Here is a 288358-nt window from a genome sequence, read left to right on the forward strand (position 1 = left end):
TATAACTTTTCTGTTGGAAGCTATTGGATATATATTACGCAATAGAAATGTTTGAAACCGTACAACCAAAAACTTCACAAAAAAGAAATTCTAAAGTTGTGCCAAATCCTCTAGTTTGCTGCCTAAACAGTCGTTTACTCTACCAAGAGTTCGTACAAGTAAAAATACAAAACATAACGACCCTAGAAGAAGAGTCTATTGCCTTTTATTACAGAAAATGTAATTAAAATTATTTATTTTTAAAGGGACAAAAAATGTTGAAATGGAGCTGCCGGGTTGCAACCCTGACTGGTTTCTCAGCTCCTCTTCACCGCACAGCACGCAACTCTCGACATTTTGGGCCGGACGAAACGCACGATTGTTTGCCTTGAGCGGAATGTCTACCGCAGGTAGACGCAGAAATTTTTTTTCGTATAGATATTTATAGGAAAGGACTTGTTTCTACTTCCGTGGCTTTCCAATCGCTGCAATTGCAACCATCGTCTGCTACGGAGGAGTCTCTTGTGATCTGATACACGTTGTCTTATCTGTGGTTTTTTTATCGCTGGCGGAGGAGCAATTACACCAGAAGGTCAGCTGTTTCACACTGCAATTTGTCCCTCTTGTCGATGTCAGCACACACATAACCAACACAATAGAAGCCCCGTGAGTAGGCGATATGAAAACGACCTGAACTATTTGGCGTTGAAGAGATCACAGCAGCACCATATGTTCTTGGTCATGCGGCAGTCGAAGGTTCACGCCCCTTTTGTTTATTCTGGCGATGTAATATTTATTATTATTGTTTTTTTTTAAATATAAGACAACAGTCTTAAAATACAAGTTTAAAGCTCAAACTTTCTGTGTCTCTGAATAGGACGTAAATCCAGCACGTAGCGTTAAAGGTGATGCTGGCTTGAAGTGATGAAAACTGCTTGTCCCTTTGGTTTGGGGGGGGGGGGGGGGGGGGAGAGGGGACACGGACCGTCGAGCTGAATCATGAAGTTAGTCCGGTTCGCTTTTCTTCTGCTTTGTAACCCAGAGAATTGCAATAGTACCTCCACTGTTATTTTTAGCCCAGGTGATCAGCTGATATGGCGTCATAAGTTGATCCTGAAAAAAACTTTGAAAACTGGCCCTTGCTGCCAAACGCTTCACTGCTTTCCTACTACGTCATAAGCAACCTTCCCGTTGGATGTAGCAAAACAAATTCCACTCAGCGAAAATTCCGTAATCTTTGACACTGAACTGAGCCGATGAAACATTAGGATCAATAAACACAAGACAACTAGCATCCTAGTATAAAAATAAATAATAAGAATGTCCTACTTACATTCATCAGCATCCGCACGAACCGCAGAATGACTTGTCTGTGCCGATTCACCTGCTACATCCATCGTTATAGTACCAAAGTCTGACGAAAAATAAAGTTTTTTGTTGGGAAGATTCCTGGTCGCACTAGTCTATAGGAAGGTCGTTCGAAACAAATGCCCCTCGTGTTTCTGCCCTTTCTTACAGTTGGTCACCAGACTGTTTCAAATAACGATGTATGGCAGCGGACGCTTGGCGTCACTGTAGCCATTCCAATGTCGTGTTAGTTTCACGTGACCTTTGAGAGTGGCGTAGCGACGCGCGGGGCGCGGGTGATGTAATACGTGCACAACGCTGGAATGGCTGAAACTGTTCGTAGTGACCACTGCCGTCCGTGTTTAGGTGAAACGGAAAGTGGCAATCTCGCTCTATTGTCATCACGCTTCCCGAACAGAAGCCCCAGTCAGGAGATGCCGAGGCCGATTAGGCGTGAAGTTTGGGACTGAGAGGAACTGACATAGGGTACAAAGGGCGCAACGAGCCCGCTATGCATTTGTGGCATGTACAACGATCACACGATAACCGCCTTTGTTTACCTTACAGCATAAAAGGACGAGTGGAAGCGGGCGTGGCAGAGCGTGGCGCTTTTTTAGCTGTAAAAAGTGACTGTATACGTAAGCCCCATGCGAGTCAGGAATGCGCATACGCAGCTCCCTCTGCGGAAGTCACATTCCCGACCAGGAATTTCCTTCCGTGCGCGCAAAGTTTGTCAGCTCTCGTGTCAGGAGGCGTGCTGTGCGGTTAAGAGGCGCTAAGAAACAATGCCGGGTTGGGACGTGGTATCTCAACAGCAATATATTTTCTGGTTTTAGTCAAAAAAGTTCTTGGTGAGATTTTTATAACTTATAGATAATAAATTATTCTTATAATGTCGTCATGTCTCGTATTTTTATCTGGACCACCTCAGGGTAAAATAGATGACTGTTTGGGCAGCGAAACAGTTTTTTTTTTTCAGCTTTATACTTTGTTTTGGCTGTGAAATATTTTGCTATACAGCATCAAACATTTTTCATACGTAATACAATACGGGGCTGCCAAAAAAAAAAAAAAAAAAAAGCAGTTTCATTTTCGAGGCGCAAAGCAATAATTAAATTTTAAAAAATGGAGACAGTGCTTATTTGTCTGCCATTTTTTGAATTTTTATGGGAAATATTTTAATAATAAATACTGAATATTTATCAGAACATAGCAAGCTAAAAGGCATTCAAATTTTATAGAACAAATTGTGAAGTGTTCCGAAGAAAATTTAATTTTACTCAAATATTGATGGATGCCTAGTTTTACGCTTATTTCAGAAGTTAAAACTTTAAGGTAAGAAGTCTTGGGGTACGGCCTTGAGGTAAGAGGCCATGAATTTTATTATAAAAATGAAAAATGGTCGTGTAAATTATCTTGGACGTTCGTGGTGGACTGACAATATTTTGCTTTTCTGGTAGGGGGGGGGGGGGTACATATATAGCCACGGCAATGAATTCGCAGATGACAAGATATTTGTTTTCTTACATTACACTAATGTTCTCTTAATCGGTCATTAATGCACTGTCCGGTCTGTTTGATGTAGAACCTGTCACACAACACAGGAATAGAACACACGACGCATTCTCGACTGTTAACAAAAAGCTGTCGGTTCTTCTTTGTGCACTGCTTCTTTTCTTTCCAATCTTGTTCACATTCCGGCACAGGGCAGGCAAACACTCTGGCGCAGAAGAAACACCAGCTTCTGCCCTTTTTTTCTATTTTTTTTTAAATTGAAGGAAATTGTGCTCACGTAGGGAATGACGGACACTTTTTTTGCTATGGGTGCTTTGGAATTCATCACTTGATGGACGCTTTTTCAAGTTTTTCAGGAATCTTTTGGTACCGAAGTTAATACCTTCTGTGGGTAGCCGGCATTTGAAAGTCGTTCCACTTGTTTTAAGAAAATATTTGACATGCGGTATTACATAATTTAGAAAGGGCGGAATTAGTCTGAATTAACAATACCTGCCTTCACAATATACTGCTTTTAAAAATCGTGCGACAAGTGCATGTCGAAAAGCATCTTAAAACCAGTGGACAGACTTACGAATGCCGGCCACCCACAGAAGATTCAAATTTGAGTGGCCAAAAGATTGCTGAAAATTTGAAAACGCGTCCGACAAGCGACAAACGCCCAAGAACCGGTCGCAAAAAAAGGAAGAAAAAAAAATGCCTCTCACTCCGTACTTGCACAATATTTCCTACAATGTAAATATAATAAAAAAAACGCAAAAAAAATCTTTTTTTTTTTTTTTTTTTGCAGAGCGTTTGTCTGCCTTGTGCCGAAACGTGGACAAGATCGGACAAAAGAAAAGACACGTTGAAAACACACAGACACACAAAAAAGAGAACCGACAGCTTTATAGTTTTTTCAGTGGGGAATTGTAGTAGACCGGTTCCGCAGCCCGCTAAGACCCCGGATAGCGCTCCGTAATCCGCCATGAGACCGTGAACTATGCAGACAAGGCTGGCAGTGCGCATGCGCAGCTGCGGCATTTTCTTCACGGATACCGTAGCGGAGGAGAAAAACGGTCTACTACAATTCCCTATTGTCTCCGAGGCAGATTTGTGCTCGTTACTTGAAAAATGTAACGGATCACAGCTACAAATTACCGAGCCCTAAATGTAATGAATTACTGTTACAAATTACTTTCGCTGAAAAGTAACGGACCAATTTGCTCATTACGTTACAAATTAGTTTCACGTTACTTTTTCCGTACACTTATCAGAAAAACAAAAGAAATAGTTTTGATATTTTTCATAAATGTACTGCAGCACTACTTTCCGTTTCTCATACGCCCGTATTGTGTTACTCCTGGTAAAATTAAAATATTGTATTTAAGAGGAAGAATGTTGGTGCACTCCGTTCACCTGTAAGCTGACAAGGCACCGAAAGCTGCGACCACACCCGCCATCCCGCTAGCTTACAGCCTCCGGAAGTTATCCTGAAGTTGTGCAGACAAAGCTAGCGGTGTGCATGCTCAGTAGCAGCGTATCTACGAAATCTTTCTTTTGATTCGGGTGTTCCGCCTGTTATTCACAAGAAAAGAAAATCTTGGTTATGATGTTACAATGTATAGCCAAAGCAGAATGCAGGTGTCCCAGCTTACCTTAACGTCTTCTCGTAGATTAGAGTTTGTTGTTCTTGCTGATGACGATATCTGTGTTTTTGGCAAGCGATGTATGCACTGAAACTCTAGGTTTCCGTTCTCCTTAATGCACTGCTTTTTAAAAATCTCATTACAAGATGGCCATGGAGACGACAGACAATCCAGGACTGAAAACGCGACAATTGGGAGAACATGTGGCGGCTCTGGGTCATCGATCGTTAATCGGTTCTCACTTTCATACCAATATTCGCCGAGGCCAGGAGAGGGTAGGGCATAGAGATCGAGAGAAGCGGTGGCCATCGGTCTCATAAAACAATAGAGGACCACACCACTTTTACGCGTTCTCTTTCTCTTTCTCTGCCAGCACTCCTTAGATAGCCTAACACACAATGCCCATTCGGTTTATTCAAATTTACAGAAGCCAAGTTAATGTGGCGTCAACAAAAAGCGATCAATGACACTAATAATGATGCATATTGAGATTTTTTTCTCACAAAATTGATATATCACTGCCCCTTCCATACTACCCGCTCCTCGGTTATTGGTACCATCAGGAAAATATATTAGTTCTGAATAGAAGATGCAATTGCAGCTTCTTACTTTAAAAGTTTGAGCAGCCACTAATTGAATAATCAAGAGGTTAAATGAACGCAAAGTGTTTAATCAAAAGTAAATAATAATTTAAAATGCATATGAAAAAAAAAGCGGACTCTAAGTGAAAAAGTTGGAACTCTAATCTAGACTAGGCCAGCGAAGCTATGGTATCATCTGCAACGATTTTCCATTGTACTATGAACCCTTCTGATGGCAAATGCCACCAGGCGGTACTCCGGTCTTAGACGTTCAAGAGAACCTTTGACTCATAAAAATAATGAACGAAGCCCAACCTAACACCAGTGCTTGAAATGTGGATGAAACGTTTAACCACCTCTTTTCCAGGTGAGCTTCAAAAAAAAAAACAAAAAAAACGAAGAAGCGCGAGATCTGTTAAAATTTTCGAATATTCTTGTAAACCATCTTGCCTCCTCCAAGATATAATATTGTGTAGCCGAAGGCCGTCGTTAAATCTCAAACTTTATTGCCTGTGTAGCATTTGCTTTCTAGCACTGGTGACATAAGCAAGATTGACAGGCTAGCAAAGACGGAGCGATCGGAAGTCGCTTGGGACGGAGGAGGCAGTTCATACTTGTAAACAACAAAAATGCCTGTATTAAATGACTGACGAAAGAAAAGTAAATGATTGTACCAAAACTTTTTTATATGTGAAAGGCTGGTGACGTCACTCCCCACGTGGCAAGCTGCCGTCGCCGCGGCAGCCTGCACAACAGTAATCTTCACCGGGAAACGCATGCGGTAATTTCTACATGCTATGCATTCTTTTCAGGAGCGCTGTACCATCAAGTAGGTGGTTAGGTGCTTGTTTTTTTTCTTGTTCCTTATTGAAACGAATGCTGTGATGTGTTTTATGCGTGAAATGCACTTTCGCCTCAATCGCTTAATTTTTTTTTCTTTTTCTTTTTTTTTTTGAGAGAGGACTATGAAAAGAAGTAATGAGAGGAATTCGACCTGCGAGTCATATACAACTTCGCTGTAAAAGCTTGTGTAATGCTTACTCGGAGACAGCAGTGAAGGCAGGTTCCGCACCTGCATTATTTTGTTAATCCGTTATATATAATGCATATCTGATAAGATATTGTGGGCGCAGCACTTCAGAAGTTTCAACTGAGAAAACTGACTCGTTTCTACTACGAAAAAAAATTAGGCGGGGAGAAATATGAATTAGTTCCAATACAAGGCAACACTATGTTGCAACATCATGCACCATGAAGCAGAAACAAAGAAAAAGTCATGTTTGCATTTTTTTTCTGAGGAACAAGTCTTGCAGCAGAGCGGTGATGACATAACGCAATTTCGGTGGAACCGGAGTACCTTCGATTGGCAACAGTCCCGAGTTTGTCTCATTCTTTCTGTTGCAAGTCAATGTTACCAACACGCTCTTCGGTTAATGTGAGTATACCGTCGTTTTTGTTTTCTTGCAGTTCAGACGAATCCTGCGGCAAGTAAGAAGTGGAAGCCGGTAGACTATTGGCCTATAGGCTATGTTAATGTGTATTACGGCTACGACCACATCCTTTACTGAGTTCTGGAATATTCCCTGGTGGGTGCTATCGCAAATTGCGATAACACTGGCAATTATAGGGGTGTAAAAATTGGCTGTCTGGTAAGTATTTAAATTATTTGAAAGTCATTGGTAGAACATTTGTATAAGCACCGTGATCAATGAATTTTGTGCACGTTCCTCTGTATTTATATGTTGTACATACATTATTTCTTAAATTTTTTTTATATGCTCGGAATAAACGTTCGGGAGCAGCTTCGAGCTTTTTTTTATTTTGCAGGGGATCGGCGACCGAGTGGGCTAGCGCACACCAGCTCGGAGCACGCGGAGCTAAAGCTTGCGCTGCAGAACCCAGGGATCTTGAATTTGATCTCCACAAGTGCGCGTTTCAATCTGGAAGAGTATCGTACCGGCGTGCGGTCGTGTATCACTACTGAGTGGTGCATGTTAAAGACCACAGGCTAGTGGTTGTACTGCACTGACTAAATTGCTCATCTACAGCTGAGAGACAAGTCACCCGTTGAGTCAGACTAACTTCAGGCTGTATAGACATACACCCAACACAATACTTCTTATTTGCCTTTTTGGTATATTGAACGCTTTTTCTTGAATAATTTGAAGCGTTCTTGCTACCTTGCGGTCCTTGAACAATATATTAGCTCATGCCATATGACATACTACTAGTCAGAGCTGCGGCTCTTTGGGCTCTGGTGAAATATAAATTGACAGTATGACGGTATTCACAGTGACAGGTACTAAGGAACCGGCCTCGAAGTGTTACAAAATGCTTAAATGTGCCTGTCTCTACGTCCATTAGTGTTCCATGTTTATAGGACGCTCTATATGCTTCCAAAGAATAAATCGTTCTATTTATTTAACAATAATTATTTATCTAAATAAATGAAACCAGGCATTGAGGTACAACTTTGTTTCATATGTTTAGTAAACTTTTTTTATATTGTTCATAAATCCATTCAAACCCATGCCTTGAATCCGTTAAAACCGCTCAGCCCGTTTTATTCTGTCAAACTATCACCGCACAGCCAGCGTCACTACAATGAAAAACACGGAAGGTTTACCACCCTTATTCATCGCCGTAAAAGATTTCGTTTGTGGCGTTTCATAAAATATTCCACCTAAATGCTGTTCTTCGTCAAAAACTTATTAACCCACCATCCTTTAAAAGCTTGCAGAACGGGTACACTTCAGGTCACAGGCACTTATTTTCTGCGAGAATTTAGGCAGAGGGCTCCACAAATAATTCGAAAGGAAGCAGCGCATGGTTATTGACAAAGGAACACATATTAAAAAAAAAATAAATAGGATTCAGCAAGCGGATGAAGATAAAACTAACGCCTACAGCTGGGATTTTAGGACATAAACGTTTTATGCATTATTGTTTCTCGAATAAGTCGCGCTCCCACGAGTAAAAGCAAAGAAAGCGATTCGATCTCAATTTCGGCACAGTTTGTGACGGGACAAAAGTGGGAGGGTAATTGCGTAAACCCCAAATGCATATGCCAGTTCGTTTTTGTACGGGGGAATTCGGAAGCGGATACCTGCTTTTTCTCTCTTTTTGGTTTTTCTAGAAGGCTTTCACGGCCAGGAGAAGTTTCTTTTGGCGAAATGGTATTGGTGGCGTCAGTGATGACGAAAGAACGTTTCCTAAAAATGGAAAATTCACACAACTGAAGAAAAGGCGTAGTAAAGCTTCATATTCCAGACCGTGAAACAAGAAGAGATAGAATAACGTCGTCTTGTCCGGTATTTTATTTTTTCTTGTCTCAGTGCTTAGATTATGATATTTTCTAACCAGCACGCCTGCAGAATTTCGCTCCTTGCTGTAGTAAGGCTCACTCGTTTCGAGTGACCCTTACTGCTAGTTCTAAATATGTTCAAATTTGATATTAAGTCCGCGGGTTCATTATCATTAATTTATTGACCTGGTATTTTTTTTTTCGAACAAAGAAGTTTTTTCGTTTTTTGTTTTTTAGACTCTGAAACAGATATTTAGCTACAAAGCGGGCGTTAATATTTATCGTGAAAAATTCTTTTGAACCTTTTTTTATACCTTGCTTGGCTACCAAAAACAACACAAATCACAATATTAGAACATAGGCGAGCGGGTAAATTGTAGACATCTAAAAGAGGAGCGGTAACTAGGACAAACTAACTGCCACTCTGCGGTGTCGTTCCAGGCACGTTCAATCTACCAATTACGTGACGTCAAATAAAATGAACGCTGTCTCCAATCGTTTTAACAAAAGTTTGTTTAGTCTGAATAGTGATTCAGGCGGTACCTCGCGTCAAACAAACCCCTTGGTGTTTTCCCAACGAGTGTCTTTTTTAAGTTAACTGGAAACAAGTTCTACTTATCGTGCCAAATATGGATTTCTTGTGAATGTAGCAAACATTTGCCTTCTTTTTTTTTGCAATACAGTCATTTTCGTCTTTAACCCCAGACAAAGTGCCTGGGAAAATGAAGCTCCGGCATAAACATGAAAAAAATGCATACACAATTGTTACCAAAAGTTGAAATACAAAGTTCGTGGCAAGTCCCAGACATCTTATCATCGCCCCGTTGCCAATCACATTGCGACATTAGCCGATAAACGCCGAAAAAGGTAAAGAAAAACATGTTAATATAAACAACGTTGCCTTTAATGAGTTGTCAATGACTTGGGTTGTGTTTTGCGCAACAATATTAACTATGTTTTAGATGTAAGATAACAATGCCGGTGCGTCTGTTTTCCCGCAAAAAACTTGGGAAGCTGCAGCTAATCATTCTGACCTAGGGAGCGACTTCGGCAAAATAATTTTTGAATTTTACTATTAAATCGACTATTCGCATAGTCTAACATCACTACAACCTGCTAGGTTCTACAGTTTCAATACATACAAGCGAGACCGTTTGATTATAATATTATATAAGAATAGAATGAACTGAACAGAACAAAACTTGCAAAATCGGTATCAGTAAAGGAAGCACATGTCGCTCACATTCTGTAATGTAACACTTATATAGACTTTTTTCATACTCTAGCATTGCTATGATGTGCTAGCTTCTTCTGTTTCAATACTTAATCGCGAGATTGCTTGATTAAGTATTTATTTAAGAACTGAATAAAATAAACAAAACAAAAATAAAGATGCGATATCGGTAAAGGAAGCACACGCTGTTCAAATATCGAAATAGCACACGTTAAATGCTCAGTTCGTACCCGAAAAGTTATGCAACACTGTGTTTCTTACTGCTTGCACCTATGCTACCGGTAGATCCGCTGCACTACTGGACGCTGCAAAGGGCTGTGTCATCTGGTTGGATAGGTCGTTTGATTTTCTGAATCCCTGCGAAGGCGGGGCCGCTGAACAGGTGGGCTTTGGGTTCCCGTGCGTGACGTGACAGGACGAACCCGAATGGAAGTAGACAAACGGGAGGAGGTTTTCATTCCCGGTGTTGAAAAGGAGGGACGAACCCAGATGGGAATTATGGGCCCTTGACTTCCCGGTCTAGGAAAGCCGAGACGGACGCAGAGGGTGGTAGGCCAGCGGATGAACCCTGGCGTTCCGTCTCATTCTGCGATTCTCTACGGCCTTTCGCCTTCTTGTCCGACTTCTTTCTTTTTTCGCCTCCTTTCCCGCACGTGTACCTGCCCCGGTCGTCGACGGTTCTTCTTGAGACACGCGGACCCATGCCATAGCGCGAAAATCGAAAGACCGAGCATGCTCCCTAGCCGCTCACATAACAAGCATTTATTAATCCGTTTTATATCGCAGACTTGATCTTAAGCTTGAAGTGCTTATTACGCTCATGAATTGCCTTAGCACCATCCTTCAAACGCGGTTAGGCGCACTCCGAGTGTTCTGACGAAGCGAAGGCACACTGGCACTTCTCTAGAGCACCTGGCCCAAGTTCCTATTAATTAATGTGCCTTTTTTTTGGGTGGGGAGGAGAAACGAACCTTACAATATAATGCCTATTTTCAAAATCACTCTTCTGATTATTGTAAGGCCTTGTTATGAACAGCTAGTAAAATATTATTCAATGTGGTCTTGAGATAGGGGAAATAACTAAATATACTAAATAAATAAATAGATGAAAATATAAAAGAAATAAATACATAACTTTATGGGAAAATAAATAAACACCGATATCTTGTTCCCAAAAATAATCAGAAGCTAATTGCCTACATGTTAATTAAACTGCGAGCTCACTCCGTTCAACAAACTCACCTCATTCTTCGTGAGCCCTGACATCCTATGGAAAAGCACTCTAAGATTACTTAGAACGTTAACCGGCACTAGAGTAAAGCTCTAGATATTCTTAAAAAACGTATTAGAGGCGAATTCTAGAGTATTTTTTATCCCGTGAATTTGAATATTGTCACGGGTGGTGAGTCGTGACCAATAAACAAGAAATAAACAGAAATAAATAAACGTTTAATGTGGCGAACTTGTGCCAAAAATAAAGAAGGAAACAGAAGAAAGCAGAGCGTCGCGGGCGTCGAAGTCGGCGTGTCAGCAGAATCGAGCGCTGGGGCGAGACTGAGACTGACTCGACAAGGTCGCGGGCAGTTGCTTATCTACCGTGCGTCACTATCTCGAAAGTTCGGCAAGGAAGGTTCGAGCGTCGCGCTCTCGGGGCGAGGATGAACTGGCACTTTCGAGAATAACAAAGCAGAGGGAAAGTTACGTCTGCTGCGAGAATGACCGGGAATCTTCTAGAAGACCGTGACCGAGCGTTGCCTTCTCGGCTCTGCGGGTGGCATTATCCCCCCTTTAAAAGTGCATCGCCCCGATTGGTGTAATGAGGTGTCCTCCGGCGGTTCTTATTCGTGGTCCATCCCACGGCGTCATGACTTTTCGAAGGCGGCGGGAGAGCCTCCCACTCAAGACTGAGTAGTCTGCTCCGGTGTCCACGAGTGCGGATGCGTCGTGGCCGTCGATGACGACGTTTAGGGTATTGGACACCACTGCAGCGGCGTTGTTTTGGTCTCTGGTGGCGTTCGAGTGGGGGCCCCCCGACGTTCGTGGAGGATCTTGGCGTCGGTCGTCTTCGGCAACTCCACCTCCAGGGGTTGCCGCGCCTAGTTTCCCCGGCGAGGAGCGAGGGGGGACAGGCTTTCACGTTGCGGTCGGTGCATCGGCGAAGCTGGACGTCGCGGTGACGGCGACCGGAACTCTCGGGGGGACGCAGGCTCGGGGGACTGAGGTGGTCGCAGGTACTCGTCGATCTCGATAGGGCGTTCACCATGACGGGGGCGCGGGTCGTTCGGGTGGAACCCGCGTAGCCCGAGTCGTCGGTATGGGCATCGGCGGTAGGTGTGGTCCGCTTCCCCGCAATGGAAGCACAGAGGGCGTCGGTCGGGCGTTCGCCACAGGTCAGTCTTGCGGGGTGCGCGAGGCTCCGGGCAGGCGTACTGGACCTGGTCGTCGTGGCGTCGGTCGTGCTGCGGCGCAGGAGACTGACGTCGGGGCGGCGTGACATAGGTGCGGCGAGGAGGCGGTGGCCGTCGGGCCACTGCGGCGTAGGTCAGGGCGGGCTCTTCGGGTGGTGCTACGCAGGCAGGAGCCTCCGGTTGAATTGCCCGCTGGACTTCTTCGCGCACCACTTCGGCGATCGACAGCTCAGCCGGCTGGTTGGCAGCAGGCAGCAGCTTCCGGAGCTCCTCCCGGACGATGTCGCGGACGATTTCCCGAAGGCCGTCGACACCGGTGGCGTTCAGGTCTAGTCGGCAAGATGCGGCGGTTCGAGGAGCAGGCACGCCGGCGAGTCGATGGTAATGGCTTGCTCGGGCCGACAGCGCTCGCTCGATGTTAGTGGCTTCAGCCACAAAACCGTCGACGGTTGTCGGGGGATGGCGGACAAGGCCCCCAAAAATTTCAGCCTTCACGCCACGCATGAGGACGCGGAGCTTCTTCTCATCGGCTGCCTCCGGATCGGCTCGGGCACATAGGCGCATGACATCCTCTACGAAGCTGGTCACGCTTTCGTTGGGGCCCTGCACCCTTGTTTGGAGAAGGTCCTCCGCTCGCTGCCGACGGTGGTGGTTGAGGAACGTTCGCTTCAACTCCGCGGCGCAGGACTCCCACGTAGTGAAGGACGCTTCGTGGTTTTCAAACCAATGCCTCGCAGTTCCTTCAAGCGCGAAATAGAGATTGTGGAGGTATTGTTCAGTCGTCCATCCGTTGTGGCGGGCTACACGTTCGTAGTGTTGCAGCCAGTCTTCAACGTCCTCGTGGACGTCTCCGTGGAAAGGCGTTGGAGTCCTGGGTGCGATCGGCAGGTACACAACGGCAGAAGCGGCCGGGGTCTGCGGCTGGTTGGCCATCGTCGTCTTCGGCTTGGTCGTGGGTGGCAGAAGTCCGTGTTCCGGGGGTAGACCTCGGATGCGGCGACTTGACCGGGTCTCGATCTGGTCTTCGTCGGGTCCTCCGGAGCTGGGGTTTGGACTTGTACTGCGGGAACTCGGAGGGCTGCGCTGCACGGACATGCGGTACCCCGCACCTCCACCAGAAATGTCACGAATTAAGGCGACGAGAAAGAAAAGAGTAAACTGAAAATAAAGGTTTAATGGGCGAACTTGTGCCAAACAAAAAGAAGTAACGGAAGAGCGTCGAGGCAGCAGAAAAGCGGGCGGCGATTCGGCGGCACTACAGAGCGCTAGCGAGACTGAGACTGACTCGACAAGGTCGCGGGCAGTTGCTTATCTACCGTGCGTCACTATCTCGAAAGTTCGGCAAGGAAGGTCCGAGCGTCGCGCTCTCGGGGCGAGGATGAACTGGCACTTTCGAGAATAACAAAGCAGAGGGAAAGTTACGTCTGCTGCGAGAATGACCGGGAATCTTCTAGAAGACCGTGACCGAGCGTTGCCTTCTCGGCTCTGCGGGTGGCAATATCACGTTCATTTTTCCCGAACACGTGACTAAATGCGAGAAAACACGAAAAACCTCTGAATAGTCGTTACGTCATCCAAGATGTTTCGGCCGCCAAGAACATGTCGCTCGTGTCAGCTACGCGTGCAAATGTAAGCTTGCCGGGTGTATACCCCCCGCATTGACACCAGTCGGGACCGTCTTTTTCCGACCTTTTTGAAAGTAGCATGTGTACGCGTGCATAGCTTTGACAGGCGCTGAAGATGAGCAAGAGTGGAGATTCTGATAACTCATATTATGACGTAACGCTCCGGGAAGGTGGGGCTCAGCGGTACTTTGAAAATGATTTTCTGTAGCCTGTTGGCACCGAATTCAAGATTAATCTTGATATCCATGATCCCGGAGTCCAAATGAAGACGATTTAAGTCGACTACAAAACCGCTTTAGTTTCCCTTTAAAACGATATATAATTTTACCTTTATTGTTCAAATAACGCTGTGTTTAGCTGCTGCTACGGGCAAGAGAGTCAGACATACTTTTCAATTTCTTTTGAAGTTTTTTTAACTAAAAAATATAATGTTTCACCTTGCATCACAAACTTTCTTGGCTGGTCATGACGGGATGATAAAGTGGTAGAGTTATGCTGCGGCAAAAGTAATCCAAGCCCTAGTTAGGTCGACGTCATCACAAGTGGGATATCAATATCTCGTTTGATCAGCCAATCAAAAACGATCAAGCAAGCTCCAGCCTATTACTTAAATGTTGAAAGCACAGTGAATCAAACCGATTTTACTGCCATTGCGAACTTCTTAGAAACACCCATCTAGCCCTTGGTAAGCAAGAAAAGAAAAAGCCTGATTTCATACTAATAGTCCAGCGCAAACTCGGGACGAAAGATGCTTACTCCGATGTGTTCAGGATTGAAGAAGTTTCTCGTATTTTACAGTTCAAAACCAGACGGCATCAAAACTTGTGAACAAAAAAAAAATAAAAAAAAAAAATAAACAGAGATACAATACGAGTTTGTGTGATAACCGGCATTATGAATCCCAAGTTGGAAGAACGTCACTTATTCTGAATTTATGATCTTGCCATGAATTGGCTGCGTCTCCATACAATCGATCATTAGCAGTTCGATGAGGATTCACAGATAATCAACTCAAAACTATCTGTGTTGATATGAAATATTTTATGTCTAAAATGTATATCAGGTGGTCGCCTGCCCCCGCACACAAAGCAGAATGCTGCTTTTGTGGGCCAGCCCTTTATTTTATATGACTTGATCTGAAAATAAATATTGAAATAAAAAAAAATTAAATTGAATATACAAATTTTTGTGGCAATCTGATATCCTTGAAGCGATGCGCAATACTCAGCCCCGGGAGGCACTTGGGAAATGTGCAATGTCGAGTTCCGTTGTTGTGTCACTAGCTGTATTTCGTTACGTTATATGGCTAGAACACCTCCGTTTGTTCTTAACCAGATATACCCAGTCCTTCGTTCAGCAGACAACACATTATTTATTTTAGTTGCTCAATCTTTTCCAGCTTTCTTCTCGAGAGGAGGCCACTTATCCGAAATCAAAGCTACATACCGACTATATTGCCTATTTCGTAAGCCAGTGTCATCTTCTTCATCTAGGAAAAAAAAAAAAAAAGTATTACTTGGAAGCTATCGGGCTATTGGACATTTTCTCAGATTACACAAAACCTCGCCGCGAAAAATAGGCGGCACCACAGTAATAGAAAACTTCCTTGCGGTGCAAGCGTTCTTGATGAAATCGGATAGCTAAGATAGGTTTCTTCGGTGACTCTGTGATGCACTCCCTAAAACGGTCTGCAAACTTCTTTTCCTGCAGTACACAAAGACAGCCAATCACAGAAAAAAGTGGAAAGATTCCAGCGAAAGGCGAAGCTCATAATACTATTATGTCTTAAGAAACAGTGATGTGCTGATGGAGAATGAACAACTAAAACGTTATGCTCCCCGATTCCCATCGCCTGTTTCGCTCTAATCGTCTTCTGAGAGCCGCCATTTTTTTCAGATACTGGTATCATGTGCTGTGAGTTTTTGCCTTGTGTTTTGCAAAAACGTTAACTCAGAAATCTTTTTTTTTAAGCGACAGTACTTAAGAATGATTATACCACAGATTATAATGATGACATTATGAAGGCAATTCACCTAAACAGAAGGCATACATAAAATAAAAATAATATGAAGTAGGCAGTTCACGCAAACAGCAGGAAACACTAAACTGAAAAATCGCCTGGTACGGAAAAAAAGTAAGGATACCATGATCATATCGGATAAATTTGGAGGTACCCCTGAATCCCTGAATGTGTTGCGAAAAACCTGGGAACTTGATGTGTGAGTGTGTGCGGCAACACAAGACGTCATGGCGTCTTGATGTCATTGGACACCGACTTCGCATAACATGCGAAATTGACGTAAATTTAGCTACGCAACGTCACGGTGCCGCGGAGTGTATTGTTTCTCGTGACATCTGGGTGTTACCTGACGTCAGCGGGTCAGGTGACATTCTGGCGTCAATGTCATATATCTTTCACCTGTATGTCGGTCTAGAGCAACGCTTAAGGGTTAGGTATGTGTCTTTCTTGTCATTAAACCAAGCCTATTTACACATTTTGTTGTAAACATACAAGGTGCTATCTACGAAGAACACATGCGCAAAGTACCTCACCATGTGCAATGTGGACACAAAACATATATCGGAGAGCGTTCGTCAACACAGAAACAAGTACGCATGTTTGATCTTAAGCGCAGAGTACTCGCCGGACCACAACGAGGTCCTCCACCAAATCCTCTCTACTCTGAGAGCGTGTGCTTGATTGACACTGAGCCTAACAAACGGTAGAGGCTTTCAGTAGAGTCCTTCTACATCGGAACTACGCCGGGGAACATATACAGGTCCCCGTACGCCTTGTCTTTTGTTTACGACAGCGGCCAACGTTACGTGAGGAAGACACACAGCAAAAGATTGCCATTGTAAGAGGATTGCAGCTGCGCCGGTACGGATACAATTTGGTCATTTCTGAGGAATAACCTAAATAGATTTCAAAATGTCGGGACTTTTTTTTTTTTTATTTGGCTGATGTTCTTTTTTGTCTATAGCTTTTCTGGATCAATCATATTACAGTGAATAATGTTTACACAGAAGGTATTTTGTAGATGTTTGAATTGTTCAGCGAATGTTTTACTCATAGAATTTATAATGAAGATATACACTCCGTGCGGGAACTATAGGGGGCGCTTTGAAAAACGCGCGCAGCGCCGCTAGCGGAGGAGCTGGCGTTCGACCGTGAGGCGCGTTCAGCAGCCTGCGGCGCCTTTCCGCGTGCGAAGCTGTGGCGGCGGAAGCGCGCACGGACGAAACTTCTGCTTTTTGAGCCGATACGTTGAGGGTGACGTTGCATGAATGCTGGGGCAGACCTAAGAAGGGCATTTAGCTGTTCTCCTCTTCTTATATATTGAGTTTTAGTTGTTATTAGGGGTAATTTCTCTAGTTGCGGCCAAAAAAGGAGTTGGAGCAATTTTATGAAAAGCAAGACGGCCGCCACCATAATTGCTTTGAGTGGGAAATTTATTTCGCTCGTCGCTGTAAACGTAGGACTTCTGGAACGATGATATTGGAGGCGAGTGAGATGTACACTAAGTTTCTGCACGAAATGTGCCAAGTTTCATTAAGACGGCAGGTGTGAAAGTTGTTTCTAACGAATAAAGAAATAAAGCTGTACGGTATATCCAATATTGGACCCAAAATGTTGTGTTATAGCGGGCTGTGCAAAGTGCAGATTTGGGCACGCAGGTGCTTGGACTTGACAGTAACATGACACAGCACTTATTATAAAAAAAAAGGGTGGCATAGGGAAACCAGGTGAAAATTTGGTTTGGGCGGCGTAACTCAATGGGAACCGGTTTTGACCATGAAAAGGCTGTCAAGAGAATACCACTGGTCGGGGGAGGTGGAGAATTTAGAGGTAGGAAAGGACTAGTGGACTTTACTTCCAATTGAAACAACTTTACGAAAGGTGGTTCCAAAGCCGAGAAAACAAAGTTGTCAGCCAACACACGGTTTGGCCGCCAAGGACTTTTGCGGTCAGCTGTTGTGTAATAACCTGTTGTGCGAGGTGCTGATTTTCGGCCCGCAGGTACTTTGACATGACCGTCACTTGGCACAACACTTATTATAAAAAAATAGTTGGCATAGCGAAATCAGGTGGAAATTTAGTTTGGGCGGCGTAACTAAATGGGAACTGGCTTTGACCGTCAAAGGCTGTCAGAAAATACCACTCATCGTGGGAGGTGCACACTTTACAGGTAGGAAGGGACCAGTGGACGGTACTTTCAGTTCGAACGACTTTGCGATAGGTGGCTCTAAAGCCGAGAAAAAAAATTGTTGTCTACAGAACTCGGGGTGTCAGTGTTTCCACATCCAAAAGGAGGCTGATCAAGAAAGAAAGCACACCACATAAACTTCCATACTCAAACGCCGATTCTCCAGTGATTCCGAGTTTCATGGTTGTTTTCTTTAGAATTATATTTGTCACTTTTTTTACCCTTCGAATCTTTCTTCATAAAGTACAGATTGCGTGCCATATTTGTCCGGAATTATCATCGACTCGTACGATGGGGACGAAACTTCTTTGGAGGGCATTCCTCCAACGAAATTGGCACTGCATACCCGCGAGTGTGGGATGGCATTTCAGTTCGTCCCATCGGCGCTGACCCATGCAGGCGTTACTGGTACGAAAACAAACGCAGAGCGCAAAGCGGCAGTGTAGAATATGTCAGCCGTGTCGACACAGTGGCAGACATGATCGGGACATCAAATTTCTCGCGTCGTATGGCACGGCTCCATCGTTGTCGCTGTCCCACAAAACATCGGCGAGGTGAAAAACTGTGAAACTTTGTCTCCACGAGATACGACGCATAACTATTGAAGCACTTAATGACGCAGCATAGGCTGCGTCATTAAGCTGTGAACCCAGCGCTGAAAAGCGCAACAGCACCACTCCGGCTTCAACGCGTACCAACGTACGCGGCGTGGTTTCGGTTTCGTTTTCTCTGGGGTGCTCACTGCCTACCTTCGGTACCGGCCGCGCGGCGGCGCGCCAGTCGCGTTGCACGGAGTGTATACGTCCTAAGCAAAAAAAAAAAAAAAGATGAAATTTGATTGAGGTGCTTTTATGTTTTGCTTTGCAGTCATTTTTTTTTACTTTCTAAAAAGCACGATTTTGCAACTTTCGACACTGTTTAAAAGAAGAGACAACAAATGCAAAACATGGCGAGCTGTAATAACATTTCATCTTCCAAATTAATTACTGCCAGTATTCCACAAGGAAGTGTTTCAGGACCGTCCCTTTTCAATGGTATATTAATTATGTGCTTCAGCAGGATAGTAACGCAGTCTATGTTATCTATCCGGATAACATGAGCCTGTTTATTTCCGGATGGAATACAAATGAAATAATTTTAAAAGCTGAAAGGGAACTTTCCAAGCAGGCACTGGTCTAACGAGAACGGTCCAAAAATAAATATATATAAATCGAAGGCTATTTTATCCAAAACTACACATAAGCAGACACAAATAACACACAATTTATTACTCGGTGACACTTCTATTGAAATAGTTAAAAGACGAACAATGCTTGGAGTTATATTTTCAGACAATATGACGTGGACAGATCACATTGAAGATTTATATAAGTCCTTAGGATCGGCGACAGGAGCTTTGTCACGATATCAACACATCCTTCCATGTAATGCGAAACTTGAAATTTATCATGCCCTATTCACTTCACACATAAATTACTGCGCGCCCGTATGGCGCACGACCACAGCAGGAAACATACACGCCATCCTTGTTCTTCAAAAGGAAGCTCTTCGATATGGTGCTAGTGTGCCAAGCTTACAAACAACCGCACAATTGTACACACATTATGGTATAATAAGCGTAAAACATATTTATGCATTTTGTTTATTGCATTTTTTATTCGTGTCAAAAGAAAGTTTCAGAGCATTTTTAAAAAGGACACCTGACATATCGAAACAAAGAAGGGACCCTCGCACCCGCAACTGTGACAGGTGGTTAGTGCCGCGCCGGTGCACTTTATGCTTCTCGCAGTCGCTGACATATAACTTACCTTTTATTTTAAACATGTATCTAGAACAAAATATTAGCTTTGATACATTTACTAGTAACAAATGCGAGAATTTTTCGGAGACAATGAATGATAATACATTAGTCTCTATCTTGCATGCGGAAGTTTTGGTGTTCAAACCTCTATTGTACTTTTTCCTACAAAATAAGCCATCTGGGAAAATTTGATCAATGTCATTTATCATTCCATCAACTGTTAATAATCCTTATATAGTGTATGACATGTGCCATATATAATTGTATACATTCACATGGTGTTTATGTGTACTCATGATCTTAGGCGTCATATTTGTTGTGCTTTTTCACAAAACGTTGCAGTCTGTATAGGCCCCCAGGCACTCTCAAGCTGTCAACGACAGCTTTTTCGCCCGGGGACCCCCAACACTGTTTTGGAAAATAAAATTGAATTCAATTGAACGTGGACAAGACACCTTCAACTAAAATTACGGGAATCTCTAAAGAATTTATAAGCTGGCCTGGTGTCCCTTTGTCGTCTTCGATTAAATACACTTTGGAAATAGTGGTAAACATTTTCAGTATTTACTTAATCTCGGTCTCAAAATTCTCAGCCACTTTAATTTTTGTTAACACTTTCTTATTTGATTCTTTTAATGCCAAAATGTCTGTGGGTCGCTTTTAATAAACTCAGGAAGCGTGATATTAAACTAACGTGTTTTTTTCTTTCTAAATTTACCATAGCCACGAGCTTTTGATAAGTTCCTCGAAATACTCTGTTGCAGCACTATGTTGCCTTCTACGCCGCTTCTATTTACGCTTAACCTGAATAATGTATCGGCTAATCCAGGGGCTTTCGAGTTTATTACGTACTTCCTTCGAAGGGACAAAGGGCTCGATGGAAAATTTTATAGCTTCTTTAAATGTTTCTACAAGCCGGAAACACTTTCCTCGGAGTCAGTATTTAAATTATCGATTATGTCTACATCGTTAGCTCGGTCATAGTCTTTAATATTTAGAACAGAACGATTCCGCGTACTTCTCACGTGTCTAGCAGTTCAACAAAAAAATAAACGATGATCTCAGATACCAAGTTAAACACTAAGCACTCCATTCAGAAATATTTTACTAACATGTAAAATAAAATAGGTTTACCTCTAAATTCCTCGCAAAGTATGAGTTTTCATGTTTGAGCAGTGCTAAAGGCACGTTTCCTTCTATGTATTTGCAGGCGGAAATGAGGAATAACCTCAATAGATTTCAAAATGTCGGGACATTTTTTTTTTTTAATTTGGCTGATGTCTTTCTTGTCTATAGCTTTTCTGGATCAATCATATTTCTGTGAATAATGTTTACACAGAAGGTATTGTATAAATGTTTGAATTGTTTAGTGAATGTTTTATTAAGAATTTATATTGAAGATATATGTCCTAAAAAATGATTAAATTAAATTAAAGCTGCTTTAATGTTTTGCTTTGCACTCATTTTTCAGTTTCTCAGAAGCGCGGTTTTGTAACTTTCGACACTGGCTAAAAGAAGAAACAAGAAATGCAAACATGGCGAGTTGCAATTTTTCAAAATGCTCTAAAACCCAGCGCCTTAACCATGTTGGAGGCCACTGTCCATTGATTTTGAGAATGCATTTTTTGTACTATGGAATTTAGCCTTTTTGTTTCTTTTTATTTTTATTTCACTGATTGTGAAATGCTTTTTTTTTAATTTAAATTATCTTCGCTTCTGCTCACATCTATTCTGGTATTAGAAGATACAGGTATTATAAGAATATTTAAACCATATTCCGATTCAAAAATTGCGAATCCGCATAATTAAGACTTTAGTTAGATTTAGCTGGTTCATGATGATTTAAAAGGTTAAAAGCGCCAAATTTTAATGTTTCAAATAATTCAGATTACGTTCGCGACGAAGATGATCCTGCCAAAAAACTAGCAACTACAAAAAAGCTGTCGCAGATGGATAGGTTAAATAGAAATACGCTTCTTTAGCAAAACAAAACACATTTCTTTGACGGCTAAAATTGTATTATAAATTACCGCAAGTCCTGTTGCATTTCAGAGAGAAGATTTTTAGTTTTTCTTTAAAAATCTCGATTTTGGGACCGCTATTAACCATAAAATATTTAGCTGTGAAACAATAACGAATTCCTTTCTTCGCAACCAAATAGAGTAGCTAACACGCCTCAACGACGAAAATTCCACTTTCCTATCAAATACCCGGGCTTTCTCAAGGGATCTCGAAATACGTAAGTCGAGGTTCTGTATAAAATTTTTGCGATCCAACGTTGCATTTGAGGGACTCAAAAGCGTAGATTAAACACCTGTCTGCGCAATGGGAATAAGCGAAACGTTTCAATCACTTGCACTTTCTTCACTAATCAAATTATATATCCAGCCAAATAACTTTTTTAGGGGGCCAAGTACTGGTAACACACAGGAACTGTACCTGTACATTGTTGTGACTGACGCTCGGCAAAGTCTGAGAAAAATTAGACACTGATGTATTTATTACCGTGTTAATTTCACGGCCGTATTCAATTGTTTTATAGGAATCTTTTTTTAAATAAATTTATATCGAAAGTGACAGGGCAAAACATATAAGCATTCACCAATAAGCTCTCTAATCAGTTAATAAAAATACCCTTATGTGTACTTGAACAGCTCTTCTGGACATCTGATCACTGCGTCGTTGCTATAAGGTATACCTTTAATTGACGTCTTGATCAGGCCTTCGTATAATGTAAGCGTTTATACTCATTAACATGAAACACGGACGAGACCAGAAGGATGCATACTCAACGTTATGGCTTCGTCCGGTCGAATGGGTCCCATGTCTCCAGTTCCCCGGCCTTTCACGACCGAACTCGCCCGCTCAGATTTCTGGAGGGCCGTAGTAAGTTCCTACTCCAAATAAAAAAAAAAAAAAAAAAGAAACTAATTTTTTTGTTGTTGTTTTTGTTTCCGGCAGCGTACTCTTGGGATACTCTCGGCAGTCGTTCAGAGATGGTGTAACCACGAAGCAGCACATCACATCGGGCAATAGTCCTTCTCTGAAATGGCGTAGGTCACAGTAAAAAAAAAAAAAAAAAAAAAGCAGAATGTTGCATTTGAGATTGCCTAGGAGTCACGGCGTAGTTCGTATCTCCAATCTCATATACTGCCGTGCCTGCTTTTTATTTTATTTTTATTTTTTATTGGGCTGACACCGAACTCTCCTCGGAGAATACAAGGAGCCCTTATGCAAACAAAACATCGAATGCATCGTCGGACACAGTTACCTAGCGAATCTGCGTGAATTCTACTAAAATAACGCTCCTGGCCTTTCTCTGGACGTGCCTCTAATCACAGACGCGCTTATTATCTCTACAAAAAAGTAGTTCATGCACATCTTAGGAGACCAAAAAAGAATTATTTAATTCAATGCTTTTAAATGTCTCCAACGCAAATAGCAATAAAAATATCGTAACGTAGGGGTGAAGTAATGAAGACACAACTAAGATATAGCGTCGTTTAATTTGTTACTTTTGAACACTTTACATACGGAAAACAATCAATTGCACTTTCCGAGTATTCCCAAGCGATGTAAATTCATTGGAATGGGTGGTGCAGCATACATTTCAATTAATGGGTACAGTGAGATTAGCTTACTCTGCTGCTCTTTATTTACGATGGGAAATTTGACACATATGTTATGAACGAAGATGGATATCAAACCAAATAAAGGTAAAATATTTCTAGGGGAACTTTGTTGCCAATTCTGTTTTGGGAGATAAATAATTACGGATACCTATTTCTGCTGGAGGCCAATACAGTAATACGTCATTTCTTGTAATACCGAAGACCACCGAGATTGGGGTAATATAAGAGACAGCAGAAAAACGACCTCACAAATTCTTGTTAATCCTTTTCTGTTTTTTTTTTAATCAGCTCGTTTGCGCCATTACTACTGATTCAAAACGTTTATCAGTATCAGTACATGAATACTAAGTTCAAACCTGAACGCCCTTAATTATGTTTGACGTGAAAGCATAAAGGAACACCTCGAACAATGCAAATAATATATTTTTAGCGTTTTCAGGATGTAGTGAAAGCTATGAGAATATTGTCCGCCTTTCGTACCGTTTGAGTTTATTCATTACGTTTGCACATTAACGTGCAGATGCGTACAGTGGTGATCACACACTTGTATATATTACGTAGGAATGTGCGGCTATCTCCGGCGGGCACTAGACTTCTGGCATTCGCGGCTAGTAATCTCCTCCTGTGTGAAAACATGAAACGACCCTCTCCAGGCATATCCTTCCTGCTCTACAGACTGCTGCTAAACTCAAAAGCTGCTCGTACTCTCTTCATTAACGTCAAATAGCCTTAGCAAAATAAAATAAAACTAAATGTTGAGATCATATCAAATATGTTATCATAAAAAATAAGATTACAATGCGTTTTTTAAAGTCCTTCCACGCATCTCTTTGAAGCAAGCACATTTTATTACGATAAATAAAAATATAAAATGGCGCATATAACTGCACCTTAAGGGTCATGCAGTACACCCTTCGAACGGACCATTATATGCTGACCTAGGGTGCCTACATGTTTCCGCCGCTCCTCTGTTTAGGGTGGCGACAACGTTTGTGATACCTGTTGCCGACAAACCAGTGTTGCCTACCTCGTTACCATGGCAGCCTCCGCTGTTTCGTCGACCATTTTGTCACACTCGCCAGTCGTCCGCTCGCGCTACTCCGCCAATCCTCGTTAGGGCTAGGGAGCGCCCACCGCTCTCGTTCCGACGGCGAGGTTTCGGCGTGCGATGCCGGTCTGTTGCGTTCCATTTTGTCGAGGGAACTCACTTTTAGATAAATGCAACGCATACTTCCTGCTCGCAACTTCAAAGTATGAAACACCCGAATAAAGAGAGCGACAGCCACGACGACCGCCATCCCGCTGAGCCTCCGACTCGTCCGACTCCTCTTATGAACGGAAACGGAAGTGGCCTCACAGTGTTGCCGGTGTGTCGAAACTACGAAAACTCAACGTTGTGTACGTTTAGCGAAATAAGAAGTGGGTCAAAATGGCGGTGGGAGAGGATCTGGGAAAGGGTAACAAGAAGTTGGCGCCACCCTAAGGAGCGGAAACATGTAGGCACCCTATGCTGACCGCTTAACAAGTTTACTTGTAATGATTGTAACCAGTCTGGCGTTCACCGGAGAAAGTCACTTGCCTCCGCTTTATAGCAAACTGTGGTTAACACTGCACTTAGGAACATGTCCTAAGGGGTTTGATTTATAAGGGAATTACGACTCGCCACTGAGCCATGTATATTACCACTAGGGATGCCGCGAACAACCCTAAGTTCGAATTCGAAAGGTTTTGATATTTACGACCGTGCGGAAATTCAGATTAGAAAAAATTAGCAACTTTTGAAAATCGTTGAGTTTCGAATTCTTATAAGTTCAAAGCTTTCACGGTTTCTAAAAGTTCGGGTTTGATTATTTCGAATATTTTTTTTACTTGAGGTTCGAGAAATTCGAAGATTTCGACCTTTCCTAACTTGAAATTTGAGAGATTAGAATGTTTCAAGTTCCTTTGGATCTGAAATTAAAAAAAATTCGAACGTTTCGAATTCTTATAGACATAAAGTTCTATGAATTTGAAGATTCCGGATTTCTTTCTACATAAAGTTCGCAAAGTTCGAAGGTTTCGATTCTCTTTTATTGCTAAACTCGAAAAAAAACAAAAAAAACTTTGAGGGTTAGGAATTTCTTTTAAGTCCAAGTGCTCGAATTTTGTAGTCCGGTTTTCATGTTCCGCCACAGTTTCAGTTCCAAATACTGTTTTCACGCCTCACTGGTTTTCACAAGATCAGGTTTAGAAAAGTTCGGGTGTGATATTTAGACTGCGCGAAATTGGTCAGGCAATTAAATGAGACGTGTCACACGCTGTAGATGAGCAATTTAGCCAGTGCAGTACAACCGCTAGCCCGGGGTCTTTAACGTGCACCACGCAGTAGTGATACACGACCGCACGCCGGTACGATGCTCATCCAGGTCGAAACGGGCAGGGCTGGGGCTCGAACCCAGGATCCCTGGGTTCTGCAGCGCGAGCTCTCGCTTCACGTGCGTCGAGCTGGGTGTGCGTTTTAGCCCACTCGGCCACCGATCCCCTCTGTCCAGTGTAAACATTTCCACATCTTAATGGAATCTCGTATACAACATTGGTCGCACATTCAGTGTATTGTACAGTGTGCTTCTCAGAGCAGAGTGTTTTTTTCTGCCGTGTAAGCATGGAACAGATTTTTGAGAGCTTGCAAGGGGCTGAAAAAACAACATTTAAATCGTGTCTACTAGCTATCCTTTTAATGTTGTGAGACACTTTATGCCAAAAAGGAATTACATGTACACGTTTTTTAAATTTATTTGTCTGGCTGCCCCCTTGTAAGATAGTTAATTTTATTTTTTGAAATAGGCTCTCACAGCAGCTCGAAATTAGGTTAGGTGGGGAGCCTACGTATTCTAACCTTATTACGTGCTCAGCAAAACTGATGTCCATCTGATGTTTGCAACTTTTTGCAAGAGCTGCTTTAAGATAAGGTAACGCGATACATCTCTTGACCAGTTTGGAATGTGCAATTTTGTAAGAAACAAGGCTTTCTTAGAACGCGGGCTATACTTCCAACAATTTGTGTCTAAAATTAAAAGACAATCGTCAACATACCTGAAGACTTTAACTACATGCAAATCAGGTAGGCATTACAAAATGCGTCTGTCCAATGACGCTAAACATATATTACATAAAATGGCCATGGTTCGACGAGTGGCCGACCGTGCCGGTGAATAGCACAAAGAGCGTGCGATTGGCGTTGGTGTGGACTTCTTCAAGGACACTGAGTCACCTTCCTAGGACGAAGCCTACTTTTGAAAAAAGTTGGGGGCTTTTTAAAACAAAATGATCTATATCTTGTCCAGGTTGATAAGGTGGGCAGTTTCGTTGTTTTGCCGAAAGGTTTGTTCCAAGAGAGAGATCGTTGAGAACAGTAGCTAAGAATTTCAGGGAAATCAAGTTCCATTCGAAGTTGCAAAAAACTCAGGCTCTTAATATGCTAAAAGTTTTGAATTTGGAAAGTTTGAGGAAAGCAGCCGAAAAAGCGGAAAGTAATTTTTTTGGAATTGTTCTTCACAGCAAAAACAGATAAGCCTGATTGTCCCTTCCGGGCCAATGTGCCTGAAAGGAACACGTGGCAGTTTACGGTTAGCCGTTATCTATAACGTCACCTGGCAACCTTGGCTTTGGAGAACCCTTTCCTTGTACGAAACTCAGATGAAGTGATTGACGTGTTTAGAGAGGTGTGTAAAAATGCCCTCTCGGCTTTCAAAGGAGATGTTCAGGACCTCTATTATTCTGTGCTTCACGACTGGTTACTCCGAGCTGTTCGGGATAAAATAGACGAGTCGGGAGAGGTCAACTTTCAAAGTTCTGCGGGCGTTAGTAGCGAACATGGTTTTAGAGATGCTGGTCTTTTACCTTCAGTCCGCTGCCGTCAGCTGCAATAAGCGTTTCTTTGTACAGAAATCTGGTGTTTGTATTGGCTTGTCGGTTGCCCCTGTTTTATGTAATATATTTTTAGCGTCAATGGACAGACACATTTTGGAATGCCTACCTGATTTGCATGTAGTTAAAGTCTTCAGGTATGTTGTCGATTATCTTTTAATTTAGACACAAATTCGGGTTTCGATATGAAGTTGTTCCGGGGATCGTTGATATTTTTAAAGAAGCGTCAGGTGGACTTAGGTTCACATGGGAGATGCCCGTGCTGAACTGCATTCGGCTTTTGGACCTTATGGTCATGTTTTCCGACGACCATGTTTGTTAGAAGTATAGCCCGCGTTCTAAGAAACGCCCTGTTTTTTTACAAACGTGCGCATTCCAAACTGGTCAAGAGAGGTATCGCGTTAACATGTCTTCAGGCAGCTTTTGCAAAAAGTTGTAAACATCAGATGGACATCAGTTTTGCTCAACAAGTAAAAAGGTTAGAATACGTAGGAGACCCACCGAACCTAATTTCGAGCTGCTGTGAGAGCCTACTTCAAAAAATAAAAAGAACTAACTTACAAGGGGGCAGCCAGACAAATAAAGTTAAAAGACGTGTACATGTGATTCCCTTTTGGCATAAAGTGTCTCAGAGCATTAAAACAATAGCTAGTAGATGCGATGCAAATGTTGTTTTTTCAGCCCCTTGAAAGCTCTCAAAAATCTGTTCGATGCTTACACGGCATAAAAAAAGCACTCTGCGCTAAGAAGCACGCTGTCCAATACACTGAACGTGTGACCAATGTTGTCTACGAGATTCCATTAAGCTGTGGAAAAATTTACATTGGACAAACCGGCCGCTGTTTTAACGATAGGGCATGTGAGCATAATCTTTATGTGCGCAACAACGCGGGGGGACACCTGGCAGACCACTGCAGGCGATGTGGTTACTGTAAGCCTGTTTTGGCTGAAACAAAGTTTTTAAAGAAATCAAAAGACCGAGAGAGAGATTATAGAGGCGTTTTATATCAAATGGAAGGATGACAAATGCGTTAGCATGTCTCCTCGCTTTTGCTCCAGAAAGAAGTAATGTTCCTACATAGCTGACTGTGAGACTGATGATTGGTTGCAGTGTGGGTTTGGGCATACGATCTTGTGTATAAAGGTAACAGTTTTTTCTAATAAAATCAATTGTGAGTTAGCGCCCGTCCTGTCTTCTTTCTGTCTTTCTTGTCCTTGTTTTGTTGCGCTTTTTAACCTTTTAAATCAGTCTAAATTCGAGTTTCCGTGACGTCGGTTCGCTCTTAAGTGGTTGCCCTCACCACCATGAGGATCGCCCGTAGTCTCTCGGGGCAGACGCTCGGCGTGGGTTCTTTGAGCTGCTGCTGCGACTCGTGCCTTGTGGGGGAGTGGCAGGCGATGGCCGTGCGGCCGGTCTAGGAGCGCGCGGCGTTGGTTTAGAACAACCCTATGTGCCCCTCCAACCCGCCGACTTCAGCCAAGTGGATCGAGGCCTGGGTAACCCACCGTCCCGGTGCGTCGTGCCCTTGGTTTCTGGGTATTGGTTTGGAGACGACTACCGCCTTCTTCTCCCACGGAGGCGGAGGTGTCGGCATCAGTGGTCCTCCGGTGCGACGGGCGCACCTGCTCTTGGTTCGGATAATTCTTCATTGTGGGGTCCTGGACAGGCGCAGGGCTTCGCTAATGCGAATTTCGTCCACGATCTCTCGAATGGTGTTCACTGACGGGTCTCGCCCCATGAAGAGAAGCGGCCCCGTGTGACCGCTTCTCTTCACGGGTCTCGCCCCCGTGAAGAGGCGAGACCCGTGACGATCCTCATCGCCGCTCGATTCATGGCGACGAGTGTGTTTCTTGTGTCCAAGAGAAGCGGAGGAAGTTCAGGGCGTACACCACCTTAGAGACAAGAAGAGTGCGCAAGAGGTTGCGTGCTAGGTCTTTTTGAGCCCCCTAAGCTTTTCTGGCAATTGCACTAAGGAAGTGCAGGCCGTCTTTTCATTGTTTCTTTACTTACGTAATCTTCGTGGATGCCTTTCTATCGTTATTGAATGGGACGAACTGAATTTTATATTATCCGTTTGTGTGTTGGGGCGCCTTCTACGCAAAGCTGGATATCGGTACGGTAACTCTTGTGTTGGGCGGGGATGACCGTATAAAAGGTATTGTCTTTGGTAAGCCCGAATACGGTTTTGCAGGTGAACTTGGTGACGAATCTCGTTGCATGTGCCGCTACTGGTCGGTCGTACTCCCGCGCGTTGTCCACAAGGTAACGTCAAGCGTATAGATGGCACAGCAGGCCTGCGGGACGGCCTCCAGGGCTTGTGCGAGGTCGGTCATGGTGAGGTTGAAGAGAAGCGGTCACAAGACCCCCTCTGAGGTACGCCACTGTTGTTGAGTGCAGAGTGGAGTGCGGGATGGAGTCGAACGCTTTCTGCATGTCGATGACAACGAGCGTTTGAGACTGACTCTTGAAGACGCAGCGCCCGTAGACGTCTTCGTAGATCATTACTAGGCCTTCCTGCGTCGACATCTGTGGTCGGGAGCCCGTCTACTGGGGTGATGGGCCCCGCAAGTCTCAAGGATCCATTGCAGGCGCGCAGTGACCATGCACTCCAGAACCTTGGGTTGCTTGGATGTCCGGAATGTTTGTCTGACTAGAATGGAAAGTTGGGCGAGTTGGTATGAATCCATTTTGAAAAACAGCGCGAATAAGACACGGACAAGAAGGAGAAAACACACAGGACGAGGCGCACACAGGACAGCGCCTCGTCCTGTGTGTGCTCTCCTTGTCAGTGTGTTATTCGCGCTGTTTTTCAAAATGTTTGTCTAAATTCGGCAATGGCATTTTGGGACTTGCCGGGCTGGGGGATCGGAATAACTGTTGATCGCTTCCATTCTGCTAATAGTTCGCCTTTCATTGAAACCTCGTTGAAAGTGTCGAGTTCCTTCATAGCCTCACTTGAAAGGTTCCCGGGCGTGGTTATGGTGGCTTGGTTTGGGCCAGGTGCCAATTTCGCCCTCGCCGAGCTGAGTACGTCGATGAGCTTTGGCAGGGTGAACGACGTGTCCTCCGGTTGCTCTTGTAGGATAGGCATCCGGCTGAAGACTTCGGGCGGTGGTGGCATTGGTTGCTGAAGAAAGAAGTGTTCCCCAGCCTCTTCCGCCAGTTGTTCCTCTGTGATATTGAGATGGAGAGCAAGGTTGCTCCCCCAGTTGCGGGTTTTTGTCTTTCCGGCCAGTCCGCTGTAAAGGATTAAGAGTTTAGTACAGTCCGTCTTGTCGTTGAAGGACTTGCGCAGCCCCTCCAAGTGGTGCAGCAAAGCTCGATGGTGTATTTTTTAGCCTCGGCTGTGGCGTGGTTCAAAGGATTTTGTTCCCGAGGGATCTCCTGGTCCTATAACGAAGAAGAACCGCGAGGTATCTGTCCAATAGTTGACTAGGTAAAGGTCAGGTGGTGGCGTGTCTCCCTCCACCTGGTAATCAATGCGGCTTTCCTTGAGTGCGGACTGCATACGCTACTCGAAAGGCGCGTTGTCCTGGCGGCTCATCGTTGCGCGGTAGGTGTCCCACTTGGTAAAGTTAGCTCGCCGTCTCTGAGAGGTGCTGATACGGAGTTTGATGACGATGGGCGGGTGGTCGCTGTCTCCTGGATTCGACTGCATGTGCCATTAGACTGGCAATCCAGGGGAGAGACCCCGTCAAAACTGGAGGCTTGTCATTCTTTTTGGTGGGCTGCGCCAGTCGGGTGGGTGTGTCAGGGTTGTTGCAGAGCTGGAGATGTGTTGCAACCCAGGATTCCTTTATGTTCTCTCCCCGAACGTTCTTGTTCGAATACCCACAAGGCGTTTGTCGGGCGCTGAGGTCTCCCGTCAAGGCAGTATACCTTCCTTGGAACAGTCGGCGTCGTTTAGACCCACAGTTGGCTGATCGTAGGTTTGTCAATTGTAGGTGTGTCCGAGCTTGATTTGTGTCGAGACGACTTTGCGCTAGTCTGAACACGCCAGCTGAGATTCTGTATGTGTGTGTGTGGATGTTTTCTCTTTATTAAACTAGCCACGACACCGTAGTTATTATACTTTCTTTGAATGCTAGGGTGTAGGTATGTGTTATAACCCCGTATCTTAATTTCGCTGATGAAAACCTATTGGAGCAGCATAACATTGGGTGCATGATCTTTAAGGTTTAATACCCGAAATTTGAATGCGGGGTGTTTCTGCAGTAACCTAACACAGTTCCACTGAAGGATCGATGGTATTGGGCTAGAGCACTTGTTATCATTGCGTGCGGGTGTGACCCCCGAAGTGTTCGTGACCCTACTGAAAAAAAAAACATTTGAAATTCAAACAGGTGGCAAACTGGTAAATCAAACGTGTGCAAACTTGTCGACCCGTTTGGATCAAACGTGATTATGGGATACGGGTAGCTGTTTAAAACGGTACCCGCTCGAAACGGTATCCATTTGATACAGGTGCCCGTTTGATACGGGTGCCCGTTTGATACGGGTGCCCGTTTGATACGGGTGCCCGTTTGATACGGGTGCCCGTTTGATACAGGTGCCCGTTCGACCTTGCACGTGACCACACGTTTGAACGTGCCATTCGAATCGGGAAATTACGCGCTAGCCCTAAACAGGGATCGTCTAGTGGGTTGGTTATTTTAAACTTATTGAAGACGTTCCGAAACTCATAAACCTATTTATAGCATGGAGGAAACACGTAGAACAAATGTGCTCACGTAGGTGCTTGCAAATGGACAGGAAAACAGACACAAAAGATTGCTTTTAATTCTCCTCAAAGTTTACTACGTCTTCTGTAGACAAGTGCAAACGTGCAAGCGACCTGTGAAATGTGAGAGGCACTGTAAGCTTTTATACAACTGAAAAGATAGCAAACCAAACAAGAACCGAGGTAATTCTAGACTATGAAGGTAGACTTTCGGGAAATTATTCGCCCGGCTGCCGCGAGAATAGTGGCTGCATAATTGTATAGATAATCTGGAAGAGTACAAGCAGAAGAACGGTCAATCGTTGCCAAGAAGTAGGTTGCAGTGCACTTACCATAAAAATAGCGGACTTGAAGGATGTAATCCGTGATATTTGTCGACATGGTCAAAGCAGGACAACCACACAAACACAAATGAGAGGGAACGGCTTCTTGGAAGTTTCAACACGATGTAGTGCACAAGCTGTCAGTTGCCGAACCCAACCAAACCGTAAGAATTCCTGACTTATTTGAAGAATCGCTTGTTGCCGATATAGACGTAGGACTTCTCGAACACTGATAGCTTTGGTGCACATTCAATACGTTGTCGAGAGTCATCCTAATAAGACCGCAGGGTTAGGCGACATATCGAAGCAGGTGGACGCGCGAAGTTCGAGCTGGAACTGACAACAAGCAGACAAAAAAAAAAAAAAGCGGCTGCTATATTCCGCGACAACTTTTCTTGGCAATGCAGTGGAAGGTACAGGCCCGCGTCCCCTCACCCATTTTGAGTGCACGAAGGCTCTCCTCCTCTTCCATTTCTGGGAAGAGGATGAGAGCCCGCGCACACTCAAAATGGGAGAGGGGACGCAGGCCTGTACCTTCCACTGCATTGCCAAGAAAAGTTGTCGCGGAGTATAGACCATTCCATTTAGCGCTCTCTGGGCGGCACCATTTTGTTCTACCACAGCGCCCTCTCCACACATCCGGGAAGTTCAGCGGGTTCGGCGGTGTAAAACGAGAGTGAGGGCACGCGCCCGACTCCGCTAGCAGACGACAAACCGGGAGGTTGCCGTTCTCCATCTTTGGGCTGTATCGGCGGGCTCTACCGAACATGGAACTCTCGCTCGTGGCTGCAGTTGTGAAGTGGTTCGCGTTCTTAAAATAGTTGTTGCTACTCCAAAATCAGCCTATAGCTCTCTGTTGTTCTATTTTGCTAAATGGTCAACTAGCATATATTTTTTCCGTTACTTAAATAGCAGTTGAGTCAGCCGACAGTACTACCCTCAACTACTGCTTGTATTGCGGCAGGAGAGCACGTTTTATTTATTATTTCAGACTTCACTCATGGTCACTAAAGGCCTACACCAGTAAAAAAGGTACAGCAACCGGATTTACTTTTCGCCAAAGAGACCGGCCAATCTGGCACAGTTTTCCCTCTTTTTTTTTTTTTTTATTTGCGCGCAGGTAACAGCACAATTGAGCCCTGTGAGTCTTTTTATCTAGCATAGTATTACACGACAACTGGCATACCAAAATCTGCGCATCTGCGCTTGAAAGTTCCAAAATAACGCGATTTTAAACAGAGTTTGCACGCCAGCCGGACGCTAGCTACAGCCCACTCGGCGGAGCGGACGAGATGCGGGGTGAGAGGGGGAGTGCATTTTTTTCTCTTTTACCCTCTTTGCTGTGACCCTAATGAAACGGTCTATAGACGCAGCCTTCCGGATCTCGATGCTTATCAGCGTGTAGCTTGCGCGCGGCTGCAGGTCACGTGACGGGTGACAAGAGAGGAGGGAGGGGGCGAGGACCACAGGTACAGCCCGGCCTTCTCCCTCTCCCCAGGCATTCCAGTAAGATGTGCTTTTGTAACCTCAAAAAAAAAAAATAAAAAAAAAAATAAACGCGCGCGCGCGCGCGCGCGCGTGCATTTTGGCACGTTTGAACCTTGGAAATGGCGGCGGGGCGGCCAGAAGCTCGGCTTGCGCCCGAGCGAAGAAAGTACTCAGCGCGAGCTCGTAGTTTGACTACTGCAACGGCGGGCGTGCTCTCGCAATGCTCGATGTTCTTGCAGCCGCGTGTACGCGTGCTACCTTCGCTGCGTCTTGAATTAAAGTGAGACGGAGTCTAGACGTAGATTCTTTCACGCGGTCGCGCCTTCTGCGAGAGAGATAGAAGCTGAATAAGTAAATTGAGGCAACAAAGATGGACAAAGTTTTACAGTTCTGTCAAAAATATCAGCTCACCAACGTCGCGGGTTTACGTAAAACAACAACAAAAAAAAAGGTGTTAGTTTTAGTTGCAGTATAAGCGAACATCAGAGCAATTGAAATATAAATCTAATTACTTGCATTACGCGGACGATCTGAAATCGATGAACCGGCGCTCCCAGCCTTCCGGAAACATTGGCTGCCACGGCTGAAACGCTAGGCGTGCCCACGACGCCGATCTGTACGTTCAGTATCAAACAGGCTCCGGAGAGCCGTTTGATTAAACCGGTACAGTTTGCAACATGGTCACCGGTTTGAGCAAACGTGCGACAACTTTGCCCAAACGAGTCGCCCATTTTCCCAGACGAGCGACCGATTTGCCCGGACGAGCGACCCGTTTGCCAAAGGAGTGACCTGTTTGTCCAAATAGGTGACCGTTATGGCTCACACGGGGGACCCCTTTGAGCCGTACGGGCGATCCCTTTGACAAACTGGTGACCGGTATGGTTAAACTGTTACCGGTATGGACCCGCTTATTTTCATATAGGCGCCAAATGGGTTTTTTTTCAGTAGGGGAGTGTTTCTTTTTTCAGGATGTAAAGTCAAGTGCCTGTAGAATCTTATTTAGCGCCTATGTGATACGCGCCAGTCACGTCTCCACTCGCGTGAACCTCTCGTCGAGGGATCGGATATTGTGCATGATCGCCTCCGGCTCTAGGGACATAAACGTCGGTACGACGGTGGGTTTTTGAGTTCTCCTCGCCGCTGTCGCGTAGGACATTCTGGTACTCAGTTGTGTCTACTCTGCTTTGTTGAACTCTGGCTCCTGCCACCGCTGTTGTGAGAACTCTGCCCGCTTCGCCGGTTTGCGGGGTGCTATAGCCCTCTGCGGACAGTCGTTGCTGTTAGCCACATGGCCTCCCCCACGATTGACGCATTTAGGTGTTTGAAAACATTCTTCCACGCCGTCGTGGACGAATCCCCCGAGCCACAGCCTGTGATGCTTTTCGGGCAAACGGTTTTTTATACCCGAGTCCATAGCATTGGAAGCATGCCAATGGTGCCGGGGGTAGTCGTTTACGTTCAGAACCTCATTCCTGCAGCTTACTTTTCTTGGGAGGGTATTGTTTTAGATCATTACCAAGATGGTGTTTTCTTTTCGTCAGAGGGGCCTGGCTGCTACGATGGTGTTGGCTCTGCTGCAAATGTCCCTTACAAGCGATTCTGGAGCGACGTCGTTTCCCTCTCGTTTCAAGAAGATATTCCACCGGCACTGATTTCCGGACAAGGCCTTGTACGGTTGCAATGGGTGCTCCTCATTTCCTTTGCGAATCTTTGTGAGCTTGAGGAGTTTGTCCAGGCAGAAATTTTTTTGTCATGATGTTGATGCGTTGGCCTTTTTATTTCGGCGGGTGGTTTACTGATCCGTTGTTTGAAGGCCGGCGTTCGATGGCCTTTTTGATATTTTTTCAAGTGTTGGTGCCAAATTCTTTTTTGCTTACCGATCTCAAAACGACGGTCTGCTTTCGTGGTTGCGGAAGCTGCACGAGCTCCATTTGTTTGTAGCGGCCCGATGTCTCGAAGCCATGTCTGCGTTTCCTTCCGGACGACGGAAGCGACCACTCGGTAACGTCGGCCTCCATCGCTGACGACGGCGACAGGGCTGCGCGCGCCAGGTTTGGAATAATCTCAACGGTCTGCGCCCGTTCGAATTTTGTGAGTGGCACGCCGCCATCTCGCACCGGCGTGTCGCCATCCTCCGTCTCTGGGTACTTCCACGAGTTGCTCGCCTATGCGGCTCCTTTCTGAGAGTAAGCAGTTTCTTTGGTTTGCATATTTTTACCGCGCGACGGTAGTTCTTCTTGTCTGTTGCCTGGTTGAGGTTGCGTGCCGTTAGGGAACGGCGGTAGGTTGTGAATTGGGCAAGGAAGCCGTACAGTTCCCCGAAGAATTGGGAGTTTCGTTCAATTATGGAAGCAACCAAGCTCAAAGCATGCGTGGGCGGTGATGGCGGCGTGCCTTCCGGTCAGCTATCCGTCGGGCTTACTTGAGTTGTGGAGTCCCCGTTGCTTCTTCTTTGGAAACTGGCCCACTGCGGAAGTGATAGTTGACGAGGTTTGGTTCCTTCAATACTGATGCGTTCCAACGCTGTTGAAGCGGTCAGACCAGCCCGCCAGGGGTGATCTTCGGTCAAAATAAGCTATACTTCAAGTCAGGTGTATCTAATGTTGCCGGAACTAAGAAAAAGCACGCCCGTCACGGTGCATCAAAAACTCCCGACCAACTCCTCAAAACTCCCAAACTAAATTCACTATTTCCGTTTCCGCTCAAAATCACTCGTTGGTCTATTCCCAGGATTGGCTCTCACTCAACGATGCCCCGTCCGGTTAGGGGTTAAGCCAGCTTGTTCGACATCCTTGCCGTCCGATCAGGGCCCTGCAAACATTCAATTGGTCCCATGTGCCAATACACGCTAAGCGAATCACTTTGGAGATCGCTGCCCCTACGTGGGGTGAGAAAAACTATTTTCTTGGTTAAAAATTCCAGAACCCGAACCCGTGTTTTGTTATCTTTAAATGCTGCAGAAAATATGCAGGTTCTCTAAAATCGCGGGAACGTGCCTCGCCGTGTGGCTTCATTACGCCACGAAGTGTGGGTGGATGCGGAGAAGCAAAAATCAAAAGCGGGCCAGACGTACACGAAACTTCAGTGTACGTGTCCCGACGTATGCCTCAGGGTGAAATTTCCGACAAACCACTTAGACTGCAGTTTATGGACCGACATGGCAGTCGCTGACAAGTACAATCCGGTATACCACAGAAAGTACACACGCGCGAACCACGGCAAGAACCATCAAGACATGTCGACCGGTGCGCGTTTATGCGACCAAAAAGCAGATCCAGAAACTGAACAGAAAGAAACGCACGCCAGGCATGTACAATAGTATTGTGCCTGGTTTGCGGGCGTCACGGGAGAGGTACGATTCAAAGAGCCAGAGGAACCTCCTCTGCTGCTCAGCGAAAGTCCTAGCGTCCATCGACGTGCTTGTCTCTCGACCCCGGGTTCCTCGGTGAATTTACGTTTGACCCTGTACTTCAGGGTCAACGACCAGACGCTCGCAGCCCTGGGTACAACGGCCTCGAAAACCGAGGCTTGACATGTTGGGGGCAAGAAATCGCGCCCACGAACTATAAGCAACATGCCCCCAAACAATTCGCATAAGCAGAGAGTCTGCCTCGTACTCCCGAGGGAACACTCTCAAGTCGGGAAACTCGACAATCGGTCTCCGAAAACGCTTCCCGGGACCCGGCCGAAGAGCCGACAGACACATAAACAACACAGAGAGCAGGATTGTCTCCTGACTATTTTAAAAACAATAAGAGAAACAACCATCTAAGCACGTACCTTTTACCCATCAGCTCCTCTACAGCGTTGGATCTGCTAAATTTGAAAGAATGGAAGGCTTTGTGCGGGAAGTTTATTCTGTTATTCATAAAAATAACCTTCTTTAAACCACAGTTTTCTTTTTTTTTTTTTTTTTTGACTGGTGGATCATGCTATAGGGGGTTTTATATTTAGAGTTTGAAGCACCTTGCACCAAACAGCTATTTTTATCTAGTAATTTTATCGTAAAAACGGCAAAAAATGTAATGAGATACCTAAGTCTGGCAATGCATTGCGATACAAACGATACATTGTAAATCTTTTTAACTGCTGAGATAGAAATACATTTTTCAGATGTATCTCGAAACAGAGACACAGATATTTCAATGTAACTCCCTCACGAAACATTTGTATCACGATACTGCCCAGCACTCATTAACACAAACCTCGCACACCTTAGTAAAATCCATGTGTCTTCACATAATGATTGTAGTAGCGTTTTACACAAAATAAATCTGTTTTAGAGCTGTTAAAAGTCAGCCGAAACCGACGCGGACGTTCGTACTCTTACATGAACGTTTCTTGCCACGCTTTAAATATCAATAGGTTCATGCAAATACCTGACGGCGATGGGCGTAAGCAATGCCAACGCAATTTCGTCATTCCGAGTCCACATGACGCCAGCAAACTAAGTAACTCCAGGACCGTTCCCGTTGGCCAATACTCTGATTTCTTCTTTCCAAATGTGGAAGCCCTCAGGTGCCAAGGCACCGGAAATGCGCGAATTCTAAGCGTGAGTTCCTCCGGAAGAGGCGCCTGGAGGATACGGTCAATAAAAGACGCACGAAAGTAGCGCTCTCGCTGTCGGTAGTTTTTGCGGGAACTTTCTCTTGCTTTTTTTTTATTTTCTTAATGTTGTGACCCTTTGTACAACGCAAATTTTTGCGGGAAGTCAGTTGTTTCTTCGCGATATATAAGAAGAGATACAAGAAATCGAGAAGAGCGCCATGCGTTCCATTCATTGCGCTCTCGCTCGGCCCTTTCGAATTATGCAGGGCAGTCAGGCATTTTACATGAGGTTTAGAATTTCACTCCACTGAAATATTCATTACTTTATTTTTGCTTTTAGCTTTATCGAAAACCTCTTCGAGACAACGGTCATGTAATGCTTTACAGGAGAAAACAGATTGACTATCTATTTTTGCCTGGAAAAAAGATAAAGATAAAATTAAACAAGCATTGTTGCATTGCGAATGACGGAACGAATCACCTATACGGCCATCACTCCTGACAATTTCTCTAAATTTTTTCGTCGCTATTCTCACCTATGCCGATTTGTTTTTGTTTTTAAACAACAGGTACTGAAGAGCCTTTCAAAGTAGTTTTATGTCTAATATGCATATTACGAGACGCCTGGTACCCCTACAGTTAAATTTGGGAAAATATGACGAAGTATGAATACGGAAGATATAATCAGAAGAAAACTGCGCACCTGAAGTCTAGCTCGTCGCTAGAGCATCATATATCTCCTTAGTCTTAACGACACGGTGATAAAAGCTTAGAAAAAGCTTTTATCGCCGTGTCGTTAATTTATTACGATGAAAAGAAAAAGGCGCCTAACAAAGAGCAATGGTCAGTTTTTGCCATGCGAAGGCGGAAATTTCTCAAGTAAAGCGAATGAAATACTAAGCGCTTCAGTTGCTTGTACGATGTTACATAGAAAAGTTTCCGGGATGTGATGAACCACGTTCAAGACGATCAAAAACAGCTACCACACCAGAAATTGTGAATAACATCCATTACTTGATTTGGGAAGCCCGACTCATGGAAGTTCGTGAAATTTAGGAAGCAGTAAGAATCTCTTCTGAACGAGTTGTTTATATTTTACACAGTGAATTGGGATTAAAAAAAAGCTTTATGCAATGTGGGTGCCGCGCTTCCTCAATCGGGAGCAAAAACGCATTCGACCCTGACTGTCAGCCGACAGTTTGCAAGTGTTTCAGGCAAATCCTACAGGTTTAAAGCGACGATTTGTAACTGTGGGCGAGAACTTGGCCCACCACTACACGCCAGAAACAAAAATTAAATCGAAACTATGCACTGAGTCCGGTGAATCGGCCCCGAAGAAGGTAAAAACCATCCAGTCAACCGGCAATGTGATGGCATCATTTTTTTTTTTAAAGGACAAAAAAATATTGGTCTTTAATTATTTTCAAAATAGAAAAACTGCTCCCGACCGATACTACATACAGCTTCGGGACAAGGTTAAACAATTAATTCAAGAAAAACGCACGGGAATGTCCAAGAAGCAGGTGTTGTTTCACCGCGACAAGGCACTCGCCCATTCAAGTGCAGTCGTACAGCAAAAGCTAACAAAACTGAAGTCCCAAATCCTTCAGGATCTACCGTACTCACCTTATTTGGCTTGCTAGGACTTCCACCTATTACCGAAGCTCAAGACCTTCCTGGCTGGATAGATATTTCTGTCGAAAGAAGAGGTGATATACCAGCTGTGAACAGTTGTTTTAGGGATATCGAGGAAAGTCACTTCTAAGTTCCGGTAGGGAATCGAAAAGGCTGAGAAACGCTGGACCAAGTGTGTTGAGCTTCGGGGGAATTATGTTGAAATATAAAATATAGCTTAGATCAGATTTGCATTGCTTTTATTTTGATTCCGGAAACGTTTCAATCTACCCTCGTATGTAGTGTTTAGTTCCTGTCTCTGGGAATTGTTTTTCTCCACGCTCAAGAGGTTTAGCGTCCGTAAATATGCGTCTCTTTTCGCAAATACTTTTAGTTGCTTTGATGCGACGGACAAATAGGTTCTGTATTCTTTATTTGAAGAATGTCAAATGCGTCTTATATCTTCAAGTATGGATCGCAATCAACACCATAATATGAAATATAAGTTGCAGCTCCAATGGCGTGCATTTACTCCCCTTTCCTGCGGTTAAGATTTCGACAGCCAGGCCGCTTCGATTTTCGCCTCACACATGAATAAACGGTATCTACCTTCTTTTCTTCTTTATATGGTTTCCACTGGTTGGTGTCGCTTCCTCTGAACATTCGAATATTGCAAGGGCAGCCGTTATTTGATATCCGAATAATTATCCTGCTTCGTAATGAGGCCTTTGACCGGACCAATTCAACTGAGACTTCGAACATTTCATTTCAGTTTTACGCAGTCTATGGGTAAACCCATTACCTAAAATTCTAAGATTTATGCACATAAAATAACGTGTAATTTCAAGTTCATTGGTTGCGATCCCAGATTGGTGATGAGTATCGCTTCAGCTTTTTACTGGAGTTCGGGGGAAAAATGCGCCTACCAGCTCTCGGCGTCGGGCTTTGGCTGCTGAATTAAAGCAGCATTCCTTGGATCAGGCACGTAGCCAGGGTTTTGTTTCGGGGGGGGGGGGGGGGGGGGGGGGGGGGCTCTCATGACAACATGCTGTATGAGGGGGAGGGGGGAGAGGAGGTCCCAGCAAAATCGAAGAGTTCGGGGGGGGGGGGGGGGGGGTTGGGGTCGGGCCTTATGGGCCGCCCCCCTGCCTACGTGCCTTACTCGGATGCCTTTTTTGCAAAATAGATGCGGAAACTTTTTGATTAGCGTAGGTGAAGCGGAGTAAACGGAATGTTAGACTTGACTGGCTTTACCACACCAAAACATATAATACAAAGTTCAACAAGGACAAAAAAAAACTAATCTTATGTAGTTGTCACTATTCCGCCTCAACCTAATTCGATATTGGAACGTTACAATATCCAGCAATCAAAAGAAAAATTTTCTTCAAACGGGCTCTGTGTGAGTTCAGCATTACCATGTAAAGGGTGGAGTTTGTTTAGACCTTTTTTGTTTCTTCTGAATGTTGACTTAACTGTAGGAATAGCGTGCCTGCTTCACCGCTAGCGTCTACACGTTTTTAATTTCTATGCAGTCAATATGGCTCGAAATAAGGGCGAATGTATAATATGTTACATCCTAAATTGAAGGCTTCACACCTTTAGAAATGTTTACTCGGCTACACCTGGGAGGCCTGTGGTCCTACTTTTATAGAAAGAACGAGAAGAGCCAATCGCAGTCACCTGGGATTACGGTGATTTGGGCAGTCAGAAACTTATTGGGTCCTAGAAATAAAGTCTTCGCGGTTACTCTGAACGTGAGGTAACCCTGTGATACGAAATGTGCAGCATCATATATCCAAACGAACGTTTACACTGAAAAGTTTTCCAGTTTACTTATTTTTTCGTTAAATCCCTATCTTCCGTTTTTGATTGCAGCGATATTCCCTTCCTGCAATGTGCGGAAAAACCTACTCGTAGACACTTATTGAGTGTGTGCTTCCTTGAAAACAGGATGTGAAGAACTATAGTAAATAAATAAATAAATAAATAAATAAAACCGCAAGGCTGAATTGAATTAAGAAACAGCGAAAAACCAACCCGATGCGCGCGTGAACTTTATATGTTCTCACGTTACTGGACATACCGTTTTTTTTGCTCCGTATCCCACAGCATTTTTACAAGATGTTACCGTTTTTGTACTTCCTTATTTGCCGGGCTTTCTACATTGGTCGCACTCATTTGATTGCTGTGTGTTTGTCTTTAAAGAGGTCGCACAAACGTTGTTTTTTTTTAGTGATCCCACCCTATTTTAGTCGAGAAGCTTTGTTTTCTTGAGTTCTGTACGGCTATGTATATTGATATAAATGGATACCGCATCTGTCGCCACCCCAAACATCGCTCACTTCCTTAACAGTGAACCCACAATTTGAGAGTTACGTTTATGCTCAGACCTAGTTTCTACATCACATGCGACCATAAGTTCTGCTTTTGTTGCTCATGGGTGGTACAGATCAAGGACGCATGGTATGCAGGCAGAAATGTAAGCAAGCAGCTGTGGGCATAGTAGTGCCTTTTAGGTTTTTCGCTTGTTGTTGGTTTCCGTGTCCTTTTGATATGCAGCCACCTTGAGGTTTTAATCTGTTTAATTTTTGAAGTCCTAAAGTGTTTCTTTAATACTTTCACTGCGGAACATGAGGTATTAAACGCTGGTGCGAGTCCACTTCAAAACCTTAGCAAAAGCGTTAATTAAGGGCCTTGATGCGTACCAGACGCGATAAACAATAAAGAGGTTAAAAAATGTGGTAGTCAGAAAGTAAGAAAGTGCCTACGACCTGAGAGTCTGTTTTATGTTCTTGCAAAGAAGAAGCAAGGGAAAGAAATTTACTTCGTGCATTTCCTCCCCCACTGTAGGGAGTCCAAGGTGTCATACGAGACACATATGTTGCTTTCTTCTTTCTTGTATTTTTTTTTCTTGCAAATCAGGAACACGCGGTAACCAGACATTGGGATCGCAACGAACATGACTTTTACATTAGGGGTCTGCCTTCTCCGATTCCAAAAAAGAATTCGACTTTTGGATCACTTATGGCAGAGACCGTCCTCTCCCTGTCGACTGATATAATTCGGGTGCCCGAGTATACGATTGATACTTCATATGAGTGAATTTCAGCACAGCACAGGGTCAACATATTTTCGGTGGAAGGCTGATATTTATGAAGAGTGATTGTGTTATTTATTCATTCGGAAGCAAAAAAAGGGCGGCAAAGAGACAAGAGAAGTAGTTCACTTAACTCAACTAAAGGCAGGCAGCTAAAAAATGTATCTGAAGAATAGCAGTATTTGTTTTCTAGCTATTGATTAAAGCAAAGGGACACTTTGAGAAGAAAGAAAAAAGAATGATTTGCAGTCACGACAATTGACTCCTTCTAGAGTAAAAACTACTTCTTATAAACAGGAGCGCAAGTCACCCCTATCAATTATTCTCTCTGTATTCTTTCCCAGTTTGTAGAGCGCAGCACTTAGGCGCCGTTTCTGCGTTTCACGGCGTCGGCGTCGGAGTAACCGCGCTAAATTTAGACGGAAAGTTGACATTACATGACCTCAACACCAATTCAATTCCCCGCAAAATTTACCGGGGAAATTCAGTTTCTGCGCTAGATTTAGCGGACAAATTCAGGCTCTCCGCAAGATCTAGCGGGCAAATTGACGTCCCGTGACCTCAACTGCAATTTAATTTCCCGCAAAATTTGCTGGGGAAATTCAGTTTCTGCGCTAGATTTAGCGGACAAATTCAGGTTCTCCGCTAGATCTAGCGGGAAAATTGACGTCACGTGACCTCAACTCTAATTTAATTTCCCACTACGTGACCTCAGCACCAATTCAATTACCCGCAAAAATTTACCGGGGAAATTCAGTTTCTCCGCTAGATTTAGCGTGGATATCAACGCCACGTGACTTCAACGCCAATTTATTTCCCGGCTAGTGAGAAACTGAATTTGTTCATAGGTGCAGGCACGTAGCCAGGATTTTGTTTCGGGAGGGGCCCGCCCATGACAAAATGCTGCATGAGGGGGAGGGGAGAGAAGAGGCCCCAGCAAAATGGAAGACTTCGGAGGGGGCCCGGGCCCCATGGGCCTCCCCCCTGGATACGTGCCTGCATAGGTGACGTGACACCAAGTCATGTCGCGTCATTTGCCCCGCTGAATTTAGCGGGGAAAGTGAATTTGAGGATGAAGGGAGAGGGGAGAATGGAGGAGGAGGAGGAGGAGGAAAGGAGGAGAGGGTACGGAGGAGGAGGAAGAGGGGCATACCCTGCCTCGGTACCCTCCTCTCCTCCTCCTCAAGAGCTACGTTCTAATCTCGCTTTTCAGAGATTTGTAAACGTCTTTTATTTTTTAAAAATTCTATTATGCCTCTCCTTCTCCAAAAAGTGCAATCTCATGTAGAGGCAATATCCAGTTTATTTTCTTTAAATATTAAAATGGGTATGAATAAAGCATGAAACTGTATATAAATTGAGAGGAAGTGTCTTTAAATGTTTGCAGCCTACAAGATTTCTCTATCTTCCCCGAAGAAACTTGGGATCCACCAAAATAATGTTTATCGATATTGCATTAGTGTTACATGTCAGGCAGGAGACACGTCTTCCGTCGTGAAAAACCCAGAGGATTCATCGAATTTGATATTTCGGGCCAAGGTCTTAGAAAAACGTTTCCCCACCAAATAAAATTTTAGTCAATTAGACTTTACTGTCCTCTATAAGTTTGAAATTTATTTGGGTTTAACAATATAATCGTGGATGTTAACTTCTCGGGGTTCCTTATTGTGTTCTTAATTTAGGCTGCTACTTTTCGAAAAACAAAACAGTGGCAGATATCTGGTCATTGTGTCACTGTTTTCGTGTCCTAAAACGCTCTTTTTTCACACATACGCGTTATACTTTTGCGCCGATCGAACTAATCAGAGGTTTAAGTGTGTCTCTCGTGTCATTGAGAAGAACTAATGAGAAATTTGCTCAAACAAAGACATTTCTTTGCAACAATTAGGCGCGCCTGACGTCTGCATTGTTTAAGGAATCAAAGACAAATCCATTATCCTCGAGAAGAACTGAGTGGGTCGCACGAAGCAAGCTATGCATTTAAATGAGCTCAAAACCTTTGAGCGCTGTCTAGATGGGCTGGACAGTAAATAATTATTTAAGAATTGGATCCTTTGTCGTTCGCACAGTACTCAGATTAGTCATTTTTTTATATACAAATCTCTGCTATAATTTTTATCATGTCTAGTTATTTTACGAATTTGCAATTCAAGGATTTTTTATTTTAGGATCATACTGGCATCGACTGGGTGATAGAATAGGCCTGGTCAATTTATTTTTCTATTGACTATGGTTGCGTGTCCGGGAGATACATAATGCTCTCATTATACGAAAAAGTATTAAATATCGAAGGATTATAAGTTTCTCATATTGATATTTTAATAGCATGAGTTTCAAATGGATAACATAATGCACCTGGTGCCGAAATCAAGTGTACGTAAAAAGTTCATTGAGTCGATTATGCATAAAACGCTCCACTTTGTCTGCAACTACAGTAAGTGTACGAGCAAAATGATGATAGAAAGTGTTCAATAACTTTTCACTCAGATATTTTATTATAGTTACATTGGCTGTTAAGCATATTTGAATATAGGAGACGTTTGAAATGATACTTTGAATTGAGGAGGACGTGAGCGAGATCAATATATTTTGTATACATTTCTTTATGAACTAATCCATTGCCCTCAACTTATGTCATCTATTCATAATCACGCTGCAATGCGAGTTTTACAAGTTTCTCCTGCCTTTTTGTTTCGCTAATCAAATCATCTAAATCATCCCCGGGATCCGCATACAACACGTGTTTATCATACTTCGTGCAGCAGATATTAATTAACGTTTTTAACTAAATTGTTTAGCCTTTAAATTTTTTCGGGCTCATTTGTAACTTCACTGAAGGAATGAATGAATGAATTTGAGGTGAGGAAGATATTCTTGATATAACGAAAATTGTTGCACTTCATGTTAACTTCTTCAGAATACGTATGTCTGAGAATTATTACGGCAGACATCACGGGTGGCACAATTGTTATTGAAATGCAGCTTGTTCCATTTTGAGATATATCTCAAATTTCTTTTGTAAGCACGTTTAAATGACGTTTACTTTTAAAATTCTACATTGTTTTGGTTTTCGGCCGATATCATGACGTGAAGCTTATCAGTGCATGTTAAACGAAAGAAAAGACGTCCTATACCGAATAGCAATTTTAAAATAATGGCAGCGTTCATTTCTTTTATTAGCTAAGGATTGGTGCAAAATATTCGCAGACACCAGTACTTTTTAACGACTATGTATGGGGAACTATTGCTTGTTAACTAAACGTTGTCACATTCTACTTAAAAGTGAACGACAAAAAAATGTGAATGTCTGTCGCCATTCACTTCAAAGTGGAAGGACTTGTGTTTCCGTAGTTACTTTAGTAAGTGTGGCCGGACTATGGAATCACGCTGTGGGCAATGAAAAAGTAACCAAGGAGAGCTGGATTTTTGTACATCTTAAGCTAGATCCTTATCTATTGAGCTAAGAAATAATTAATAACCATCTTTAGCCAAAAGAATGCCCAGCACATTCATAGGGTGGAACGATGGATAGGGCTATCCGTGATTATCTCTTTGCAATCAAAACGTCTTAATGCTGATGCTGCATCAACTTTTAAACGGGATGAGACCAAAATTGAGTAAAGAAAAGACAGGAAACTCGTCCCATGGTTACATAATTTGGAATCCATGTTGATTTCTAATGCTGCCCATTATGGCTGACCACAGCATGAGTATTTTTTTTCAAAATATCAAATTTTTTACGTAGTTTTTATGCGCAAAAGGCAAATAATTAATAAACTGACCGAGATTTTCAAGCAACTCGATAAACGGTCATTCCCAACTGCAATTTAAGCAGTCATCAAAAAGGCGCCAACGAGCTTTTATAAGAACCAATAAATTGAATCAGGGAACTCGCTAAAAAAGAAAAAAAAAAAAGCATGCGACGTGGAGAGAATACTTTCTCGATGTTGGCCTCCACTGCGAGCCAGGCTTTGAGGAGCTCCGCACTAGTTCGGAGAGGTCTCAACAGAGGGAGCTGGCTTCGCCACTCATCGCTCCCTCAAGGAGGAGTTTGCGAGGGCGAGAGGGAATGCGCGCTTAGTTGTGTCCCGCGCGTTCTCGCGCGCCAGTCAGTCGTCGGTCCCAGACGGACACGTGCCCCAGCCTAGCTGCTTCGTGGCCCAGACAAGCGCTGGATAACGGCAAGGACGTCGACGACGAAGAGCTCGCTACGTCAGTTCCGGTCGCCTATTTATTTGTATTCCTACCAACCTTCACTCACCTTTGCACACAAAAACAGTTTTGCGTTCTTGTTAGTTTTTTTGTTTTTTTTTCTCCTTTCGTCCGACACGTCCTTCTTGTTGAGTGATTTGGCCGCTTTGTCTGCGCTGGGTGACACCGGAGAGACGGCAGGTAAAGCTGGGACAGTCCCTTGCTCTTAAGTCTTAGCTCTCAGAAGCCCGTATCACGGAGCGAGGGATAGTTTTCCTGGTAAACAGGTATCCTTAGCTTAACTGGACTTCTTTCGCTGGTCAAATTTCGACAAGGATTACAATATAACGCTCCTGTCTTCATGTATGCAATTTTAAGCTCGTCCCAGACAAATGGACATGGATTCCAGATAATATGAGATAAGACCGGTTGCTCTGCTTGCAAGCCTGTGTTTTTGTTTAGTTTTTGCTTCACAGGTAAAGTTCCTGACGCTAGAGAGAATGATAGCTATATTTTACGCTTAGGAAGCTTACAAAACGCAGTCAAATCTAAAAACTAAGGAGCGAGCTTTTTTTTTTTTCCTTTTTCTTAGGCAACCACGTTGGGCAATTCGTTGTTTTCTCAAAGAAAATACTTCATCCGAGGATAAGGGACGTTCCCAACGGCACCGATTAATCTGTGAGTGGTGTTGCTAAGATATTTCAGCACTAGTTCTCAGGGTACGTGTAAGTGTCTTTAATTTTTTTATCACCAGGCCACAAGGCAGAACTTGTACCCTTCTTAGTATAGGACTGGAGTCAGTTCCATACCCGACATCTTTCAAATATATCACTCACGCACCATAGCGAACGTCAAGAGACAGTGGCAGCCATCTGCAACTTTGTCAACGGACACGGAGTACCAGCTCTAGCTATGGCGATCCTTTGGCCCTGACACAAGCTGTCACTGCCATGATGCGTACCAGACCGCCGGCGATGCTGGGGTCAAGCCTGCTGAACGCCGACAACGTCACGCTACGTTGGGGAGACACCCAGACCGACGACACGTCCCAGTCAGAGACCGCGAATGCGGTGCAAGACAATGGGTCCTGGAACGCGAGCGATTACGATCTCTACTCGATTCCGTCAGACCTCTGGATGCGCTACTCGCCGGGCATCGTGGCTGTGTTCTGCCTCGCCTACTCGGTGGTGTTTGTGATGGGTTTGCTGGGAAACAGCTTTGTCGTGGCGGTGGTGGCCAGGTCGCCACGGATGAGAACGGTGACCAACTACTTCATCGTTAACCTGGCCATGGCCGACATTCTCGTGGTGGTGTTCTGCATACCGGCCACGCTCGTCAGCAACATATTCGTTCGTGAGTATTCTATGCACCTCTCTCTCTCTCTCTCTCTCTCTCTTGATGCGTGTGTTCCTATACTTCATTTCACCTTAAGTTCAGACGCAGCCAACTCTACGATGTAAGGGGACCATCGAGAAGCATCAAAAGCGCAAGTCACCGCGCCTTTTCTGTTTATGTCTGGTTCGGCGATACTAAAAATCTCGAGAAAAATGACGAGAGCCATATGATTGTGCGCTTTTGACGCTGTCTGATTGGTCCCAGCCACTCGTAGCATCGGTTGTGTCTGTACTTTTAGTGAACCGATGTACAGCGATACCCTTTAAGGTAATTCGGTGAGTGAAGACCACACGGAGTTTGTTCTGCTCAGATCAGCGTGAAATATTGAGATGGTAAGGCGCGAAAGTTGACGTTTGATGTAAAGCAGTTCTTGTAACAACTGTTTTGAGAAAATATTTTGAACTTGTGAGCAAAATGACGCGTGCACGGATAACCAGAATTTCACATGCAGCAAAGGAGATACGTTTGCTCTCATAGGGTTTTTTTGATTACTGCATAAAGCGTGGCGTATGCTTAAATCTGTGCCTGAATGCGTGTGCTGAAATGTGAGCGAGAAAATTCATTAAATATTTTAACAGTCTTGAGTATACATATAACTGTTCCGGCCCTGACACGATACCTTCCTCTGTAATAAAACTATGCAAGGATTGAGAGTGAGTTGATTGCCATTCTGTGAGTGGTTTGTATTTTTAACGGTGAAATATTTTGAATTTGTTGCGCTTATATGGTTGGGTACGCGGTTTCGTGTAAGCGATTTATTAGATTATTATTGTACGTCGCCTTTCGGGTACCCCATTTTCATCTTCACCTAGCGTGCCAAAAACTGTTTCATTCGAGACAGGATTGAAAAATCAAATATCCTGTCGGTGGGCTGCATGCAGATTAGTTAGGGTGCAACGTCAGTAAACCTTGTGTACGCAAAAAAGAAACAAAACATTGAGCCAGACCAGTACTGGTCTTTTTCCTCTCCATATCGAAACTCCAAGTTATCAGCGTCTATAAAACCGATGCCGTTTCTAACTGAATAAACTACACTCTGTTTAAGCAGGCGATCTACTTGAGCGTTATGTTTCCATCAGAATTCGCGTATTGCCAGTCATTACGCTCTGCGTAATGTGTATAGAGAAAACTGCGGGTAAATAGTTTCCTTGAGCAAGTTTCATAATATATGTGGCATATCCATAAAATCTAGCTAAACTCACAATGGTCTGAGAGATAGTCTCAGGACCTCATTACAGTAAGCACAAGACCTGTATGTACGCCTAACGTGTAAGACGTCAGATGGGAGCGTGTGTGCTGTTCGAAAGCTGTAATCAGTTCATTTGAGTAAGAATTTGTAGTGGTGGATCTGTTTTAGTACAAAATGTTTTTTGACTGTCGTAAAATAGTAAATTTAAACTATATTTAATTTCGGTCACATCGCCTTGTTTATGAAGGCGATGTGACCGAAATTACTTGCTTTATGAAGCGGTATTTTTATGAAATGTATGTGCGGTCAATATTGGTGCCCTGTTATATTTCCAACCACGCTTTTTTACGGGGATTATTTCCAATTCTCCAGCTTCTCAAATTATGCGAATATGAACAAATTCATGGAGGTCCTCGGGAGAGCAGAAATATAGTTTATTGCGTGGTATAAATAATCGATTAGAAATAAAGGGACATTAAGGTGTTTGAAACCAAGAGTCGCCTGATATCAGAATTGTTATTCTTGCAGAGCAGAGATTTTCTTGTGGAAGAGCAATCGTAAACTTTGACTTGTCATAAGTCTTTAGAAGACTTGAAATTCGATCAAATATGTTTTTTTTCCCGCAAAGCACGCGTATATAAATACATATTTGTATTTAAAAAAATCTCAAAAATGGCAAATCACAACCAGTATTTACTAAGGAAATCAGTACAATATGTTCAATTCTAGACACCCTAAGTTCTACAGTAAATGTAGCGGCAGATACCCTGCTTTTTACTTGAAAACAATGTAGCTTGAGAAAGTCATTACGTTGTTGGACTATATCCCTGCACAGCTGCAATCCGGAAGTGTTGATTAGCGTTTTTAAGTAAACGCTGCATTTCTCTTTATCACGCACACGATATAATGCTGAAACAGGCGATCCTCATCGCTGTGATAAATGCGCTCAATGTCTGCTGTTGTTGTTTTGTTGCTATTGTTGTTCTTTTTGTGTGTGTGTTTGGTAAAAAAAAGGAGGGGAGGGAACGCGAGGGCATAAACATTCACTAATAGCCTTTCTCACTACAAAATTTAGTCATTTCAATAAATCACGCCTTTCAAAGGGCGTCTTTTACGCGCCTCATGCACGTAAGTCCTAACGAGCTTTCCTTTGAAATCTGCCAAGATGATAACCGATTAAAGATTCCTGGTTTTTGCGGATCATATTAGTGTTATCGGAGATGAATGTATCACAGATATGTATAACAGTCACGGTATACGCCACCCAACGTAGACATTAAGCAGCCGGTACATTCCAATCAAGCTTTAGGTGCCATCTGCGGCACTCCAATTAGCGAAGTGACCGCGAACGACGGTCAGTGGCGCCTGCCAATTCACATCTGCATTTCCGAACACTCGGAGTGCCGCATGCTGATCAGCCTTGATTGCTATGTGTGCACACGTTCTCTTAACGCTCCGTTGGAAACGAAGGATGCGCGGACCAGCTACTCGCACTGAGCGAGCAATTTGTACACTAGATAAGCCGCCGAAACTTTGGAAGCCCGTCCTGAAGCCCTCTCCTGCTGCCCGTGTTTGTGGCGAAACGTCTATTGCGCCTTCGGAGCAAGGCATGCATGAAAGTGTCCATGACAGTTGAGAATTTGTTGTTCTATGCTTGCTCTATTTAAACGGCATTCAATTCAGTAACAAAACATACACGTGTATCACTGTTTATTCTGCATGGAGGTTACTCCAGCATATAGACAAAATATATCGACTAAAATGACGTCCATCAGCAAACAGCGGGGCGATGAAGCGAAGGGAAGTGCAACTGTTTTCGTGCAAATCAGGTGTATGTGTGTGTTGTTGTCTGTTGAATTATCGCGGTTGGTTGTAAAACATAAATATTTTTCGGCGTGATATTTATTCGCTAGGTTATTGCGCAAAAGCGTCATGCCAACAGATCACTGGATCAGTAGTTCGTGATCTGACCAGATTTGTGATCTTCGAACTAGCGAATTTGGGGACACATGTAAAAGTGATCCTAGAACGTCTCGTAATTCCAGAGTTTCAGCTGGGTTTCGCCTCCAAGGAAAGTAGATTTTTGGAGGGAAATCGGGTTTAAAGAGCTTTTTATAAAACTTATTCTTGGATCAAAAATAAAAAAAAAATATTGGGTTTTACCCGAAAACAAAGGACCCTAGGTATGATTTGCGGTCTTTCTGCCTCTATTCTACTGTCCTATTATTTAAGAGCTATCTTGGGGTACAGCTATCATTAAAAATAGTTCATTATTCACCGTAGCTTAGAAAAAAAAAAACAAGGAACAAGCGCTGTAATATGATTTTTATGTTTTCTGGTTCGCGTCAGCAAAGTGTACAACATAAACCGATGCGCGATTGGATATGTGCAAGCCACGTATATATATATGGCTTTCTGCATAGGAAGTCTGCCATGTTGGTGTCAGAAGCCTGCCGGTAACGCAGTGGAAGGTGCGGTGTCACGCTTCCACGAGCCTCTCATGCTTTATAATAATACACTGCACGCTACGGTGTCACGCGCCAAGGCCACGTTTCAAAATGGAGTGTAGTATTTCGACTGTAGTTTCCTATTAACCCATATATCTAAACGCAAATAACAAACATTGCTCACTAAAAGTGCTGAAAGGGTCTCAATTGTGCGTTAGTTTTATCATTATGTTGAGGTCGTTTTATATTGACGATAATGGAATTAATGCAAAGGTGCAAGCGAGCTTGACAACAACGACGATACGCATATCTTCAGTCGCGCACCAGTCACCTAGCTTTGTTTGGAGATTTCTGTTTCTCCTTTTCCCCCCTTGTTCCCCATCTCGAGGGATTAATATCGTCATTATTGTCCAGCTCGCATGCGCGTTTGCATTAATCTCATTATCATCATAATCCTAAAATGCAGACCGTTCACCCTTGTTGCTGTTAGGCTGGTGGCAGCTGACAGAGCACGTTTGCTCTACTGACATCTAATTCCCCGTTAGCTCAGTTGATAGAGCGCTGCACTGGAAATGGAGAGGTCTCTGGTTCGACACCAGGACCAGGCGAATTGTTTCGGTCGCACGCAGATTTGTGTTTGTCTTTTAACCCTTTTGTTCCTTTGCTCCAGAGATTATCATCGTTCTATAGGATGGAAACTCGACAAATGCAGCAGTAAGCAACACTATTATACAGCATGAAGCATTTAGAAGTAATCTCAGTGATGCGCTTCTCACACTCAGAAGTGGTTTCCTCCCAGCACAGCACACCTCGTTCCCTTTCTTTAAAAAAAGCAAAGTGGTCGGCGCGGTTTAAACACCATAGTTATGCTGTGCCTTTCCGCGTGAAGGCTTGCAGTCCGACTTTTTAAACTAAGACACTGCTATAGATATTTTATGCGGCACCTGTTTTGTTATTTATACAGCTGTGGAGCGTTGTTTATCGACAGGCTCAGAATATTCCGAGCGGTGCGATCTCCTCCCTATGAAGGAGCTACACTACTTGGCGATGTTTCGGTTTACCTCGCATACGTCGCCATGTTCATAAACATGTCTCCACCCTGGTCATGCCTAATTGCTTTCTCAACAAGTTCAGGAATTACGTGCTTGCGTTTCGTCGTTATTGTACCTCTTGACGGTAGAACACAGCTGATCATACCTCGTGCAGTCAACACGAAGGCATTGAGCATAGCTTCTGGGCGTAACCAATGTACGAGGATCGCAGATACGCATTAATGGATACCTTTTGCAAGGTTGACATCAACGATAAGACGACGCAAATACACATGATCCCGAGAATTATACATGCGCCATTCGGTCGGCGGCACTCTAAGCGGTGTTGGACATGATGGGTGCGGCAGGACTATGTTCTGGAATTTGAAAAAGAAAATGACAATTTAATCCGTGCATATCGCGAGATGAATAACGTCCGCCCTTCTTGCTCTATGCGTCCTGCCTGAGAAACTAAGCACAGCCTTCCCACTCTTTCTTTTAACTCCTGCACTTATAGATATCTACCCCCTTTCTTCTTCCCTCAAAATAGAAAAGTTCACATCGCTTCCGGTACACTAAGATTTAGTCTTACCTCTTCGAGTAATTTGCGTTTTATTGAATTTAATTAGGTTTTATTTCACGAGAAACAACAACCGCAAGCCAGCACTTAAGAAAAGGATTTCCTTGAAACAATTTCATCTTCTGATTCGGCTAAACAAAAGGTTTTTTTTTTTGTTTTTTTTTTTTTTTTTGCGCACGGCAGAACGTACAAGAACGCTGATGACGCCTTTGTCACAAATAGTTCTGAGGGTGACTGCTGGAATTAAATTCTCATGAGGCCAAGTGAGCAGGACACGCGATCTCAGAACTATTTCATTTTTTCGCTTTTTTCGTAACCGCAAAGTCATGCTCATCGCCTTTGCTGGATTGTTCATAAAGGACGACAACTGCAGGACCAGGGATTTTCAGTTTTGAAGTAGTCATACCGGTGTCGTTTTCATCGCTACTTTCATCGCCTGTTCCCTCTTTGCTCTGTACAAAATAGCGAGCCGGGACTATCTTTCAGGTTATCCTTCTCGTCATTGTTGCCCCAACTCTGTTTTTTTTTTTTTTTTTTTCATACTCGCACTATAGTCTTCGAAAGACGTCACACGCGTATGCCTGACTCAATAGGTAAGAAGTACAAGTAGAACAAAACAAGCTTAAAACTTGGAGGACGCATAAACTTCGCCTTTGAGAGTGGAACGCGATAGCGATATGCGGGCCCCGTTCGCATTGCCTTCCCATTCACCGTGCAAGCGTGCCTTGCGTGGCCTAGTCAGGAGGGCGTCTGGCTCACAACCGAAGGGCCGTGGGCTTGCATCCAGCCTCAAATTCTTCAAATTTGTTTTAAGGCAAATAAATTACTTTATTAAAGGTAATTGTTTGACATATGCGGCGCCATTTAATTCTAATTCAATCTCATATTTATTCATCACTTTCATACATGCGTGACGTCACGTTTTACGTGAGCGTTGTGGGTTGTTTGAAATTTCCGCGCGAGGTCATGTGGCTGTGACGTCATGACCTATCGAATAGTCAGGATTTTTGCGTTACGCCACCGACGCCGACTTTTCTGCCAGGCCTCCGAGGCCGGCGCGACACGAGCTCCGTAATGGTTACGCGTTCAAATGTATATATTATTCACGGACAGCTTTCTGCTTACCAATTTCTAGCACTTACCATGTAGCAATCACTGGGATGGCATATCAGTAGCACGCACACTGCAAATGTTGGGCCTGTTGATAACGCTCTACGCGATAGTAGTTTTTTTTATTTTTTTTTTTTATTTGATATCGCCAAGTTGCGCAAAAGAAACGAGCGTTCTACACATAGGGACAATAGGTATACACCCAAAGCATCAGTATTTCTATGTCTCTTTTTAATATGACAATGCTATGAGGGACTCACGAAGGATACTAATTTGAAGTGAGCATCTTAATTATTTTGCCAGTTAACTTATTTCTGGAACAGTACTGGGCAATTAAGCGCATTCCGAAATTTCAGGCAGGTCAAATGTAGAGCAAAGCTCTCACAAACTTACATCTGGCCAAAAAGGGGCCAGGCAAACACTGTATTTTATTTATTATTTCAATTTTATAGCTACCAGAGTTCCTTGCTAGACATAAAAAAAAATTCATTCCTGACAAAAAATATTTCTGCAAAATTCAAACTTTGATTTGCTGTATTTTGGAATCTTACTCTAAATAAATGAATGTAGAAAAATATACATAGTTAGTTGTTATGTAAAACAATATGTTGGCATTTTCTGTTATTCATGAGAGCTTCTGAAATTTCTGTAAATATGAGATTTGTAGATAATATATAAAATTTATTGGTATGTCTTTGTGCTTCACTAGTGCCCTATGGGGGCATTCATGCGAGTGAGAGATGTTACTACGTATGCGCCGTACCCATAGTTCCTGTGTGCAAACGTTCTTGCATTGAGTTTCACACCGTCAGCTTTCAATTACACACTTTCCGGAAATCGTTGTCGTATCCGATGTATACACCCGTCTCTCCAAGTGCCAAAGTAGGGATTACAGGTCGCACTTGTAATGTATTGTTTGCTGTACTCAAAAGTCTCTTCGTTTATTTTATATAATTATCATGCTTAAGAGCGTTTTCCTGAACACGGCTTTTAGTAAGTCACATGTCCACTCTATTTCTGCATCGCAAAAAAAAAAATCAAGGTTTGCTAATTAAGTTTCTAACATCTCTAAAATTGTGGCCTTCACGACATTTAACTAAATGGCGTAAAGCAATTCAATGAAACTGCATTCGGTGAAATGTGCGGCAAGCCTACGCTGACCCGACGTTTAAGATGATATTTCTCAAGTTTATTTAGCGTTGGTTCAAAACTATATACATCAGAGGAAATATTTTTAGACCGACCACTTCCGATTATTTTACCTCTAAACATTGACTATTTTGCGATACCTTCGACATAGGGCGATTATTTTCAGAGAAGTCCGAAACAAATTTTATACCGAAACATATAATCATTTTAAGCGCTTTTAATGCCGGTGCCCTGCATCAAACACGGGAAAGGTCACGACAAAATTAAACGGTGTCCAATTAATTGCCCTGTGTTACAAATATATAAAAAAAATTACCATCGGGTACGACTTTTTACCTAGGGCCTATTTGTGAGCCCTATGGTCTAGACTTGGCACCTAGAACTCATTTTTCACGTTATTCAAGGCGCCGCCAAGGAAATAAACGCTTTATATGATAAAACTATAATAAGAAAGACTTTTTTTATATCGCCAACCATACGTACAGATTCTTATAACAGAATTCGCAATTGTCGATTTCAAAGCTAGATTGTTTGGAGTGAAATGACCCGGGTGCCTCGTTAGGATGGGGATTGTTTGACCTTGGCTTGAACCAGAAGTTTTGGGGGACTAAAGACGGAAAGAGCCCCACCTCACGGGATAATTTTGAATAGGGTATGGGGCCTACCCCATTAAGTAATTTACCAGATTGCACCCGGTGTGTTTCGACATGAGATCCCAAGATCTAGATCCAGCTTCTATCGAGTGAGCTTGGATAACAATTTAGACTGTTTCGAGCGCAAAAAAAAAAAAGAAAAATGGTTTTTGTAGTATTCGATTTTGACAGCACGTGCTCACGGTCAACATACAGAGAGATCTCAGAAACATGCGATGCCGTAGCGCAGACAACGTGCTCCAGGCGGGAGAATGACGAAGAAAAAAAAAGCATCTAAAAAAGAAATGCATTTCTGTCGTCGTCATAAAACAGACATGTACAGGTGAAAGTAGTACACGCGATGTATCGGCATGAGTTCCACGAGGAAGATTAACGCAGAGCATATCCGGGCGTACACTTGGCGCAAAAAGCTGGAGGTCGAGGCGGCCGGGACAAGGCCAATTCCGAACATAAGGGCCCTTCTGGAAATCAACTAAAGTTTTAAGCTTGTCTTTAGCATACTGACAAACTCAAAAAGGCACAGAATGTGTAATGAGTTAGATGTACACATTTCTTGTGTTGTAGCTCAAAAACAGGTAAACAAAATCAAAGCAGGGTTGACAAGTTTTAGAAAATCATAGGAAATCTATTTACACCCCAGTCAATACTAGCTTGCACAACTACGGATAGCATGTGCTCAGTTCATTCGCAACACATTATGTCGGGTGAACTTGGATAAACTACGAGTTTGCCTGTATGATCAAGACAATTATTTAAATATTTTAGTATGTTATGGTCTGAACAAACGTAAAAAAAAAACGACGTGGAAAAGAGAAAAAAAAAGAACACAAAAACAACGACAAAAAGAACATAACGATATAGAATTTTTGATCCCTGCCTTTCTCGCGGCACATGGATTTTGGATGATGAGTCATAGAGAAGTTTAGCGCACAAATCCGTTTCATAGGGCAGGTAAATTTTCCGACAAGTAATACATTCTAGAAAACTATTTATGCCACTGTATGGACAGTGCTCTTATTAACAAGGACCTTCTTTCGTGCACACCTAGTCAGGTAATCACCCAAATCCTGTAAAGTAGGATCTTTCTTTCTCTAAAGGGGGGGAGGGCAGTTTTGTAGTACAGTTACAGCAAGAGCTCAGGCAAGATTGCATTGTCTTAAAATACATTCACTTTATCGTCTAGTTTTGTTGAGGGCCTTATTTGTTATACTCGGAATGCCCTATTATTAACAACAAATAACTGTAAAAGCGAGGGTGTCAAACGGAACCCAAACCCGAAGCGAACATACATACATACATACATACATACATTTTATTGACTCAGTGGGACCATTAACGAGGGATATGTTTGCGGGCACATCAAAGCCAGCGAAGGGCTTGTGGGATGACACCCTAAAAAAAATTAGAAAAGTCCACTTGAGTGATAAGGTAAAGGCATTGCCTTCAAAATGAGAACTGAAAGATAATAAAACTTTTCTCACCCCCCTTCCCCGCCCCAACCCCCTCCCCCCCCCCCCTTCCCCCTTTCCCGATTGTAGCACAGAGTACTAATTACGAAAAAAAAATACAGCATACGAAAGCAATGTACAAATGAATGTAACAACGTAAATAGAATTAACACTTACAGACGCGAGTCCCGAATAAAGTGTAACACAATGCACGGAGACCGAAAAAATAAAATAGAAAAAGAAGAGGCTACATTTCGAATCGGCGGTAGCTATAGCAACCAGCACATCAGGATCGTTAGAAACGCACACAGAGCAGGCACAAAATACTATCAAGGTTAAGACACTTGAGTTCTTTTTTTAGAGTTTTCAGTGATGTGATATCATAAATATAGTCCGGGAGGGCACACGTGGCACATAAGATTCGCGCGAAGCTTTACCATACCGGGTGCAACAACGTGGCACTGCAAAACCAGGAGAGCTGCGTAATGTGCGGGACGAATGTAGCGGTGTCTTGTGATCACTGCTTCAAAAATTGCGAAGGAGGACGGTCTCAATAAAAAGTGAGCGGAAATTCGGCAGTTGAAGGCTTTCAAAAATGTCGGCAGTGGCAGAAAGAGGCGTATTGTAGAGGATGTTCTTCAGTATGCCTCTTAATAAAGTGTTAACTTTTGCCTGCCAGCGACCTGAACGGATACCATACACTGTGATTCCGTACCGTAGCACACTGTAGGCAAGCGCGTGGACTAACAGAAACCGAACATTGACGGGCATAAATATCCGTGTGTTATAGAGCATACAATATATAGTTCGTAGTGTACCGCATAAGTAGGACATATGAGTGTTCCAGGACATGTCGAAATCAAAATGAACACCCAAATAATTCACGTTGTTAACAGATTTCGCGTCACAGTTACACGGATGGCAGCATGAGGAATGGAGAATAAACCTGAGAGTAGCTTGGTGTCTTTTAAGGGGATTGCGGAAGCAAACAAGCTTCGTTTTGGAGCTGTTGATGTCAAGAAGGTTATCCGCAAACCAGTCCATTAGATGGGTGGCATTCGTCTGGAGAATATTGACTGCAAAAGAGAAATTAATATGACGCGAAGTAAGGAGGGTGTCATCAGCGTATTGATAAATCTTGCAGCCATTGATAGCGCGAGACATATCATTGACAAATATATTAAAGAGTAGAGGTAAAAGAACATATCCTTGAGGTACCCCCGCTTTTAAAGAAAGGAGAGACCTAAATTTCCCAGTTAAGACATATTGAGAACGATTAGTTAGAAAATTCTCTAGTAAAGAATAAAACGGACCCCGAAAACCTAAGCGTTGTAATTTTTTTAGAAGTAACTGATGACTGACAGTGTCAAAAACCTTAGATACATCCAGGAAGAGCGCACAAGCGAACAAATTATTATCAAACGTAGAGGTAATCTGAGAAATCGTCAAGAGCCGGTAGGGTGCCTCTCCCAGCCACGAAACCATATTGGGTAGGTGAAATAATGTCATGTTTATCTATAAAGCCGTTCATCGACTGAAGAACGTGCTTTTCAAGAATTTGCCCTATGATTGGTAAAATCGAAATAGGACGATAATTTTCAATTTTTGTTCGTGCACCCCCTTTGAAGAGAGGTCGTACAATGGCAACCTTAAGACCATCAGGTATTTTACCGCTGGTAATGAAGTCATTCAACATGACCAGGATCACCTTCTTAATCTTAGCGAAACTCCGTTGAAGGTCATTTGTGCGAATACCATCAGCACCGGGTGACTTGTTGGCTTTGAAACTAAACAAAAGAGAGTAAAGCTCTGCATCAGTTAACGGAGGAAGAAAAGTTGATGCTAGGGATGTATCAGCCAGAGTACATCGTTTGTCAACAGTGGCTCGAGTCACACCAGTATATCTACCAAAGAAGGCATTAAATTCATCTGCTAATGACGAGTTGAGTGAACCAAAATTATTTTCAAGAGTTTGGTCAATAGATTGTTTAGCCCCAGTACCTCAAAATTGGTTAATCAGTGACCATGTTTTGGCCGAGTTAAGCTTGTAATCTTCAAACTTTGATTTAGAATGTCGCCGCTTTGCAGAACGAATGACAGCGTTGACGCAATTTCTGACCTGCCGAAATTCAATTTGCAAATTTGCATTATTAGGAGGCTTCCGACATCGGCTCCACAAAACGTTTTTTTCTTTAATTTTCTTACGGATATCGTAAGTCAACCATTCGTGATGGGGTCTGCGCTTTTTTAAGGTAACAGGTCGTTTGGCAGCTTCAGTGAAGGAGTTAAAAACCTGAACACAGATCAACGCCACTAGCGGAGTCCAAAAAGCCATCCCAATCATAAGAGGCAACAGCTTTGTCGAAAGAGACAATGTCAATAATCTGGACCTCTCTGATAATGTTAGACTGAGGTTCAGAGGTCAAAGTGTGTGTTATCCGACAGGAAACAAAGTAGTGGTCCGCCGACTTTTCAAGAATTACAGCGCTGTCAACACGACCGCTTGGTGCCCGTATGCAAATGTGGTCAATACAAGTAGAGACGAGGTTTGTTCCTAGAAATTCTTCTCGAGTGGGGCGTCAATAACGCATTCCGAACCAAAGTTCGATAAAATATTTAAGTAGTCAGATGCGATTGGTGTCGTTGTCTTCACTGCGTCTATATTAAGGTCGCTTATAATGCAGAGGTGTTGCATGGAGGATAAAGAGGGGAGAGTTAGGTCTAGCTCATCTAGAAACATTCTAGCCTTTTCTGAACATAATCAAGAATCAAGAATAATTTTATTAGGTGTCCAGGAACGACCACGCGGTCTTGGTGCTGGCACACCGAAACTTACACACTACAAAAAAGTAAGAAAAAACATAAAAAAACTCAAAACATTGAGTAAAAGATATGATACATATAACGCATGCTGACACAAAGATACGATATACACAACAAGGAAAGAACGGAACACAGGGTCCGAACGCAGAGTAGGAAGACTACCACAACAACGAATATACCTTCTTAAAATAATATATAATAACATACATAATAATAATACATACAAACATACATACATAGATACATACATACATTTTATTTACTCAGTGGGACTATTAAAGACATATGTTTGCGAGCACATCAAAGCCAGCGAAGGGCTTGTGGGATGACATCCTAAAAAAAATTAGAAAAGTCCACTTAAGTGATAAGGTAAAGGCATTGCCTTCAAAATGAGAACTGAAAGATAATAAAACTTTCCCCACCCCCTTCCCCACCCCAACCCCCTTTTCCCCCTCCCCCTTCCCCCTTTCCCGATTGTAGCACAGAATAATAATAATAATAATAATAATAATAATAATAATAATAATCTTTATCAACTAATTTTTAGTGTCAGGAGCAAGTTTCAGGTCTTGTCAAAGCCTCAAGTGCTTGTGAGACGAGACCCAGCAGTAGTAGGAAGCATATTAGAAATTTGCACACTATCACGTGTGTGACAATCTGCATTATCAGACACACACACACATACACACACGCACACGCACACACACGCACACACACACACACGCACACACACACCGATCGATTATATCTTCTCAAGGCACGGGGTCACATTTTTGTTGGTCTTGAAAATGGGGGGAAAAACACAATCTCATCAGAAGAATCGCCCACATACGCACATGCACAGTGGATTGAGAAGACGATAGACACCTTAGTCACTTCAGAAGATGGATCGAACTGTCGAAGGCCAACTTACTTCCTCACAAAAAAAAAAGAACGCGCATGCATTTTTGCACATTTTTTACGGAAAAAGAAAAGGAAAGTGTTTAATACTTTTTAGAAAGAAAACGAGAAAATATATTCATTATCACAATTACTCTTATAATTACACAATTAATTATCTTATAAAAGCTTTTCGTGTTTTATTTATGTAATAATAATAATATCATATAATACCTTTATTTTAAAAAAAAAGTTGAAATTAGAGTAAATTTCAGCATTCCCGTCTTGACGAGTTTGATTCAAATTTTATTTTTATTTTAAGGGCGGTTTCTTTTTTATATTAAAATAAGTTGTGGCGCGTTGCCAGGTCTTAAAGGAAGGGACATCCTTAATAATGACCAACACTGGCATGCAGAACAACAGTGCGCGGGACATGCACGGTTGCCCAGAGGTATTAGCATTTCATGAGCAGAAGTAAAGTCAAGATTCGAATAACTGCTTCGCTTTTTTTTTCGCCAGACCGTTTACCAGTCAGCCAAAAACCACCCCATAAGAATGTGGTTTTATTTTGGTTCGGGTCCATTACCAAATGTTCGATTTGGAATTCGCTCTTTTTATATTCTTCGGTTTGCTCAAAAAAACAGTTTTCATCCAGATTTAAGGATCGATTTTGAGTTCGGTTCGACAGTCTTGTAAAAATGTAAAGCTTCCTGTCTCTGGTATCAAGAAGACTGCCCCACTGCTTTTTTTCCGCCGATATTCAACTACAAAATAATTTGCGGAACAAGCTCAAAATTCAACCGTAACAACTAACAACCTGACTCTTGAGTTTTCATTAAACCAGCAAGTATAGCATTACCCGACACACTGAATGAACGTTCCATCGTCCTATTTCTGAACCTCAGTAAAGGATTGAAGAAATTATTTAAAGGGCTTGGGGAAATAACCAAACTTGATATAATTGAACATTGATCAGACGAACAAGAATCTTGAACGATGATAACAAAAGAATAAATCAGGACAATAGAACCATGAACTATGAAATATTAAGCTACTTTGGTTATAAGTATTATAATTTAATTTCGTATGGTTACTTCTCAGCCTGATCGGGTGCCCTCATTTCATTTCGCCCCTCAATATTCATTTCTTTTTTTACTCTAAAGCACAGGGTAGAAACGCAGAAAAGTGAGCTTTTGAAGTGACGACGATAAATTATGAAAGGTTAGAAGTGAACAATCAACAGTACCATGCCGAGACGCGCACAAAAGCGTAGCCTTATGATTGAATACCTTCAATGACTGATTTTGAACTTTTTTTTTATTAGCTTTCTACCGTGGTTAGACACAACTGTGAAATAGGCCTCCATACTTTGTCTCATCCTACGATGTACTGAAGGCCAAAGCCACGGGTCGCCAGGTCCAATCACGTTCCACGCTGTACTATGACACACTTAAGATTGATTAGGGGTGGACGAATAATGCTCGAATCCAAAAGCGCCGCATCATTTCTGTAGCCTCGACGCTGCAGAGAGCTTAAATGTCGTGGCTTTCTTTGTGATGTAAACTTGTTGAGTCACTCAGTGCTCTTCGATTCGAACCACTGTCCACCCGTCCCCTCCTCAGTGATCCGAGACGCGGGTACCGATACTTGCATCGAAGCGAAATACCGCACAATTTCTAAGTGGCTCGTGATTAGATCTGGCGGTTCGTAGTTTTGCTTTTAGTCCAGTGTAGGGTGAGACGAAGAATAGAATGAATCTGGTTTCACCGAAGTTTTGATATTTTTCGCGTCCTCTTTCTATTTTTTTATTTTCTTCCAGGGTGTAAGCCCCAGTTGTCCGTGATGAGCGGACTTCTTTTTCTTATTTTTTTTCGCTCCAACGATTTTTGTACAAGACTCAGCACACGACCGCAAAAGCAGACGGATAGCGCGAGAAGGACCGGGCACCAGATGACCGCAGCTGGGCGGTAAGGGGAAAAACTGGAAAGGGAAGCAAGATTTTGATCGACTCGCGATTTTACGCTTCGAAAATGCTTAAAGGACAATACGCCAGGTGTCTCTAAAATCAGGAACTAATCCGCCGTGCCCCCAACGTTGGTCTTTGCTCTTGTTTGTTTTTGTCAAGTACGTCCTCAGCTTTCCTTTAATATAACAGTTTTTCACCATACCGAACTAACAAGACTTCTTCTGTGGCACAGTTCTGCCATTTTACTACTTGTACGTCAGTTTTCAGCTAGCATTAATTAAATTTACCACGTGAAAAAAGCGTGTAATACATTATAAAGTGTCGGTCATGTTGATACAATACAGCAGTGGTACTCGAATGGGGATTCGCGAAGGCCTCGTCAGCCAAGCAAGGCAAGAAAAAAAAAAAAAAAAATTTTTTAATTTTGAGAAAACACGTTTTGAATTCTGGGTGACTTTTCTCGTGTGTCAATGAGATAAGTATACTTCTTAGAGCCCTTTGTAATATACATCTATGAAATCCTTATCACCATTAAGCTACACATTTCCCTTTCCCTCACCACGAATGGGCTCCTTCATCATCTCCGCCGATCACCATGGTACACTGTTCGCGAAACATCAATGGTTGAGAAACACTCCAATAGTGTACTAAGAAAAGCGCATTCGCGTAGTGCGACGCAGACGCCCCGAGAATGCCGTCAGTTCAAGCAATATGCTCATGCTATATAACAACTTTTGATAAAACTGGGTGTTTACCGTCAAACGCCGTTGGCTAATTTAACCACGGTACCTACGATATATTCAAACTACCAACGTATTTCTCGACAAAGCTTAGTCGTCCCTTATAAAAAGAAATCAAGACGACCGAGTGGTAGAAAAGGAAGAGTAACTTCAAAGATCAACTTCGTTCAATTGCGGAGCATCTCTAATCGCAATATCCAACGGGTGCAATAACCGCCGGTCTCGGTGGTATAATTTTATTTCAAGATTTGATTGATATTCAAAGAACAGAGAACTGTATATCTCCATAGACATGCAATTTACGCCATAAGATGAATCTTAGTCCGCAGAACGTGTCTGTACATTGAACTGTAGAGGGACAAAATATTCTATATGGTTTGGTTGCAGCAGCAGCAGTTGCGAAACACGATTATATTTGAAGACGTAGTATTAATTACCCAAAGTCATGCAGCATATAAAAATCGTGAATAGACAGTAGTTATCTATTGAATTTGTCTCTTCTTTGTGGTCCCGCGATGTTCGCCAACCATGCAGTCGCTGGCTGTCACTGACACTATGAGAGCGCGTGATTAATTAGTTCTGTGCTCGCACAAAACCTCGTATCGTTTATACAGGGCTGTGGGTGTCCGCGTCTTACCAGGCTTCTTTGTATCCTGGGGTAGAGCTGGACTAAATTTCTTTGGACGTCAAGTTCAGTAGACATTAGCCTCTTTGGCGGCCACATTCCTTAAATTCAAATAGATAATAAAAACCACACTGTCTTGATAATTCTGACTTTCTGACGTTTTAAAATTAATGTCCTTTTTGTGTTTTTGGACGGCTAAACCAACGCGGCCAAGAACTGTTTTATCGTTAGAATATGAGAATACGCACTCTTGCTTTCGTTACTTTTGTTTTAAGGCCGTTCAGCAAAGAACCATCTACGAGTTTCAAGCACATTTAGAAAATATTTGAATTTGGAACGTTACAAAGGTGCGGTATTTTATCTTTATTATTATCTCCGCCATAAAATAAACGCAAATTTCAATATATATGACCTCCTTCATTTTTAAATTTAAGCTCAGTACATTAACCAGCTAGCGTTGATTCGGGGACAGATTGCGGCATCTTGATGCTTCATAAAACAATTTGAGTCCGAATACAACATTTTCAATTGGCAGAATGCAACATATTTTGTAAAGCTCGCTTGTTTTTTACAGCAATTTATGCATTGAGACGTGAAAGAAAACAGGAGAGCACAAAACGGGATTCATAAAAAGCGGTTTTCCCAGAAATAAAAGAGATACCCTCCAATATATTTCTGTTTTTCACTGGTTAAAGAGATATGAAACTTGTCACACCTTCAAAATAACGGTAACAAAAATGACGTTGAAATCGTGTTTATTAAGTATTAAAAAAAAAAAATCTTGAACAACATTTTTGAGGCATGCCTGTGATTTTAGACACGCAAAAGAAAAGTCATTAAAGAGCACAGCAATACTAGCCAACCTTCCTGGGTTACCTCTGCTTCTGATGTTTGTATCCTTCAGGTAGGTCTCATTTTCTTTGTTTTGTTCCGATATATTTTAATCAGTAATTAGCAACACGTTTTAGCAAAAATTTAAAAAAAATATTACCGGCATTTTGAGATAGTATTTTTGTTTTTCTAAGGAAAGAAGAAAAAAATTAAGAACGACCTATATTCCTGTTTATATTGCACATGCATGTTAAGCATGGAAAGTAAACAAGTTTCAAAATTCAAGGGATATGCGCCTGATCGTGGAAAACCCGGAATATTAAATTTGCAAGTGCAGAGCGCTCAGTCGAAAAGGAAAGATAAAGCAAATACTACGCTCGTGTTTAGACTGCGTAAGCTCTGTCTGCTTTTGAGGGATTGAGACATAGGTTTGCGCACTACACGAAAAATTCAGGCGGCGCGGTACGACTGCTAGTCGAGAATTTTAAGCGTGCTTCACACACTGTTGGTACGAATACTTCAAAGAATAAAACATCAAGGACGTGGACGGAAACAGGACTTCTTTCATTATTCACATTTATTCGCCAACACGCTCGTTTTCAATTATTACACACTATTGGTATACGAACGATTGCCAGTACGATACTCATACCAGATATTTTTTTTTTTATTCTTACAGATTTGTTTTAAAAAAACACCGTGAAAGCTTCGCCTATGCGGTTTGTGCGAGTGCGTTATACGTCCAGGGGGACATTATGTGGGTGGCTAATCTTCGCGATAAGTAGGCTAATTAATTAAAAATGACTAATTAACTTTTTAAGGAGCGAAAATAGACGTATAGTTCCAAACAGAAACTTTTTGAACATCATCCAAAACCTTTAAATCAGTAATTTTTGGAAAGACTTTGAGGGCATGAGAAGCGCAGTAGTGCGCTGAAGTTACCGCTCGTGGAGCAGGTACAAGGCTGGGGCTAGATAAGGGACGGAAAATTTGCGCGGGCGCCTTACCGAAACCGCTAGCCTTGTACCTGCTCTACGAGGGGTAGCTTTAGTGCACTACTACGCTTCTCACGCACTGAAAATCTTTCTGAAAATAACTGATTTAGGGGTTTTAGACGACTCTCACGAAGTTTCTAATTAGAACTATATGTCTATTTTCACTAATTAAAAGTTAATTGACGAATTGCAATTAATTAGCCGACTTATCGCACAGATTAGCCACCTGGATGAGTTATACGCCCCCTGGGCGTATAACTCACTCGCACAAACCGCATAAGTGTAGCTTTTCATGGCTTTCTTTTTAAACAAATCTGCAACAATAAAAAACAAAAAAAAAAACACCCTGTATAGATTGAAAAGGGCAGGGGCGGGGACGAAACCCATAATTCCTGGGTTCTGCATCGCGATTTGCGGAAGTTTTATATGTGCATTGGCACGTTAACCAGACTTTTTTTTTTTGTTCATATATTTTGTACTTTACTAGTGCGACAAGTCATAGAAGCAATATTTCTTGCCACGGGGAGAAAACGCCGGTATTTAGTATGGTGCCAGCTTCCCCATCTACCAATCTTGACATACCTATAATCCGCCGGACTACTTTGTTGATCACGGCATGAACTAATATAGCCTCGAACTGCTTTCTGCAGTTACCTAAACGCTATGAATGAGACAGCAGTTCATTACTCCATTCCAACTTCCGTATACTTATTTCGATGCACTTTGAGTTAAAATAATTTTGTGAAAGAATACATCCATATATAATGTGTGGTATTGCAGTGCTGTTCTTTACCGTCCCCCAGCCCCGCATAAAACTAGCGTTGTAGAACAAACACCTCTAGTCTCCAGACTGAACTACGAAATTTACGTTTTATCTAAACAAGATCTATACGCTTGTCTTTCCAGTCATCTTACTTGGGTCAGCATCATTACAAAGAAATAAACTTAATTGTGGATTTATGATTTTATAAAATTGCTTTTGATGACATATAGTTCATAGGAACACCTCATATACGTTTTAACCCCCCCCCCCCCCCCCCATCTTACACCAGAAGAAATGCAAGATGGAATGTACTATCGTGTTCGATTGAAATGCGAACATTGGAGCGGCGTTGCCGTCGACAAAGGCTGCGCCTCCTGGAGGCCTCTGGAAAACTGGAAAAACACTGCGGGGTGGATAATAGGGCGGTTCGAGGGTGTGCGTCCTACTCTGATGCGTTAATTGAACCTGGCCCAGCACAATCCAAGATACCACGCTGCGCCGGTGGTGCGCTGAAAATTCCATAACTGTTCGCATTGCGTTCGAACCCGATAGTACGTCTGCACATGGAGAGCGGTAATTCACATCCGCAGTCTTGTGTTTAAAATAATATACTTGAGTCCAGACATTCCTTTTGTGTGTGGGCAGGGGGTCTTCATTTGTTGCGCACTCTCCATTGATTGCGGTAAATAATTACCTGCGTTCTACGAAGAACAAAACGAGTGAACGTTGTTGGATATTAGACCATCAACTTTGTCTACTGGTAATGATTATGGTATCACACCAGCCTATAAGCGTATGATTACGGACTAAGGCTTAGAATGTAATTGAACAATCGGCGGATAATTATAGAGATCCTTTCTTAGCGGATGATTAATCCGCGTTTGTAAAACAATCACCGCAGATTTTATTTATTTCGGCGAGAGGCGAGAAGGGAAGCGTAAGGTTTACTGCATTCACTAAGAACTTGTGTTTCTGCTAGCAAAGTTTGCGCTCGAAGCGTTACTGCGGAGAAGTAACCAAGAACCAGCTTTCAAGGAATTGAGTATTGAACGAAGATAACATTCCACATTTCATGGAAAGAATTCATAAAAACAGATAGGCGCTCACTATTTTTTATTTGTTTTGCGGAATATAATTTAGAATTAGGTTTACGCGTTACTCATTTAGATGAACGTCATGTAAATAAAGGTCCTTTGAATTTTGTAATTTTTTTTATTCAGTGCAGAAGTGTCCTGGCGTTACGTGTATTCGAAGAGCCAATATAAATATTGAAACCGGATTGTTGAAGAGAGAAATGGCTCCTAACCAAACAATATTATTTTTTTAGTTAGTAAAACGTAACCAGACCGGAATTTCTATTCTTGCGTCAAATATAAGATATTAATCAATTTAAAAATCCTAGTCAGAGCGCGCGGTGTTACTCCTTGTGAGAAGATTGAACTTGTGCCGACAGCAGCCAAATTCGATAATTCACGGAGGTTGAATTAGCACGCACAGACACAGGGCTTGCCTTTTCTTGAAAAGAGAGAATTGCCCAAAGCGTGAGCAGAATGTCTTCCAGACGCGGGTCGCCGCCACGCACTTCGGGCTTCTCTATCAAATTGCTGGAGACCTTACATGCAACGTAATTCTTTATCTCTTTTATACAAGTAGTACAAAGAAAAGAATTCTTTTTTTACCGGTTGTTAAGCGCTCGTTGTTTTCGTGCCCTATTTTTGGAAGAACTATTTTTTTTTTCAGTGCCGGATTTAAACGCACACATTTTCCTCCGCGATGGTGACCTGTGCCAAAAATTGTTATATCATTCTTTCATGCTCATATGGACGATTTGTGACGTAAACGGTGATTTGGAGGGATGTCGAGGAAATATAGTCAAGCCCACGCTGTTCAAAGCTGTTACATATCTGGGCAACTTGACCCCGTTCACGACCAAGCATCGCCACTCTAGCTGTCTGGCTCTAGAAATGTGGATCCGTGATAAAAGCATTTGCAGCCATATAAAAAGAAACGCTGCTGCCTTTGACATATCAACATAAAAAGAAAACTGCACACAGATAGTGTATAGTGTAGATAACGCACATATATTGACCATAATGTCCGTGCTCGAAAGATTTTACTCCAAACGTTTCGACCGTTTACGAGTTGCGTTTGAAAACGGCGTGGCCCGATAAGGTAGAAATGGAGCTATGAAGAGTTTGATGTCCAAAAGGCGCAATGCAATAAAACTGATAACAACGGTTTTTGGTGGTAACCTTAATGCTGATTGCATATTTTGTGGCCCTCTATTCATCTTTATTTTAAGGTGGGTATTTCTCTTTTTTTACTGTATGTAAAACGTTTTCAAAAATTACAGTAACAAAAACTAAATTTCTCGCAGATGAAATTCGTTAGTTGCCTTGACGTTAGGAATTCAGCAAAATGTGATAATAAGAAAGTCGGGCTTCGAAGTTGATGTATAACCAGTTTTCTGCATGATGTCTGATTATTTAATTGTTTGAGGAATATTGCGCATTAGCCTAGGTATTTATTTTCAGAAAATGTTCGACAAGTATCAGCCTTTACATTTTCTTGGGGAAATCATATGGCGAAGCGTAACGTCTACGGGGCATTCAAAACGAGACGGTGCGACACTACTTTTAACACCCACACTTCATTCACTGTATGCGCTGTCCTAACATGATAATGTGTAGCACATAACATAACCAAAACGAACAGTGACCACAAAATGTATACGAAGAATAAAAAACACGAGAGGAGCTGTGGCTTATAGCATAACGTAAGCACTATCCTGGCGGAAGCCCAAAATAACGGTTCTGTGGCAAGGTGCTCAATGAAATAACCCGAGCCAGGAAAGGACGCTCGCTCAAGTTACTGAATGACTGATCGGTTCCGGGGAGCTTGTTTAGCTAAGGGCGCTTTTACTTGTGAAGCTTCGGGAAAAAATATAATTCCCAGGCCCTACTGAATGAGCCATCTAAAAACTGACGATTAGGTAGTTGCCTATACGGATCATTGAGTATGGGGGTGGCAGTAAGCGTTGGTGACCCGTTCGGCAAGACTGTTTCGGTGGCTCACGTTTAGACACAATTGTCACTTTGAGGAAGCGGTTTTTCCTGTTTCGCTTGTTCGATTGTGCTCTAAGGCACTAAATGGCTGGTTTGGCAGTCAGTGCGCAATCGTACTTTCGTGAGATAAGACGAAGTTCGCATGTTCGGTATGAGTTTTGTTACTACTGTGTAGATTCTCTACCGCTCGTTATTCAACTTGCTGGCTTATGTGATCTTTACTCAACATCAACACTCGAGTCTGGAAAAGTTATCATGCACGGGACCGCACCTAACGAAAATAAGTCGGACAAAGTGACCACTTAGAGGAAGCAATCACATCAATTGCCTCTCACAGGACGGCCCGTATGTATTCGGCAAGTCCATTTGGCTAGGTATTGCGGATGTCAACGTCGCGTGTAGCAATGCTTAAAAAGAAGTTTAATAAACTGAAATCTTGCGAGAATTGGAGTTTCAGTGTAGCTTTCATAATGGCTGTATTGAACAAAAAGATATCCAGTTGTTACTTAATTAGGTCTCGCGCGTCGTGCTCTTTGCGAGAAGTTATCTCCGACAACTCAAAAATATATAAACGTTACTTACAAAAATATTAAAATATTATTATGGGGGCCTAGAGTAGGGCATTGAGGCTTTATGTACGTTATAACATATAAAAAGTCATCCGGCATGCTATATAGAAGGTTTGCCTAGAGTTTATATTGAAACGTCGGTATTTGTAGTGTTTGATACTCCTGACGTTACTGGGCCTTTTTTTACGATTACAAACCGATCGAATAAAACAAAAACTTGGCGTGGACTATTTAATTTTTTGGAAATGTGCAGAAAGATAATGTTCTGTTAGCTTCGGTCTTCAAGTCCCGAAATATGCCACAATATTTCCGCTAAATTCACATAGAATACTATTTAGTAAAACCACTACCAGCAGAAAGATATTACAGATTGGAACGATTTTTTGTCTCTTATAACGCTATTTGTATTACCTTTATGTAGGCACTACACAAGTGATGTTAACGTGGACATCGGCCATGGTAACTGTTTAATTAGCTTTTTTTTGTTGCTTTCACTGCTTCACTTCCCCTTGTTTTAATGCGGACCCTCTGCATACTTTATCAACTTCTTCCCTCATTACTTGTGTGGAGTTGCGTTTATGCGGCGAATGCATCGATGAACGCTTTTTTGCGTTTAATTGTCCTAATATAAGCGCTAACTATTGTATAGGAAATAAACCCAACCGCAATTCAGTATTACAGGAGGACACTTAAACTTCGCTTTTAAGAGTGGAACGCCATAGCTAAATATGAACCTCCGCTTGTTTCCAAACCGTGCGAGCATTTCTGCGTGGCCTGGTCAGTAGCGTGTCTGGCTCGCAACCGAAGGGTCGTGGGTTCCAACCCGCTCCGCCAATATATTTCGAATGCTTTTTTTTTAGTGCAAATGAATTATGTATTGACTAACGAGGGTTTCCTCGTCCCACCGACGCTGGCGCCGGCTTTTCTGGGTCATGAAGAAATTAAAAGCTGTCGCTTACAAGACAAAAAGGACACAGACACTAGGGGACACAAACTGGATGTCACGTTTGTATCCCCTTATTCTGCTTCGTCTCCGGTTTCATAATTAAAGTATAATTTTAACTATACTCTCCTATGTTCTTGGGGCTATTATTTAGCCAACTCGATTGCCTTGTGATCCTTTCGCAACTCAGAAAACAACGTTATTACGTGATAAATAATACCATATTGTCTGTTCATTGTAGTAACTCTCATTATATTTCAAACACTATTATATTAAAATTTACAGCAAGGCTGCAAGCATAGGAGACTAATTAGGATAACCGGGGGTTCGGAAAAGTTCTAAATGTTGAAGTATTCTTCAAGCGTTAATTTTTTTTTTTGGTCCGCACTACGCTAAGTGAACGACAACCATTATTCCCTAATGACTTCGGCAGCGTGCAGACTTTCGTCGTTTACAATTTTATTGTCAGCAGATAGTATTTTGTTGACGTTTACTTGAGCCAATATTGTTTTCGCTCTTACTGGCACTGACCTTTATTTATTTTTCCATTTCAAACATGCGTTGCCGAAACATTTTCAACCATAGAAGTGAAACCAAAACATTACAATGACTGCTTGTTTGGGATTCACAAAGCGTAAGAAGAATGGCGTTGCTGTTTTATGCGTTTTTATTAAAAATAACAGCAATCGATTCGGCGAATTTGCATCCGACAGTCCTCGAACTATAACAGCAAAGCATTTTGAGCGGAGATGCATTTGTATCGTTTAAAGTGCCATATAATTATCCACTCCTGCCAAAGACTGTCACCCTCTGTTCTAAGCAAACAAATCGCTCGCAACGGAGCGCCGCATGCAGATAAAGAAAGAGTGCAGGGAACTTGTGTAAAAACCTAGCGGGCCAATTCAGCATTATTTAATGTCGGCCTCGTCAGACTGACGCAAAATTCGTAAGTCACCAAAATTGCTTTATTCTTTACTTTTACATATTTGAAGTTAGGCTGGTTCAAATAAACACTAAGATTTCAATCTTGCGCTTTAACACCTTTTATCCTTTAGGTAAAAGGGGAACTTGTTTTTACCGTTGTTTACTTACTGTTTTGCTGTGTGCATACATGAAGGTATATAGTCCTGTCAAAAGGGGATTTATTTTTTATTGTCTGTAGTTATTAGCAAAAATATTTGGCCAAACGCAGTGTAAATTTTGTATTTTTTTGTAATAAGTTTTGGTTTATAAAGTAAAGATAACCGGAGGGTCTATAATTCATTGTAAATTGATACTTCATGAAATGCTTTAATAATCACACTATTTGTAGTTAAACAAACATGTTAGGACAGCAATATAAAAGCGTGTCTGGCAAATTATAACCATTTGAAGAAGTAATACAAAAGCGCACATAACTTAGGCGATCATCAAGAAAGTTGGATGTTAATCAAATGTTTATTTTATTGTGTATTTATTGTTTCGCCGGACTGAAGTACCTAAAAAAGAAGAAATATGTAAGAAACCTGCGGCGCTTTAAGAGTGCTGTCATGAACTTTAGGTGTTATCAAACTCATTTTTCTATTAGAGGGCTTCTGTTGAAGTTTTATGTTATTTTTAACTATATTATTGTTTACTTCACACCAGTTATTTTGTTGTTTTGTTATTACCGTTTAGGAACGGTTGTACATTTCATATTGCCGCAGTTACGAAGGTTTTGATTGCTCGCGCATGACAGCGCGCCTCAGTGACTTCGGTTCTGCCCGGGGCTCGCGCCTGGCGCTGACTCGTGCCCACGCACAATTTCAAGGAACTGCGAGCAGATCGATCGGACAGGCCCGCCCTTTGTTTTTGGTCCTGCTTTGCAGTCTGCTAATTAAACCCTTCCTGGGTCCTATCAACATCAACGTCTCCTTCGCGTATATGACATCTTTGGATGTGCGGGGTAGCGTATGCCCCGGACGCCTCTTAGCAGTCGAGATAATAGTCCTCGCCGACCAAGCCCCTTTGACGTCACTACCGTGCACTGCAGAAGCCGCCGCCTCCAAGTTATGTCCGCGGCGTGCGAATTTCGTTCTGTTGAGAGGACAAGAGAAACAGCAATTCCCAACAACCGCGAAGAACGTGCACTACTATCGCCGCTTATGTACCAACGACCGCGGGACCCCCCTTCTTTTCAGGGGTTTCCGCAAGAAGATGCCCACGACTGGCTGGGACAGTTCGAGCGGGTCGCTGCCTTTAACAGGTGACGTGCTGAACAAAAACAAACGACGTTTTTTTATTTATTTTTTTTGTTTATTTTTGGCGCTGGAAGACTCGCCAAGGACGGGGTTTGAGAACCAGGAACGCCTATTCATAACGTGGGAAGCATTCACAGCTTGCTTTCTACAAGCATTTTCCACGGTCCTACGAAAATAACCGAGCCGAGCTGCTACTTCAAGCACGCCTTCAGCACCCCAACGAGACAGTGGTGGTCTTTGTTGAAGAAATGAAATGCTTGCTCCGGCGCGCCGACCCCGACGTGGCCGAAGACAAAAAGCTTAGGATGCTTATGTGGGGAGAAAAAAGAACTGCTATCCGCCGAACTAGTAAGCAACCCTCCAAAGGCTATTGCAGAGTTCATCGCCGAGGCTACAACCATCAAACGGACCCTTGACATGCGAACGAGGCAGTACGATCGACCGGAGCCAGCAATTTCTACCACCTACGCCGAACCCCGTAAAGTTAGCGCCCAGACGTTGCGGGACACCGTTCGAATCGTCGTTCACGGAGAGCTGCGAAAGTTATTCCCAACGACGCAGTAACCTCAAGTCTCGTCCTTGTCCGAGGTCATATGAGAATAACTGCAGTAGGCGTTGAGCTCAATGGATATTTCACCAGAAGCACAACGACCCCAGGCTATGACGTACACTACCACTGCTCGTAGGACTGCTCATCTCCCAAACCCTTCAATGGGAGCCACCATCTCATCACTATCCGCCTCCCGCCAACAACTTTCCTCCTACCCCACAACTCCCTTGCACGCCAAAGAGCAAAATCTGGCGCACGCCTGATCGCCGCCCTCCCTGCTTTTACTGCGGAAAAACCGGTCACGTATACCGCTTCTGTCCATACGGCCGACTTGGACTTTGAAGATTTTCTAGCGACGCTCCACGCCCCCATGTTGGAGGGCGACCACTAGAAATCCAACACTATTTCGCTGAGCCGGGCGAAGAACCTTTGCGCTTCTCACGGTCATCATCGCTTAGTCGACCTGTTTCGCCACAACGCCGTCCCTCTTCAGAAGCCGCGAGACGAAGGTTGCCGAGCCCCGGTAGGGGAAACTGAGGGCAGCAACTCCTGGGTTTGGGGTTGCTGCACTGCGCGGTCACGAACATCCTCCCAACCTGCACCGACGCAGCCGCGATTCGACGCCACGACGCCCTGCCATCCACTGCCGACCTGAACGTATCTCTCGACGGACGCGACATAACCGCTCCCGTTGACACGGGTGTTTCATTGAATGGCAATGACAGCACCTAAGGGATTGAATAAAGAGTGAAATCTGCAACCTTGCTGGCAAGCCTACCTGATGGCCCCTGATTTTATATCTCTACTATTGACAAAAAAGGCCTAAAACGCTGAAGTGAGATTTATAAACAAAGATATACATAGAACTCAAAGAGTATATTACGTTACCACCCCGCTCAAGTGTCCTTGTCTCTGTCACAGCTGCTGTATCCACTGATTACGAGGGATTCGCTGAAAGCCACAGATCTCTGCTGCTTCAATGAGTAATCTCAGTTGCGAGGGGAGTCGTTCGCCTTGAACAAGGTCAAGCGAATGTCTTGCTAACAAACTTCACTTTGGAATACCAACACCTCAGCCGGGGCACATCACTCGCTTCCCCAAAGTATACCGCCGAGGTCAGTAACGCTCTGGTCCTCTCTGATCCACTTCCTACAATTTCCGAGACGGAAAAGGGGGCTCCCGCGTTCGACGTGAATTCTGCACTGTCCCGAGGAAAACAGGACCGACTACATCACCTGCTTCAACGATGCAACAACTCCTTCTCATCCTCTTCGAAAATCCGGCAAACCCCGATTGCGAAACATCGAATTATAACACACGAGGATGCACGCCCACTCCGACAATCTCGTTATCGGGTTTCATTCAAGGAGCGCGACGCAATGTCACATCAAGTTAAAGAGATGCTCTCAGACGACATTATTCAACCTTCGAAAAGCCCTTGGGCATCGACTGTCGTTCTTGTGAGAAAAAAAAAGATGGCGCCCTGATGTTCTGCGTTGACTATCACAGGCTAAAGAAAATCCCCAAGAAAGACATGTATTCTCTCCCCCGAATTGACAAAATCTAGACCGACTTAGCCGCGCCAAGTAATTCTCTTGATGGACATTCGACGGGATACTGGCAGATCTAGGTCGACGAGAGGGATCGGGAGAAGCCAGTCTTCATAACCCCCGACGGACTGTATGAGTTTAAGGTCCTGCCGTTCGGCCTCCGCTCAGCGCCAGCAACGTTTCAAAGAGCTATGGACACTGCGTTGGCAGAGCTCGAATGGCAGACCTCGTTCGTATATCTCGGCGATTTGTCGTGTTTTCCACGCACTTCGATGAGCACTTACTGAGACTGTAAACGGTACTCGACGTAATTAAGTCTTCAGGACTAACGCTTAAGACAAAGTGCCGCTTCGCTTACGAAAAACTCTTATTTCTTGGACACATCATTAGTGGAAGGGGAGTTTTTCCCAATTCCTACAAAACAGATGCTTTTGTGCGAACTTCCTGCTGCCAGCCGACAAAAAAGCCGTTCGTAGGTCTCTAGGGATTAGAGCTTTTTACAGACGTTTTGTGAAGCGCTTTTCTGAACTTGCCGAACCCCTCATGCACTTGATGCACGATAACGCCCCGTTTGTTTGGAGCCAGAGCAAGCAGATGCATTCCGGAAGCTGCAGCGGCTCGTATAGTCGCCCCCGTTACTGGCCCACTACGACGACAACTGAATGGACTTCAGCACGTTATCACCTACGCCAGCCGTTCTTTGTCCAAGGCGAGAAACACTACTCCACAACAGAAAGGGAATGCCACGTCATCGTATGGGCGATTTCCGAATTTCGCCCTTACCTATTGGCAAGCCTTTCAAGACAATAACTGATTACCACTCTTCGTGTTGGCTCGCCAGCTTAAAGGACTCCTCAGGACGCCTCGCATGTTGGAGCTTGAGGCTGCAGGAGTTTGACTTCATGATCATACACAAGTCGGGACGTAAGCACTCCGATATCGGCTCCCCTTCGCGTGCACCTGTCGACCCACGGCCAGAGACCACGGAAGAGGGAGACGCTTTCCTAAGTGCGATTAGTGAATGTCCCTTCGCTCAGCAGGAACGAGCTGGTCTAGACCTAAACGACCTTATCGACTACCGTGAAAGCAAAACCACCACAGATTCAAGAGTTTTTAAGCGCGGCGAATTCGCATTTTATCTGCGATACGACATGCTCGAAAAGAAGAATTTCACCCCTAACAAGGCAGAGTACCTATTCGTGGTCTCCTCAACCCTCCCCGACAAAATTCGCCAAGCGTCGCACAACGAGGCAACATTGGAACATCAGGGACTTACGCGCACCCTCGGAAGGATCCATGAGCGCTACTGCAGGTCAGGCCACGGCACCAACATCACTCAGTACGTGCGAACTTGCCAAGAATGCTAACGGCGAAAAGCGTCACCTACAAGACCTACAGGACCGTTGAAGCCCATAGAGGCGCCCACACAGTCCTTCAAACAAGTAGACATGAGTTTGCTCGGTCCTTTTTCTACGTCTGCTTCCGGTAGCAAATGGATTATTGTGGGTACCGACTGCCTCACCCGCTTCGCCGAAACACAGGCCCCTCCCAGCTGCACCTCTATGATGGTAGCTCGATCTTCGAACATGTGATCCTCCTGCGACATTGTGCTCCCGAGGTCATCATCGCAGATTGAGGAACAGTCTTCATGGCTGGGCTCCTTCAAGCTATTCTGCACTTCAGCCAAGCCGCCCACCGCCGGACAACTACCTACCATTCCCAACCAAATGGCTTGACTGAGCGCCTTGGCGGGATTCTCGCAGACATGCTGCCAATGTGCGTAAACGTCGAACATGCAAGGTGGGACGACATTTTACCTTATGTAACTTTCGCGTACAACACGGAAACGCAAAAGACGACAAAAATGACGCCATTCAGTCTCGTATACGGAAAGCGGCCACAATTACACGTTGAAGACGACGTCCATACTGACGACGTGAATGCGTTCCATCAACGCGCAGAAGAGGCCCGCCAATTACCGTGGATCCGAATACAAGGCCAGCAACAACGTGATGCCCGACGCTAAAACCTTCGATGAAAGACACACAGTACCAACCTGGCGATCAAGTTTGAGTATGGATTTCCATTCACCAACGAGGTCGTAGCAAGAAAGTTCTCTGTCGATACTTCGACCCGTATAATGTCGTCCATCTTCTTGGAGAATTAAGCTACGAGGGCATGCCCCACGAAAACTCGCCATCACGACGACGCCATTTGCACATAGAAGTGGCTCATGTCTTCCGCCTCAAACCATACCATGCCAGAGAGACGTTGAAAAAAGACCTTTGCCCGTCTACTCTCGAGTAGCTTTATTTTCAAGCATCAATCGATGCTTTCTTTAGAGGGGGGATAATGCCGCAGTTACCAAATGGCGCAGTCACCGAGGAGTGCATGAGAGCGCGCCTCGGTGATTTCGGTTCTGCACGGGGCTCGCGTCTGGCGCTGACTCGTGCACATACACAATTTCGAAGAACTGGGAGCAGATCAAACCGGACCGGCCCGCCGTCTGTTTTCAATCCTGCGTTTCAGTCTGCTAATTAAACCCTTTTTGAGTTCTATCACCGCCAACGTTTCCTTCGCCTACGCGACAATATACTGCATGTTTACAATATGTGTCACCTTGTCTTCCTCTAGTGTTCTGTTCTAGCACTACAGGCAGCACGATAACTTGCTGAATTATTCATTTTCACCCACTTCTATTATTGTTTCCGAGGGGCACAGTAAAGTGCGTTGAGAAATAAAGATTTCAACGCCATGAACTCTCCATCGATTTTCTGTCACTTCCACGTGGACGTTTCCCACTATCGATGGCTAAAGGCGCATTACAAGCAGATCGAAGGGCGCACTCTACGCGCGGAGTAGAAGTAGTGATTTTTTAAAAATCTCAAATGGCTCCGTCCTTTGAAGTAGTATCATCCTGTAATGAGACCGGCGACAAAGAAAAATAGCCAGAATTTTTCGCCTGAACTGTGCCGGCGTTGCGCGACAGATATCTTCGCAAAATAATATAAAATATATTGATCCGATCGCATGCTGTACCTTGATCTGTCAGCATGAGCTCACTACTCAAAAATGCGCTCCATCTGCGTAGAACCAAACTTTATAATTTAATACAAACCGTAAAAGTGACGAGGATGACAGAACCATCGTTGGTGAGGTTTGCCTTGTTTAATTTTAAGCAGATTGACTGAAAAGCTAAAACACTCCTACCCGACCCTTTTTGGTTCTAATTGACGAGTGTTCGTTTATATATTTCGTCAAGCTATCATATACTGATTGCAAGCAGAGACACTTAATATAGTTATACGTGATAATTCGTGCTCCTCAGGGGCAGAAATTAAACGCCGATTCAATTAGTTTTCACAAAATATCCGAAATGAATTTACGGTATTCAAATGATCGATATTCACAAGCTTATAAAACTACGACTAGGTTTCCACAGTAGGTAAGGGAGAAGTAACTCTTAATGAATTTATAAACACGAAAGTGGAACAGTAGAATACCAACGCCCGCTTTTGTCTTCCTATTTTTGTCGGAAACACTTCCACCTTCGAAAACTTCACAATTTTTATTCATATTTTTTTATTCTGACGTTTTAATCCTAGTAGCAAGTAGAGCATTGTCAACGGCTTAAGTTGTTAGAGACGTTTCAGGTGAAGTGTTATGTGAATCGACAATTATCACCAGGATCCCCAAAAGCAACAGTGAAAATTCCGCATAATAGTACCCAGTCTTTATACTAGTATATAGTTTATTTGCGTTCATACGGCTGATTGATCCGTATGGTGTTTGACAGAGCGCTACAGAGTTAACACAAACAGTCAGTAAACGGCTTATGCGGTTCTTAAAAAGATGCATTTTAATGAAAGCTCACTGTGTCGATTCTGGAAGAAGTGACACACTAATTTAGAAGAATAATTTATTCCTTAATGACGAGAAATATTTGGATTTGGATTCCTTATATTAATATTGGAGACAGTATATATGCTGCAGCCAAATCAGTGAACTCTTCAATCTAAAGTCAAAGCTATGGTGCATGGTGTTCCCTTAGAGGGAAAAAGATAATTATCGAAAATTGTTTCCAGTGTTTTTTTTATATTCTTCTTATCATTCACAATCCCCTCTGCAACCATCTGCAATAGAATTCAAGACTCTATATGAATAGCTAAGCACCTATTATACTGTACACAGTCGATAAAAACGGTACATTTGTAAACATAATTCAGAAATCATGCATGCCAGTATTATCCATTGAGAAAAACAAAGAGCAGTGGAGCTCGTGAACGTAAAAATTGTAAAAATCCCGAAACCAAATAACGAAAAGCTAAAAAAAAAAAACTAGAAGAGACAACACACGGAAATTTATTCAGCTTTTGTAGAATTTATAAGCGTAAATGCACTTTGGTTGACTTTGTTTACTCTGGTAAAGTTTTTGTAGGTAAGCCTTACATGCACAGGACATTTAATAGTTCATTCCTTTAGCGAAGAGTACATGAAATACACATATACATAAAAGAACAAGAAAACGTGAGAAGATTCTTTTCTTTCGCTTTGAATTTATAAGCTTCAAACACGAACTGCAGTCATCCCCTGCAATCAATTAAAAATCAATAATATATCTCGAGCATAGTCATCTCCTTAATAATAAATCAAACAAGCCCAAATATTATTGATCATAAAACGCCGCCTTTTCAATCAAATGGTATAAATACGTGGCTATTTCGCCATCCATAGGAGAAGCAAATCCTATTCGAAAGCCCCCTTCGGGCACAGAACCTCGGGTGTTTATTCTAGGCCAGTCGCCAAGTGGGTTTCTAGATGACGGATGCGAGGGGTTTGGAGACCTGCAGCGTGGCCTTAGCGTGACCTGTAGCCACTGGTCGTGGGAGTATTGACAGACCACTCCGTGTGGACTTTCTGCAGAGCTTTAAGGATGTTTCCATGCGAGACCGCCACTTCATTCTGCCTGCTAGTGTGGAGCTGTATTGCGCAGTCCTAAGACGACAAGCGCGCACTTCTGGGCAAAGGAGTGCGTAGGGTAACGGAGGTCGGATAGAATATTGACTTCTCCTGGTGCTGATTTAATTTATGTGAGTAAACCTCGCCGCATTTTTTCCCCTCGTCCAAACACTTTTTTAGCGTGATCGTAAGACCACAATAACGAACGCACGTAATGTATCTTGTACCCTGAGAAAATCATCACAAAACACATACGTAGCTTAAGACCTTGAATCGAAATTCTTCTTCTGAACTTCAGATAGACTGCGGCGCCATTTCCGCAAGTGAAACGCTTAAGGCATGAGCTGAACGTGAAAGTGTATGAATGACATCCAAATCGCGAGGTGACGTGTCACACCTCCAGGGTCTCTGTGGCTAGGACTTTTTAAGCCTATTCACGTTCGCAAGAAAGGCTCCTGTGCGCTCCCACCTAAAGCCATTCTGCGCCGCGTTACGCTTCCGCCATTTTGGGGTGCACTAGGGTCACGTCACTGAAGTGCGCTAGGACAAGATGGCAGCATCTGCTTCCTCGCCAACGGCCAGCGTGCGCGACGCACTTACTGTACGGCAAGCAAGAAGAGGTTTCTGCACAGAATCAAAGATCATCAAATATTGTAGGAAGGGGCACGTTTAAAGGTTGAAGGGCTGACTTTATAACGATCGCAGACTCTGTCCCAGCAAGTCTTGGAAGTCACAGCTGCCGCGAGCGAAGCCATCGTTGATGCAATGACCATGCGACTTCTGGTGAATTCTGATAAGCGTTTGATACCTTAGATATTTTTCTAATTTAGCAATTTGCTACTGGTTTAGATGTTTTAGAGCGCAGCTCTTAGGGGCCCGTTCCCGGCTTGAGCGGCGTCGGCGTCGCCGTTGGCGTCGCCGTCGGCGTCGCCGTCGCCGTAACCAAGGTCATCCCAAGGTCACGTGGCCCCCAAGGTCATCCCAAGGTCACGTGACCCCCAAGGTCACCCGAAGGTCACGTGACACCCAAAGTCACGTGACCCCCCCCCCCGAAGTCACGTGACACCCCCCAGGTCACGTGACCACCCCAGGGTCACGTGACCCCCGCCGAGGTCACGTGACCTCCCCGATGACGTCACCGGCATCCGCATCGTCATCGTCATCATCACTGATGACGTCATCAGTGACGTCACTGATGACGTCATCAGTGATGATGACGATGACGATGCGGATGCCGGTGACGTCACTGATGACGTCATCATTGATGATGACGATGACGATGCGGATGCCGGTGACGTCATCAGTGACGTCACTGATGACGTCATCAGTGATGATGACGATGCGGATGCCGGTGAGGTCATCAGTGACGTCACTGATGACGTCATCAGTGATGATGACGACGACGATGCGGATGCCGGTGACGTCATCAGTGACGATGACGTCATCGGGGAGGTCACGTGACCTCGGCGGGGGTCACGTGACCTGGGGTTGTCACGTGACTTCGGGGGGCATCCGCATCGTCATCGTCATCATCACAGATGACGTCATCAGTGACGTCACTGATGACGTCACCGACATCCGCATCGTCATCATCGCTGATGACGTCATCGGAGTCCGCATCGTCATCGTCACCGATGACATCATCGGCATGGTCACGTGACTCCCCAAGGTCACGTGACCCCCCCCCCAGGTCACTTCACCCCCAGTACCCTTCCCTCCTCCTCCTCAAGAGCTGCGCTCTAATTCGGTGTTACAGGGAGTTGTAAATGGCTTTCACTTTTTTACTTAATTCTTTGTGCTCTTTCACGGTTAAAAACAACACCTGTATGTTTTCAAAATAATTGTTTAGTGCCTTTGTACGGTTAGTGGTGCATACTTCAGCAATAGACACTTCGCAACATTGTACAACAAGCAGCGAACGTCCTGGCCAGAAAGTAGGTACGCCTCACCTCGGCGCGCGGTTCGAGGTGAAGCCTGGATCCCATTTGCAAATATGTATGCTTTGTTTCACTTTAAGTTCAGACGCAGCCCACGCAAAGACTTGATGGGACCAATCAAACAGCGTGAAAAACTCAGGTCACTCATTCTTTCCTGTACATGATTGGTTCAGCGATGACAGATCTTGTACGATACTTGACGAACACCACGACCTTCCACTTTTGACGCAGTTTGATTGATCCCAAAAGATCGTAGCATCGGCTCCGTCTTGACTTAAAGTGAAATGAAATATATCTAGATCAGGTATTTTGCGAGGGTAACCTGATAAAAACGTAAGATGCAAAACGGAGATGCGAAAACGAGCTGAAAAAGCAAGATACAAAAGTGTTACTACGGGAAGAGCAACATATAGTGCCATAGCCACCGCAGGGCTCCCTCAAGGGTTGATATCCGCGCTTCCACTGGATCGCGTACGCTATTTAGTAACAGAAAACCGATGACGTTCTCGTCGGAAATCATAAACGACTGCACCAAGATCTTCCGACCTAATTTCGACTTGTATGTAAAATATATTTGTCAGGTATGAAGAAACAACTACTGAAAAATATTTTCTTCTAGAGAGATGTGAAGGTCTTTGTTATTCAGAGTGCCAACCGCAGTGATTTTGTTTAATCAGGCTCGTTTATTCTTATAGTTTGTATACGACTCTTTAAGGCGTGTTGTGCATGAAGCGTTTCAAGAGCAGTTATGTTAGACATTACTTTTTTTTTATTTCGCAATTCGTTTATGTGCCGAATGTTCGAAAGTTACTATGATTTATTTACGGGCAAAGGTATGTTTTGAAACACTTATTACCGTGTTTGCATTCCTAGATTCCAAGACTTTCATTTTGCCATATTAGTCTTAAGTTATTTACTTAAAGAAACAAGGTAAACCTTTTCCCGCTTAAAGACGTTCGTGATTAAGTCTAGCTCTACAATTCGTGCAACTGAACATTCCTGGCCAATCACGAATGATATTATACCTGAAACCTGGAGGGACTAAACTTGCATGACTGTAAATATCCTTCGAGGGATTTTGTTCAAAATATACGGTTTAAATAAATAATGTTTTATAGGGTGATTCCCGACTCTAAAGCCTAACGAAGAATTTTAACAAAAAAAAAATTAACAATGCTGTGTAAATACACAGTTCAATCACCACAGTAGCTACTGCTACACATGAGGACCATGTTGATGGATGTCGGCGTCATGTTCACGCACCATTATGGGCGTGAGTGAAAGTATTAGGAACAAAATATACATCGAATATATTCGTTCCGTACGCTTTTTGTTTTGCCTGGAGCGCATGAAAGCGCGTTTTTCGTCACGAGCTCTTCTAAGAGCTGCTTTATATTTTTACAGAGAGTGCATGCAGTGGCCATCGGGTATTGCACTGCCCCAAGCATAAAGCGGGTCGAAAACGCTGTGCCATAGCTCTGACTAAAAAAAGAAGTGAAGTTGGCATAGCCCTTTTGGTAATATATCCGCTTCCCACGCAGGGGGATCCAGGCTTGATATCTGTCGGCGGCGGGCAGTATTTTTCAAGGATTCTGAAACGCTGACGACGGCCACCGTATGTCCACTACGGCAGCAATAATATCAACAACGACAGCAACTACCGCATCACACAAGCAGACGTAAATTCCAGTGGTGGGAAGAGCCCTAACGGCTGTAGCTGTAAAACATGATAACACGGGCGTACGACTACCACGTGGTTTGTGCCACTATTGAACACGTGTTCACGTGATTGGTGACACTCTAGGACACACGGCCACGTGGTATGTGCCACTGTGGGTTACGCGGTCACGTCACGTGACGTAACAGTATAACGTGACCACGTAACTTGACGCCAGTGTCCCGTGGCCATGCTACTTGACGTCACCGTGTCAGATTACCCCGTAACCTTATGTCGTGCTGTCACGAGATCACGTAAGTTGTCACAATGTCAGGTGACAACGTAACTTAACGTCACACGTTAGCGTCATTATGTAACGTGATACCAGAGTTTCACGTACGCGCTAACGTTACCGTGTCACGTTAAACCACAGCGCAAGCGACGTCATTTTTCACAATGTTTTGTCACGTGACGTCAGACCGCTAAATTTAGTAGGAAATTTTTTCTCGCACTATATAAGCCCTTAAGTTCGCATTCTACGTAGTAGGTACTTTCTACTATGAATCAAGCCGATTCATTGTTCTTTACACCCCCCCCCCCCCATTTTTTATGACGGATATAACTTAACAACCTAGAATATTTTTTTTTGTTTTTTTACGAGGTTGGCATTAATATGATCTTCTCTATTTCTTCATAGCACTCTGAAATAAGCAAAATAAAGAAGTCTCGAGAGTTGTTTATCGCATCCCGTTGTTGAGAGGCGAAGTCTTGTGAATGAAACGGGGATCGCCTGGGTATCACGCGCCGACATCAAACTCATCTTCTTTGCCGCGGCGAATCCCTTGAGAGCTTAAAGAAGAAAGAGCACTCGTCGACTCCAATATTTTTTTTTTTTTGTAGGCGCCTCTTCTTTTCTTGCGTTAGAGGGTAACGAGAGTTAGAAACATCAGACTGAGATACGGGAGCGCAGAGAAGGCAGTTACCGTAAATGATGATACGGCGTCTGAAAGGCTATTTCCTTGCTGCTCGCGCAATATGAAACGACACACATTGTGAGGCAGATAAAAATTCAGTAAAATAGACACCTCACACGTGAGTGCATTACGCTTCAAAAAATAAGCATAACAGTTAAGTATATTTTAAAAAATAGAAAATTCAAGACACATATAACCGACTAAAACGTAACACATTGACCGCAGTGTAAGTTTCAGTTCGTGCGATCATATGAAAATTTAAAAAAAACTCACATAACGCATGCATTTATAATACTGCAGCCATATCAGCTGAATTGAATCGTTTTCCCTGGTTTGAACTTTTGTGTGAACAATATTTTGATGTGCTTTATTGCTCTGGCAATTATGTTCGCGGTTGCATAAGCATGAGCACGTGTTTTTGTCTCTAATTTTGTATTACGTCACTTTCGTATTTATTTCCACGAATTGCGGTATTGTTTTAGATGTCATATTTGGGAGTGTCGTGTGAAGGAGGCGAATGGTCCCGAGAACTTTATCACTCCGCAGCAAATAGCATTTTAGAATTGGGCAATCACAACGACCAAAACCGAAAGAGGAAGCCAGAGACACGACCGCACCAAGCCACGCCGTGCGTTTATTAGGTTTATTTATTCATTTATTAGGTTTTTTTATTTATTAATATGTGTATTTATTTCTGAATACCCGTAGCGCCAGAAGCATTACTGCGCGGGAAGGGGGGGGGGGGTGCATTAGACATTTTGCAAAACTGGAAAAAAAAAAAACACAATCACGCAGTGAAATAAAACTTGAGAGGTACTTTTCCCGCAAAACGAGTAGCCATTTTGGAAGATTGCTGAAGATACGATTTATAAGAGGAATAGAGAAACGTGTATTATAATGAATCAATTAATCATTCATGTTGTTACATATAATAGACCACTAATCAGTCACCAATAATAACGATAGCATTGCACTAACCGTAAAATAAACTAGGCATATAAAAACACTAGCTTTCTGCCGGTCACATAGAAGGCATTAAAAAGGTTATACATCAGCATAACACTTAGGTTTATAACTATCGCAAAAACTCCCAAACACAAAAAGCTTAGTTATGACAGCCTGCTCAGCTACTGTGTGTCAGTCTGTCATAAAAAAAAAAGAATAAAAGAACACAGAAAAAGTGTCCTCGGGAAGTTAATTTCAGTCCTTTCTGGGGTCAGAAAAAAATGAATATTTAGAGATTTTGGTTAAAGGTGTGGATTTTCTTATTTTCTTTGAGTGGTCTAATCTGCGAGATACGAAATTAGATGAGGGAATGAACTTAGGTTAACTAATCGTGGTTTGAACACAGTATTTTACATGAAAGAACTTTAAACGAAGACGTATGGAACACAACGGTTCCCAGTCCGATTTATATATAATAACCGTAACGCTTTCCCTTTAGTGGTATTTTTTTTTAAACAAACTCGGCAGCCCGGTTATGTACTTGCACTTTTCTTTTACAATGTCGCTACCTTTTGTGTTTCACGACACATTGGCGTACTCTAGCATTCTCTTTACGTTAATGCAGAGGTCTGCAGTCTCGAAAATCAGAAAAAAATAGTAACTATACAATAGAAAAAAAAATTAAAAAAAAACAAATAAACAAATCCAGATAAGTGTTTCAACGCTAAAATTATTGTTCGAGGAAGCATTAAAAATATTCTAAGTTGAATGAATACGAATACTTCAGTACTTAAATGGGAAATATTTTTTATTTAGCTAATTATGAACATGCTAAAAAATTGTGACGAAGACAATTCATCAGGCATAAATCAAGCCCTCATGGGAAATATGGCATATTCGCCTAGTACAAAAGACTGATGAGAATGATAAGACTTCTGCTGCCGATATGCAATAGTTGTGACAAAGGATACTAAGCAGAATATACATTAGAAAGCAAATAAATTTTAACAGAGACGCAATGACATGAAGCAAAGGAATTATGAATGGTGACACTGGTTACACTGTTCAATACATATTTTGGCAAGAAAATCCACATTAGTATGCAGTTTCTCAATTTCTTTCTATTATCTTCGTTTGCGCATTTGGAGCGGGTTTTTGCGCCGTTTCTTTATGTGCACTTCATTTTGCGCCCGTAGCAGCGCGTCTGCTGCAAGTGGGCCACGGGCCGGGCATCATTGGAAGGACTGCGGGCAGCCGCGGGCCGGACGGAGGACTTTCGCGGGCCGGATGTCGCCCGCGGGCCGGGTTTTGGAGACCCCTGCGTTAGTATAAAACAGAATTGCTTTTGCAATCTAAGGGGCGTGTCTAAAGTTTGGTTTATGAAAATTTATCATACGGTTCGCTTTAGCAGTGATAAGATCAATGTGAAAGCTCCATGAGAGGCCGTGAGTGAATTGTACACCTAGGTATTTCCCTACTCGGTGTTTCTTCAGCTAAACACCACCGGTTGAGCATAAAAATAAACTGTTTGTCGTTTTATGCTAAAAGTACCCTGGTTACATTTGCTAATATTTGGCTACATTTTTACTTGTTTGTCTGAAATCTGAAATTCGGTCAGTGCCTTCCTGCAAAACCAAGCTATTGGACTCTGACTTCATGCAGCCGAATATGTCACAGTTGTCTGCGCAAAGTCAAATGTTTGATTTAATTTTAGTAAGAACAGTTTTTATAAGTGTCAAGAGCAGGAGGGGCCCTAATACAGATCCCCGAGGCACACCCGACATTAATTCAGGTGGGTTGATGTTTCGCCGTTGATCAAAACTGCTTTCTTTGTGTTCTTCAAATAGTCAGTAAGCCGTTTAAAATCCTTGTCGGGGACGTTCTGGGGGTTCACATTTTCCAGCAATTATTTGATGGAGACCATGCCGAACGTTTTTTAGGGAAATCTACAAAGCTGCACTCTACCTGTCCAACTTTGTCAAAAGAATAAGCGATATCGTCATAGACTTTAACTGAGCGTCACATGACAAACCGCATCTGAATCTGTTTTGATTAGGATTTTAAAAAAAAGTGTTTGCTGATAAGTTTTACAAGGTTGCTGTAAACTATATGTTCTAACATTTTTGAGCACCTACAGAGTATGGAAATTGCTCTTCAGTTGTCTACCTTATTTATTTTGCCGCTTTTTAAGTAAAAAAAATCGGTTTATATTTTTGATCACTGAACAAATTTTTAGAGGACAATGAACTTAAAAGATATACTAGAAACAGGACAAAATACCAGAACTTTTCTTTTGTGTGCATGCAAGGTGTCCCATCCGGCCCGATAGCTTTGTTTTCTTTCAGATTATTCATTACGTGAGGAATTCATTCTTTGCTTTGTTCAATACAAAACTTGCATCTTAAAAGTGGCAGAAAAGGGGAAAGAAGCACCCACTATAGGTGGCAAAAGTACAAACTCAAAATAACTACTAATATGCATTGCTTTATTATTATCGTTATTGACTAGCCGACCGGAATCGTTAATAGGCGAAAGACCTGTGCCGTCCTTTGAAGATTTCAGGTGCTTCCAAAAGAATTTCATGTTACATTTTAACCTGTCAGAAAGTGAGCTGCGAAACATATAGCTTTGTAATAAGATACTTTATTTTTAGCAAGTGTGGTAAGTTCCTCTAGGCGGGCCCGAATACCAGGGTTGCTACTGCGCCGATATTTCGCATACACACGCCTTTTTCCTTGATTATTCGTAACTCTTTGTTCATCCATGGCTTTCGGTTAGTCTTTGTGACGTTATTATTTTTGAGAGAATATAACTTAGTTTTAAGCATATTCGTTAGTGTCTCACCATCTCAACGCGTGCTGAACTCGTTGAAAAAAAACAAAAAAAAAAATAAAACGTTCGTCTAATATACTATAGTAGTCGACTCGATCATAAAATAACATTATCCTAGGGAGCATACGTGATACTTGTTTTCGTGACATTTTATTCTCCAAGCTACACCCACGTAACTGCTAATGCCAGGAATGATGAAAAGAGACGATACTAAAATACTGTCATTGATTAAAATCATATCTAGCATGGTTTTCCTCCTAGCGGCCATGCGCATAGGAACGGCTACGTGTTCCTGCAGCGCAAAACTTTAAATAAGGTTGGTGAACTACTTGTACGGTACAGATGAGCTTAAGGCACTTTGCTGCCCTTCCATCCAGTGAATATCTGAAAAATCAGTCTCCTCCTAGAACAAGATAGGCGTATAAAATTGATAATATTGCGTTTGAAAAAATAAATGAATGGAACCCTTGCTAGACACCGGTGGTCTGTAGAAAGAACCTATGACAGGAACTTTGAAAGTGCTGCAGTGACTATGAAGTGGCTTATACCCCCTCCTTGGTCGTTCACCTTTTTATATAGCTATTTGGCATGCGAAGAAAGTGCAAAATTTCCACTCCAAAACGGCACTTTCATGAAGCGCAGGACGTGAAAAACAAAGTAGTAAGATGGTTAGGAGTTATATATTCCTGATGATACCTTTACATACAAGCACACAGATTTTGTGAAAGATTTGTAATGCATCAAACACCAAGTAAATTTGATACAAAAGAAAAACTCAAGGTCTAAGCCTAGTTTATTGCCGCGCAACTAGAGAAGACCCGTTACCTTTTCCTCATTTAAATATAGTTTTTATTTGACGTAAACGATTGAAACTTTACAATTTACAGACTAGAACGTTTGGAAGTTGGTGAGTATTTATGGCCAAAACTAAGGCAAATCCTCTACACCTCACTGAATTCATTACAGCATGAAAACTAACGCTCTTAGGGCACTTTAGACGGCCCGCAAAGATCGGTTTCTCTGCGTATGGAACTGCGATTTACTACAGACTTGCAAGCAGGTGGTGGAAGTTCATCATTCCTTGATATTTTCAAGGCAAAATTCCACCATCTGCGTCACGTTTCTGGTAAATCGTGGCATCGCACGTTAAAAAACCGATTTTGGAGGCTGTCTAATCTGCCCCATTAGCGTTAGTTTACATGCTGCATATAACTTGGCAGAACGCAAACTTAAATCAAAGCCGTAAAGTTCCTGCTACGGAATGCGGGCCTAATACACGCTATTTAGGGTATATAAAAAGAATGACGAATCGATATTTAGTGTTTCACGTACATGGATTCAGGTGCCTTGTACTAACCCAGGCAGCACACCAATGTCGGTCCGACATTGGCCTAACAATGGCAAAGACCGGCCTCAATATTGGACAATATTGGAAGCGCTACCCTTTCCAACGTTGGCCCAATGATTGGTTCCAATGTTGGGCCACTGTTCAGCCATCGTTCCAGCCAATGTCGGCCCCATCATTGGTGCCAATGTTGGGCCATTGCTAAACCATGGTTCCAGCCAAGGTGGTCCCACATTGGCAAAGGCCGGCGTAATATTGGACAACACTGGAAGCGCGACCCGATGCAATGTTGGCCGTCATGCTGATTTTTGGCCATCGTTGCACTCGCCCAGCTCTTTGCAAGTGCATTCGCCAAGTTGTTTGCAAAAAGGAAGGTAAACAGACACAAGGGATTGTTTTAAAATCTCCTAAAGGTTTATTACACACAGCTTATTCTGTAGACAAGCACAAACTCAGCAATTTGTAATAGGTGAAGAGGTACTATTCAACTGTGATAAAACTAAGAATATTGCAAAGCAAACAACAACCGGGGTAATTCTTGGGTAGTGTCCAGTCTCCCGGCAGCTGGAAGAGTTTTTTCCCCAAAATACTACCGCTAGTCGCCCCTCATAAGGGGTGTCCAAACAGGACACTACAAAACGCACGACTCCGACAAATCGTGAAAATTGAAGCGGACGCTCCTCTAGACCTTTCCAAAAAGAGCGCTCTGGCCGCCGCCATTTTGCGAATCGAGCGACCCCTATCAGCCAGAAATTTGTGGCACCCACCTGAGCTGTGGAAACCCGGTCAGCGTGACTCCCCACCTGCATTTTGCATTCGGAGTTCGTCGGCTTTTCTTGGAAGTTTTTATTTTATTCGCTTGTTTAGGATGCTTACCCTTTGTATGTTAGCTTCCACTGTGAGAACCGGGGAATACCAGGGCTCGTAGACTGCTCGGCCTTCGCAGAAAACGAACGAAGAGAGCGAACGTCAAGCAGCCCGCGACGCAGGCAGTTCGACGTGCTTGGAGGATTATTTCCGTCGAGATAATCTCCAAAAAGCCATCCCGGGTGTGTTCCGGGTCTTCGCGAAAAATAGCCGATAGGGTCGGGTTCGGGGTGTGGGGACAGAATAGACACGTTCGTTCATTTGCTTTGAAGCTGTGCAAAAAAAGCTGCTCTCTTCTACATGTTCCCTAAAACGCGCCGGATTCCGTCCGATTGTCGTGAAGTGACTATCGTCGACACTGTATATTGGACATGCTGTGTTATTTGAGACCTTTCTCAAATCCTGCTCGGATAACGCGGCACCGTGGGGTACGTACAATATATGTTGTTCGATCGATGAGACTGATTGAATTTCATGTTGTGGGCGGGGAATATCCATGCAGTTCGGATATCCTGTGTGGTCAAATCTTTTGACCTATATAGATTGACACGGCTGAGTGTACGGTGCCGTAAAACGATGAACATAAAATGAAACAACCATTCCAGTTGCATTTATTTTGTCGCGCACGGACTCACCAAAACAGCTTTCATTTCTTTGTTTTTGTTCCAAAAAAATAGAGCACTGCTTTCTTAAATACCTCAATAAATTATGTTCGCCACAGAACACAAAATAAGAAAGAAAACGCGGCAATTTAGCCTCCACCAGCGTCCGGAATTGCGCATACGCAGGTTGCCACAGCCTACTGACGAGAAACTCCACAGCTCAGCGCAGTCGGGCAACACTGAAGTACACTCTCAAAACCAGGGTCGCGCGCTGTAAATCGCTTCTTTCGAGACTGCCGCTTTTTCACGATTTGTCGGAGTCGCGCGTTTTGTAGTGTCCTGTTTGGACACCCCTATAGGCGGTGCAATCAGTTCATCGAACGACATTTCATAGACAGATCGTTTCATTAACACGCGATGTTTTATAAAAAAAACTCAAAATACGTTTTTTCCCCTCTTTTTTTTTTTTTTTTTTTTTTTGCAATGATCCGCTTTAGACTTAGCGTGAAGCGGCGTGAAAGGGTGGGCTGGTTCTATGAGCACGCGCCTCAGGAATACACGTGCGTTAAAATGCTCCTACAGCGTGCAATTCGCGTAACGCATGTCGAGGAAACGTTGCGCCTCAGGAATACACGCGCGACGAAATGCCCCTACAGAGCGCAATTCGCGTAAAGCATGTCGATGAAACGTAAATGTCGACGAAAAGGTGGCCACGAAACGTGTTTTTGCGAAACGCAGGGAGAATAAAAAATCGGTATTCTACCTCAGTTGTAACATTATTTCAGACAGATAATGGCAGGCGACTGTCGGTAAGATTGCGGGAAAATTACTCTCCCGGCTGCCAGGAGATAGGCCCTGCCCAATTCGAGAGGTTATCCGGAAGATTACCCATACAACAACGGACAATGATCACCAAGTAGGTTGCAGCGCACTTACTTTGAAAATACCGGACTTGAAAGATGTAATCCGACATATATGTCAACAAGGGCACTGCAGAAAAAACACTCAAACACAAAAACCAGAAGGAAGTGATCCGTGAAGATTCAACACGATGTAGCACACGCTGCCATTTGCCGAACCAACACTAAACGATTCACAAGAATGTCTTGGGCTTCTTTGAAGAAATCGACACGGGTAGGACTTTTCGAACGAGATACCATTTAGCACGGAAGCGAAATCCACAGCGGGCCCGCACCCCGCAGGCCGCATCACACGCGAAGCTAGGTCCGGTCTTCGCGACGCAGGCATTCAGAGTTTGTCAACGGCTAATGCGTCACCCGTCAAACCACGTGACCACGCTTCTGCCGTTACCCGCGCACAGAAAGCGGATTCAAGCGATAAAACGTGTACGATTCATTGGTCCGGCGAGTACGCAACGGAGGCTATGGCAACGTCTACCGCGCCTTCAGCTTAGGAAGAGAGAAAAAAAGAGTGAAGGAGTAGAAAGCAAGCAAGCCAGAACGGGGGTGGGGTGCGCTTACAAAGGCTAATCTTCAGGGGCATCTCAACAATGAACTCAGCGAGAGAATTTGTCACTTCTACCCGAGGTCGATAGTGCAGTAGATGTTATGCGTGACCTTGGGCTTAAGGCAGGTTCCGTGCTCTGCCTTATCACCAGCTTCGAGACTGTGGTCACGTGACCCTAACCGGAGACACGATTGGCCTTCAACACGCATAACGTCTACCCTGCTGTCAATACAGATTTAACAGGACAGCTCTTTGAAGGTCAGCTTTTGAACTTCTAAAGAAGCTCTCCAGCCCAAAAGTGGTTCTAACGGGGCAGGTTTGAAGACAGTATGTTTTACGTCGTATGACCCACATTATAATTTAGAATAAAGAACTAAGCGCGACCATTTGTTTCGCACCATCTACACAAATATATCTATAAATGCATAAATATATTTTTATCAATAAATTTAAAACTGTTTGTACACTGTTAGGTTCGCGTTTTTAAACTGAAAATTTTTTCACGAAAGAGTTACACATAAAAGACACCCCGAAAAGCACATCGTCCGAATTGCAACACAGGATGAATCGCCGACGCTCGCCGACAGAAGGTTGCGATGCTGCGCGAACGGTTTCTGAAAGATGCTGGGTAGGGTACTCCGAGCGCAACGGCTTCGCGATTGTTCGAAGGGCAAATGATTCCCGACAACAAAGTAGCGTCTTGCAACTTCAGTAAGCTAACGGGGCTCGAGAGTCCCACGCTCACATTTCCTCAGAGCGAGCGCGGCCGGCCAGATCGAGGCGCAGTGTGCTCTCGCGTCGCGATTGCTACGTCGTTGCTCTGCCTACACTGATGACATGTGCACTGGCAGTCGAAGCAACCCTCTCGAGACTTCACTCGAGTTTAATATATGACTTTATAGCGCGATATACTCTCGTAAAACTGAGAGTCACTTCGGTTGCGGCGTAAGCGGCGGCTTTATGTTTGTTGACACCTGCGTCGACAATTACTAAATATGCACAGAAACATTAAATATAAAAAATAGAGCACGCAGAAAGAAATACAAACATGGCAGGGGCACGGACAAAGAGAAGACGTTAACGCTACGTATACATACAAAATACATTGGGAAAGACAAAAATACTTTAATCTAAAAAAAACGGAATTAAGTTGTCAACGCCGAGGTGAGGCAATGCGAATGGAGAGCAGCCGGCAAAAAAACTGCAATAGTCCTATAGGCAGCTAAGGACGTATTTGTGATCGCGGTTATAAAGCCCCGGCGACGTACGCCCCATGAATTGTTGGCTAAATAAAATTCTCGGCCGTTCTAGCTCATAAATGACTCTTTTCCAATTTCCTACCTCTGCAATAAAAAAGAGGGTCGCGGGTCTATATCCTAGGCGACACAAATATCGATAAGCCATTGGCTATGGCAGTACAATATTGACCAGCCTATACCAAGACATCACCAATATTGGAAAACTCTTGGCTTTGACAGTTTAATATTAACCATCTTAAGCCAACGTATATTCAATATCGGAAAACCATTGGCTCTGACAGTCCAATATTGTACAGGTTATGCCGGGGTATATCCAATATAGGAAAGCTATTGGGTTTGACAGTCCAATATTGGACAGCTTATGCCGGCGTATAGCCAATATCAGATAGCCAGTGGCTCCGACAGTCCAATGTTGGACAACTTATGCCGGCATATATCCAATATTGGAAAGCTATTGGCTTTGACAGTCCAATGTTGAACAGCCTATGCCAACGTATCACCAATATTGGAAAACCATTGGCTTTGATAGTCCATTATTGTCCAGTGTGTTTCCAATATTGGGAAACATATGGCTCAGTTGGGCCATTGTTGGACCATTCTTTGCCACATCAAATCCAATGTTGGCCCAATACTGTGTGCTGCCTGGGAATCTACCTTCATCGAATCTAAAACTTACTGTGCAAACACGCTCAAAAAAATTAATGATACATGTGCGTGGACAGCTCGTTTAAATGCCTGACACGTGAACAAAATTATCAATCAAAACAAAAGCTAGATTAACAAAGATTCAATTGCTACTGATTTATATACAAATTAATGTTATACACAAACAAAATTGTAAAATCATTTTTTGTTTTAAATAAAAGTTCGGAGAGGTTCAAGACTGATGCATGTCTGGGGGTGTTTCAACTTAAATATTCAGGCGTACGTATTATTGTAAGCCTGACTTAGTTTGCTCTATTTGTAATTTTATCTTTAATACTCAGTCTCATAAGTGCAGTTCCTTATTTTATGGTGTACCGACGCTTGATGCACTTGGATGTTTTGGGGTTTATTCATAACACTTACCTATAAAACCTTGGTGGCAACTTTAACTCTACAGCTTTCCATTGACTATCTCAAACACATACCAACCGTACATTCGCGCTTGGTGTAAAAAAGCAGAAAATTAATTTTGAATGTTCTTTGAAAGTTTCAATATACGGTAAAATGTTACAGTTCCTTCAACAGGACGCTATACACAAGTCGTCTTGTCGTTAAAAAAACAGGATTGTTGACTTATCTTCCCTTTGCCTTCATCTATAAATTTATGATGCCATAATATCGCTCTTTCTATTAATAAATTTGGTAACTAAATACCATTCGGCTTAGAAACAATTAAAGCATTCTGTCCGGGGGGGGGGGGGGGGGGGGGACCGCTTAATGAAAGCGGCAGAGTTGCAAGCCCACGGCACTTCCAGATTCCCTCCATTTAAAAACAGAGTGAATTTAATAAAACAGATAAACGTTCTTCCTACTTGACATGGAAATTCAAGCAGCCGATGATAAGGCTCTCCTTCTCCGATCGCTTTTCCGGCAAAGACACAACAAAAAGGCTGGCGTGGCAACAGTTCTCGTAGCGGGAATTCTTCAAGCACTACTTTGTGCATGGCTGACAAACCGAATAATAAAGGTGACGGGAATGCTGCGTGCATTTTTTATATGGCCATTTTGCCTCGATTCAATAAACCCCCGTCATAAAAAGTTGGATGTTTATCGTTTAAAGAATATTACGCATCTAAATTCAGCTTCAGTAAGAGATTTGGGTGTTTTGTATAAATCTTGCGTTATAATCTGCATCTATGATTGACGTGTACATTTTGTGACCTTTGTATATTTGAAATGAAAGCAATGTCAGCGATAAAAACACCACGGCTGATATATTGACGAATATTTAAGGTACATTATTAAACAACAATACAGCAAACGTCCCCTATGCATTTCGCGTCGTTATTTTGCTCCTCTATGTTGAACGCCTTTGTATTACCCTAAACCTCTTTTCTTAATATTCAAATATCTAATACCTTAGTAAAATGTTCCAGTGCGCTTAATAAGAACATCTCAATATAGGTTACAACTTCAAAATTATAATAACAGAATTTCCTTGTTATATCGACTACCTTGTTAAATTTGCAGGGTTCGTTTTTATATCGCAATTCAACTTTAATCCAGAAGTCATTCTCCTTCATTTATACATATTTAAATGTAATTTAGATATGTGTGGACTTTATTGGCATTCCACTGTCAGTTAATTTTGCCGTTCTGCTCATTCATATGATGATCAACCGGTTTCAGGCCATCTTTACTGCGACATCTGATGTCTAGTAGTACGGGGAGCTTAAGAAAACAGCATAGGGTGATCGATTTTTTTGAGACTTGATTCTTGTAGAAAATAATGTGAACCGACGATGCTCTTAGCTATTACAATGACGACAATGCTACGAGTGTGAAAACCTTTATTATGTACTTTGAACAAAGAGAACTTAAAGAAAACACAATGAAGATTTCATTCCTAAATTGGCAGCTTAAAAAAAAAGCGGACGAAGCCTTTCTTTCAGAGGTGCTGTACGGGGATCTGTAGCTGTTGAACACTGACAAATGACACCTGCATGGAAAGACGCTCCAGCGAGCTTCACAACTAAACAATACTGTCATTTGCTTTTGTTATTTTATTTTTAATTCCTCATTGTTTTGTTTTTATTATTAAACAATATGTTAACTCCAAATATTTCAACAGGATTTTATTTCATTTTTTCTTGTTCAATCATTCGTGCTTTGAATTCGTAACGAGATGTACTTCGCGGATGAAAAAGTACCCTGAAAGAGTCATTACTCTATTTCCAGTAACCTTCATTAAAAAGTTTATTTCAGACGTTTGGGTAACACCTTATATATTGACATTTGTAGCTGTTGATCAAACTCTGGGGGTAAAATATGAATTAAATTTAGAAGCCGCCAAGGAAACTCTAATTGGCCGAGCCTGACTTAGAACGCAGGTGCCCTGGTTATCGCTGCTCAAAAAAGCCGTGTTTGCGTTTCGGATTGGACAGTTCTTTATTTTCACCGAGCTAAAAAAGCAACTTTTTATAGCATTTTATCAGCAATCTACTCTTACCAGACGCTGAATAAACAAACAACATAAATGCTCTGTAATGTATCTAAATTGATATGCTCTGGACTTCCACATAATCCGGACAGGTCAACTCATGTTGTATGCAGTTGAAACATACCAACGACGAGGCACTTACATTCCGTAGTGCACTAAGAAAAGAACCTGACCGCTCAGGTTATGCAGAATGTGATCACTGTCTTCCTTTACTGCATGTATATATCAGTGTTTTTTTTTAAACTTTACAGATTTGTTAAAAAAAAAAAACGTGAAAGTTACGCGTATGTGGCTTGTGGAGGTGAGCTATATGGCCAGGGGGACATTAGATGTGTGGCTAATCTTTGCGATAAGTGAGCTGATTAAATTAAATTCGTTAATTAACTTTTTAATTCGTGAAAATAGACTCATGGTTCCAATTAGAAACCTACTGGGCGTCATCGAAAACCACTAAATCAACAGTTTTTAGAGCGACTTCAAGCTCGTGGGAATTTCGGGGGCGCACCAAAGTTACCACTCGTGCATCAGGCGCAAAGCTAGCCGGGGCGGAATGCGATGATAATATAATCATCCGCAATCCGCAACCGTTAGCCTTGTATCTGCTCCACGAGTTGTGATTTTAGTGCACTACAACGCTTCTCACGCGGTAAAAGTCTTTCTGAAAATTACTGCTCTAGTGGTTTTGGATAACGCTCAGCAAATTTCTAATTGGAATCATACGTGTATTTTTCCTTCCGTTTTGTAATTGTGTTCCCTTGCTTTTTTTTATTTTGGCACACATGCACGAGTGTATTTCTACCTTCACGACTATGTACACCCGCCCCCCCCCCCCCTGCAATAACGCCTTCGGGCGCTGCGGTGTAACCCGAAATAAATAAATAAATGAATAATGAATGATTTTTAATTAATTAGCCAGCTGATCTTTACGATTAGCCCCCCCCCCCCCCCCCCCCCAATACCATGTCCCCCTAGCCGTATAACTACCTGCACAAACCGCATAAGTGCAACTTTCACTGCTTAATTTTAAAGCAGATCTGTAAAGCTAAAAAAACACCCTGTATATATAGATACATAAAGTGGCTGAAGTATTCAGGCTCTATTTAAAATGGGCTGTAAAAATCGGCATTTGCATGTAGAAATCTAAACTTTTGTCAAAGGTGTACTTAACAGGTCGATTTTATCTTGTAAAATTATGAAGTACCTCCCATTTCATAAAAATATAGGGCCAATAGAACTTGCCAGGGTCGACGGAGGACGGCGACGCAGGCGAGGGAGTCGAGGGAAAGAGGGGAGGCGCGTTTGGCGTACGTTTAGACAGGTTTCCTGCATAGGCTCCCTAGGGGAGCCAGAGTTGCGCATTCATCACCGTAGCGCCGGCTTTCCGGCACGGCATTCGGAGTCTGCTCCCCACGTGACTGAATCCGCCGAATGGCAGCGCAGCGCGTTCGAGGCGCGCGGCGCGCTCAAACGAGGAGGAACGTGTGCCGGGGCGCCCACAAGGTCTATTTTATTGCACGCCATTTGAGTCGTCTCCTCACGTGATCGGATCTCGGCGAATAGCGGTGTGGCGGCACGTGGAAAACAGACGCGCAACTCTGGCTCCCGTAGAGAGCCTGCACAGGAGCTCTAACCAGGACTACTCGCAATGGCCGCGTCCTATTAAAATAAACATATGTTTTGTAATGTACCTCTGGTTTAAAAATAAACGCGGACAATGATAGCACAACTACAGTAACTGAAATAAAAGAAAACGCGGTTGCATCACGACGGCGCCAACGGCACTCTTGCTGCCGACGGATTTGTCTGCTTTCTTTCGCTGGTCAGCTACACCTTCCAACGCTGCTCCCGACGCCATCTGTCAATGCGTGCGCCAAACGCGCCCCACCTCTCGTCTCGGTCGACTGCGTCGCCGTCCGCCTCTGACCGTGTCGAGTGTTTTGGACCTATATTTTACAGAAAGGAAGCTACGCTTTGTAATTTTGCATAATAAAACCGACCTCCGAATGACACCTTTGACGAAAAGCTTAGATTGCTACGTACAGGCGCCGATTTTTCCGACCCATGTTAGATAGAGCCTGGATAATTTAGGCACCCTATATCAGGGGTGGCGAAAGTGACATGGGGTAAGAGCCGCAGACAAAACTACAAAAAATAAGAGAGCCGCAGGAAAAAGAAGAAAGAAAATGGGGGAGGGGGCTACTTTTAACAAGAAACGATATGGAGGAAACAGTCCTTTTCAAAGGGGACGAATATACTTGTCGACTACAACAAATAACACCAGTCAGCAGAACGTTTCTTCAACCGCAAAGCAAAGATGATTGCATGGTTCGTCCCTGACAGCCGTTATGCGTATACGGTTCGATATTGTTTATAGAGCAGCAAAAGAATGATGGTCACTGGAAACATCTGTGTTTCAAAAAGCAGTCCAGTTCTATGTAGGCAGTGTAGTACAAACCTTCCAAGGCTGTGACTTTTTTTTTCAACCACTAAGCAAAAAGCGAATGCATGGTTCTTCCCTGACGACCGTTATGCGTATACGGTCTAAATGTTTTTCTGGAACAATACAGAAAAGAGGGTAACTAGACAAATGTATGTGTCCAGAAGAAGTTCAGTTGAATGTACGTAGTGTAGTACAAGGCTTTCAAGACTGCGAGCTTTTTTTGAAATTCTAGAACTCTTCTCGTTTAGGGGACACCGGATGAATAAGGGGGACACGCTTACCCGGGTGCCGCAAGCCGCACTCGAACCCGCGAAGAGCTGCAGTTTGGCCATCCCCGCCCCATATAGTGCATAATTCGTATTGTATCGTTGGGGGCATATCTTTAGATCTTACAAACGAATCACAAATTTATTCAAGAAGACCCTAATGCAAAGAATCTAAAAAGATTCCCTGAAAATAATAAAAATATTAGCCTGCTTAAACCTGAGTGAAACAAGTTTCTAGGAAACACTTTAGCTGCTATAAAATGCACAAGCTAGAATTTCGCAGTCGTGGCACACAATTCGTTCAGTTCACCGTTATGGCTTAAACATTCGTTCTCTCAAAAACAGCGCCGATAAACGGGTAAATAGACTTTTGTACTTAAGAGCCATTTATCTTTCCTCTCCATATTTCTTCTATTTCTCCTGAAATTGAGTTTACTTTCTTTCGGCGTCCCCGAAGCCAGGAAAAAGGCCTCTCAATCAGGTTGACTCGGCCGTGAACCTTGTAATAAAAGAAGTGCGCTGTCGTGAATCACGTGGGTTTCGCAGCAGCTGGCACGGACAAGCGGGTTGTTTTAAAAAAGAAGGCAGCAAATATAAGTTACAGTTAAGCTCAGGGAAAGGTCGCCCAATGGCAATATGTAAGCGGCCCTAAAGTAGTGACTACCCTTTTAATCATATGGTCCAACCACACTCCACCAAACCTAGAGAATCTACTCTTCAGAAAAGCACTTGGAAAAGCCGATTTCTGCAATTGACGGAGAAACCTCGGTGAATGACGAGGCTGAAAATATGTTCACTTCAGGCATAAGGTAACGGTCTGCGCCTTGGCATTGAGGATGACGTTTCACAATGCTCAGTGCTACAGCGAAGATTCTTTTCATTTTGGTCTAAAGATATCTTGTGCCTCGTGATTTGGCGTACTCCCTCCTGCTGCAGCGATGGGGTTTATGAAGTGATCTTAGCGTGCATGGCTGAGGTGTTTAATGAACTCGGCTTTCAGTTCTGAGTTACCTCTCTCACAGCGCTCTTAACATAAAACATGTTTTCTTTTTTAAATCACCCCATCCTAATATCTGACGTCTTTTTACGTCCTTTTTAACGCTAAATTTTCCCAGTGCGAAGTGTTTATTGTGAACTCGTACGTTTGCTAGAAGCGCGACAGTGCACAGGGAGGCCGATCAAACAGGAGCGTGTCTGTACGCCAAGCACCTGTGCTTGCTAAAAGAAGAAGTGCGACACGCGTATGTGAGACGAATTTCATTTCGCTTGTTGTCTTTTCCAAAGATGGCATTAACAATAACGTAAATTCATGTTGTAATCGATGGGCAGCGCGCTACAGACTGCACATCTCTCGCCTCAGTCATTTATAGAACACCACCTTTGTGCATCCTAGCAGCAACGCGAATTTGCAAACGTCCTCTTTGAAGGGCGTAACATATATATTGTAGTTTGGCAATCCAAGATAGCGTAACTATATTTAACAGTAGCAGTATTACTGACAACTTGCTGCAAAATATTTATACGGTTCACTTTGTCTGAGGTTTTATTGGTTGCTAGCTTTGTGTTTCCGATTCAAGTTTTTTTTTTCCAATAAACCAGCTTTATTTTATGTTGATCACTTTCAGCAAACCATCAACTTGCCTTATTTGAATTTGTTTAGTATTTTTATTTGTCTAGTATTAAAACGTTTGGTGTGTTTTTTGTTGTTGTTCGTATTGTCACAAACCACCACAAAAGCCTGTTGCTCATCCCGGGTATCTACGCTTAACAACAAAAAAATACCTAACAACGCAGTTTGTACACAATATTTTAAAGTTTATGTCTAGCTTTCGATAAATGTATTGCGTAGTTACATCCACGTGATTCCGTACCGCGTCTAGAGGAAGGTCTTATGCATAATTTCATTACTCAAGAGTGCACTGGCGCGCTTTAACTAGCTTAAACTACTTATTCAGTCAGCTAGTTGTTCCCTCTTTGGTTGCCTGAATTTTACGCGAATCCTCACATAAAGATGAACCCTAAAGGAAAGTCGGTAGAAAAATACGACACAGCAGCGTCTTTTGCGAATTCGTTTCCGTTTACAAGACCGAACACGAGCAAACAACTCTCGTTGTCGATTCTCCAGTCGCTGAAAGCAGTTGAGGCCATTCCTTTTGAAGTTTCAGAGGAGGCGAGGCATCCAGTCGCCTTTAGAAGGGCGCAACTCCGTGTGAGAATAGATCTCGGGTAGTGTTTGCCTACACCGCTTCCGTCTCCTATCTTTGTTACCTCGGTGAATTCTCGCGCCCCGAGTTTAGGAGCCTCTATATTTCCCAGTAAGGAAGTAGAACGCCCTTGGGACAACAGTCTCTTGTGCTTAGACGCTTTGGACATTGACACTCGGATGTTTGTCTATGGAATCGGTGCGTTTGAGGAGGAGGTCAGACAAAATAGAGGAAAAAACGCGAGTTGAGAGCTGCTTGGAATGCTGGAGTCTGGTTTTATTCAATTTCAAGTTGAACTATGTTTAATGCTTTTGTGCCAATCTTTCTCGGAAATACAATGAGAGACAGGTTAGTTTTTCCTCTAAGAAAATTTGATTAAATGTTTTTTTTCGAAAACTGCGTTTTTGAGAATACTCGTTTTGATACTAAAATGACGTCGTTGGTATTGTTGGTACCAAGCAATTGCACTCAAATAAACGCAGTGGTACTATTGAGACTATATATTTGAAACATTCGTCAAGATGCGTTTAACGTGGTTCATTGATAAACAAATCACAATAACAACATAATAACGAAATTAAAAAAAAAGTTTTAAGTTTTCTTACACCATACCATAAAGATGCGTACGCATTTGAATATTCCCGTCGTTCAGACTATCAAAAGTTTACTCCGCTAACGTAATTGCTGCTTTTGGGGTTCAGAGGGTACACGCAGAAAATTGCGACTACGCAGTTCAGAAAATATGGACGGGATGTTAAGGTAAGGCCAATTGTGAAAAGATAATGCTACAAGTGCCCAGGTAAAGATCTAAAGCGTCAAAAACAAAAACATACCACAATGATAGCCTTTAAAATATCTACATTTCTAGTTTTGTAATTAACAGTCTATATAATCTCTACGGTTTTCTTTAATCCAAGCTTGTGATTGAGTATTCATGCCAATGGGACACTTTTTCAGAAAATTATACTACAAAGTTTTGATTTAATGCATTCGCGACAATAAGCTAGCGGGACGTTGTTATTTTGATCCCGTTCGTCAAATATTGTTGCGTTGCATTTTGGAGAATACCCCCTGAATATTAAGCATAACCTCGGAAAATCAAAATACAAACATAAACTCCCTATGTCCATTCGAGCTCGAACGCACACCTTACCGACCTCAATACATTCAGCAAGTGGGCGTTTCTCTGGTTCTGAACTCCATGTTAGTGCTCCCCAGCGATTTGGCTTCTTCGTGCTTTTCTAAACTGCGTTCGTTTTATTTTACGGATGTGTACGGACAAAACATGTAAGCTCCAAAATCAAACGCTTACATGGTAGAAGAGCTGTCACGCAGTGGTTTAAGTATGTGATTTAGTAAAATGCTGTTGAATTTCTTCTCCAACTCAGCCTCAACGGGTCAAACGTACCGTGCCGTCTATCTGGGCTCATTTGATTAGCTACCAAGAAACACTCGTGCATTGATAATCACTGAGGCGGAACATCAAATTAATTATGAGGTATCGTGAGTCAGCGGAGAAGCCGACTCAGCAAGAACCACTAAATTGCTTGACTCGTGAACCTCAAACAGAAAGGCTTTATCGTGATTGGTATGTCCAGAAATTGTATTTAACGTTACGTTCCCTCAAACGCTTTCGAGAGGACAGCTTTCAAATGAATCGTGGACAAAATACCTCGAAGCTTCAAACCGAGTCAAATATTTGAACTGTTTTCTCAGCAATTGCACTTTGTTCAGAACTGAGTATACGAGGCGGAAAGAGCAAAAATACGCACGCGAACTTAGCTTTCGCGTTCACTTTTGTCGACGCTGCAGAAATCGCCCCATATTGAGAAATATTTTATTGTTTGTTTGCTCACGAAGAGTTTGTTTTGAAGATATGGCGTTGGGCGAGGGCACCGTGACCTCACGCGTACATGTGCACGCCCCGCGCGTCCTTTGAAATCCTGTGTCCGCTCTTCCGGAACACGGCTGTTTAACAGAAAACAAGCCCGCTAGATTGTTGGCACGTTCCATGCAATAGAAGCAAAATAGCCAAGCCTGTTTCAAACAAAACAAAAAAAAAATGGCCCCGGTTGAGGACATTTCGTGCAGATAAATGCTTTTTAGCTCCTGCTATACTGTGCTCACATCCGGACGGAAGATTACGATGTGATTGCGGCTTCGTTGTCGGGTCTAGCGCGAGCAAAACCTTAACACCGGCAAGCCGGAAGCCCGGCTAGGATTGTGACAGAATTAGGAAGTGCTTCATATTCTATGCTCACGTAATGAAATAAACACAAACGTACGCTTTCATGATTGATAGGCGCGCGCGCGTCTAGTTCGCGTGCGTGAAAAGAAGAACAAATTATGTATATACAATAACAACTGAGTGCACAAAGTACCAGGCACAGAAAGTGCATTTTGCTCAGAATGCAAGCTTCTCGGGGCTTTTATTCTCCGACATGTCATACTGAGCTTCAGGACGTTAATTACATATTTGCGCGACCTCATTATTTCTCATTGTCATTCCTTTCGTTATTACAGCGACTAAATGTGCGAATGCCATGTAAAAACGAAACCATCAGTTCATAATAATAATAATTGTAAAAAGTTCACGGATGAACACCTGCCTTTAGGGTGCTTACACTGCTAACTAGTTTTATGTGACGTATCTGTTGCATGGACCGAACTCATTCCCCGCATATTTACTAGAGAAGTTATGACATCCACATTAATATCCAACGCAATATGTAAAAAATAGCCTGAATACCGAATCGTTCACCCTTACATTCAAAGAAGACACCAGCCGTCACAACTAATGGATTCCTAAAAAAAAAAAAAAAAAATCATCTCAGAAAACTAGTTGCGTTGCCGAAAGCTGGCATTATGTTTATGGAGGTTCATAAATTTTCCTATTAAAAGTACAACATGACGTTGGCTTTAGCTAAATTTTAAACTTGAATCTCTACCGCAAAAAGAGTGTGCCACATTGAATTTTTTTTTCTGTTTAGTGAATGGTCGATTGTAATCAATAAAGGGCACAAAGTTGAGTTTGAGCTCGTATGTTTATTGTGCGAACTCATGCGATTCACGTGCGATAAGCAGCCTAGAAACGCAAAACATTACAATCATGCGTGGCCATTTTCTGATTAAAAACGCGACGAAACATCGCGACACGCCTCTTTCCCTGAAATATCTCCGAAAGTGAGGAATTGCGATCGATATTTGTTCAAATATTTAATGGCGAATAAAGGCAAGATGTAAGTAGCCTGGGTACTTCTAAAACGCTTAGGAGGCGTAGGTTGAGTTATGTTCATGAAAAAAGAAAGAACTCAAAATTAACTTGAGTGATGCTTTAAGTTATATAATGGGTTAATTATGAAAAGCACTCATTTAGAAAGATCGGGGAGATTAATAAATATGACAGAACGGCAATCGCTTGGGTCATTGTGAAGAACAATGTTGAACTTGTCTTGTCTTTTTGTGATGATAAGCCATTATAAAGTATTTTTACTATAACGCGATCGAAGGCGCGATATAAACTATAAGGAAATTTGGAAGAGCTTTTTACTTTAGCTTTAATGACTTCATTACTTCCGGTCGATCAAAGCACGCGAAGTGTTTTGCTCTTTCTTTTTTTTCCACCGGGATCTTTGTCCTTTCTCTCAAGGGGCCTTATTTCACACCGGTCTCTCTGTTATTTTGTCTATAAGGCATTCAGTATGAGCACTTGTGCGTGATATTGGATGAAAAAATATATTGCAGTCACCGATTCCACAGAGTGTAAGTCACTGCAGTGTTAAAATATCTCTACTCCGGTGAATGCCTCGACTCTAGATTAATGCACCTTCATTTGTAACGCGAGCTTCGTGAAAGTTCCGCTCATTTTTACGTAACCTCGCATCTCGGAACGTGATAATGAAGCCACGCTTTCGAACTTTTTAAATATTTTCGCTTTTTTTCGTCTATCAGAGTACGCTACCGCACCCCGCCATAAGCATTATACACGCTAATTGTCTTTCGCAGCACTGGCTGATCTGCAATTAAATAAACTGCGGTGTGGCAACTTAGCACAGCCCTGTAGCCCAGTTGAGTTAGCGCCTTAACGCCTTCGAATTGTAATTTCGGTCTAGTGATTGCACAAGGACGCGGGAATGGCCAGGCAGTGTCCAGTCTATCGACCACTCTCGGTTGCGCTGACGTTTACAAGAGCTTTCGCCTAAATTGCGTCCTATCCGTATTTGAAAGGGACTGCAAGTTTGTTGTCTCGCGTGAGATCTATTTAGTTGTGCAATATACGATACACAACGTTGCAGAACGAGTGTCGACACGCGTTAAAAGAGATAGGCTGAGGCAGAGTAAAAGTTGGTGGGCATCGGGTCACTGCGTCGTAATCAAATCATCGATCAGGAGGCAACCGTCTCCTGGCTCATTTTCGCTTTGGTATTTATACTTTGTAAAAGACATAGCGCTGCAATGCAAAACTTTAATGGAAGTTTTTGCGTGTAATGAGGCCGAAAACAAAAACAAAACTGTCGGCTAAATTTTAGTGGCTTTATAAACGCGTTGTAATAAATCCGTTTCCAAACGATTTTGGGACCGTTGTGATCACCAAAGGGGAAGCAGCGCACTAATTTTTAGAATTTTCGTCGTAAGACTAACTAAGCATTTTATCATCAAACATCTGATCTTTCATAATTTAAAAAAAAAGCAACCTAAATTTAATATTTACAAGCACATGCTTCAAGCCAGATTTTTCTATCGGAATACTATTTTCGGAACTTTGTTGAATCAGGGCTTATAACTAGGCTTTGCCGCTTAATTGCCTACCTAACATGACCTATTGTGGTCTTACTAGAATGAATATATATGTTTATGTCCTGCTTGAAGCCTTTTTGGATGTACAAACTTGAAGGAATGCTGAAGCGAAATTTTGGTTTCAGAAAACAACGCAGAAGCGCTAGGCGGGACGCTACAAACCCGAAAGCACCCCTCATAACGCAATATCTCCAACAGATGGTCGTATAATTGTGAAAGGAGAGCGTGCTTGTGCAAGGGCAAAAAGGCCCATGACGTCGCGATTCTCGTTTCCTCTTCTTCTCGCTTTGACTTCGTGAGGACTCAAAGAGGGAAGAAAGGAAGGCCGTTTCTCTTCTTCCTCAACTTTTCTGGAAGAAACGCGACGTCGCGATTGTCATCCCTATTTTACAAAAATACGGCCATTCATTCGACATATATCTTTATGAGTGGTGTCATAGGGCTTGCAACGCCCCGTTGAACACTCCTGCTACCTTATTTTGGGATATTCATATTTCGGTTCAGCATTCCTTTAAAGCACGCTTTAAAAAAATGCTTATGCCTCAGTGGCGAAGGAAAAGACGCGAGGGGAAAAATCTCCCCCCTTCCCCGCCAACCCCCCCTCCTTTCGATTTCCCTCTATAGTGCATATATTTGAGATGTATCTGAGATAACTCGAAAATCAATGGGCTCTTGTGCACGACTCTCACGACACTTGTCCTGGCCACAATTATGCATTCTCAAAAACGCAATGGTATTAAATGGCAGGGGCATAAAACATGAGCTCCAACTCGAGCTTCTCTAGGTTTTGTGTCACCTCCTGTCTGAGCTCTCAAAGATATGGCACCCAGACGACCTACAACCTTTGTTACGCTGGAATGATTAACGTGGTCTGCTTGGGTAACAGTCGTTGTCCTTGGTTGACGCCTTTGGCTAATATGTGCACAACTCTGAATGGGAGGACGTCGTCTGCCTTGACTGACTGTCTCACAAATCTCATTCTTCTCTCGTTCACGTTGATTGGGCGCAAGAGCTTGTTAGGTTACGTTAACAGGGTTTCTTGGTACGACAATTTTTTTTTATCTGCTCGCGCTATGCGTTGTCTTTTTACATTGAATCATGCTCAAAAATGGTGATCTTGACTGTGGAGTATCATGTAGACAACCGAAAAGAACCTATGTGCGCGCAACTCTTGTTCGGAGGCTAAATCTGACAATGTTCTAATAATATTCATTGTACTTTAGAAGTTTTTATACAAGCAATAGTTTCGCAGAGATAGTGAATTGAGGTAAAGTCCGGAGGTTTTTGTAGATGAACGCATAGACACAGTTATCCACAACGTCTTCAGATTTAACACTAAAGTTCGATCTCTTGGAAATATTAGGGCGCTCCGAAGCGGCTTCTGCGATCGATCGTCGACGCCTATCGATAAATAGAACGTAGTACGTTTTACCACTCGCAAATACCTAAGCTACCCGAAAGATTCCGGTAAGGGATCCGTATCGCAATGAATCCTCAGGCTAGGCAAGACCGGCTTACTATAAATTAGATTATGTATATATCTTGACACGCAAAAACGCAGGAGCCTTTAATCTCGGACAGCTTTGGAAGCGCAGGACAAGTCATACCCTGAGCATAATATTATCGCCTCGTAGCCATTGAGATCAAGGTATTGGCCAAATAGGAATACTGTACAAGGAATCACGAGGAAAGACGTTTTAATATAAGCCCCACCTTTTGTTTCTTAATCTGTCGGTGGCTATACAAGTTTTGTAAGCTTAATGGGCGTCCACGGAGGGTTGAGACTTAAGCCGGATTATGGAAAAAAAATTGTCTATAGGATCCAGCATGCAGTAAAGTATAATAGTCACCAAACCCAAATGTTACACGTGGGTGCCTATAACATTTATTCCGGAGGAAAAGCTAAACGAATTTATCACTGAGGAATGCATAATTGTTTTCTCTCCTCTAACAAGTCTCTTAAATAATTAAGTAAATGCTACAAGCACTCGTAATGTAATGACTTGGCTCGATTAATTTTAGGCTTATGTTGACGTGGGCTCAACGAGAAAGTTAATATTTTCTCGTTCTTTGTATTAAGGTGATGCTCTCAAACGTTCGCAGTCATCACCACCGCTAACACAACATTCTGCGCGGAGTGTGAGGTTTCTGCGAATTGTAGGTCATATAAGTGGGCGGAAAAACAGAGTTTCATTTTATTGTCCCGACTTGATAGAATCCCGTGTCTAGAGTTGGAAAAAATCACTTCCTGTATTGTAAACTGCTATATTCAGCTAATCTAAGGTTCGTGTGGTTTTTGTTCGTTCACTCTAATTGGACTCGATTCCACCAAACTCTCTGTGGAATCACCTGATAGAACCCTGTGGCAGGGTCGTCTATAGTACTGTTTTTCCACAGTCTCTATGAGGCACTTAGTTAAACTGAGCGGGATGTGTGTACAAGCATGCTCTCTTGTATCAAAACAGATACCCAGGCGCGAGTTTTCGGGCTTTGTGAAACGTTCAGGTTGCCCCTTTATTAGGGTGATATTCTTATATCACGGAGTTATTTTCCTTGAGCATGGGAAGGACAATTCCAAGAGAAGTAAAGGATATTGCTTGGCGGATCGAAGTAGAGAATGACCACAACACGGTCGGGCGCAGAAGAGAAATGACGGTGTTTGCGCCGGACTGGATAGGGGATGCCTGCATTCGCGTGATGCTGCTGATGTGTTTGAGTAAGGTCCCGTTGCCCATCGACCGCAATGTCTGTCCTTGAGTCGGCAGTTCGGACGGTGTCTTATTGGCGCCAACGATACCCGACGATGCGTGTCATTTGCGAACACTCGCTTGTCGTAGTAATCTGGAGTCATTTCGTTTGGTCTTGTCATGTTATGGTCTTTTCGGAAAAGTATGATAAAGCTCCTATTTTAGCCTCAATCGAACGATCCGATTTTTATTTGCTAACAAAATGTTTACCTTCGTATATGCCGTGATGCTTAGAGGATTAGAATATGATTTCACTGGGACACTAACTAAAGCGTCTTTTCCAGCATCTGTGTGTCCTAAAGCTCTTTTGTGTTGTGTGTTTATCTTCTGTTAAAAATACACCGTATTATTGTTTGAAAGTCTATAAACATCGTGATTGCGTATTTCAAGTTCTTGTTTGAAATATTAATGATACTTATAAATATTAATCGCATACTTTCAGTAAACAAAAAATCATTGAGCCAGAACGTATTGCTGGCAGCGTTGTGAACCACTAATTTTACATAATTCTTTAATTCATAAATATTTATAAAAATAATTTATCAAGCAAATGATGAATACACATTCAGTGATAGAGATAACTCTTCTAGCCAAGGACAAAATAATGATAAATAAAAATAGGTAATTTATGCTATATAACTAAGATTTATATTATTTAAAATTATTTTTACTGAAATCCAACTTACATGATTTAAGTACGTTACTTCAACTAGAAACAAGTTGGAGAATTGAACTGAATATGATTCAAATCGCGATTTAAATCGTGATTTACATGGCACAGATTTGACCGTGAGGGTATAAATCAAAAAAATTTCCACGGAACAATACTGAATATTTTTTTTACATTTAGTCTGTCCGCTTTTGCTTTCCGTTGATATGTATTTTATTTTATTTCACAAAAAACAAAGAATAAGCAATCAGAAAATATGGACCTCAGGCAATCATTAAAACAGATCTAGTAATAGAGGAGTCATTCTTTCCTAGATGAAGTATTTAAAAATCAAGTTTGATTTATGTTATATGATGTTTATGTAATTCCTTTAAGCACAATTTTTTCCCCTGGCTAGAAATTAGTGACCTTTACAGTGTCACGGATGGGAAAGGACACGGCAAATTTAAACTGAAGATAAAGGTTTAATCGGCAAACTCGTACCAGAACACCAAATAAACAACGAGCGTTGACACAGCAGAAAAGAGGGCGGCGATTTGGCGGCGTAACAGCAAGCGGGAGCAACAGTGACTCGACAAGGTCCCGCGCTGCTCCTCACCTAGCGTGCGTCGGTCTCTCCAAAATTCGGCCCAGGAGAAGGCTCGAGCGTTCAAGGTGAGAATGAGCAGGCACTTTCGAGAACAAGAAAGAAAATAGGACGAAACAATAAAAGTTACGCACCGAGTAAGAATGAACAGGCATCTTCTAGGCGTCCGCGTGCCCGGGCGTTGTTTGCTCGGCCCTGCGCGCGGCAATATCACTGTTTATATCACTGTTTTAATTGCTGTCTGATATATTTTTTTCTGCTTGATCATTCTTTATTTTGTGAATAAATGAATTAATACATTTTATTTTTGAAACAAATGGCGTCGCGGCCTGTTTAAGCAAGAGGTGGTCGGGTTGCAGGCTTTTGGCGCTCTTCACATATTTAGGTGAATTTCGCTTGCTTCAGCGAAGTCCCAAAGGAACGGCGTGGACATCATATTAGCTTCCGTTGTTAGTGGTTAAATTCACTTGTGAAGTGACTATATTCTTCCTTTATGTTCGTCTCTGTCTTGCTGGAGTCCCGGGCAGACCCACATTAGGTGTTGTATATTGGGTCTGGAGCCAGTGGTACACGTAGGGCAAGTCGTCTGCGGGATTACAGGGGGAATAGAGGGACTACCAGCTTGTTGGTCTTTCAACCTCTGTCTATCCTTCTTGGGGATGTATGCTCTCCACATTTGAATAACGCCTTCCCGCAGGGCTGCTCCTGTGCGGGCTTTATCTATGAGAACCTGGATTTCCCTGGGCAGGTGCTTGGGTGAAGGGAGGTTGGTGGGGTGTACCAAATTGTTGCGTGTCGCTTTTTTACAGCTTTCCTGTGAGGGATACTCTTCTTGGGTGGATAACGTTGGGGTTCATGGTAGAAAGCAATAGGTCATCAGTGGTTGTGAATAGTCTCGCTTGGCCAATTTGTGTGTCTTCTCATTACCGGGGGTTCGGGCAGTGTCCTGGCACCCAATCAATCGTCACATTCATCCTTTTCTTTTTCCTTTTGATATTCCTATACAGATTCTTAATTGTGTCGCTTATCCTCTGCTAGGTGTCGTTCCGAGTGCCTTTACCGCTTGCTGGTTGTCCGTAAGTGCGGTCAGTGGTTTGCATGATACGGGAAATTCAGAAACGGCTATCGTACTTGTCGCGAGGAAAATAGCTTCGAGCTCTAGGTGTGTTCACGACTGTTCCTGTGCATACGTCTGTTTGCGTGTGTCTCGAAAGACAGCAGTGATTTCACTACACCCCCCGAGGGGTGCTGTACATCACCCTTGTTTTCCTGAAGGCACCCTCTTAATTCGCAACGACTCCTCTATTCTCAATGCCCCTAAATATTTACCCCCCCCCCCCCCTAATTTAAATTCCTAGGGATAACCATACAAGACTGGATATATTGCCGCTAGTCCCGCCGTACAGCTATATGTAGTTCATGTTGAATTCATGAATATGATGTCCGTTTACGTTTCTATAGCTTGAGCTTTGGTGTGTATTTTGTTCGCTTGATCAACTTTGCGTCTTTTGTGCGTGAGGGTCTTGACAGTGATCGTGGCATCCTCCTATGGTAGTAGTTTGATTGACAGGGCGTACCTATGTCTCCAGACGTTAATTGTTAAGGCTGAGGCGCACGCCACCCTCTTTGGAGGATTATCTTCGTACTTTGTGCGGTTCTTGTCCTGTAGTGATGATTTCCGTTAAAGGCGGTGGTTGCGCATACTTGTATAATTTCTCCGTTCTGGTGCGTTTGGGCAATCCTGTAATGGCCCTTATGCTCTCCCTGTGAAGGACCTCTAGTTGTCTCTTTTCTTTTTCGCATTGCATATCGCTTTAATGTTGATACAGCTTGTGTGGGAATTCTCACTGTTTGGTTTGGATCCTCCTGTTTTGTTGTTTATAATTTCAATGATGTACATTTGTTGTCTCCGTGACTTTTACAGCTTCAGCCATTCAGTGCAACCCCTTTTCTTCTTAGACGTGGACGCCTAACCTCTTGATAGGAGTCCCGTCGAAATGGAAGTGATAGACCTCTTTTTCTTCCGTTCTCTCTCAAAATATTAAATCTGGTGTTTTCTCTGGAGGCGGTGACATTTCAATAATATGTGAGACGTTATCAGAGGCCTCTTAGAGTTGCTTTTGAACTTGCGTCTAAGTAAAGGAGGTTTTCCTGGGGTAAATACAAAACGTTATATTATCTGCACGTACTGTGTGTTGTATGCATACACCTCCCCATAGCCTTCTGGCGATTGTCGTCATAGCAACGCTGAAAAAAGTTGGGGAGATGGTTTCCTTTTGTGGTACGACTTTGTTGTTAGTGAACATTTTGGATGCTTTTTGGCGGTGCCAAATACAATTTAAAAAAAATAGATGCTAACGGAAAGCGTAAACTCAAGGAAAGCGGTAAAAACAAAAAAAAATAAATATTTGCAGTAATGTTTCGGGGAAACGTTTTTTTTACATAAATCATCACGGCTGAAACGGTGGGATGCAAGGTGCTCTCAAAAACAATTTACAGTTTTCTTTCACTTAGATAATAAACTACGCATTGCCGAACGCTCATTCTCGGCCTGAAGGTTTCGCTAGAGGTCTGATCCAAGTACGAAAGTTTTAGCGCGAACTGATGTTTTATTCAAAAGTTATAAAATATTTGCTGAGAATGTTAATGGAAAAATGGACGCCGACGGTGTTCTCAAATACATGGTGCTTTATAAAGCCAAAAACCAAAAACGGGCCAAAATTGGCCCCCTTTTCCCATTGAAATTTCAGAAAATCTCATAACTTTTGAATAAAATATCGGTTCCTGCTGAAACTTTGACATTTGGTTCGGTCCTCTAGCGCTACCTTTCGGCGGTGAATGAGCGTTCCGCCATGCTGTCGGAACCGAGTGGTTGTCCGGGCACTTTGGGTACGGCAGGGTCCCGAGCCAGGGCAGGAACTCATATGGAAGCCGGACTCGGGATGGACCAGGGAGCAGGAGGGGTGTCTCTTATATAATATAACTCTTTATATATACATATGGAGAGGTTACATCATCTGACAAAAGAACACTTGAGAACACTGTCGAGAACACTGTCGAGAACACCGTCGAGAACACTGTCGGGAACACACGCTAGCAGCGGCCTGCTGCCCAATTTATGTCATTTTTCCCCACATCCATAGTAGGGAATCCCCAGGGTTCAGGCCTTCACCAAGACTGTGGGGTCAGTGTCCCTAACATTCAGGTATGCCCTACCCCTTTCCCTCACACTGCCACACGCGACACACACACGGAATGGCCAGACATCCTTGGCCGCTGTGTCGCCGGTCGATGTCGGCGGACAATGGTGCCATCGAAGTCGAGAAAGCGGAAGACATCCATAATGGGCCTTTTCCGCAAATGTTGGGCGTCATCTATTGGCAAGCAGGAGAGGCGTTTTTGATGGCCTGCCTTGCTTCCGGGTCTGCCCTCTCCAAGCTATGTTGGCTGTCTGAACACGGTCGGAAAATGCGCTCACTGCTCAGCATTTGTTTTTCCTCTATCCAACACAATCGACGAGCGAGTTGTTTTTAATTAATGCGTTAACTACGGAAAACTTCGTCGGTTTGTAAATTTTCTTTTTCCGAATTAATGGACGACTGACTTCGCCGTGGCGCCCGTTGTGACTGACGACACCGTTGAAGCTCTCTTCGGCCTATGAGGAAGTACAAACGGCTGCATTAAACTAGAATTCATGTCATATACAGTACCGGCAGTAAATTCAGAAAATATCCGAGACCAAGTTACAGTTAAGGTAAGCGTTTTTTTTTTAATTGAAAGCTATTTGTTTAATTTGCTCGAAAATTTTATTTGGCAAGATGTGTTCTCATAAATGTGAAAGCTTACTTTAATCTTTCCGAAAAACACCGGCGCCTCAACGTACCAATGTAATTCTCATCAAAAATGTATTTTAGTGGTTGATTTCACCTTGCAAATATCAACGCGTAGCTCCATTCCTATTATAAAATGAGACAAACAAACTTCGCCGGGTCAACGGCGGACTTGCTCAGCACTATACCAAATGTCGTTTGCGAGCGCCGCTGACCCTGGCGAGTTTGTTGGTCTCGTTTTTTACTGGAAAAAAACACCACCTAGAAATTTCACGAGGTCAAATTTACCACTAAAATACTTGTTTAATAAATATCTAAGATTAATACGTGAAGCCACCGATTTATGAGCGAGCCCCGTCATTAATGTCACCCCACTTCATGCTACATCTGTGTGTGACTGTAGGTCCTAAAGAAAAAAACAGAATCGGCGACACCTGTTTTCGTTTTTTTTCTTCTTTATTTTTAGTTTAGCGCCTGTAGACAATGTTGCAAACTTCTTTTTTGTTTACTCAATACATACACGAGGACAACGCATCAAGTTGATTGTTTCCTCTGTCTTATTTAACCACAAGACCAGCAGATGCGGTCGTGGTAGCGATAGATCAGCTCCCCTTTCACTTTCTGGGTGTGCACATATCAACCAACTGTGCAGCATAGCCATTTACCCCAATGATTTATAAATATTTGAAAACTGTGGGTTATTCCAATGTTTACAGCAACTAAAAAGCAGACAGGCAGTTCGCGTAGCAACGCGAGACCGTCACATGGGTAAACAAAAAAGTGTGCCAGTGAAACGCACTACACCAGAAACGCCAACTCCGAGGCGCTCGCTCTGCGTGGCACAGCGACACGACAGCATATCTAACCAATCTGCTGAATTGTATTCACACACAAATAAAAAAATGAAGGAACAAAAACATGAACCTTCCTTGAAGTGGCAACTGCAAACGCGGGAGTGCGTTGAAGGCTGCATTTACGAGCCGTCCGCATTGTATCGCTGGATCGCCCGAATCCAGAGCTGCCGCTTCGTCGAGTGCAGGCTAGTAGAAGGATACCCGAAGAAGCTTAAACCGCGACAACGCTTGCTTTCGTTGCTGCAGCCAACAACAAAACAGCGCTAGGGCCTGTCGGAAACGCGCGACGCTACGCTACGAAACGCGCGACCACCGCTGCCTCCTGCAGCCCCGAGCCGGACGTACCACGCCACCAAAAATGGCGGACTCCTGTCTGCTGCTGCCGCGCATGCGCCGTGGAAACCCTGGAAAAGGCCCATTGCAGGCGTCCTGGCTCCGTGTGTTATGGGATAATCCCATGGGCGATCTATGTTTGAATCTTTATTTTTGGGGTGCCCAAAAACAACAACATTGGTCTTCTTATTGGTGCACCAACACAACAAGCAAAATGAGCAAGCAAGTACATAGGCTCTAAACATTTACTAAAAATATAAAACATCCAAGACAAACATAATGCTAAAGGGCTAGAATAATATCATTTAAATCACGACGGTACATAGAAATGATTGCAGATATATCAAGGTGGGGTGGAGCGAAGGTATTATATAATGACTGAATCCGTAAGAGAGGTGAGGTGTTACATGGCGAGCGAACATCAAAACAAACAAAGTGTCTAGTTTCACGGAATGGAATATGAAAGTTCACTTTTGCAAGAAGTTGAGCCGAATCAACAGCGCCATTCGCCACCTTATGCAGAAAATTTAAATCACGAACAGTCCTCCTTTTAGACAGTAGAGAAAGAGATAACATTTTCATTATATATTCATACCTATAATAAAAGCGCCGCTCAAAGTATCTATCATAAACAATCCGGACACGTCTTTTCTGAACATTTTCTATGCTCATAGCCTGCGTGTTAGAAATCGAGTTCCATTCGACAGAAGCAAACTCGAGTCGTGACCTCACTAAAGAATTAAATAGGTTAACCAATGAATGAGGGTTTCTAAAGTTACGCGTGAAACGAGAAATTACCCCTGACGCTCTAAAAGAATTGCCTACGACCAATGACACATGACTTCTAAAAGATAGAGCCCTGTCAAAACACACACAAAACACAGGTCCTTTAAGATTGATACACGCTGTATTGGCGATCCATCGAGATAATAAGTACACTCAAAAACAGAATGCCTACGGCAAAAAGAAATCACTTTTGTTTTTTGGGGGTTTAGCAGCAATTGATTAGTTTTACACCACTGAAGAACGCTGGTGACGTTACCTTGTAGGACATCGCAATCTTTGAGATTATTAATGCTTTTGAACATCTTGAGGTCGTCAGCAAAAAGAAGTAGTTCGGAACTGTTTACGCAAGACACAATATCATTTATGAAGATCAAGAACAAAAGAGGGCCCAGTATTGATCCCTGGGGAACTCCGGACGACGAAAAACAATTTTCAGAGAAACAGTCACCAACCCGAACAGAGTTTGGGCGCAGTGACAGATAGCTGTCAAACCATTCGCATAATTCAAGACACATTCCATATGAAGACAGCTTACGCAAGGGTTATGTATGGCTCACTTTGTCGAACGCTTTAGACATATCAAAATATATTGAGTCGACTTGTCCTCTATTAGCCACAACTGGGGCAGAAAAGTCTAAAAATGTACATAAATTAGTCTCGACTGACCGGCCACTCAAAAAACCATGCTACAATGAAGTTATTTTTTTTTTTGTCGGAAATAAAATAGCATTCTCTTACGGATGACAAGCTCGAAAACTTTCGAAAAGCCACAAAGCAAGGAAATTGGGCTATAATTTGTGACAAGGGACGCATCGCCATTTTTGAGAACCGGAACGACCACCGATCTTTTCCAAAGAGACGGAAATGTTCTCGAACTAAGAGAAAGATTGAAGATATGCTTTAGAATCGGAACGAACAGTTCACTGCATACTTTGATAATAAAACATGGTATCCCATCCGCGCCACTGGAACACTTCGGTTTCAGCTTTTTAATCGCTTCGGCGATTTCAGCTGAATCAACACGCACAGAAGACAAAAAATCATGACAGTATAGGAAATTGTCACCAGGCTGAAAAGATTGGTTACCGAAAGAAAAACAATTTTTAAAAGAATCCGCGAACATGTTTGCAACCTCAGCGGGTGCAGATTGATAACAAGGAGCATTATCTGACCCATCACGCAGGCAGATAGTGCGACTAGCCTCACGTGTATGAAGTTTCACAAACTTCCAAAATGTCTTCGGTCGACGATTTACACAATTTTCTGCGTTGTCATGATGTAGACGTTTATCACGCTTGAACAGTTTTTTCACTAAGGAAAGATATATGCTAAATTTGGCGTACCAAAGATCAGAACCGGTCTTGTTATATAAAAAGTCGGTGAAAGTGATCGTTTTTTCTTAGGTTAAGCCTTAATTCTTTAGAAAACCAGTTAGGAAATATCGACGGCTTGTTGTAGTACTTAGGAATAACTTTCTCGATAGCACTTTTTACAAACTGTAGTAAGCGTTTCGGTGGCTTGATCAGCATTTGACATAGAAAGAACACAACTCCAGTCAAAATGTTCGATGTGTCTATAAAGACTTAAGTAGTCACCTTTAGAAAAGCAGTGATTTGATGAGTTACACGGAACTCTCGCTTTGTACGGGAGAGAAAACTCGACAGTAAAAGGTGGATGGAAACCATCAATTTGAACCAAAGGATTCACAGCACGCTTTAGACTTAAAATTGGCATGTTACAAAGGGCAAGATATAATACATTTCCGGCCTTATTTACGATCGTATTGTGCTGCTCAAGACCACAGATGTTTATGAAAGATAACAAAGAATGCACCTTGGTAGACGTGTTTGTGTTGCTTTTTACCGTTTCCGCAAACCAGTCAACACCCGGTAGATTAAAATCGACGTAGATTTGAACACGACACTTTTCGAAATTAATCTGCTTACTAATTGCATCAAAATGCTCGATAAAAACTGTTTGGTCTGAAAGGGGCGGGAAGTAATAGGCACCTATTAGGTAATTGAAGCCATCACTGGCCTTAATTTCAACCCAAACACATTCAGAATAGGATTCGAGGTCAAATCTTCGATGCGAGACAAGGGAACATTCAGCCGCTATAAGGACACCCCCGCCTAGCTTCTGTCCTGTTCAGGAGTACTCTCTATCTCGGCGATATACAATGTACTTATGGCAAAAATAATTTTAATCTGCAATCCCAATACGAAGCCACGTTTCAGAAAGACAAATGATATCGTGATTGGAAACAATTAAATTCGACATGAACTCGTCGGCCTTCGTACGTAGGCCCCGTACGTTTTGATAAAACAATTTAACCTTGTTCACCATCTTCATTTCCTACTGGATTGACACTCATAACACGAGAGGTGTCGAGTCGTCCGAAAAACTGATGAAAGATGCTGCCCTCCGGCCACACTTCAGAATTGTTGATTACATTGAAGACGGACTCATTGCATGACAAGTGAAACGAAGAGTATGAATCAAACTTTTTCACCATTTTTGAGCAAATGACCCGTTTTCCGTTCAAAAAGGGCTCCACTAGCGCGTCAACATCGGCGACAGTCGTGTCAGGATGAAGCCTAGATACAAAGAGCGCTAAACGGCGTTCCGGTCGAGGAACAGCAGTCACCTTGTTAGGTCTGGCGGTTCCAAGTGACGGCTTGGTTCGTCGTCGTGGTACAACCGTCGTAAAGCCGTCCTCATCGGGAATCCCGTGAGCAGCATTCCCAGACCGCAATTCCGGGTTCACGCCGGCGGGAGTCAGACGAGCCACTGGGTTGGAAGGCAAATTCCATGAGGAGGGCAGTGACGCCGACGTCGACTCGAAGATAGAAGCTACGGTCGACTGAGCTGCGACCGTAGCGTACGAAGTCGGTGGAACAGATGGAAGCGGCATCTTCTCCATAACGTTTTTGCGAAGTTGGAGAATCTCAGAGGGCGAAGACTGCTGTTATCGGCTCTGAGGCACTTGACCTCTGCCGTTAACACGTCCAGCTTATTCGACAGGCTTCCGACGAGGCGTAGAAGCCCGGAAGGGACGAAATCTTTGTCCAGCTTGTTCGCTGGCTCCTCCAACAGCCCCGACGCAGGAATGCAGGAATTCGCACTGGTATTGCTGGGCGACGCGCAGCATCTTGTGTTACAATCGGAGCACTTAAACGTGTACTTGCCGCTTTTCATCTAGATGCTGTACTCATCAGGGCTGATGTTTAGGCACTTCAATGAAAACGTCGGTTGCAGCCAGCCATACAGATAAGATACTGCTGCTTTCCGTAGAAGCGGACAGCACACGAGCCACAAACGTCTTTCAGCGGAGCGCTTCCGGACACGTCTTTCGGCGTCGGCGTCAATCCGCAAAATGACGCCGACGCCGAAAGCTGGCGTCATTCTGCGGAATGACGCCAGCTGGCTGGGCCAATTGAGTAAAGCCCCCTCCTTTGTCGAGGACGTCCCAAAGCTGTCGGGTCACCGTGCGTCGAGGTCAGACAAAAGAAGGAAGGAGGGGGGCCGAACGGCAAAGACGGCCAATGACACTGGCGTGGGTCAACCCAATGATCCTTCGGAGAAGGTCACGTCGTCCCCCTGTACCAAGGTGCGTTGGCGACTCCAGGGCGCCTCTCGCTCTGTCTCCAGGCGCAGCTGACCGTAGCCACCTGGCGACGATGCTCCAGGGCGTTCACCACTGCCGGTCGGTTTGAAACGGCAAGGTCGTCTCGTGGGGCATTTCGCAAAAATGCATAGTTTATTTTTGCGCTGAAACTGACCCTGTAAATAGTTTTCGGAACACTTTGCATTTAGATTATAATATTAATCACGATTTAAATTATCTTGAATTTTATTCTCGAACTAGGCCTTAACTATATGCGATCATCATAAAGTAATAACAAGAAAACAAGGCCCACAATAAAAGCCCTATTTATTACACCAGATTTGAACACGAAATATGGCTGCTTCAAAACAAATGATAAGAGTACTCGTGAGCGAAGTCAACAACAAAATATCTAGAGGGGGATTCTTCAGGTCGATTCCGTAACAAAGCCCTAGAGTCAGTGACACGTGGTCACTGCCAGCTCAAGAAACGCAAGGCGTGGCTTAATATATTCACGCGTCTTGCTTTGTGATCGGCCCTTTGGCGTTCTTATCGGCCGATGCAATAATCCTTTTGGCTGCGGAAAGAGGATCATCACGCCCTCCGTTTCTCAAGCTGTGAGCAACTACAAAAGCGACAAAGCATAACTTTTAGTGACAACATGGGTCGTTTCGAGATTGTTTCCTCTGCGGTATTGATCAGGTCATGAACCACAATCCCTTAGGCTGTCCAGTGAAAACAGAATAATCAGAATGGCCGAGACGTACCTGTTCATTATACCGTTTCATGGACGTGGAAATTTAGGGATACATGTACTACTGCGAACGAGCGAGACAGAGCACATTGTTACGAGGTTGCCGACTGGAATCTATATAAGCACGGTGCCTTTAATATCTTCACCACGAACTGCACAGTATAAGGGCGTCAAACTCAACAGTGTCGAGTGAATATTTTCAGAAATATTATCATAAAGCTAGAGACTGATCACTAGTTTAAAAAAACAATTCTCGCTACCCGTACATCTAGCGGAAATAATAAAACGCTAGATGAATAAAAAATGAACCGCTAGATAAATGCTTGGACCAACACGGCCGGGTACAAGTATTATTCGCTACCCATGTAAGGCTTTCAACAGTCAATGACAGTTGAAGAAATGCAGGGCGTGGTTCGGTTTTTGCTTGTGCTTTTTGCTTCGTGAGTCTTTCGTTGACGTTCTTATCAACCAATTCCGTAATATCACTGTCGATAATAACATGCTCGTGACTAGAGGTGTGGGAATAGGGGTTGGAACCGAACAGCGCAGCGTTATTCCTCGCTTCTGCACTGTAAAAGAACCGGCGTCTTGACTTTCCCTTGCATGGTCAGAGCTTCGAATGACGCAGCGCAATTCTATTCGAACCACGATTCACGCAACCCCCCTCGTGATTCATCGCGCCCTGCGTTCCTTAAGCATTCAACGACTGTGCGAACTTTGATTTTCCATTTTTAGCTACTCATACTTTTTCCATAGGAATGCCGCCAGCTGCTTTACGTTCAAGGTCTTCGTCCTTGCTCCATTACATTCAAAAACTTTCTTCACTTAGCACCAGAGTAAGATTGAATGACGGACGCTCAAACTGTAACGGTCTGCTCGATTCCGAGCTTTGCTTCTGAAGCAAGAGCTGCAGGATCCAGATATCTCACCACTGTGTTTTCTAACAAAAAGTAATATATACATGTACATTCATTCGTAGCGAGTACAAACGTCCCATAGAAATGACATCGTGGTTGTTGGCGTTTCGTATGCTTATTAGAGTCTCAAAGTCCGGAACGCTCGTAATATCTGCCAACATTCCCGTTCCCTACGGGAGGCACTTGGTGAAATGTGGGGAAGCGTAAAGTTTTCGGTTCAGCGATTCAGCTGCGGCAACGTGCTGCCCTGACGAGATATTTTTAAGCGCCGAAAAAACAAGGGGCTTCACGAGGACAAAGTCGCCCTTGTGTGATTAATTCCAGGAAAGCTAATTTTTCAGTGTCGTTTCTGCTTTCCGGGTAAAGGAATGTGACAAGGGATCGTCCTGGTTTTCTCGCTGTTTGCCAGCTTCTTGGCAGGAAACATTTGGCACACCACAGGTCATCTTTAATGTTGCTGTCATGTTTTTTTTATTTGGTTTGTGGTGTTATACTTATTGCTATTTGCTTAGTGCGAAAGAGTTTATAAAGAAGCTGCGTTTTTTTTTGCCTGTACAATTGTACTGAGAACTTAAGAAGCGTAGAGTGTTACGTATTACAATGGGCTTTCTGCGTCCTGGAGAATCGCAGAATCATTCAAAGGAGCAACGGAAGTCAAGGCTTCTTTCTGCGTTTATCTCTATTGGCATTTTGGACTTTAGTGTTTTGTCGGCTTTACTAATATTATAAAGCCACCTAGATATTTATAGAATGAAGTCAATGTAGCTCTATGAACCTAAATAAAATCTTGCCCTGGCCTTTTTGTACGTCCAATCATCTTTGGCAGAAACATGGAAAAAAAGTTGGGGCTCCAATCCACGCTGTGAAGGTGGTTGGACAGCGAAACTGTGGTATTACCTGTAACGATGGCCCACTGCACTATAGACTCTTTTTATGTCAAACGCCACCAGGTGGTGCTCCACTCTTTCACGTGCCAGAAAACTTCCGTGTGATAAAAAGAATAAACAAAGGCTACTTTAACACAACTGCTTGAAATTTAGATGAAACATTTAACCAGCAATTCTCCAGGTGAACGCAAAAAGAACGAAGGAAGGCGAGATATGTCAAAATGTTTCGAGTATTTTTGTAAACCGACTTGCCTCTTTCAAGATGTAATATTGTACAGCCGAAGGCCCTCGTAACATCTCCAACCTTGTTGTCCGTGTATCATTAAGGCTTTCTAGCACTAATGACATGAAAGCAAGCTCAACAGGCTTGCAAAGACAGTGCGACCGGAAATCGCTTGGGTCGCAAGCGTCAGTTCACGTTTGTAAAGAGGAAACCCCATACCAAACTGTCCTATGGTCGGCTATAGACAAGTTGTTGTATGGTCGGCTTTAGCTATTTGGCCTAATTAACTAAAGAATTTTCTATGGCTGTCTTTAGCATATTTTTTGGTCACATTTATGGTCACCTTTATGGGCCTCTTTAGCGTTGTCTATGGCCCTATCGCTGTCTAGCCATAGCGCTCTTTAGTTTTTTTAATGGTTGGCTAAAGACTTCTCTATGGCTTATCTATGGCTCTCTTTAGCCAGCAAACTCTAAAGAGAATTTTACTTCAAGTCCCCCCGATTTGTGAACGCTACAAGGTAGCTTCAGCACACAGAATACACAGAACACAAGCAGAACACTACCCCACACAACAGCAACAACGCAGCGACACCGGACCCCCACCCCCACCCCTCTCTACATATGCTAAGTTCACACTAGCTATATATATGGCAGTCTAATTTTTGAATCCGACTTTGCCGGTGACCCATCATTTGCCGCAAAAACCACGGAGAGGCAGAACAAATATTACTCGTACTTAATATATTATTTGAATTGTTTCGTTAAATAGCCCCCATCTATTAATTCAACACCCTGAGCAAAGGAAATATAGATCATTAGGCTAATTAACTCAAATGTATTAATTATTTTTTTAATAAGTTTGATGAATCGTGTTAACAATGATGTGTTGAAATGCGGTACACTGGTAATAAACAATGCAATGAAGCTATTACTTGATTACAGTATAATCTATTTTCAGTTCTGTTGGGATAATATTTCATTTTAATTGTTGCACATAACTTGGGTAATGCTTTGTCACCGGTATTACAGAAATTTAGTATTGCTTTAATTTTCTAATCTAGAGCGTTTTTCCTATAAAAAGTAGGTGCCGGAAGTGATAATAACCGACGAACCATGACTTGGGCATCCCACCAGACAACTAAAATGAGGTGGTCTTCGGTGATATAATGCGACCGCTTCAAAACATCAAGTTGCTCAAGTCAGAAAGTTCAAAAGCCCGTGTTGAGAGTTTTAGTAGATCGTTTTGCAGACCGCCACTGCCGCCGCGAGTATGGAGGATAAATTTTTAGACTTGTGGCCATAAAATTTTCAATGGACGGGTAAAAAAATTGATTGGTTCCCAGTCTTTAGAAGCGGGGCCATAAAAGTTTCAGTAGGCGGGTACAGAAGATTTATTGCTTCCCCGTCTTTAGACTCAGGGCCATAGACTTTTCTACAGGCGGGTAAAGACAATGTATTAATCCCCTGCCTTTAGACCCGCGGCCGTAGAATTTTCTACAGGCGGGTAAAGAAAATGCATTGGTTCCCAGTCTTTAGACACAGGACCATAGGTTTTTCTATGACTGGCAGTAGCTGTATTTACGCATCTCTATAGCCGGCCATAGAAGGCCATAGGGGGTGATAGCTTGCCATAGAATTTTTTATGGACGACCGTAGACCATTTCATTTGGGAAAGGTCTATACCAAATGACTGACAAAAGAAAAGTAAATGCATTTTACCAAAACTTTTTCTATATAAACGGCTAGTGACGTCACTCCTCACGTCGCCAACTGCCGTGGCCGCGGCGGCCTGCGCAACAATAACGTTAACCGCGAAACGCATGCGGTGAGCGCTACTGGCTTCGCATTGTTATTAGGAGCGCCTTATCATCAATTATTTGGTTAGCATGCTTGTATTCTGCTTGTTCGTTATGGAAACGAATACTGTACTGTATAGTGTATGCGTGAAATGCCCTTTTGCTTCAATCGTTGAAAAAGTTTTTTTTCGTAAGGGTGACGACACGAAAAAATTCCAGAAATCCGACCTCCAAGTCATAAACAGCTTCGCTCTAAAAGTCCATGTAACCACTGTGGCATGACTGTGAAGCAGAGATGCTACGTCATCGCCTGCACGCATAAGCAGCTGTACTGCGGCTTACGCGTATATGCAATCGCCTACCTGTCCACCGTAGATATCAGTAAGTCCGAGTGTTCAACAATTTTTTTAGCTTGTCCATAACTCCGCCGTTTCTAGATCCACTTTAACAACTGAAGGTACCAATCAATCTGTCCTCTAAGACCAGCCAAGGGCTTTTCAGAAACGTTTGGTGACATTTAGAAGGCGTAAAGTGGCCCTGATCCTTCCCAAGGCTACACCCCAGGCAGCGGAACTAGAATCAGACGCTTGTAAGCACGCCACACGGACTGACAACACCGAAGAAGATGAAACAATTCTACCAAGGTGATCGGTTGGACTCAAGCGAGAGATAGCAGGCTGAAACTGAGAGAGGAAGATTCACATTAAAAGAAAAAATGCCTCCTGTCAAAAAATAGCTGTTTTGTTATATTCATACACACGTAAAAATTAAACGACCAAGATGTTTCCAGATAACATCCTTCAAAACTACATAAGTGGTACTTTATTTTGTTTCCCCGACACCTCATACTCCGTACCTTTCTTACAGAAACAACTAAGGTATCCTAAACTAAAGTATACGCTTCCCTGAAACATTCTAGTCAAGTCAGGTTAGTAAAAGTAGGGCTGGGCGTTGATTAAAAATTCTAACCGAATTATTTGCCATTCTTTATTCGATTAGTTCTTCGATTAATCGGTTTTGTTTATTCGCATGCATAATAGTTTTTAGAGAGTCAAAATTACATTGTTTGTCTTTCCTGCATATGTTATAGGTGGCGCAATGCATAATTTCGAACTCTAAATCAACCTTGATGTACAGTTGAGAGTAATCAAAAGACATCCACTCTCACAAATTACTACTTCAGCCAAAAAGGTAAATATATTTGTTGTTATTTTCCGGCGAAAGTCAATTCCTTTGATTGCTCACAATAGACTGTGCCACGCTAAACGGTCACACGTACGGCATTGAAGCGGCTGTGACCCGTATAACCTTCCCGCTTGTTTGGAGTTCTAAAACTCGCCTCTACAGTCTACATTAGGTCAAAATTTCACGTAAAGTTCGCCTTCATACTGGCGTACTCGTTCATGTCTGCGTTATAAAAGAGTTGAATTTTTTTTCTCAATATTTAACTGATTGACGGGTTAGAAAAGCCATCACAATTAAGACATTATTCGATTAATCGATAGGTTAATCGATCAAGTGCCAGTCCTAATCAATAAAAAACCTTCCTAGTTTCTATTGTTCTGGCTAGAGCCATGTCGGATGAACTCCTAGCGCAGCTCTTAAAGGTGTACTCCGCCGATTTTTGAGCTACCTCAACTAACTATATTTTCTGACTCCCAGGCCTTTACCCTTTCTGGAATGCTATTTAATATCGTGAAATTCATAATAGTTATTGCGAAATCGGCAAATGAAAATGATGCAAAAAGAGACATTCAAATATACCCGCCCTTTTCAGGGCCGTGACGTCACTGGAAGTTCAGCTTGCCAGTCGGGCGAGTAGTCTTAAAAATAGAATATGCCAATTATTTGTTCCGTGCTGGAGCGCGGGGACTGGAGCGAGCTTCCAAGGCATTCATTTGACACCATGAAACTGCTTCAAATCAGTTGGGAACAAATTCTACAGTCCAAAGAGTGAACCCCTGCACTTCCAATGACGTCACTTTTTCATTGTTGCCAGTAGAGACTTTCAGTTTGAAAAACACGGTGAGGACCAAAATTGTAAATTCAATAACTTCGTGAAAAAAAATTATTTTGACCTAATATTTGGGATACTATTTTGGCGATGTTGTTTGGCGAGTTTAGCAAAATTTAAAGCAAATCGGGGACCATGAAGAAATCGGCGGAGTACACCTTTAACGATTTCCTACTTGGCACATACATCACTCACATTAGTGAGTCACCACCGGTGTGATGCATTCATACTGGTTCCTTTCTTAAACCTTTATGGAACACAAAACTGCAGCATCGTTATTCGTTGATTTTTAGTTGTCTCTGACGACCCAGACTCAAGCATGGGCGCGAAACACCAAAGACAAAAGAAGAAATGTTGCAGAAAAGAGGCTACAAACAAAGACCGAGTCGGAGTCAATCGGACGAGGAGAGCAGCATAAAAGCTTCTCTGGAACGCAAGGCGCTAAATCAATAAGAAAGCAGAGGAAATCCGCCTCTTTCTTCAGTCACCCTTACCTCAAGAAAGAGCAAACAAAAACGTCGCCCGCAGTGAGGCAAGGAACGTTACAGTCTTCGTAGTTAGCCGGCGATTGTACCTACCTCAATTCGACGGGAAAGAAAAAAAATTTTTGTGTGAATGACATAGCTAGAAGTAAGCGAAGAATAACAGTAGCCGGAGAAGTTTCTCCTTTGTCTCGAAAGAGCAGAAAAAAGAAACTACAAGAAAAAGAAGAAAAAAAAACTCATTCAAACTTAAGTGAATCGCTGGCTCCTGGCCACAGGATTCAAAGGACCTTTTTGCGCAACTGAACTTCGGGGGCTGCTTGATGGATGTATAAGTCAAGACCGACAATTACAGTCCGATCGGTTCTGCTTTTTTTATTCAACTTGTAACGTAAATGATAGACAAACTTAACATATCTGAACTAAGACCTTCATTCAAGATCAATCCTAGTTTCGCATTAAATGTTTCCCAAGAGCAAGGATCTCTCAATTATCTTGTTCTGGACTTCTGCAGCCGCGAGAAAATACTTTAGCGATAAAACTTTTCTTTCGAGCTTGGGAGAGTTTATAAATAATTGTGATTATGTATTCGTCTTGAAAAAGCTAATCTGGTGCACCTGAAAGGCGCATCTGGTTATATCTGCGTTTTAAGGCTTTGAATATGCTCAGTGTGCGAGGCAGTTGGCGCAGACGCGACATCAGCGCCTCACGTACACAAACTGAATTAATGTCGAAAGTTTGGCTAGTTGGTATTCGTTGATCATAATGTAAAAACAGCGCAAACAAATACGGACGAAGGAGAAGAAACACGCAGCGCTTGTACCGTCTGCGTGTTTCTTCTCCTTCCGTGTTTGTTTGCGCTGTTTTTACATTATGATCTCGTACATATATTTTGTATGGAATCGAGGCAATGTAATTGTTCACAGCATCATGATATTATAATGCTCACGTTACCAAAAACCGCGCTTATTTAATTTGTACTATAAAGTCTTATTTTATGTGCTGAATTGAAATTCTGACAATCACACCTTATTGAGATTTTTAAGACCCGATTTCTTTATTTTATTTTGTTGCGAACAACAATTTGTATGCTTACGTTTCGTGCGCCCAATTGAATTGAGGTGAAATATACCTGCAGTCTTAGAACCTTTATCAAGGACAATTGCGTGTTATTTTGTTTAGATCAATTGAGTATATTCTGACCTGTGAACCTTTTCAGCCTTTACTTCGAAGGGTAGGAGGCTCTGTACAGTCGTGTGCCATATGAAGGTGAACGCCGGGCCGTCGACCCCTCCGTGCTATCAGCGCCATGACGCGGCTGCCGTGGCAACTACGTCATGGCGCTGATAGCACGGAGTGGTGGACGGTCCGGTGTTCACCTTCATATCGCGATAAGAAATCGAGGCGTCACGGCAGCCTTGTTATCACGCTGATAACATGGAGCGGTTGACAGCCCGGCGTTCACCTTCATATTGCCGGCGGGTGTACAGATAAGATCATGCACACGAGTGCGGGCGTATTTTTTATGTTACTCCTTAGCATATGTAGGGAACTTAATGAAAAAAGATTTTGTAAAAAAAATATTACTTGAACAGAGGTAAAAAAACATTAATATGCCAGAACGCAATATTTCATTTTTGAGGTTTTCGTTTTTGTCCTGTTTGGTGACAACTATTCTGAAAAATACATATATCAAAAGTATAAAATATTTTGAACCCACAATATGTCATGGGATCCATTAATACAAATATTTACAGCATTGTGGAGGACATGCACCTCGATTCAGAAATGCGCAAACTTTGCTCCTCTGACGTTTTGTCGCTAGATTCCTGGACCGTTATTTAAAGACTCTAAATAGCTACATCATTTAAATTTGTCCTGTTTTTATTAAAACGTACTTTAGGATAATATATAAATCAATGTATTTTTTCTAAAAAAAAACTTGTCCTAAAGTGGAAAAGAAAACATTTCAAGAGACAAAAAAGTAGCCACGTTAGTTTTTTAATATCATGCATATAATTTTTCAATAATAATAAATAAATATTGTATTTATTAATATTGTTGCTCCTCAACCAGAGGGACCTCTCTCAACTGTACACTTTCAAATATAATTTTTCACGATAATCTTGTGTTTCTTCATCAAAATCATGTTGCATCATTTTGATCCTTCAAAGTAATAGAGCTGCAAAGCGCACCTTCCACGCCGGCATTTTGACCCAAGTCTACAGACGAGATTAAATTTTGTTTCCGTGCATTTTATGTCTCAATACATTTCTGTGCTGTAGTTGTGTATTGGGCTCAAATTGAAGTATTATATTCATTCAAACAATACTTGAGGTGCTTGTCCTTTGCATTTAGTTACCAATAAGCCTCTTTTGTCCATTGAAATTGCAAGTTCTAGAAGCTTTAGATGAAGTTTTTCCACAAAAGAAGATCGAAAATTTGTAATCGATAATAAAACAGTTTTTTTAAAGAGAGAAATCAGTAAAAAAGTGGGGCAGCGGTGAAAATTATATGCGATATTATAAATATAATCGCGATTGAGTGGCATGTTTGAGCTACCAAGCTTTTTACACTGCTATTCATGACGGTTGTACCTCCGGCCGACAAATTTAAACCTATGACTTCACTGGCGGATTTTCTCTAAGACTTTTCTTAAGATTAAAAATATTCTTAAATATTTATTCTTTTAAAATGAAAAAAAAAAAAACATGTATTTAAAAAAAAGTTAAACAAAATAATGAACTAATATAACGAGTACGCTAATTGTTTCCGTAGGCAGGAAGGCGTCTTGAGAAGTCCGTCTTTTGTCCCTCTTCAAACAAGGCTGACGAATTCCGCGAAGCACTTACCTGAGCAGCAATAACTGCAACGAGTGCGAAAAAATCTGTCAGCTCCGAATGTGGCTACACACAGGGAATGCACGAAGTGGAGGATCTTCTCCAATCTTCTTCAGAGAACTGATATCCAGATCTTGCGCACGGCGAAAATTCCGCTGCTTTGCTATCTTTTGTTTTTGTACTCACTGATATAGTCGGCACAAAATACTCTAGAGACGCTGTAAGTCGCCGCCATGACTGGAGACGTTCTGTCAAGACGCAACTACACGGGACTGGCAACCACTTCGTTTGTTTATGACCGCAGCTCGCGTGCTGTCTCGCGATCACAAGATTCCACGAAATTACGGAAGCATGACAGGGGTGAAAAAAATGGAAAGATAATGCGTTATTCGCTTTTCTCTGGAGCAACGTACAGAGTAACCCTAAGCAAGTGGCAATCAGTTTCTTCGAAAAAAGAAGCCAATAGAGGAAACGGGCGATAATAACGTGTGCTGTGTTGTCCATTCCGTGTCTGGTTCACGTAGAGACCATCTTTAGGTTTCCGAGGGGGCCACCGATGTAGGGCTTCTGGGGTTTGCTTTCTATTTGAACCACCGGCTTTCTGATTTAGGACTGATTAGGTAGGTGCAGGTAGTATTGCGCGCACCGCTTTCAGTGATTGGAGCATTTCGCTTTTGACGCCTGCGTTGGCTCCCGGGGACGATAGCCTATTGCAAAAGTGTTGCTTAGCACCAGTACCACCAGCGAGTCAAAGCGATAGCACGTCCTTCTGCAAACTGCGTGCACGGGGAGAAAGGATAACGACAGATGCCCTTCAAACATCGTGACTCCGAAATTGCTTTTATGGGTGGTCGTTCGGGTCCTTACGCAAAACGGATTGCTTTGTTTTTCGAGCTGTCTCGTCGAACGATGCAAGGCGTTAAAACAGCTTCCGCATCGGTAGAAGGTCATCCTACAAATACACCAACAACGTGATTATTGACTGTTTTGCCGGGCCAAATTTAGGCCCAGTTCTTTCTGCTTTTTCAAGAAGAGCTCGCTGCCACCTACCTAAACTGAACCAATCAGAGAGCCGGAGGACTTTCGAATTTGCCTCCCGGAACGCTGTGCCGTCAGTCAGCGTAAATCAGTTCGTGCATTCCCCAATCGCCACTTTAGGAGTTGACCAATTTTCTCGCACTTGTTGGAATTATTGCAATACATGTGAGTTCTTCGAGGAATTCGTCAGTCCGGTTTGAAAAGTGGCAAAGAACTAACTTCTCAAGACACCCCCTGCCAACGCGAGTAACTAGTGCACTCAATCTATTTGGTTATTTTTTTTTTCACGTTTTTGTTTTGTGTTTTTCATTTTACTTGAATAATTACAAATATATATGGGGATTTCATCTCAACTAAGGCACGAATTCGAATCCAATTTCTAATTCTTTTCAGACATGTTATCGGGCAATTTCTATAATAAAAGAAGACGCAAACGGCAAGTTCGTCAGATTTTTTGTTCTCAAGTTATGGACCGTTGAAGCGGCCAAGGTGGAAACTGTCGTTTTTCCAGCTTATCGGGGATGCCATATTTCACTCCATCCCTTTTCCTTACTTTTTACGCTACATCAACATAACTTTTTGGGAACACACTCAACATATGCTTTTTTCTGCTAATAAGCGTCTAGGTAATAACGTTTTTAACGTTTTTTTTTTGTTTTTTTTTTGTCAAACCGCCTCTTTGCGACGATATTTGACGAACTTCAGCAAGCTGTCCTGTTTGACCTAGTCAACATATATTTGATTTTACATCCCCGTGAAGCTCCAATAAACTCTTTGTGTGAGTATAATTTCAATATGGTGCAACAAATATGTAATGCGCTGCATGTTCCTGAAAAACGGGTATTTCGAAAAACTAGCCTGTTTGAGGTCGATTTTCTAAAAAAACTCCACCCTTTATTTCTCTTACTTCTTATTAAGAGTTCGATAATATAGCAGTCTATCAGGAACTACCAACAAAAATTCTAATATACTGTTTGTATGGCCGTTATTAAGACTCGAATCTCGTGCCATGAGCGTTTTGAACGGGACTTCGCACAGGTGCTCTGCTAAGCAGAATTTCGGCCTATGTAGGATTTTCTGCTTATCGTTTGCAGTTACCTCAATACCCAATCAGAAACATTCACTAAATTTGGAGTAGTGTACTTAAAAAAAGTTACTCAGAAGTCCGTATCCACAAGTGCGGGCCACCCAGCGCTTACTTCCTCTTAATACGGGGAAATGCAGATCGTTAGAGAATTCCTCTGGGGCCTGTTGCTTTCGGCTTTGAGTTTGAAATACCGAACTTGATATGCAATTTTCATATTTCCTTATGTCAAACATATATGCAGTGCATATATGCAGTGCAGACATGCAGTGTTTATGCGTTTGAGTTCTTTCACTTTTTTTTCTTTCTCTTTTTCATTTGTCTGAAAGTTTATTTATTGGTGTGCTCATATCAATAAAATTCAGCTGCGTTTCAGATTTTGTTGTGTTCGTCTTTTTTTTATCGTTCCCCATCTAAGTGTCTACAAGATGTGGCATATACATATGTATGATTTTGTATCTGACACTTAGGAAGTATTGTTTATTTTGTGCACGTACGCACTCTTTCGAAAAATAACGAGCATTTCGTAGCGTGGAAGGCTTCAAATGTGTTAGTCATGTGTTTAGGTTTCATTTCTATTTTCAGTGATTCATGCCCGGTTACTTAGACGTTTTCCTCTTGACTTAAGTTTGTCCGGGAGTCTAGATGTTACGTATCTTCTCGGTCAATATATAGTGCCAAGCTCACACAACTTGCAATCACGGCAGAGCCAAGTAAATAAATATTGTTAGGATAAATATTGTTGCTTCACTGGATGTTACGCTCAAATAATGAGGTAAGTATTAACATTAAATAGAAAACCTTACATAGGTCGAAATTCTTTTAGCTGAGCGTCTATGCGAAGTCCCATTAAAAGCTCTCATAGCATGAGATTCGAGTCCTAACAGCGGCCATACAAACAATATATTACAATTTCTGTTGGTAGTTCCTAACAGACTACTATACTACCCTAACTGTAAATGAAAAACGAAAGAACTGAAAGGTAAGTATTCCTAGACAATCGACTTCAAACTTGCAACTGTTTCCAAATATTCGTTTCTCAGTCAAATGTTCTGCGTATGTTTAGAGCAAAATATTCAAATTATATTTAAAAGAAAGAGCTTAATTGGAGATTTACGGTGCTTTAAAGATCATCAAAATATATTTATTAGGTCACAGTACAGCTTGCTGAACTTCGTCAAACATTGTTGCAAAGAAATGGTTTGGCCGTAAAAAAGAACAAAAACAATTTAAACATATTATGACTTGGACGTTTTATTGCATAACTCACCGTTTGCATTTTTTGTTATTAAAGGAATTTACAGGTAGTTACTCAAAATTTCAGAGGCGTTAATTATGAGTTAGTGTATTTTTGTGAGTCACTTGTATTACTGGGCAACAAGTGAACAAAAACAAAAATAAAATATATATATTCATCACATATATGTATATATCTATTATCATCTATATGTATCTACGGGTATCTATTCAAAAAATAAGAGGCGCCAATTTTGAATTAGTGTATTTTTGCGAATAAGTTGATTTACTGACAAAACAGTCAAACAAAATCAGATTTCAAGCTCTTATAGCTGCCATACAAAAACATTTTACATTTACTATCTATATTACCTTATAAAGCCCTCCATTATCTAGCTAGAGAGAAAACTTAGCCAAATAAAAAGTGTTTTTTTTTTTTTAGAAAATGAACCTCGAATTTGCCAATATTTTGAAATAGTCCTTGGTTTACGAGAATTCACTGCCCATTCCCGTTTGCACACAACATTAAATTTCCTAGCAATAGAAAGAGTATACTCTTAGCTTTATGAAAATACTAAATATGTTACGATATCTAAAATAGGTCACACAGAAGAGCTGGTCAAACTTTGACAAATATTGTCAAATGGACACTCTTTGACAATATTTAAAGCAAAAGTGAAGATAAATAATGACAATCAAATGATTGAGCATAAATAATTCCTATTTTGAGAGTGGCCCGAAAAAGTTACACTGCACTACCGAAATAGGGCAATAAGTAGAAAGGGGCGAAACATGACACCTCCGAAAGTCGAGAGAAAGGTCACTTTGCGTCTTAGCTGCTTAAAATGCCCATAACTCGAGAACGAAAATTCGCCCGAACTTGCGGTTTGTACTTCCTGTCACAGAAGGGATTTCCCGAAAACATTTATTTTATTGGGAAAAATTAGAACTTCGGCCTCAAATTCATGCCTGAGTTGAGATGAAACCACCCATATGTATATGCACTGCATATTCATAAGAAGTTATGACAAGAACATATCAAGATCGGTATTTCAAACTGAAAACCGAAAGAAAAATGCCCCAGAGGAATTCGCTAACGATCTTCATTCCCCCGTATTGAGAAAAAGTAAGCGCTGGTGCCTGCACTTCTGGATGCGCACTTCTAAGTAACTTTATTTCAAGCACACTATTCCAACTTTTATTAATGTTTATGGTTGGATATGAAGGTAACTGCTAACGATAAGTAGAGAATCTTACATGGGGCAAATTCTGCTCAGCAGAGCGCCTGTGCAAAGTCCCATTCAAAACGCTCATGGCACGAGATTTGAGTCTTAATAGCGGCCATACAAACAACATATTACTATTTCTGTTGATAGTTCCTAATAGAAAACTATATTACCTAACTCTCAATTAAAAATAAGAGAAATGAAGGGTGGAGTGTTTTAGAAAACCGGCTCCAAACGTGCTAGTTTTTCAAAATATCCGTTTTTCAGGCACATGTAGCGCATTAGGAATGAGTTCAGATAAGATCGACCAAAGGGCGGCGGGTCGACATTTTTAAATCAAATGATGTTTTATATGCTATTGTATAAAGTCTGGTATAAGCGAATCCACACTTAGTTTTGACCAGAAAAATGTTTGGGGAGAGGAAAAATCGTAAGCCATGAAGAGGTGGACAGTGACTAACGCGCACTGATGGAGGGACACGTTTGAGAGTGAATAACTAACAAGATAATATTAGGAACATTTTATACTTTTTAGACGAAAACCATGGGTGCGACTTGCTTGTAATATAAAGTAATTATAATTATTTAAACTTTTTTTTAATTGCCAAACATGCCTGCTTGAACGACAAATGGTGAAATTTTGAGGCCTGTATCTCAAGAAATAATTTAATGATTATCATATAATTTGCAGATAGCATTCTACTTATACATGGCTAATATTTAAAGAAATAAATAGGGCCTCTGAGTGATGGGATAGTCGCGATATATTTAGGCAAACATGGGGAAAAAATCAAACAACGAAAAATTCCGAAGCAAATAATAAAAAAGAAGGCCACCTTCAATTTTTTTAATACTTGGGTACCCTGTTATGCTCTATTTCGGCGTTAATTTCTATTAATAACATGTTGCATTATTTTATTGAGAAAGAACTCCCCAAATAGGGTCATCTTTCAAAGCCTACACTTAGCAGTGCCCAATAAAAGAGTGACTCTAAGTTACAGTTTCATGAAACTAAAACAGATCCTTTATGTATTCTTATTTAGATGAGGTTATTGGTAACTATAGAAACTGTTCGCACACTAAAATTGAAGAGAAACTACTGTGTACAAAGAGCTATGATATTACGAACTAGTGATCCGAGAAATTATCCTGCAGCCATCGGCCACTGTGAACTCTGTTTACTTTATTTTCCTACGGCACTATATATGCTCCTCTTTCTTACCCGCTATCTCCATCTCTCTCTCTCTCTCTCTCTCTTATATATATCCCTGACTTATATCCAGGATAAAATCATATTAAAGCATTCCCTTTCTGCGTGATAGTGTTCTGTGGCTAGCAACAATCATTTCCTCACGAAGATGACGATTATGGCGCAACAGTTGACTGAAGTACGAGGCGACACTCCTCGCTAGTTTTGGCAAAACGGCTGATACAATCTTTTTTTCGCATTTTCATGCTCGCTTTCAAAGATGAGGGGGTTAACTTCAACCATCAAAATATGACCGCCGATGCCTGTTTACTGAGCAGCCGTGCCGGTCGCATCTCACTCGCTGGCTTCGCGGGCGATAATATCAGGAAGAAAGAGAAACACCGACAGAGAGCAGAACCGCCAAACACTCGAGCCCCGCCTAAATACAATAGAGCGTAAACACTGTCGCCATGTTAACCTAGGAAAAGTTAACATGGCGACAGTGTTTTCGCTCTAGGTAAAAAAAAGCATCGCGTGTGGTATGAGCCGGATCCTTGCACAATGCGCAAAGTGAGCCCTGAGAACCTGTCTGCTGCCCTAGAGTACTTCACGAAAGACGAGCTACAATGTTCGCGCCAAAGCCCCAACCAGAAGGTCGTGATCTCTGTCATGCTCAACGGGGAGGTAACGTTCGTGCCAAAGCGCTTCCTGACAAGCTCAATCCGAGAGGCCTTTCGTGTATACAAAAAGAAGCATCCTGATTCCGGCGTTCGGCTAACTAAATGTGATTCCTTGCGCCCTAAATGAATCAAGTGTATTCCGCACCAGGAAGTGTGCGTTTGTGTGCGCTGTGCCAATTATTGCTTATGTATTGCCGCTCTGGAGAACGTTATAGGCTCAACATTTAACACTGGTGAAATGAACTCAGCATTTCCGTGCGACTAACTAACAAGTTTGTGTCTTTAAGGAGACTGTAATCACTGCCCAAAAGGCCAGTCTCTTACACTCGAGGAACTTCATATCCCAGAGAATAACAATATTGTGCTTAAAACATAAAAGTCCATCGAACTTGTAAAAAAAAAGCATTGGATCTTGACACGTTTTTAAAAGTCGTTCAAGTAATGGTTGAAAGTTGGATATTTCACTACCATATCCGTCAAACGCAAGGTATAGCGATCGACGATGAAAAGCAGCTGCATGTAACGCGGAAGCATAGTCTTCCAGTTTCAATTTGCTGAAAGCTGGACCATCGTGCTTCCTGACAGAGAACTTAAAGCATACCACTGAAGAAAAAAAAAAGTTACGATATTCGCATGTGTAGTGACGACAAGAAAATCTACAAACAGCGTTGCTATCATCAGAGAGGAGCTGTGTGACGACGCCTCTCTCACGTGCTTGGCTCTAGAAAAAGTGAAAGAGTGGGTTGAAGACAACGTTACGGTATACTTTCAAGTAACGTACGTAAGTGATGGGGCCGCCAGTAATTTTAAGAATCGCTGCCAGCTTCACCAGTTTGCACAGAATGATTGCTCCCAATAACAGTGGTTATTTTCTGCATCTGTACATGGGAAAATGCATGCGACGGAGTTGGCGGACTCTTGAAGTACCAGGTCACGCTGAACAACCTAGAGAACGTTCAGTAAACGCAATTCAGTCGGCCAGGACAATGGTGAGCGTTCTATTTGAGAAACTGGGTGCATCTTGAGTATATGGACGAAAATAAGCTTGTTCGGTATCATCCACAAAAAAAAAAAGAAGAAAAAAAGAAGAGTGGCTGACGGTGCACGTCTTTCCTGGCATTCAATCTTGGCACGCGTGGCGGCTGTGCAAGTCATCATCAGAAGTAACCTGTGACATATATGTAGCACGGACAGTCGTAGCTGTTTAGAAGAAACTTTATTAAATGGGTAGATCAAGGAAAGCCTTAGTGTAAAGTGCCGAATTTGATGCCCAAAGGACTGCTCATTTTGAATGAAGGGGCATCTTAATTATCACAGTTTTCTTTACGGGGTATTGAACCTACCATTTTACTTGCTGATACCTTATAATCTTTATCTGATCACCATATGAGAATCACGGAACGTTATCCTCGCGCAGGATAAAATATGTCGACTGGCCATGATCCATAAGTACACCGGGAGTATCGAAGCTCTTACAGTCTGGCGGGGTGGCAGCGCTCACCTGAAGTGGTTTGTCCCCGGAAATACATAACTAACCTAAATAATTTTAGTGTTTCATCTTTATTTTTGCGCGTGGAAGTAAAGTTGTTTCTTTTATTTTAAATATAAATTATACCGGAAAGTAAATCTTCAAACTGCATCATCTTTTCTCGAATCACTAGTCACTAATATGATACCTCTTTTTATGCTGTGTGTAAAATGCAGTACATAGTTTCTCACTTTTAGTGTGCGACCGATTTTTCTAGTTGTCAGTGACCTCCTCGCCTCAATAAAGTTATATGAAAGATGTGTGTTAGTTTCCTTAAACTGTAACTCAGAGTCACTTCTCGTAAAGGGCACTGCTAAGTGTAGGCTTTGAAAAAGGACCCTACTTTGGGGAGTTGTGTCTTCTTTCTTAATAAAATAATGCAACACGTTTTAATAGAAATGAATGCCAAAATCGAGTATGCCAGGGTACCCAAATTTAAAAAAAAAATCGAAGATGGTGTTTTTTTATTTGTATCAAACTTTTTCGTTGTTTTTTTACCCATTTTGACTAAATATATCCCGACTATCTATCACTCAGAAACCTTATTTATTTTTAAATAATAACCATATATAATTAGAATACTACCGGCAAATCATGTGATAATGATTAAAGTATTTCATGAGACACAGGTCTCCAAATTTTGCCTTTTGTCGTTCGAGTAGGCATGTTTGGCAATTTTTAGGAAAATAAATAAAATGAAATAAATATTATTGTTTTATATTACAAGCAAGCTGTACCCATAGTTTGCGCCTAAAAAGTTTTAAAATTCTCTTTTGTTATCGTTTGAGGTATTCACTCTCAAACGTGGCCCCTTCCACCAGTGCGCGTTAATGCCACAGTCCACCTCTTCATGCCTTACGAATTTTCCTGCACCCCAATTTTTTTTTCTGGTCAAAACGGAGTGTGGATTGGGTCATACCGGACAGTAGACAATGGCATATAAAAACATCAGCAGATTTAGAAATGTAGACCAGCCATCCTTTGGTCGATCTTACCTGAAATCACCCTTATATATTTATTGGACAAAAGGAAAGAGCTTAATTGGACCTTTATGGTGATGTAAAGATCATAAAAATATGTTGATTAGATCAGATAGCACAGCTTGCTGAACTTCGTGAATATATCGTCACAGAGAGGCGGTTTGACAAATAAAAAAGAATTTAAATTTTTATGACCCAGACGCTTAATTAGCATAAAAAAACATATGTCGAGAGTGTTCCCAAAAAGTTATATTGATATAGCATAAAAAGTAAGAAAAAGGGGGAGTGGAATATGGCACCCCCGATAAGCTGGAAAAACAAGTTTCTATACCCGTTGCTGCTTCAACGGCTCATACATTGAGAACGAAAAATCAAGCGAACTTGCCGTTTGCGCCTTCTTGTATTACAGGAATCGCCCGATAACATGTATTTTTTTCAAAAAAATAAAAGTTAGACCTAAAATTTGTGCCTCAGTTCAGATGAAATCACCTATATAGGCATATATTTTCTAAGATTAACAGACGTCTTCTTGAAACTGTCATAAATACCAGCATAACAAGCTTGGTGGCTCAAACATTCCCACTTCATCGTGAATAAAGACATAAATATTTGCATATAATTCACCCTGTCCTTACTTCTCTTATGCTTTCTGTAAAAAGAAATGGTTGTAGTAGCGATTACTAGAGGAAAAACTTCATGCAAAGCTCCCACAACTTAGTTTTAAAGGGCAAAACAATCTTATTGGTAAATAAAACAAAGGACCAGCAACGCAGGAATTGTATTTAGCAGAATATTTGAACTTGAGCCCAATACCCGAATACAGCAAAACAATATATCTAGCCATAAAGTACACGGAACCAAATGAGGATCTCGCCTGTAGCCTTGGGCAAACATGTCGGAGTGAAAGGTGTATTTTGCAGCATTGAAACTTTGAAAGAAACAAAATTATGCAAAATTATTTTTAATAATAAACACAAGGGGATGGTGCAGATATATCACTATGAGTTTCAAAAAAATCAAAGATGGATTCTTTTTATAATTGACCTTTAAATGTATTAACTTTGTACTTTAGAACAAACGTGGAGCGCCGTAAAAATTCTATATCTTTATAAGAAAGAGCAACTGTTCATATAGCACTCGGAAGAACATAATAGTACAAATACATGACATAAAACCCTATTAAAAAATCTAATTTGTATAAGAAACTTTTGAGTCATGCAAGATATATAAGAGCATATAAGCACTATATCAGAACCATATCAGAATTATCTAAGAACTATATGTATAAATTATACAATAACATATAGGAACCATTTAAGAAACTTGTGAGAAGTTTGTTATAAGTTTCTTATATTGTTCTTATATGTTCTTATATATCATATGTAGTTCTGATATGGTCCTTATGGGGTTCTTATATGTTTTATACATATTGTATGATTTATATGTGCTTATTGGACCGAATAAATTTATCATACAAATGGATTTTTCACCAGAAAAATTTAATGATGTAGCTATTTCATATCTTTAGATAGCGAATCAGAAAATCTTGTTACAAAAATTCAAATGAGCCATGTTCGCGCACTAATGACGCTGGATGCATAACCTCCACAATACTATGCATATTCGCATCAATACTTTACATGATATATCTTAAGTTCAAAATATACTCGGTGATTCATATTTCTATTTCATGCAGTAAGTGTGCGCGAACATGGCAAAAACGAAAACTTCATAAAGTTTATTATACCGTCTTACGCACTCAACAATTTCTTCTCTTCAAAAATACTTTTTCAGCAAATATTTCTGAGAACGTTTCCTACAAATGTTGCGGAGTAACCTGTGAACAAATAAAGTGAAAAATAAAATAGTCGGAACTCGCGTGCATGATATTAGCCGTTTAGTGTCAGGTGCATCTAATTAAATGTACATTGCAATTGCCATCGTTTTAACGTTAGTCTTGAATGTGCTTCACCAATGATATATATAGAAATTAAAGTTAGCGTTTGCTTAATATTACTATTGAGACTTAAACAGAACATCTAAATTATCTTGATTATGATTTCAATTGATTGTGATTTCATATTGAATATAGTTTGCTAGAATGCACGCGAAGTTCATATATTAATGTTTTTTTATATATTCACATTGGCAATATATCCAATAAAGGGAGGCAAACCAGCCAAACGTCAGCACCCTTTCATGATAACGTTCGGGGGCAGCGATACCAATAACCATTTCGTTTTTTTATAGCTCATCCTCGTTAAGCAGTCGAATAAAGGTTACTTAAATAAGGGTCGCGCAAGGGCCAGATGGTCGCTGATCAAACTGAAAAAAAAGCCTAGCTGGGTTGCTTTGTGCGTTGCAAACAGCAAACAGTTTCAGACGATATATTATTAGTCCCCTTTTAACGCGAGAACGTTGAGGGGCTGGCGTCGGCGTCTGCGACACGGGAAAATCGTGATCGGTCGAAAGGGCCATAACGTCGAAGCCACGTGACCTCGCGCGGGAATTTCAAAGAACCGACAACGCTCACGAGAATCGTGACGTCCCGCGGAGAACGAAAGTGTGAGCATTAGATGTCATGCGAATTAAGGTCGCCGCATGTCTGAAATGATTTCACTTTACAAGAGTAATTCGCTTGCCTCTAAAAAAAATAATTAAAGATTTGTAGGCGGGATTCGAACCCACGACCCTTCGCTTGCGAGCCAGACACTTAGTGACTAGGCCACGCGTACCTTTTTTTTTTTTTTTTTTTTTTTTTTATTGTTAGGCCATGCAGACACGCTTTTACGGCTTGGGAACGAGGTGGAATTTATATGTTTCGGTCTTGCTTTCCACTCTTAAATGCGAAGTTAAGCGTCCTCCTATAATTTTTGATTCTCACCTCTAAGTTTTTTATTATTTTTTTTATTATGCTGTTTTATTTCTTACAAAACTCCCTGGAAGTATCTGACACAATGACGATCAAGTATGTGTTGCCATAATGTAGTCTGCCAGTTTTTGAGTCTAACCCATTATACTAAAGTGAATTGCTGCAATTCTCCACTCACGTTGTACCAGACCACTTCACGCAAATCTCAGCCAAGCGAAGTTTTCTGGCGTGATGCCATTTGCAGCATTTCAAAAGAGAATAACATAATAGACATGCCATAACAAATCAAGAGCAAACTCCAAATCGCATTATGTTCTCCCCCACCACAGACGTGCCGATTTGGAATATTGGGTGGATTTCGTTTTTGTCACAGTAAGACCATTGGAATAAAATTGATGGATTTGGAATGGCTAGCTAGAAATAAGTTTCAATAATGCTTCAGAGATTTTGTGACCCGTAAACTGTTTTTTTTTTCGAAAAGAGTTTCTTGTTATGTTGCAGTTTAGAACATGTGGCACTTAAGCTATCTCGACACATCTGTTATATTTTTTGTGTTGACCAATATTTTTCTTATACTGATTGTATAAAACTATTAAATAAATAGAAGGATGAAGTACCCCCCCAAAAAAAACGAATGACGACATAGGACCGTTTTAAGTTGTTTTATTGAGTACAAATGATACCTAATTAAATACATGACAAGTTACTCTTCTCTTTCTTCTTCTCTTGTTGATTGCCGGGATAGTTTCTTTGGCGACTAACCGGAATAGGTTTGGCCTCCAGTGTAATATAATATATTTTGTGGATTAAAAAAAATGGTACATTAATACTTTGCTTGTCGGCATATTATCTTAGGTTGCTTCCTCGACTAAGTTCTGTCTTCATACATCATCGAGCCAAAACGTAATTTGGCTCTTTTAATATTATTGCATAAGCATTTCGTAACTGCGCAAAGCTTAGAGAATTCGCTAGAGGTAAGTGCCTGACTTCTTTGGGAGAATAACTAAATTTGTAAATTTGCAGAATTATAATTTTGTGAACTTGTAATTTTTAATTTGTAATCTCTAGTCAGTAACCAGCAATTTCGTAAATTTCAAATTACTTCATAAGTAATTATGAATAAATTTTATATCAGTAAATGTATCGGCGATTCTTTCATAAATCAAAGTTCATAAAAACACAATAAAAAAACCATGGGCCCTTTATTGAATTACTGGACCGAAAATTATACGTCAGGTGCACTTTTTTGATCTGAGAAACACATTTCGGACCATGACCAGTACCGCTTCTCTGTCAAGATGTTGTCACAAAGCGTGGAAGCAATCGATCGTTAGGTTTGGCCCTACACCTTCAACGGGAGAAAGACTTCGGCCCGTCGGAGTTGTCATTAAACGTCTGCTGCCGGTCGAGGAATCGTCTTGCCCTTCCGTGTGTTTTGTGTTCTTCCCATTTTAGATATTAGGTTTGACCGTCTCCGAAATAATGGTATTTTCGCCGCCAGTCTAAGAAAACAACAAGAATTCAAAGTGCAAAGGCTGCCTTTATATGCGCCGAAGTTTTAACTGTGACTATAAGTCACTTCGTCCTTTTTAAGCTGAAAATCGCGTCTGTACAGATCTTGAGAAAAAAATGTGATTTATCACAATTAACAGCCGCAAAACGCTTAGAAGTCGCAAACGTAATGTGAATTCCTGCAGGATCCCCATCACGTTTGTAACAAATCCTGATTCGCTGCTAGTTTGTCAGTTTTTTTGTGTTTTTTTTAGAATAAACCAAGATCGATATCAGTTTATTGTGGACTAAGGCAAAATAGCTTTCCGTGCCAAAAGACATGTCGGCAAAAAAGTGGGGGTATTTCCAGCTCCATATTTTGGTACCCGACCCGCCATTTTTTCCACTGCGGAAAGTAATTAAATCCGAGTAATAATTCTTTCGGTAGCGCTCTTCAAATAATATTTTAAAAGATTGCGGACAGCTCATAAATTGAGTTACTTGTGCGCCCTCGTGTAGTAAGACCACAATTACAAACGTAATATGTTTTCTTATCTAAAAGTGTCATTTTTTTTTAATTGAAGACTCCTTACGTTCGTCATAAGGGCTGAAGACGGGGTGCATAATCGGAGCAGTCACTTATAAATATATGTCAGAAAAATCTCTATTTGGCACGCAGCTTGTATTGTTAAAATCATGCAGTGGGAAACAGAATTAGATCTATTCAGTTTTTATACAGGCCTTATAGTGCCCGGCCGTTACAGCACCGATGAACCGATGCAGAGACACAATGTAAAGGCCCGCCACTGATTATATACCGATTAAAAGGGGATTCATAATATATTCATGAAAGGAAAATTAACTTGATAGGAGGACGGTTCACATCAGTCAAACATCTGCTGTGGTGTAAACCTGAATAAGCACACAAGGAACTTAGCATAGGGGTTAGTGTTCTCAACATTGGTTGAAATTAAGGTATTCGGGACGAAACTATTGGACAGTTAAAAAGCCTATAGAGCGTGGTACTTCTTTTATTTTTAATAAATACAGAACAAGGAAACAAGAGATTCATTTAACAAATTCATATCACGCAAGTCAACTTTGTTCTGTTCCGTTTTAATTTATTACGTGTACTACAAAGTGCATGTCGACTGCCCTGATTTTATAGCTGCAAGATATTACGAACGCATCCTTCTGGGCAATAACTTTTTGTAACAACGTACATTTCGCCTCAACTTTACTGCTTCATAAGTAAAGATTACTGAGAATGTATTCTTATTTTTAAGATCATTATAGTTCTATGATAGCATATATAATTTACAATATATAAAGCCTAAAATTTGTATGGGCAATTATTCATCACACACAGGAAACGCATACCTGTAGTAAACTTTGTAGCAGATTAACAGTGCCTAAATTAAAAGCCAACAAACCTGTATGCTCATAAACGATGTTGGCTGATGTTTGCTTATTATGTACACGTAACACTAATACGCCAGAGCTAAAAAAACAAAAATTCAAAATAATCTCATGACGTGTCTGACCAGGACAAGAATAACAAAGCTCCTTCCTTTCTTTATTTTATTATACAGTGTTCTTTTTGCTTTTACTTCTGACATATTTGTTCAAAAAAAGCCGTGAAAGCTACACTAGTGCTCTCTCTGCAGGCGAGTTATAAGGCCGGGAGGGCGGAGGGGGGATATAGTATAGGAAAATAATTGTCAGAGAAATTTGAATAATTATTTCAAATTTATAATAACTTTTTTAATTTTTAGGTTTTTTTTAAATTTTACTTATCAAAATTGTCAACATTCCCTTTAATTAAAACAGACACAGTTAAATACCTTGGAGTTGTAATACCACTGGATTTAAAATGGGACACGCATGTTAATTATATCTGCGACACGGTTTGCCGAAAATTAGACTTTCTGAGGAGAAATTTAAAACACTCAACACTAGAACGTAAATTCGCTGCTTATAAGACCCTAATTCGGCCTTCATTAGAATATGAAAGCTCGTGTGAAATACTCATCAAAAATACGTTCAGACCTTCAGAAAAATTGAAAATTTGGAATCGCGATTAATTTTCTTAAAACTACAAACGCACGAAAAGTGTAACTGTTCTGCTCAAAATATCCGAATAGCAAACATTGAGAATGAGATGGAAAAATTGGCCGAATAAAATTTATGCATCAGTATAGCACGGTTACCTCAAAATACATTCGGATCAATGTTTAAAATCCCCATACAGTCACTCAATACATTCGGATCAATGTTTAAAAACCCCATACAGTCACTCAGATCAAACTAACTACATTAGAATTACATAACCGAATCACGGCAATAATGACGCATTTAAATATTAATACATGTTCAAAACATAAAAGACTGGAATTCGCAACCGGAAGGATTGGTCGTAATCACAGAATCGCAGTTGTTCGCTGATTGACTGACTAAGCATTATCATGGTCTAAACTTTTTCATGTGCGGGCAGTGTAAAATTAAGCCTCATTTATTCGAGTGCGTGTTGTGACTTCGCATTGCTACGGAATTTTGATATTTTTGTATTCAATATTTCCGTTCATGATTCGTTACGGCAAACGTTTCATATGGTGTCATTACGTTTTTTGTTTGTTTTTCTTATTAATTTTGCATTTATGTTGTGTGCACAGTACCGTATTTTTTTTTGCTTCTACTCTGCGTGGGTTTATGAAAAAGCCTGCGGTATCTGAATTAAAATTAGTGAAAATAAATATATAGTTCCGTTTAAAAACTTGCTGAGCGTCATCGAAAGCCCCTAAATCAGTAATTGTCAGAAACAAACTTTGAGTGTCTGGGAAGTGCCAAATTACCAATCGCGCAACAGACAGAATGCTGATAATAGGAAAACGCGGAAGGGGACGGAAAAACTTCACGAGTGGGTTATCGCAACGGTAGCCTTGCTCCTGCGGCAAGAGTGGTAAATTTAGCGCCCCACCGTGATTTCCAGGGGCTCCAAGTCTTTCTAAAATTGCATATTTAGTTGTTTTCGATGGCGCTCATCAAGTTTCTGATTAGAATCATATATTTATTTTACCTAATGAAAAAGTTAATAAGCATATTTAGTTAATTAATCTAATTATCATAAAAAGTATTCCCTTATATTAGGTCTACAGGCCGTATAACGCACCTGCACAGACCGCATTAGTGAAGCCTAAAAATGAACTCCCTGTATATCTTGTGTTTTAGCCACTTAGTAAATTAACTGAATGCAGACCACCTCTCGGAAGTCTGCAACCCATATGTCATTTATGAGATAATATAAAAAAAGGCAATCCACTTATCGTGTTGAACGCCACAATGCGAGTGCGAAGGAGGTGCTTGGCAAAATTGAGCTGTCTATGTGCGGGGTCGCCATCCATCAGCAGTTCTTGTCTAAAACAAACTAAGCTCCCCCCCCCTCCCCCCCCTCCCCTTCCCTCCCCCCCTCCCCCCCCCCCCCGTGAATTCATAATCCATCAAAATCGGCCTGACATTTTTGCACCAGGCACGCTGCTTTAGATCAAGCGCCCGGACCGCTCAGCCTGCACAGGCACTATTACTTCTGACATTGCTCTATGTATTCCCTTCCGGTGCAAAATCCAAGAACGCTCTAGTTTATCAACCGACACGCCAGGATAAGGAAGGGGATGTCTGAAAAATCATGAAGTGTTATTGGAGGGATGTTCATCAAGGCTAGTGCGTTCGCGAGAGACATGTCCAAAAAGATTTTGAATGAGAAGGACTTTGCATACTTTGGCAAACAGCAATGTTACTTTCAAAAAGCAGATATACTGTTCTAGATACTATTGTCATACATACAATTTGTGGCAGCGTACTGCCATATACGTTCAGTATCAGAAGTATACTTTAACGTACTTTTAGTGTACTGTGCGTGTCATTGCGACACTGCATATATCGACTGATTTTAGCAACTACTGTGCACAGTGACCACACTATATTGATAGTTTAATATACCATACGTAAGAAACAATATACTTCCGAAATTCTCTCCAAAGTTGTCACAGAAATACAGAATTAGTATGCCTATATTTAGTGTATTGATTTTCATCATGTTCCCGTGCGCGCATACACAGGCGTGTAACTGTGCGTGCGTGCGTACATGCTTGTGAACGGACTCTGCCTGCGTGCGTGCGTACACGCACAAGCGTGCAACCGAGCGGAGGGCCGACCCTCCTCTTTAGCCTTCAAGCAATCGCAGTATCCTAAAAGGTAATTACCGTGCAAAGATATTTCATGCTATGAAATAATATTTCTTTTTGTTTTATTTGATTTCTAGTAGCTTTGTAGTTTCTCTGGAGTACCACGCGTGAAGTCGTTGGTTTGTGCGAAGCTTTAAATCGGTGGCTCCTCTGTGGTGCACACCATAAGTTGTGAACCTTATTGTGAAGGTACTGAAGCACGCATTGATGAGAACAACACAGGCGAACAATTGAGCGCAAACGTGGCGATGTCCCCAGGATGTCTAACTTCGCTTATTGCCACTTCACGAATTATTCTGGAAGTGCATCTCTTGGGAGTTTTTGGTTGGTTGTTTCTGCGTGCCCAGTATCTACGTTATTATCAGTAAAACGAAGGCTACTGGTAAGTGTCGCGTGTCACTTGCAAAAGAAGTCTACATGCCGGTTTAAAAATGTCTTATAAAATTATTTAAAAAAACAATTATGACTTCTGATTGACACATGTACCGTTGTAAATTAGGATAGTAAAAATGAATTTGAATATTATCGTCAGAAGAGGAACGGGCAAGATGACAATATCCGGTAGTTCATGTATATGAATACGTATTGCTGCACCTTCGACGGATTACGTAAAATAAACATGCAGCCACCCAATTTTTCCTTTTTATTTATTTATTTTTTGCATATGTAGAGCCAATTGGAAACAGCGCATATTAAAATAGTGGTTTCGTCATAATAATTTGCTGCCTTTTATCACCGAGATAAAAATGGCAGCACATATCGGTTTCTGGATCTTTCGGTGTTTGATATTTTCCGGAGAGCAGCTTTGTTTTCCTCGGTAGATAGGATTCACCAAACCATTGCGCCTTATTTCAATCCGTGGGCGGCAAAAAGTCAAAAGCCTGACCAAAGAAAAAAAAATCTAATTCTTTTTGTTTTAAGGCGCCTAAGCGGGAAGAGCTTCTTTCGTAGCATTTTACGGTTCATGTTTCACCCGCTTCGAAACTGTGAAGAGCAAAAAGCTTTTCCCCGTTTCGCAAGGCGAAACTGAAAACAAAGCGAAACCATCGTCTCAAAAGTTTAGACTCGAAAAATCTAGGTCAAATACCAAAATTCCTCAAGGGGCTGCCTAAAGGTTTAGGCGATAAAGCCCGGGATTTTAGAAGGACGCTGCCAGATGATCCTGGGTTGCAAATATATATTGATTTAACATCTAAGGAAAGCCACGCCTGACTGTGCTGACGCAGGTTAAATAAAATCTTCGAATTATATTTTCATCGCTCTAATGCAGATGATATTCACAAAATGCAAAAGTAGCGTCAGACACAAGGGTTGCAGTAAAAGTCCTTCATGAAAGCGCAATGTGGGCATATTTATATTTTAGAAACTTTCTACGTCAACATTGCATTTTTCTATGTGGGGAAAACCTTTCAGACACATATTTGATGGGTTATACGTTGGGTACTTAAAACGATTTAGTTGCCGAGGGATGTTTTTGTACCCCAGCTTAAATGAATTGAGGTTTACATTATATGAGACATATAATCAAGATGCCAGTATTACTCTATGAATATTGATTATTATAGCTATATGTGTTCCAATTCGGTTTTAAATATTGCTAAGGTGTTTTTTTTTTGTTTTGTAACGGATTGTCCGGTCAAATTCTGTATTCGGGAAAACAATTGATTATAATTGTTATTGCGTCGAGACGCATCGTTCGTGGAATATCTTAATTTTATATGCCCCTCTGCGTGAGTAATTGCATTTATACTGCTTCAATCGCACTCTAGCGTAAATGCTGCTTTCGGTGGCAACATTGGATCTCTGACGTCACACAACACAAAGCGAGCATTTCTGTCTCGTCGTTTACCCGCGAGTGAACTCCTCAGCGTGCTTCGTTTCTATTGTTGTGCTCTACTCATTTCGTGGATGGGTGAGATTTTGTTGCACGGTTGGGTGCCACAACCAGCGGGAAGCACGTGTGAGCCAAGACATGACGTTCCACACTTTTTCGCGAGACGTGCAGTGACGAGCAAAATGGATCGTCGCCGTGCGTAGGGACTGGGTTCCCGCCAAGATCGAGATACCGCTTATGCAGCAATCATCTCGCAGAAGAGACCTACGAGCTGAGCTCTAAGCGGAGAGAAGGCTTGTAAGCTGAGGTGTGATGCTGTGCCAACGATAATAAACTACCTCCATCCACTCCTCGCCCAAATCGGATCAATCAATTTGATTATGCAGCGAAACCAAAACCTACAGCTAGACTACCTGGAAACTATACCAGAAGGTGTATTTTGCACGCGTGCAGCCCAATTCTGTATGGCCCGCATGTAAAAATAGAGCGTGGTTACGATTGACTAACCTCGTCCAAGTCAAGTAATGACATGCATTTCAACGATTCGCCGTTTGCCTTCGACCCGCGGACATCGCCTCCGAGGGAAGAACCCACAGCCTCATCACTGATCCAGTGGATCGGCCGAAATGTGTACCCAGATGCCGCTTCGCGAACCTAGTTGCCGCTTCAGAGGCGAAATCTGTATCGTTTGCTTTGCAAGCGCTCCTAGTGCTCCTAGTTCGATCGGTGGCCGTCGCAGTTGTGTTTGCGCGAAACGGCGTACGTTTGCTCGAAGCTTATGGCTCTTTTCGAGTAATATCCTGCTAAAAAGCGTGACGTTTTTTGCACACGCTTGGGAACTGCATAAAAAAAACGCATTTCAGTAGGGTACAGCCTATGAGACTATATAATTCAAAACAAAATACAAGACATCCGTCGACCAATGCTTGTTATCCCGACAATCCAACAAACGTTTGCGTTTTGTGACGTCACGCAGCAGCTATGGATGTCAGCCATTGACACTGGCGAAATTTGGGGTGCACTTTTGTACATACGCTCATGAAAGTTTTAATTAATAGCGGGAGATCATATGTCAAAATAAAAATGACGTTAGTGTACATGAAGTCTCCCTCGACGTAACGAGCGCGCATCATATTGTTTAATCATTCTATACGCCTTAAAGGAGCCGCTGCGATTTCGATCATTGTTGGTAAGATGATGTTTAGATGGTCTGGGGCTGACTACGCCCTGGAGTTCTTAAACTGCTAAATTATTTACTGTCACAACTACCTCTTATGCAACGTGAAGCTTAAGCAAAGGGCTGCAGTGCCAAAGCTGATGAAGGTCAATAAAACTTGTTGCCCGACTCAGCATCTTGCTAATTTCATAACATATATCTAGGAAGCCGTGATATCGCACATTATTTCTCGTCAAGATTAGAGGGTGTGCTGCGTAGTTTATGTTTTGCTGAAAATGCACCATTTTATCGCAAATTATTTTCGTTCGCTCCAATTTTTTTTTCTAATTGTGAGTTAAATTTTACTATGTTTTCGATTTCTCTTAACTCAAACACAAAATAAATGAAGTCCGACTACAAACGTGCACAAGCATTCATCTAAACTCACCTGTATTGAAGGATATTTCTGCAGCGGCATTTACAATTTGTGTCTTTGCCATTGGCAATACTAACTATACAATGACCAATATTGCACAGAAATGTTGCCTCAAAAACAGTCTATAGTTAAAAGTAACTAAAATCCTGTACGTAATTGCTGGGAAGCAGAGTAGCTTGAGCTGCCCTCCCCGTCAATTGAAATTTAGGGTTTTACCTATAAAAAAATAACTACCCATATTTCTGTTAACAAGCAAAAAAAGGTTGGTTCATTCTGGAATTCCAAACAATCGCTTTTATCGTGACCCAGAGATACTACGACCCGTTTTCTTGAGCTAACCACCATGAACTAAAAGTTAAATCCCCTTTTGCCAGTTGTCCGAGATTTAAAAAAAAAAAAATATATGATGTGGCCTCTTTTTAGGACCACCGAGCCTGTAACCTTCTGAAACTTATTTGTTAAACACCGTCTTATTTGCTGTGTCTTTTGTCGTTATGTCAGTGAAATGGGGAGTTTTTCGGGAAAATCCAAATCGACTCCAAGTTCATCGCCAAGTGTTTGTCGGATTTTTTTTTAGTTATATGAAAACATGAAACCGTACTATATTGTAAAAAAGAGACATGGATGCTTTCTCAAATGACCATTAATAATTCCTGACACTTAGACCGGAATTTACTTAATCAGGCATTTAGCCGGCGTGTTGTGAAGAGGAATAATCTGTCGCAGTGTCTCAATGGTGAAGCAGCCTTTCAATGAAGTAGATGCACGGGCATGGGGTCTAGGCTCTGCGATCAGATTTCGTTAGAAGATAGGCACGTCGTAAGTGTGACATGTACCTGCAGGCTATTAGGTAAGAGTAGGTTTGGTTATATCATAAAAATAATGCAAACTTTCAGTTGATCAAAATCGTGTCTTGAGGGAGCGCTGAAATTGATTACTTCTAAATGGCGCTGTGCATAAATGATACAATATATATTTTTTATAGTCTACAACAGTTTCTTGTGATCAAATGTATGCAGGAATGCTACCTACCATATCAGTTAATAGTTGCATGTTTTCTTCGGATGAACTTTCCTTTATGCAAATTATATGTGACTTAGCAAAATGAACAATTGGGCGAGTTGGTAAGAGTTCATGATAACTTACAGTGCGACTGGGACAAGGGCAGACAGAGGAGAAAACAGAAGACAAGCGCTGAACTAGCAACTGATTCTAATGAAAAGAAAAAAAATACACATGATGCTGCTGCTGCTCGTGCAGGCATGCCCCTCCGTGGCCATGGTGATTTTTCTTTCACTCAACATGAAACCGATCGAGTTATCCAAGATCCAAAAAGCTGATCTCACTGCTCGTTAAAGTCATTGTGGGCTGGCTCGCACACAAGGATCCGTTTTGCGTTATGTAGTACGTCTCCATCACTCTTCGGGGTTGTTTGTGCTTGTGTCAGAACATCACTGTCGTGTTGGTGAAAAGGGGCCGGGATTGCGGATGCCAACACCTTTTCACCAACACGACAGTGATGTTCCGACCCAAGCACAAACTACCCCGAGAAATGATGGAGACGTACTACATAACACAAAACGGATACTTGTTTGTGAGTCAACCCACAGTGGCTTTGGCGAGCAGTGAGATCATCTTTTTGGACCTTGGATAACTCTGCCGGCTTCCTGTTGAATGAAAGAAGAAGCGCCAGGGTCACACAAGAGCTTGCCGGCACGAGCAGTAGCAGCATCATGTGTATTTTGTTTTATCTTCAATAGAATCGGTTGCTAGTTCAGCACTTGTCCCTTTTTTTTTCTCCTCTGTCTGTTCTTGTCCCAGTCGCGCTGTAAGTAATGATATGTCACTTAATTTATTCTCCTTACACGATAGCATTCATTAAGCATAGATTTGGTGCATTTGATATAAATATCGGGAATGAACGCTTGCAGATATTTTTTTTATTTTTTCACTTTGCCGAAATGGGCACTTGAACTTTCGTAAATGATCTTTTTGATCTGCATGGGTCCTTGCAGTTATTCTTGTTGAGCTTCTTTTCCGTGTTAGTTTACTGTAAAGTGAAGCTGAATACACTCCTGTTAAAACTAGTCTTGAATATTAATAATTTAATACAGACATTTCCTGTATGAAGAGGCGAAATAGCTCCTGGAGGCGAACGTTATATTTTAACAGCTTTTCTGTTTTACAAAAATAAATGTTGTATGATAAATATTTCACTGGAATACATATTATCCCATATGTTTGTTGTCAAATATATGGTGATACCATATAAAATATAATAGGAATTTTATAATTTCAAGGTGCTCATTTGTTATTTTTTTACATAAATAAAGAAAAGACAAATCGCTTGCAGTGCCGCATTATGCTTATTTGGGACTGCATGGTACAGAGAAAACAAAGGGGAAAGCAGAAACTATTTATGTAGGGGCTACACAAACAAAAGTAAGCAACTCATGGCAATTTTCACTTTTGTCTTCAAAAGTTAAAGACGCAGTTTTTTTCTTACATTGAGAAATCTTTTTTAAACACAAAACAGCTTTCGCCAACTGGTCTGTAGTCGAAAAAAAATATGGATATATTTTTTGTTTTAATAAATCGGCGTCTTTAGTGTAATTTTCTTATGAGGAACGTGTTGAATATAAATTTTCAATTAATGAAAGCGTATGCCAAACAACGTGGATGGCTGTACCTTGTTGTATTCTCTTTTGTTTGTTTTCAGTCGTAGAAAGTAGACACCCCGTTCAAAACGTTCCTGAAGCGCAGTTGATAGTTACACTACCAACTAGGCAATCAAGACGTTTGATAAATATTGGTGTTCAAGTCAACATCCGTAGTTATTAGTGCCTAAAATACCGGAGTAGTCGTTGCTTACGTCTTAAAATTGAGAATATGGGTGACAAAAATATCAGACATCGTACGTCGTAATAATGACTTATCTACACATACGCGACTAAAGCCGACTGCTGATTTTCAAACACTTCAGTTTGGAATGAAACCAACAACTTGGGAGCCAAAGAATTCGTAAATGATATGCACTACCTTCACTCGTGATTACTGTTCAATAAATAGAAAGACACTATCACATTCGACATCAGATGCCCTTTAACCATCTGGACGCCGCTGCGTATTGCTTCATGTTCGAAACACAATGTACTTCATTTGATAGAAGGCAGTTAGACTTGAGAATTCAGGCGGAGTAGCAAAGTTGAAATACGGTAAGTAGTACTGAGCACGTAGTTCGTCCGTACACGTGTTGTTGGATTTAGCCCTCACTGTCGAGAGCAGCGAGCGCGGAAAGCGACGAGTGCTTTCGAGTGTACGAGGCACCGAAGTGAGTAGAAGAGCATCGCCTACATTATTTGCGCCACGGCAAAGTATTCCTCTCGCGTCTCGGCTTGCCCTGGAGAGACGACACTGCGCTGCATGCCGTCAGACGAAAGTACAACAAAAGAGACGCAGTTTGTTTGGCTAAGCTCCCCTCTGCAACGCCCCACTTTCCCGTAATACGTGCGTGTCAAGGGGTGAGCTTTTTGCACGGTGCACTACTTGATTTATTTTTTATTTAGGTTTGTGAGGTTCCATTATTGAAGATTGGCGTCTATTTCCTGGAAAAACAATGCTGGTGTCGTTTTCATAAAGGAGCTATGCCTCGCTACAAGTATCACGGGCAGAAATGTTTGAGTTCAGAAGCAAATGAAGTCTATTAGGCTTTGCTACGCAATGCTGCGGGCAGTGACGTTTCGGTGCAGCATATGAAGCAATTTAATGCTGCACACAGACTAGGAACAGTTCTGAAACCAATCAAAAGGTGAGTTTTGAATCTATATGTTAATACATGGTCAGTAGCGTAGAGCTAATATCAGCATTGCGACGGAACGTATAATTTTTCCGGTTATAGTTTTCGGCTCAGAAGCCAAGGCCTGGTCGATTTCTGATAATTATTATGCACCTACTTTGAAAGCTGTCTTATGTATTTATCATAAAGGAGTCTATATGCCGCAAAATATAAATTATTTATCACCAGCCTTACGCTTCAACGTGTGTAGAGGCTGCCGGATCCGAAGTTCTGATGACACCAACATAACTTACGGCTGAACAAGTTATTGTTATCATCTTAATCTAGCAGTCATAGTGTGATGCAGAAAATCTATGTAATGTGCATTGGTTCTTTCAGTTTTAGTCGACCTTTACTGTGTTTCACAATAAGATCTGTTGGCGCGCTGGATATGCTACTTCGACACAATCTCAAGCCGATTTTAATCCACGCGAAACTGGTGAATGTAAATATTTAAAATACACATAAATGAAGCTGGCTGCCAAAACGAGCTAAGGCTTCAAATCTCTTTCAAAGCACTGCAGCCTTGAGGCATGCATGAGAGCGGCTACCAATCTTCCGCCTATATTAGGCACACGTGCAGGATGCGAGTAGCAAGAAAATATTTTGTCTTTGGGAATCATACTACTCCACTGGATCAGGAAGAAACATAGTGAGTAGCAAGATTGACAGCATCTCTAGGTTAAAAAAGTCGATTATTTATGGAGTTGATAAAGAAACAGAACTAAAAAAATATGTTTTATGTTGGAACAGCCAGCTGAAGTATCTTCTGATCAAGGGGAAGCTCTTCTGAAGCTTTCAAGTTGCTTCAGTTACAGAGTAAGTAAAAATACTCTACCTATGTACGCATCCATTTTCTTAATACAGAAGTACGCGATGTCAAAGGATAAGCAAGTGATTAAGCAAGAGACGCTTGTATAAAAGTAATCCTTACCAACTACGTCACTTCATCTTCTAGACAAAAAATTTCGGTTTATTTTGCACGCGTCCTTTACATATCTTTGGATTATATATATAAAAAAAAAGAAGTTAGGGCATAAAAAAAGATGGGAGAATCGAATGGCTAAATAATTTGACTTAACTCATAAATCGTAATTGCGCATGTAAAAAACAGTTTATAGTGTACGTTCTTTTTTTTTTCTCGAACAAGTTCCTTTCCCAGTACAAATTTAAAAAAAAATGTTATTTCTGTGCTCTGAAAAAAAATCAACCCGGTGTTCTGAAAAGAATGGCAATTTCCAGCATGATTGCAGCCCAAAGTTATCACCCTTTTCCAACAGCTACTTCTTAGCCTTGCAATGTGTACGTTATATCTCTTGATATCAAAACATTATCAAGCGAATGTGGGAGGCACATTCGGCAGATCGTTGAAGCTTATGATTCATTTTGCTTATTCAAACCTGTTACTCTGCGCCTCATAGGCATTATTGTGGGGTCTACAACGCCTTATAATAAACTCTAGTAGATTCAGGTCACAACACTTCAGCCAATAGTTGGTTCCATTTTCTGACGGTGGATACTAAAAATATTAACAAAACATTTGTTGTGGCGTGATACTGCGCAGCCTCACGTTATGACGGCTTATTCCTGGAGAGGCGTAGTGTAGTGAATGCAAATGCAATGAAACCCGATCTTCTATTCAATTATGGTAATCGAGTAAGAAAGGTTTTTGAATGTATATTTTTTGTGACTTTCATTCAGAGCAACCTAGCCCAGGTTTTCTTCCATTTTTTTTTTTTTTTTTGGATGAGTTCAGTACGGAACCAAATCTTCGTGTTCGGATAGGTGCCTTTTTAAGGAAATGAATTTAGTACCTATTCTGCTTTTGTTGCAATGGGGCTCGTACGAGAGCTATTATTCACCACTCAATATATTTTACCCTACTTAAAATAGAAACATTAAAGAAAATATATTGAGCAGTCCTTTGTTAATTTACGGTACAGTCAGAGCGAGAGCTGCGACACGTCACGGCAAAGTCGTTGGGCATCGGCGTCGCGTTCACGCCACTTGGTGTGCGTGAACGAAAGCTTTCGAAAAAATAGGCATCTGGCCATTTGTTTCCAACGCTCTTCTTTATTCTTTGTATCGGAGCGCGTGAAAGCACGTCTCCCGTCACAAGCTCTTTGCATTGACAGCGCTACGTCGTTATTTTAGTTAATGGCTATTTTTTTTCCCCTGAGAGCGCGTGCAGTAGGCATCTTGCACTACGAAAACCCTAAGTATAAAGCAACGGTATAAAGCAGGGGTTGTTAACGCTGCGGCGTAGTTCTGCGGTAACGCCTTCGCTTTGCGCGCAGAGGTCACAGGCTCGATTCGGGCCGGCGGCGGACGATATTTTTTAAGGATTTGGCAACATCCACGACGGACAACTGCAACTACAACCCGAACAACGGACGTCGTTTCGAGTGACGTGAAAAGCCCGTAACAGCGACAGCGGTTATCGGCTCTTCCCCCGTTTTTATCTAGGTCCTTGTCAACGCGTGAATTTGTGTTGCCCGGAAATAAACATTACGAATACATGAAAGGATAAAACGTCGAGGACGGAGGCGGAAACAGAAGTTTTCTCATGGAAGAAGTTATGTTTCCGTCCCCGTTCTGGATGTTTTATCTTTTTCATGTATTCGTATTTTTTGAGCAGCGTGCTCGTTTCAATTATTACTAAATAAACATTTATCGTTGCTAACTGAAAGAGCCTGGTTGTCCGTCAACGCCCTCCTTCTGTTTTTTTTTTCTATTTTAAGTATTCATAATTACAACCTGCTCGCTTACCCAATCTCTTCTACCTAATCATGGAAGTTGATATGTGTTTCGGTGAAAATGGGGGACCCATACATATACAACATGCAGTCAAGCATCATCCAAATTGTAAGCTCACGAAGTTTGTCAACCTTTTATGAGCGCGCTATTGTCCGCTAAGCCAATTAGGCTAAGTGTTTATGCCGTCAACTTGCTTTGATCTGTATCTGCGGCCGTGTTTGCATGTAGCCCTTCACTGGGCTCTAACGTACGTTAAAATAAAGTATTGGTGTCGCGCGCGATTGAAAATGTTCCTCTGGTCAACCTTCCACGAGTGGTCAAACTTTCACTATGGCGTCTTGAGTAGGATGAATTCTACTTTCACGAACGGAATTAAAAGGAATGTTAGACTGTGAACTTTGACGGTTTTTGTTTTTTAGAAGCTCGTTGACTCCAAGCTTCCACCGTGCTTTTGATGCACACTATCCAACTTTTTGTTTTCAGGTCATTATCCTGATAATAGGGAGTTTTAGAATAACGTACGCAATCTTAGCGCACGCTAGCGCAAAATTTAGCGCTTGTATTAGCGCACGCGACGCAAGAAAGATTTAGTATAGCGTTTCTCCGTCGCGACGCAAAAGCCAAAGCAGATCGCGCTTGCGACGCCACCAAGATACGGTCAAAATTTTTATTTCACACACGAAATTCTGTAACTTTAGAAAAAAAAACGAGTTTTTTTGGTTCAAAGTACTATTCTAAATTTGTTTAAACATGAGAATGCGACGCGAGAGGTTGACTGGTCGTGTCCGCTTGCTTCGCCTCGGCAAGAGAGGTCTCGTGTACTGACCTTCGCACATCGTACCTTCGCCAATAAATGTTCGCGCGTCGCAAGTATCAAGTTGCCGGTGATCGTTTCCAAAACCGAGAACAATGTCGTCCCGTACTGAAAATCGCAGTCGCGAAGGTGTCGCCGACGTCGCACTCACGACGCCGCCAAAGCAGCCGCCGACATAATCCTGGAAGCCGCCATTTTTCTAACTCTGCTCGTCTTGGCTTTAGCCAACTTTTCATCACGAATCCGCCTTGGAGAAGCGCAAAGACTCTTTGCGTACGCACGCTATTTCCGAGAAATAGCGCACGCTAAAACTGCGCAAGCAAAGTGCAAAACCTGGTTTGCGTTCGGAGCATGCGCAGTGGCGACGACGCTATTCTTTGCGTACGCAAAGTTTCAGCGTGCGCTATTCTTAAACTCCCTAATGACGTCACCGGTAGGAACCCAAAGAGGGCACCACGAAAATATTCTGTCTTCAATAGGTTGTTTTTCTGTTTTTTTTTGTTTTTTTTTTAAATAGCGTACTATTTAAAAATTATACAAGAAATTCCTTCAATGCTGTGGAGCGCAAGCTCACGAGATACGATCATCGCGTGCCATACAGCTCGAACAACAGCTTTAAAGCACTTCATTTTAGGAGACATTGTTTGGAGCAGTCTCATGACACCTACTCAGAGAGAAAGTATCATATACCGCTGGCCGGAGAATAGTCTTCTTTTTCCTTTATGACGGGGACGTTTTCTTGATATTCATTTTCGGCCAATCATTTTTGAATGTAGGGGCTTTCGACATCAATTTGTCCCGCTGCTTCTTGGTTATCTTTGTCTATACAACCTCCCTCATTCTTGCTTTTTTTTAAAGAAACAATAGATCGAGTATTTTTTTTTAAAGATTTTGCTTATCTCATGGCAAATGGCAATCTCAAATGCCCCTTGACATTGTCTATGTTTTGAAAAATAAGTGTACAGTCTTAGTCTTAAGCTTGCGATACAATCGATCTTTAGAAATATTTGTGAAGTTCTGTTTTTATAAAAAAAAATAAAGTAAGCTTCTCTTATTTTTATATAGCGTTGCTAGACGGTGCAAAAATATGAAGCGGCAAGTTTCATCTATCGCCCCATTTTGAGTGATGCAGTTCAGAGAAAGCACTTTGCTAACGGAGTTTCTTCTGGGATGAATCACGCATTCCCGCTACCTCTGACCACTCACTTTGAATTTTGGCTCTTTATAGCTTTGTTTCCTTGTCTCGGAACAGCATTTCAACTAAAAAATACGAACACAAAGGGACATTAAATACGAATAATAAGAATCGAACGGTGGATGGCGCCGGCACTTATCGTGTATTGTCCTCCATCCAAAGTTTTCGTACAAGGTTCTTACATTTCTTGAAGAAACCAGTAAAATATGAAGAGTCTTTCATCGTTCCCATCACTCAATATTTCTGAAAGCTTCCGGTAGTAAATTCAATTCCTACCGCACAAAGGAACAAAATATTGGGGCTTTGTATCGCAGACGCCTTGCAGAAATGATTTTTATGATTGGTTTTTACGATGGCGCACCTAATTTCGGAAAGCGAGCGAGTTTTCGTAAAGTTACTCGCTGAACCCATTGACACAGTGTCATTGCAGCATAAAACAATTTACCTTAAGTAAACACACTTTTTTTTTCAAAAAACAAAAATAAAATGTTATGTCGCACAACATTTGCCCTCTTAGATTTCAGATGACACCCAAAATGTCGGCGTAAAATATATAACGTAAAAGTATACAAACGCGTTCATTCTAGATACACTTTTGTTATGAAACGCAGACAATTGCGCTATGGCACTGAACAAAAATTACTTCTTGACAAATAAAATTTCCTCGAGATTTTTTATATCTTTGCATACATTTGCATACATTTTGAGCTTAAATAGGCAAATTCTGTGTGTTGATTTTTTAAATCAAATATTGGCCTATTTTAGCTTGACCACATTTGACAAGTAGAGAATGACGTAGGTCCTTCAATTTGTAAAAAAAAAAAAAAATCTATGAAATCTTTATATCCTGTGCAACGGCATCCTAAATAGACCAGGTGAGAACTATACATTCCTTAGACTAAACTTTTTTTGTTAATTTGGGTCTGCTTCGATTTTTAACATAATTCCTTCTTTTTCTTCGTAAACAGCACGATCTTATTTTAGTTTTTTTTATATTGTCCCCTTACCTTTGGTAATCTTATTTTAAACATTTACATTTTCACGTTCTGGAAATGGGAGGAGGAGAGGCTTTTTGCTTAGGTGTTTGATACGTATTGAATTTGGTTAACTACCCAGATAATGAGTAACGCATAATCATTTCTCGTTGCCTTTGCGTGGATCCTTTGGGGGTAGCATATATATTAAAAAAATAGGCTTCAGTTTACTTTTATAGGCTATATCATAACCTAAACCATGAAATAAGAAATAAAATTAAAGCCAAGATTTGTATTGTCGGTTATTTTATTTATCCTTGTCTGAGGTCTTAGATTATGATATTTCCCAGTCATCTTGCCTGCATACTTTCGCTCCTTGCAATTTATAGGCGAATCGTTAAACAATCGGGCTTAATATATCAGTGATTCCAAGTTATCAGCTTTACGCTTGACAGTAGAAACTCAAATAAAAAGCAAAATAAACCACCCTTGGAGATATAAACCAAGGTACCGTCTGAAACACCGCTGCTTCTTTAGTGCGGAGATGTCCCTGGAATTCGTTACTCACTGTTTTATATCTGGCAGTAAACAAATATTATACACTATCGGGAGTCCTTAAGGAACAGGAACACAATTGTCGCCATAAACTGAATAGCAAGCTTGTCAGCACGAAAATGCGGCCACAAAAAAAAAATAAAGGACAAAAAGCGCAGAAGCCGAACGAAGTCGATATTGACTTCTCCGAGGGCATATTGTTGGCGTTGTCGGGACGACACATAGGACGAGTGCATAAACAAAACGAAAACGTCTGCTTCTTAACTGAAGGAGCGAGGTACGTGCAACCTACTCCACAAGCTTAGTAAGCTGGCGAAATGGTGAACTCGATTGAATTAGACAGGGAGGTATTTCGAAGGGCGACTTTTGTTCCAGTGCAAACGGCAAGCATAATGCATTAAAGTTTTAGAAAAACAACTCGAGGCGTCGCTTAACTCTAGTTCTAATTTATTAAACCAGCATGTACGTCGTCACGGATGGTTGCAAATGAAAGTCAATTAGACATTTGTTTAGAAATATAGCAACTATGCAACACACTTGACTCAGGTAAATGGAGGGATGTTTGACACGACAGACTGATACACGATTAAAATTTTCAGATATCGAAAAATAAAGATAATTTCATCTACCTTTCGACAGACCTAAGTTTTTGCATTCACTTACCTCTGTCGGTGAATGGTATAAATAAACACAAAACATGTTTTCTCTTGATTAAATCTTTAGTTCAGCTCGAATAGTCCATCCTTTTGCCTCTTTTCAGGTTTTTGTTAACTCAGCTTTAAATAAATAAGCAAATAGCTCGTTTATTTTTGGAGTATCACTTCAGTAAACGCAACCTTTGTTCCGTGGAGATGGCAAACTATTTATGTTTGATTTTCAACAAATCATTAAGGGCTGAAAAGATTCCAACACACTAAAAAATCGCAATTGTAGTCCCAATATACAAATTAGGATTCAAAAACTGCGTGGAAAATAACTCATTTCTGCAACGTGTATATGCTGCGAACTTATGGAGCACGTGATTTATAGTAATATTATTGCTCACCTTAAAATATATCATCTTCTTATCGAAGATCAGTATGGGTTTTAATCTGGAGTATCCTATGTCACTGTCTTCTTAACGTTTTTCACTTTTTGGCGGGCACCGTGGATACTGGGAATGAAGTAGACTGTTTGTTTTTAGACTTCATAAAACCCTTTGATCTCGTAAACCATAAATTCTTAATTTACAAGATCAGCTTGCTTGCTATTGATAATAATGTTCTAGGTTGGCTCCAGGACTACATGAGAGAGAGAAAAGTGTTAAAGAGAAAGGAAGCCTGGAACTTCTTAACCACACCATCGATTGGGGGAAAGCCAGTTCCAGAGGGACTACCTGAGCAAACGAAAGCAGTGCGTTGTGCTAAATGGTGAAAAGTCCGATTACGTTGGTGTTACTTCTGGTGTTCCCTGGGATTCTGTCCTGGGACCTTTTCTCTTCGTGGTATATATAAATGATATAACTAATGGAATACAATTAAATACAAGATCATTTGCAGATGACTGCATTATTTATAGAGAAATTTATGATTCGAATGATGTAATTTTCTTACAGGCTTATCTTGACAATATTTCAATGTGGTGCAACAATCTGAAAATGAAAGTGAACGTTAAAAACATGTTCAGGTGAGATTTACTTAAAAGCAAAGCTCCATTGGCTCTACCTACATAATAAATATTCAAATAATTTCTAACTCAAGCGTAACGCACTTGGGCGTCATTCTGTCTACCGATTTAACGTGGAAAGCTCGAAACTGGAGAAAATACAAAATCAATGTGGAAAATTTGTTTTAAATGATTAACAACGCGGGGCGAGTGTCACCACCATGAAGGATAATTTAAAATGGGAATTAACAGTTCAACGCCGAAAAATGTTTAGGTTAAAAGCTGTGCTTGATATATCTAAGAATCGCCTTCTAATCAGTTGAGACATGTTCTTACAGGAGCCTTTTTATACATCAAGAAGTGCAGACCGCCAGAACCAAATCTAACCATGCTTTTGCAGTACCGATGTTTTTGCGTTTTCTTTTTTTCCGAAGACAATAGAAGAATGAAATAGGTTGGCTATTGAAGGATGTGTTTGACGTTTATACAAGTTTATTTGTGCTTCGATGTTTTTGTTTTCTACTCACCCCTGCTATAACGTCCAACGGCAATGCTCTATGTAAAAAAACAGAACGCGTATTGGCATAATTCACATGTTTGTGGAATTTGTGATGGTGATATACAAAATGCATTTTTTTTAGTTCCAACAGATTTTTTAAGCGAAGGACAGTTTCAAGAATCCCATCGTCAAAGTATGTTTTCCAGACTCAGCCGATATTCGATTGAAGGGTAACCGTCACGTTAAACTGGCCAAACACACTGACATTTAATTTTTTTAGTAAGGTCAAGGTGCAGTTGAAGTTTTAAAGGTAGGTATTATTGCGGGCTTTAACCTAATAAAGCACTGATGAAAATCACTGGGTTTCGAAATATTTATTGCTTCATTTTAGTCGCTTTTGTTTTTACTGCTTCCGAAACTTTATGAAGAAAAAGTGCCGCGATCACTACCCACCATGAAGCGTAAGAGATTGATGTATTCGTCTCGGGTGCTTTGCCATCATTTCGGCAGCTTTCTCTCTGCTCATCCAAACGACAATGGGCCAGGAAAAGGAACATCGCTCTTCTGCGCATCATTAATTGCAGGGCTGACGACACTGCTTTTGTATCAAGTTTTGGAATAAAGAGTACAGTAAAACTGCGTTCACAAATGCAATCTCTGCAAAGCACGAGGACTTTTAATTAAATATACTATTGACAATAGCCCCTTGCTAACGAGTGCTAATTATTGTTTTACTTGTTTAGACAACTGTTAATTATAACTATATTGAAAATAGCATGACAATTTAGATAAGCTATTCTCTTATTGAATGACCGCTGAGCCCGTAAACATGCCATTAAAACTGTTTTTTTTTAATTCAATATAACCCCGTTCTAAAAAAGTGTGTCAAAAATAAATAAACAGTATCTACAAAGTAGTGCAGCCTTTTTTGTACTTCCCGTTCCTCCACTGTTATTAAGAATTTTGCAACATTTCATATACCCACACAAATTTTTGGTCATATAGGATCCTTCTTGGATGCCTCTGTGTACAGAAAACAAATAGTTTACCAGCTCAAGCAACTGATCTCCGGATGTAAGGGAAAAATATAGGTCATTTTTTTCCGGCTTGCGATGACGGGGTGAGAGTTATCTCAAATCCCTACTCTATCCTGTCTTCCCCAGTTGCGCAAAATCAATCCCGTTAAAACGTAAGTCTCGCAAAAATAAAGAGAAAGAATCGCGCTCGTGGGAAGAACAGCAGTCCTTCTCAAGACTGCTATACTTATGTTTGTTGTTTCAACGCTCTCGAAGAATGACTACGTTGCTTTTTACAGCTCCACCAGTTACAGTTAAAAGAGTTTTGCTTTATCGGGTAATCAACGCAATTATTTTCACCGGAAACTTGGAAACGAATGCATTCTATAAGCCGGCTTTGCATGTGTGAGTAAAGTTTCATAAGTATTTGATTTAAGTGCGTTAATCAAAGGGTACGCGTAATAAAAGATGACATACACATGCATAAACTCCGATAATCTTAACCCCACGCTGCAAACTGGGCATAATTGGGCCTTTGGAATAGAAATTTACAATAGGTCGCAATATATTCTTTTTTTAAGACAACCTAGTGAATGGCGCAAAACTATATGGTTTAAAAAGCAAGGGTATATAGCAACGCTAAATGTGGAGCATTCAAATAAAATATACGTGTTTGGGCAGGGGGGGGGGGGCGGGGGCATTTGACTGTCATTTGTCAACAATGAGCAACTACTCGCATTAGTACTTAGCTCCATTGTTGCGATCACGGATACTTTTGCAATCATTTTGTGTATGTGTGTGTGTGTGTGTGTGTGTGTGGACCAGTACTTTGTGTGTTGCACATATTTTGGTAATCGAGTCTTGTTTGCAAATGGTTAAAAATATGTTATTTAAGATGTATCAATTGTATGTGAATGGACGAAGGAAAGGTAACGGAGGCGCTAAATATTCAGAAGCTATCAACTCTTTTTTTGTTTGTTAGCGTATGCGGAAACAACGTATGAGTAACTGATATCGACATTTTAGGGAGAACTGAACATGTGCATTAAAGCATAGGCATTGGAATAAATGGTCTAGATGTATCAAATTTGATGTATCAATGTTTGTAATTTTTTATATACGGAAGCATTTAATATTCTTTAAAAAAATATATTTTGTACAAAAACAAACAAGACGAGGAACAAAACAAACAACGTAGGTCAAATCTCCTCTTAACTAAGAAGTTTATTCTATGAAATCCGATAATTTGGTTCTACTCGTTTAAGTTGCTCTTTTTGTGTGTTTCAGCTTGGGTACTTGGATGGTTCATGTGCAAGACGATGTCGTATCTTCAAGGTGTTGCTGTCAGTGCCTCTATCAACACACTCGTCGCAATTTCAATGGACAGGTAAGACCTAGTGAGTTTCTCTGTAGTAGGCAACGTAATAAAGCGACTGTGAACTGCATTGCTAAGAACGGTGGGAAACGTAAAAGCAACAATATTTTGGGGTGATGAAGTTATTCGCTCCTGAAATATAATGTTACCAAATCGCCTTTTATAATTGGTCCTAAATTTGCCTCATGTAGATATTGACCGTCCTTTAAAATGTAAACCTAGTCTTGATGTCTTAAATTTATATTAAGCGGAAAACATGTACCGTGCAAAGTGTTTCACTGGAAATCAGGATAATCGTATCCTATTGTTGGACCAGGAAAAATATATGAAAGAACATAAAAACTTAGAAATATGAATCACTATTTAAAAAAAGATTCCAAATTACTATTCCCCTTGTAAAACTGAAAATATGATACGGATTTTTCGCTAATCCCCAGTGCTCCTTCTTCACTAGGATGCCTAGAGGGTGGTCTGCCCTTTGTCCCTGTCGTTCCCCTTCTCCAGGGATTATTATTTTCTTCTAGAATTATATGCCGGGGTTCCAACGGAGTTGATGACTGATGTAAATAACGGCAATGTGGGCTTTACACTGTGTTAATTTTGTTTTGTTTCTTTATATTAACGCAGAGCTGGATTTCACGCGAAAAGCGTCGCGCACGGGTGTAATGAAAAAGCGTTACACTCTCGTCAGGGCAACATACATGATGATTAGCACATAGCAAGCAATTCATTAGTATACAAAAATCACAGATACTTAGTCATGATTAGCCATACGTAATCGTAATTAGGCGTAATTAATTGTCACAAGCGGGATTTACCACACGGTTCAGCGGCAACCGAGCGCCGAACAATGTGATCCGTAGCCAGTTACGTCTGCTCGGCGCACGAGGAAATTAAAAAAAATTGAAACGGAGAGCAAGCACCAGGACCAAGTCTGACTCGTGGAGCGTGCGTGAATAGGCGACCGTTGGCGCGTGCAAGTGGCTTCCAAATTGCGAAGTGTAGCTTTCCACGTAATTTCGCGGCCTCACGGGTCAATTTATAACGCGGCCAAAGATAAGCTCACCCTCGTATGACGTCATGACTCCGCACAGAGGCCAAAAGGTGCGTAGCGGGCGCGTTAACCTTAACGGCCCCTTGATGTGTTTACGTTTGTCTTGCAAGTAGTGCCAAAAGCCCGCACCTAGTCCTCAACTCGGAAGTAAACGGAGGCGCAGCATTGAAATGGGCGGCCCTTTGAAGCGAACGGCGGCACACTACTCACTCAAAGGATGCGCTCAAGGCACGCTTAAGGCACACGTCATTTCGTCATTTGGAAGAAATGCCGACCATGACTTTTACCAATGGACTTGAGATAAACCTACCCCCTTGACGACTGTGCTTCAGCTACCACAAGGGGGTTCATGATGTCCAAGATCACTAATAACTCGAGGCACTACACCCCCCCCCCCCCCCGGAAGAAGCAGAACCCGTAAAAACTTATCATTACAGCATGCTCCTCACACACTCGAATCCTGAATAAATTTAAACTTGTCGTGACCCTTGTGATAAGCCCGGGTATCCGAAACTACTCAAAACTCACCGTAACAACGTATAACAAATGATACCGCATGCCTAGTGCACGCATGACACATCCTATGCTCCCCAGGTTTAACAGAATAATGACGATAGCTTTAAATTTTGTGGTAAGGATACTTAATTTTGGAACGCGTTTACTTTAGGTGATGGGCATGCGTTGAACTGTGGCTATTGGCGCTCAGGGAGAAGGTTGAAGTGGTGGGAGTAGGAGACCGGTTAATCGTTACAGTGAGTGATGCCACCGTTCCGTAAGAGTTTAAAGTAAACCAAATCTCTGCGAAAACAAAGCCACAATACGCACTTAGACGGTGCCACAAAATGTGGGTTGTCTAAGCAATGAACAACCAGATTATAGCACAGAAATATTGGCAACGCTATTAGCGGCGAAGGTGTTTTCCTTCTGCCGGCCTTGGGTTGGGTTCTCGGTCACTCATGCACCAAATTTCTAAATTATGAAAATTATATTTTCTCTGCATCTCTAATTTTCCAAGGTGCGCTTTTTCTGTTCTCGACAATTGTTATTGTCACATGCCGTTTTCCACATGTATGCGCAGGTGCCTGGCCATCTGCTACCCGCTCAAGTGCCAGCTTTCGACGCGCAGCGTACGCAAGATCCTCGTGATCATTTGGACTTTTTCAATCGCCATCACATTTCCCTGGGCACTATACTTCACGTTGCAGCCACTACACCCCAGTATCCCGGGCATCAGCCTGTGCGTGGAGCAGTGGCCAGACGAGACATCGTCCACCCTCTACTTCATACTCGCCCACCTGGTTCTCTGCTACCTGTTTCCCTTGCTTCTCATCATCGTCTGCTATTCCTGCATCTGGGTCAAGGTCTGGCGCCGCAGCATCCCCGGGGAGTCCAAGCACACCGAAATCATGGTGCAGAAGTCTAAGCTCAAAGTGGTCAAGATGATGTTTGTGGTGGTTGTCATTTTTGTGATCTCCTGGTTACCGCTCTACATAATTTTTACGAGGATCAAGCTGGACAGCCCACCCGAAGAAGGCAGCGTCGAGTGGAACCTCATGCTGATTCTGACACCGGTGGCGCAATGGCTGGGCGCGTCCAACAGTTGCATCAATCCGGTGTTGTACGCCTACTTCAACCAGAAGTTTCGCAAGGGCTTTCTGGCCATCATCAAGAGCAGGTCTTGTTGCGGAACGCTGCGGGAGCCCAGCTACTCTGTCCGGGGTACCACGCTGCGCTCTGGAAATACCCGCGGGCTTTCAAGGTACGACACGCAGTGCGAGTATCTCTCCACGTCGGCTGTGTAACTTTGGCCAAAACTGCGAGGCCAGCGAGAATGCTGCTGCGGCTGAATGTGCTTGTTTTTTGTTTGCTCCTCGGTTGCGCACTCGTTTGTATGTCTTCGTTTTATAGAATATAGAATGTTCAGAAACATCTCTGGGAAAACGTTTTAGGTAACGAAATCAACTTTAGTCAAATGGTTAGCACACGTTCGTTAACTAAACTTTTTTCACCGAAAGGCCGTCTAAACCTCGTTCAAATCTCATAACACGCGATAGGAAGAAGCAAATTCGAGATCAGAACAGACCGTTCCTACAACTTCAGCGGCGACTTCCATTGTATCTACAAAAAAGGCAGAAAGGCAGTCCACCCTTCTATAAAAAATGTGTACATTAGCGAAAACTGATTATTAAAAGAAAGCCACAATAGATGAGCGAAATTCATCTGTTACGCTATAGTATATTGCAAGTTAAGATGGTGGAAGAGAGAAAGGAAGGTGCAAAAGGAGGAAGCGGACGCAACGCTGACAAGGGTTTCTCCTCTCTTGCCAGCGTTGCGTCAATTTCCTCTTTTCTCCCTCTCTTTTTCTCGTCCTACCTTCTTAATTTGTCACTGTCTATATAAATAATTAAGCGCATTGTGATGCGAAAAAAGCTGAAATATAGAAATCGTATAAGAAAACCATTTTAGAGGTTTTAAGTACAATAAGTGCTGATGATGTCTGCATGTGTGGCTTTAGTATTTTTGTTAAATGAGTGTGACCCAATTTTTAGAGAAACGTAAGACCTAAAATTATATTATGTCTTCTTTGAGTGGCGTCAATATTTGTGGAACGACAATATTGGATATAGATTGGATAGTTAAGTTCACTAAGTAACGTTGTCTCACTATTTTTTTTTTTGTTTTTGTGTTATTAGCCATAAAATTGTAATTAGCCGTAAAACACTAAAGTCGTCCGTCGACTCCAATGGTCTTGTGAATTTTCGACGTATTGATTTTCATAAATGTTCGAATAAACGCAGTATTATAAGATTAGTGGCAAAGATAGCTGTCCCAGGTCAGACGAGCCTTACCAATCTTGTAAGAAGCTGGTCGCTGATTTTATATTAGTTTTTAATCTAAATGCGAAGATTGCCTGATGACACTTCGTGGTTTATTTAGGTCGATTAGCTCATCAACTTCAGATGCTACACGTATAGAAATTAAAGTAGAAGTCTCTTCAAAACACATGTTGTTGATTCCAATATGAGGTTTTTTTTTCCGCAGAGATAGGCAGATATTTTTTCCCGTCTTCAAGTCGCATGCCTACTTCGCATTGGATATTAGTTGTGCATTCAAACTGCACGGATACATTTACAAATGAAGTCTGTTGCATTAAAATAGTTTTTTTTATTTATTAAATATACCCTATAATTGACATCTTAAATTAGTTTTTCAGACGCCTGCACTTGTGTGTTCGGAAATATGCATAGTGTTTGCCTGTGTGTGACTGTTCAGCCTGCAAACATTTTAACCTCTGTGTTGTTTGTGGTCACAGGTCCGAAAATCTGGAGTATGTAGAGCATCCAAGGGCCCACTCGAAAGCAGGTACTTTGCTAATCAACGGTGGTCCCGATGCTCAAGCAACCAACGTTAAAGCCCCCCTGGTAGCCTAAACTGTATCTCGGTAGTCATTTCCTGTCGTGCTAGCTTTCTACGGGCACCACAGCCTTTTATGACGCCTGTAATTGTACAAATAGAACGTGAAAGGAACTCTTCGTAGTGGAAAAGACAGCCATGGAGTGTGTCTGTGCGAGTCTGCATTAACTGTTATCTATTGTTTTGTACTTACCCCCTGAACTGTGTGTCACGAATGTATGCCTTTCAACATGAGATTAATAAAAAAGGAAGTATGCTCATCGTTGATTTGTTTGGTTTAGTGCTCGCATTTTATTTCTTTAGTCTTCGTTCCTATATATGACGAATCAGCAAAATATAACCACAGGTGAGTAGAGAACAGCAGAATGTTCCCGTGGCAATCTCTCCTTCACTGCATGCCGTTCAGCAGCGATATGTTGCAAGTCAAACATAGCTAAAGGCCAAGCACCCTGTCTTTCACTTACAGTGGTTCGTTTCACTTTTAATCAGAGCACAGCCTACGTGATAGCCCTTGGGATCAGACGAGCGGCGCCAGAACCGCGATGTCATGGCGTTTGTCGCCTTTCTATGCATCTGATATATTGACTAAATTAATCACGGACAGTGAACGAACCATGTCCTGAAGCTTTTAGTATAGGTGTCTATGTTTTTATGCATGTTAACCTTTGACAGAGCTCTTACTACTGATGATACGGAGTATAGCACAATGATGTTTGAAGATACCACGTTCGTAAACTAGAGGTGGCCATATAAAAGTCTATCATTATGAAGCTGGTGGCTTTTTCTTTTATCATGCATACGCGTTTCCGATGTCGTAAACAAAATTGGTGTTGGGCATCGCAATATATACAATACAAGCCAAATTATTGCAATTAAAGAACATTGCAATATTTTTATATACCAATTACTTCACATCTAACTTAGAACACGCCATAAACATGTATATTTTACAATATAGAAAGTTTCGATTAGTTGTCGTTTCCATGGCCTATCTATGTTCTACGAAGTTTTAAAACAAAGTTGCCTCGAAACATACGCGCTCAGAAAAACACATGTGTTGAGGAAAACCAATTGTTTTTTTCTTTGACCAGTGGGAAACCTTGCTAAAATTAAGGGGGGAAATACAACGCCCCATTTCGTTAAGCTTCGGACATGCGCCGGTAAGCTTTAAAGGTCGTTGGGCTCTGTTCAATCTTAGCGGGAACGGTGGCTAGAACTGTGGAAACTAAAATAATTTCTCATGCGCGGCAAAGCGATGCCGACAAAATATATTCAGTTTCTAATTTTCGCTTTGCCCAAGGTGGCAATTTTAAATCAGCCTTATACAAAACGCTTATCTCTTCCGCTTATGCATTCTTGAAATGAATGGCTCGCGAATCTAATTATACTGCTTACACTAGATATTTGATATCCAAAGGCAGCGTAAAAGTGTGTTCGTTTTCTACATAAAACAACAGCTCGCTTGCAAAGGTGCAAGCGAGCTGTACAATAATTCGGTCGCTCACCAGTCACCTAGTTGTGTATGGCGATTTGTGTTTGTCCTTTGTCCCCCTTGTTCCCCTTCTCCAGGGATTATTTTCGTCATTCTTGTCCAGCTCGTTTGCACCTCTGCATTTAATTGCAATATAATCATAACCTCAAATCGCAAGCTTCACTCTTGTTGGTGTTAGACTGGTGGCGGTTGATAAAACACGTTTGCTCTACTGACATCTAACCCTTGGTTAGTTCAGTTGGTAGAGCGCTCCACCTGTAATGGAGAGGTCCCGGGTTCGACACCCGGACCAGGCGGATTTTTTCGGTCGCTCACCAGTCACCTAGTTGTGTATGGAAATTTGTGTTTGTCCTTTGTCCCCCTTGTTTCCCTTCTCCAGGGATTATTTTCGTCATTCTTGTCCAGCTCGCTTGCACCTTTGCATTTAATTGCAGTATAATCATAACCTTAAATTGCAAGCTTCACCCTTGTTGGTGTTAGACTGGTGGCGGTTGATAAAGCACGTTTGCTCTACTGGCGTCTAACCCTTGGTTGGTTCAGTTGGTAGAGCACTCCACCTGTAATGGAGAGGTCCCGGGTTCGATATCCGGACCAGGCGGATTTTTTCGGTCGCTCACCAGTCACCTAGTTGTGTATGAAGATATGTGTTTGTCCTTTGTCCCCCTTGTTCCCCTTCTTTAGGGATTATTTTTGTCATTCTTGTGCAGCTCGCTTGCACCTTTGTATTTAATTGCAATATAATCATTGTGTCTTCTTTAGCTTTTCCTTCACCGTATGGAATACTCTCTCGGCAGCACCGTTGTATGCTGGATGATATGGAGGAACTAGAATCTGCGGCACCCGATTACGAGCCAGAAACGTTTTGTAAAGAAAGCTTGTGAATGCAGGACCGTTATTGCTCTCAACCAGACCTGGCAGTCCATGGATTGCGAAAATCAACCGCAGACACGCAACTGCAGCTTCTGCTGAAGGGGACGCACGCGTACAACCTCTATCCACTTAGAGTAAGCATCCACCAGTACCAAAAAGTACACCCCCTGAATTAAGTCCCCGAAATCCACATGGACCCGAGGCCAAGACCGTTCGAGAAACCGTCACAGCGTTCGCTGCACGGCCCTTGGAGCCTTGCGATGTACCTGGCAGACTGCTCACGTGCCCACCCTGCTAACAATGTCTTTATCGATGCCTTATCTTCATCTACTCTACCCCGGGGAGGCTGTCGTGCAGCAAATCCAAAACTGCTGTCCGTAGCGATGCCGGCAAAACCACATGACTTCCCTGAAGGACACAGCCCTCCATAACAAAGAAGTCCTCCAGCCGGTTCGCAAAGGGTCGCCATTCAGCACCAGGCGGTGGGTGACCACCAAACCACAACACGTCGCGCAATGAAGCCAGCAATCAATCTCGGCCAGTCGCCGCCTCCATGACTGTTGCCGATAGGACACTAGGATGCACTCTCTCCAACATGAAAGCATTTTGGATTTTTTTAATCCTCTACCGGTGGAAACGGAAGTGGCAGCCGACTCAGTGCATCAGCATTGCACAAGCTGGCTCTTGGCTTGAGGACAGCTTGTAGTTGTAGCCACTTAGTGTCAATAACCATCGCAGCACTTGAGAGGATCTCTGCAGGGGATTGCGACAGTCCTGCCCGATCAGTCCCAACAACGGCCTATGATCCATAAGCATTTCCACTTGCCGATTCCACACAAACTAGTAAAACTTCAGCATTCAAAAAATTACGGCCAGAGTCTCCTTGTCCAGCTCACTATAATTCTCGGCTGCTCTTAACCGACGTGACGCAAATGCCCCAGGTCGCTCTGATCTAGACTTCACTCTGTGCGCCAGTACTGCTCCAATGCCATATGGCGACGCATCGCAGCACAACGACAAAAGCCACTTGGCATCATAATAAACCAACACTTCGACTGATGTCAGCAACTTCTTACTTGCATTAAATGCTGCCTTTTGGTCCACTCCTGACTGCCACACTTCTTTCCTCTTGAGGAATAGATGCAAAGGATACAAAACTGATGACAAACTCGGTAGAAACCGTCGGTAATAATTAAGCAGCCCCAAATAACTCTGCAGCTCACGAACATCAGTCGGCGGGGGTTCCCGAACAATAACCTTGACTTTGTTGGGTGCATTGTTCAACGCGTTCTTGTCAATGACGGAGCACAAGTACTCCACGCCTGACGCCCCGAAAATGCACTTCTGCAGCTTGAGCTTCAATCCAGGATCACACAGTTGACGCAGCGCCTCCTCCAAATTAGGGCGATGGTCTTGTTCTGAATTCCTGTAACCAAAATATCGGCGAAATAAATGACGACCGGATGGCATCCCCGTAGAAGGCTCTCCATTTCGCAGTGAAAAATGGCGGGTGTCGACGCCACCTCGAACGGAAGACGATTGTACTGAAAAAGCCCACGCTGGGTGTTGATGGTCATATACGTTTTTGAAGCCTCGCCTAGCTCTACCTGTTGGTATGCATCTCGGAGGTCCAAATTCGAGAGCGTCTTGCCTCCCGCCAGCTTCGTCCAGATCTCGTCCACCAGTGGCACTGGATACGTATCGATGTTCGCAGCCTGGTTCACAGTGATCTTGAAATGACCACATAGTCGGATTTTCCCATCTTTCATCAACACCGGAACGAACGTTGCTGACCATTCCAATGTTCGTACTGGACTCAGGAGAGCCTCACGCTCCAACAGCTGAATCCATTGTGCCACCAGATCCTGCAGTGCGAACGGGATTGCTTTCAGCGGAAAGAACATCGGTCTCCGATCGTCCGGCACTTTTATCTCGGTCCCTTGACGCCACGCAGTTTACCCAGTCCTTCCTAAAACAACTCGGGAAACTTGCCCACCAAGTCGTCTGCACCGTTGACCCGATGGACTTCCAGCAAGCTGTTCACGGGCATTCCAAAAGCACTCGCCCAATTCCTTCCAAAAAGGGCCCGGGACCCGCCCCTGACAACAAAAAAGGGCAGCCGGGCCTGCCTTTCCCCAAACTCGGCGTTCACTGTCGCCTTCCCGACAACTGCCGACTGGTGTCTGAAGTAGCCTCTCAACTTGACGTGGGACTGCTAGAGCGCCGTCCCCGGAAAACGCCTTGCGAACTCCGCCTCGTCCATCACCGAGTAGAAGGTCCCCGTGTACACTTCCATGCGTACCGACCAACCCTGGACAGTTACTGTAGCCCATATGGGCAATACTTAAGGTTCCAGGACATTCATGTCTTCAGGTTGTGAAACACAGCAGCTGCCGCACCGACTTCTATTGACCGCAAGCTTCCGACGTCGTTTATCTTGGCTTCGTCATCGGACAGGTGCACCGCCATCACGGCTCGATGAGCGTTAGGCCTTGCAGATCCGCCTCCCCACTGTCCGCTTATGTGCGACGGGCCTTCCGGACTCCTGCCCCTACCTTGCTTAGTCGGGCACCTTCTTACTGAATGTCCCTTCTTCTGGCACGAGAAACACCGCAGGTTACGGAACCTGCACGACGACTCGGAGTGCCGCCTACCGCACCAATGACACTCGCCGACTGTCTCATCGGATTTTGACACCCGGTCTATGGCCTACTCCCCCGTCTGGCTAGTCATCTGCCTCGCCCCCTGACAGCAGCCTTCATACTGGCGAACATATTCACAGCACGGTCCAACGTCAGTTCCGGCTCTTCAAGCAGCCGCCTTAGCGTTGCATTGTCTCGAACGCCATGGACATGCCGGTATTTCCGATTGTTGCCTGATTCTTGTCCGCAGTTCCGTGACGAAATCCTTCATTGAGTCACCTTCTTTCTGTATTCCGCAGGAGAATTGGTAACACTGCACAATCACGGACGCTCTTGGGGAGTGGTGCTCCGTGAGCAGCCGCAAGCTTTTGTCTTGTCGCGCGGAACCTCACTGGTCTTCTCGGCACCAGCAGTGTCCAAAGCAGCGAGTACGTTGGCCTTTCGCAGGAGCTTAGGAATACCGTACGTTGCTTTGCCACTGATACGTCGTGAGTGATAAAGTGTTGTTCCGAGACCTCGACGTATTCGTCCCCTTCATCGCCACTCTCGCCCCCAAACGCTTCCAACTTCAGCATGGCGCCGCATCTAAATCACCCTTCTCGTGACGAAAAAAAAGAACTTGATTACTTTTGTTATTCCTCGTCGCCAATTGTTAAGACTAAATAAAAAACATGTTTATTTGTACTGTACATGCGGTCTAGGCTTGGCCCGCAACCTAAGGACGACCCATGCAGCGCGTAGCGCTGCTTTATATTGAAAGGGCTATGGATGTGCCCCCTGTTGTCCACCCAGGCGCACGGCGGTAAATGCCGGCTGCAACATATTCCAAATCATATTTCTTCAAACAAACATGACACGAACATTTATAAAATAACTTATTACTTTCATGCTAGGGCGTTTGCCTTCTCCTCCCTTGCCAGCTTCACGAAGGATTACACTTCTTTTGTCATAAATGGGAAATAGCGAGGATGAACAGCGGTTTCCAAATTTTAGTCTGACATAGATGTGGTACAAGCGCGAGTGGCATAAAGGTATCCAAAACACGTATAGCGTTTCTTACGCTCCGATATAGGTGTACTAGGCAAGCGCATCTCAGTCACCGCCTACACGAGTGAACGGCAGTGCTACACTGATTGGGCTACAGGACACAAATCTCTCGGCAGAATGCAAAACTTGAAGAAACAAGTGTCTGTCTCTTCGATATGTTCCATAGGCTTATAAATGCATTCCTCTTTGTCGCCCTGGTGTCACCTGACGTCACGGTGTTACCTGAAGTTACAGTATCAAGTGCCCTCATAGCCCCACGTGACGTAACTGTGTAATGTGACGTCCTAATGTCACGTGACTTTAGAGCTACATGTGACTTCGGCATCCTGCTTGACGTCACTGTCACGTTACGTCACAGTGTCAAGTGACGTTACAGTGTCATCACAGTGTCACGTAAAGACGATGACAAGATGGATTTATTTAGGACTCATAACCCCGCAATCCGCACGATCACATACCGATTGTTAAAAACACCGTGACGTCATAGGCATGACGTCACTGCTAGAAGGGAGCACGAATACGAAAAGCGTAAGAGGCAGCCCTATAAACGTTATACATATAAGGAGGAGACATGAAGTTCAATCTTATTTGCGAAGGGCCCATAAAGAATTGAAACCTGGAACACGGAGAAAAAGTCGATTGTTCAAACATTTCTGAAGTGACTACCCAGCGCGAAAATAAAACACACAAAGAAAGTCGAATTTAGCTCACGCCCTGTTAGAAATCTGCAGCTCAATACAAAGGGAATACGAAATGAAGGTTTTACAAGATCCAGCCTTCTATCCAAGTGCCGAGAAAGAAATACTTCGCTGATAAATAGCGCCAAGATAAACTCTTCAGCCCATTTGCATTAACAAAGTAGGGTTGTTACTCCACTAACAGCTTCATTAACTACAAAATGCAGACGACGTAGGTTAGTTTTTTTACATAAAAATGCCGGGAGTGCTTTTTAGAAAGTCGAATGCAGCAGGAGTCAAGTGCAACTCAGAAGCTGATATATTTATATTATAGAAACAACTTGTCCACGAAGATGTGCTATTAGGCATTTACTGAGAAATTCAAATGCTACGTTTATAAACCTTTAGTTTCATGATATACCGTAGGAAAAGACTAATTTTATCGCGCGGTAGGGCAGGGTGGAGTTTCGAGGTCAGGTGCACGATTGGGCTCAATGGTTGTGCATTTAAAAAATATGGAACGTCGACAAAAAGGTTTCGAAATAAGGACTTAACGCAGAGGCATTAGTTTCTCCAGCATCTAATATTTTGACGAGCCTTATAAAAAAACTAAGCTTTTCCTGGCAATCTGGCGTGCATTTTGGTGTTTTTGAAACATGGCTATAAGATAAGCCCTGCATATTCGCGGGTTACCCGCGGATTATGCGCGGAGGATTAGTCAAGCCGCTCTGACAGCTTTTTATCCTCAACTCCCACCACTCTTATAAGGTAAATAAACAAATATTAGTAGTATTTCCGCAATAAACTGTCGAATGTGGATAAAAATTAATCAGATTTGGCGGACTGCGAATTGGATGCGGTTGTCAGGGCTGCTGATGCGTATCGGATGCAGATATCCGCGGGTCGGGATCTACATTTTTGCAGAGACGGCCCATAAACGGTGTGCGACCGCTCACTATAAAGTGAATAACTGAGTCATAATAGTGCATTATCGAATGGTATTGTGGAGGCAAAAAGCTCTCTCTGATAAAAGGGGTCGATTGGAGAGGAAATTGTCCTTTACGCCAAGAAAGTATTGATTCTTACCAAAGATCACTTTAGAAGGTTCTATCTCGCCAAAAATGCAGTCCCTAGAAAAAGTACAAAGTTCAGAAGTATCAGCTGTCCCTGGAAAGCGTGTTCCTGTTTGGCAGGAAAAGAGCGAAAATTGATCTTTGGAAAAAAACAAAAAAAAAAACAAAAAAAGAACTTATGAGCCACAAGAAAGTGAAATACTGAAAGTGGCTTTTTCGCCTGTAAGTAGATTGAGGAGACTGAAATTGATCCTCTGGAATGGTGCACCTTGCACCAGCACAAATATCCGCACCTCATTCTTGTAGTGCATTTCGAGTGTGCCATCTAAGCATAGAGTGCACCAACTGAGAGAGTCTTCTCATTAGCGGGTATTGATTTAAGAGAGGCGAACCGGTCTGAATCCGTTCATGTTGACGATATTTGTTTTCTTCTACACAGCAACCTCGAGTATGCAGTTGAGGGCTCGTGTCTGAAACTAAAACCGATAGGAGGTGTTGCCAATATTGAGTATTGCGATATTTTCCCAGAGGTCTACTCGTGCCTTACCACATACATACGAGTGATTTGCTGCATGAGTGAGCGCCTTTCCTCTCCCACTTTTTTATTATTTGCCCTAAATAAAATGACACAACAATATTAGCCTGCCCTATGTTAATTTTTATGGTTATAAAATATGCGTCCGCTTGGACTGAGTTTTACGAGGCACAGAAGAAAATAATCGACACAATTTGTTTTTGCTTTTGTGGACATCTCCTGGACAGAGTGTGATTGCCACGGATCACCAAGATGATCTCATAACTGCTATCATCTTTCCAGCGATGCGAAGTGTCTCTGCCAGGATAATCGCTTATTGTATAATTATGATAAAATGACTTTCACCATATTCTAACACGGAGAGCTTTTTGCACAAACATATGCGGACGGCTTATAGGGCACTATTCATATCTTTTTTTATTCCTGTCTGATTTATGATGTAAAATACATGCGCGGATTAAGTGTCGAATGCGGTCACGAATTTTGGCGATGCGATTCGGACGCGTGTGCCGAGCGGATCTGTATGGTCAAACTGTTATCCGTGCAGGTCTTTAGGTATTAAGACTCAAGCTGCCTAATATTTACTTAAGCATACTGTTTTTATTATAAGAGCAAGCTGTGCCTTACATACAAATCATTTGCAGTGTCTTTTTAATCGATAGCATAGTTTATAGATTTACAATAATGGATCCTTTAGGAAGGAATATGGGGTGTTGAAAGACCTGTGCGTCCACGTGCCCACAAATTAAGCGCAGGATTATTCATTGCATACTGCGCAATTATCATAGCGGATGACGAGGCTGGGGTTTCGTCTCAACAAAATTTAATCTGATCTGGTTCCTGCGCACATTAAATATAATCGGCAGCAAAGCTCCATAAATTATATTTTACATGATAAAACGATCACCGCCACATATCTATGGTTAGGTTGATTTACTAAATTTTACAATGTGCGTTCATAAAGTGCGTATTATTGCCATGAAGAACTCGTGATTTAATATTAAAGCTTGAAAAGGAGTTTAGCCTTTTTCCAAATATCCGCCAACAAAAGTCACGCACTTTTGTCAGTAACGGACAACGAGCTCCTTTCTATAGAACTCCTCGTCGTAAGTGTTCAGGAATCGCTCCACTTCAGCAATCACTTGGTAGTCATCCTTGAAATGCTTTCAACACAGTGGAGCCTTCATGCGAGGAAAGAGAAAGAAATCACTAGGTGCGAGGTCGGGCAAATATGGGGGATAACCCAAGATTCCATAACCTCTAGAGGCCGCGTCTGACAACGTCGCAGATGCCGAGTGAGCCGCGGTGTTGTCATGAAGCAGACCGAAGCCATTTGTGAGCTTCCCTCTGCGTTTTGCATTGATAATTTCTCACAGCTATCTCAGAATCTCACTATAATTGTTTCCTGTGATCATTTGACCTCTATGACCATAATCTGTTTAGAGAGCACTACAGTAGTCCCAAGACATGTTCAGTATGGCCTTTCCCGACAGCGGAATAGCCTTGACTTGTGTTCTTTTTTGGAGCTGGTAAGTCCACATGCTGCAACTACTTGCATTATAATTTAATTTATGGATAATAGTGGTGAAACCAAAACTCGACCATATTGAGGAGGTGGTCGAAAGATTCATCAAGGTCGCTCTCAAAGAACTGCAATTTTCACCGCTGCTTCCTTCCGGGGGTCCTTTTGCATGGGGTCAGCAGCCGCTGAACCCAGTGTGCGGAAAGTTTTGTTATATGCAGGTTGTTGTAAAGAATGTTCTGCATTGGTTCTGTGCCAAAACAAGAGGGACGCGCGCTCGTGTTGAGGCTTTTTTTTTTCTTCCTGTTTTTTTTAATATTTTTGGTGCATGAATTACAAACGTAATGACTTCATGGACGCGCTAGTAATTATGTTCTCTGAGCAGTCACTAAGGACAAGTAAGAAGGGAGTTATTAATCATAAATACCTCACCAATGCTTCCTGTAAATATATACCAGGTCAGCGATATCTATACTAACACAGACTTAGAGGATTGACAAGCTAGTACATGTTATCTGAGGCTCACTTTGTTAGCCTCAGATAACATGTACTAGCTTTGTAGTGAACACTTTTATGCTTTGTAGTGAACACTTTTATGCGTTTGTATTCACAAACCCATAAAAGACGTGTAGACTCGTAATTATTTCAGTGTAGAGCACGGTTAAATTTTCTTGTAATAGTAATAACTACAAGCTAGATGATGTGAAATATCAACAATCACCTCAAACGCAATGCAAATTATGTTTATATTCCTTACGCTTCACACTTCATTTTTTGGGCTTTTCGTTGCGAGGTGCAGTACACAGAAAAAAGGAAATAAAGACAACGTACTGGTGAATTTCTTTTATGCGCTCTCTCCGCGAAGTTTCTTCGTCTCCATCCGTAAATCATCCACCCACAGCACTGTTGCGCCACGATTGCTGGGGGCGCGGAAGATTGCTGTAACGTTGCATAAAATCACGTGACTTATACACATATTCAACTTTCCAGCTAAATTTAGCAGAAAAAATTACGTCTTGTGATGTGACTTCACACGACCTGTACACAAATTCAGTTTCCCCTCTAAATTTAGCGAAAACATGACATCAAATGACCTATGCGCCCCAAAGCGAGTTTTTTATGTCTTCTAAACAAATTTCTGATAACTTCCTAAACACTGCAATTCCCCCAAGAGAGAACCGTAAAAAAAAAAGGTCCCTGTCAATTTTTTTTTTTTTTAATTCACTATTGGCAGATTTTTTCCCGCTGTCTCTTCTGCGGTCGATTTCTTTTTCTTGCGAGACGTTATGAATATTTCGGCCCATCCATTTAGCGCCTCGTCTTGCCAATCGCGCATGAGCGCGATGAGGAGAGTGGGAGGAAAAATAGAGGCGGTGAGTATAGAGGAAAAGAAGTAGCTAAATTGCTTCGTGTTAAAAATTTCAATGTTCCGGCAGACGCCGCCCAAAGAAAGGCTGTTTCATTTAACATATATTTATCGAGTATTACTAGAAACTGCACTTCAGTTTGGTGATCGCTGTCATTACTATATATTTTATTCTAAGCCGGTCTATATCTCGGACGCTTCCCGTTTTAAGGCATACAGATTTAACGTTCGCATGCAGGCCCCTACCAGCAGTGTATGGATGTATATTGGCGACGTTACTTTGCATAATAAATATCGCCGCATGCCTATACTTCGTCTCACCCTACGATGGACTAAAGGCAAAAGCTACGGACCGCCAGATCTAATCACGAGCCAATTAGAAATTGTGCGGTATTTCGCTTCGATGCACGAATCGGTGCCCGCGTCTCGGATCACTGATGAGGGGACGGGTGGACAGTGGTTCAAATCGAAGAGCACTGAGTGGCTCAACAATTTCACATCGCAAAGAAAGCCACGACATATAGGCTCTTTGGAGCGTCGAAGCTATAGAAATGATGTGGCGCTTTTGGATTCGAGAATTACTCGTCCACCCCTAATCAATATTACACGTGTCATAGTATAGCGTGGAGCGTGATTGGACGTGGCGGCCTGTGGCTTTGGCCTTTAGTCCATCGTGGGATGAGATAAAGTATAGCCGTGGTGATGCTGGCTTCGGCGGTTTGCCGAATGACTACGAGGTTGTTTTCATTCGATACCCTTCGGCGAAGCTGTGAACCGTAGCCTTGTGCTGTACGCTGACACCCGGGGACTTCTGTATCGAGAAGAAGATTTTGTTCGACCGCTGAACCAGCTGGGTGTCTGGGAAGAAGTGGAGGGCCTGGACGCCCTTCAAATGGGACACATGGGGCTCCTAAAGCTGCATACTACTGCAGCCAAGGAGAAGCTCCTAGCGACAAGAAACCTGCAAGTGAAGGACCGCTTGTGTCTGGTTATCGACCCCAACAAGCGCGACTTAAAGATCAAAGTTCACTGGGTGGTATTTCACGTGCCCGTGGAAACTATCCGTCGAGCCTTCAAAGCCTACGAAGTGGCCAAGGGAGTCACCCGCGAAAAGTGGAAGGTCGAGCGCCTTTCGGACGTGGACACTACGACAGTCATCGTGCGCCTGGTGCTTCAGAATGGCATGACACCGGAGTCCCTTTTTCACGAGCTCCGGTTCCTAGGAGGCACAGTACTTGTGGTCGTTCCCGGGCGCACGCCGGTCTGCCTTCACTGTCGTCGCTCGGGACACATACGGCGTGAGTGCAGGGTGCCTAGGTGCGAGGAATGTCGAGCCTTCGGACACGACGCAAGGCACTGCGTGCGGTCGTACGCCCAAGCCTTCGCCAGCCATACCGCTGACGACACGGGTATGAGCCACGTCATGGACGAAGCTGAGGCGGAGGAGGCAGCGTCGCCCACGACGATAGCTCCGTCATCAACACGAGAGCGGTGGCCAGCACGGCGCCATGTGTCGCGCAAAATCAGGCGTTGACCACTCCTACGGCACTAGAAAATGGACTTAGCGGCGAACCTGCGAGCGAAGCGAAGGTGACGGCGCAGGTGGCACCGCCCGCGAGTGACACGGCAAAGGCCGCAGAGGATGAAGACACGGGTGGAATGGACTTCGAGGCCAAGGCTGCCAAGAGACCGTTGAACGGGACGACACTGACGACCGACACAGCTGGCCCTCGTTCAGAGTCGGGGCTGCAAGAGGCGGCGAGCAAGAGGGGATGCCGAAGAGGTGGCCGTGGCGGGTCGTCGACTATACCCCGTGGCGGTTGGACGGCTCTACCTCGAGACAACGAGCAGTGGCTGTCTCGTGCCGCGGCAGCTCCCTTTCAGACACATAGGTGAGCGCTATGCTCGAGGTATGAAACTTGCAAATGATAGTGTCTCTTGAAGGTTCACTATTTGTCGCTATGCTGAACGTGCGGGGCCTCTCAGCTAGGCGCAGGCAGCAGCAGCCCCGACTGTTTACCGAGCATGAGTTAGATATCGTGGCTATTCAAGAAACCAAAGTAGAGAGTGAGGGTGAAACCGACAGTATGTTGCGGTCGTTTCTGTCGCGCTATGAAGTGTGCGTAAGTCACGCTGTTAGTTTGTCGGCAGGTTGCAGCTTGTTCCTTAAGAAAGCTGTTGCTGCTGTCGTCCACACTGTTACGACATGCCCGTCCGGGCGATTGGTTATGTGTGATTTCACCGCGTGTAGTCTTGAGTGGCGGGTAATCTGTGTTTATGCTCTCAATAAGCCCGATGAGCGCAGAATGTGTTTTGAAAATATTTATGGGTTTTGCTAGTGCGATCGGCTCGTTATATATCTAGGAGACTTTAATTGTGTTTCCAAAAGTGAGGACCGCTCCAATGGAGGGTGCTACAGAGACGCCAGTGTTATGGCTTTAAATAACCTTACAGTACACGTAGCAGAGCGCGTTGAAAACTAAAGAATACACAGAAAAACTAAAACACATGAGGCGCGAACACAGACGCACACAGTTCTTTCAATGAGCAACGAACATTTATGAAATGTCCATGACACTACGACCATCAACGAATTGAAAGAAAGAGAGCAAAAATTAAACGTAAATGCTCAAATTTAAAGTAAAATAAAATAAAAATAAATTTCTCGAAGATTTTAATAGACCAAATTAAAACGATAGGACATTAATGGAAATTAACCCCTGAATAAAGGAGAAAAGGAAGAACAAAACGGAAATTGACCCCTGAATAAATGGGGAAAGGAAGAAGAAAAGAAAGGATATTAGACCCCTGAAAACGAGGAAAGGGAAGAAATGAAGAGAAAGGTTAATGATTGATCAAAACTGGCTTTTCCATAACTCTGGCGCGAGGAACAACAAATCTTTTGACGATAACACCAGAGAAGGCTCAGAAACATTGTTCGTGGCGTATTTGATCTTAAACACCTCAATGATTTCTTGCCCACACTTATCTCTGTGTGTTTCAAGCACAGTAGTGTTTTCAAAGTTTGGGGTGCATTCGTGACAGGTACGGGCATGCACGACTATGGGGTGAAATGAGTCCGATGATGCCTTGGTGACTTCTAAATGGTGCTCCCTGAGGCGACCATTTAGGCATCTTCCAGTTTGGCCGATGTATTGACCTCCGCAGCTCAGTGGAATTGAATAGATTGGGTTCTCTTTACATTTGACATACTTGTTGGCGTGCTTGATGGCGCATTCGGGTGGTCGACTTTCGTCCACCCTCGCACATTTGCTTTAACCTCATTCTTCAAGTGAAGACCACCTTCGTGTCAAGCATGACCGCCTGCTCCAAGCAGGTTGTCCAGCCGACCTCCTCCGTACAACCCTTCAGCGTCTCATCACGGGCCCCATCCGTCCTCCAATAAAACAAAATGATCATTCACGACCAGTATGCATACCATACGTGCACAACACCGCCCACCGACTGAAGACTCTTGCTGTTCGGTTTGACACGAAGGTGGTCTTCGCTTGCAGAATGAGGTTAAAGCAAATGTGCCAGAGGGTGAACGAGAGTCGACCACCCGAATGCACCATCAAGCACTCCAACAAGTATGTCAAATGTAAAGACAAGCCAATCTATTCAATTCCACTTAGCTGCGGAGGTCAATACATCCGCCAAACTGGAAGATGCCTAAATGTTCGCCTCAGGGAGCACCATTTAGTAGACCAAGGCATCATCGGACTCATTTCACCCCATAGTCGTGCATGCCCGTACCCGCCACGAATGCACCCCAAACTTTGAAAACACTACTGTGCTTGAAACAGACAGAGATAAGTGTGGGCGAGAAATCATTGAGGCGTTTAAGATCAAATACGCCACGAACAATGTTTCTGAGCCTTCTCTGGTGTTATCGTCAAAAGCGTTGAAGTTCCTCGCGCCAGAGTTATCGAAAAGCCATTTTTGATCAATCATTAACCTTTCTTTTCGTTTCTTCTTCCATTTTCTCGTTTTCAGGGGCTAATTTCCTTTCTTTTCTTCTTCCTTTCCCCATTTATTCAGTGTTCAATTTCCGTTTTGTTCTTCCTTTTCTCTTTTATTCAAGGGTTAATTTACATTGATGTCCTATCGTTTTAATTTCGTCTTTTAAAATTTTCGAGCAATTTAGTTTTATTTTATTTTATTTTATTTTATTTTAAATTTGAGCATTTACGTTTCATTTTTGCTCTCTTTCTACAAGTCTTTGATGGTCGTAGTGACATGGGCTGTTCATAAATGTTCGTTGCTCATTGAAGGAACTGCGTGCCTCTGGGTTCGTCCTTCATGTGTTTTATTCTTTCTGTGTATTCTCTAAATAACCTTATTGGGCACTGTGAGTTGGAAGATGTTGCGTGTTGCGTGCCTCGTCCAAAGGGTCTGGTGTACACCCACTTCCAAGGTAACAGTCACGCCAGGTTCGACCGAATATACATTTCGTCGGATCTGGTTCCCCTGTGTGGTCGTTACTCGGTCGATTACGTCTTCTTTAGGGACCACTGCCTCGTTAGTTTTCAATTAGGTGCCAAGAAGAACGTGCCACCTTTTTCGTCGGAACAGTGGAAAATTAATCCGAAGCTGATTCGAGATGAGTCTTTTCGGAACTTAGTCAAGGGGAAAAGGCAGGAAGCAGAGCTGAAGGGAGGGTGTGCAATCGAGAAGTGGGAGACCTTTAAGCAGGAGGTAAACATCAGCGCATTTGAGAAGGCGGGTTTCTTGAAGTTCCAAGAAAAGAAGAACGAAGATTTGTTGTGTGATAACCTGAAGAAACGTTTAAGAGAAGAATGCCCAGCTCCCGGCCATTTTATGGATGATATAAATAACCTAAAAGCCCAGCTCGAGATCATATATCAGGAAAGATATAGGGGGGCCGCAATACGAGCCCGTTCCGAAAGATTCGTTGTTGAAGAAGCGTCCACAAAAAGGATGATGGCCGCGGAAAAGAAATACGCGTGCGGCAATGAAATAGTGGAAATCGAATACCATGGCGTTCTGTCTGACGAGAAAACTTTTATAGAAAAGGCTTTCGTTGAAAACTATAGAGATCTTTTCATTCGTCATGCTCCACAAAAGGCGGCGTTGGAAAGCGAGTTCTTGTCTTTGCTGCCGACAATAGATAGTAATTTAAAAGGCATTCTAGAAGAGCCGAAAAGCCTGTCGGAAATAACAATTTCGATAAAAGATTTCAAACCTGGCAAATCGCCAGGAACAGTTGAGTTGACCGCACTTTTCTTAAGACGTTTAAGCATGAGGTTTCAGTTATTTTGTTAGATGTCTTTACTGATGCGTATGACCAAATCTTCTTACCGCCATCGTTTCTGCGTACGCATACGGTATTGATCCCTAACCGTGACGATCCCGTTAAACTTCGTAGTGTAAAACCTTATCGTCGTATAACGCTGACTAACATAGACTACAAAATACTAATGAAAATCCTCGCTAGACGATTGCAATGCGTGATCACGAATGTTGTGGGGCCGCACCAGACGTGCCGCATACGGAGTCGAAGTATTTTAACTAACATTCATGTCGCTCGCAGTATTTTGGGATGCTGCGACTCAGAGATAAGGAAGGTTGCTATGTTACAGTTAGACTTAGAAAAATCCTTCGACCACGTGTCTCATGATGTCCTCTTTAGTGTTTTTGAGCGTATAGGGGTAGGGTCTGTAATTTTAGAAGGAGTGCGGATGGGCGTAACAAAACTGTACAACGAGCTTGATGGTCGATAAGAGTGTGAGCGAACGCGTGCCTGTCAGATCTTCGGTAAGGCAGGGATGCCCTCTATCACCCCTATTGTTCGTTTTGTATATAGAACCCTTTTGTTTGCGCATTCTTCATGAGCCGAGCGTTAGCGGTTTTACTCTGAACACGTGTGAAGTTCGCATACTGGCTTACGCGGATGATATCGCGATATTTTGCACGGATAAAAAAAGCGCTAAAAAAGTCATCGAAATCACAAATACCTTCTGTTTGCGAACGGGGTGTTCAGTAAATTGGCCAAAATGGTTGTGTCTCTGGTATGGCGGGTGGCCATCGCCAACCAGAGACCCATCTTACCAACCCGTTATCTAGGCGTCCCACTGGAGTGTTACCGTGATAATGCAATTTTGTGGCGCGAAGACGCTGCTAAGTTACATGATAAGGCAACGCAGAACGGGTTGCCGTCATATGTCAATGTTCGTACGCGCCACGGTGTGTAACTTACTTTTTATTGCAAAGGTATGGTACCTACTTCAATATATATGCTTGCGAATGTAGACTAGAGCTCCAAAAATATGTGATGATCAGATTTATTTTAGAAATATAAGCGCTAGAAGCCTTGATCGTTTTGAACAACAGACAAGTTTTGAAGTCTGGAGTGCGGTGCTGTTTAGCGTGTCTGCTGACGAAGCCTTTAATTTTTTTTGAAAGGTTTAAAATGATATATGATCGCTGCTTTTCTTATTAATTGCATGGGGTTCCTCGAAAGTCTCGTATACCCTGAGTTACACCCGAAATAAAAAAAAAAGATAAATAAGAAAAATCATCTCAACCACAAATTCCTGCACACTAAAGATGTTAACATCTTGGTTGCATTTAAGAAACTTAGAAACCAATTAACTAAAACAATAAGACAGGCTAAACGCGTGTATTTTAATAATTTGTTTAAATATGACAACAGATCCGAGGTAGTATGGAAAAAAGTAAATGAGTTAATAAAACAAGGGTGGCATGGGGATAAAGTAACAGAAATAAAAATCGAAGGTACCTTTGTAAAAGGGGTTGCTTTGGCCAAAAAGTTTAGTGATCATTTTGCTACACTTGTCCAGAGTGTACACTGTGCGGATGCCGTTCTGTATGTCCAGAAGGTTTCACATAGTATATTTCTGTTTTCAACTGACAAACAGGAAGTATTTTCTGTTTTCCAAAGCTTAAAAAATAGTAAGAGTTCCGATATATATGATGTTTAAATTAAACCTATCAAGCATGTTTTGCAGTCGATTGTTCCTTGTTTAACACATATTTTTAATCTAGAAATTGAGAACGTAACTTTCCCCCAAAAAATGCAGGTAGCAAAGGCATCTGCGCTATTTAAAACTGGAGATAAAAAAAACTTCGAAAATTATACACCGATTTCTGTTTTACCGATATTTTCAAAATCTCTAGAAAAAATAATACATCACAGGCTGTATAGTTTCTGCGAAAAGTTTTCTATCTTAATGCCCAGTCAATACGGATTTAGGAGGGGTTTCTCTACCGAACTTGCCTTATTAAAACAAAAGGAATTAATTTTAAACAATATTGAAAAAAGGTTATTACCAATCGGAGTATTTATCGATTTTTCAAAGGCGTTCGACCGAATCAATCATGACACATCACTTCAAAAGCTGCATATTTATGGCATTCGAGGCGTTGCTCTATATATGATTAGAAGTTATCTTAGTTATTGATACTAGTGTGTTGAATTAAATAAAAGAACAATCGGGTCTTAGGAAACAGACTCCCGGCGTACCACAAGGGAGCATTCTGGGACCACTTCTTTTTAATCTGTACATCAAGGCATCGTAAATATTCATAGAAATGTAAGTCTCATTATTTACGCTGATGATACCAGTATATTCTTTTCAGGTAATGATACTAATCAAATTATTACTGCTGAAAATAATTTTTTGGAAAGGCTTAATGCCTGGATAAATTCAAATTCATTAAAAGTAAATGGCAGTAAGACATAAGCCGTGTTATTTAGATCACGAAATAAAAACTGTTTCTATACGTCCATTCTTTCTCTTGGAACACACTGTATAGATATAGTTGAAAGCGTAAAAGTTCTCGGAATTATATGTAATCAATACATGTCATCGGACGAGACTGTACAACAGGCATGTCAAGAATTATCAAGAGTTGTAGGTATTATGTACAAATATCCCCACATCATTTCGATTTTGGTTATGCTTCTTACATATAATACCCTTTGGTACTCAAAACATAGTTATTGCATCTTGGTATGGGGCAATACGACCACTGCAAACATAAAACTGATACGTACTTTACAAAAAACAGCTGTTCGTATTATATGTAATACTCAATATAATAGGTCATACTGGTCCATTATTTAGTAAATTGAATACTGTACAGATTCCTAATCAGTATTATTATAAACTTTTTCTTGCATTGAAAAGATATTTTTTCCAAAAAGAAAATATATTCATGCCTATTCCAACCTTAGGATGAGGGAGGTTAGCTGTGAAACTAGGTCTGTAGACACATGGTTAGCGCCGCACTCCGGAACGAACTACGGTAATCGGGCGTTGAAATATATAGTACCTCGTTTTTTTTAAATCGCTCGTGTGAGTTGAATGTAGAAGTTTTGAATGAAGCCGTAACAAAAATGTACGTTCTATGCTTGTGAGAGAGTGCCCCCACTCCCCCCGATTTTGTAAACTTGGCTAAATCAATTACTTTTCCCCCTTCCACCCTCCCCCCATCTAATGTTGTTCATTTTCGTGCTATAAGTGTGATGGTGAAAAAAAAAAAACATTATGTGTACGTACATGCTGTACTTTTTTCGCTGCTGTGGGGAGGCAGAGGCTCGTCAAGCAACAGCTGAGTTGCTTTTTTTCTCTGTCTCCTTTCTTTAAACGGAGAGAAATAAAGAGTTTGAGTTTGAGTTGGAAGTACTGCACTGTTCTCGTATTTCCATTCGAAGGTTGCATCGTGTTTTCGCGGTTTTCGTTTAGGTCGCCTCTTGGGAACGGACCCAGCCGAGAGAACCTATTTCGACGTGTCCGATCTGGTGGCCTCTTTTTGGCCCATCTCTTTATTCGAAAAGTTGTGAACCGTTTTATCTTCCTGCGCGATCAAACCAGTCCCTTTTTGCGTACGGTTTTTCAGGTTCATTTGTGTGAGGCCTTTACCTGATATTTTTTGTTTCTTCCTGTGACGGAGGGTCGGGGCCATTACGCGCCTATTTAAACGAACTAGTTGGTGCTTACAGATTTTTAGTAGCTCGCTTTTCGTTAGAATATTTAGGAAATGTCTCACGAAAACGTCTAACGAAAAATTTGATAGAAATGTCTTTTTTACCTCCCATTTATCGAATGTTGTACACTGCTCTCCCTGGGCAGGATGTACTCTGTCGGGTTAGAAAAATGCTGGTCACCACTCATATGAAAACGTTTTTCTTTAAAATACATATTGGGATACTCTTGATTAAAACATGGCTACATGAGAAAGGTGTGTACGTTCTCTGTTCTGGTGAATTGTTTTTTGTGTAAGCGACCCGAAACTGTCGAGCATGTGTTCTTAAACTGCTGGTATGCAGTGTTTTATTGGGACGTTCTTCAGCGAGCGTCGAAAAAAAAAACTCTCGTTGAATAAGCATGGGATACGGTTTCTTTCACTTGATGTCACAGACTCTGTGCCATATGATTTATTTATGGTCGTAGGACTCCACAGCATCTGAAGGACCCTCATGGCATGCGGCATACAGACTTTGACGCGCCACCTCTGTGCCTGTATTTTACTGAGAGCATCCGGAAAATTAGGGAAATGTATAGCTTTTCAGGAGATGGCCCAGATTGGTTGCCAGTCCTGGACAACCTGGCTACAATAAGATCCGTATAAGCACTCCGCGCTCACCGAAGTTTCGCTGACGTGTTTGTGAACAGCGTATCTGTATAGTAATCCCATGTCTACCTGCCAATAAATAAATAAAAGAAATCGCCGCATGCCTGGCAAAGTTTTCAACACGCGGGACTGACACGTGGAGAATCGAAGTTCAAACCCCGCCTAATCCTGTTCTTTTTTTTGTTTAATATTTCTTCTACTTGAAAGTTTCATCCCTATATTGGCTATCATCGTATGTTGGGTAAAGGATAGTCGTGAATACAGTATGTGTATGTGTAACTGGTGCTTCAAGTCGGTTATCCTTTTGTCGAAGAGATAGAATGCACTGTACCCCCTTTTTATGGTTGAATGTTGTGGTTTGTTGTTTGAAACGTCCCCAAATATTCGTCACATTAAACATTTTTTATTTTTGTTTTAGAATTTGCGTATTCTACCCCCTAGTTAAATATAAGTTTTCGCAATCTGGATTATAAAACTGGAAGTCTTATTGGATTCCATCTGAATTTCAGGTTTTCCAAGATTATTTCTTAGTCTGCAATCTGGATTTCAGGTTTTAGAAAAAATTCCAGTTAGATAGCCGGTTAAATAATCCAGATAACGAAAAGTTTTATTGGGCCTTGGGGTAGGGTAGGATTTTGCATCCGTTACGATGTTATGTGTACATCTTCAGAACAAATGTACCTGCAAATCAATCTAAAATTATAAGGTTTCAACCTTGTTCCGTATCTCGATGTATGTATGCAAATGACTGCGGCTGGGTTTGATCCAATCGACGTCCCAATTCCGACCTCGAGGCACCCCATCAGGTAGGAAACCTATCTTTCTTAATATCTGAGTTCTCGTAAAGAAACATTACAAACAGACTCACCTTTATGTAAAGAAGACACCGACAAGTATTGTCTAAATATAATGACAAGAAAGGTCTTAGCTGCTATACTCACACATTCAAACTCCCACGCACCTCATCTGCTGAGTTCGCATTATGATCATCAGCGCTCTTTTGAATTCATGTCCGAACACATCGAACGTACTACCAGTTCGACCGGTCTTGACACGTTGCGTAAACAACCTAGGACGGTTTGTAAAGGTGGACAGGCTCTGAATTTCAATCGATCTGGCGGTGAGCTGCCAAGCAACATAAATAATGCCACAAAAAAGGTGCGAACTGCGGGTTGCTCGTTATTGATCTTTCTCGGTTCTTCTCAATACAATATATTTGCCGGGTAGGAGCGTGTCAGGTTTGTGTCCCGTACAGAAATTGCAGCCCTCGTTGTTTTCGCTTTTGTATGAGTTACTAAGAGTGAAAAGGAAGCGTCTAGATGAGAGAGTGAAGAGACGCGACAGATTCAATTAGTGGTGGCCAGGGAGCGATCCAGATGTCGTTAAGGTCCAGCGAGGCATCAGCGCGGACAAGAACGGACAGTCGACGCGCCGCTGACCTCGCCTTGCACCAGCTGCTCACTCACGTTCACTTTTGTTTAATAATAAGTTCCTGCTTTCCAGGGAAATACGCTCCTTGGAAAAAACGAGCAAAAGGGGCAAAAACGGAACGTGGTGCGCGGATTCTTTGAAAGGCCATTATTTGACTGAGGCTGAGTTTGGCTGCGCGTATCAGAAGTTCGCGTGCTGAAATATTCTTTAAATAATAATGTGTATCGTTATTGTTTCTTCTAAACACGTTTGAGACGCAACAAAATGGAGAGTTCGGTTAATGTTTCATCACCATGAAGCGCCAAAAAAGCAAAGGCAGAGTAAGATCTACGACAATATCAGGCGCTTGTACTATCGTAGTTCATTACTCTGCCTTTGTTTTTTGGCGCTTAAATGTACGCATTTGAGATGTATTACACTTTGTTAACCACTCTGTCAAAAACAAATTAGCGCATTCACGGAAGCAATGTTAAAAACACTCTGATCCCACCTCCATCCGCTTAGAGCGTGTTTTACTTATGGGTTCGTTTTAATAGCTTCTACCATACAGACGTTTGAAATATTTCAATGGACCTCTGAGTATAACAGACTAACAACTAGCGTCGGACATATAGAACTTATTGCCTGAAAATAACATATTCTTTTGTGTCTCTCACACGCTCATAGCAGAGATTGGACATATACACAAAATATGCGCCACGGAGTTTGAAGGATGTGTGAAAACAATGCTGCACACACAGTACTCATATGTTTGCTTTATATTAGAAGCGTTAGGCGCAACAAGCACCGGACTCGTGTGTAGTGTGAGTGGGTTGACGAACTTAATTCGACCCCTGATATTTCTTTCAACAGAAAGGAACGTCCATCGTCCATGTCGCGTTCATCTGTCAAAACGGTTATGTTCTTTAGATATTCCGCAGAGCATGAACGCATACTTGCTTACATTATACAGCGAAGCTGTATATAACTCGTTGGTCGGGTTTTTTTAGTGTCCGTCAACAGAACAGTAGTCTACAGAATAACCGACAGAAAACCAACGGACCTTGTCCACGTTCGCGTGCGCCTTATCATTTATCCTGTTGTTTTGGCACTTGTTTCAATAAAAAAAAAACACATGATAAATGATAAGGCGCGCGTGAACAATGTGAAGTACGTAGCGCTCCCCGTGTGCGTTTCCCGGTAATGATTGCAGTTGCATAGCCTGCCGCGGAAACGGCAGAGTACGATGTGGGACGTGGCGTCACTAGGCCCCGCTAACAATGCTAAACACGTAGCGCTTCCAGCATGCGTTTCTCGATAAACGATTGCGGCTGCACAAGCTGCCGCGGCAACGGTAGCCGTACGAAGTCTTTCATATATAAAACAGATTTTGGTCCAGTGAATTTAATTCTCTTTCGTCAATCATTTGGTATAGACCCCTCTGCAGCTTACAAACATGAACTGTCGCTTCCGTCCCAAGCGACTTCCGGTCGCACCGTCTTTGTAAGCCTGTAGTGCTTGCTTATGCCACCAGTGCTAGAAAGAATAAATGCTACACAGACACCAACTTTGAGATTTAACGAACGCATTTGCTTATACAATATTACATATTAGAGGAGGCAAGTTGGTTTACAATAATGCTCGAAATGTTTTAACAGATCTCGCACTCCTTCGTTCTTGTGGTGTTCACCTGCAGAATTGCTGGTTAAACGTTTCATCTACATTTCAAGCAGCGGAGTTAACGTGGCCTTTGCTCATTATTTTTATAAACCGGAAGTTTTTTGTTTGTTTTTTTGTGACGTCAAAGACTGGAGTGCCACCTGGTGGCGTTTGCCATAAAAAGGGTCGATAGTACAGTGGGCCATCGTTACAGGTTGTAGCACAGCTCCGCTGCCTGACCACCTTCACAACATGGATTGGAACCCCAACTTGTTTGAACTGTCTACCGCCGTTTGGCTTTCAGTAATTGTTTGACGAATGTGTTAGTGCACCACAGCTTGGAACGCGACGAAGAGAATTTAAACCCAGGATGCCTTCCTGGATTTGATCCCCGCCACTACCCGTTTGAGTCTGAATGAGCATTGCACTAGCATGCTCTCGTGTAAGCACAATGGCATGCTGCAATTTAAAGGCTCCGTTTAGCTGTCAAACTGTAGTATTCAAATTTTATATTCACAGCAGACTGCATGCACAATTTCACTGTAGATTAACTTTCCACTAGCAAAAAATATTAACTCGAAAATAAGTTGCAAGATAAGAGGTGTCAAGTCTTCTTTCACCAGTGCTTTTTTTTTTTTTTTTTTTTTTAAATTTATTAAATTTATTTGTATCCTTTGGCGGGTCTCTGTTTAGCTAATTTACTTTTTTTGTGAATAGCAGTGCTGTAGGCGATACCGAAAAAAGTAACGAAATACGTTACTCGATACTTTACCGGCCTACGTCACCTGAAAATAAAAAAGAACAAGTTACCGTTACCGTTAAAAAGTATTGCACGTTATATTATCGTTCCTTTTTTAATTCGTAAAATAACACGCCTTACTCTTTGGACGTTACTTAAGCGTCATATTTCAAGAAACATTATGTTCATAAAGAAACTAAACTTGATTATTTTATATATTTATGATTTCATTAAACACAAAAAAAACAATAAAAAACGCAAAAAAATAAAATGTACATGGCTGGCCTCTAAAAGTACGAAAACAATTTAAGCTATATTTTGTTTAAGTCTGGGAAAGAAAAGGTAACGTGTAACGTAATGCATTACCCGTTACTCAAAATAAGTAACGTAAGTGCGTTACCAGTTAGTGTTTTGAAAATGTAACGAGTACGTTACCCGTTACAGAAAACATAATGCGTTCCAGGTACCGCCATTACTTGTAACTCGTTACCGCCAACGCTAGTTAATATCCCATAGACATCTTATTTTCTAAGCTTGAAATTATTTAAACGACTTACATTTTCAACGCTAAATTAAACAATTACATTTCGGATGCTGAACATGCGCTTCAACATGAACCAGGTAGAGCTACAAACTATCGAAATTTAATTAAATATGAAACAATTTATCTAATTTCAATCACCACTTCCTTCCGAAAAATCTTTCCCGAGGCATTATTTGGCCCTTCAACTAAAAAACTATACGGTGCTGCAGTATGCGCAGAAATTAGCACTTTAAAGCTACAAATAACAACCCACTTCAAATTTCACCTGTTGACGGCTGGCCAATTTATAAGAAGTGAGCGTCCTCCTTCAATATGATTTTTACCCTGTAATCTCGTGCGTGTCTGAACCACCATTTTTATTTCTGGGCTTAGCGTTGACTACGCCTTTATAAGCTCCTATTTCCACACCATCATATGTTGGGGGCTACGTTCCTCGCCATTACTCTGACAAACCAGACGGTCCAATATCGAGCGGATCCTCGAGTCAGCGAGAATGCAGATGGAGAGACATCCGGACAGTCGTATATGACACCAAGGCTGCGGCGGATTAGGTCAGTCAAGTAATCGCTTGCAGATCGATTACACCGAGGCGCGCACTGCGGTGCTTGTATTCGAGTTCTCCAGGGATGGGCAGATTACTGGTATGTCGTAATTACATCTTAATAGAAACTACTGCCCCTCGAATATAATATTATCACTCCAGAATTACATTATTGCAAAGAGTGCATTGTATATAAACAACTGTACTATTTCTTCCGTTGGCAGTGTACTGGAATTTTATAGCCCAGTTTATAAGACATTTCTAAATTAGTTTCCATGGAGGCTATAGTACAGATAAGACCTTGTTTCACCGCAAAAAATAGAATATTAGGGCTTAAATGTACTGTTTACAATCTTTTAATGCCAACGATAAAGTGTGAATTATAAGTCGTGACGATTTCTTGTAGGTTCTTGCTATAAACCCTTCTGGGATTGTTAGTGTTCTAAAGAAACGTATAGTTTTTTTTTTTTTTTGAAATGTACATATTTCTTTGGAAAGTACACAAAGTAAGCTACAACAAAGCTTGAGATCAGCACCATGTGGACAATGTAATAAAAACTGCAAGTTCAAATAAGTACGCCTTTACAGAGAGTTTCCTCATTCCGGTGTCCCGCAGGGGTCAGTGCTAGGGCCCTTGCTTTTTCTTATTTATATTGACGACCTACCTAGCTGCATTTCTTCATCTATAAAACTTTTTGCTGACGACTGTGTTGTTTATCGCAAAATTCTGGAACCTGCTGATCATCATGCTCTTCAGTCTGACCTCGATAACATTTCATTTTGGTGTGACACCTGGCTAATGAAACTTAACCCTGCTAAATGTAAGTCAATGAGAATTGCACGTCATTCAAATCACATCTTACCATGTGACTACTTACTTAACGGTGTTCGCCTAACGCAAGTTTCGTCCTACAAATATCTTGGCATTATCATTTCTGCTAACCTTTCATGGCAAGATCACGTCGACTACATCACTAGTAATGCTAATCGCGCACTCGGTTATCTACGGCGTAATTTTTTTTTAACCCCAACTAACTTGAAACTCATACTTTATAAAACTTTAGTGAGGTCAAAGCTTGAATATGCATCATCAATCTGGGACTCTCATATTAACTCCATTATTCTTCAAATAGAAGCCATTCAAACCCGTTCGGCGCGTTTCATCTTCTCAAATTACTTTCAAACTGCCAGTGTCACTTCTATGAAACCCAATCTTAACTTACCCGATCTTTCATTGCGTCGTAAGCTACCTCGTCTTTGACTCTTTCATAAGGTTTATCATTTCAATTCTCTACTCAACGACTCTCTCTTTCTGCCACCATCGTACATTTCTTCCCGCAGCGACCATCAGTTCAAGGTTGGCGTCCCAAGCAGCCGCACCAATTTGCACTTCCACTCGTTCATTCCCAAAACCTGCACAGACTGGAACCACCTCCCCGCCTCCATCGCTTCAATCGCTGACACCGACCGTTTCAAAAGTGCCGTTTGCAACCATTTTTTGTAATCCCCCTGCTGTGTTTATGCTCATGCTGTATTTTTTTTTTTTGCTTCACCACACCTCTCTGTAATGCTTCGGCCTTGAGAGTAAATAAATGAAATGAAATGAAATGAAATGACAAACCTGTATTAGTGGCGAGATGTTTCGGTGGCGCCCTCATATGTTTCCTTTCGTAACGTCACAAAAAAAAGATTTGCGTATGGCTTGCCATGATTGGCAGACTTCGCCTCGACACACCGGTGATTGGGCAGGCATTATCATAGTACAGGAAGCTATGGTTTGGCCAATCGCGAACTCTGACCACAGCGACCGTTTTGGTTGCACACGTCGCTAATAGTATAAACCTATAGAATTCAAGCTATTTTGAGAGTGTACATGCCGACAAAATTTCTAGATGAAAGAAGGCTGCTTGTACGGGCCTCGAGACTCTCTCAAGTTGTTTGTAAAAGCTTTTCGTTCGGGGGCCTCAAACACTCTGTTGAAAACAAAATTAGATCGAATGGAAATAAAATCAAATTACTCGATTTGCTAAAGTGAACGTTTGCAGTAGTTATTGCTTCTCAAAGCAGACAATTTCTGGCATTTCAGTAAGCAACGTCGTTAAAGGCAGCTTTGATGCTCGCTCACGGCGTAAGCGTTTACCATAATGATATTAGGCCGAAACTGGGGCGCCAAAGAACTGCAGTGTACTTATACAACTCGCTGCACACTAACTGCATTTTCGTTAGACGTAAGCATAGGAGTGCTTTTCGTGTTCCATCTCGAAAGCTTAGTGTGACGGACTGCAGGCTGCTATCCTCGCTGAATGACGCAAGGATGGGCTCATGTCTAGCTGGCCCTATCAAATATTTAGACCCGTCCCTCGCGTGGAAGGAAACCCACGCTTTGTGTGGAACCAAAGATTATCCGTTTTGAGGTGACAGGCAGGTGGCGTGTAGCGCAGAAATGGGAGGTCTTAGACTGAGCATTTGTTTTTTATATTATGCCCCTAGTATTCAATCTGTGCGTGAAGAACGTTCACATTTGATTCAAATTTTATATTTAAGCTGATGAAGCTCGATCACTTGTATACGTATGTGGAAATAGTGTCTATACGCTTATATATGAAGGAGCATTGCATTTAAAAATCTACGATCATTATGAGGGCGATTTGGAACTCGTATTGATCTTATGATTGCGTTGCTTTATTTATTTATTCTTCTAATTTTGTTTTGTTTTAAGGAACGTTTACATATTTTCTAAACTACGGTGGGTAATGTGTTACAAAATTTTACATACTATTCTTTATCATTTTGCACAAAAATTGCCTGAAATAATTCTGGCCGTCAAGTTATTTTGAATGGCACGTGATTTAATGATTATTTACTTTTAGTAATTCGTAACCTACATAACTTACGAACAAAATACAGTGCATGCTTTACACTAGGTGTTCACTTCCCCTACAAAAAACTCGAAGAACAATGAAAAGCAAGCCAGATAGAGCAATCATATTGAATTAAGTTTACGTATGTTACTTTAGAAGTAGAACTTTAGTAACGCCCCAACATAGAAAGAATAAACATCTTCATTCGAAACAAAAAGTAACTTAAAGGGGTACTCCGGCCTTTTCTTTATAATCGACGAATTGCCTGAACATTTCCTAAAGACGCGAACAAACATCGTTGAAAAAGTAACCCAAATATTTGACCACATTAAATTATTTTCACGAAGTTGTTGAATATATAATTTCGGACCTGACCGTGTTTTCGAAAGGGAAAAGATCTACTGGCAACAATGAACAAGTGACATCAGGGGAAGGCAGGAGTTTGTTCTTTTGGCTGTAGTCTTTGTTCCCAAATGATTACAAACAGTTTCATGGTGTCAAATGTATGCTTTGGAAGGTCGCTGCAGCTCCAGCGCAGCAACAAGAAACAAATGCTCGGCATACTTCATTTTTAGACGGCTCGCTCTTCCCGCTATCCTGCCCTCCTGTGACGTCACGGCATTGAAAAGCGCCGGTATATTTGAATCTTGGTTTTGGCGTCATTTTAATTTGTCGATTTTACAATACCTATTTTGAACTTTGTGATACTAAATAGCATATCGGAAAGAGTAAACGCCGGTGATTTCGAAACTATTGTTACTTGGTATAGCTAAAAAAAATCGCCGGAGTAAACCTTTAACTTGTGGGGGTCAGAAAACACGTCCGTCGATGCAAATCAATAAACTGATCTTTATAACCACACAAAAACTGAAATGATCATAAAAAGGGGGCCCCACTGAGGCCGCCCTGCTACATCGTCGAACGCTGCCAGGCTGGTGCTGTTCTGTTCGAGCCCGGAGCTCTCTCCCGCCGGTGCTGCTCGTGCCGCGCGCTTGAAACGTCATTAGCTGCTGACGTTGCGTGAGCGACCGCTCTAAGTCACGCGCTTTGGCGCCACAAACTCATATCAAGTTAATGTTAAACACACCATTTACAACATTCCTCTGAAAAAAGGAAATCAAATCACGCTCAAGCGTTTTATGTGACGATGACTGAAGTAAAACCCTATGAATTCGAATTTTATAATAATAACAAAACGACGCTTAAGGTGTCTACCATACAAGCAGTCTTGTAACGTTGCTTAAAAAGGAATCGATTGCAATTATATCTACTCTTTGTAGAAAATATTAACTAAGATTACCTGTTCATTGGGTGGTGAAGTAAGCCACCATTTCCTGAAAAAGTAACCGTTAACTTTTTCGATTACTTGAGATTTTCGAAACCCTATACTCTTCTGACGGTTTGAACAACGCGACTTTCGTAATGTTCACTATTGAGTTAGGATCGATATTTACAAACTACCGATTAATTCAATACACAACATTTGGTATACATCTCCCTGTCTAATACGTGGTTCGAGGATCCTTCCTAGGGAACTTAGGAGAACAAAGGGTACTATTTAGGAAACGGAAGGGAGGTTTTGTTTGTGCGAACTTGGAGGGGAAAAGTAAACCCCAATAGGCGCAAAAGCGATGTTACCGAAGCTCAATCTAGACCACAGAAGCACAACGTTTAGTGTCACAAATTAGTTCTAACATTTTTCGTTAATTTTTTTTATAGACCGACACGCGGAGCGGCTCTGTTTACCAACACGACCGGATGGCCGCGCATGCGCGGTAGCTATGTGGGCAAAAGAGACGAGGCCCTCCGTCTTTTCGCCATTGCGTTGTGTGGCGTGCGCTCGTTGTTGACGTTGTAGGGACGCTTCTAGTTTTATTTGTGCGTCGTATTTCCTGGCAACGTAATTCGTATGCTATGCGAGACTATTTGAGCTCGCTACGTGAGCCTGAACGGCGGCGGTATCGAAACAAACTATGCGTGGACGGCGTTGCCTACGAGGATCCGTACGCCGTAAACAAGGCCTGCTGGACTTCCGACGTGAAGTTGCTGCCACCGAAGTCGACGGCTCACGTCGTCGTTTATTAAGTTTTTTCGGCAAGCCAGTTCACGGCCGACACGGAGCAGGCGTACAAGTCTCTCGAGGCCTACGATTACTTCGAGTCGGCTTCCGCACTGCCGGCGGGATCAGCAGACTGTGGGTCTGCAGAAGTGTATTTATTAATTAAATAAATACACACATCGTCTTCAAGTCAAGGTATGCTATTTTTCCTACTCTCATGACCACAAGGCATGACAAGCAGTAACGCTTTGTCCGTTCTGCAGTCTTGGCGGTAACATGTTACAAGTAACGGCGTTACCAGGAACGCGTTACTTTTTTCAGTAGCGTAGTAACCTACTCGTTACTTTTTCGACACAGTAACGGGTAACGCACTTACGTTACTATTTCAAGTAACGTAGTTTCGTTACTCGTTACTACAATTACACTTCAAGTTTTTCCGTGTTTTTAGGCGTCAAGCCATGTTTTTCTTTGCGTTTTTTCTCGTCAGTATTTAGGTGAAACCGTAAAAAGAGATAAAGTAATTATGTTCTGTTTGTGCATGAACATAACGTTTTTTGATATATGAGCTTATGCATACCTGCATCGTCAAAACCGTAAAACGTAATAAATCAATTTAAAAAGTAACGCAGAAGTAACGTGCGTTACTCTTTATAAGTAGCGGTTACGCGTTGCTTTTATTTTTAGGCAACGTAGCTCAAGTAATGCGTACCTTTGATTTGCAAGTAACAAGTAACGTATTTCGTTACTTCTTTTTTTTTTTTGGTAACGCCTACAACACTGTTGTTCTGTCGCCGATCCCCTTCTGCTGGGTAGCACGGGCGTAGCGAGCCTCCGACGAGCGCTGGCCGGTGCTTTGTGCGCGAACACCGTGAAAACAAAATCCGGGTGGTCTCGACCAGAGGACGGTTTCCCTGTGCATAAGCAAGCCTCGGGACGGAGATCGAAATGGAAGTCACAGTTGCCTCCAAGAAAGTGCTTGCCGCACAAACGCGCGAGGGGACAATAATTTTCGATCCACAGATATTATCCAGCTTCTATGCCTTTCAGAGTCTGCCGGGAACTTGTGGAAGCTCACTCCACTGCTTTTCTTGTACATTTCGGTAAAATTAACGGCAACACAGCTTCGCGGCATGCTGAATTGGTATGACGCCCATGCGAAACGTGCGCCCTTTTGCCCACACCCCTCGGCTCCGGCGCGATCGCAGCGCCGCGGCAGCGCCGTGATGTCAAGCCCGCGTGTCGGTCTATATCTTGGGGGCAGCAGAGTGTGTGAGTGCTTTGAACCGGATTTAGGTTTATCGACACGTAGCGAAGAACTGTTTGAATGGTTAAAAATTAAGCAAAGTCGGTATGAATAATTGAACTTTACAATGAAAGAGTTTGGTAAAAAACTGAAACTTCAGTTTTAACATGAAACCCAATAATTTACTATATAAACTGTCTAGACGAACAGTCTGACCTCTTTTTGTGCGGCTCAATGAGAAAAGTTTAATTCGTTGTTGCTCGCAAGATATAAATCTGTATCCTTAAACTCGGAGAGCAAGATGGCGGGGCCAAAATAGCAGCGGTCGCAGCAATTTTTTTACTTTCAAACATAATCGAATTACTCCATTAGTCTTGTTATTACTACATATTAATCATGGCCAAATAATGACGAAATTACTTCGAAAAGTATCATTTTCAATTATTCTGAATACCTGTAGTTAGTATTGTATAATTGTGCATACAAAGCATAATTTTCTTTTAGTTTTAACCGCTCAAGATTACCTCTATATTGCCGCGCGCAGGGTCACGGACTTGTTCTCGTTCATTCTTGCTGCGGACATAACTATCGTTCATCCTTGTTTTTGTTGTTCTAGAAAGTGCTTGTTCATTCTCGCCCCGAGCGCACTACGCTCGAACCTTCTCCGCCGAATCTTCGAGATAGTGACTCACTCTAGATAAGAGGCCGCCCGCGACCTTGTCGAGGCAGTCTCGCCCCAGCGCTCGATTCTGCTGACACGCCGACTTCGACGCCCGCGACGCTCTGCTTTCTTCTGTTTCCTTCTTTATTTTTGGCACAAGTTCGCCACATTAAACATTTATTTATTTCTGTTTATTTCTTGTTTATTGGTCACGACTCACCACCCGTGACAATATAATTGAACAGTGGTGTAACAATTGGCATATATGCATGAACATGAAAAATGAAAGCTGTTTACAACTCCCTGTAACGGCGAATTAGAGCGCAGCTCTTGAGGAGGAGGAGGGAAGGGTACTGAGGGTAACGTGTTCTCGGGGAGTAATGGGACCTTGGGGGTCACGTGACCTCGGGGAGGTCACGTGACGTCGGGGGTCACGTGACCTGGGAGAGGTATCACGTGACCTTGGGGGTCACGTGACCTCGGAGGGGGGTCACGTGACCTGGGGGAGGCGTCACGTGAACTGGGGAGGGGTCACGTGACCTCTGGGATCACGTGACCTCGGGGGGGGGGAAGTCACGTGGCCTTGGGGGGTCACGTGGCCTCGGGGGCGTCACGCGACCTCGGAGGAGGTGTCACGCGACCTGGGGGAGGTGTCACGTGACATAGGGGGGGGGGGTCGCGTGACCCCCCCTCCCCGAGGTCACCGAAGGTACCCGAGGCCCTCCCGAGGTCCTCCCGAAGGAACCCGAGGTCCTCCCGAGGTCCTCCCGAAGGAACCACTACAGATCATATAAGCACCTGGGACTTCACTTCACCAGTGATCTTACATGGAACAACTGCGTTAACGAAGTTGTCCTAAAAGCTAACCGTACACTTGGATCAACACCTCCTAGAAAACAAGGCTGAAATGCTCTTCTCGTGACGTCGCGAGGAAAGGTCATCGGGGGCGCGCGTTGAAGCGAAGACAACGAGCGTGGATCGAGCATCGTAACGCCCTTTTAGTCACATTAGCGTGTCTTATTAGCCAAAACAAAAGCTGCACATAGCAACCGGGTTAGAAAAAGTTTTATTACACGGGAACAATATTACACCGCTAAATAATTGGTATGGAATGGCACGAGTTATGAGTAGAAGACGTCTACAGAAAAATTATCGTTTTAATTCGAAAACATTGTGCCGCGCAATTATTGCTGTAGTACCTTTCTGTGTGACACGGGTACTAAACTTACTATTTACAGTCAACTAAATTACTTCTCCCTATTTGCTCGAGCTGCCTAAAACTAAATATAACTTATTGATTAAGATATAATACTATTACCTTATTGCAGCTAGGACTCTAGTACAAACGCGGTGAACTCAATAAAAACATTAGTATAAACACAAAAACACGAGCAACGCGCTTTCAATAACCACACATAAACTTGTTATTCACCTTCCGGTGAAAACTTTCATGTTTCTAGGCATATTTACAAATGTCGACGCAATTGCACAACGATGAAAAGGAAGAACGTTATTCCGTTTTATTACGAGATTAAAGTAGCCGACTGAAGCACTCTACACGTGTCCTAGATGACAAAGCTAGTAAATAAGTTGTTGCTCACCTCTCGATCGTATCCATACGTCCCTCAAAATCCGTCACGAAAAGCTTTGAGCACGAACTCCAAGAAGTTTTTCTCTTTCACGAGGGAGAGGTCTATCGATAACCGACCAGTGTCATCTTTGACTAGTTGCAACACATGTCACTCACACCGTAGCAGGACGTGTTCCGCAAATCCACGTAAATGCCCTATGATCAAGAGAACACAAATAAACCGCACACTAAAGCAGCGGGAGCAGTTTGGGACGAAAGACATAATGTCGTCGTCCCATCTCTTGCTCGTGTGCGCTCCCTGCGGCGATGAATGAATTGTTTTCGGTTCCCTCCTCAAATGTCTCAGCGTTCCTTCTCAAACAGTCTGCAGGTCACACACAACGTACATTTTCCAGAAATCGGAAACCATATGAGGAAAGAAAATGTTGCACCGGGGGCGATTCATTCAAAAAGTGTGGGGAGCTGTATGACTGCGCGTGGCCCCGCGGTTACGGGGATAATCATAAATATAAATGTGGAGCTTTCAACCTTGGTAATGTGTTGTATATTACGTTTATATTACATTCATATAATAAAATATACAAGACTACGTATTTAAAGCGTATATTAATGGCGGACTAATGCGGACGAATAAACCACGTGACATGAGTGAGCAGACGATGCGGCCGGGGTAAAGAGAATCAAAGAAGGCTCCGTTTCTCAACGCGGCCTCCCTTCTCTGGCCATAGTGATGTCACAACTCAGAGCGTTACGGCCTTAGTTTCTAGGGGGTGTTGCTTGGATACGTGAAATGTAACCTTGGACTCTGTTCACCCAGAATCAAAAGCCTAGCTTAGCAACCCTGGTTCGGTACCACCTAGAATACGCCTAATCGATTGGGTCATCATTTCAAAATTATCTCTCTAATGAGCTAGGAAATTTTCAAGGCAGTGCAATAAGGTACATTTACTTCGACTACTCTTCGCATACCAGTATCACTTCACTTCGTATTCGGGCAGATCTCCAAAACACTCCCTTTTCGTCAAAGGCTCTCCCGGTTTACCCTCCATTATAAAATATATTATCACAATCCGCAGATTAAAATCATCCTTCCCAGCGCCCCAGATCGAGTTTCCGCTGAGGTTTACAATTTGTGCAAAATCAAATTCATCCACTCCTCATCCTTGTTTTTCGCAACTTCCAAGCTACCCTTTGCATTTGACGATTCGAATTCATTACCCAACGAGCTTGTAATAAAAATTAACGCCTCTAAGTATTGTGAAATTCTCAGTGTTTTCTTGGATGAAGTGAACGAGTTATGAAAATGTGTAATGATTTGTTAACTTGTTGTTATCGCCATTTAACATTTGCGCCATGTTTTTTCTTCTTGTTCCTTTTTGTTCTCTTTTTTTTTAATTTTCTGCTTAAACAGTGTCTTCCTAACCTAACCGTAAACGGGTCTATAAGCTAAATAAATATAATGAAATGACATAAATTATAATTTATCACTGAGTAGAATTTATAGAATTTAAAATCACAGTAGGAATCTCTTCTCGATCTACCTAAATATTAATATAAACAAAGTATACATGCAAGTTTCATCACTCTTTTTAACAGCTGACCTATACTAGAAAGCATATCTATATTTCGTTTATAGAGATATTATACTGTACACTTGAGGTTAACTGGCGCTAGTGTCTATGAGACTTCCGGGAGGCAAATTGAAGCAGACAGCAACCAGTCTACTTTTGCAGTGCTCCTGTGCATTCCTATGAAAAGCACGTCCTTTTTGTTTCTCCGTAGAAAGATAACGTAGATCATCTTTGTTATTTCGGTTGTACCGATACATTATCCTTACAAAAGTGTAATTGGTTGAGAGACAGTAACTTTCTTCACCAGTAAACCCCATTAAACGCCGCCATATTTAAAGCTCAAGCCTCTGTTCCGCAGAAAGTGTGTAAAAACAAGCGACGCTTCTAAGTAAAATAACAATTGAAAGGAATGTAGAGAGTGTTAAAATTAGCCAGCACTCCGGTGACGCTTCTATATTGCTAATATTCCAGTCTTGTTACTTTATTCTTTACGTTTTGAGTGTTTCTAACGGCTCGTATAGATATACGAGCGGATAAAAGCACTCAAAACGTAAAGAATAAAGTGTGTGAGCCATGAAAGGTTTCTTCCTCTTTTATTGTATACTACGCCGGGCAGCTTTTATCGGGCACCTGTTTTCCTGGCTCCTCCAGATTTTCAAACATCTCGAGCGTGCTGCGGGTCATGTGTCAAACGTAAAACAAGCATCTTCGCACATATTCAGTAGCAGAAATAATAAAGCAGTACTTATTTATCGCAAATCGGGCTATATTAGGTGGCCTTCAATTTATTTTGATCGTCTTCACGCGCAAGGAGTTACTGGTCAAGTGTCACCGCGTAGTTCTTCGCCGTCTCTCTCGGTGATCTAGATGTCCTTCGTTCGTTCAGCAACTATGCCCTTCATGCTGGAAGGTGCCGACGCCGTGTTCACGCTAACAATGTCCGACAGAGCACATAAATGCACGTATAAAGCTCAAACTAATGATCAAACTCTTCATTTCTCTCCGTTTGGAGAGGGGAGACAGAGAAAAAAGCATCTCAGTTGTTGCTTGACGAGCCTCTGCCTCCCTACAGCAGCGAAAAGAGTACAGCATGTATATATACATAATGTTTTTCAGAAGAAGTTTACCACCGTCTTGATTTCCACTAATTTGAAAGGAAAACACGTCCGTCACTGACCAATCATTTAGTCTGCGCGAAAGAAAAATGTACGAAGTTACCTAGCACGTAGCTATCATTCGTGATATTTGCGCTTATAATCGAGCGCAGGGAGAAGATGCATTCACTTTCTCCCAAACGAACTGCATTACCGGACGTCAATTTTTGACTGGTTGTCGTATGCTTCAGTTTGCGCCAGCACTCTAGCGCCAGCTGAGCCCCAAACGTACATTGCGATAACTCTATGAATTCGCTTCACATAACGACCGACCGGAGCCAACGCCACGATCCGGGGAAGTATATAGGGAGTTCTCGTAGAACGCGTTTCTTCCTCTGTGAGCCCTCCGCAACGAAGAAGCCACTACTGCGCCTTCGCGGTGACGGCCTTGACTGTAGAGTTCCGGATATAAGGGAGTTTTCGTAGACCGCGTTGCCCCCTCCGCTATGCGTTACGCAGCGAAGAAGTTGCTACTGCGCCTGCGCGCCGATAGCCTTGACTGTGGAGTTCCCGCTATCGTAGCGGGTTGCGGAGGGCCTTGCGGGACGGCGAAAACGATCTACGAAAACTCCCTATAGTTGCAGGTTGCGGAGAGCATTGCGGGACAGCGGAGACGATTTACAAAATTCCCCTAATGAAGTAGCTTCAAATGTGTGTCGACACGGAGCTCGTTTCTCCGGATACCACAAGAGTATATAGTATGTTCTTCACGTCGCGCAGAAGAACATTGCAATGCACGTGATAATCACCGCTTATATTTAAACGAACACAGCATCCGAGAAGAATATTATTTTATTTATTTCCGCTTTTATATGTGACTTTAAATAATTTAAACTATAGGGAATAGATGCATTACAAATTATATATTATTGGAGACACCTGACGTTAATCGAAATGTTTTAGTTTGCATATCAAAATGGCCACACGATTCGTACGAGATAACAATGAAAATTTTTAAACGACAAATAAATCCGAGCAAGAGCCCTATATTGACTATGTACAAACAGCCGTTTCATGATTAACTCTGTAATATGCCTCAGACATGTCAAAATAAATATAATCCACTGTTTTCTCCTCGTGCAAAAAATGGGTAGCGAAGTTTAAAAAGGAGGACACTTTCGTTTAAAGGGACTGACCCCTCGAAAAGCAACATCAGAAAGCGGGTAATTTCTTATGAAAATGACTAAAAATGTATTTATGCATAACCTTCTCAGCTCCTTTAAATAATCGCACAATACTAATAACTGGACGACAATTGCTGGCAACCAATGCATCGCTTCTTTCTAATATTGGCATTACAACCGCTTTATTTCATAATTAGTGGAAAACGCAGGGACAGTTATAACTTTAAAAATTGCTTCTGACCTGTGGTTACGAGTTACCAGAAACCTTAATTATATAACTACCACCATAATAAGACAAGTCGAAAACCAAGAAAAGGACTGCTACGATTACTGAGAAACTAAAATTATGAAGATCTTGTAATCTAATTGTGTTGTATGTTCATACAGTTGGAAGTATCAGCTGTAGATGAAAAATTTAGTCAAAGTCGTACAACAGCTAGCCTGGGGTCTTCAAAAATGCGGTCAAAGGAATGTGTTGAAACGCATTCGTAAGGCCGATACAACGTGCCTATACAAAGCATAAGACAAACCCCGAAGGCTCTTCGTAAATATAATAAATATTTCGAGCATTGTGACGGTCACAACCTCATCTTTATGCGTGATAGAGGTTGTTAAAGATTACTGGGAGTTTCTTTCGGTAAATATAAATTGGAATTTAATATCCCAACTCGAACCATGAAAATAAACTAAGCGCGCTTCCATCGTACAGCTTCATTTCGTAAGTTACCCGATCATTATTGCAAACTAAGTTCGGAAAAAAAAAAAAAAGAAACAAGCAAATTAACATGAAAAAGAGAAACAGCGCAATTAATATCGCTGTTGTATATGGACATCAGTTTTTTTTCGTTTTCTTCGCCCACTCTCTTTTCTGAGAGTGTAATTACGATGATTGTAGTTCATTAGCTTGCCTGGCGCTCAATTTGGTTAACGCGAGACCGAGGAATTCTTCCGCTGCTGGTTGGATGTGACGTCACAAATGTTTTGCTGGGCGCGCGTAATCGACAAATGATCCATTTTTTACCCGTTTGCGCGGCAATTATCCCGCAGTGTTTTGTTGTGGGTGCCTCATTCATACTCAAATGGAGAGGGGACTTTCACTGCTTATGTTGTCCGTGTTCGGAGTGCTCCTTAATCTATCGGTGGAAGTTAGATCGTGTGCGGCAGTGGAAAAAGCTCGAGATTTGAGAAGGAGGCAATTGTTGTATATTGCTTCAAACGTGAAATAGCAGAGGATCACACTTTCAAAGGACTTCCATCTTATTTCGCCGTGGCACACATTTTGTAGCAGACGATCCACTTTTCCTTCGGTTAAATAGCAAAAGAGGTACGGTATTTTTTTATTTTATTTTCGTCTGTGAAAGATTTCATAGGAGACGAACCCCGTTCTTCGCTCGAGTGAGCAGTCGGAACCCCTGGCCACAATATCTGGCATGATTCGCTTCGGAAGAGCCACATTAGATCTTGGCCTTTCTGTGCCGGTGACCAAAATCGGTCCCTGGGGACATAACTTTGTTCGAGTAGTTACTAGTTACGCTGTTTTTATTTATCCACTCAAGACTTCTATATGCTACTTGTTCAAAATATGGCGGGAGGAAGTTCAAGACAACAAAATGTAAACAACAATAAAACAAAGCAAAATAATTGTACTTTTAAATTCAGAATTGACAGTTCTAAGCGCACTCCCTTTATTCCTTCGCAAAACACGTTGGACACAACATTTATGTCATCGGCATTATAAACTTACGTGGTTTCCAATAGGCTAATAAAAACTATATGAAAAAAAAATAAATCTAACTAAGCCTTCCATAGCAACAAGATCTTATCTGTTACGTGCTTTTGAAATGTAGTGGTGTGCTCGTATTTAAATGGAAAAAAAAATCACGTAGGGTTCACGTTACACTGTACATCTTAGAGGGCACTACACATTTCCGCTTATGGGATTTGTGGCAAAATGCTTTCCAATCTAAAGAGAATTATATCTCAATTCCATTAGAGTTGCGACAGCTCTTGGGAACTTCATTTAAACTTTAAGCGAAATCGCGAAAGTATCGTACAAGCACGTGTAGCTTAAACAAACAAAGGTATACACACTATATATATATATATATATATATATATATATATAGTATGTCTACCTTTTTTAGAGCGCAGCTCTTAGGGGCCCGTTTCCGGCTTGAGCGGCGTCGCCGTCACCGTCGGCGTCGCCGGCGGCGTCGCCGTCGGCGTAATCGCGCGGTGCATCATGGGAAATGTCCCATGATGCACCGCGCGAGCCCCTACCTGGGTCACGTGACCTCGTGGGTGGTCACGTGACCCCCCGAGGTCACGTGACCCACAAAGTCACGTGGCTCCCCTGAGGTCACGTGACCCCCTCCTCGAGGTCACGTGACCCCCGCCGATGTCGCGTGACCCCCCGATGACGTCATCGTCACTGATGACGTCACCGGCATCCACATCGTCATCATCAGTGATGACGTCCCCGGCATCCACATCGTCATCGTCATCATCACTGATGACGTCACCGGCATCCGCATCGTCATCGTCATCATTACTGATGACGTCACCGGCATCCACATCGTCATCATCACTGATGACGTCACCGGCATCCACATCGTCATCGTCATCATCACTGATGACGTCACCGGCATCCGCATCGTCATCGTCATCGTCACTGATGACGTCACCGGCATCCCATCGTCATCGTCATCATCACTGATGACGTCACCGGCATCCACATCGTCATCATCACTGATGACGTCACCGGCATCCACATCGTCATCGTCATCATCACTGATGACGTCACCGGCATCCACATCGACATCGTCATCATCACTGATGACGTCACCGGCATCCGCATCGTCATCGTCATCATCACTGATGACGTTACCGACATCCGCATTGTCATCGTCATCATCACTGATGACGTCATCAGTGACGTCACTGATATCGTCACCGGCATCCGCATCGTCATCGTCATCATCACTGATGACGTCATCAGCGACGTCACTGATGACGTCACCGACATTCGCATCGTCATCGTCATCATCACTGGTGAAGTCATCAGTGACGTCACTAATGACGTCATCGGTACCCGCATCGTCATCGTCACTGATGACGTCAGCAGTGACGTCAGTGATGACATCATCGGCATTGGGGGTCACGTGACCCCCAAGGTCACGTGACCCCCCCCCCTGGTTAGTTTAACCCCCCCCAGTGCACTTCCCTCCTCCTCAAGAGCTGCGCTCTAATTCGGCGTTACAGGGAGTTGTAAGCGGCTTTCATTTTTTCTTTGTAGGCTACACGGGCTTGTACGATTGTTTCGCCATTTCGGTTAAAGTTTAGCTTACTTTATAAATATATATATATATATATACATATATATATATATATATACGACAAGATTCTCGAAGCTTATAAATCCCGTTCTTGGATTAGTGTTGGGGAATGTGGAAATTCGATATGAAGTATTGGACTATAGGTTTTATCACCCAAGAAAGCATTTGCTCTCTAGTTGAAATGTGTTCGAATGAAGGAGGTTTTAGGAACCAACGAAAAAAGGTTCTGTTAGTTGCTGCTGCTCCTCAAAAACCTGAAGCATTGAAATATCCTTAATTGTTGACTCAGGATAAAAATTATAATCATTTTTACAAGCGCTCAATATCTTTTTTTTTTGGTTAATGCATACAATCACTTTTTTAATAATGTTTGTATATTACTCTTGTACTTGGGTGTGAAAACCTGCTGAAGGAAGAGTAACCAACCGCGTAAGAACACTGACGACCTAAACATCCGTCGTACATTCGGAAAACACCCGGATACCTACTTTTCAGCAGTAGGTATGCGGGTGCGGCTGTCACTGCTGCATCTGGGACGAATGGGAAGAAAACCCTCTAATTGTCCAGAAACGCGATAGTCAAACTCTGTTTCATACTGCAGTACTGTGATATAAATGAACAAATAACAGTCCGACCGCTGCCGGCGCTGTGATCCGTTGGGGTCATTAAAGCCGCTCCAAAAGTGCGTTGCTTTTGTGTATATGTTCTCACCGTCTAAACTAATCGCGGGGAAACAAAAAGGAATAGCAGCGTTGGCTGCCGTCAGATTTCAATGCGGAGCGCAAGTTCGTCTGCTTCTTGGGCACGGGTCGAGGTAATGTCAGAACGCCAAGCTCTTATTGGCTGATAGAAACAAATATATATGCATGTCGTGGTATACCTTAAGGCGTCTAGCATTGAGGTCTACCCACTATCTTCCAATCAAAGCCTATGAGAGATCAGCGTCATTCTGACGTCACCGCGAATTCTGCGCAAGACGACTTGTTTTCCTCGTTTGCGTCGGATTATAGTGTTTTGTGACATATTTCCGATACAACAATGCATACCTTAAGCCTAGGATTCCGTCTTGTTAAAAAAGATTGCTATTCTTTTTTTGTTCTTTTTTTTTTGGGGGGGGGGTGTTTATTTTTTTCTAGAAATTCGAGGTCTATCGGAGATTTTGATAATAGATTTCCAATTCTCCAAAATTCAAAATTTAATTCTTCTCCGCTCTTTTAAAAAAATAAAAACAGATGTTTGGGTAAAAAGTACACTAAATTATTCAAAATAAAATCACCATAACGAAATATATTTCTGAAGTGGCAGTTGGCATTAGTGCCCTCGCGATTGGCAGTGGTGTCTTATGACATATCTTGAAAACAAGTCTTACTTTATTAAACGTCAGTACTTGGAAAGAGCCGAACTCCAGGACGCATAAAACCTTCAGCTGCCCTTCCCATCCCATGATATCTACAGGTTCAAATTAACACTGTGATAAAACACAACCCTTCCTCCCTCTAAGAAGCACATATAGTACTGGTCCAAACTATATACTAGAACAGTGACTTGTGTCCTGCTTCAAAAGTACATTGGCCCATCGTAATGAAAAGAATATTTACGATTTAAACAAAAAACTTCCTTTTGTCCAAGCTAAAAAATAAACAGATTTTTTTATTGTTAACATTGTGTTTTTGGCAAACGTTATTCGTAAAATATCGCCTTCTTTTCTTCTTTTTTTTATTTTTACTTCGCTACCTCGAAATTCCGACTCCTTCGGATAAATCCCAATGATTGAAAATTTTATCGGCGTGTCTTTTCTGAAGTTTATTCGAAAACACGGAACCCTACTTATATCTTTCTGTCTTCTTGGTAGGTATTTCTTTAGGGTTCGCCATACTAAGCCTTCCGTGTAAAACGAAAGGAAATACTTTCAGCGTATTTGGTTTTCTTATTGTTTTGAGTTACCGCATAAAGAATACCTTTCATATACCGGAAAATTTAAAACAACAAGACTTGGCAAGCCCTTGTAGTCTCATATTTTATGGAAAGCAGACGAGATGCCGATATCGCCAAAATATAAAACCTATATACATGCGCCACAAATATCCTGGATCGAGTGTATTCGTTCATCCGCGGAACGCAACGTAAGAGTGCACTGCACTTCAAATCCCGTGAAGCTTTTGTGATGTGATGTTTCTTGCTTTGTTCCTGTTACTGGCTCATCGGGACCCTAGCTTCCGGTATTTTCGTTATACTCGCTGCACCTCAGGCACCGTAATAGAAAAAATCCGATTTCTCACGCAGCATCACTGATTTACTCTTTTATATAGTGACTTAAGATATATGTGGGTGAATTTTATATTAGCTTGTGGTTGTTTTATCAAGAGGTACACGTTTCAAAACACCAAAAGCACAGTTTCTTCCTCACAACGAAATCTTGTAATAACTACATCGGGCCGCGCATAAATAATGCGCAAACCTTCAATTCATCTTGACGAGACAAGGAATATAGTTATGCTGGTAGACACATACACACGCAGGGCAAACATTTTTTAGTTCGTCCCCCCTACCTTTTCAAAACTCTCATCCTGCTTTCCGTAATACTTTCGATTTCTAGATTAGTCAAAGTTAAAGAAGCCAAAGTAGCCAAAACAAAATTATCTCGTAACTCTTTTTCCTATTTAGAGCTGAAAACTATGCATTCTTTGTAGTTTAAATTGACTCCCAACAGAAATGTGTTTCACAGAATGAACTTCAGCCGGTGTGCCATTCCCTGCAATCAACAACAAGCGTATAGCCTACGACGACGTCCAAAAGCACCCTTTGGCTGGAAACCAATCGTTGTAGAGACAGTGAATACGACTCATCACTTGCCTTCAATCCTTGCGCAGACCATATTTAAGAATCAAACCCGCTTTCTGGGCCTCTTCGATTCACATTGAACTCCCACAATTTTTATGAAGGTTGAGAAACTCGATGCCCGTCTATTTTTCCAACATAAGCCCCGATAAACCCCGATTTTTCCCTCGACACCAACACTTTATACAAAAGAAGCACTCTCTTCAATAAAACTAGGAGTATTTACTAGAAGAGAGATAGCAACCGCTTGTCACATGCCTTACTAGGTACCTAGTAACCGTATGTAGTAACAGTCAAGTTAGTAACGGCTACTAAGCCAAGAAGCTAGTAGTGGTTACTAACCATCCTAGTATAGTTCACCATATTTACCTAGTAACTGGTACTAGATCCCACAAGACGCATGTGGCACTAGGCAACGTTAAATGGAATATTGGCAAACAAATTATTATCGCTGGAATAGATTTTTTTTCACTGATTGAATTCACATTTGCACAACGCTTATTTCACATGTGCACAAGTATTAAACATTTAAAGGGAAACAGAAGCGGTTCTGTATTTGGGGGAAAACTCATAAATCATCTTCATTGGGCCTCCATGATAGCGAATATCGAGATTATATTTTAATTTGGTGCACGGAGGCTGCAGAAATTATTTTCTGAAGTACCCCTGAGCCCTCCTTTACAGGGGCGCGGCGTCCTACTAAAAGTTTTCGGAATCCCTGTTCTCGCACATCTTCAGCGCCTGTCAAAGCTATGCACGCGCACTCCTGCTATTTTCAAAAAGGTCAGAAATAGACGTTACGATTGGCGTCAGTACGGCAAATTATACCTAGCAAGCTTGCAATTGCACGCGCTGCCCACACGAGTGGCACACGCTTGGCTACCCTAAGATCCTAGTATGACGTCACGACTGGTCGCATATTTTTCGTGTTTTCTCGTGTTTAGTTACATCTTCGGAGGAAACGCATGTAAAACTGAAATTCACGGAATAAAAATGCGCCAGAATAATTCTCTGACTCTTTTTTTTTATCAAGAAGTGTTTCAGCTTCCTTTACCATAGACTAGGAATTAGAGCACAGATGACACACACGCACAACACACTCGCGACGAAACGCTAATCCAGGCGCTGCTCCCATGACTAAAGATGCGTCTTTTAGACTGATCATTTGAAAGAAGTCGGTGGGTCAGTGACCACCACGTCCTTGAACGATGAAAGAAAATGGTGCTGCTTCCGCAGTAGTATTTTTCTACTATATTGTTCCTGAACATCCCAAGGAATGTATCTCTTACTAAGGAGTAAAGGTACACACAGTAATTATTTGCGACTGTCCATAAAACAACGTCCCCATAGGTTCCAACACACCACGCTGAATATTGGAAGATGGTCCTTCACAGAACTTACTATGGTCTGCGAATATTTAACTATACTTTACACATTTACTTAACAGCTTCATTAGTCGTGACACTCAACTTGACTCGCTTACCGTGAATGAGCTTGGAAATTACTATCTACAATAACCACACAGTGCAAATAGATTTGTTTGTTGATATGTTCTGCCAAGACTGTTTTCTTTATCAGCTATTTTTGTAGCAGCTACTTTTCTTTTATTGTGCTGTTATGTTCTGACAATGTAGTGGGCCGCGGACCCGTCAAGCTGTCTTCACAGATTTTTTCCCCGTCCTCCCTTTTATCAAGTGGGGGGAAAATAAAGGCATTATTATGATTATTATATTCCCAGCAGCCATGTTCTCGCTTCCCCGCATAGACTGCCCCACTTTGACAATGGGCGTTCACGTGGAAACCGGATATTCTCTTACAAAAGAGAAACATGTTTTAAAGAATACAAGAATAAAAAAAACTATAAACGAGCCGAAACGATTTTTTTACTTTCGCTAAAAACTACTTAGAATCACATCCTAAAACATAAAACTGAATAAACTTGCCTTAGTTTTTCTTTCTAGGCAATGGCAGTCTCCGAAACAATTCGAGAAATATGACCATCTTTGACCCCTTCGGCTAGCAGCCAGAACAAGCGGCCACGTGGCTTGGTGCCTATCCTATACGGTCAACGTTAATCATAGCCTAGCGCTGGGATTGGCAAAATAGAATACGTGCGCGCTGAGCTCCAGGCGTCGTTAGAGTTCGGCTATCCTCAGAAACGCTGTGGTTGGACACGAGCAACTGCCCGAGTGTCCGCCGAGGCATTCATTGTTACGAGCTGGAGTCGAGTGCTCGCGCAGTTCTGGTGTCTAATCCATGAGACGCGCTCGACTGTAGTCGGGGGGGTGGTTTCGATCCCACAATTACGTCATCAAACGTTGCGAAGGCAAGACTAAAAGAAATAACCCCCTTTTATCGTCGCGATTTCACCGCGACAAAGAAGCTTCTGAATCAGTGGTGGTCTCTGCGAGTATACTTGGAACAGACTAGGACCAGTGCGCCTCTGCAAAGTCCTGAATTATGCAACCCGATACAGTTTCATGACCCCGTTAACCTTTCGTGTCGCTGAAAACGTTTTTAGCACGTGCTACGTGGCTTTTACCCCAGTGATAACAAAAACAAAAATGTAAACGTTTCCAAATAATGCAAACGGGAACGACGTCAAGACAGCAGCCAGGAGCCGCATGGCCATCGCGACAACGATGGCCGCGCTCGCGGCAGCGATGGCTTCCACGATGTGTTTATAACAGAGGCTGCGATTGTTAAAGTCATGTCTAACCCTTGAACATGCCACCTCCTACAATATTTGATGCTACAATTCTGTGTGTCTACTCCTTTTACCTGTCCTTCGTTATTTTTCGCGTTGTTTTTCGGAAGTAATGCATCAACAACCTGCCCAAGTTGTCAAAATACCGCTAACTTGCATACAGGAGTGTGGTCTTTAGAATGTGTATTTGTCTGTTTATGTGTTTCTGTTCCCTTTTTTTTCTTCTCTTTTTGTGTTTGCTACTACGGTGCTAGCCTATGCACAAGGGTGGTGGGGCCTAGTCAGGTAAAGCTTCTTTACCTTTTTGCCTCCACACTCGGGATTCAACAAGTCGAATAAAGTTCGTCATGACCGAAGATTGTGGAATCACGGCTCCCGGAGCGGGATCTCCCTATTGGAAAATCTCGATGATGGAAAGATTGCGGAAAAGGCTCATACAAGCGTAACCGTAATATGGGACATCCTATACAAGCGAAAAAGACGGCTCCAGTATAGTGGAATAAGGCGGAACGATACAGGTGGGCGGAACCATACAAGCGTGTCGTATTATGGGACATCCTATACCAGCGTAGTGGATATAGGCGGAACCATGTAGGCGACGGAACCATACATGCATAACGTAATATGGGACATCCTATACCAGCAAAAAGGCGATACCAGCACGGTGGAGCCATATGGCTCCAGCGTGTTGGTTTCGCCTTTTCACTGTTGTACAGGGCGATTTAGTTTTAAGCTTTACATATATGTTTAGAAAGGTCGTGAAAGCTATATTAATGCGGTTTGTGCAGGCGAGTTATACGGCCAGGCGTACGTAGTATAGGGACCTAGTCGTAACGATCAGTCAGATAATTAAATACAATTTGTTAATCAACTTTTTAATTAGTGAAAATGAAAATATAGGGACCTAGTCGTAACGATCAGTCAGATAATTAAATACAATTTGTTAATCAACTTTTTAATTAGTGAAAATAAAAATATGGTTTCAATTAGAAACTTGCTGAGTCATTAAAAACCACAAAATCAAGTTTTTTTTAGAAGGATATAATTCAGGGGTAGCGTTTTATGCATTCTGTAAAAAGCTTTATTTGGACGAGTTTCTAGGTTTCAGTTTCTTATCAGAGCTCATCTCTGCGCCCACGGTCCTGTTCCCCAGGGGCATAGACACGCAACACACATGCGCCTTGCTTCCCTTCATCCTACGAGGGAGGCGAGGGGGCGGCTTCGCACTGCGATCACCGGGCAGCTGGACCGCAGGTGCAAAGATGCGCTCTGGTAAGAAACCGAAGTCTGGAAATGCGTCCAAATTGACCATTTTTTTATAACGCCATAAAATGCTACTCGTCTTATATCTTTACAAAGAAAATTGATTTAGTGTGTTTTGATGATGCTTAGCAGGTTTCTAATTGGAACCATGGGTCTATTTTCACTGATTAAAAATTTCACGAACATACTATACTTAGAGAGAGGCTGAAGCAGTTTTGTATTTGAGAAAACACTTTTAAATCTTCTTCATTCGACCTCCAGAATCTCAAATATCAAAATTATTTGCTAATTTAATTAATCAAGGCTGCATAGTCATTTTTAAAGCGCTGTGAAAACACCTCCCTAGAGAGCGACGTCACAACAGCAGCTTTCAAAATCTTTGTTCACGCATCTTCAGCGCCTATCAAAGCTATGCACGCAGATGCTATTTTTTAAAAGGGCAGAAAAATGTGTCACGACTGGTGCCAGTGCCGGAGAATATACCTAGAAAACTTGCGATTGGACGCGCGGCCCTTAAGCGACACACGCTTGGCGGCCGAAAGGTCTTCTTACGATGTCACTGTTGGTGGGATGTTTTTTGTGTTCTCTCACATTTAGTTATATCTTTGAGGAAAACGAACGGGATATTCAGATTCGCGGGATAAAACTACGCTAGAATGGACCTCCATCTAGTTTTCTGAAAGAAGTCTGGCACATCTCTGTAATAAGCCGACGGATCATTACAAATTAGCCTTTTATACTATGCCGCCCTGGCCATATAACTCACGTGCACAGACCGCGTAAATGTAGCTTTTACGGCTTTTTTAAAAAAAATCTGTAAAACATAGAAAAAAAACTCTGTAGAATGTCCCCCAATACGATACGATTGTATGGTTCCTTCCCCGCTTGCATTGTTCAAGAAAGACTTGTGGACATCCAGCGTTTCATTGGAATGCTGGATGTCAGCGAGTCTCTACATCAGTGAGTGGTTTCAAACAAGCATGGTGTTTGCACACCAGTAAGCTCTTATCCGAGGCTCACCAGGACCAGTAAGAGCAGAGGCGAAATGTCGTGACCTGGTAAATTTGGTTGCAGGTATTTATTTTTACAAGAACTGCATGCAGCAAAGCTTAACTTTGCTTAAAAGAAGATTATTAAAAATTCAATACTGAACAATGGTGTCCCTTGAGCTGTCAGACCAAACTCCCACTCTTGCCACTCAGGAGTTCCTAACTTGTGCGTAGAGGATCAGCACAACCCAGATTTGTGCTGCGAGCGCACCTGCAATATAAAAGTTGAATAAACATGAGATGAAATATGAGACGTTTACAATTCTCTGTAACATGAAATTAGAGCACAGATCTTGAAGAGGAGGATGGGAGGGTATGCCCCTCCTCCCCCTCCCCTCCTCCTCTTCTGCTCCCTCCCATTTAGCAGGAAACTTCCCTGAATTTAGCGGGAAAATTTCCCCACTAAATTTAGCTGGTTAAGTTTCCCACTAAATTTAGCGCAGAAATTGATGTCACATGACCTCAACACAAATGCAGTTTTTCCGCTAAAAGTAGCAGGGAAAATGACGTCGCATGACCGTGTCACGTCATCCATAAAAAAATTCAGTTTCTCAGCTAGACTTAGCGGAAATATTAACGTCACATGACCACAACATTAATTCAATTTCCTGCCAAGTTTAGTTGGGTGGTTACGCCGACAGCGACGCCGCGAAACGCGGAAACGGGTGCTAAGAGCTGCGCTAAAAACTAAATGCATCAGGTGAAATAAAGTGAACATTAGAGATACTGTAAGAAAAAGAAGAGAATCTAAGATACCGTTCTCAGATCCTTCCTTTTGTCCGTTCTCAAATGTTTTGATTTCAAGAAATGTTTATCTCTTTATTCATACCCAGAGAACCCCTCCCAGTTTCAGCATGAATGCAATAAATCAATGCAGACTAGACCTTGTAAACTATAATCCACATGAAAATTAATGTTTGCCACATAGTCATGTATGAGTCAGTGGCTCAGATCTCTAAATACATTTGTATTGAGGAACATTCTTGAATAAAACTTCTGGGCTTCGAATTCAACAGTTTGTACTTCCATAAGGAACACTGTATGGCACTGATTTTTTTTTTGTGACACATCAGAAACAGCACAGCACTGTCATCCTCGCATACCTAACAAGAATTTGTATTTTTTTTTTAGCATGGCATGTGCTATTCTAATGCCCATACAGCATCCTTTAACAAAATTTCCTTTGTAGAGCTTTTTATTGGTTCTTATTTAGCTCGCACGACAGATTCGGTACCTTGAATTCTCACTCGGCATCAACAGTTTTATATATTAATGTAATAGCGAAAGACAAGATGTATGGACTTGAGTACGGCTCAGCAAGCACAGATGTTGAGAAAAGTACTGAAGAAAACTCAAATGTCAAAATAAAAATAAGCTGGAATGTGGAATTATGGACATGGACATGAATACAGTTAGCAGATTCAATATGAAGAATATGTGTTAGACGCACGCTCAAAGAAACCTGTTGCATCTATATTCATTCAAATTACTTTGCAGAACCCAGCGCTGCAGTCTCAGGTGGGAGTTCGCTGAATGAGTCTACTGAAAATGAGTGTAGACGGAAAAAGCAGTTTGATCTGCGATAATGAACATTACATAAGTGACATGTCATTATTACTTTTAGAGTGCCGAATGTTCCAAACTGTCAGTCGCATCATTCTGTGAGTTCCCTCCGTACATTACAGGGTTTGGCTCTCTCGAATGCTTTGCGAGAAAAATGATGAACTGGAAATATCTAGAGTAGTTCTAGAAAAACTATTTCCAGAATCTTATCTCAGCATCGCAAAGAATATAAAAAGTTTCTAAAGACAAGGTTAGTGCAGGAGTTGAATAAACTAAATACTTTGTTTTTCAAAACCATCTTGCCGTAGTAAACGTATGAAGTTCCCCTAGGTAGAGCTAGTCATTACGGATGATTGTGCCCATTGCGTATCATAAAAATTTAATTTGCGACCTACAATATTTACAAACTCAATTAACTCTGAATAAGTGGACCACTTGGCATTAAAGATTGGCCTCACCATGACTGTCTGCCAACATCTACATAATAATTTCCATGAACCTATGTATTTCAAGAAAATATTTGGTGCGAGCTGCTTAAAACACAATAGCACTTTTTAGCAAGTGCTGATTGTTGGGCAAGTTGGTACGGTACGTTAGAAAACATGATTGTGCTTTGAAGACATGGACATAGGAAGGACAGACACCACAGAGTGCTAACTTTCAACTGATTTAATTCAAGAACCTCGGCGTAGAAACACACTGCGTCACCGCACCACATCTCAACCAATCCGTGGCCCTGCCACGGACCGCAAGTACGCCAACTCCTTATCCGCCAAGTCAATTGACGCCACACTGACACAACTTGTGCCGGAACTATTTATAGTGTCAGCCTTCATAATCTCGCTAACAGTCCTATCTTTGTGCCTCTCAAGAACAATAGACGAAACAAATAATGGTTTGCACCCGCAGTCATGACAGTGACACGACAGATCATGATTGCGAGTGCAAACCATTATTTGCTCAGTCTACTGTTCTTGCTAGGCACAAAGATATGACTGTTAGAGAGATTATGGAGGCTGATGCTATAAATAGTTCCGGCACAAGTTGTGTCAGTGTGGCGTCAATTGACTTGGCGGATAAGGATTTGGCGTACTTGCGGTCCGTGGCAGGGCCACGGATTGGTTGAGATGTGGTACGGCGACACAGTCCGTTCCTACGCTGAGGTTCTTGAATTAAATCAGTTGAAAGTTAGCGCTCTGTTGTGTCTGTCCTTCCTATGTCCCCGTCTTCCAAGCGCAATCATATTTTCTACCGCACTTTTTAACACTAATAGAAAGCCTGTAGTGGGCCACAACTTAAGCAGTTTTCACTTCATTATAAAGAGCAATTACACATATGTGAACCATGAATATAGGCCTGCACTGAATTTTTTTCTTAAGCTGAACGTGCTATGCTCTGTTTACTATATAAATCTTTGCAGAGCTGACAATGTGCAAGTTCCTGTTTTCTTATATTTCACATGTCCCGACTGGTGAGTGTGGTAGGGACATAAGATTGATGACACCAACGAAACACAATGATTATTTTAAGAATTTGTTTGGGTATAGCACGAGCAAGGCGATCTGCGGGAAGTTATTTCTGTGACACCGTCGAACCTACATCCGCGGGCTTTAAGTTCACATGTTAATCATGTCTGCAGACTCCTTTTTGTAATTGGAATTTCATCCAACCAAAGATTTGAATATGTTTTTTTGCATTTTAGGCTTAGTAGTGCTTTTGCTGTTCTATTAATAGGTAAGAAAAATGCTTATTTCAAGTGGCATACCTAACACCTGGTGGCACGAGGACTCCCCTGTCGTGACGCAGACCGAAAGTCACAGCCAGGGAGATACTGCGATGCTCTTGTTGCTGGGATTACCTCCCCCATGGTCCTGCCCAGACCACAGAAAAAGATTGAGTCCAAGCTTGTGGCCACTAGGATCTCCAGATCTTGAGGCACCCAAGTAGCTGAAAATAAAAACAAATCACAATCAAGTACTTGGCAGAGCTACATTAGAATGGCTAGCATATTCTTTCGTGATCAGCACATAGATCCTCTTATTTTAGTCATAGTCACCCCCCAGGACAAAGCTACGTAGGCATTAAAATGATGGGTACCGAATTTAGGTGAATGATCAAATGCATTCATTTAACCCCCTTTCGCCCCAACCTGAGACTTCTGTCAAATATTCACATTCAACTGTAAAGACTACAAATAAAACTACTACTGCAATGCAAAGCCGTATAGTGGGAGAGTTTAGCCAGCGGGTGTGGCAACGAAGGCGCTGGAGAGGAGGAAAGGGAGGAGAACGCCGAAGGAGGGAGAGAGAAGGCAGCAGAGAAACAAAGAGGAGACGACCACCATTTTGACGCAAAGCTGTCTGCACGGAGCACTGTTGAGGCTACGTGTCGTCTGCTACGGGCTTATTTATTTTTCTTGCCTAAATAAAAGTGCGTTCAAACATGGAGGACCTTCTTTCTTTAGGTTTTTAAGCAACCGAGAAATAACACTATATCATTTTATTGCCAGAGCCTGCCAAATAAAAGGAAAGAACCGAAATTTGAATATCGATCCCATGCCGGGCGAATGAATGAAAATGGCGGCCCTCCCCGCTCAGCTGGGAGCAGCCTAGAGTTCACGCGCATGCGCTCACGCCTCTTGCTCTGTGCCGCGGGCTGATCAGCTCACTCGGAAGGGAGACGTTACGGCAGCGAAATCATAGACTGCCATACTCTCCCCATATATGGCTCTGCTGCAATGGAAAGATTTTCCTACCCTCGTGCTCAGCGAGTGTCGACTGTGGATACAACTCCGGTTCATACACTCACTGAACATGAGGGTAGAGTGTACCAGCAGAGGGCAGGTGTCTGTATACAAAGAGTTTAGTTGGCACACCAAGAGGCTACCCTATTGGAAAATTTCGATGATGGAAAGATGATGGAAAAGGCTCATACAAGCGTAACCGTAATATGGGACATCCTATACAAGCGAAACCTCGGCTCCAGTATAGTGGATTAAGGCGGAATGATACAGGTAGGCGGAACCATACAAGCGCGTCGTATTATGGGACATCCTATACCAGCGTAGTGGATTATGGTGGAACCATGAGGCGGACGGAACCATACATGCATAACGTAATATGGGACATCCTATACCAGCGAAAAGGCGATACCAGCATGGTGGAGCCGTATGGCTCCACCATGCTGGTTTCGCCTTGTCACTGTTGTACAGGGCGATTTAGTTTTAAGCTTTACGTATATGTTTAGAAAGGTCGTGAAAGCTAAATTAATGCGGTTTGTGCAGGCGAGTTATACGGCCAGGTGTACATAGTATAGGGACCTAATCGTAACAATCAGTCAGATAATTACATACAATTTGTCAATTAACTTTTTAATTAGTGAAAATGAAAATATGGTTTCAATTAGAAACTTGCTGAGTCATTGAAAACCACAAAATCAACTCTTTCTAGAAGGATATAATGCAGGGGTAGCATTTTACGCATTCTGTAAAAACGCTTTATTTGGATGAGTTTCTAGGTTTCAGTTTCTTATCAGAGCTCATATGTCTGCGCCCACAGTCCTGTTCCCCAGTGGCTTAGACGCGCAACACATGTGCGCCTTGCTTCCCTCCATCCTACGAGGGAGGCGAGGGGTCGGCTTCGCACTGCGGCCACCGGGCAGCAGGACCGCAGGTGCAAAGATGCGCTCTGGTAAGAAACCGAAGTCTGGAAACGCGTCCAAATTGACCATTTTTTTAGAACGCCATAAAATGCTTCTCTTGTCTTAAATCTTCACAAAGAAAGTTGATTTAGTGTGTTTTGATGACGCTTAGCAAGTTTCTAATTGGAACCATGAATCTATTTTCACTGATTAAAAATTTCAGGAACATACTATACTTAGAGAGAGGCTGAAGCGGTTTTGTATTTGAGAAAACACTTTTAAATCTTCTTCATATGACCTCCAGAATCTCAAATATCAAAATTATTTGGTAATTTTATGAATCGAGGCTGCATAGAGTCATTTTTAAAGCGCTGTGAAAGCACTTCCCTGGAGAGCGATGTCACAAAAGCAGCTTTCGAAATCTTTGCTCACGCATCTTCAGCACCTATCAAAGCTATGCACGCACGTGCTATTTTTTAAAAGGGCAAAAAAATGTGTCCCGACTGGTGCCAATGCGAGAGAATATACCTAGAAAACTTGCGATTGGACGCGCGGCCCTTAAGCGACAAACGCTTCGCGGCCGAAAGGTCTTCTTACGATGTCACTATTGGTAGGAGGTTTTTTTTTGTGTTTTCTCACGTTTAGTTATATCTTTGTGGAAAACGAATGGGATATTTAGGTTTGCGGGATAAAACTACGCTAGAATGAACCTCCATCTAGTTTTCTGAAAGAAGTCTGGCACATTTCTGTAATAACCCGACTGAACATTACAAATTAGTCTTTTATACTATGCCGCCCTGGCCATGCAACTCACGTGCACAGACCGCGTAAATGTAGCTTTTATGGCTTTTTTAAAGTCTGTAAAACATACAAAAAAACACTCTCTAGAATGTCCCCCAATACGATACAATTGTATGGTTCCTTTCCCGCTTGCATTGTTCAAGAAAGACTTGTGGACATCCAGCGTTTCATTGGAATGCTGGATGTCAGCGAGTCTACATTAGTGAGTGGTTTCAAACAAACATGATGTTTGCACACCAGTAAGCTCTTATCCAAGGCTCACCAGGAGCACTAAGAGCAGAGGCAAAATGTCGTGACCTGGTAAATTTGGTTGCAGGCATTTATTTTTAGAAGAACTGCAAGCAGCAAAGCTTAACTTTGCTCAAAAGAAGATAATTAAAAATTCAATACTGAACAATGGTGTCCCTTGAGCTGTCAGACCAAACTCCCACTCTTGCCATTCAGGAGTTCCTAACTTGTGCGTAGAGGATCAGCACAACCCAGATTTGTGCTGCAAGCGCACCTGCAATATAAAAGTTGAATAAACATGAGATGAAATATGAGACGTTTAGAATACTCTGTAATGTGAAATTAGAGCACAGATCTTGAAGAGGAGTATGGGAGGGTATGCCCCTCCTCCCCCTCCCCTACTACTCTTCGGCGCCCTCCCATTTAGCGGGAAATTTCCCTGAATTTAGCGGGAAAATGTGCCCACTAAATTTAGCGGGTTAAGTTTTCCACTAAATTTAGCGCGGAAACCCCTCCCAGTTTCAGCATGAATGCAAAAATATATGCAGACTAGACCTTGTCCTCAACACAAATGACCTCAACACAAATGCAGTTTTTCTGCTAAAAGTAGCGGGGAAAATGACGTCGCATGACCGTGTCATGTCATCCATAAAAAATTCAGTTTCTCAGCTAGACTTAGCGGAAATATTAACGTCACATGACCGCAACATTAATTCAATTTCCTGCCAAGTTTAGTTGGGCGGTTACGCCGACAGCGACGCCGCAAAACGCGGAAACGGGCGCTAAGAGCTGCGCTAAAAAAACTAAATGCATCAGGTGAAATAAAGTGAAAATTAGAGAAGAAAAAGAAAAGAGAATCTAAGATCAGGTTCTCAGATCCTTTCTTTTGTCCGTTCTCAAATGTTTTGATTTCAAGAAATGTTTATATCTTTATTCATAACCAGAGAACCCCTCCTAGTTTCAGCATGAATGCAATAAATCAATGCAGACTAGACCTTGTAAACTATAATGCACATGAAAATGAATGTTCGCCACATAGTCATGTATGAGTCAGTGGCTCAGATCTCTAAATACATTTGTATTGAGGAACATTCTTGAATAAAACTTCTAGGCTTCGAATTCGACAGTTTGTACTTCCATAAGGAACACTGTATGGCACTGATTTTTTTTGTGACACATCAGAAACAGCACAGCAGTGTCATCCTTGCCAACCTAACAAGAATTTGTATTTTTTTTTTGTTTTAGCATGGCATGTGCTATTCTAATGCTTATACAGCCTCCTTTAACAAAATTTCCTTTGTAGAGCTTTCTATTGGTTCTTATTTAACTCGCACGACAGATTCGGTACGTACTCGGCATCAACAGTTTTATATATTAATGTAATAGGGAAAGACAAGATGTATGGTCTTGAGTACGGCTCAACAAGCACAGATGTTGAGAAAAGTACTGAAGAAAACTCAAATGTCAAAATAAAAATAAGCTGGAATGTGGATACAATTAAGGACATGGTCATAAATACAGTAGCAGATTCAATATGAAGAATACGTGTTAGACGCACACTCAAAGAAACCTGCTGCATCTATATTCATTCAAATTATTTCGCAGAACCCAGCGCTGCAGTCTCGGGTGCGAGTTCGCTGAATGAGTCCACTGAAAATGAGTGCAGACGGAAAAAGCAGCTTGATCTGCGAAAATGAGCACTACATAGGCAAGTGACATGCCATTGTTACTGTTACAGTGCCGAATGTTTCAAACTGCCAGTCGCATCATTCTGCGAGTTCCATCCATATATTACAGGGTTTGGCTCTCTCGAATGCTTGGCGAGAAAAATGATGAACTGGAAATGTCTAGCGTAGTTCTAGAAAAACTACTTCCAGAATCCTAACTCAGCATCGTAAAGAATATAAAAAGTTTCTAGAGAGAAGGGTAGTGCAGGAGTTGAATAAACTAAATACTTAGTTTTGCGAAACCATCTTGCCGTAGTAAACGTATAAAGTTCCCCTAGGTAGAGCTAGTCATTACGGATGATTGTGCCCATTGCATACCATAAAAATTTAATTTGCGACCTACAATATTTACAGTCTCAACCAACTCTGAATAAGTGGAACACTTGGCACTAAAGATTGGTCTCACCATGACTGTCTGCAAACATCCACATAATAATTTCCATAAACCTATGCATTTCAAGAAACTACTTGGAGCGAGCTGTTCAAACTGCCATAACACTTTTTAACACTAATAGAAAGCCTGTAGTGGGCCACAACTTAAGCAGTTTTTACTTCATTATGAAGGGCAATAACAAATATGTGAACCTTAAAACTAGGCCTGCACTGAATTGCTTTCTTAAGTTGAACGTGCTACGCTCGGTTCAATATATTATCTTTGCAGAGCTGACAATGTGCAAGTTCCCATTTTTTTATATTTCACATCTCCCGGCTGCTGGGTGGGCTAGGTACATAAGATTGATGACACCAACGTAACACAATGATTATTTTAAGAATTTGTTTGGGTATAGCACTAGCGAAGCCATCTGCGGGAAGTTATTTCTGTGTTTCCGTCGAACCTACACCCGTGGGCTTTAAGTTCACATGTGAATCATGTCTGCAGACACCTTTTTGTAATTGGAACTCCATCCAACCCGAGATTTGAATGTTTTTTTGCATTTTAGGCTTAGTAGTGCTTTTGCTGTTTCACTTCAAGAATAGGTAAGAATGCTTATTTCGAGTAGCATACCTAACACTTGGTGGCATGAGGACTCCCTTGTCGTGATGCTAATCGAAAGTCACAGGCAGGGAGATACTGTGATGCTCTTGTTGCTGGGATTACCTCCCCCATGGTCCTGGCCGGACCACAGAAGAAGATTGAGTCCAAGCTTGTGGCCACTAGGATCTCCAGATCTTGAGGCAACCAAGTAGCTGGAAATAAAAACAAATCACAATCAAGTACTTGGCAGAGCTACATTAGAATGGCTAGCATATTCTTTCGTGATCAGCACATAGATCCTTTTGTTTTTATACTTTGTACTTGTACCTATTAAAAAACTGCTCCTTCACAGCCACAGTCATAGGAACACCCCAGGACGAGGCCACACAGGCCTTAAAATGATGGGTACCGAATTAAGGCGAATGATCAAATCCATTCATTTAACCCTCTTTCACCCCAACCTGGGAGATTTCTGTCAAATATTCACATTTAACTCTAAAGACTATAAAAAAAAAACTACTACTGCAATGCAGAGCCGTATAGTGGGAGAGTTTAGCCAGTGGGTGTGGTGACAAAGGTGCCGGAGAGGAGGAAAGGGAGGAGAGCGCCGAAGGAGGGAGAGAGAAGGCAGCAAAAAGGAGAAGACCGCTATTTTGACGCAACGCTGTTGGCGCGGAGCACTGTTGAGGCTATGTGCCGTCTGCTACTGGCTTATTTCATTTTTGCCTTTATAAAAGTTTGCATTTAAACATGGAGAAACTTCTTTCTTTAGGTTATTAAGCCACCGAGGAATAACACTATATTATTTTATTGCCAGAGCCTGCCAAATAAAAGCAAAGGGCAGGTGTCTGGATAGAAAGAGTTTAGTTGGCGCACCAAGAGGCTAACCAATAAAAATTGGTACCACCCTGCGCAAAATGCCTAAAAAGCGTGCATCTCTACTTGACACTAACAGCGGCACACACTATCTATTTTACTGACTAAAGGGTACTAGATCACTATTTTCAGCTAACTAGTCAAACTAGATATTCTTGCCAACTTGCTTTTTAGGAAAATTTTTAAATTTAAAAGAACTATTAAGACAACGGCTAAAAAAAAAGCAATGGCAAAACCAACAATCGAATTCACCTGCTCTCCAGTAGCACGACATCTATAGAAGGCAGACCTGCAGAATGAGCAAGCAGTCTAAAAAAGAGTATGTCCCATGTATAATTTGTTTTCATGCTGCCAAGCAAGTGCTGGAAAGAGGTTTCACGACATTAACAAAATTTCTTGCAATCAGTTGAGAACAAGTTAGAGCAGTGAACTTGTCCTTGCCCATGGCATAACGTTTTAGTGTTGCCCATGGAAACTCAAATAAATTTGTAAATAAAAACAAAAAAGACTAACCTTCATAAAAAAATCTAACTTTCGCAAAGAAAAGTTATCTTGAACAAAATATGCGGGATACAGTTGTACAGCATCCATTTGTATGCTGAATTAATTTTGAGGCAAATCTGCGACAATGAAAAGAAAGCGCCCGAGTACAATTAAGGGAAAGACAGAAAGGATGCATACCTACAACAAAAAAATTTAGAACGACCACGGGCAGGAACCTCTGGTGAGGCTCTCGGAGTGACTCCCTGCAATGGGCCTGCGCAGACCAGAGAACAAGATCGGTCAGAGCTTGCAGCCATAAGGTGCTTCATACCATGAAGTTCCAGAAGTAGCTGCAATTGGAAGCAAAGTGCATTTCATTTCTCTGCAGAATGGAGGGTTTAATAGCTAGTATGCATTCATAAGGTGATACAGTCACGAATGCAGATTTCTCAATGCAGCACTATATCACCAAATTGTTAACCGTGCCGGGCAACACTAAAAACCGAGAGCATTATTCCAAACTATCTCAGTTTAAAGTTAACCACGGCAGAAGCTGCAAGCCATGTGACCTTCTAGTTGGATGCCATGGTACGTCGAGCTTACAATCATGTGTCACACTGTTTTCACTGCAATGGCTTGTAGTGTCAAAAGTGGTCCAGCTTAAAGAGATGCAAAGTATAGACGTTTGTGAGTGGGGCCCTGACCTAGTCTTGAGCTACATTGCGAGGAAGGACGTTTCAACCGGGATGTTTGCTGCCTGTATCCACACGACCAGCTTGTGCACAGCGATTGCTCGAGCCGAGTACATGTCCTCGACAGTGCCATTATTTGACAAGCAGTTTTATGAATGTTAAACATGACTGACTTACAGAGAGACTGCATCTCAACGACTAATGACTTGGGATACCCAACTGAATACTGATATATTAACTAAATGCAAAACAATTACCTGGCAGGCATTAAATTTTTCAACAGGGTGGGTCGACTCCGCATTAAGTTGAAGGAGTCCATGCGTCAGGCACGTAGCCAGGATTTTGTTTCAGAGGGGGCCCACTCATGACAAAATGCTGTATGAGGAGAAGGGGGGAGAGAAGGACACATGCAAAATGGAAGATTTCGGAGGGAGAGGGGGAAGGGGGGGCCCGCGCCCGGGCCCCATGGGCCTCCCCCTGGCTACGTGCCTGCGATGCGTAATAGGACAATACGAACAAAAATATGCCTTAGAATTCCTTTTGCACCCCCAAAATGATGTGTTTTTGAAGGTAAGGTACACAATATTCTTGATTCAGAAAGTGCCTCAGCTGTACAAATGCATATGCAGTAAGGGCACTCGCCAAGCCTATTCTCCTCAGCTCTGTGCAGGTTAAGCCAAGTTAGAGTATAGAGGTACACGCTCACTGATAGCATGAGAAAGGCAGGGAGAAGTCTCCGTTGTTCCACCACCAGCCCGTCTGCTACCTTCGATGACGTTTCAGCGCCTCATGAGCCTGGAGCAAGCACATCTGTCCAAAGAGGGGTGAAAAGCACAAGCACGTGCTGGAGGACGCCCAGCCATTCTCTTTTTGTCATCGGCTATTCTACATATTTTAGTATGACATATTTTTAAGTGAGAAAAAGTATTGCAAATATGCAGTCCAACTTTGACCATAATACAGAAGTCTGATAAAGATAACAGTTGCCATTCACCATTTTCCAAATAAGTGCTCCCACCTATCGGAACATCTACACATGTGGTGCGTAAGTGGGTTCAGGACTGAGACGCTAGAAAATGAAGCGCTCACAAGGCTTGTCTGGCCCTTCCAACCATGCGGGTACATTCATCGCAAATCCCAGATTTTTAGACAAAATGATTTAGAATAAGCAAATCTTGTCTACGCCCGAGGTAGAACATTGAATTGTGATTCCCCCATATTGTGCCAACCATCCTTCAACCTGCGGTACCACCTGCAAATGAACTATGTTGTGCTGCGGCACGCGTCCATGCTGCCTGCTTGAGAAGAAAACCACTGCTCGTGTTGAAGACGACATCCCACAATGTACAGGCAACAATGTTTAACGAACTAAAACAAAATTGATATCATTCAATAGACACAGATAGGCTTACAAAGTGTCGACACCATGATTGTTGTTGTTGGTTTTACTCCTGCATACAAACATAAGTGACTTCCTCTTTCCTCCGATGTACAGTAAAACCCCCTTATCTTCGTGGCCCCTATTTCTTCTCGAATCGGTCACAGAGGACATAATCACAGCCACTGAATTCTGCAAAATCAAAGGCCGCGAAAATTAAAGGTTTGCCAACATTAAAGAGTTCACTGTTCTTCCGTGTGTCACATAATGTTAACATTTCAAGGAGGCTGAAGGTATTGGTTTAAGGAAAAATTGACCTATGAAAAAAAAAGCCCTTCTCCAGGTTAGCACGCGAGGTTCTTTTGCACTACCTATAAGGCGCAAGTTTGTTTCGGCAGAGCTTCTGGTAAAACGGAGTCACAAAAGTAGCTATAATTGGCATCAACTATTTTGTGCTGCATCATAAAGCTAGAGTAGATTCCACAGTGCTTCGGCACAGCGCTGTTTGTTGCGAGAGCATATGTGGTTTATTGTTGCATCCCATTTGCATGATCTAGAGAAACTAGCGCTGACACAGTTGGAGCACACCAAAAAAAAACAGCCGACTGTGGAAACATTGAGAGATGCACACATGCAAACTGTGCATTTCTTAAAAACGGATTCGAGCAAAGGTAAAAACAATATGTATACTTACGGCGGCCATACTTGCCTTTCCCAAGCATGACCACTTTTCCCTCGGTAGCACCATCCAGTAAGCACCAGCAACACGCCCATGAGACGCCGCCGACTCCTGGATTGAATGACGACCCGCCTGATGTCTTGGAAGGAGATCCGGAACACTGCTTTAGGCCAGATGTTTTATCTGGTGGGGCAGGGACTAAAAGTAAAAATAAACAAATTTATCTGAAGTGCTACATTCCTATAGCATAAACTCTAGAATAGCAGTATTTTTTTTTTTTTAGGTCAGTGATGCATTTTAATTAAACACAAATGGTTGGTTTATAACTTTATATGATGAACCAGCAGCCCCTATTTTCCTCAAGTGTAACGGAGTGTCTAACGTTACGTCCGACGGAACCCGAAATAAAAATTAAAGTTACGCCCAACGTAACTGTCAAGCATTCGAGTTGCGTCCGACGTAACCCAAAATAAAAATTAAAGTTACCGTATTTACTCGAAAATAGGTCGAACCCTATTTATTAAATCCACCAAGAACAAAAAAAAAAAAAAAAAAGAATTCAAATATAGGTCGATTTTTTTTTTATTTTTAAGAACAAGGGAAATTTTGGGCAAAAGAAAGAAAAAAACATTTATTTACATCACTCTCAGCTAAATCACGGGGCGATGCCAAAAACTTCATCACCGTCAGAACTTCTGGACATGTTATCATCGTCCCAAGCTTCGTCAGCTGGGTAGACATCCTCGCAAATTCGCAGCAATACTTCACTGACACCGTTGTAAAATGACGACAGGAAACGAAAGAAGGTGCGAAGCGACGGAAGACAAACTACAAAGACGCAAGCAAAGCCGCCGTGTCGCCATGAGCAACACGCGAGCCGAGCCACCTCAAGCAACTAACAAAAATAACATTTTTTTTTTTTGTGCGCGTTAACGAGGATGGAGGGTAAAGTGCATGGCGCATCGCGTTCCTCTCCTTACCCGTTGCCCAGCAAGGGGAACGCTAGAGGCGCGATGTCGAAATCCGACACCCGACCGGCCACCGCGTGCGGCGCCGCGAGCCATTTCGGCAACCAAAAGCTTTTTGAAACAAGAAGCGGCGCGGCTCTACGGCAACGCCGGCTCGGTGACTCGATAGCTTCATGCCTCCGGTAGGGTCGCAAAATTTGGTCGCGAATGTAGGTGTCGAAATTCTTTAGACACAATTTCCGAGAAGAAGAAAAAAAAAGAAGAAGAAGAAAAAAAAAAAGGAAAGGTCGCCTTATATTTGAATAAACACGGCAGTCAGCCGCGCGACGAGACACACATTATGAAAGCGATTGGTGCGAGCGACCGAGGCGATGAGCGACGTTTTTTAGAAGCCCAAGAATTGAGCGGCGCAAGCAGCGAGAGTGAGAAATCTTCGGCGCTCGGCGCCGGCACTCGTAGCTTCTCGCCGTCGCTCGTCTCGTTGATCGCTATATTGCTTACATGCCGTTCAGAAAGGCGCTCTAAGTGCTTACCATTGCATTGGGACCAGCCTCGCATCCAACCGTAACCAGTCTTGACTTTTTTTTAAAGCCGCCGAGGTAGAAGTTAACATCGTACATGCATCGTTTTCAAGTATGGCTCCTCGTTCATTGCTCGATTTATATTTTCCGTAAATGACAAACCGCAATGAAGCACAACTATTCTAGTTCAAAATTGTTACGAACACTTGGCACGCATGCTTACACTGTAGCGCACCTAACGTAATTTAAAAGTAGAACGAAAACGGGACGAGATTCGCTTACCGCTTCACGGAGACAGACGTCTTCGGATCCTAGGCCTCACGGCTGAACTGGGAAGTCGCCTGCGGTCCGGCGATCGCACGAGTCGAGCCGGCCTGACACAGGTTGACCACGCCTGGTTGAACTATGAGAGGCGCCGTCGAGTTGAGAGCCAGAGACGCAGTAGAAACGGACCGTAAAACATCTGTCCCCCAAAACGCAGAACGAGCCAGCGATGCCAAAACCGCCAAAACCACTACGTCGCCATCTCCGCGACGACCGGAAGCGTGGAAGCCGGGAAGTCAGAAAAGGCGCGACAGCGGAAGCCACTGGGCGGAAGCTTTACGTTTCGGTTTCGGTTTCGCTTTTCTCCGACGCCGGGTTTGCGGCTGGTAGCGACGACGCGAGGGGCCACGAAAAGACGCCGAGTTGGCCGAGTACGAGTCACGGCCCACGATACGAGCAACGGGCCGTTTGCCGCTGTCGACCGGCGATGCGGTATCCGCGGCTTGGTGTCACGATCGGTTTGTTGCCGTGCACGCTGACTCAAAGCTCGAAGTTACGCAGTTCCGTTCCGGCACCAGCCGCACCACGTTTTCCGGTGCATCGCACGTGGAGGCCTTTCGACGCATTTAGTGACCGTAAAGATGGTGCCCGCTGTCTTCGGTGCTGTAGAAGAAGTTGCGAGACGGAAGAAGCATCGAAACCAAGGCGTTTAGGACTCCAGGCCGGGCCGCCGGTTCACTCTGAACGAGAGGCGACATGTGTGCGCACGCTTTGAGGAAGCCTCCGCGTTTCGCCGCGCCAGAACTCGCCGATCGCGACCGTACCCCGAGTCCGAGAGGCTCTTGCGCAGCCGGGAACGGCACCGAGGTAGGAGCTGCTCGTTCTGCTCTACCATGCAGTGCTCAACAGTGCTCAGGGCTCTCGGTGTCGTTCGTGCTTGCACCGATGTCTTTGTGACCCCTTCGGACACGCAAGTCGTACTTCGCAAAGGTTTGGACGGGGCCGCCCACACCGAGCAGCTCCGCTATATTCTGCTTAGTTATGATCACAATAAAAGCTTGCGTTTGTTCTCGGGAAAAAAATTGCGGGACCGCTCTCCGCGCCGCCGACGAGATTGGCCGCCTCCATGTTCTCAGCTGTTGACTCGCTCCCGCAGCGAGTGCCTTCCGATAATCCTCCCCGTTCCAAAATGCGATCCGATCTCCGTTTACATGGGCTGAATGAATGCGCACTCGACATCTCGATCCACCTCTGTCTAGCGACTTTAATGCGATGCGCTTTGCGCATTATGCCGTTTACATGACCGCATATGGAATGCGGCAACTAAATTCAATACGACTAAGTCGCATTCATGTGAACGCGGCTTATGTTCTTTTTAGACATGTATGGTGTATGTAACGATACCGGTGGTAAACGATGGACGTTATGTTGGAAGATGGCGGTCGTCTTTCTGCATGTATGATTTGGATATAACGGTGGTGGTGTGGTATAAGCGTTTTTTGTTGGAAAGATGGCGGTCGCTTACGTCATCGGCCACAAAATCATACCAGCACACCGAATCATATCGGCAAGCAAACTGGCTGCCAGTATAGGCAGACCCGGAGCCATAGCGGTGCCGGTATCTCCAGTTATGCAGAAAGCCGAACCAAACTAGCTGCATACATAATAACAAGAAAGTATGGTGGTGTCATACCCGAACTGTACAAGCAGCAGGTTTGTTTCTTGTACGTTTTTCCAATAGGGTAACGAATAAGAATGGGTACCACTCTGAGCAAAATGCCAAAAAAGCGTGGATCTCGGCTTGACACTAACAGCGGCACACAGTATCTATTTTAGTGACAAAGGGGTACTAAATCATTATTTTTAGCTTCCTAACTAAACTAAATATTCTTCCCGGCTTGCTTTTTAGGAAAATCTCCAAATTTACAAGAACTACTAAGACAACGTCTAAAAAAAAAAAAAAAGCAATGGCAAAACCAGCAATCGAATTCGCCTGCTCTCCAGTAGCACGACATCTATGGCAGGCAGACCTGCAGAATGAGCAAGCAGTTTAAGAAACAGAGTATGTCCTATGTATAATTTTTTTTTATGCTGCAAAGCAAGCGCTGGAAGGAGGTTTCACGACATTAACGAAATTTCTTGCAATCAGTTGAGAACAAATTAGAGCAGTGAACTTCTCCTTGCTTCTGGCATAACGTTTTAGTGTTGCCCATGGAAACTCACATAAATTTGAAAATAAAAACAAAAAAGACTAACCTTCATAAAAAAATCTAACTTTGGCAAAGAAAAGTTACCTTGGAAAAAATATGTACAATACAGTTGTACAGCGTGCATTTCTGTGCTTAACCAATTTTGAGGCAAATCGGCGACAATGAAAAGAAGACGTTTGAGTACAATTAAGGGAAAGACAGAAAGGGTGCATACCTACAACAAAAACATTTAGAACGACCACGGGCAGGAAACTCTGGTGAGGCTCTCGGAGTGACTCCCTCATATGGGCCTGCGCAGACCACAGAACAAGATCAGTCAGAGCTTGCAGCCATAAGGTGCTTCATACCATGAAGTTACAGAAGCGGGTGCAATTGGAAGCAAAGTGCATTTCATTTCTCTGAAAAACGAAGAGTTTAATAGGTAGCTTGCATTCATAAGGTGATACAGTCATGAATGCACAGACTTTTCAATGCAGCGCTATATCACCAACTTGTTAACCATGCCGGGCAACACTAAAAACTGAGAGCATTATTTTAAACTATCTCAGCTTAAAGTTAACCACGACAGAAGCTTCAAGCCATCCTTGCAAATTCAGTGCACAAAGCAAGCCATGTGACCTTCTAGTTGGACGCCATGGTACGTCGAGCTTATAATCATGCGTCATGCTGTTTTTGCTGCAAAGGCTTGTAGTTTCAAAAGTGGTCCAGCTTAAAGAGACTAAAAGTATAGACGTTTATGAGTGGGGCCCTCACCTAGTCTGCAGCTACATTGCGAAATAGGACGTTCCAACCGGGATGTTTGCTGCCTGTAACCACACGACCAGCTTGTGCCCAGCGATTGTTCGAGCTGAATACATGTCCTCGACAGTGCCATTATTTGACAAGCATTTCTATGACTGTTAAACATGACTGACTTACAGAGAGACTCCACCTCAACGACTAATGACTTGGGATACCTAACTGAATACTGATAAATCAACTAAATGCAAAACAATTACCTGGCAAGCATTAAATTTTTCAAGAGGCTGGGTCGACTCCGCATTAAGTTGAAGGAGTCGATGCGTAATAGGACAATACAAACAAAAATATGCCTTAGAATTCCTTTTGCACCCCCAAAATGATGTGTTTTTGAAGGTAAGGTACACAATGTTCTTGATTTAGAAAGTGCCTCAGCTGTACAAATGCATATGCAATAAGGGCACTTGCCAAGCCTATTCTACTCAGCTCTGTGCAGGTTAAGCTAAGTTAGAGTATAGAAGTACATGCTCACTGACACCATCAGAAAGGCAGGGAGAAGTCTCCGTTGTTCGACCTCCAGCCCGTCTGCTACCTTCGATGACGTTTCAGCGCCTGATGAGCCTGGAGCGAGCACATCTGTCTAAAGCGGGGTGAAAAGCACAAGCATGAGCTAGAGGACGCCCAGCCATTCTCTTTTTGTCATCGGCTATACAACATATTTTTAGTAAGACATATTTTTAAGTGAGGAAAAGTACTGCAAATATGCAGTCCACCTTAAAGATAACAACAGTTGCCATTCACCATTTTCCAAATAAGTGCTCCCACGTACCGGAACATCTACACATGTGGTGCGTGAGTAGGTTGTTCAGGACTGAGAGGCTAGAAAACGAAGCGCTCGCAAGGCTTGTCTGGCCCTTCCAACCATGCGGGTACATTCGTTGCAAGTTCCCGATTTGTAGACAAAATGATTTAGAATGAGCAAATCTTGTCTACGCCCGAGGTAGAACATTGAATTGCGATTCCCCCATATTGTGCGAACCATCCTTCAAACTGCGGTACCACCTGCAAATAAACTATGTTGTGCTGCGGCACGCGTCCATGCTGCCTGCTTCAGAGGAAAACCACTGCTCGTGTTGAAGACGACATCCCACAGTGGACAGGCAACAATTTTTAACGAACAAAAACAAAATTGATATCATTCAATAGACACAGATAGGCTCACAAAGTGTCGGCACCATGATTGTTGTTGTTGGTTTTACTCTTGCATACAAACAAAGGTGACTTCCTCTCTCCTCCGATGGACAGTAAAACCCCCTTATCTTGGTGGCCCCTATTTCTTCTCGAATCGGTCACAGAGGACATAATCGCAGCCACTGAATTCCGCAAAATTAAAGGCCGCGAAAATTAAAGGTTCGCCAACATTAAGGGGTTTACTGTTCTTCTGAGTGTCACATGATGTTAACATTTCAAGGAGGCTGAAGGTATTGGTTTAAGAAAAAATTGACCTATGAAAAAAATGCCCTTCTCCAGGTTAGGCACGCGAGGTTCTTTTGCACTACCTATAAGGTGGCAAGTTTATTTCGGCAGAGCTTTTGGTAAAACGGAGTCACAAAAGTAGCTATACTTGGCGTCAACTATTTTGTGCTGCATTATAAAGCCAGAGTAGATTCCACAGTGCGTGCTTCAGCAGAGCACTGTTTGTTGCGAGAGCATAGGTGGTTTAGTGTTGCATCCCATTTGCATAATCTAGAGAAACTAGCGCTGACAGAGTTGGAGCACTCCAAATATTAACAGCCGACTGTAGAAGCATTGAGAGATGCACACATGCGAACTGTGCATTTCTTAAAGGTGGGTTCGAGCAAAGGTAAAAACAATATCTATACTTACGGCGGCCATACTTGCCTTTCCCAAGCACGACCACTTTTCCCTCGGTAGCACCATCCAGTAAGAAGCACCAGCAACACGCCCATGAGACGCCGCCGCCTCCTGGATTGAATGACGACCCGCCTGAGGTCTTGGAAGGAGATCCGGAACACTGCTTTAGGCCAGATGTTGTATCTGGTGGGGCAGAGACTAAAAGCAAAAATTAACAAATTTATCTGAAGCGCTACATTCCTATAGGACAGCAGTATTTTTTTAGGCCAGTGATTCGCTTTAATTAAACACAAATGGTTGGTTTATATGATGAACCATCAGCCCCTATTTTTCTTAAGTGTAACGCAGTGTCTAACGTTACGTCCGACGGAACCCGAAATAAAAATTAAAGTTACGCCCAACGTAACTGTCAAGCATTCGAGTTACGTCCAACGTAACCCAAAATAAAAATTAAAGTTACCGTATTTACTCGAAAATAGGTCGAACTCTATTTGTTGGACCCACCGAGAATAAAAAAAATAAATTCAAATATAGGTCGACTTTTTTTTTTATTTTTAAGAACAGGGGAAATTTTGGGCAAAAGAAAGAAACCTTTATTTACATCACTTCACAGCTTGGTAGACATCGTCGCAAATCCGCCACAATACTTCACTGACACCGTTGTAAAATGACGACAAGAAACGAAAGAAGGTGCGAAGCGACGAAAGACAAACTACAAAGACGCAAACAAAGCCGCCGTGTCGCCATGAGCAACACGCGAGCCGAGCCGCCTCAAGCAACTAACAAAAGTAACATCTTTTTTTTTTTTTCTTTTTTTGTGCGCGTTTGCGAGGATGGAGGACAAAGTGCATGACGCATCGCGTTCCTCTCCTTCCCCATTGCCCAGCATGGGGAACGCTAGAGGTGCGATGGCGAAATCCAATGCCCCAAGAGGTGCGCGCGATAGCGGCATCGGCCACCGCTGTTGTTTTCGGTTGTTTAACAAAAGCTTTTGGAAACAAGAAGCGGCGCAGCTCTACGGCAACGCCGGCTCGATGACTCGATAGCTTCTTGCCTCCGGTACGGTCGCAAAATTTGGTCGCGAATGTAGGTCGAAATTCTTTAGTCACGATTTCCGAAAAAAAAAAATAAATAAAAGAAAAGAAAAAAAAAAAGGTCGACATATATTTGAATAAACACGGTAGTCAGCTGCGCGACGAGACACACATTATGAAAGCGATTGGTGCGAGCGATTAAGGTGATGAACGACGTTTTCTAGAAGCCCAGGAACCGAGCGGAGCAAGCAGCGAGAGTGAGAAATCTTCGTCGCTCGGCGCCGGCACTCGTAGCTTCTCATCGTCGCTCGTCTCGTTGATCGCTATATTGCTTACATGCTGTTCAGAAAGGTGCTCTAAGTGGTTACCATTGCATTGGGACCAGCCTCGCATCCAACCGTAACCAGTCTTGACTTTTTTTTAAGCCGCCCAGGTAGAAGTTACCATCGTACATACATCGTTTTCAAGCATGGCTCCTCGTTCATTGCTCGATTTACTTTTTCGTAAATGACAAACCGCAATGAAGCACAATTATTCTAGTTCAAAATTGTCAGGAACACTTGGCACGCATGCTTACACTGTAGCGCACCTAACGTAATTTAAAAGTAGAACGAAAACGGGACGAGATTCGCTTACCGCTTCACGGAAACAGAGTCCTTCGGATCCTAGGCCTAACGGCCGAAATCGGAAGTCGCCTGCGGTCCGGCGATCGGACGAGTTGAGCCGGCCGCGCTGTGCTGACCCCGGCTGACCACGCCTGGTTGAACCATGAGAGGCGTCGTCGAGTTGAGAGCCAGAGACGCAGTAGAAACGGACCGTAAAACATCTGTCCCGTAAAACGCAGAAGGAGCCAGCGCCAAAACCGCTACGTCTGGCTGCGTCGCCATCTCCGCGACGACCGGAAGCGTGTAAACCGGGACTGGCCGGGAAGTTAGAAAAGGCGCGGCAGCGGAAGCCACTGGGCGGAAGCTTTACGTTTCGGTTTCGCTTTTCTCCAACATCGGCCACGGTCGCGGGCTGGTATGTTTGCGGCTGGTTGCGACGACGCGAGGGGCCACGAAAAGACGCCGAGTTGGCCGAGTACGAGTCACGGCCCACGATACGAGCAACGGGCCATTTGCCCCTGTCGACCGGCGATGCGGTATCCGCGGCTTAGTGTCACGATCGGTTTGTTGCCGTGCACGTCGACTCAAAGCTCGAAGTTATGCAGTTCCGTCAGTTCCGTTCCGGCACCAGCCGCACCACGTTTTCCGGTGCATCGCACGTGGAGGCCTTTCGAAGCATTCAGTGAACGTAAAGATCGCGCCCGCTGTCTTCGGTGCTGTGGAAGAAGTTGGGAGACGGAAGAAGCATCAAAACCAAGGCGTTTAGGACTCCAGTCCGGGCCGCCGGTCCACTCTGAACGAGAGGCGACGTGTGTGTGCACGCTTTGAGGAAGCCTCCACGTTTCGCCGCGCCAGACCTCGCCGATCGCGACCAGACCCCGAGTCCGAGAGGCTCTTGCGCAGCCAGGAACGGCAGCGAGGTAGGAGCTGCTCGTTCTGCGCAACCATGCAGTGCTCTACAGTGATCGGAGCTCTCGGTGTCATGCGTGCTTGCACCGAAGCCTTTGTGACCCCTTCGGACGCGCAAGTCGTACTTCGCAAAGGTTTGGACGGGGCCGCCCTCACCGAGCAGCTCCGCTAAATTCCGCTTACTTATGATCGCAATAAAAGCTTGCGTTTGTTCTCGGGAAAAAAATTGCGGGACCGCTCTCCGCGCCGCCGACGAGGTTGGCCGTCACCATGTTCTCAGCTGTTCACTCGCTCCCGCAGCGAGCGCCTTCCGATAATCCTCCCCGTTCCAAAATGCGATGCGATCTTCGTTTACATGGGCTGAATGAATGCGCACTCGCCATCTCGATCCACCTCTGTCTAGCGACTTTAATGCGATGCGCTTTGCGCATTATGCCGTTTACATGACCGCATATTGAATGCGGCAACTGGATTCAATGCGACTAAGTCGCATTCATGTAAACGCGGCTTATGTTATTTTTCGACATGTATGATGTATGTAACGATACCGGTGGTAAACGATGGACGTTTTTGTTGGAAGATGGCGGTCGTCTTTCTGCATGTATGGTTTAGTTATACCGGTGGTCTTGTGGTATAGGCGTTTCGTTGGAAAGATGGCGGTCGCCTACATCATCGGACGCAAAATCATACCAGCCATACAGAGTCATATCGGCGAGCAAACCGGCTGCCAGTATAGACAGACCCGGAGCCATAGCGTTGCCGGTATCTCCAGTTATGGAGAACGCAAAACCAAACTAGCTGCATGTATAATAACAATAAATTATGGTGGTGTCATACCAGGACTGTACAAGCAGCAGGTTTGTTTCTTGTACGTTTTTCCAATAGGGCTATCGCCGTTTCAATTAGACAGAAGCGCGTTCCGTTGAAGCGAGCATAGGAACAAGCCACCAGACAAGAATGGACGCGCGTGCGCACTGCGGGGTTCTCGGTAGCAGGTGGCGCGCGGTGCTCCGGTGTTATCTGTGCGACGTCACTTCAGTCACCTAGTTTTTGTGACGTCGACGTACTAACTTTGCACGTAATTCGTTACAAGTAACACAATTAGTTGTAATCCATTACACTTATCAGTAATCATTTTGTAAGGGAATTTTTGCGCATCATACAAACTAATTTACATAGTTACGTAAGGGAATGATTGTAATCCAGTACATTTTAGTTTTCATTCACCAAACACAAACAACAAAAAAATCGTTTCTAAATATATATATATATATATATATATATATATATATATATATATATATGTTTTTTTCTTTTTAAGGGTAAGTTTTGCCGGAAGTACACTGTCAACCGGCGCTCTTCAGATACTGAGAACAATTTTTTTTTCACGTCACCTGAGACATCAAATAGAATCTTCTTTTTTTCGTGATTTAGTTGTTTGCACTTTGCAGCTCGTCAGCTTGCTCGCCCACGGCGAAGGGGGAAACACACTGATACAAAGTACCGAACTCTCAGTGCAAACAATAGAAGGCAAACTCGCAAGGTCAAAATGTTTCCTTCTAACGAAAAAAAAAAGCGGTTGAAGTGCACACGAGCTGGCGTGGCGGATCTCTGCGCGCCCTTGCTTTTGTCCCTTCCCTCCTTATTGGCTTTCAAAGACGCGGAGAGGACACAAAACGATCGTCGACCTAACGCCTTCCAAAAGGTCGAGAGAATTAACAATGCACTCCTTGGCTATAGTGAATACGACAGTTTGCATAATGTCACAACAAGAGGGGACTCACTGTTTTCCGCTGAGTAGACATCAACACTGAAATCGACTGAACAGGATGTGACATTAACTGATATGCTGCTTAAAATATATTAGAGCCCTTATTATTATCTTTGGCGGATGCGAATGTTTATTTTATTTTTTTCTGCTTTTCACATATTCATCTGAAAGCTTCAGGTGGCCTACATCGCTGTCACCCTTTACGTGCACGATGCGTTATTTTTTTACAATAGGGAGTTTTCGTAGATCGTTTTCGCCGTCCCGCAAGGCCCTCCGCAGCCCGCTACGATAGCGGGAACTCCACAGTCAAGGCTATCAGCGCGCAGGCGCAGTAGCAACTTCTTCGTTGCGGGACGCTTAGCGGAGGGGGCAACGCGGTCTACGAAAACTCCCTAATATTAGCGCACGTCGTCGGTAATATATGGCCCTTTTAAGCAGTGGCGGCACCGAGCTGTGACAGTCGCGCGCGCTAGCTCCTGGATGATCGACTTGAGAAGGAAGGTGCTTGCTTAAACCTTCCAGACGTAGAAGTTTGAGTTAAGAGTGCCATATAGCTCGTATCTCTCACATTTAGAGTTACTGACATCGCTGGGGAGTGTGTGTGGGGGGGGGGGGGGGGGGGGGTACGCTGCCATTGCTTCACCTGACACTTAGCTGAAGAACTCTGAGCTGTGTTACGACCGACCCGTGCTACCTACGTTTTGAGCGGCATGAAGAAACTGTAGGCACGGCATACGTGCGTCTAGATTTCTGGTTTAATCGGCATTATATTTTTATTTTCCGAGGAATTCCCTGATGTGTTTTCTGTTTATATATCCAAAAAGCACATTCTCTTATGCACCGGTGTTTTAACCAAGCAATGACATGTGTTCAGAGCTAATGGATGATTGATATAAACGCGTATTCTATAATTGAACTTTGATGTGTAATTACCGTGTGTTGCTATTCTATTGTACCACACTCTAAAACAAAAAAGCCCGTGCGTCTGGTTTCCCGCAGAACACTCGGAAAGCCAATCGCCGCAACTTACGGAGGCAGCTCAGTGAATGACAATACCGAAACATATGTTTAGACCAAAAAACGCAGTCTGAGTTGTGACGTTTTGCATTGCTTAATGTCACAACTCAGACTGCATTTTTTGGTCTAGACATATGTTTCTGCAGAGTCATTCACTGAGCTGCCTCCGAAAGTTGCGGTAATTGGCTCTTCGACTGTTGACGGTGAAAGTAGACGCACAAACTTTTATTAGAGTGCAAAGCTTCCCGAGGTTTTCCCCGCTAAAATATATTTACATAATATATTCACAAGCATTGATTTCATTCGCGCTTCATTTATCTGTATTACAATTTTTATAGCTTTGCAAATCTAACGGCATCAAACTCCGACTATAACAACGAAGCTTTGCGCTTTCACCAGGGCAGAGAACTGTTACATTTTTCTGAAGAAGCACGGAATTCAGTGAGTCAGGTATTCGTGAGTACCTCAATTTAAAGAATGTTCAGCGCGGCGGCGGACATCGTCACTTAGAAAGACGCCCGCCTAGACTTTCGAGAGCCCTCAAGATCACAAAAACGTGACTGGTGTCGACAATAAACGACTCAACAACACTTGTGTTTTGCGTCTTAAGAATAGTAACTAGGCAGAAGGTAACGCCGGGAAAATACCGGATTACGATTTGTGGTAGCGGACACTTACTTATATGAAAGGGTAATTATAACTTTAATTAGTTACAATATAGCCTCGTGTAATGGCAAACGTAATTCTTTACTTTTTTAGTAATGTGTACATGTCTGCTTTGACATTCCAAGCCCGGTGAAAGACGTTGTTCTACGTCAAAAACGTTCTTTTGAACCATTTCGAGAGTTGATTAGTCAATATGAGTGCAGGGAACTCTGAACGATTTTTTTTACTACTTTTTATATGTTCTTTAAAATAAACGTTATATTAGCCGATAACAACGTTGGGGTATTCTTTTCTACTTTGATATGAAAAAAAAAAAAGAGTTGCCAAAATCTGTACGCTGAAAATATCCGTTTTTTTTTTTTATATAGCTTTTGGTTCAGACAATTTTTCTTTGATGCATTTCGCAAATCTAGCCCGAGCCTAGTTTTCATGAAAACAGTAAAATGTCAAAAACGTTTATGAATATTTAAAGTAAACTGAAGCAGTACTGTATTTGAGAAAAAGCTTTTAGAGGGGCAATAAAGTGTTTTTTGAGACCCTCGTTTTATGGTCATAACTCAATCTTCGGGCACTAAGCACCCTTAAAAATCTACAACTCCATTCATGCGCGGCCGATTTGCATAGTAAAAACGTGATAAAATTTCTCGACACTTAACGTTGGCGCAGAACGACAGATGTCGCTACCTAAAATTGCTGAGTATGTTTGAAGGACAGACGGCGCTTGTAATCCACTCGCGAGCGATTCTTACAACTCGTAGATAGAGTTACGACAGTGAAAAAAGGTTCTAGTTTAGTACCCTTTTAAATCGCCTTTATTTGGCCTCCAGGACTACGAATATCAACATCGTATTTTAGATTGATGCTCCAAGTAGCCACAACAACGTTTTTAAAGTAGCGCTGAAGTCCTTCCTTCCCGTCGTGTTCGGTGCGAGGAAGCAATCATGACGTATTGTATAGATATCTGAACATTTCCACGCTTTTCGCAAGCTACCCGGAGCAATCAAAAGCGCTGCACCCGCTCCCTCACAAGCGGCACGTTTAACAAAGGCAGCTGAGACATCTGGGTTTGACGTCACACCAAGCGGTTGGGTTTTCGGTTTTTCTCGTGTCTATTGATACCTTCGGGTCAAATCCTAGTGATATTCAAATTCACAACAAAAAAGTCGCTAGAAATTATCTCTTTTTTTCATAAAAACAACTAAAAACCTTTTCTCCAGAATATTTCGAACTTCATTTTTATAAGGCGGGTTACACTCGTTAGCCCCGCTCTATAGAACACAGTTCGAAAAGAAAAATATATAGCACACTCTCAACAAGAAAGTATATGGCGATTACAGAAAAATGCACGGGATGTCGCAGGTTGCATGAATGCACTCTAAGAAATGCCTGCGCGCCTACTTACCCGCAAAACTTTCGAAGACCCAATATCTGCAATCTACGAAATAAGCTCAGCGAATGATGAGGCAGAACATCCGTTTAGAACTAAAAATGAAGTCTTCGCTGATGCATTACGCGACGCAAAACGTCATGTTTGCATTGCGTAATCCCACGGCGCAAACCTAATTTTTAGGTATAAACAGATGTTCCACCTCATCATTCGCTGGGCTGATTTTGTATATCGCAGAGATTTGCTCTTTGATATTTTGTGAATAAGCAGACGCGCAGGGCATTTCTTAGAGTGTTCCAGGATGGTTTCCGAAATCACTGTCCTTTTTTCAGTCGCTCAATGCACCACATAAATGGAAAACAAAATAATCGCAAAAATTGAAACCTGGCGTGATGAAGCCACCTCTCTGGAAATCAGTGTGTGTACTTGCTAGTACTCTTCAACCTTGGTTTCACTTTTCTGAAAACACGCGGCAATATCAAATCGTCGGGTGGTTTTCGCGCGGGTAGAACTCTAAAATATTCAAGGTTAGTATTTCTTTCAGTGCCGCAAGCTTGGGATCCTTGCAGTCGTGTGACAGAGCACACGCGACCTGCCGGCTTGTCAGCATCATGTCTAGCTTTTTTGCGGCTTCGCAGTTTGTGCCTAATGCACAGCGAGACGCCCTAAGCTCCCTGGCTACTTCTTGCGCACGAGCATTCAAAAAAAAAAAATAAAAACCCCCAAAAAAGTTTTAGTTGGTTCAAATAACTCAATACGGATTACATGAACAAGCAGAAAAAGGTATCGCGCGTATCTCTGAAAATTTACTATGCAAAAATGAAAGATAATACAGATTAATGTCCTCTAATGCAGCAAACCGCTCAAGCTGTTTTTTTTTCTTTACAAGTAAAGATATTTTACATGCATGACGATGTACATTCGGCAAAGATATCATGGTATGTTTAGATAACCTACTGAATGCATCGTATCATCTTGGCACTTTTTTATGTGTCCAGAGAAGATCCGCATCATGGGTAACCTTACCGAAACACATATCTATGTTTCTCCTCTTCTACCTGCTTCGGGATAGAAATAGTGACAAAATGGTTTCTGTCATTCCCTGCACGACTGCTCTCACCGACGTTTCGTGATTATATCTTCCACTTTTCTTTCGAAGCTCTAGTTTTTAAGGTTCTCTGGATAATCTGACACCTATAATAGGTAAAGAGACGCTTAAAATATTCAGAACATATGCGACGGCTGGAAGAATTATGTCGGAAGTATTTTCTACCTGCGAGGGGTTATAGTTTTGTTGATCAGGCTTATTCACATCAATCGATTAAGCTACAAACAAAACACCTTTTCGAATTTATGCAGTACAAATTCCCACTTTGCATATTATTTATTTATTATTTAAAGATACTGTCAACCCCTCTAGGGGTTATTACAAGAGATATATCATAAACAAATACACAAAAAAATGCATAATCAATGTTTAAATTGCAAAACAATTCACTCGTGTGGTCACAGTCGTTGAAAGCGAAAGCTCTGCAAATCGTGAAAAATCACTTGTAGCACTTAAAGGTGCCCTCCGGAGCTTTCTGCGATCGTCTGTTTATGTTGTTATATTGCGTAGTAGGTGCAAGTTAATATGTATACAAAGTTTTAGAGTACAAAACCGTTTATTAAGTAAATGGCAGTAGAAATATATCGTTACTATTTTCTCTTGAAAGACAATCGCCCATTCCCTGGCCATCGCTAAAACTTGACCAATGGAAATGCTGCATCTCGCGGTGAATGCGAACGTTATTATTGCAATACTTTTTAAGCTTGTTGTAAATTAGAGTTTGAGAAAAACGTAAACTGATTGTGGTGCGGGAAACATAGTTTGCAATTATCGTTCCAAAGCCAGCGAACTATGTTTTCTCCCCGCAAGCTTGTTGCTAGGGGGTGATGCGTCGGCGCGTCGGGTCGTCTGCTTCCCGGGGCGTGTGCAAGCGTGCGTTTGCGACACACGTGTTCCTTCTTCCCGTGGATCCCGACTCCGAAGCCAGCTTTGCGATCCTTCCACGTGAATGAGTCAAACTTTTCCTTGTCATCTGTGGAATGCGACTGCGTATTGCAGTAGTTTCTTTTATCCTTTGAGTGAGCGATTTCCCTGAAATGCCGAACGTTTGTTTCGTCAAGACGTGCCGCCATCAAACTGGGAAGAACGTTCGCAAGGGCTTGCGATTCTTCTCTTTGCCGGAGAAAGAACCACGAAGGACTGCGTGGTTACGCTGCGCCGGGCGAGGGCACGACATTGAGAACCTGCCTCTCATTCCCCGTTTTTGTGCCGAACATTTCGAGCCGACTGCTTTCCGAAAGGACGACCTGCGTCGTTCCCGTCTTAGATCAGATGCTGTGCCGACGCTTCTGCTTCCCGTCGCCGATGAGACCGACGATCCTCCCCCAAAGCGCCAAAAAGTCGTGGTGAGTTTTTCGATGGCTCAAATATTTTTGGGAGTGTCACGAACATGGCATTCTGCGTTGCGCAGTGCGGCTGCTTCTGGTATCTATATTCTGAACTAAGAACTGAGGAGGCATTTGTGTAACATGGGAATCCACATGGCATTCGTCAAGTCGATCAGTGGTGCCTAATGTTCCGGACTAGCGGTTCGAGAGCTTATCGCGCGAATGGTGCGGTGCATGGGGTTTTCATTTTCGGGTTTTATATTTTTCAAAAATCGGGGGGGTAAAAATCGGGCGCTATTTTGCCGGGCGTTAATCGGGAAGAAATCGGGTTTTTCCAGAAACCATTCCGAAATTCGGATTTTTTTTCGGGATTTCTTTATCAATTACAAATACGTGCAATGTGTTATTTACATGAACAAAAGTAAACAAAATATATTATATAGGCATAGGATATGTTTCTACCTTCTGATCGGCTCTGAAGTGAATCTTTGCGGAGGTCACGCAAATCGAAGAAAATTGTAACCATCAACTGATGACCAAGGAATTAAACAGATCCAGAATGGTTCATATTTTCTATCAAGTCAGGTGATTTCAACACTGCTTTTCGGGGAGAAATCGGGTTTAACCCGATTTTCATCAGAACTATTCGGGGGAGAAAAATTAGGTATTATCGGGTTTTACCCGAAAACGAAGAACCCTATCAGCATGCACCATCTGCAGGATCGAACTCATTTGTAAAAAGAAAACACGAACAAATAAGATAAAAGGACAGAGTCATAAATCGCCTCTAATGGTACCACCATCACCACCCCCCTCTGCTGTTGACCCACCCAAAGTCAATACATGTTTTCCCAGCTTGTTTACAGACAGGAACCCTTTCGTATCAGCTTAGCAAAGTTCCAAGTGTCCGTGACTACTAACAAGCAGGTTTTCTTTTATATCTACTCTTGTGAGCAAACTCAGTTTTTTTTTTCTTCTCACAATCCTGCACCCACGATTGCGTGCAAACCCGCGTTTGCAAATTTGTATGCACATAGCAAATGCACGCCATGATTTTGTTGCTTGGTGGCACTTCTGGACACTGAGAACTCATGGCAGTTGCTGTATGTTTCCCACTTGCGGCTATAAGTGCTCGTTGGTTGCATTTCCTTCAGTGGTTGGTAAATACATGTCAAGCTGCAGCTTTACGTATGTATGTAATGTGACATCATATCGCGACATGAACATTTATTGTTGCTGAGCTAGAGACTGAAAATATAGATGGTAATGTAAGTTATAAAAACAAATATAAAGAGTGAGGCATCCCTTAGATTTGTATTACAGTGAGAGCTTTGGTTGAGTGCATGAAATTCTAAGCTATGGAAAGGCTACAAAACAATTCATGGATGTTCGCCATCAGCTAAAAAACTAGGCATCAAGGATGTTTGCCGCGGTGACGGCATTGTGTGGAGTGCTCGAGTTGCACCCTTTAATTTTAAAAATATGAAATGTGTAATAAACAGTGCCCTTTGCAGACTCAGGCCTCGGCAACTGGACTGCCTGCACCCTGCGAGGCAGAAATGACCCTCAAGGACTGTACTGCTGAAACAAACATCCCTGCAGTGGTGCCACCTGTCCCTGTCGCAGACGTGCCTGCACAGTCGCATCCACCCGAGTCTGCCTTCTCCACTTGTAGCAGTGGGGTGCCATATGAATGCACATCTCCTGTTCCCAGCAACATGCCAGACTCTGACGCAACCTACTCTCCGTCTCACAGCGAGGATTACGAGCGGTAAGTTGTGCATATAAACACATAGAATCTGTAAAGAATGCTTCACATGATCCCATTTCAGAATCGAGCATGGTGCATCAGCTCCACCACCACCACCAGAAGAAGAGCGCCAGTTTCTGGTGTTCGAGAGCTGCCTAAGGGAGCTTTTCAAGACGTGCCAAGAGTGCTCAAGACTGTGCCAAACAACGATCGAAACTACCGGCACACTGATCACAGTCTACAGCATCTGCCCTGTGGAGCACGTGCGCACATGGAAAAGCCAGCCCATCGTCAACGGCAGACCAGCAGGGAACATACTGCTGACCAGCCACCTGGTCTTCTCTGGAGTGAAGATTGCCCCTACGCTGCGGATGCTACGCCATATGAACGTGCAGGTCATCTCCGACTCGAGCTTCTACGAGCATCGGAAGGCCTTCGCTCTACCTGCAATCCACAAGGTGAGCAATATTCCGGGACACTGCAACTGCATTTTTTTCCCATATACCCAATTTTCCAATGAGGTACAAAACTGGAGCCCCAGTCACACTTCGGTTAAATGAATAAATATCTTCTTGTAGTATGCCACTTCAATGGTATAGTGCTAAGAGATAAAATTTTATACATCATGTTACATATGTGCCATGGGCTACTAAATCCACGATACTTTAATTTATTTCTGCTATGTGTAGTATCCTGGGGCAGTTCCCTGTCTGGCATTGGGTTGAGTGAGTCAGGTTCCCCGTGAGAGTCAAGAGACAGAGGGTGGTTGTCAGAATGGAAAAGGGTAGGGCAGCTTCGAGGTAACGGGCGGCCTGCTGCCTCTTTTATGAAATACACAAACATAAAAACACAAATCACAACCTAGCACAATCTAAGTCACATTCAAACTCGCTGCATTGTGCTTTCCTTTTTCTTTCACTCAGTCATTCATTCTACAACACTACACTATGCATACATAAACAGATGGGACTATTGTAGTATGCTCCATGCCTTTCTAAAGCAATATTTATCTGCATGAACAGGTCTGGCTGCAAGAGCAACAAGAACTTCTCAACGAGTTGCAGAACAAAGAGGTGGACATCTCTGCTGACGGGAGATTTGACTCCCCTGGGTTCTGTGCCAAGTACCTGACGTACACAGTCCACGTCGAGCAAATCAACAAGATTCTACACTCTGTCCAGGTCCAGCTAAAAGAGGCAAGTAGTCGAATTTACGTGAACCAGTTGCAACAATCTCATAATCTTTCTCTTGTGTTATGTCATCAGTTACTTCACTGCTATGCACTATTTTGGTAAAATATTCATTTCACACCTTTTTTTAGTCTGAACAGGCCATGGCCAGTGTCAACATGGAGAAGGAGGGCCTCCTCAAGCAGCTGCAATTCTTCAAGGAGAAAGGTATGTTCATGCTTAGTTCATGTATATCACTACTCGGCGGCCTTTCAGGCACTCTGTTCAAATTGGCATAATCACTTATTCTTTTGCTATCTTCGGAAACCTAATGGTGCAGGTATCAAGATCCGATCGTTGGTGACTGACCGTCACCCTGCCACACGAAAGCACATGAAGACGCACGAACCCGGGATTGACCACTTCTTTGACATATGGCACATCTCCAAAAGTAAGCAATCCTAACAGGCCATTCGTGTAGCCTTTATTTTCCAGCGATCACGCTGCAGGTTTCCCTGACACGACTCTGAATTTTAGGTGTGAAAAAGAAGCTGACAGCAGCAAGCAAACGGGCTGGATGCCAATACCTGCAAATCTGGATCCAGACAGCTACAAACCATATGTACTGGTCAGCAAGGGCTGCAGGAGGCGACGAGAAGCTGCTCATCGACATCTGGCTCAGCATGCACAACCATGTCATCAACAAACACTCGGGGCACGAAGGAACCTATGGAAGGTGCCTCCATGGTGACATGCCAGAGCCAACACGACCATGGATGGATCCCAGTATGTTTTTGTTCTTCCAAATGAAGGTGGTTTTTCTAAAACTTGTATCATCCTCAGACTCGCAGGCCTACAACCAATTCAAGAGCATCACTGGCAACAAACTGCTCCTGAAGGACCTTGCACAGATGTCTCCACATGGCCAGACATATGCTTTGGAGGCGTTCCACAGCGTCCTGATAGACTTCGCCCCGAAGTCCCAGGCTTTCAGCCCAGAAGGCATGCTTGCAAAGTAAGTCAACCAATTTACAATCACATTTCCTTTGTTTGGAAACTTTCATCCAGTCCATTGGTTACAATGCGACAAACCTGACAGTCTCTTCCTAATGATCAGATAATGGAATTGGATTGATGCCAGAATAACCACTCTTTGTAAGTGGCACACTTTACCATCACTGAAATGTAACCATCTTGCAGGACTCGACTTGCAATCCTCCATTTCAACGAAAACTCAAACCGCTGCCAAGCCGTCACACGAGAGGGCAAGCCACGTTGGTCGGTCGTAACATCAAAAGCACGAAAGGGCCACCACACAGCACGACCAGAGATTACGGATCCCACTTACAGTGAGTATAACACTAACTGCAGTGTGAATGCCTTGTCCAGAGAGCCTAGGAATGTTATCATGCAAAGGTTTGAATTCTAGAGTATGTTGGAAAGCTCATCAAGGAGGCAATGGAGAGCAGCAAACAGTGGCGGTCCCTGGCTGCTGCATCGAGGGCCAACACCGTCGTCTTCCCGGCACCGATGACTGCAGCCTACACAAGGCCTCCAAAAGAGGAACTCGTGGCAGCACGAATGTCCAGGTTCGGCCACAGTCCCCAGTAACGGCATCAAATCCCTGGTCGGGACTTCCATGCTGCCGCAGGTAAGCACACAGGACCTTGGTCCTAATCAGGGTGCAGGATAAGCAGGTGGGGAAACGGCCCATAGAAGCCTACCGCAGCGCCGTGACCGGATTGTGTACTCGTCTGCTTGCGGGTACCCCCGATTTGCAACAGATGGCGCTGCGGCGAGAGGAAAAAAATCGGAATCGGATTTGCATGGAACTTTATGGGAGAGTGCGCAAAATAAACAGAGAGCACGACAGTCTTTATTGAAAATCCACGAGAAACCATCTCCGTCAGTTTAGCCAGTCGCCCACCTGGAGTGAGAGTTTGCGGTGCTCCACATCGATGGCGCCACAGAAAAAAAGAAAACCGAGGGGTACACAATCCGGTCGCTCATTTGGCTCTCGTTTCCCCACCTGTCTATCTTACACCCTGGTCCTAATACAGCCTTGCATGGTAAGCAACCGCTTTGTTTTGCAGGACGTACGGCGAATGCAAGCAGACAGACCCAAGAGAAAACAGCCGAGCTGCAAAATGGTTCACCATTTTCCATTAGGACACCCTGACCGACAGTAAGGAGGAAGTTAGATCTGTCTGCAATCATTTTTCACAGAAATGCAGATCTCTCCTCATGAGAATGTTCCATTTTAGGGCCTAATCAAGCTGGTCATGGCATGCCTATCTCGAAACAAGGCAAGGAACTTTAGCCGGTGGCAATGTCGGAGTCACAGAAAAGTCACCAAACAGCGAGACTCAAGGCTACAGTTCAACTTGCGGTGAGGACGACACTAACTTCAGTGTGAACGCCCATCTAGCCCAACTTGGAATGTCTAGGAATGTAATTATGCAACCGTCTGAATTGTCACTGTAGGTTGGAAAGTCTGTCAACGAGGCGGACAGCAGCAGGCAGCAAAGACGTGGTTGGATCTTTCATGCTGCCAGTGGTAAGCACACAGGAGCCTCGTCCTAATGAAAACTACCATGGTAGGCAATAACCGCTTTGTTTTGCAGAACATACGGCGAATGCAAGCAGACAGACCCAGGAGAAAACAGCCGAGCTGCAAAATGGATCATCGTTTTCCGTTAGGACACCCTGACCGACAGTAAGGAGGACATTAGATCTGTCCGCAATCATTTTTCATAGAAATACAGATCTCTCCTCATGAGAATGTTCCATTTTAGGGCCTAATCAAGCTGGTCATGGCATGCCTATCTCAAAAGAGGGCAAGTAACTTTAGCCGGTGGCAATGTCGAAGTCACAGAAAAGTCACAAAACAGCGAGATTCAAGGCTACAGCTCAACTTGCGGTGAGGACGACACTAACCTCTGTGTGAACGCCCATCTAGCCCAACTTGGAATGTCTAGGAATGTAATTATGCAACAGTCTGAATTTTCACTGTAGGTTGGAAAGTCTGTCAACGAGGCGGACAGCAGCAGGGAGCAAAGACCTGGTTGGATCTTTCATGCTGCCAGTGGTAAGCACACAGGAGCCTCGTCCTAATGAAAACTACCATGGTAGGCAATAACCGCTTTGTTTTGCAGAACGTACGGCGAATGCAAGCAGACAGACCCAAGAGAAAACAGCCGAGCTGCAAAATGGATCATCGTTTTCCGTTAGGACACCCTGACCGACAGTAAGGAGGACATTAGATCTGTCCGCAATCATTTTTCACAGAAATACAGATCTCTCCTCATGAGAATGTTCCATTTTAGGGCCTAATCAAGCTGGTCATGGCATGCCTATCTCAAAAGAGGGCAAGTAACTTTAGCCGGTGGCAATGTCGAAGTACAGAAAAGTCACAAAACAGCGAGATTCAAGGCTACAGCTCAACTTGCGGTGAGGACGACACTAACTTCAGTGTGAACGCCCATCTAGCCCAACTTGGAATGTCTAGGAATGTAATTATGCAACAGTCTGAATTTTCACTGTAGGTTGGAAAGTCTGTCAACGAGGCGGACAGCAGCAGGGAGCAAAGACCTGGTTGGATCTTTCATGCTGCCAGTGGTAAGCACACAGGAGCCTCGTCCTAATGAAAACTACCATGGTAGGCAATAACCGCTTTGTTTTGCAGAACGTACGGCGAATGCAAGCAGACAGACCCAAGAGAAAACAGCCGAGCTGCAAAATGGATCATCGTTTTCCGTTAGGACACCCTGACCGACAGTAAGGAGGACATTAGATATGTCTGCAATCATTTTTCACAGAAATACAGATCTCTCCTCATGAGAATGTTCCATTTTAGGGCCTAATCAAGCTGGTCATGGCATGCCTATCTCAAAAGAGGGCAAGGAACTTTAGCCGGTGGCAATGTCGGACTCACAGAAAAGTCACCAAACAGCGAGACTCAAGGCTACAGCTCAACTTGCGGTGAGGACGACACTAACTTCAGTGTGAACGCCCATCTAGCCCAACTTGGAATGTCTAGGAATGTAATTATGCAAGTCTGAATTTTCACTGTTGGCTGGAAAGTCTGTCAACGAGGTGGACAGCAGCAGGAAGCAAAGACCTGGTTCTATCTTTCATGCTGCCAGTGGTAAGCACACAGGAGCCTCGTCCTAATGAAAACTACCATGGTAGGCAATAACCGCTTTGTTTTGCAGAACGTATGGCGAATGCAAGCAGACAGACCCAAGAGAAAACAGCCGAGCTGCAAAATAGATCATTGTTTTCCGTTAGGACACCCTGACCGACAGTAAGGAGGACATTAGATCTGTCTGCAATCATTTTTCACAGAAATGCAGATCTCCTCTATTGATAATGCTTGATTTTAGGGCAACGATCAAGCGTAATGGAGAGATGCAAGCATTAGCACCTGCCCTCTCAAGCCGGATTTTTCAAGCCCAGCATGGTGCACCTCTATTGTTGGCACATCAGTGCCAACAGTAGAGGAATTAGGAGATGAGGACAGGCCAGTGCTATAATTCTTCCCAGTCCATTAGCTGTAATTAGGGTTCTGCGTTCTCAGATAAACCTGATAAACTCCAAAAAACACTAGCCGTTAAACTTTTGCTGATTCAGATTCATTTGAAAAACTCAATTTTTCGGTCCCCCACCAGTCTTTATATTTCCCGGAATCTTCGAACAATTTTTGCAATTCTCCTCTTACTGCAGTGTCAACTTCCGTTGCCATGTAGCCCCTTATAATAAAAATGAGGTAGGCCCTCTACGACAGTAGATGAATACGGCGCTCTCATATGAAAATACTGCTTTACTAAATTCACAAAGTGCTGTTTTCTACCTTTCATTTGCCTCATCGAAAATGCCGAAAGACTCCGAACTTTGCGTACATAAATGGAAGCTCCAAATTGATGGTTCAAAAAAACAAAAAAAAAAAAACACCCTCTAATTTTGCTAAAAAAAAAATTAAATTCAAGAACGCAGGATCCTAGCTATAATTTGTGCAAGCTTTCAAGATCGAGGAAATCGGTGACCGTATTGTCATATTCATTGTGGGCACACCACAATGAAGGCGGATCAAGTGCTATTTTGAATAGCATGTAGTTCTGCACCAGAGATCCCATCCCCAGTTCACAAGCTTAGCCCATCGCAGCAGTTTTAGAAAATTGAAGTATTTTCGGAACCCAACCGACACTTTTCTGAAGACTGTAACACAATGCCTTATCCATCTTTCTTTTCATGTGCTGATGAGCGGACATGCTGTGGAGACTGCACCGAGGCGGGGCAGCCCGCCCGTGTTTCCAATAAATGGGGTTTTCATCCAGGAGGTAGGCTGGTAATGCAGCAATAACATAAGTGGGGTGGTTGCATATAACACTGGAAATATTAACAGAAGTTTTTTATGGCAATTTAAAAACAGTGCTGCATTTTCCAGTCTACACCACGGTTTTCCCCCCGTCTGCAACATTTGTCTTCTGTCATTATTGACCTGCTTGCAAATAAGTGAGGCACATTCGCTAACCTTACGATTGAAATAAACTGCATTAATTTTCCAACAACTTGACTTCTCGGTACCAGAACCTGGAAGGTGTAGAAATTTGCATGACCAAAAGGAAATAATTTCATAATTGAAAACAAGTGATGCCGATGGTAGTACTAATTTTGTGATCCCCTGGATGATTTCTGCATTGTGAGGTCAATACATGGGTCGATGTAACTAGAATACTGCACTATGCCTAACTAAAAACCCGACCGAAATTGTGCCATTTCCTCAAAGTATTTGCATGATGTGAGGGTATACTTGCCAATTATAACGACAATATAAACTAACAATCGTAGTATTCACTGAAATATATAAGCAGATCCTATTTACCACCGGGAGGAAAAATCCAGGGTAACTGGGCTGTGGAGGCATAGAATATTCCATGCAGGGGATCTATTGTGCATGCTCAAAAAGCATTCCACAGCCAAGTAAAAAAAGGATTTCGCAGAAGGCTTGGACTGGAAAAGTCTATACTAGAGCACATGTTGAGAGTACAGTAATGAAATGTAGGTTGGCAATGAATTCTAAATAAAAAAAGTAATACAATTTACAGCATGCCTATAGTCGGTGACAGGTCAAGAACGAAGTGGAAGCTCCTCCCACCTCTTTCCACTTTAGTAGAGCGAATGCTGGAGAGGAGGCGACCTCCTCTCCGTCGTTCGCTGCATTGAAGTGGACTATAGTCACCCAAGCAGAACGTCATTTGTTTGTCATGTTAGCCACGTCGTCATCCAGACCCTCGGAACAATCGACCACGTCCCTCTGAAAACTGCAGCAATCGCAATTCGCCTTTCTTCGCCTCATCGCACCGGCACGCTCAGACGGCTGATGTAGGGAAGCATCTTGTAGCTTCATGCAGTCAGATTTTTCCATGTTATATGCAGTTTTTCCATTTGAAAGAACAGATCCAGAAGAAAGTAGAAGTACACTGCACAACACTGTTAGTGCCAACATGACATCGGTGCTTTTTCTATCTTTACTTTAAAATGGTATTAGTGGGTGCCAAATTTTACTGCTTAGGTTAGTGTTCCAAATGAGCACTTCTCACGCCCTAGTAGTTTTGATGACAGCCTTTGGATTCTAGGAGGAAAATGAAGCAATCTCGTCGTGCGACTCAAATTAAATTTGGGAGTTTTACGTGCCAAACCAACGACGGGCATCTGGCACGCCCCAGCGGAGGACCGAGGATTAATTTCGACCACCTGGGGATCTTTTGACGTGCAATCGAAAGCTCGATTACCAAGCTGCCTTCTCCGCAATATACCTCCATCAGATTGCAGGCACCTCGGCCGGGATTCGAACCCGCCACATGGGGATCCGTAGGCCGGCACTCTCGCCTCGGAGCCACCGAGGCGGCTTCGTCGTGTGACTGAATGTGACGTAGGTGCACTGGCTTTGGTTTGACTACGATCATGTGATCATAGTTATGGTCACGTGATATCGTAGATAATAGGTCACGTGATTTAGAGGATTCCGTTCATGGCTACGAGCGACTTCACACACATGCAGGGAGGGTGAAGAGACAAGGGAAGGGGGTTGCGTGGTCTCTAGGTCAACGCAATTTATTCTGCATCCCTGTAGCCCGCATACACGTCAGCAGGGTACCTGCCCCTAATTGTCTTGACCACACAGGATGGCAGGGGCCGCCTATTCTTCTTTCCCAAGCGGCTCCACAGCCACAGGGCACACTGCCTGTAGGCTGCAAATCTGTAGTGCCTGGAACAATGACAGAGATTGGATGTAAGAAGCAAAGCCTATCACTCTGTTGGCAAATTCTACACTTGTTTTCATTTCTCTAGGCATGTAATCATACTCTGCTTTTCTGTTACGTCCACTCCAGCTATCACATAGCAGAATCCCTATTTGGCAGTCCATGTCGGATGGGCTAGACATGGAAGCCAAATTGAAGTGAACTGCTGTAGATTCATTCTAAATGCTCCAGAGTTTAAAAAAAGAAACTATAGGCCTTGGTTCTCCTAACGCACCTCCAACTCCAATCGACACAACAACCAGTTATACACCGGAATTAACAAGGAAGGAATATCTGTTGCGTGGTCATGATACATAAAATAAGTTCACAGGGTCCCAGTTCACAATTGTAGATAATATCTGTCATTGGTGTTGGTGACGAATATTGCATCGCTGTGTTTTGGGAAGGACACATGAAAATTATGTGCACTGGCCAGAGGGAATGGGAGCCATTCATCCAGAACAGTGGAAAGCTCCCCATATGATGTTGTTTAATTTGGGACAAAACAGTGCAGTTCGTAAGCCTGTAAAGCAGTGGTGTGCAAATATTGGTTTGAATCAAATAGTGCACTGTCGTTTCTAGCATCAACAGAGCAAAAAGAGCCGGTTGCATCGGCTTCCCTTTGCAGCGCAAAGGTTATGGCAAACATACTATTCAATTTGAACCAATATTCGCACACACCTACTGCAAAGGTTTCCTGCCCCCAAGTGCCAGGGAATGTGAACTCATCAGAGAACGTCCCAATTTAACATTGTCTAAAGTGCTGCTGGCACTGCCGAAGCTTGGCATTGGTACTGGTGATTAGGGATTTGAGAATAGCAGCCTGGCCATGAGTGTTCTATGAAGCTCGCACAGAACAGTTTTGGTGTAAACATACGAGCTGAAGTGCTCATGCAATACTGGAGTGGCTCCAGCAGTTGTGATTTCATGTCTCTCCGACACAATCCGTGTCAATATCCGAACATGTCATTCTGACAGCTTCCATTTGCCATGACAGCTGCTACCACCCCCATGTGTTTATTGGTCCTGAATACCTTAGGGCTCAGGGCACCGCAATCATTTGCTATTTGGTCATATACGCATCTGCAAGACACATATATCAACATTTTTTCCCGTTTTAGACTGCGATATGTCTTCCATTATGCTGTGTTGATTTAGAGGTGACACTACTATCATCAGAGTAGTGGGGATACATATGAGCACCCCCAGGCCTCCCCATTCTTGCACGAGAAACTTTGAATTTCAGTGTTTATTTCAATGAATAGTGTTGTTAGAAAAATATTTTAACGAAAAATGATGCGATACTGTTTGGTGACCTATTCCAATCTCGAATCCTTTCTGTCATACTCACCCATGTGGGCACTGCAACATCATCCGTTAAAAAAAAAGCATGGATCTCGACGACGACAGCCTGCTTCTGAATAAGCTGTCCAGACATGGCACTCCTAAAAAACTATCCCAGCATAGCGTGCAAAGAATGCCACACCAGCGGTGCAAGTGTTGCTGGCACCACAAGGAACATGTCGAGATGATCATCCACCGGCTTCAGGGTGTCTGGTATCTGCATCCAAAAATAGTGTAAATCAAGACCCAGACACCCAATAATTATCACCCCACCTTGAGATTTTGGCTTTTCAACTAGATCAGGGGATTAAGGGATCGAAGCTAGGAAGGATTGGAGGGCAGGACGCCTTGACATGTCTCTGACTGGGGTGTTTACTGCCCTATATACCTCCCATGGACCAAAAGCCGTCCCAAAGTGGCAACAAAATATGTTACGGGAGCCAAAGTGTCATGCTGTCAGATGCCGGCAAAGTTACGACAGAGAAAACGAGCAGATGCAAGTGTGGCTGTTGTGGCGTCCCCCCTTGTGACAATCAAGTGAGCACAAACTATTGTGCAGCTCTTGGCACAGCAAATTAGGCAGCTGCCATACGCACATGGACTCTTCTGGCACCGCCAAAATTCTTGACGTGGCAGATTTTTATAAAAAAAGTAAGCAAACGTAAAACAACGCATTGCAAGCGTCCCGGCTGGTGCCTTTGTTGCAATGATGTTCACATGCACGTAAGGGTAACTTCGGCAGGCTTGCAGTTACACGTGCTTCGTCGCGCGGGCGAAGACAACGGCTGTTCAACCGAAACCGAAACCATGCCACTCCGCGCTCCGTCGCCAACTGCATGGTTCCCAAAATAGTATGCAAAATGTAACTGTCCAGCATACGACAATAAACAGTCCAGCGACTTGTGCTTGCCAGGCCGGCAGGCGAGGTACAGGCTAAACACACAGAAAAAAAGAACCTGAGCGTATCGATGCAAGACACTGCGAATCAAGGTCAAAAAAGTTCTTGGAGCGCTTCGTGCAACGACTGAACTCGAGACAAACAAGCACGCTGTGCGGGTTCAGCGTGCAGACATTGCCTTCTTTGCTTTAGCTCACTTCTCTTCACCAACTTTCTTTTGCGGCAGATTTTTCACGTACCGGGGTCCCTCTCGAAAGAAAGCCCACCAGGAAAAACCTAAGTAATCAAAACTTTGCCAAGCAGTCATTGAGTTAGAGAGGGATTTTTATAGCAGCGTATGATTTAAACAAGAGCAGGAATGTCGATGCGTTTCAGTTTAGTAAGCGCCATATCTGCAGCGACGTGGGGACGGCAACACACGACGTCGCGCGAGCGCTTCAGCTCAAAAAGTAACTCCCGCCGCGCAAAAACGTGGTTTTGTCTCACAGCATGACGGCATGTTTGGCACCCGATACACTAACGTCTGAGAGTCCGCACACGCCCGTGTCTACCGCTAAAAAAAAAAAAAGACGCGAGACGAGATTCCTGAGACGACGAGTGCACGAAACGCGAGACGTGGGGAAAAATCATGCAAGACCAAATAGACGATTAATACAGGGTACTTTGTGTCGGGTGGCGTCTTGTGCGACCTAGCTTACGCATGCTCAATTACGGTTCTCAGTTTCGTTTCGTTTATGAAAGGCGACCAAAATTGCTTCTTTGGCGCAGGCTTGGCACGGATTAGCCATATTTCGGTGAAATGTAGCAGGATGTAGCAAAGTTAGCCCCTTGGTGCAGTTTGGCGCAATTGGCGCAGCAATCACATTCCTGCACTGTTTATAAGTGTGTCTCAGCCACGCCTGGACAGATGCCTCCGAGTCATCAATGTCCGCAAAGACATCCTCGCGTGGCTTTCTGAATACGGAGGGCATTATGCTCATTGACTGCATGTAACCGGCCACCACCATCAACATCGCCCCGTATGTGGCTACCCTCAGGTGATTGCGCGATTCACGAGAAGCTGCCAGGGAAAGGGGCGGCAGGTACGCTCTTGCAGCATGACAATGCCCATCCCTACATTCACCGTACTCCCTCAACCTAGCCCGCAGTGACCATCAGCCATTCAGCACCATGAAAAAAACCACCTATGAGGACCCTATTTCATGGACACTGGTGAACTCGAAGCGGCTGTCCAGGCGTGGGTGCGAAGCACTCCCAAAGAGTGGTCTCGGAACGGAAAGGCTGCCACACTACTAGAACCAGTGCGTTCGTCTCCAGGGGGACTACGTTGAGGAGGTCGACACACCTACCGACCCCTAAGTGGACAATATCTGCGGAAAAATAAATCGTAAATCAGTATGGTACGCCCCCCATATGGCTGCACTGCCTTGACAATTATAGTATGGGAAGGAGGAAATTTTTTTTTTTTTTGAGTGCATGGCCTGCAGTGGCATAGCCAGAAATTTGTTTCAGGGGGGTGTTTTACATTGCTGGTGTGTGTGTGTGGGGGGGGGGAGGGGGGATACTTTGCATCGCTGGGCGAATGGAAGGTTTCTAGTTCGCATTGCCATTGCATTGTAAACGGTGCACGAACCAGAGCAATGAGCCTTCAATGACTGCCTTTTTGTGTAGTTTCTTGACCAAAAAGCATGCAAACACCGTCTAAAGCCCCTTCTGACAATTTGGATACTGTAGTAAAGAATATGACTTTTGCCGATAGGGTTGGAATATAAGTCTCCACTTGCCTTCTAGAGGAAAGACGTAGTGGCATCCATGGACTCAACAGCAATCTGTGCCTATGTCATCGTTCTCAAGTTTTTGATTGTTTTGACCAGAGAACATTGCACTCGCTTTGGACACCCAAAAATTGAAAGGATGCATTATCGAAATGCTGAAAGAACAAACCGCCGAAATCTCTATTAGCCGAATCACCCGGTACCAGAGACCAAACAATTCCAAAATATTATGTTCAACACGAACCTACAGGGTTCTAGATTGAGAAAGTGGAAGAAACATTTGTTCTGCCAGAGGAATTCTTTGTTTGTTGAATATGATCTAATAGTTTGTGTGTATTTCCCAAAGAAAGCTAAGGATGTTGAGCTTGTCCCAGTTGCCCAAAGCGGCTGTCAGGCTCTCTTCTCGCATGCTTTGCTTCTTGTGTGGTAGATGGCGAGGTTCTAATCTGATTTCTGCCTCGATATCGTCTTCGAGCGCAGCTTGCACATTTTTCATGCTCCTAATTTTGCAGAAGACACTTCCATGATTCCAACACACTGGTGCAGCTAGCATCTGCCAATACCGTACCAAATATGGCGATCAGATATGTACGCATTCTCACCTTTCGGCGTTTTGCTGTTCGGCATTTTATTTTTCGACGTTTCAATGTTTGGCCTTTACATTTTGATTTTCGTCATTTTGATATCGGCCCCTGTTTTGATGGGCTTGAAGGTCACACGCAGAGACTAGACCAGGTAAAAAAACGAGGATGTCTGAGCTGAAGGTGCCAACTGTACTGTCGACGTTGACAGTGCACTTGAAGCAGTTGGTGTTTGTTTCTTCTCAAAAAGATTGCCCAGCATCAACTTAGCTGGCATAGCTAAGCTCATTTTTAAGATAGCAACAAGGCATTGGTGCATGCAAGATAAAGTAGGTGTATGCAGTTTTCTGAACTCTTAGCTCTGAGAAACAAAGTGACTGGAGCATCCTTCCCCAACACGGTTGCGAATTACTGCGTCAATATGATAACTTCGTGCTTATTTATTTGTTGCTTCAAAAGTGTTGTTCTGTAGCATAGTGCTGGTCCAGTCCATGAAGCTAGCAGGAAAGAATCTGGAAACAGTAATTCTTCGTTTTTCCGAACTCGGGAAAATGCAAAAGTTACGGCATCAGCAAGCCAATCGGGGCGTGTAAGAACAATGCATGTGACAACGTATTGTCTTCAAGTACTCCTCCTGTGGAATTTTGGCACGTGCTTAGCTCCGTCGCTCAGACTGGCCCACAAGGGCAGTAGCTTTCACCCTTTGTTGAGTTATGCTAAGACAGAAAAGCAAGGAAACTGCATGAGACGAATACAATCTCGGGAGTGAGTTAATCTTCGCCTCTCGTTGACAAAGTAGGACTTTCAAGCCTTTGCGGCCACCTGCTCTCTGCGAGCTTGTAGAGGGGCTTCAGGCGCTAATTCGGCTCTGTTCAGAGACACCATTTGAGCAAGCTGCAAGCCAGACTTGGGTTTCTGACACGGACTGCGTTATCTTTGTCGTTTGCGCCAAAGCCAAACGTGTGGGATATCCACTGCTCTCTTGAGAGACAGAGAAAGAGAGAGGGAGGGAACCTTTATTAGTTACACCATAGTCCGGTGCTTGATTGGGGCCACCAGTGCTCACCCGGTACAGCATGGACATGCTGTACCAGTAGGAGCAGTAGTGTATCAACGAGTTGAAGCTGGGGGGGGGGGGGGGGGGGGGTGAGCCAGCCTGCCTAGTCAGAGGGTCGAGAAGGGTGAAAAAGAGGGAGGTAAGGGAGCATTGGGCATGGGGACAACGCCAAAGCATATGTACATCCAAGGTGTCGCCTTCTATTGCTCTCGACGAGACGAGGCCGTCTCGACTAGAGACGAGGCCATGTGACTGTCATATATTTCATAGTGCTATTGTTGCATAACATTGCATCTAAACAGAGCAAGAAAATGACATATCTAAACTGATAACCGTAAATGCAAGGAAAAATAGCTCTCCATGATCTGGCCTAACGGGAAGAAGTGTAACGCTCGAAAAGGGCGGTCTCGTCAGAACAGTTCGTTTAGAACATATAAGAATATGTGTAGTTTATAGTGGGACAGCAGTTGGAAGTGTCCGTGTTTCTGTATTGAACAAATGACTGGGTGGTAACTAGGCAGGCTGCTTCTCATTTAGTCTCTTGAAAGCCTCCCTGGAGCGCTATATTGCGCCTGGACAGTGGGGGTTATGATTAATTTCACTATCGGCAACACAAACAATTCATCGACCGCTTCCCAGGATGGTGCTAAACGTTCATCTAGCCTAACAACAAGTTATTACAAGTACGTATGTACGCTGTGAATCGGACAGTGAACGTAGTTGCCGAGGGCACGGTCCTCACCGAGACATGGTGAGTTTGCTCACGCGCAAAGCATGACATCGTACTCACTCGCTGGCACTTGCGCCCATCCCTTGCTGCCCGTAGTGCCGCATGTTGAGGTAGGCCAACCTCAACACCTCAGGGTTGAGGCACAGGGCCTCGAAGTCCGGGTGGCCCGTTACGCAGCCCTGCCGGCCCTGCTGCTTCCGTGCGACGGCCGGGTATTCGCGGCAGCAGACGCACTCGACGACGGTCTCCATCGGCGCGCAGGAACCACATAGACACCTTCGCAGAAAACACGCATCAATTACCCATTAAAGCGGGGTATAATGGAGCGCACCACGTACCAGTCCGTGTTCCCAAGCCGCCCGGTTCCATCGTCGGGTGCGTCTTCCAGCTCTTGCGGACTCGCTTCACCGCGGCGCGGCCGTTCGTCGTTGCCACAGTCGGTGCCCGCGGCGCTGCGTTCGTCGACGTCGCGCATCGGGGTCGAATCGTAGGATATGGCACCCATGTCAGCTGTCCGTTCCAGGATTTCGAGCTCTAGAGACGTTAGGTCCGAAAGGTCCATAGCGCGACCGTGGGATGCGACGAACGACGAATGCTGAGCACAAAGTCCGGGCAACTTTGGTCCGGGCCCCTTGACGACGGTCCGCGCGTTGGAGAGATTCCTCCGCGGGTCGGCGGTCGGTGACGCGCAGTGACACTGGAATCCTTCGATTGCCATTGGCTGATGCGTAAAGAGATGCCCCTCCCGTTTTCCGGGGTCATCTCAGAAAGGGGGGCGTGCCGGGGACTTTGATAGCAATTTTAATAGGGAAATCCGCCGCGCATGACTGTAATTTTACGATTTTTAGGATCCTTAGGACCCATAGATTGAGTTACCGCCATATATAGACCATCGCAGAACGCTCCGGAGGGCCCCTTTAACAAAGAAAACATTCGCACGTGCTAAATCCCAGCACACAAGTTTCCAACAAGTGTCATTCAATGCTAGTCTCAATTCAATTTCAAATTGTTGTGAGTATGTTTATACAGCCGGAAGTTAGTCTGCCTCAGTGAGCATCTGGTGTCTCAGCTGTAGATGGGCAATTGAGCCAGTGCGGTACAACCGCTAACCTGGGGTCTTTAACGTGCACCACGCAGTGGTGATACACGACCGCTCGCCGGTACGATGCTCATCCAGATCGAACCGGGCAGGGGTGGGGATTGAACCCAAGATGCTGGGTTCTGCAGCGCGAGCTTTCACTCCACGTGCTCCGAGCTCGTGTGCGCTAGACCGCTCGGCCACCGTTCCTATAGTCACAGAAAATAAATGGCTCTTCGAAGCGCCTAAAGGGGTATCCACACGAAGGAGAACTCCGCGGACGGATGTTGTGACGTCAACAACCCGGGAAACTCCGTCCCCGGCTCCGCCGCGTGCACCTGCAGAGCTTTCGTGCTATCAGCACAAAGCCTCCGCGCCTTTGCCACGGAGGAGAACGCGCCGCGAGGCGTCAAAAAGGGATGACGTATGTCTCACGTGATGCGCGATCCGCGGAGGAAAGTGGCGGATTTCTCCTTCGTGTGGATACCCCTTAAGCGGTCCTTCAACAATCAAAAAAGGCGCGAAACGTCTTGTTTATTTACTGTTTTTTTTTTTTTCTTTTTGCGCTTTCTTTTGCACAGCGGAACGAACGCGCCGACAACATTCAACTTTTTTGTTTTTATTTTGATTTCTATGTTCTCTTTCTGCTTTTTTGAGGAATATTGCTTAGCAGCAAGAAAAGCACACACAAACGCACACGCACGCACACACACACACGCACACACACACACACGCACACACACACGTGGATAGCTCTTTAGTCTTTCGGCATAGTCAGACATATTCCGTTTCACTGCGATGGACGTTACGACGTAGACGAGCCAATTCATAGTTCACAGCTTAACTCGTGACTTCGCGCTCCCTGCGTCGCTCCCATCGAGGTACAGGGGCTTAGAGCGATAAACCGGGGTTCCGGTCTGCACTCGAATGTGACCCCCATAAGGCCGCTGCCATTGGGCGCGTTAAGTTAGCGAGCTCCAGTCTCCGGCCATCGGCGCTCGAGCGCGCGGGTTCGGAGCGCAGCTTAACGGCGCACTTTGGTACCGAGGCGCCATCTGACGCCTATTTTTTAAACGTTTCCGGTTCCGGCTTTCCGGCGCGCGCTTAAACATGCCTCCCGTCTCGTCGAAACGTCGAAGACGTCGAAAAAGTGTTTGTTCGACGACGACTTCGATGAAATAAGTGCGCAAAGACGGCAGCAACAGCAAGAGCTTGTATTTGTGCTGCACGCTGTTGGTGCGGCGATTAAAGGTACGCCAAACGCCTTCTAAATTTCCAAAAGCCTTGAAGAATGACGGTGAATGGCCGAATTTATTGGCTCGCTTGATCCTGAAATTGCGGTAAGGTACATGAAGAACTTTGACAAGCATTTGAAGGATGAATGCATAACTTTCTACACCAGCACCATGCTTTATTTTATTTTCCACGATGACGGAAAGATTGCACGAGCTGCCAAGCAATCGCCGTCGAAGTATCCACGCATCCAAGCAGGCGCGACTTGCGCGTCCGAGGGAGTTCCTAAAGGCTTCGGCGCAAGCACGAACGACGCTGTGAGCTCCGAGCACTGCGTGGTTGCGCAGAACGAGCAGCTCCTACCCACGTCCGGCCTACCTCGGTGCCGTTCCTGGCTAGGCCGGAGTCTTTCGATCGCGGGGTTCGGTTGGTGCGGTCGCGGTCGGCGAGGTCTGGCGAGGCGAGCACGGTGGCATCCTCGGAGCGTTCGGAAGCGAACTCGCTCGCCAGGGATTGCGCACACCCCACGCCTATGGTCCAGAGTGGCTCGGCGGCCCGTCCCGGAACCCAAACGCTTGGGTTTTGATGATTCTTCCGTCTCGTGCGAGACCACCGCACCACTGGCACCACGCCCACCACGCACCACCGGACCACCGTGTGAAACCTAACTGACCTAACCGCGAGACTGGCCGCGAGAACGGAAACGCCGTCATCTCACCGGACACCAACCTGTTCGAGCTCTCGCGCACCATCTCCGACGACGGAGCTCGCGGAGCGCGCTCCGCCACCGTGCGCCGGAAGTGAGACGTTGTCGTTTAGTTTAGCTCGAGTGCACTCTGACCGCTGGAGCGCGCTCCAGAGCGTTAACTTAACGCGCCCATTGTACGCAAATGTGACCACTCGTCACGTGACCAAACCAAATACGTGACGTCAGAGGAAAGATGGCAGCGCCCAGGCAGCGGCTGGACCCAGCTGGGCCGGAGCTTGTCGGATGCTTTGTTGGTTGTCGTTCGTCTCGGCAAGTTCATTTCAGACGCGGAAGCCGTCATTTGAGGCCGGTCGAAAGCGACTTCAGAGTTCAGCGTGGTGTCTCAGGTGGGTATAACGTGAAAATACGGAGCAACGGTGTGCATTTCGCTGGTGATCGATGGGGATATGGCCACGAAAGCTCGGACCACAGTGGCACGGATTTCGGATTGATTCGGATATCGCTAGGATAAATTTTAAGGCGACGTTTCTGTGCTGTCGTTGACCGCTGGAATCTTCGAGGTCTGCAGTGAAGCGTGTGTAATGCTTCTGAATACACAGCTTGGCGACGGAAATTGCGTGAGTCGTGCTTGGCAGTGTGCAATCGTGGTGTCGCTTCGTTCAAATAACCGAAGGCTCACTTCGGTTGTGAGGCGCACCGATTAGCTCCCTTTTAGCTGGTAGTTCCTGTGTGTTGCTTTAGGCGATGCTGTGCTGTTTTCTAAATGTTTCTGTCGTAGGCATTCACTTTCACGGCGCACAGGTGTTGCTATTGGTATTGAATCCGCTGGTCTGCCGCACGTTTCGTCGAGACAAACGTTTCATCAACACTGGTTACGCGAATTGCATGCTGTATGGACATTTCATCGAGTGTGTTACCTACCCAGCTCACCCGTTCCCGCTGCTTTGCGGCGGCAGTCTGCAGTGGGTCATTACCAGAAAAGTGGTCCTACATCCATTTCAGTTCAGTTCGTCCACGGCAGTCGCTGAACCCCGAAGGAGAGGATTGATTCGGACAGAATGCCACTAAGGTGATGCCGCTTTTTTAGGGGTCAGGATACACTCTCTCCTGCAAGTTTCGTTTTATTGTGACGGATGCTTGTTCCTGTCCTATCTTCTATCAATATTTACTATTCTGGAAAGTTTTAGGCTATGCACGGCTGTCATCGTATGCTCTGGTGGAGGTGCTGGGTACTTTACCCATAGCCCTTCACTCTGTGTGCACCCTGGCGGCTCCTCAGCTGAGTTTCCCGATAACGGGACACGGGTGGCGGACTATCCCCGCGTCTTAAAGCTCCGGCAAGCCGTGAACGAACCCTATCCTATCCCGAGAATGGCAGAAAAACCGCAAGACCGAACGAGCACCACAAGAACGAACTTCACAAATGCACCTAGGAAAAACCTGAAATCCGAGCCAGTCGCTGCTACCAGGAAGAACCACCGTTAATCGGCCTCCTGCCAAAAAAACCGAGGCCGACTAGTCCAACAATGACAAACGTATAGCGGAAAACCGCGTCCACTCCCACCATTGTTTCCATCCCCGTCGCACCTCACACTCCGACGCTATTTTACACAACGTGTATGAAGACGTCGTGGGCTGGATCGAATAATATGACCGTGTCGCCCGCCACCATGGGTGGACAGACAACCAGCTCGTGCAGAACCTATAAACCTTTTCACCCTCCGCCGCAGGGGCGCTGCCATCTTGAAATCACGTGATGCGGCCGCCATTAGGTTGCTCCAACTCGTTGCTCCGCTCTCCCGTCCGCGCCTTGGCGGATGCTTTGAATGTGTGTTTTTCGTCGCGTTTCACCGCGTCTCTTGCCTTACTCCGTAAAGTGTCGTCCGATACTTATACTTACCGTGCAATTGCAGTACATCATTATGCGCGCAACTTCTGTAGTTGATTTTGTAACACGTTTTGAATATCTTTTTTTTTTATCGTCGGCGTGCGGGATACGTGTGAAAAGGTTCTATAGGAACAGGAATCAGCGTTAGCACTTGCGCACATTCAATTCATATATGACTTGAAGAGAGCCTCGAGGGTTCAAATACCAATAACTTATGAGAACTGAGGTTTGGATACTAATGAGGGCGGAACATTTGCAATAGGAAGCCCAATGTTATTATATATATGAGTGTGCATTGGTGTCAAGGAAGAAAACAAAAACACTCAGCGTAATAAGCCACGTGTTTTTCCTGAAAACATGGTGTTTTGTAGTCCCAACAGACCGAAAACAGTTCCTTTTGATTTCACTAGGGAACTAGTGGACAAGGCGCGGGAACAAACATTTAGTTTGAATTATATTTTTATGCTAGAAATAATGGTACCTTAACATTAGGCAAGTTGTTTGTTCGCAATATCACACCTATATCTGTTTTACGTTCTTAATCGCGTGTGTGATATAAGCATTCGCTTTATCGGTTCATTTATGAATTCCACGGAATTGTATATCGTTCTTGGTCCCATGTCCATAGTCTTTCAGTTGCTTAAGTCATTTTTTAATATAACCATGCAGTTTCAATTAATTTATTTCAACACAAATATCTGAACTTTCCGGGTAAGAAACTGCAACAGACAGCTTGATAGTGCCTATGATTCATATAATGTGACGCCGAAAAGAATCCTTCAGCATGAAAATCACCCGAGTGCAGCAGGTTGTCGATTTCGAATAGGGAGTTACTTTCAGTAGATGGCGACGTCAAAATGTGCAAAGCGCATCGTTTCAAATCAGTGAACACCTTTCTACACAGGTCCATTGGGTGGCGCCTGGCGTTCGACTTCAGCCAAACTTATCGGAGATCATTTCTTTTGCGCTCTTCAATTACATTCGGCAAATTTTACGGAAGATGAATATCAGACTTTATTTGACGCCTGGCATTCACTTATCTTACCATTCTCATACCTTGAGAACGTCGTAAGCAAATGTACATATAACAAAAAGTTTATTTCGTAACGCCAATATTTTGAAATGCTGTGAATGAGTACTTTAGTTAAAGAAATTTTCTGGTCAGCCTAGGCTGGTCTATCAAAATATTTCTCGAGCGCTTAATTTCTTTAAATAAAACAGGCCGATACAATATCACTTTTTTATATTATCTACGTGATTATATTAAACTTTTCTAATCATTATAAAAGACGTTTCCAGTCTCGATGTTAGAAAAGGTTGGTGTACGGAAACCAAACATCGAACAGTAAACTTGTCAGTTCATCTGTTCTTGGTGATTGAGCAGATTGTTAATCATGTTGTCGACCTGATTTTTCACTAAGCACTCATGCAATATAGTCTGTTGCAATATAAGATGATCAGTTCAATGTCTGACTTGAGTGCGAGCTATCTACTTCCGTACCGTTCGGTGCACGCACAGCCAAAGCACGGCAGCAGGCAACGAGCGCACGCTGGAGGCGGAGCTTGTCCTGCTCTTTATTTTATTTTCTTCTTGAAATTAGTGTCCCCGGGTAAGGGCCGTGGACAATGGTACTCCTCCCTGTGCATCAGCGCAGTTGTTTCACCGCCGAACCTGGCCGAAATTAATGATGGACGGAATCAGACGCTTATAGTGTTAGTAAAAAAAGATCGCAATTTAGGCTGGAAACCACTTCGTGGTTTGCCAAGTGGCTCAATACTATTGTTTCATTTGCTGTGTCCTACTAGAAAGAAATTCATATCGCAAAATTAATCGAAAGTGGCATGAAACAGCATCACAATCGCGTGTACGTTGCAACCGAAACCGACCAAATTGAAGCAACCTAAAGGCACCGAGTGTGCCAGCGCCCTCTACCAGCCGGTGAGGCAACTACTGAAATGAAAAGGTCTATACTTCTCGTGGAAGAAACTTCCAGGCACTGGTCTGAGAATTATGAATCCTCCTTAACGTCGTGGGAAGTTTGCAAGATCGAGCTGAAGCGCACGTTCATCAGCCAACATTAACGAGAGAGAGCCGCATTCCTGATTCTGTCCAGAACACGGCCCCAACGAGAGCGTCACCGCCTTCGTGGAGGATGTTTTGCACCTGATCGAGCGCCCACGCCAACCCTGATGCTACAGAAGACAAGAAGCTAAGAATCCCGTGTCTCTCATGCGAGGGACAACACATTCGGCAGCCTTGTCCGCCGCCCCCTTACAACAGTCGAAGGGTTCAGATCACCGATGCTTCCAACATAGAACGTGCACTGCATGCCTGAGCCTGTCACAATCAGCAACTCCCCGGCGCCTCGACACTCGAGTTGTCACTCTGTAACTTCGACGCCAGCCTCCCAAGCATCCGCGACATCATCGACGAGATTGTCGGGGAGGAGATCAGGTAGCTACTTCCTGCCATCAGTTGCCCGGCTTTTATTTTGATTGCCTAGATAGTTTCGAAACAAGTTCGACAGGCATTTCAACCCGATACATCTGAGAGCGAAGCGGCATCTGACGAACCAAGAGCCACTTACACCACAATGGCACGATGACCGCCACCGGCTGCCCCTTAATATTCTGTGCCAATTCAATGAGACATCCCAACGCCGAAGCATTCCCGATATCGAGTTTAGGTCTGCGCTGAACAAAGGACATCGACGAAAATGGATGTGTTGGGAATGGCCGACCGAAAACCACTCTGCCACAACTGCATGAGGCTGACCATGTCTATTGGAGCTGCCAGCACTAATGAATTGGCCTGCAAGGGTTCGTGCTGAACGACCTTCGACCACGTCTCGAGGAGCGACCGCGGGACATTGAGGATTATCTTCGGCGGCCTTTGTCCCTGGTGCCGACGTTACCCCGAAGCTCCTGATCGCCATCACCTCGACGGGAGGTAAGCACGACAAAGCAGGCGAGCGGCAATGCAATGACAGTTGATTTAGTGTCGGCTGTCGTCCAAGGACAACACCTAATAATTTGCTGACACCAATTATCTATGTCCTCTCCACGAAGCACACAATTTCAAACTTTGAGTGAGAATGCCGCCCAGTGACTTGAAGAAATAGAATGTTTGGTCGTTCTCATAAACTTAACACCAAGCATCACCCAACTTCACTTTGCCACACGAGACTTACACAAGTTGCAGTGGTCGTTTGATGCAGAAGAAATCGCAATTACGCAATGGAAGTGAAATGGCTTGGATAGCAAAAAAACATTGCTGCCAGCCATCAGGTCAACAGTACAGCAAAAGGCACAGTCACCTAAGCAATACATGCCCTAGCTTGCTGCATTGACGCAGAAAACTACAAGCAAAATTTGCGGATTAGAAGCCAGCCCTGCAGCTTCAGTGCATCAGATGTCAGTGGCAGCACATGACGTATGATTACAAGACGGCGTCAGTCAGTCAAATTTGCCACTCGAGCAAGCTGAACACCGACGGGCCAGGAGCGTCATCCGACAACAAGGAGCAAAGGTACTACGACTGAACGCCTGACACGACTGTTGCAGAAAGAACTCGTTATGGAACCATTTGCTGAGAATAAGTAATTATGTAATCAAGTGGAAATAAATGTATTTAATACACTAACCAAAAAAACATATTTCCGGATGCCTTTACGCCTTCAGAGTCTACACGAAGAATTGTGTTCACTGCATGCGCTGGACATTTTGAGGACACTCGCATCTCTGACCCATCAATATTAATTAATGGAACAAACATACCAGGCTGGCAGACTTGCTGCATGGAACTGCACTCGTTCCACCCTTCCTGAACATGTGGTGTATCCGAAAACTAACTCCAGTGATGTGAAACTGTTATTTTTTTTAATTTATTCCCGCCAAGGGCCTTTGTAGGCATTGCAGAGAGGATACTTAAAACTACACACATAACAATAGCATCAAAGCACACTGATGAGCACAAAACTGGCTCAGCTACCGAAGGTAACTACTACACCCGAAAGAAATAATTATTGCTGTAACTTGTTAATTTGAAAAACAAACACACCTCTGAGCATCTAGTTTAATAGTATGTGTTGATGCAATGTTAAAAAGCAGGCCACTTCCTATACGTATGACACAATAAACTCTTTGCAAAAGGCTATCAAGCAACACAACTGTCACCATTTTTTTTTTCTTTTTTTTTTTGCGTAAAGCACACAAATGGGTTTCAGTTCGCGTCGAACGCTAATGCAGCTTTCAAGTGGAATAGGCGCTGAGCCGAGTTCACGGTGTTGGCTGACATAACATTCATGTCGAAATAATGCCCAAAGTATGAAGGCCTTGCGTAATTAGAGTAGTAGCTACTGTAACTCGTTGCATCACAATTTGGCAAATGGCGAAGGCTACAGTCTCGGTGTGTCAATGTGCACGTTTGAGAGAGGCACACGACAACATAGCATCAAAGTGCTCGTCTTCACAGATTTGTCACACACCTTCACACCGTCCCTCTGATTGGCTCGAGGGGGCTGTGGCGGTTGCCCTTTTTCAAGTTACGGTGAAATGAAGTATAGGCAGCCCACTTTTTTGGAAAAGGTCTATTGAAGAGACCGAAAGGAATGGTTGTCAACAATTTTTTTTAACAAGACTGCTCTTCAGGCAAGGGATGAACACAAATATTGATCATCTTGTCCAGGTATTTGGAACAAGTAAATAATTGACCGACTAATACAATTCAGTCTTGATGAAACATATTGCTGCAACAAATCCTACGATAGAGAAAAATGTGCAGTTATTCTCTTATTTCCCAGTTGCATTACATCTAAAGAGTGGGGCTGCATTTTTTTTTAAGATTCTAGATGATAGAATGATGAACTAGAAAATCATCAAGAGGAGTACGATCATACACATGGAGGTTACTGTGCACTATTAATACCGATCGGCAAAGTAAGCAGTCTGCTAATACTAATTTCTAAGGGACATCGGACGCAACATTTTGTGCACTGATCAATCAAGAATGTGAAGACTTGCCGTGTTCTGAGTTCCAATGGGACAAATAAACTGTTTGATGAACATAAGTAATGAGTTCGCGTGCACGTCAATTAAGCAAACGCCAACTTTTCACTTTAAAAAAGTATTGCGATCGAATGTAGAATCGTCGATTAGCGCAAAAGGTTAAAGATCACAGGAGCTTCCTCGCTAAAAGTTGCGATGGTGATTCGGTGACTCAGGGCTGAAGCAACTTCCCCTGGGCCCTATCTCAGACATTCCAACGTTCAAACGAAGCTAGAAAAATGCGAATATTTTATGCTGGAAGTTATATCGTAAAAATTTTGATTATAGTACGAAACGTAAAGATCGCAGGAGCTTCCTCGCTAAATGTTGCTGTGATTATGCAGTTACCTAGGACTGAAACAAACTCTTCTAGGCCCTACGTCTGACGCATACATTTGGCGTCGATTCTGAGACGTTAAAACGTTCAAACAAAGCTAAGAGAATGCGAAAATTTTATGCTAAAAGCACTCAAAGTTTTATCGATTATCGAACATATCCGGGAATCCGAGCACCGGTAAGGCGATACGCCTGACGCTGTCTCGCAGGCGTTAATATCCAGATGATCCAGAGCGATTTTGCGCAGAAAGGGTATAAAGTCTCATTCCTTCATATTTTCACATTATACCTGCGTCAGCGAGCACGAAGAAGCCCGAAGTCGTCGGAAACCAGCTGCACATCACGACTACCGCGAACCGAACGAACCCGCAGCCGCCAGCCATGGGCGCTGCCATATTCCCGATGACGTCAGGCTATTGTGAGGTCACGTGACGAGTGGTCACTTTTGCTTAAAACATGGCAGCAACCGCGAGAGTGCCACTTCCGAACTTCCGGTTCGGTCGCTCCGCCCTACCGGAAGTACACGTGACGCCCTCAAAGCTATTAATTGTCTCCGGTGGCTCGTAGCATCCCTTACCGTCCATTGTAAGGTGAAACGAATACAGAAGTGCACGCCTCCTTGCCGATGACAATTTGTGCTGTAAATTGAGTTATCTCCATGTCGTCGCTGCCATTTGTTTAGTCTAAACCAACCTTATTAGATTACCTCAGTTGTGGAACTCCCGCGGAGGGGGGTACCCCCCCCCCCCTCACTCACTTCAATCCGCCAAGCGTCGTTCGAAGCGCCATCTATATTTTTGTTTCATAACTATGTGTTCCAAAGAGCCCAGCTGAAGCGCCTAAAGGCGATCACAGCGCCGCTATTAATCCAGCAGCGGTCACTCGCGGAACTGCACGTAACAACCATTTTGGCTTAATTCGGCCATTTGGGAGCCGAAACTGATACACTGGAAAGAGGTACAGGAAAGCCACCCCCGTTTCCCTAGCGGACGCGCCGCGAATTCGCCTCGAAGTTAAGGTGAGCCTAGGTCGGGGCGCGCTACCTGAAATCCCCGTTGAGGCATGGTTGTATTAAAACAAGATTAATTGTAGCGCAAAACCTTGCAAACTAAAGATTTTAGAAAACATCACGCGCCCCTCAATTTGTATTAAACTACAATAAACGTTGCTACAAAAAGATTTCTTTCCGTTGGTTTTTACGTTTCTAGTACGTTGAAACGTACGTCTCCTGATTCAGTTACCAAAGCAGCCGTCTGGCGGCGCGTCGAGCGACGCTTGGCGAGTCGTGGTGAGTGAGGGGAGTACTGTTCGTGCATGCGGCGTCTATGAGCAGTTCCGTAACTGAGCTAATCTAATAACGTTGGTCTAAACTTAGCCGCTGACGCCACCATCGTGAATATTTAGTTAACTTCGCGCCGCAAACCCCACATTTTATTACGCCAAACCGTTTCAAATGAACAGGTAACAGCCACATGAAATTACGGTTTTGGTCCGGTTCGGAATCAATATCAAAATCTTGATTTCGGTTCAAGTTTGGTTCTGGGACATTTAAAAAAACAGTTTTGCTCCTGTTTTCCGTTCGAGTTCGGTTCGACGCCCTAGTCAAAAGCTACATGCTAATCGCGCATGATTACGACAACCGCTTTGAAGTGGCGTAGCCAGAATTTTTTTCAGTGTGTGTGTGTGTGCGTTTGTGTGTGTGTCTGTGTGTATGTATATTTGTGTGTGCGCGCGGTGTGCGCTGTGCAGTGTGCGGGGAAGGGGGAGGGGAGAGAGGTCAAAATGCATGTGTATGTTATAAGGTCAGTTGGATTCCGGGTGCGGAGGGGGCGGGGTGATTGATGCCCCATAAGGCTCCACCCTGGTTACGCCTTGCTGCTTTATCGAGTTTCGCGGTGCCAGGAGCGACGCCTTGTCTTTCTACACTATTTAGTTTTGGTTACTTCACTGAGGACGCGCCATTTTCCGTCTCAAAGGAAGGTGAACCAGTGAGGCAACCAAGCCGTCAGCCACTTCCAGTGCAATGATGCTGTTTTATCTACTTTCCATGCTCTAGCGAATATGTCCCACAGCCCGTAGGCCCTAGATGATAATCAACACAGCTCGCATAAAACCCGGGCCCATTCCATTCCCACTCCATTACGTGCACAATGCATCTAATTCCATTCCCATTCCATTCCTCCCGGCGCTGCTGCCATTCCATTCCTATTCCATCCCGGGGTCGCGAAAATGCGGAATGATTCCGGAATTATTCCAATCCCGCAGCAACTCGGCAACACTGCTGGCCAGGCCAGCTTCCGGTCGAATGCGCTGAAATCGATCTAGCGACTTTTCTCGAATCCTGATCGAGATCGGGAGTGGGAGCTGATCCAAAACGACGCGTGGATCACGTTCGTCTCGATCTCGATCGCATATTAAAATAGGCGCGCTCCAAAAAAGTGGATCCATACACGCTCCCAAACGTTGAAGAATTTGCCTTTAGTTATATCAAGATCCTCAAATGTTCCCCGAGAGTGACAACACACCTCGGAATCGTCTAGACTTTCCGTCACGTACAATTGCAGCCTGGCACGTGGCACACGCGCTCAGTTTTCGCTTTAGTGTCCCTTCCCGACAAAAATGTTAACGCACGAACGCCAAATCCACTCTACAGCAGAGGCACTGCTCTCCCTCCATCCCGTCGTACCTAGCACAGACATGCAAACTGCGGCAATCCTCTCGTCCCCCCCCCCCCCCCACCCTCCCCCCTTTCCTCCCTGTAGGCCGCCGCTATTCTGAAAACCCGCGTGACCACAGGAGTGCGCTCTCCGACTCTCCATCGTTCCTGGTACATCCATGCGTATCTTTCAAAGATACTCTCCCTTTCCTTACCATGCCCCCCTCCTCCTCTTCCGGCAGCTGCCGTTGCGAAATATCCACTTGGCCCCCGAGGATCCGTTGTCGCGCCCTCTCCGCGTCTCTGAACCAAAGCTCGCCTACGTACTTTCGCGTAGCCAATCTCACCGCAGCCGCGGTCACCGGCGCCCCTTACTCACTTTCCAATACCCAACCATGCAAGCGTCACACTTCATCCGAGAAGCAGGAATGACAGGCGCGCCATCCCGAACAGAGTTGGCAAAGGTCCGCAAAAGTCCGAAAGTATTAAAGCACACAGGAACCCGGCTTCTACACTCGAGAGGGCCTTTCCACAAAGCACCAGCCACCGCAATCGCAGCACACTTTGTGTGGTGATTGGCAACTTCTCTTGTTTTAGTTGTTATGAGTTTGTTTCTCGGCTATAACAACGAATCACAAAGCGCAATAAAACCACACCAATCCTGCGGTCGCGCGATTGTAGGCTGTGCCATTCATTACGCTGCAGATTCCTTCAGCGAGGGCCCATCCAACAGGTTGGAAGAGGACGCGTTGTTCGCTATACACAGTTCACACCTATGGTGACAGTGCAGTGGCAACTACGTGCTTGTTGAACCAGTCATACATCTACCTCTCACCACTCGCTCCCGGTCCCGCCCATAACCCAGGTGCAGAGAGTGGGGTCAGGTGATGAAAGGGGGGCAGCTGATTGGTCGGGCGAGCGCCTAGCTCCCACTTCACTGCCAGTTTGGAGGTGAACGGCACGTTGTTATAAACATCGCGGGAACGCTATTGAACGAATATCCCGTACCAAAAAAAAAGAAAATATCTGGGAGGTCGTAAGTTCTAGAGTTCACCTTTCCTAGATTGTCCCGGCCGAAAACGAGGTTTTGGCGTCAGCATCTTTATGCTCCGCTATCCATAAACCGCAAAACGGTCGGACTTGCTCAGTGCTTGTTCTCTCACTTAAACACACAGCGCTGGGCGTAAACGCCGAGAACAGATAGGAAACCATTTCATTTGGTCAGTTGTTCATGTTTACACGGGTTGTATGTTATTAGCCTTACGTAGCTACTCTGGAAGAGCTCATTAAGAAACTTCAAGTGTTTTGTTATAACCATAGTAAAAAAATTATTTTTCCGGCTCTTTCGTCATAAACAAAATAGTGAATGTAGTCAAATTATTTGAATTACGGAAAATGTCTAACGTGACGGCGCACGTCGTGGACTTATGTGATATTCCTTTGAAAGCGTGTTTGGTCGAGGTTCCCGGGAACCACTCAATCTGAAACCGTGATCTTGGGGTCACCATTAAAGATATCGTGGGAAAAAAAGGAGGAACATCCGGCTTTCATAACAAATCGCTCTGAACTGTTTTATTTACAGCATTCCGGAATGAAATGGGACATTTAAGCATAAACTTGATTAAGAAAGAGCCGCACAAATTTAGCATTGTTACTTATAAAAGAAGCAAGTTAATTCATGCTTTTGTGTGTGTGTGTGTGTGTGTGTGTGCTTTAGCGCTTGAGGGCAAGCTGCGTGAAGCGTTTACCGGTCTACCAAATTACTACGCCTGTTAGAATCATACATTGCTATTCTTGCCACAACGCACCATCGGGGAATTATATTGCTGTCTTCCCTCTTTTTTGGCAGGGACGTGGTTATCCATTCGTAAAACGAGGAGCAACAGATCAATAGGCTGCTTCGTTTCAGAGGTTTATTCGCCCAAGCGGCTTGCTCGAACTGATGTCGGTCTCAGAGGTACATTTCAGAGATGCGATTATTTATTAGAATTGCCGCATGCAAATACGTGAACATTATTTGGTTAACGCGTACTGGGCGTGGTCGCAGACACAACTTCTGGTCAACGCCAAGCCACCAATATTTCCTAGCCGTAGCTGTGAGACAGACATCCTAAACCGAATCGGTTACTTAATTACAGCAGTGTTTGATGACTTTTTCTCTCAGAGAGTACAGTGATGTCACAGTGCCAAGAACTAACTGAAGGATATAGTGGGTAGACCCAAACGGGAAGCTGTCTGCTAGTCAGCAATGACTGCATTTGATTTTCTATGGCTTTCAGAAATCCGTTGGTTAGAAACGCGAGAAGAAATTCTTCCAAGGATTCGTTGCTTTTGTCAACTAAAAGCTAGGAGACGCTTTTCAACAAAAACAAATGCTCAGGGCCGAAACATTGTTTACTACGCTACGAAGAAATTGGCGACTGGAGGGGATGAGCTTCGTCGCACAACTAATCACTCCCACTCTCCTCTTCGTGTTTTTTTGTTTTTTTTCAAGCACAATAGGACTTTTTTTTTTTTGTTGACTTTCTCGTCATATAGATATTTGCAAGAGAAGCTCCTGACACCTTCCACTTTGGACGACGCTAGCGCCGCCTTTACGTAAGGCGTGTTTGCGACATGGTGGCGTGGGTTAATTTACTAGTCGCCAAGCGAGCCCAACTCGAGGGCTAGCTGGACTTCAACCTTTTTTAAACCCCCCCCCCCCCCCCCCAATATTATTCGCTTTATCGTATTCACGCATTATACATATAAGACACACAAAGTATTAACGGTGCTATATTGCTAATTAAAAAAATATTTAAAGGGACATATTAAAGAAACAATGACGGTTATGTGCTGTCACGGGTTCGGGTTCATAAGAAACTTAATCCCATTCACAAACGAATTTTTTATTTTAATAGGACCGCCGACCAAGCGCTTGGTCTACGCCCCGGTGACCGGACTCTCTGAGAGAGTACGGGAAACAAGAATGAGACGCTCTTGTTCTCACATAAGAAACAGTTTATTATCGGCAATTCGAAATAACAAAATATAATTTCACACGATAAACCACAATATGCTTCGTTAGTGTTTAGGCACAACTTCAAATAGCACAATATATTTCTAATACATTATACGCATTGGGTTACACTCCATGCAATACAAACAACAACAACAACAACAAACATTACTAGGCCGGTGAGGGGGCGAACCTGAGTACATAGGTGTCAAAGATGACGTGGACTCTTGCGTTGCCAGTCCACACGTAGAACACGTGGCGAGCTCGGGTGCTCTTGGTGTCGAACAACACTCATCAAGGAACACTTTCTCGAACCCTAGGTCGGAGCCATCGACATTTTCCTCCGTTCCGACGACACTACAGTAGTCTCGCCCAACTCACCGATGCTTGCACCTCGGACCCTGTCTTCGCTCACACACTGACCGACGCTCCTTCTCCACGTCTGGTCCTCCCGTTATTCCGAAATTCCACTTTCTCATGAGGAAGAACAAAACCACTAACCAATACAGAAAGAAAAAAAAAAATAAAACTTCCCCCGCAGCTGCCCAACCCCAGTGCGTCCAAGCACCGCCCGCTTCTTCCCCCCCCCCCCCCCCCCCCTTATTTTCAGACACTACGGAACACACACAAAAAAAAAAGAATCCTAATTCGAGCTTGTGTCCTTGACGCTCGTCCGGAAGAAAAATGGACAATTGCCCCGAATGGACCCCGCGATCCACTCTCAAACGTAACAAAGTTGAAAAGACGAAGCAGTGGATTAGTGTGGCATGTGCCATCTGAGAAGGAAAGTATTCTTCACAACTGTGGCCATACATCAAATTGATCTGTGCGTTCTGCATTGAGAGCATGCATAAGTGTCATATGGATATTTCATATGATAATAAAGCATCTCTGGTGTATGGGTCATATAGGTTTTTTATTGTGTTTTTTTAGTAGGGTCAACAATAATTTTTTTTTCGTTTTGTACGCAACTGATGCCGCCGTCAACCCCTAGATATTTTATTATGTTTTGCTTTTCATCGTGATTCAAGAAGCACTGACATGTGCTCTTGCTTGAATTGCTCAATGGAATGCTGATGCGCATAAAAACAACACCGTGTCGCGCACTTGTGGCCGGTGGAAGCATTTACGTCGAGTGCTTTAGTTAGGGCTGCGTCATTACGACTAGAGCGAATATTGCGTGACGCACATCCAGGCTCCTAGAAAGAGTGCAAACTCCGCCAAAAATGTGAACCGATAGCGCGACAGCAGCTCCTCCGCCGCCACCATTTCAGCCATGCCTCCAAACCTCGGGGCGCGATGTCGTTTGTCGTTCTCTGTCGCAACAGTAGGCGCAAAATCTGCTTTTAATATGAACACGTTTTTTTTTTATTCTTTTTTTAAATAGTAAATTTGCAGACACAAGTGTAAAAAGAAAAAAAAAAAAAAAGAAAAGCTACGCGCAGTGCAGGGACAACATCTGCATCAACTCGACGCAGTCTTGCAGCGGGCACCGATCTGTCGAATTTTTGTTTTGTTTTTTCGGCAATGATAAAAGTGGACGCCATTCTCGCCTAGAGAAAGCAACAAAAATGTTTTATTTTGGATCAAACAGATCGAGTAAATGTTCCGGAATGCTCGCACTGACCAATTCATTTCCCTGTGAAATTTCGCATTCGTCGCGTACAACTAGGAAATAAAAAAATTGCGCGCCAGTAATAATATGAACTGAAGTATACGTATGACGTACGCAGAATTGAAACTTTTGCCATGATCGAGACCGTAGGCGCTCAAAAAGGACAAGCATGGACGAAACAAACAAACGCAGCACCATATTGTTTATTCAGTCTGGAAGCCGTACTGTGACGTCGCCGCACTTGCTGACGGGTCTTTTCCTCTAGGGCCTGGTGATTTAGCATTAAGTCACGTGACCAGAATGGGACAGCGAAGAATACAACTCTCCATATAAGCTCAACCGTCAACGGAAACTGAATGCCGAAGCCGACGCGCCAAGCTCCGGTGCCGTGTTAGTCGTTGGACTGCACAACCACATGCAGTCGCGACCAGCATGCAATGCATATTTTTTAAAAACGGGTGACGACGGACAAAAGGGAGAACGAACACAACACGACTCGATTGTGACGTTATTTGTTTGTTCTCTTTCTCGCCCGTGGTCTTCGGTTTTTAAGAAAATGTGCAACGTAAACCAGTTCGCCTGAAGTCACGCCCTTGCCGGAGGCCGAGGGTGCCGCGTTTCCGCCACGCCACGCTGACCGGGGCTAGGCCGGGACCCCACTTGCAGCCGTTCATATGAGCCTGGTTCATGGGGTATCTTTGACTCATATCATTCATAAGATGGCCTCCCCATATGGACAGCCAGCCTGTGACTGTCTCACGGGGTGGCACTTGGATTGGATGGCTCGTGACGGTCCTCGTCCATTTAGGATCGCGGCCTTGAACCGACATGCACTTTCACCTTGCCGTCATAACATTTGCCTTCAACAATGACTCATATAACGCTTGTCGTTTCAACCGTAGAGGAAACAAATAATCAGTGCCAACTCTGATTCTGACAATTACGTTATCCGTATCTGCGGCTTCTCAACACAGATATTGGTTGAAGAATATTTCTCAATTACTTTTATATAGGTGGAGGTCACGGATGCATGCTCCAATCTTGTTTTTTTTTTTTTTAGTATTACGTGAAGTAAGTAGATCAGGATGGAATCATTTGAGAACATTTACAAAACCTCTTGAGTCTTCACAGCAAAACCAGACCGATGTTGTGGTTTTTACTTTTGGGTTTTGAAAGCTACTCATAATTGTTTTCTCAATCCTAAGCTTTATGTAGACGAAAGTATTTTTTACTGCAATCACTTAATTAGCTCACATTATTTAGTTGTTTATTTTTAGCTGATCAGAATCTTCAATTAACCAAGATTAACTCTTTCTTTAAGCCAATTGTTATACCACGTCCTAAGCTAATGAAGAATATAGCGAAAGCTATGAGCGTAAGCTCTTTCTTTAGAAAACGCCTAGGGTGCACAAACACCCGTGCAGTTCAGGCATTTACCAAGGATATTCGACTGATAGCGCTGGCAGCCCTTTCAGTAGTCTGTGCCAGGGTGAAATAAGGGGCGGATGCAACATTATCTAATGTACAGTACACCACTAGCATATATCACTATACATTTTTTTTTAGTTTTACTTACTGCCGCTCAAACGAACCTTTCCCAGGCTCAGTCTATCTACCCTGTCCACAGCCATACGTAACGCTCTAATGGCGGCATTACACCAATTTTCATCAAAAGGAAATGCGAGTGTCTTCAAAAACGTAGAGCCGAAAGAGGGAAATTGATTCTAAGAATTTTTTACTTGTGGGTCGCCTGCGACACACAAGGGAATTTATTTTGTTGGTCTCGCTCTCCTTTCACCGCTTTTTGAGCGATAATAATGGAGCTTCTTAGCCTGGCATCTAGAAAGTGTGATAGTTGAAAATGATCTATTGTCCCGCTTTTGGTCCCACATTGGATGAGCTTTATTATTTAGACTCAGTGAGACATCTGATGAACAGCATGATGAATTGTATAGAGTCGTGCATTTATTAGACCCAGAGTGATAATATGTATATATTATTCTACAATAATATACATACAAACCATAATATTTTCACTCAGTCATAAAACCCTGCTGACAGTTTGTGTCTATTTTTAAACACCGCCTTTAATATAAATTCAATTAATGTTCCCATGAACCATCTCGTGTTTTTATATTCTAAAGTAAAGACAAAACTACTTGTTTTTAGTTATCCCCACATTCAAATTAAAATTCAATTCCTCGCTGCTACCTTTAAGGGGAAATATTTAATTTAGGTTATACTTCATATATACTGAAACTTCGAAAATGAAGAATCATCACGTTATTCAACTCCAAGAAAAATTATTATTTATGGGTTCATCACTCAATAGCACAATAAAGTGAATCACCGGTTTGAGTTGAGCTAGCTGGTGCATTGTCCCTGATGGCGAGAAAACAGCTTGAACACAAGGATTACACAGGGACAGCTAGGACCCTCACAAAAACTGACTACCAAATATGGCTTAGTATTTAATCTTTCTTATCCTTTTGTCTAGTCGTTTTTCTCATCTTCTCGACCACTACATGTTTATGAGAGTTGAGATATTTGTGTAATCGTTTAGTACTCAACCAGTTTCCTCACCTTTAGTGAAGGAGAATTACCCCGTACAGTCCAAACCAAAGCACTCGTTGGCTATTTGTTCAGGATGGTTCTGTTGCTTCTTCATACAATTTTTAACATGGACATAATTGAAAGCACCAGACCTGAGCTCCGTTTGTGTAAAAACACAAGGAGAAAATGTAGTTGATCAAAACTGAAAGTCTAAACGCCCGACTTTGAATCTACCTTGAAGGAAGACTTCACTCGGACAAAAATTTAGGTAGCTACAATATCTAATTTTTACGAACAGAAATATTCCTTAGCCTTCTAGATTTTTGGCAGATATCATAACTATTAATGGAATGTCCTTGGCAGATAGCACCAGACTAACACATAATAATACACTTCTCGAGGTCTTAGGTTTCGAATTCATTGCTGTCAAAACACTCTTTAAAAAAATGTTCCTGTTGTCATACCTTTTAGGGTGTAACTTGCTTCTCCCTTGAGTTTGTCTCAAAAGGTAGCAAGGTTACCCCTTCCTTTTGAGAGCAACATTTACACACTATGTGAGGGTGCACCTGTGCTCTCTTGGGGAGACAAACTTATCTCTAATGGGAAGCAATAGCCTTTATTTCAGGGGTGTAATTTTACTTTCATTAAGAGGCAATAGGGCATACTTTTGGATTGAAGGTTCACCCTTTTTGGGAGTGACAGCACATGCTTCTAGGGTGTAACTTCTCCTCTTCTAGGGGGCAATAACAGTCAACCGGCTTACACCCTCCTTGGGGCTACCTCGATGTTACTAGAATACTGACTGGGAAACTGCCTAGGAGCCTGCATACAAAAAGTGGAACCGATCAGTACCCGCAAATCAAACTAAACGCGATCGCATCACTGCCATGTATCCCTCAGCGACCATTCAGCGAACTCCAATTTGGTCAAAGGGCCGGTGGCGCCTTCCCGCAGTAGCCAAAGTATCGGATACAATAGCGCTTCCTGCAACTGTTCAGTTTTGGCTTTGATCGGCCCATTCAGCGCCGAAACGTATACAGCAGAAAAAGATTCAGGACTGCCAACCCCTTCTCCAAAGCGGACGAGCTGCGATTATCAGCCGAAGTCAGCTATAGGACGCACCCTAGTCGGGACGCGCTGCCTGAAAGTCACAGGTGAGACATGGTTTTTTAAAAAGATTATT

The 288358-nt window shown here is 43.1% G+C and overlaps 3 protein-coding genes and 1 long non-coding RNA gene across 4 annotated transcripts; 3 read left to right on the top strand and 1 right to left on the bottom strand.

Annotated features, from left to right (window-relative positions):
- Nucleotides 1–19138: 19138 nt before the first annotated feature.
- On the top strand, nucleotides 19139–19822 carry LOC115322085. Its single transcript, XM_040215196.1, has one exon. The coding sequence runs from the start codon at nucleotides 19139–19141 to the stop codon at nucleotides 19820–19822; it is 684 nt and encodes a 227-aa protein (XP_040071130.1).
- Nucleotides 19823–47041: 27219 nt separating this feature from the next.
- Nucleotides 47042–172080, top strand: LOC8029585 (neuropeptide SIFamide receptor). The gene is made up of 4 exons (XM_002406229.4): nucleotides 47042–48506; nucleotides 167263–167362; nucleotides 169483–170163; nucleotides 171718–172080. Exons 1-4 carry the CDS (start codon nucleotides 48104–48106, stop codon nucleotides 171833–171835), a joined length of 1302 nt encoding a protein of 433 aa, XP_002406273.3. The 5' UTR covers nucleotides 47042–48103; the 3' UTR covers nucleotides 171836–172080.
- An 81886-nt stretch (nucleotides 172081–253966) lies between these two features.
- LOC120843657 lies at nucleotides 253967–255528 on the top strand. Its single transcript, XM_040215090.3, has 5 exons — nucleotides 253967–254160; nucleotides 254218–254389; nucleotides 254575–254723; nucleotides 254804–255025; nucleotides 255468–255528. Exons 1-4 carry the CDS (start codon nucleotides 253995–253997, stop codon nucleotides 254983–254985), a joined length of 669 nt encoding a protein of 222 aa, XP_040071024.1. The 5' UTR covers nucleotides 253967–253994; the 3' UTR covers nucleotides 254986–255025; nucleotides 255468–255528.
- A 4797-nt stretch (nucleotides 255529–260325) lies between these two features.
- LOC115315455 lies at nucleotides 260326–267179 on the bottom strand. Its single transcript, XR_005716246.2, has 3 exons — nucleotides 267124–267179; nucleotides 262030–262239; nucleotides 260326–260644 (listed from the first exon to the last, which is right to left on the bottom strand). It is a non-coding gene; the product is annotated as an uncharacterized LOC115315455 (long non-coding RNA).
- Between the last annotated feature and the right edge of the window lie 21179 nt (nucleotides 267180–288358).

Source organism: Ixodes scapularis, unplaced genomic scaffold (genome assembly GCF_016920785.2).
Source record: "Ixodes scapularis isolate PalLabHiFi unplaced genomic scaffold, ASM1692078v2 PGA_scaffold3__209_contigs__length_174095766, whole genome shotgun sequence".
NCBI lineage: Eukaryota > Metazoa > Arthropoda > Arachnida > Ixodida > Ixodidae > Ixodes > Ixodes scapularis.

Excerpts from the sequence above, each read along its gene's own strand:
- LOC115322085 (XM_040215196.1), top strand. The coding sequence starts at position 19,139 with ATGCTTGGAGTTATATTTTCAGACAATATGACGTGGACAGATCACATT.
- LOC8029585 (XM_002406229.4), top strand. The coding sequence starts at position 48,104 with ATGATGCGTACCAGACCGCCGGCGATGCTGGGGTCAAGCCTGCTGAAC. Across the intron at positions 167,363-169,482 it reads GTCGCAATTTCAATGGACAG|GTGCCTGGCCATCTGCTACC; the intron begins GTAAGACCTAGT and ends ATGTATGCGCAG. Across the intron at positions 170,164-171,717 it reads AATACCCGCGGGCTTTCAAG|GTCCGAAAATCTGGAGTATG; the intron begins GTACGACACGCA and ends TTGTGGTCACAG.
- LOC120843657 (XM_040215090.3), top strand. The coding sequence starts at position 253,995 with ATGTACTGGTCAGCAAGGGCTGCAGGAGGCGACGAGAAGCTGCTCATC. Across the intron at positions 254,161-254,217 it reads ACGACCATGGATGGATCCCA|ACTCGCAGGCCTACAACCAA; the intron begins GTATGTTTTTGT and ends TATCATCCTCAG. Across the intron at positions 254,390-254,574 it reads CCAGAAGGCATGCTTGCAAA|GACTCGACTTGCAATCCTCC; the intron begins GTAAGTCAACCA and ends ACCATCTTGCAG.